At 39.5% G+C, this 213706-nt stretch overlaps 2 protein-coding genes and 1 pseudogene across 3 annotated transcripts; 2 read left to right on the top strand and 1 right to left on the bottom strand.

Moving 5' to 3' along the window:
- Positions 1–29058: 29058 nt before the first annotated feature.
- Positions 29059–57710, bottom strand: CDC37L1 (cell division cycle 37 like 1, HSP90 cochaperone). Of its 2 annotated transcripts, none has more exons than XM_053702548.1 (7): positions 57605–57710; positions 56024–56301; positions 55726–55819; positions 39730–39845; positions 38815–38937; positions 38359–38517; positions 29059–29463 (listed from the first exon to the last, which is right to left on the bottom strand). In XM_053702548.1, the coding sequence occupies exons 2-7, from the start codon at positions 56288–56290 to the stop codon at positions 29368–29370; spliced, it is 855 nt and encodes a 284-aa protein (XP_053558523.1). In that variant the 5' UTR covers positions 56291–56301; positions 57605–57710; the 3' UTR covers positions 29059–29367. The 2 variants fall into 2 exon arrangements, with proteins under 2 accessions (XP_053558523.1, XP_053558522.1); XM_053702547.1 differs by lacking the exon at positions 57605–57710 and adding an exon at positions 57482–57578.
- SPATA6L (spermatogenesis associated 6 like) lies at positions 57511–170997 on the top strand. The gene is made up of 14 exons (XM_053702549.1): positions 57511–57940; positions 59007–59139; positions 59390–59527; positions 61981–62029; positions 74012–74053; positions 101658–101782; positions 108151–108225; positions 109751–110017; positions 129700–129811; positions 130632–130675; positions 139785–139933; positions 155788–155878; positions 163393–163488; positions 170766–170997. Exons 2-13 carry the CDS (start codon positions 59101–59103, stop codon positions 163483–163485), a joined length of 1224 nt encoding a protein of 407 aa, XP_053558524.1. The 5' UTR covers positions 57511–57940; positions 59007–59100; the 3' UTR covers positions 163486–163488; positions 170766–170997.
- On the top strand, positions 123286–123404 carry LOC128651014 (uncharacterized; annotated as a pseudogene).
- Positions 170998–213706: the final 42709 nt, after the last annotated feature.

Genomic DNA, 213706 nt, shown 5'->3' with positions numbered 1-213706 from the left:
GCCCCTAGTACATCTAGCGCGCCAATACTCCTTACTATGCAACAATTAACGGCTGTAATGGATAATTCTGTCAAAAACATTTTAGCCAAAATGAACACTTATCAGCGTATGCGCGACTGCTCTGTTTTAGATACTGAAGAGCATGACGACGCTGATATTAATATTTCTGAAGGGCCCCTAACTCAGTCTGATGGGGCCAGGGAGGTTTTGTCTGAGGGAGAAATTACTGATTCAGGGAACATTTCTCAACAAGCTGAACCTGATGTGATTGCATTTAAATTTAAGTTGGAACATCTCCGCATTCTGCTTAAGGAGGTATTATCCACTCTGGATGATTGTGACAAGTTGGTCATCCCAGAGAAACTATGTAAAATGGACAAGTTCCTAGAGGTGCCGGGGCTCCCAGAAGCTTTTCCTATACCCAAGCGGGTGGCGGACATTGTTAATAAAGAATGGGAAAGGCCCGGTATTCCTTTCGTCCCTCCCCCCATATTTAAAAAATTGTTTCCTATGGTCGACCCCAGAAAGGACTTATGGCAGACAGTCCCCAAGGTCGAGGGAGCGGTTTCCACTTTAAACAAACGCACCACTATACCCATAGAGGATAGTTGTGCTTTCAAAGATCCTATGGATAAAAAATTAGAAGGTTTGCTTAAAAAGATGTTTGTTCAGCAGGGTTACCTTCTACAACCAATTTCATGCATTGTCCCTGTCGCTACAGCCGCATGTTTCTGGTTCGATGAGCTGATAAAGGCGGTCGACAGTGATTCTCCTCCTTATGAGGAGATTATGGACAGAATCAATGCTCTCAAATTGGCTAATTCTTTCACCCTAGACGCCACCTTGCAATTGGCTAGGTTAGCGGCTAAGAATTCTGGGTTTGCTATTGTGGCGCGCAGAGCGCTTTGGTTGAAATCTTGGTCGGCTGATGCGTCTTCCAAGAACAAGCTACTTAACATTCCTTTCAAGGGGAAAACGCTGTTTGGCCCTGACTTGAAAGAGATTATCTCGGATATCACTGGGGGTAAGGGCCACGCCCTTCCTCAGGATCGGCCTTTCAAGGCAAAAAAATAAACCTAATTTTCGTCCCTTTCGTAGAAACGGACCAGCCCAAAGTGCTACGTCCTCTAAGCAAGAGGGTAATACTTCTCAAGCCAAGCCAGCTTGGAGACCAATGCAAGGCTGGAACAAGGGAAAGCAGGCCAAGAAACCTGCCACTGCTACCAAGACAGCATGAAATGTTAGCCCCCGATCCGGGACCGGATCTGGTGGGGGGCAGACTCTCTCTCTTCGCTCAGGCTTGGGCAAGAGATGTTCTGGATCCTTGGGCGCTAGAAATAGTCTCCCAAGGTTATCTTCTGGAATTCAAGGGACTTCCCCCAAGGGGGAGGTTCCACAGGTCTCAGTTGTCTTCAGACCACATAAAAAGACAGGCATTCTTACATTGTGTAGAAGACCTGTTAAAAATGGGAGTGATTCATCCCGTTCCATTAAGAGAACAAGGGATGGGGTTCTACTCCAATCTGTTTATAGTTCCCAAAAAAGAGGGAACGTTCAGACCAATCTTAGATCTCAAGATCTTAAACAAGTTTCTCAAGGTTCCATCGTTCAAGATGGAAACCATTCGAACTATTCTTCCTTCCATCCAGGAAGGTCAATTCATGACCACGGTGGATTTAAAGGATGCGTATCTACATATTCCTATCCACAAGGAACATCATCGGTTCCTGAGGTTCGCATTCCTGGACAAACATTACCAGTTCGTGGCGCTTCCTTTCGGATTAGCCACTGCTCCAAGGATTTTCACAAAGGTACTAGGGTCCCTTCTAGCTGTGCTAAGACCAAGGGGCATTGCTGTAGTACCTTACTTGGACGACATTCTGATTCAAGCGTCGTCCCTTCCTCAAGCAAAGGCTCACACGGACATTGTCCTGGCCTTTCTCAGATCTCACGGATGGAAAGTGAACGTGGAAAAGAGTTCTCTATCTCCGTCAACAAGGGTTCCCTTCTTGGGAACAATAATAGACTCCTTAGAAATGAGGATTTTTCTGACAGAGGCCAGAAAAACAAAACTTCTAGACTCTTGTCGGATACTCCATTCCGTTCCTCTTCCTTCCATAGCTCAGTGCATGGAAGTGATCGGGTTGATGGTAGCGGCAATGGACATAGTTCCTTTTGCACGCATTCATCTAAGACCATTACAACTGTGCATGCTCAGTCAGTGGAATAGGGACTATACAGACTTGTCTCCGAAGATACAAGTAAATCAGAGGACCAGAGACTCACTCCGTTGGTGGCTGTCCCTGGACAACCTGTCACGAGGGATGACATTCCGCAGACCAGAGTGGGTCATTGTCACGACCGACGCCAGTCTGATGGGCTGGGGCGCGGTCTGGGGATCCCTGAAAGCTCAGGGTCTTTGGTCTCGGGAAGAATCTCTTCTACCGATAAATATTCTGGAACTGAGAGCGATATTCAATGCTCTCAAGGCTTGGCCTCAGCTAGCGAGGGCCAAGTTCATACGGTTTCAATCAGACAACATGACAACTGTTGCGTACATCAACCATCAGGGGGGAACAAGGAGTTCCCTGGCGATGGAAGAAGTGACCAAAATCATTCTATGGGCGGAGTCTCACTCCTGCCACCTGTCTGCTATCCACATCCCAGGAGTGGAAAATTGGGAAGCAGATTTTCTGAGTCGTCAGACATTGCATCCGGGGGAGTGGGAACTCCATCCGGAAATCTTTGCCCAAGTCACTCAGCTGTGGGGCATTCCAGACATGGATCTGATGGCCTCTCGTCAGAACTTCAAAGTTCCTTGCTACGGGTCCAGATCCAGGGATCCCAAGGCGGCTCTAGTGGATGCACTAGTAGCACCTTGGACCTTCAAACTAGCTTATGTGTTCCCGCCGTTTCCTCTCATCCCCAGGCTGGTAGCCAGGATCAATCAGGAGAGGGCGTCGGTGATCTTGATAGCTCCTGCGTGGCCACGCAGGACTTGGTACGCAGATCTGGTGAATATGTCATCGGCTCCTCCTTGGAAGCTACCTTTGAGACGAGACCTTCTTGTTCAGGGTCCGTTCGAACATCCGAATCTGGTTTCACTCCAGCTGACTGCTTGGAGATTGAACGCTTGATCTTATCGAAGCGAGGATTCTCAGATTCTGTTATCGATACTCTTGTTCAGGCCAGAAAGCCTGTAACTAGAAAGATTTACCACAAAATTTGGAAAAAATATATCTGTTGGTGTGAATCTAAAGGATTCCCTTGGGACAAGGTTAGGATTCCTAGGATTCTATCCTTCCTTCAAGAAGGATTGGAAAAAGGATTATCTGCAAGTTCCCTGAAGCCTTTGTTCAGGCTCTGGTTAGAATTAAGCCTATTTACAAACCTTTGACTCCTCCTTGGAGTCTCAATTTAGTTCTTTCAGTTCTTCAGGGGGTTCCGTTTGAACCCTTGCATTCCGTTGATATTAAGTTATTATCTTGGAAAGTTTTGTTTTTAGTTGCAATTTCTTCTGCTAGAAGAGTTTCAGAATTATCTGCTCTGCAGTGTTCTCCTCCTTATCTGGTGTTCCATGCAGATAAGGTGGTTTTACGTACTAAACCTGGTTTTCTTCCAAAAGTTGTTTCTAACAAAAACATTAACCAGGAGATTATCGTACCTTCTCTGTGTCCGAAACCAGTTTCAAAGAAGGAACGTTTGTTGCACAATTTGGATGTTGTTCGCGCTCTAAAATTCTATTTAGATGCTACAAAGGATTTTAGACAAACATCTTCCTTGTTTGTTGTTTATTCAGGTAAAAGGAGAGGTCAAAAAGCAACTTCTACCTCTCTCTCTTTTTGGATTAAAAGCATCATCAGATTGGCTTACGAGACTGCCGGACGGCAGCCTCCCGAAAGAATCACAGCTCATTCCACTAGGGCTGTGGCTTCCACATGGGCCTTCAAGAACGAGGCTTCTGTTGATCAGATATGTAGGGCAGCGACTTGGTCTTCACTGCACACTTTTACCAAATTTTACAAGTTTGATACTTTTGCTTCTTCTGAGGCTATTTTTGGGAGAAAGGTTTTGCAAGCCGTGGTGCCTTCCATTTAGGTGACCTGATTTGCTCCCTCCCTTCATCCGTGTCCTAAAGCTTTGGTATTGGTTCCCACAAGTAAGGATGACGCCGTGGACCGGACACACCTATGTTGGAGAAAACAGAATTTATGTTTACCTGATAAATTACTTTCTCCAACGGTGTGTCCGGTCCACGGCCCGCCCTGGTTTTTTTAATCAGGTCTGATAATTTATTTTCTTTAACTACAGTCACCACGGTACCATATGGTTTCTCCTATGCAAATATTCCTCCTTAACGTCGGTCGAATGACTGGGGTAGGCGGAGCCTAGGAGGGATCATGTGACCAGCTTTGCTGGGCTCTTTGCCATTTCCTGTTGGGGAAGAGAATATCCCACAAGTAAGGATGACGCCGTGGACCGGACACACCGTTGGAGAAAGTAATTTATCAGGTAAACATAAATTCTGTTTTTGGCACGAAAGTTATACTGGCCATAGTACCTGATCAGTAATGAACCTGTATTCACTGTTTGCTCCCCCTATTTCATGTGAGCTCATGGTCTTCACTGCTTGGGTATAGATTCCTACATGTGATAACTTGTGGACTTTCACCATCTGATGAAAGAAATCAAAATTCATGCTCACCCAATAAATTCATTTGTTTCATGATAGTGAGAGTCTGTGAGATTTGCCTTTTCGTTTTGTTCAGGTGGCATATGTATGACTGAAGATCATGAGAAGTGGGAGGGATTTAAACCCTTAACCCAAAATAACGTACATCTACTTCATGCAGTATGAAGCCCATCATACCGGATAACGTAGATCTACGTTGCAGCTTCAGGAATCTCCAGCAGAGCTGTTTCTGAGCTGCAGGCATCTGTCTGCGTATGGTAAAAGATCACGATCAGTTCTCCGGTTCCATATAAAGACATATATGTATATATGTTAGGTACTGGCAGACAGCTGCCAGTACCAAAGATGGCCACCATAAGTGGGCGGGGGAGGGTTAGAGAACTGTTTTGGGAGAGATAAGGTAGGAGGGAAGGTTGAGGGTATCACTACATTGCAGGACAAAAAGTGAAGAGAGCTTTTTAGTGATCAGTGGGTGGGAGGATAATCTCTACACTACAGCTAAAATTAACCTTACAAGCTACCTGATTAACCCCTTCACTGCCGGGAATAGTAGGAGTGTGGTGCGCAGATGCAATTAACGGACTTCTAATTACCGAGGGCCAATGGCAAAGCCCTGTATGTCTGCTATTTCTGAACAAAGGGTATTCCAGAGAAGCTTTTACAATCATTTGTATCATGATTGCACAAGCGGTTTGTGAAAACGTTAATTAATTTTACATGATCGCATTTAGTGGTGAAATGGTGGCATGAAATATACCAAAATGGGCCTAGAACAATACCTTGCGTTATCTTAAAAAAAAAATATATAGATTTGATAGGAAAAAAACTAAACAAAAAACAAGGCTCTATTTCCGTTTCAATTGTTTTATAGAAAAAATGCTAAAAATTCTCTGGTATTTTGTGCAAGTTCTTCTTTGAAATTTCTGGTAGCACAGGGGTTAAAGTTCTGGTGTGTTGGGGTGTCTTTTGCTTCCTCCGAGTTGTCAGAAGAGGAAATTCCTACACATGTTGACGTGGACTCTAACCATTATGAAAGAAATGTATCCGGTAAGCATAAATTGTTTTCTTTCATGTAATTAGCAAGAGTCCATGAGCTAGTGACGTATGGGATATACATTCCTACCAGGAGGGGCAAAGTTTCCCAAACCTCAAAATGCCTATAAATACACCCCTCACCACACCCACAAATCAGTTTTTACAAACTTTGCCTCCTATGGAGGTGGTGAAGTAAGTTTGTGCTAGATTCTACGTTGATATGCGCTCCGCAGCAGGTTGGAGCCCGGTTTTCCTCTCAGCGTGCAGTGAATGTCAGAGGGATGTGAGGAGAGTATTGCCTATTTGAATTCAATGATCTCCTTCTACGGGGTCTATTTCATAGGTTCTCTGTTATCGGTCGTAGAGATTCATCTCTTACCTCCCTTTTCAGATCGACGATATACTCTTATATATACCATTACCTCTACTGATTCTCGTTTCAGTACTGGTTTGGCTTTCTACTACATGTAGATGAGTGTCCTGGGGTAAGTAAGTCTTATTTTCTGTGACACTCTAAGCTATGGTTGGGCACTTTTATATAAAGTTCTAAATATATGTATTCAAACATTTATTTGCCTTGACTCAGGATGTTCAAACATTCCTTATTTCAGACAGTCAGTTTCATATTTGGGATAATGCATATGAATAAATCAATTTTTTTCTTACCTTAAAATTTGACTTTTTTCCCTGTGGGCTGTTAGGCTCGCGGGGGCTGAAAATGCTTCATTTTATTGCATCATTCTTGGCGCTGACTTTTTTGGCGCAAAATTTGTTTCTGTTTCCGGCGTCATACGTGTCGCCGGAAGTTGCGTCATTATTGACGTTTTTTTTGCGCCAAAAGTGTCGGCGTTCCGGATGTGGCGTCATTTTTGGCGCCAAAAGCATTTAGGCGCCAAATAATGTGGGCGCCTTTTTTGGCGCTAAAAAATATGGGCGTCACTATTGTCTCCACATTATTTAAGTCTCATTATTTATTGCTTCTGGTTGCTAGAAGCTTGTTCACTGGCATTTTTTCCCATTCCTGAAACTGTCATTTAAGGAATTTGATCAATTTTGCTTTATATGTTGTTTTTTCTATTACATATTGCAAGATGTCCCAGATTGACACTGAGTCAGAAGATACTTCTGGAAAAACGCTGCCTGGTGCTGGATCTACCAAAGTTAAGTGTATCTGCTGTAAGCTTATGGTATCTGTTCCTCCAACTGTTGTTTGTAATGAATGTCATGACAAACTTGTTAATGCAGATAATATTTCCTTTAGTAATGTTACATTACCTGTTGCTGTTCCGTCAACATCTAATACTCAGAGTGTTCATGTTAACATAAGAGATTTTGTTTCTAAATCCATTAAGAAGGCTATGTCTGTTATTCCTCCTTCTACTAAACGTAAAAGGTCTTTTAAAACTTCTCATTTTTCAGATGAATTTTTAAATGAACATCATCATTCTGATAATGGTTCCTCTGGTTCAGAGGATTCTGTCTCCGAGGTTGATGCTGATAAATCTTCATATTTATTCAAAATGGAATTTATTCGTTCTTTACTTAAAGAAGTTTTAATTGCATTAGAAATAGAGGATTCTGGTCCTCTTGATACTAAATCTAAGCGTTTAAATAAGGTTTTTAAATCTCCTGTAGTTATTCCAGAAGTTTTTCCTGTCCCTGATGCTATTTCTGAAGTAATCTCCAGGGAATGGAATAATTTGGGTAATTCATTTACTCCTAAACGTTTTAAGCAATTATATCCAGTGCCATCTGACAGATTAGAGTTTTGGGACAAAATCCCTAAAGTTGATGGGGCTATCTCTACTCTTGCTAAACGTACTACTATTCCTACGGCAGATAGTACTTCCTTTAAGGATCCTTTAGATAGGAAGGTTGAATCCTTTATAAGAAAAGCTTACTTATGTTCAGGTAATCTTCTTAGACCTGCTATATCTTTAGCGGATGTTGCTGCAGCTTCAACTTTTTGGTTAGAAGCTTTAGCGCAACAAGTAAAAGATCATAATTCTCATAGCATTGTTAATCTTCTTCAACATGCTAATAACTTAATTTGTGATGCCATCTTTGATATCATTAGAGTTGATGTCGGGTATATGTCTCTAGCTATTTTAGCTAGAAGAGCTTTATGGCTTAAAACTTGGAATGCTGATATGTCTTCTAAGTCAACTTTGCTTTCCCTTTCTTTCCAGGGTAATAAATTATTTGGTTCTCAGTTGGATTCTATTATCTCAACTGTTAATGGAGGGAAAGGAACTTTTTTACCACAGGATAAAAAATCTAAAGGTAAATTTAGGTCTAATAATCGTTTTCGTTCCTTTCGTCACAATAAGGAACAAAAGCCTGATCCTTCACCCACAGGAGCGGTATCAGTTTGGAAACCATCTCCAGTCTGGAATAAATCCAAGCCTTTTAGAAAACCAAAGCCAGCTCCCAAGTCCACATGAAGGTGCGGCCCTCATTCCAGCCCAGCTGGATTCAGAACATTGTTTCAGAAGGGTACAGAATTGGCTTCAAGATAAGGCCTCCTGCGAAGAGATTTTTTCTTTCCCGTGTCCCAGTAAATCCAGCGAAAGCTCAAGCATTTCTGAAATGTGTTTCAGATCTAGAGTTGGCTGGAGTAATTATGCCAGTTCCAGTTCTGGAACAGGGGCTGGGGTTTTATTCAAATCTCTTCATTGTACCAAAGAAGGAGAATTCCTTCAGACCAGTTCTGGATCTAAAAATCTTGAATCGTTATGTAAGGATACCAACATTCAAAATGGTAACTATAAGGACTATCCTGCCTTTTGTTCAGCAAGGGCATTATATGTCCACAATAGATTTACAGGATGCATATCTGCATATTCCGATTCATCCAGATCACTATCCGTTTCTGAGATTCTCTTTCCTAGACAAGCATTACCAGTTTGTGGCTCTGCCGTTTGGCCTAGCAACAGCTCCAAGAATTTTTACAAAGGTTCTCGGTGCCCTTCTGTCTGTAATCAGAGAACAGGGTATTGTGGTATTTCCTTATTTGGACGATATCTTGGTACTTGCTCAGTCTTCACATTTAGCAGAATCTCATACGAATCGACTTGTGTTGTTTCTTCAAAATCATGGTTGGAGGATCAATTTACCGAAAAGTTCATTGATTCCTCAGACAAGGGTAACCTTTTTAGGTTTCCAGATAGATTCAGTGTCCATGACTCTGTCTCTGACAGACAAGAGACGTCTAAAATTGATCTCAGCTTGTCGAAACCTTCAATCATAATCATTCCCTTCGGTAGCCTTATGCATGGAAATTCTAGGTCTTATGACTGCTGCATCGGACGCGATCCCCTTTGCTCGTTTTCACATGCAACCTCTTCAGCTCTGTATGCTGAACCAGTGGTGCAGGGATTACACAAAGATATCTCAATTAATATCTTTAAAACCGATTGTACAACACTCTCTGACGTGGTGGACAGATCACCATCGTTTAGTTCAGGGGGCTTCTTTTGTTCTTCCGACCTGGACTGTAATTTCAACAGATGCAAGTCTTACAGGTTGGGGAGCTGTTTGGGGGTCTCTGACAGCACAAGGGGTTTGGGAATCTCAGGAGGTGAGATTACCAATCAATATTTTGGAACTCCGTGCAATTTTCAGAGCTCTTCAGTCATGGCCTCTTCTAAAGAGAGAATAGTTCATTTGTTTTCAGACAGACAATGTCACAACTGTGGCATACATCAATCATCAAGGAGGGACTCACAGTCCTCTGGCTATGAAAGAAGTATCTCGAATACTGGTATGGGCAGAATCCAGCTCCTGTCTAGTTTCTGCGGTTCATATCCCAGGTATAGACAATTGGGAAGCGGATTATCTCAGTCGCCAAATGTTACATCCGGGCGAATGGTCTCTTCACCCAGAGGTATTTCTTCAGATTGTTCAAATGTGGGGACTTCCAGAAATAGATCTGATGGCTTCTCATCTAAACAAGAAACTTCCCAGGTATCTGTCCAGATCCAGGGATCCTCAGGCGGAAGCAGTGGATGCATTGTCACTTCCTTGGAAGTATCATCCTGCCTATCTCTTTCCGCCTCTAGTTCTTCTTCCAAGAGTAATCTCCAAGATTCTGCAGGAATGCTCGTTTGTTCTGCTGGTGGCTCCAGCATGGCCTCACAGGTTTTGGTATGCGGATCTTGTCCGGATGGCCTCTTGCCAACCGTGGACTCTTCCGTTAAGACCAGACCTTCTGTCGCAAGGTCCTTTTTTCCATCAGGATCTCAAATCCTTAAATTTAAAGGTATGGAGATTGAACGCTTGATTCTTAGTCAAAGAGGTTTCTCCGACTCTGTGATTAATACTATGTTACAGGCTCGTAAATTTGTATCTAGAAAGATATATTATAGAGTCTGGAAGACTTACATTTCTTGGTGTCTTTCTCATCATTTTTCCTGGCATTCTTTTAGAATTCCGAGAATTTTACAGTTTCTTCAGGATGGTTTGGATAAAGGTTTGTCTGCAAGTTCCTTGAAAGGACAAATCTCTGCTCTTTCTGTTCTTTTTCACAGAAGGATTGCTAATCTTCCTGATATTCATTGTTTTGTACAAGCTTTGGTTCGTATAAAACCTGTCATTAAGTCAATTTCTCCTCCTTGGAGTTTGAATTTGGTTCTGGGGGCTCTTCAAGCTCCTCCGTTTGAACCTATGCATTCTTTGGACATTAAATTACTTTCTTGGAAAGTTTTGTTTCTTTTGGCCATCTCTTCTGCTAGAAGAGTTTCTGAATTATCTGCTCTTTCTTGTGAGTCTCCTTTTCTGATTTTTCATCAGGATAAGGCGGTGTTGCGAACTTCTTTTAAATTTTTACCTAAGGTTGTGAATTCTAACAACATTAGTAGAGAAATTGTGGTTCCTTCATTGTGTCCTAATCCTAAGAATTCTAAGGAGAGATCATTGCATTCTTTGGATGTAGTTAGAGCTTTGAAATATTATGTTGAAGCTACTAAGAAATTCCGAAAGACTTCTAGTCTATTTGTTATCTTTTCCGGTTCTAGGAAAGGTCAGAAGGCCTCTGCCATTTCTTTGGCATCTTGGTTAAAATCTTTAATTCATCATGCTTATGTCGAGTCGGGTAAAACTTCGCCTCAAAGGATTACAGCTCATTCTACTAGGTCAGTTTCTACTTCCGTTTAGGAATGAAGCTTCGGTTGATCAGATTTGCAAAGCAGCAACTTGGTCTTCTTTGCATACTTTTACTAAATTCTACCATTTTGATGTGCTTTCTTCTTCTGAAGCAGTTTTTGGTAGAATAGTACTTCAGGCAGCTGTTTCAGTTTGATTCTTCTGCTTATAATTTCAGTTTTTTTCATTATAAGATTTAAACTTTATTTTGGGTGTGGATTATTTTCAGCGGAATTGGCTGTCTTTATTTTATCCCTCCCTCTCTAGTGACTCTTGCGTGGAAGATCCACATCTTGAGTAGTCATTATCCCATACGTCACAAGCTCATGGACTCTTGCTAATTACATGAAAGAAAACATAATTTATGTAAGAACTTACCTGATAAATTCATTTCTTTCATATTAGGAAGAGTCCATGAGGCCCACCCTTTTTGTGGTGGTTTTGATTTTTTTTTGTATAAAGCACAATTATTCCAATTCCTTATTTTTTATGCTTTTGCACTTTTTTCTTATCACCCCACTTCTTGGCTATGCGTTAAACTGATTTGTGGGTGTGGTGAGGGGTGTTTCTTCTGTTAAGTGTGATCAGTCCACGGGTCATCATTACTTCTGGGATATTACTCCTCCCCAACAGGAAGTGCAAGAGGATTCACCCAGCAGAGCTGCATATAGCTCCTCCCCTCTACGTCACTCCCAGTCATTCTCTTGCACCCAACGACTAGATAGGATGTGTGAGAGGACTATGGTGATTATACTTAGTTTTATATCTTCAATCAAAAGTTTGTTATTTTAAAATAGCACCGGAGTGTGTTATTACCTCTCTGGCAGAGTTTGAAGAAGAATCTACCAGAGTTTTGCTATGATTTTAGCCGGAGTAGTTAAGATCATATTGCTGTTCTCGGCCATCTGAGGAGTGAGGTAAACTTCAGATCAGGGGACAGCGGGCAGATGAATCTGCATAGAGGTATGTAGCAGTTTTTATTTTCTGACAATGGAATTGATGAGAAAATCCTGCCATACCGATATAATGTCATGTATGTATACTTTACACTTCAGTATTCTGGGGAATGGTACTTCACTAGAATTACACTGTAAGAAATACATAAAGCTGTTTAATAACTAGAGATTATGTTTAACGTTTTTGCTGGAATGTAAAATCGTTTTCATTTGCTGAGGTACTGTGTGAATAAATGTTTGGGCACTATTTTTCCACTTGGCAGTTGCTTAATCTGTTTTTCTGACAGTTTCTGTTCTCCCTCACTGCTGTGTGTGAGGGGGAGGGGCCGTTTTTTGGCGCTTTTACTATGCATCAAATATTTCAGTCAGCAACTCATTGTATTCCCTGCATGATAAGGATTGAGGCTATAACTGTTTCAATTTATTAATTTTCAACTGTCATAGATCTTCTGTGCTTCTTAAAGGCACAGTACGTTTTAATATTATTCTAATTGAATTGTATTTCCAAGTTGCAAGTTTATTTGCTAGTGTGTTAAACATGTTTGATTCAGAGGATGATACCTGTGTCATTTGTTGCAATGCCAAAGTGGAGCCCAATAGAAATTTATGTACTAACTGTATTGATGCTACTTTAAATAAAAGTCAATCTGTACAAATTGAACAAATTTCACCAAACAACGAGGGGAGAGTTATGCCGACTAACTCGCCTCACGTGTCAGTACCTACATCTCCCGCTCAGAGGGAGGTGCGTGATATTGTAGCGCCGAGTACATCTGGGCGGCCATTACAAATCACATTACAGGATATGGCTACTGTTATGACTGAGGTTTTGGCTAAATTACCAGAACTAAGAGGTAAGCGTGATCACTCTGGGGTGAGAACAGAGTGCGCTGATAATATTAGGGCCATGTCAGACACTGCGTCACAGGTGGCAGAACATGAGGACGGAGAACTTCATTCTGTGGGTGACGGTTCTGATCCAAACAGACTGGATTCAGATATTTAAAATTTTAAATTTAAACTGGAAAACCTCCGTGTATTACTAGGGGAGGTGTTAGCGGCTCTGAATGATTGTAACACAGTTGCAATACCAGAGAAAATGTGTAGGTTGGATAAATATTTTGCGGTACCGACGAGTACTGAGGTTTTTCCTATACCTAAGAGACTTACTGAAATTGTTACTAAGGAGTGGGATAGACCCGGTGTGCCGTTCTCACCCCCTCCGATATTTAGAAAAATGTTTCCAATAGACGCCACCACAAGGGACTTATGGCAAACGGTCCCTAAGGTGGAGGGAGCAGTTTCTACCTTAGCTAAGCGTACCACTATCCCGGTGGAGGATAGCTGTGCTTTTTCAGATCCAATGGATAAAAAGTTAGAGGGTTACCTTAAGAAAATGTTTGTTCAACAAGGTTTTATATTGCAACCCCTTGCATGCATTGCGCCGATCACGGCTGCAGCGGCATTCTGGATTGAGTCTCTGGAAGAGAACATTGGTTCAGCTACTCTGGACGACATTACGGACAGGCTTAGAGTCCTTAAACTAGCTAATTCATTCATTTCGGAGGCCGTAGTACATCTTACTAAACTTACGGCGAAGAATTCAGGATTCGCCATTCAGGCACGCAGGGCGCTGTGGCTAAAATCCTGGTCAGCTGATGTTACTTCTAAGTCTAAATTGCTTAATATACCTTTCAAAGGGCAGACCTTATTCGGGCCCGGGTTGAAAGAGATTATCGCTGACATTACAGGAGGTAAAGGCCATGCCCTGCCTCAGGACAAAGCCAAAGCCAAGACTAGACAGTCTAATTTTCGTTCCTTTCGTAATTTCAAAGCAGGAGCAGCATCAACTTCCTCTGCACCAAAACAGGAGCTGTTGCTCGCTACAGACAAGGCTGGAAACCTAACCAGTCCTGGAACAAGGGCAAGCAGACTAGGAAACCTGCTGCTGCCCCTAAAACGGCATGAATTGAGGGCCCCCGATCCGGGATCGGATCTAGTGGGGGGCAGACTTTCTCTCTTCGCCCAGGCTTGGGCAAGAGATGTTCAGGATCCCTGGGCGCTAGAGATAATATCTCAGGGATACCTTCTGGACTTCAAATACTCTCCTCCAAGAGAGAGATTTCATCTGTCAAGATTGTCAACAATCCAGACAAAGAAAGAGGCGTTTCTACGCTGCGTACAAGAGCTCTTGTTAATGGGAGTAATCCATCCAGTTCCACGATCGGAACAGGGACAGGGATTTTACTCAAATCTGTTTGTGGTTCCCAAAAAAGAGGGAACTTTCAGACCAATCCTGGACTTAAAGATCCTAAACAAATTCCTAAGAGTTCCATCGTTCAAGATGGAGACTATTCGGACAATTTTACCTATGATCCAAGAGGGTCAATACATGACCACTGTAGATTTAAAAGATGCTTACCTTCACATACCGATTCACAAAGATCATTATCGGTACCTAAGGTTTGCCTTCCTAGACAGGCATTACCAGTTTGTGGCTCTTCCATTCGGATTGGCTACAGCTCCAAGAATCTTCACAAAGGTTCTGGGTGCTCTTCTGGCGGTACTAAGACCGCGGGGAATCTCGGTAGCTCCATACCTAGACCACATTCTGATACAAGCTTCAAGCTTTCAAACTGCCAAGTCTCATACAGAGTTAGTGCTGGCATTTCTAAGGTCACATGGATGGAAGGTGAACGAAAAGAAAAGTTCACTCGTTCCACTCACAAGAGTTCCCTTCCTGGGGACTCTTATAGATTCTGTAGAAATGAAGATTTACCTGACAGAGGACAGGCTAACAAGACTTCAAAGTGCTTGCCGCACCCTTCATTCCATTCAACACCCGTCAGTGGCTCAATGCATGGAGGTAATCGGCTTAATGGTAGCGGCAATGGACATAGTACCCTTTGCACGCTTACACCTCAGACCACTGCAACTGTGCATGCTAAGTCAGTGGAATGGGGATTACTCAGACTTATCCCCTTCTCTGAATCTGGATCAAGAGACCAGAAATTCTCTTCTATGGTGGCTTTCTCGGCCACATCTGGGATGCCATTCAGCAGACCAGACTGGACAATTGTAACAACAGACGCCAGCCTTCTAGGTTGGGGTGCCGTCTGGAATTCTCTGAAGGCTCAGGGACAATGGAGTCAGGAGGAGAGTCTCCTGCCAATAAACATTCTGGAATTGAGAGCAGTTCTCAATGCCCTCCTGGCTTGGCCCCAGTTGACAACTCGGGGGTTCATCAGGTTTCAGTCGGACAACATCACGACTGTAGCTTACATCAACCATCAGGGAGGGACAAGAAGCTCCCTAGCTATGATGGAAGTATCAAAGATAATTTGCTGGGCAGAGTCTCACTCTTGCCACCTGTCAGCAATCCACATCCCGGGAGTGGAGAACTGGGAGGCGGATTTCTTAAGTCGTCAGACTTTTCATCCGGGAGAGTGGGAACTTCATCCGGAGGTCTTTGCCCAAATACTTCGACGTTGGGGCAAACCAGAGATAGATCTCATGGCGTCTCGACAGAACGCCAAGCTTCCTCGTTACGGGTCCAGATCCAGGGATCCAGGAGCAGTCCTGATAGATGCTCTGACAACACCTTGGGACTTCAGGATGGCTTACGTGTTTCCACCCTTCCCGTTGCTTCCTCGATTGATTGCCAGAATCAAACAAGAGAGAGCATCAGTGATTCTAATAGCACCTGCGTGGCCACGCAGGACTTGGTATGCAGACCTAGTGGACATGTCATCCTGTCCACCTTGGTCTCTACCTCTGAAACAGGACCTTCTGATACAGGGTCCCTTCAAACATCAAAATCTAACTTCTCTGAAGCTGACTGCTTGGAAATTGAACGCTTGATTTTATCAAGACGTGGATTTTCTGAGTCAGTTATTGATACCTTAATACAGGCTAGGAAACCTGTTACCAGAAAGATTTACCATAAGATATGGCGTAAATACCTATATTGGTGTGAATCCAAAGGTTACTCTTGGAGTAAGGTTAGGATTCCTAGGATATTGTCTTTTCTACAAGAAGGTTTAGAAAAGGGTTTATCTGCTAGTTCATTAAAGGGACAGATCTCAGCTCTGTCCATTCTGTTACACAAACGTCTGTCAGAAGTTCCTGACGTCCAGGCTTTTTGTCAGGCTTTGGCCAGAATTAAGCCTGTGTTTAAAACTGTTGCTCCACCATGGAGTTTAAACCTTGTTCTTAATGTTTTACAGGGCGTTCCGTTTGAACCCCTTCATTCCATTGATATAAAGTTGTTATCTTGGAAAGTTCTATTTTTAATGGCTATTTCCTCGGCTCGAAGAGTCTCTGAATTATCAGCCTTACATTGTGATTCTCCTTATTTGATTTTTCATTCGGATAAGGTAGTCCTGCGTACTAAACCTGGGTTCTTACCTAAGGTAGTTACTAACAGGAATATCAATCAAGAGATTGTTGTTCCTTCTTTATGCCCTAATCCTTCTTCAAAGAAGGAACGTCTACTGCACAACCTGGATGTAGTCCGTGCTCTAAAATTTTACTTACAGGCAACTAAGGAATTTCGACAAACGTCTTCTCTGTTTGTCATTTACTCTGGGCAGAGGAGAGGTCAAAAAGCTTCCGCTACCTCTCTTTCTTTTTGGCTTCGTAGCATAATTCGTTTAGCTTATGAGACTGCTGGACAGCAGCCTCCTGAAAGAATTACAGCTCATTCTACTAGAGCTGTGGCTTCCACTTGGGCCTTCAAGAATGAGGCCTCTGTTGAACAGATTTGCAAGGCTGCAACTTGGTCTTCGCTTCATACTTTTTCCAAATTTTACAAATTTGACACTTTTGCTTCATCGGAGGCTATTTTTGGGAGAAAGGTTCTTCAGGCAGTGGTTCCTTCTGTATAAAGAGCCTGCCTATCCCTCCCGTCATCCGTGTACTTTTGCTTTGGTATTGGTATCCCAGAAGTAATGATGACCCGTGGACTGATCACACTTAACAGAAGAAAACATAATTTATGCTTACCTGATAAATTCCTTTCTTCTGTAGTGTGATCAGTCCACGGCCCGCCCTGTTTTTAAGGCAGGTAAATATTTTTTAATTTATACTCCAGTCACCACTTCACCCTTGGCTTTTCCTTTCTCGTTGGTCCTTGGTCGAATGACTGGGAGTGACGTAGAGGGGAGGAGCTATATGCAGCTCTGCTGGGTGAATCCTCTTGCACTTCCTGTTGGGGAGGAGTAATATCCCAGAAGTAATGATGACCCGTGGACTGATCACACTACAGAAGAAAGGAATTTATCAGGTAAGCATAAATTATGTTATTTATTGGCATTTTGAGGTTTGGGAAACTTTGCCCCTCCTGGTAGGAATGTATATCCCATACGTCACTAGCTCATGGATTCTTGCTAATATGAAAGAAATGAATTTATCAAGTAAGTTCTTACATAAATTATGTTTTTTTTTTGGCCATATCCTTATGGCTTTCTGTTGGGAGTTACGTTTTTTTTTTTTTGTTTAATTATTTGATGCCTGCACAACATTCACTTTGCTACATTTTCTAGAAATTTCTCTACAGCTCACACAAAATGTCCTTTAAATAATACAAGGTTAACATGAGACAGTTTGGCATTTGCACACACAAAACATAAAACAATATACTTTTACTGCAGTAATGTAAACTCAGATTTGCAATTAAGATTAGTATTTTTTGATCTACTCTTGTGTGCAGCACTCTAGCACAGGACTGATAGATAAAAAAAAAAAAGATGCAAGATTTTTTTCAAACTCTAGTGGGGTAGAAGAAACATCCATAAGGTTTTAACAAGTACACTATAGTTGGTGTCGGTGTTGTAAAAAAATGACATGCTTTAATAAACACTTGTATCTACTTAAAATTTTAAATTGAGTCTGTGTGTATCAGCAATGGAAAACGCTGAATCATCCCATATTGGGTAGACAGATTGGCTCCTTTTCCTCTGATCAGCAGTACAACACAAAAAGGGCTCTAGCCGTAGCATATTAAATAAGAAGACCCCACAACCAAAAATAGTATCTGAACTTGAAAACCTGCATAGATCAGATAAAATACTGAAATAAACATCTAAAAACAGTTCAATTGCTGGAAAACAATTAAAACAGTATAAGGCTTGATGATCGTAATGACTGCAGTACTATACGTGTTTTATTACACTTTATTTCAGCATTTTATCTTCTCTATGTTGGTTGCAACATTTATGTTTAAATATATTTCTCTTGTTAAGTGTATCCAGTCCACGGATCATCCATTACTTGTGGGATATTCTCCTTCCCAACAGGAAGTTGCAAGAGGATCACCCACAGCAGAGCTGCTATATAGCTCCTCCCCTCACTGCCATATCCAGTCATTCTCTTGCAACTCTCAACAAAGATGGAGGTCGTAAGAGGACTGTGGTGTTTTATACTTAGTTTATTTCTTCAATCAAAGGCCAAACAGTCTAATTTTCGTGCCTTTCAAAATTTCAAGGCAGGAGCAGCATCAACTTCCTCCGCTTCAAAACAAGAGGGAACTGTTGCTCATTCCAGACAGGCCTGGAAACCTAACCAGTCCTGGAACAAGGGCAAGCAGGCCAGAAAGCCTGCTGCTGCCCCCAAGACAGCATGAAGGGACGGCCCCCTATCCGGAAACGGATCTAGTGGGGGGCAGACTTTCTCTCTTCGCCCAGGCGTGGGCAAGAGATGTTCAGGATCCCTGGGCGTTGGAGATCATATCTCAGGGATATCTTCTGGACTTCAAAGCTTCTCCTCCACAAGGGAGATTTCATCTTTCAAGGTTATCAGCAAACCAGATAAAGAAAGAGGCATTCCTAAGCTGTGTGCAAGACCTCCTAGTAATGGGAGTGATCCATCCAGTTCCGCGGACGGAACAAGGACAGGAGTTTTATTCAAATCTGTTTGTGGTTCCCAAGAAAGAGGGAACCTTCAGACCAATCTTAGATCTAAAGATCTTAAACAAATTCCTCAGAGTTCCATCATTCAAAATGGAAACTATTCGGACCATCCTACCCATGATCCAAGAGGGTCAGTACATGACCACAGTGAACTTAAAGGATGCCTACCTTCACATACCGATTCACAAAGATCATCATCGGTTCCTAAGGTTTGCCTTTCTAGACAGGCATTACCAATTTGTAGCTCTTCCCTTCGGGTTGGCTACTGCCCTGAGAATTTTTACAAAGGTTCTGGGCTCACTTCTGGCGGTTCTAAGACCGCGAGGCATAGCGGTGGCTCCGTATCTAGACGACATCCTGATACAGGCGTCAAGCTTTCAAATTGCCAAGTCTCATACAGAGATAGTTCTGGCATTTCTGAGGTCGCATGGGTGGAAAGTGAACGTGGAAAAGAGTTCTCTATCCCCACTCACAAGAGTCTCCTTCCTAGGGACTCTTATAGATTCTGTAGAGATGAAAATTTACCTGACGGAGTCCAGGTTATCAAAACTTCTAAATGCTTGCCGTGTCCTTCATTCCATTCCACGCCCGTCAGTGGCTCAGTGCATGGAAGTAATCGGCCTAATGGTAGCGGCAATGGACATAGTGCCATTTGCGCGCCTGCATCTCAGACCGCTGCAATTATGCATGCTAAGTCAGTGGAATGGGGATTACTCAGATTTGTCCCCTCTACTAAATCTGGATCAAGAGACCAGATATTCTCTTCTCTGGTGGCTATCTCGGGTCCATCTGTCCAAGGGTATGACCTTTCGCAGCCCAGACTGGATGATTGTAACAACAGATGCCAGCCTTCTAGGTTGGGGCGCAGTCTGGAACTCCCTGAAGGTTCAGGGATCATGGACTCAGGAGGAGAAACTCCTCCCAATAAATATTCTGGAGTTAAGAGCAATATTCAATGCTCTTCTAGCTTGGCCTCAGTTAGCAACCCTGAGGTTCATCAGATTTCAGTCGGACAACATCACGACTGTGGCTTACATCAACCATCAAGGGGGAACCAGGAGTTCCCTAGCGATGTTAGAAGTCTCAAAGATAATTCGCTGGGCAGAGTCTCACTCTTGCCACCTGTCAGCGATCCACATCCCAGGCGTAGAGAACTGGGAGGCGGATTTTCTAAGTCGTCAGACTTTTCATCCGGGGGAGTGGGAACTCCATCCGGAGGTGTTTGCTCAACTGGTCCATCGTTGGGGCAAACCAGAACTGGATCTCATGGCGTCTCGCCAGAACGCCAAGCTTCCTTGTTACGGATCCAGGTCCAGGGACCCGGGAGCAACGCTGATAGATGCTCTAGCAGCTCCTTGGTTCTTCAACCTGGCTTATGTGTTTCCACCGTTTCCTCTGCTCCCTCGACTGATTGCCAAAATCAAACAGGAGAGAGCATCAGTGATTCTGATAGCGCCTGCGTGGCCACGCAGGACCTGGTATGCAGACCTAGTGGACATGTCATCTCTTCCATCATGGACTCTGCCTCTGAGGCAGGACCTTCTAATACAAGGTCCTTTCAATCATCCAAATCTAATTTCTCTGAGACTGACTGCATGGAGATTGAACGCTTGATTCTATCAAGGCGTGGCTTCTCCAAGTCAGTCATTGATACCTTAATACAGGCACGGAAGCCTGTCACCAGGAAAATCTACCATAAGATATGGCGTAAATATCTTTATTGGTGTGAATCCAAGAGTTACTCATAGAGTAAGGTTAGTATTCCTAGGATATTGTCCTTTCTCCAAGAGGGTTTGGACAAAGGTTTATCAGCTAGTTCTTTAAAGGGACAGATAATAATCTAGACGTAGTCCGTGCCTTGAAGTTTTACTTACAGGCTACTAAAGATTTTCGTCAAACATCTGCCCTGTTTGTCGTTTACTCTGGACAGAGGAGAGGTCAAAAAGCTTCGGCAACCTCTCTCGCCTTTTGGCTTCGGAGCATAATACGCTTAGCCTATGAGACTGCTGGACAGCAGCCCCCTGAAAGGATTACAGCTCATTCTACTAGAGCTGTGGCTTCCACCTGGGCCTTTAAAAATGAGGCCTCTGTTGAACAGATTTGCAAGGCTGCGACTTGGTCTTCGCTTCACACCTTTTCAAAATTTTACAAATTTGATACTTTTGCTTCTTCGGAGGCTGTTTTTGGGAGAAAGGTTCTACAGGCAGTGGTTCCTTCCGTTTAAGTTCCTGCCTTGTCCCTCCCATCATCCGTGTACTTTAGCTTTGGTATTGGTATCCCACAAGTAATGGATGATCCGTGGACTGGATACACTTAACAAGAGAAAACATAATTTATGCTTACCTGATAAATTTATTTCTCTTGTAGTGTATCCAGTCCACGGCCTGCCCTGTCCTTTTAAGGCAGGTCTAAATTTTAATTAAACTACAGTCACCACTGCACCCTATGGTTTCTCCTTTCTCGTCTTGTTTCGGTCGAATGACAGGATATGGCAGTGAGGGGAGGAGCTATATAGCAGCTCTGCTGTGGGTGATCCTCTTGCAACTTCCTGTTAGGAAGGAGAATATCCCACAAGTAATGGATGATCTGTGGACTGGATACACTACAAGAGAAATAAATTTATCAGGTAAGCATAAATTATGTTTTTTAGCATTCACAGAAATTTTGTTGAAGGTAATTGTACAGTAGCAATAAATTTGTGTATAAAAGTACGTCTTTATGGTGAAAACAACTCCACACTGGAGTCCCACTAATGCGGATATCACCAATTAACTTGTAGTACGTGAACACTCAATTTATAGATGCACAAAAAGGCTTACCGCACTTGCCAGTATCCAACCTCAGAAATTATGTCTCTTACACGCTCTTAATGTTCTCAATGTTAGCGTGTTACTTGCCGTGCAACGCAGGTGTAAGACTGCTCCCAACTCCGGTGCTGCTAGGGCTCTCCAGAACCCCTCCAATCAGACAAATAGTAAGTGAAGCATAAATCACAGTTCCGGTGTAAGGATAGGCAGGGAGAGATTCATAAGTTTAAAAGTTAATTTATTATACTTGCATTAAAACAGTAATTCAGCACAGCAAACTGACAGAATCTTCGGCTGACGCGTTTCCTGCCTCACGGGCAGTTCATCAGAGCACAAGACAGAGCGTCAGCCGAAGATTCTGTCAGTTTGCTGTGCGGAATTACTGTTTTAATGCAAGTATAATAAATTAACTTTTAAACTTATGAATCTCTCCCTGCCTATCCTTACACCGGAACTGTGATTTATGCTTCACTAAATATATTTTCTCCAACATAGGTGTGTCCGGTCCACGGCATCATCCTTACTTGTGGGATATTCTCCTCCCCAACAGGAAATGGCAAAGAGCCCAGCAAAGCTGGCCATATAGTCCCTCCCAGGCTCCGCCTACCCTAGTCATTCTCTTTGCCGTTGCACAGGCAACATCTCCACGGAGATGGCTAAGAGTTTTTTTGGTGTTTAAATGTAGTTTTATTCTTCAATCAAGAGTTTGTTATTTTAAAATAGTGCTGGTATGTACTATTTACTCTGAAACAGAAAAGAGATGAAGATTTCTGTTTGTAAGAGGAAAATGATTTTAGCAACCGTTACTAAAATCGATGGCTGTTTCCACACAGGACTGTTGAGATGAATTAACTTCAGTTGGGGGAAACAGTGAGCAGACTTTTGCTGCTTGAGGTATGACACATTTCTAACAAGACTTGGTAATGCTGGAAGCTGTGATTTTCCCTATGGGAACCGGTAAGCCATTTTCTTAGTTTAGTATAAGAATAAAGGGCTTCATTAGGGCTTAAAAAACTGGTAGACATTTTTCTGGGCTAAAACGATTACTTTACTAAGCATATTTGGCAGATTATAACTATTAATAGTTATTATAATCTTGGGGATTGTTTTAAAAAAACGGCAGGCACTGTATTGGACACCTTTTTCACTGGGGGCCTTTTCTAGTCATAGGCAGAGCCTCATTTTCGCGCCACTAATGCGCAGTTGTTTTTGGAAAGCAAGGCATGCAGATGCATGTGTGAGGAGCTAAGAACCACTGAAAAAGCTTATAGAAGGCATCATTTGGTATCGTATTCCCCTCTGGGCTTGGTTGGGTCTCAGCAAAGCAGATACCTGGGACTGTATAGGGGTTAAATGTAAAAACGGCTCCGGTTCCGTTATTTTAAGGGTTAAAGCTTTCAAATTTGGTGTGCAATACTTTTAAGGCTTTAAGATACTGTGGTGAATTTTGAACAATTCCTTCATACTTTTTCACATATTCAGTAATAAAGTGTGTTCAGTTTAAAATTTAAAGTGACAGTAACGGTTTTATTGTAAAACGTTTTTTGTGCTTTGTTGACAAGTTTAAGCCTGTTTAACATGTCTGAACCATCAGATAACGATGTTCTATATGTATGAAAGCCAAGGTTTCTCCCCATTTAAATATATGTGATAATTGTGTCATAGTGTCCAAACAAAGTAGGGACAATAATGCCATAGATAATGATATTGCCCATGATGATTCCTCAAATGAGGGGAGTAAGCATGGTACTGCATCATCCCCTTCTGTGTCTACACCAGTTTTGCCCACACAAGAGGCCCCTAGTACATCTAGTGCGCCAATACTTATTACCATGCAACAATTAACGGCTGTAATGGATAATTCTATTGCAAACATTTTATCCAAAATGCCTACTTATCAGAGAAAGCGCGATTGCTCTGTTTTAAACACTGAAGAGCAAGAGGACGCTGATGATAATTGTTCTGACATGCCCTCACACCAATCTGAAGGGGCCAGGAGGGAGGTTTTGTCTGAGGGAGAAATTTCAGATTCAGGGAAAATTTCTCAACAAGCTGAACCTGATGTTGTAACATTTAAATTTAAATTAGAACATCTCCACGCACTACTTAAGGAGGTATTATCTACTCTGGATGATTGTGACAATTTGGTCATTCCAAAGAAATTATGTACTAGAGGTTCCGGTGTCCCCTGATGCTTTTCCTATACCCAAGCGGGTGGCGGACATAGTAAATAAGGAGTGGGAAAGGCCCGGCATACCTTTTGTTCCTCCCCCTATATTTAAGAAATTATTTCCTATAGTCGACCCCAGAAAGGACTTATGGCAGACAGTCCCCAAGGTCGAGGGGGCGGTTTCTACTCTAAACAAACGCACTACTATTCCTATAGAAGATAGTTGTGCTTTCAAGATCCTATGGATAAAAAGTTAGAGGGTTTGCTTAAAAAGATGTTTGTTCAGCAAGGTTACCTTCTACAACCAATTTCATGCATTGTTCCTGTAACTACAGCTGCGTGTTTCTGGTTCGAAGAACTAGAAAAGTCGCTCAATAAAGAATCTTTGTATGAGGAGGTTATGGACAGAGTTCAAGCACTTAAATTGGCTAACTCTTTTATTTTAGATGCCGCTTTGCAATTAGCTAGATTAGCGGCGAATAATTCAGGGTTTGCTATCGTGGCGCGCAGAGCGCTTTGGCTAAAGTCTTGGTCAGCGGATGTGTCCTCCAAGACCAAATTGCTTAACATCCCTTTCAAGGGTAAAACACTGTTTGGCCCTGACTTGAAAGAGATTATTTCAGACATCACTGGGGGAAAGGGCCACGCCCTTCCTCAGGATAGGTCTTTTAAGGCTAAAAATAAGCCAAATTTTCTTCCCTTTCGCAGAAACGGACCAGCCTCAAATTCTACACCCTCTAAGTAAGAGGGTAATACTTCTCAAACCAAGCCAGCCTGGAGACCGATGCAAGGCTGGAACAAGGGTAAGCAGGCCAAGAAACCTGCCACTGCTACCAAAACAGCATGAAGTGTTGGCCCTCGATCCGGGACCGGATCTGGTGGGGGGCAGACTTTCTCTCTTTGCTCAGGCTTGGGCAAGAGATATTCAGGATCCTTGGGCGCTAGAAATAGTTTCTCAAGGTTATCTCCTGGAATTCAGGGAACTACCCCCAAGGGGAAGGTTCCACAGGTCTCAATTATTTTCGAACCAAATAAAAAGACAGGCATTCTTAGATTGTGTAGAAGACCTGTCAAGAATGGGAGTGATTCATCCTGTTCCATTAGGAGAACAAGGGATGGGGTTTTACTCCAACCTGTTCATAGTTCCCAAAAAAGAGGGTACATTGAGACCAATTTTAGATCTCAAGATTTTAAACAAGTTTCTAAGGGTTTCATCGTTCAAAATGGAAACCATTCGAACGATCCTTCCTACCATCCAGGAAGGTCAATTCATGACCACGGTGGATTTAAAGGATGCGTACCTACCTATTCCTATCCACAAGGAACATCTTCGGTTCCTAAGGTTCGCCTTTCTGGACAAGCATTACCAGTTTGTGGCACTTCCATTCGGATTAGCCACTGCTCCAAGGATTTTCACAAAGGTACTAGGGTCCCTTCTAGCGGTGCTAAGACCAGGGGGCATTGCAGTAGTACCTTACTTGGACGACATCCTGATTCAAGTGTCGTCTCTGTCAAAAGCAAGGGCTCATACGGACATTGTCCTAGCCTTTCTCAGATCTCACAGGTGGAAAGTGAACATAGAAAAAAGTTCTCTGTCCCCGTCAACAAGAGTTCCCTTCTTGGGAACAATAATAGTTTCCTTAGAAATGAAGATTTTTCTGACAGAGGCCAGAAAATCAAACTTCTAAGCTCTTGTCAGGTACTTCATTCTGTTCTTCTTCCTTCCATAGCGCAGTGCATGGAAGTAATAGGTTTGATGGTTGCGGCAATGGACATAGTTCCTTTTGCACGAATTCATCTAAGACCATTACAACTGTGCATGCTCAGACAGTGGAATGGGGATTATACAGACTTGTCTCCGACGATCCAAGTAGATCAAAGGACCAGAGATTCACTCCGTTGATGGCTGACCCTGGACAACCTGTCACAGGGAATGAGCTTCCGCAGACCAGAGTGGGTCATTGTCACGACCGACGCCAGTCTGGTGGGCTTGGGCGCGGTCTGCTCAGGGTCTATGGTCTCGGGAAGACTCTCTTCTCCCGATAAACATTCTGGAACTGAGAGCGATATTCAATGCTCTCAAGGCTTGGCCTCGACTAGCAAAGGCCAAATTCATAAGGTGTCAATCAGACAACATGACGACTGTTGCATATATCAACCATCAGGGGGGAACAAGGAGTTCCCTGGTGATGGAGGAGCATCCGGGGGAGTGGGAACTCCATCCGGAAATCTTTGCCCAAATAACTCAATTATGGGGCATTCCAGACATGGATCTGATGGCGTCTCGTCAGAACTTCAATGTTCCTTGTTACGGGTCCAGATCCAGGGATCCCAAGGCGACTCTAGTAGATGCACTAGTAGCACCTTGGACCTTCATCCTAGCTTATATTTTCCCACCGTTTCCTCTCATTCCCAGGCTGGTAGCCAGGATCAATCAGGAGAGGGCTTCGGTGATCTTGATAGTTCCTGCGTGGCCACGCAGGACTTGGTATGCAGACCTGGTGAATATGTCATCGGCTCCACCATGGAAGCTACCTTTGGGACAGGACCTTCGTGTTCAGGGTCCATTCGAACATCCGAATCTGGTTTCCCTCCAACTGACTGCTTGGAGATTGAACACTTGATTCTATCAAAGCGTGGGTTTTCAGATTCTATAATAGATACTCTTATTCAGGCTAGAAAGCCTGTAACTAGAAAAATTTACCATAAAATATGGAAAAAATATATCTGTTGGTGTGAATCTAAAGGATTCCCATGGAACAAGATAAAAATTGCTAAGATTCTTTCCTTTCTACAAGAAGGTTTGGAGAAAGGATTATCTGCAAGTTCTCTGAAGGGACAGATCTCTGCTTTATCTGTTTTACTTCACAAAAGGCTGGCAGCTGTGCCAGACGTTTAAGCGTTTGTTCAGGCTCTGGTTAGAATCAAGCCTGTTTACAGACCTTTGACTCCTCCCTGGAGTCTTAATCTAGTTCTTTCAGTTCTTCAAGGGGTTCCGTTTGAACCCTTACATTCCGTAGATATTAAGTTATTATCGTGGAAAGTTTTGTTTTTTGGTTGCAATTTCTTCTGCTAGAAGAGTTTCTGAGTTATCTGCTCTGCAGTGTTCTCCGCCCTATCTGGTCCATGCAGATAAGGTGGTTTTGCGTACTGAGCCTGGTTTTCTTCCGAAGGTTGTTTCCAACAAAAATATTAACCAGGAGATAGTTGTACCTTCTTTGTGTCCGAATCCAGTTTTAGAGAAGGAACGTTTGTTACACAATTTGGACGTAGTCCGTGCTCTAAAATTCTATTTAGAGGTTACTGAAGGTTTCAGACAAACATCTTCTTCGTTTGTTGTTTATTCTGGTAAAAGGAGAGGTAAAAAAGCAACTTCTACCTCTCTTTCCTTTTGGCTTAAAAGCATTATCAGATTGGCTTTTGAGACTGCCGGACGGCAGCCTCCTGAAAGTATCACAGCTCACTCCACTGGGGCTGTGGCTTCCACATGGGCCTTCAAGAACGAGGCTCCTGTTGACCAGATATGTAAGGCAGCGACTTGGTCTTCACTGCACTCTTTTGCCAAATTTTACAAATTTTATACTTTTGCTTCTTCGGAGGCTATTTTTGGGAGAAAAGTTTTGCAAGCCGTGGTGCCTTCCGTTTAGGTGACCTGATTTGCTCCCTCCCTTCATCCGTGTCCTAAAGCTTTGGTATTGGTTCCCACAAGTAAGGATGATGCCGTGGACCGGACACACCGTTGGAGAAAGTAATTTATCAGGTAAGCATAAATTCTGTTTTTATTAGCTTATAGAAGTACATCATGGAACATAAATAACAAAATCTGTTCCTCCTATTTCCCCCACAAGGGGGCACACCAGAGGTCACTTATATAATAACATATAGAAATGGCTATTCACAACCCTAAAGAAAATATGCATCAGACAGTTTCTCCTCGTTTGGGTGCAAGTATTCCATAATTCCTTATATAATACAACTTAGTCCAGCAACCCTCCGTTTCTTATGGTGTTGTTTCCATCTCTATCTCTCAGTGTTGAACTTAGAGGTTAACTAGACCGCCCCATTCGGGCGACAGTCCTGTATTCTTTATCAACTTGTTTCAACAGACTTATTTTAAACAGATATACATTCCTATCTGATATCAATGTACATTTATACAAAAAAGGTAAAGGGAGAAAAAATAGGAATAAGAAAAAAAAAAAAAAAAAAAGGTGAATATAGGGAGGGGTGAGGGGTGACGACACAATCTGAATTATCCGATTTGCGCAATAGCCAACCAGTCCATGCCCTCGGGATTCTTAATGATTACCTTATCTGCCTACCGATCCAATAATACCAAATCCTATGGACTACCTCTTTGTTATCTAACAATCCTGCAGCCAAATCATACATGGTGTATGTATGCTGTATTTTATTGTAAATCTCAGACCATGTGGGAATTCCAGTCTTCCAGTATCTGGCTATACACGTTCTAGTGACTGTGCACAGGATTCTGATAAAAGTGTTGATATATTTGTTTGGTTGCAGCATTTAAAGGGACATAATACCCAAATGCTGAAGCACTTGAAGTGATGCAGCATAGCTGTAAAAAGCTGACTATAAAATATCACCTAAACATCACTAAGGAAATTTTGAGATAAATATCTTTTTTTACAAAGTATACACACTTCACTGTAAAGAGACTTTAAGCAGCCAGTCAGAATGCTAGTCCCAGGACAAGCTAGGGAGTGTGCATCTGGCATGTGCAGGCACAGTCATGTTATTTCCCTATTCAGTTAAAAGAAGATTACTATAAAATCTCACTAGATTTCAGTGAACTCTCATAAGAACACATCAAAGAATAACCTCAGCACTGCCAATTGGCTATGGTTTTTTTTTGTTCAACTTGCAGCTGGACAGCAACTGAATAATAACTATTCACAGAGCACTTACTCTGGTGGACTGAATAAATTGTGAGGTAAAATATCTTCCCTTTTTACAATATAGATGTTCGTGTGATATTTTCATGTCAGCTTTTCAGTTATGCTGAATCATTTTCAAGTGATTTAGCATATGGGTATTATGTCCCTTTAAGTGACAATGTGTTGCAAGATAGATTGTTGCAAATATGACTGATGGTTTCACAATGATTTTGTTTGCATGTCTGATCTTGTGCAGTATGCCATAATATTGACTGCAGAGGGGACTTACTGAGTGGCTTTAAACACACTACAGTTTAAGTCTTTTTGGTAGCTTTTGTCTCAGATCTACAACTAATACCATAATTTAAAAAGCACAAAAATACCCACTATATATCTTTGGAGCTAGTTCTACAAACATAAGTGAAGGGATAGAAAAAGAGAACACATTTCATATTGTAAATAGAATTTTTATTCAAGTTTTTAAATGTTTTTTTTCCTGATAAAAACCAAAGTAGCAGGTTGAAGGCAAATGTATGCAAGTGGTAGTAGGATTGTATTCATTTCCATTCTCTTTAATATGAGAAAAATAGCAGCAAAATATTCACGCTGTAAAACACCACAAATTTATTCGGAGTATTTTTCTGCTCCAAAAAAAATAATAAAAAAATAAAAATTAAAGTGCAGCATTAAATGTCATTAACAGTCACACCGCGTGTAGCTGTATAGATAGATATTATTGTCTCTGGTGCTTGATGTTATTGAATATCCATCATCTTTGAATCATCATCTTCTGTTTCCTCTGTTGGATTCTTATGGCCCATATCTGTGTTGGGATGATAATGTAAAACACCCTGTGTTCAGGAGGTGAAGAAAGAATAAGTTAAATTAATGCTAATATTTCCAAATCTGTGATTCCTTTTTCACAAATTTGTTTTTCTTCCAGAAACAACATGGGGGCAGAATCTATTTTAACAATACTCACCAGAAATTAACTCAGAACCAGACTTATATTTAGCTGTATAAAGGTGACTCATCTTACATCTCTATTTTAAGTAACTGAATAGATAGATAGGACCAGAGTGGGAGCTTAGTGAGTACTGTTTAACAATGTGAGCCAAGATATACAAATTGCTGTATTTGAATTACTTTCCATTATCTTGGACAGCTGTGCCAAACAAAGCCTAGGTATATAATGACAAACACACAACAAGTAAGACAAAGAGCCACAGTTTATATGTTCTTACCAAAGATGGTTTATGCTGCCTAACACACTCCCAACTCGTAATCTGTGAGATATTAAAATTGCCACTTTATAAAGTTCAGATGGAGTAACATCCAACGCAGGTGTACAGTACATAGCGTATGCCCTAGTAGAGTGAGTCATATCTTTCTTTTAATAGAGCCATCTGGAGATTAGTAGAAACATTCCCCTTCTTATGCTTTTAAAGGATAAATAATTTGTTGAAAAAGACTGAAATGTTTTACTCTTTTCATAAAAGATATGAAAACATCTGTTTAGATCCACAATATACAAGGTTTTTGTCCTCCTCATTCCCGATCTTTGAAAGTTGGTAAAACAATATCCTTCGAGGAACAAAAGACTGAGACAACCTTAGGTAAAATCTCAGTCCAGCATAATGGGCCACTTTGTCTTTGTGGTATGTCAAATGGAAAACTGTAGAGGACAAGTTTGCACACTGGCCATGAAGAAAGACAGGAATCACTGGAATGGGGAAAAACATGTAAACAAGTGTTACTATTTCTGAACAAATGCATCTACTCCTAGGGATTGTGCTGAAATGAAATGACTGAAGATTTGTATTGGCATCAGAAAGCAACCGAGAAGTTTCATGCCTATCTCTGGCATTCCTCAATGCTGTGCTGATAATCTATTGGAAGTACGTAATGTCTTCGGAGATAAACCTTATGATTGCCGAGGTGTACCTAAACCCAAGAAAAAATTCCATTGGTTTCTCAAAACAACTGGGTACTTTGTGTTCCTAAGTACACAAAAGAGGCTGTGTCTAAGGAGCGCTCTATACATCAGATGCAGAAAAGTCAGTGAGGCGGAGATTCCGGTCTCCCACCACGGCTCAATGGAAAGTGGGTGTGAGTAGAGGATCAGCTGTGCTGCTATGCAGCCAAGGCAAGTCTGCTTGCTACGCCCAAATGTAAATACAAAAATCCAGGAGAGGCACACCGCAGCCAACAGTACCAGGACTCACGTAGTAAAAAGTCAAACTTTTATTGAGGCATATGTTTAAAAGCACAAAAGGGCTCAAAAGGCCAGACAAGCACACAGGATAAAAATCATCTGGAGTGTGTCAGGATACAATGCAGACGCATTTCGTGAGCATGCTCACTTGTTCACTGCATAAAGTGTAACCTGCACACACCTTCATATATATCAGGAGATTTAAAGAAACAGTATACAAACTTTAAACAACCAGATGACAACTGACAAAAACCCATACTGTAATATTTAAAATGTAGAGGCTAATATGTATATCTGAGTGTGAAGATTATAAACATAAGATATTTACATATTTTGAGGAAGAATAAAGCTCTAGCAAAATTTATCCTATTTAAAATTGTTAGGGCAGTTAATTATATTATTATTAGATTCCACCCCCAATCTCTCTACAACTGTTGACAACTCCATCATTACCCCTACCCTGCATGCCCGATGTCTTGGGGTAACATTTGACTTAGATCTTTCTTTCACTCCTCACATTCAGTCATTGGCTAAAGCCTGCTGCTCCCACCTTTAAAAACATCTCTAAAATTAGACACTTCCTTACACAAGACACAACTAAGATTTTTAATCCACTCTCTCATTCTTTCCCGCCTCAATTACTGCAACTCTGTCCTCTCTGGTCTCCCCACCTGCCGCCTAGCTCCTTTACAATACATAATGAATGCCTCTGCCAGCCTCATCTTCCTTACACGTCGCTCTTCATCTGCAGCACCACTCTGTCAATCCCTTCACTGGCTTCCACTTGCCTCTAGGATCAAACACAAAATTCTCATTCTGACATACAAAGCCCTTAACTGCACTGCTCCCCCCTATATCTCAAACCTTTTCTCCAGATACTCTCTCTCCCGTCCCCTTCGCTCTGCTCACGACCTCCTCCTCTCCTCCTCTCTTGTCACCTCATCACACTCCCGTTTACAGGACTTCTCCAGACTGGCTCCCATCTTGTGGAACTCTCTGCCTCGCTCCACAAAACTCTCTTCTAGTTTTAAAAGCTTCAAGTGCTCCCTAAAGACTCTACTGTTCAGGGATGCATACAACCTATGCTAACCTTTCTTTATACCAGTTCCTCTTTTCCATTGCTATCCCATGAACCCCCTTAGCATGTAAGCCTAAGAGTCCAGCTGTTTGTAGATCACCTTCTTAAGAGCTGACTACAACAGTGCAACTCTTGGCAGGGCTATCTACCCATTTGATCCCTATAATTGTTTTGTTGTACTCCGCATTTGTTTATAGCGCTGCAGAATCGGTAGGCGCTCTACAAATAACCAATAATAATAATCTCCCTCTGACCTTCCTAGTAAAATCAAGAAAAGCTGTATTAAAGGAAGAAAGGGTTTCTACAGATGTAGGAGAAAAGGTTGCAAAACCTGTGAACATGTCTCTGAGGGTGATACTTTTACATTCAACACTACCCTAAAGGCACATAACATCAACTTCTATATTAACTGTAATACAACACATGTAGTGTATTTGCTTACATGCCTTATCTGCAAAATACAGTATGTAGGTAAAACGAAGCGTCCTGTAAAAGATAGGTTCTTAAAACACCTACGTTCAATTGATGATCAAAAACTGACACTCCTGTCTCAAGACACTTTACAAATCTACACAATTCTGACATATCCAGCCTATCCTTACAAGGAATAGATCACGTTCCTATATGGAGACGTGGAGGTAACAGAGAGATACAATTGAACAAATGTGAGGTCTTCTGGATTTTCTCAAAGAAAACCAGTAGTCCCCAAGGGTTAAATATGAGAAGGGACTTAGATCTGTTTACCTAATTATGTGATACCTCTATAATCTAAGGTTCTTTCCATTTTTCTAAAATGAAGCCCTTTAATATATTTTCAGATGAGGGTTATATATGTATTAGTTTTCATCAATATCAGTAGGATTACTCCACTTTTATCCTTTATAATCTAATTTGAAATATATGTGGCTATTATTAACTGTGTACATTAAGAAGTTCTGTATAATGAGGGTTTAAATCTTATGTAGGAGAATAATATAATTAACTGCCCTAACAATTTTAAATAGGATACATTTTACTAGAGATTTATTCTTCCTCAAAATGATATGTGAATATCTTATATTTAAAATTTTTCACACTCAGATATACATATAAGCCTCTACATTTGAAATATTTGTAACATTACAGTATGGCTTTTTGTCAGTTGTCATCTGGTTGTTTAAAGTGTGTATACTGTTTCTTTAAATCTCCTGAAATATATGGCGGTGTGTGCAGGTTACACTTTATGCAGTGAACAAGTGAGCACGCTCACGAAATGCGTCTGCGTTGTATCCTGACACACTCCAGATGATTTTTATCCTGTGTGCTTGTCTGGCCTTTGAGCCCTTTTGTGCTTTTAAACTTACTCAAAAGTTTGACTTTTTACTACGTGAGTCCTGGTACTGTTGGCTGCGATGCACCTTTCCTGGATTTTTGTACTTTGTGTTCCTCCCTGATGTCTGAGGTAACAGCAATCGTGTTGTCTGAAAATATATTCATGGGTATTCTTTGACATATGTGCTTAAAGTATTTGAGTGCCAAAGCTACTAGTATTATTTGTAACACATCGAGTATGGAATCCCTTTTCTTGCCGATGAGCTTATACATCTTGGGAACATAGACCTCAACTGTAAGGGCTTCTATTTGTTGACAGATGTGTCCAATTGGGGTCTAATTGTGTAGACCTCTTACTTGATTCAGTGTCTACCCATTAATCTAGATACCATTATTAAAGTGCTGGAAATTTTATTTTCTAGCTGATACTCTGCTTCCACCTGCTAACAAAGTACTATTAATTTGTAACAGTTGCAAAAAAATAATAATATATAAACTAAAATACTTTGTACTATCTTCTGCTTCACGTGTTCCGCAGTTAGGCAGGATTTGCTAAACTGTGGAAATGGTAATTTGTTTAACACAATAGATAAACTTTTTTTTTTTAAACAACTTCAAACTCAATTGTTGGCTAAATTTCCCAGGTGTCCTTCAAGTGAGAGATGTTTCAAGGAGGAACACGCCCAAGCTTACACTTAAAAAAAGATTATACAATTTTACCTTTGAGTAGGAATCCCAATACCTCACAATCCTTTGACCAGAGAGACCTTCTTACCAGATTAGCATGTAATTCACCTTCAACAGATTCATAATCGCTTCACAGAAATAAAAAATAAAAATACTTGTTTCAACTACAAAATGTGCATGAGAAATATCAGCAGCTAATCTGTACTGCAGGGAATAAATGTCAAAACACAAATGGAAGTGAATTTTCTCACAATTTAATTCTATTAAATCATCAGCAGACATACGTTTTGACAGTCTAGTCATTGCTGCCTCAACTTTAAGAGGGGAGATACCATTTGAGCAAGTCTTATAAAGTGGATACATTTTGTTTTGCTGGAACCTTAAAGTGAAAGTAAATCCTAGCGTTTTACAAACGCTAGGATTTACTATTGAAACAAATAAAGGGCACTTTCATTCATGAAGTATAAGATACTTCATGTAGAAAGCTCCTTTATTCGATTCAATCGATGACCGTTTTTACCTTGTACAGCAGCCCACGGCAAACAAATTTTTTTGGCTAAGAGGTGACATACAAAACGACTCGAAAGGGAACTACAACCGGCTAAAATAACGATTACATCAGGTTATAGGGCACAGAAGCTACTACGAATGGAATCAAAGTGGATATATCTATTGGACACTGTGACACCCAGAGGCCTGAATACAATACTGGATTTCAGCCCCTTCTTCGGCAAACCTTGAGTCTTTTTTGATCCCCTGTGGACATTGTGAAATTTGCCCATACCTAACTTGTTGGACTATTGAATATATGTGCAATGTATATCTGTTTAATGCACCTAAAACATGAAGAAATCCTTGGATACCTCAGTTGGATCTCTAATCTACCTTATTCCACCAGATACTGGAGAGATCAAATTGATATAAGTGTATACCAATGTTATAGTCCTATTTTAGTAATTCTATTTAGTATCTATATTTTTCTTTTAATGTTTATAAGTTTACAGATTTTAATAGGTTGATGGGTAGTTGCGCGCCCGGAATCTGCTGGTGTTTGTGGTATTTCGCTAATGTATGGTTCCGTCTTACCCAGCCAGGCAGAGAGTAGGATGCAAGTATGACAGCTGTCAGATTCAGCTGATCATAAATCACATGGTACGGAGTCGAACGGCAACACATGATATCATCGGTGCGACACCAATCACTGATCCACAACACACATGGTGTTTAACATTCACATCACACAAGTGTGCAGCTTGTTAGTGAAATTAGCTGTGTATATAAGGGGTGTAAGAGGGAAGCTCTTTAGGTAAGATTTTTGTATTTGCATTGGAAAGAGGCCAGTTAGGCTTTGAAACGTGTGCCATTTTTAAATATGGCTATTAAATGCTAAGTTTTATTACACAAGACCAATGAGTGCTGACATATATATATATATATATAAGTAAATAAGTCATTGGTGGTACAGCACTCACGGTAACCTTTAGAAGGAAATTTCTTCTGCCCAGGGTGCACTTTAGTATATAGGCATACAATTCAAGAAGAGAGAAAGGCATTCACCGGGTCTTTAAGTTATAATTCCTTTTATTTATGTGACGTTTCGGGTTTTACCCCGTTTTCAAACCAACAATCAACCATATAATACTTACACACCAACCTTAAATACCAGTAATTGTGCCCACCCGTAAAGCCGACCGTTGCGAACCGGAAGTCATAGCAACCACGTGGGTAACCTCCACGTCATCCGTTGCCATGGAAACCAGACGCTAATGGACAGCAAGAAGTGCAAGTTAAAAACAATAATAGCGGCATTAGAAAACACACAACAGGAGATTAAAATAACAGCTCTTAATGGTATCTGGCAGACTGCAATCTGTATATAGAAAAGGAGTGGGCGGTTGAGAATTGTAAAAATTCCTCGCTATCAAAAGCTTCTCATTGGTCCTAACATCATCCAATCACATAAGGGAATTGAGCAAACCTCGCTAGTGTAAAACAAAAGTCAGCTGTTACCCGGAGCATGTAGATGTTGCTACAGCTGAATATCAGTGCAAAATTGCCGTAGTCATATTCAAGCCAAATGCAGCATGTACTCCCTAATGTGCATAAAAAGTGCTGTGTACATCGGAGCCCAGGGAAATATCAACACAACCACAGTTTTAGGCAGACAATATTATATATGTAGCCAAGGGCAGGACTGAATATAAAAAAGCCCTAGTCACTATACCAAAAAAAAAGGGATATATAGAAAGATAACAATAATTTAGCTTGAAATATAATATGCCAGTATCAAAAACAAGAAGCTGTCTATATGCAAAAAAGCAGATAAGAAAGGAGACAAAAAAGGAAGGACAATAGATCAGGGACTCTCACATATAAGGCCCATACTGGGTATAAATGGATGTAAAAAGTAGATGTAAAAAATAGATGTAAAAAATGGGTGACAACGAATCGCAGACTCTCATAAATCACAATCATAAAAAGCAATGCCAGTCCAGATGAACGTTAAGGCCTTGCGGTGCCATAGTCCCCAATTCAAAAATCCACCTCGCTTCTCGTTGGAGCAGCATTTTAGCACGATCGCCGCCTGTAGCTGGTATAGGTACATGATCAATAATTATATATTTGAGATCCGATACTTTGTGGTTGGCGTGTGCAAAGTGCTGGTCCGACGTACCCATGTCAATGGCAACTCAGCAGAGCGGTGATTTGCCATCCGCGTCCGAAGGTCATCTATGGTCTTACCAAAAATAATCCACAGACACTCAGTGTAGGAGATATATTATATACTGTGTGGTACAAGTCACCCTGTGTTTTATCACATATTTCTTGTTACAATAAGGGTGTCTGAAAACTTTACCTGTGGATAGACCCCCGCAGGTAGTGCAGCCCAAGCACCGGTAGCACCCGGGTTTGGCATGAAGCCAAGTATCTTTTACGTAGCACTTTCTCGGATCAGTCTGGATCAGTTGATCTCTTAGAGATCTGGCTCTGCAATATCCAATTCTCGGTGGAGGTGTATTTTGTAGAGGAAGATCCTTGTCCGTAGTGATTAGTGACCAATTCTTCCTTATGCTTTCCACTACATGATGTTTGTCAATATCAAACGTGGTAGTAAATGTTAGTCTCTCATCAACCGTGTCCTGCTTCTTGGTTTGTAGTAGAGTCTGCTGGTTAGTACATAGCATTTCTTGTTTGGCCTCTTGGAGGTTAGTACATCGGTATCCCCTCTGAAGAAACTTCCTTTCCATCTCATCTAATTGCTTGACCATAGTCACTTGTTCTGAGTTGTTTCTCAACGCTCGTTTAAATTGTGAAAAGGGCAAAGCCTTTTTTAATGCAGGAGGATGACAACTCTGAGCATGGAGTAAGGAATTCCTGTCTGTTTCTTTGGTGAAAAGAGTACATAGACATCCATTGTTCTTATAGACACGTAGGTCTAAAAAAAATCTACTGTGGTTTTACTGTGTCATCTTAAATGTTAGTGAGGTATGGGCCACATTTAGGGCTTCAAACCAACAAAGTAGATCAGCTTCTGTTCCCTTCCACAATAGGAACAGATCGTCTATGAATCTCTTGAATAAAATAATGCGTTCATCAGTGAATAGAGTAGTGCCAATTGTTTCGAACTCGGCCATTAATAGATTGGCATAGGTGGGTGCCACATTCGAGCCCATGGCCGTTCCAGCTATCTGAAGGAAATATTCCTTTTCAAATGGAAATAGTTCATCTCAAGACACATCGTGAGTAATTCAATGACGGCATCTATATATATATATTTTTTAAACCTGTTGTGTTCTTTTGTGTGCGGTCTCAGAATCATAAAAATAATAAAACTTTTTTGGTACAGAAGCATTAGTTTAAAAGCAAAAGCCTGTTATACAGTTTACAAAACTCTTTTAAATGTAAAAGAAAATAAATTGTTTTGTTTAAATTTCATATTTTTTCCTGGGAACTGTTTTATGTGGCCACTGTTTAGCCAGCATCCACTGTGCATACTCAGTAAGTAATGCAGGCATAGCTATTTAATTACTGCATGTACCATCCTACTTTCAGCACAAGCTACACGGAAGGTTCATTTATGATATAAATATGAGTGCAAATGCCTGTTTTTAAACCCCTGACTTAGTAAGTGCAAATGTACAGGTGTGAGTGGTTAAAATAAAAAGTCCTTTATAAAAGCACTTCTTCAGCATAGGGGACCCCAATAACTTTTTCATGTAATCTATGTATTTATTTTTTGATAGTAAAATCCTAAACACACCATGTTACAATACATCTATTAATCCTTCTAGTTTATTTCTATTATCACAAGAGCAAGTGGAAACTGAATACTAACAAGGTTATTTATGTGAAAAATAAATATAATAATTGGAAGCAAAAAGTATGTTTGGGAAAATACATCAAGAAACCTCAGAAATTCTTCAACATAAACAACATTCTCGTAATGCAACCTACCTGTTTAAATTGCTGCATAGCCATATGTCCAATATTTGGAAGCAAATAAGGATTTTGTAACACTGCTTCAGATCTCTGGGTTTCGGCATGTATGCGCACTCTTGATTTGAATGATTCAAGTTCATTTTTAAAGGCTTCAAAATACCCTTCCTCCTCTGTCTGTGTGTTACATTGAGGTAAGAAAGCGGTATAATTTGTATAAGTTCAGCATAAACAAACAAAAAAATCCAATTCTATTGCCTTAAAATAAGCCCTTAACAGAAAACAATAAAAAAAGTGTATTGCTCTTACTGATTATAGTAAAATATTACTGGAATTTGTCACATATACTATGCATTATTTTTCAGTAACAGGTCCATATCCAGATTGATGTTTATTTGAATAGTTTTTTTTTTTTTTTTAAAAACGTTATAGAAACATTGTTTATGTCATGCCAAGTTAAAAATCTTTACTTACTTTGGCTTTTTGGAAAAACAGGCGAAAACAACCTCTTGGATCAACGCTGCAACTGTTTGCCATTTCTATAATAAATTTCATAACAACTGCTTGATGAGCAACTTGTTCCATTAGTGCTTTCTTCTGTAATTAGAAAGGGCATTAATCATAATCTAAAATATATACAGATTCTAGACAAAATAATTTCTTATGCATAATTCATGTCAGAAGTTATTCACTAAATTTCTTATGAAAGCTTAGAGATACCCAGAAGATGCATTAGAGGAAAGAATAAAAACAAAACTCTTAGGCCATCCAAAACAAAAATTTACATTTAAAACGATATATCTGGAAACTGTTTATTTGCACATTAGACACAAAAGATACAAATAAACATTATTATAAAGTTACAAGACTTGTTTGTCTTTGGCAAATAATTGATAACATCTTGTGAGATGGCTATCAGAACACAGGTTTGTTTCCAAAATACATTCCATCAGGAACCACAGCCATTCCACGTATTTTCATTAAAAGGTTCTGTTTATATTCTACAACCAGCACATAACCAGGCCTGATAGTACATGGAATGGCTGGAGTGCCTCAAGGTAATGTTTGTAAACTATTTATCCAACAGTGTTAGCTTAGCCAAGTCATGTAGCACAATTATACACGGTATGACCATGAGAAGTCTTATTACAAAAGGTCTTGTATGGCAAATTTTATGTAAGAAACAATTATTGAGCACTAACGGGTTAATAATTTTGACTTACAAGGTCACTAATATATCATAACAAGATAAATACAGTAATGCCTAGGTGCAGCCTTCTGTTATAGTGCTGACATGGTCTAGGGATGCAGTGTAGGTTCTGGACACAAGGTTATGGAATTATATATATATATATACACACACACAGCTAGATATGAATTGTATTATACCTGTTCACCTTCTAGATGGATACACCACCAGTGCAGATACCTAGCTGTTTCTTCACAAACAAGGTCTGGATATTCAGACAAAAAACATTGGCTGTCATTCCATCTACTGAGCATTCCTAAAAAATAATCAAATTAATTCAGTTAGTTTTTTTTCTTTGCAATTTTATGCAAGCATAGTAAAACTAAAAAAATACTATGCATACAATGACATACAGCCTTCAAAACAAATGTTATGCTGGTGCTAAACTAAAAATATAACACTGGAAGGACCTAATCTTATCCTGTAACTACATGATACTGCACAAAAATAAAGAATCCTTCTCAAAAAAGGTGGAGATAATTTCATGCAATTTCCACACTCCGTACAAACACAGAAAGTGTTATTATTATCATTTATTTGTATAGCGCTGCCAAATTCCGTAGCGCTGGGTACAGTGATAGAGATATACAATGACAAAGATTTGTGATAAAATACAAAACGAAACAAATCTAGTACAGGAGGAAGAGGGCCCTGCTCTGGAGAGCTCACAGTCTATAGGTTAAGGGTGCAGAGACATAAGGTTGGGGTAGCTTGTTACATCAGTTGTATTTGCAGCAGTGAGTCAGGCAGTTCATGTACATGTATTAGTTTGGTTCGGATGCGGGATGGAGGAGAAATGGTAAGCCTCTCTGAATAGGTGAGTTTTCAAGGATCGTCTGAAGCTATACAAGGTTGGAGACAGTCTAATGGAGCGGGGTAGAGAGTTCCAGAGGACAGGAGCAGCATGTGCGAAGTCTTGGAGGCGGGAGTGGGACGTAGAGATAACAGGAGTGTAGAGACGTAGGTCAGAGGTTGATCGAAGAGGACGGGATGGGGAATATTTCACGATGAGAGAGGAAATATAGTTGGGAGTTAGACTGTTGAGTGCTTTGTAGGTTAGGGCTAATACTTTAAATTGTATTCTGGAGTGTATGGGGAGCCAGTGTAGAGACTGGCAGAGCGGAGCAGCTGATGTAGATCGTTGACTTAGGTGGATGAGTCTAGCAGAAGCATTCATAATAGATTGGAGGGAGGAGAGGCAGTGTTTTGGAAGGCCATTTAGGAGTAGATTGCAATAATCAATGAGTGACAAAATGAGGGAATGAATAAGTATTTTTGTAGTTTTTTTGAGTAAGGAAGGGACGAATTCTGGAAATGTTGCGTAGGTGTGAACGGCAGGATTTGGTAAGCGCTTGTATGTGTGGGTTGAATGGGAGTTCTGAGTCTAGTGTGACCCCAAGGCAGCGGACCTGGGGTGAGGTGTTGAAAATAGAGTCTCCAACCATCAGAGAAATGTCAGGTGTTGGATGTCTCGAAGAGGGGGGCATAAGAAGCAGCTCAGTTTTGGACAGATTGAGTTGGAGGTAGTGTGAAGACATCCAAGAGAAAATTGCAGAGAGGCAGTCAGAAATCTGGTTGAGTAAAGAGAGAGAGATATCAGGAGAGGAAAGATAGATTTGGGTATCATCAGCATATAGGTGGTACTGGAATCCAAATGAGGCTATAAGTTTTCCAAGGCAGGATGTATAAAGAGAGAAAAGCAAGGGGCCCAAGACAGAGCCTTGCGGTACCCCAACTGAGAGAGGCATAGGATCACAAGATAGGTTGTTAAAGGAAACTGAAAACGAGCGGTTTGAAAGATATGATGCAAACCAGGAGAGGGCTGTGTCTCGGGTGCCAAATGAATGTAGTATTTTTAGGAGGAGAGGATGGTCAACTGTGTCAAAAGCTGCGGACAGGTCAAGGAGAATTAGTAAGGAGTAATGGCCTTTTGCTTTAGCTGATAACAGGTCATTTATTACTTTAGCAAGAGCGGTTTCTGTTGAGTGTTTAGGGCGGAAACCAGATTGTAGTGGATCAAGTAAGGAGTTAGTTGTGAGAAATTGAGTTAGCCAATTATAGACTAGTGGTTCCAATAATTTTGAAGCAAAGGGAAGGAGACTAGTCGATAGTTAGAAGGCGTGGAGGGGTCAAGCGAGGGCTTTTTTAGGATTGGTATGATTGACGCATGCTTGAATGTGTCAGGAAATGTGCCAGCGGTGAGAGATTGGTTAAAGAGATGAGTTAGGGTAGGGGTTAGTGAAGCAGAGAGAGAGGAAATAAGTCATGAAGGAATAGGGTCAAGTGGGCAGGTTGTGAGATGAGCCAAGGATAGGAGTGCAGAGACTTCTTCCTCTGTTACAGGAGGGAAGTAGCATAGGTTTTTGTTATTAGAAGGGGTGGGTAGGATTGCTGGGTTTGAGGGGTGTGAGGTGCAGATCTCTTTTCTAATGGTGTCAATTTTATTTTGAAATGATCAGCAATAATTTGAGCAGTGAGGTTGGTAGTGGGCGGGGGGGGGGCAGGAAGACGTAGAAGGGAGTTAAAGGTTGAGAAAAGTTTTCTGGGGTTGGATGCATGAGATGACACAAGGGAGGAGAAATAGACTTATTTGGCCAGGCTGAGCGCAGAGTTGTAGGACTTAAGGGTGAATTTATAATGTTGGAAATCAGCACAGGTGCGTGATTTCCTCCACTGCCGTTCAGCAGCCCGTGAGCATCGCTGAAGATATCTGGTCTGTTTAGTGTGCCACGGTTGCCGTTGAGTGATTGATGTACGTCGAAGAGTAGAGGGTTCAGTTTTGTCAAGTGTTGATTTTAGTGCCGAATTATACTGTAGAGTCACGAGGTTTGGACAAGAGAGGGATGAAATGTCAGAGAGCAGAGGACTCAATTGAGTGGAAAAGTCTGTGAGATCCAAGTCATTTAAATTCCTGTAAGGTAGCAGTTTTTTGGGGGCTTGCAAAGATGTAGCAGGTAGAGTAAGAGAGAAAGTTAGTAGATGGTGGTCAGAGAGAGGAAAGGGGAAGTTAAGGGAGTTGGAAACAGCACAGAGATTTGTGAAGACCGGGTCTATGGAGTTGCCTTCACAGTGTGTTGGAGATGTTGTCCACTGGGACAGGCCTAAAGAGGTGGTAAGGGATAGAAGTTTAGAGGCAGCAGGCGTGTTAGGCTTATCAAGGGGTATGTTGAAGTCCCCTAAGATGAGAGAAGGGACATTACAAGAGAGAAAATGTGGAAGCCAGGCTTCAAAGTGTTAAACTATATCACAGATTTTTAGGATTTTGCTGAAACATTTTTTTTTTTCTCAAAGGCAGATACATCCAACGTTACATGATTTTATTTTTCATATTCAGAGGTTGGTTCTCGACAAAAGTGCAGCTGTATTAGTTAACAATCCTCATGAGAAATGAATGTGAGTGGTATTTAAAGTGATTGTCAACTTTCATGATAAAGTGCCCGTTTTTAAAAAAACTATTGAAAACAGGGGCACTTTCATTCATGAAAGTTTACATTGCACCAGATTTTAAAAATACTTACCTTCTCCTGAAACGCCAGATCGCCCCGCATGCTTCTTCCTGCTGTACTAACACAGCAATGACGAAACCGGCTTCCTCCAATCATGGTATGGCCTCACCAGATAAACGCTCCTGGGGGGGGGGGAAGCAGTGTTTGGAGAGAGACGGTTTTGTCATTGCTAATGAAGTACAGAGGATTTGCAGGCGTGGGATCGGCGATCTGGTGTTTCAGGAGAAGATGGTAAGTATTTGTAAAATCTGATGCAATGTAAACTTTCATGAATGAAAGTGCCCCTGTTTTTAATAACCGGGCACTTTATTATGAAACTTGACATTCACTTAAATATAAAGCTTTTGTTATGTTTGCAAATACATTAGGATACTAAAAGCATCATGGGCTTCTGTATAGAACACAAAAAAGAAGGCGCCAACATAGTGTGATTCTGTATTGAAAGTTGTTCACTCCCCACACATAAATTGTACTTACAAGAAGTCCGGCACTTGAGAAGTGCTACAACGGCTTTCTGGAGCATTAACAGCTGTCCAGGTAGCTGCTCTTTCGTAGTAAAGATGTAATCCTTGGTGCTGCGTACGATCTGCAGAAATTTTGCAGCTAGACCCCTAAAGCCGGCAACTTTCTCTCGTAATATTCGTGCTAGGAGAGAAGCCCAAACCAGGTGGGCTAGCAGCTATATTCAGAAGTCAAATATTGTGAAATTGTCACACATATAAAATATCACTCCAGCCGTGATAAAGATATAGTTAAAAACAAATGTTTATTTAGTAAACATATATCACAACGCGTTTCCCGGTCTACCTTGACCGCTTCCTCAGGTGAATAAACTATATCTAAATTACACAGCTTATATGTGCTTAATTCGGCGTTCAAGCTGAAACAGAGCGCATGCGTGAAGGAGTGCGCAGTACCCAGAGTCAAAGGGGGTGTGTATCAACGCCTAAGTGATTGGTTGTCGGCCGTGGAATCGGACCAACCAGAGGGAAATGTAGCAACACACCTCTATAGTGTGTGTGAGGTTCTACCCAATAATTTCATGATCTACAGGTGACTACCGATAGCCTAATTCAATAACCACCCAGCTCGATACATAGTGTTAAGTAAAAGTATCAAATCGCTGATGTATAATAACGTGTAATAGTTAACAAAAGATACATTTGGCGGCGATGCGATACAAAATTCTTATATGCGTACGTACAACCCCCAATCGGGATACTACTCCTTCATGCATTTACAAAAAAGCGAAAGCGATACTGTACCATATAGCAAATAAAAAATGGCAAATATCACAATAAACTAAAATATACAAGATATAGAATATATATAAAAAATATACTACCCCTCATACATAAAATAAAAATACAAAGTATCTCTTGTATTCAATAAATATAAAAAATACATATTAATAAAACGGTATATATATAAAATATATTCAACGAGTTAGGTGTTCACATCTAAATACGGTTCTAATGAGCCAAGATGTCTCAACAACTATTCCTCCTAATGTAGAGATATCCAGCTCAGATTCTTATATCGGAAACTCTAAGGGTAAATGTTGTTATAATACCTAGACCCAGTGGATTGTAGTAACAATACCTAAGCCAATTAGATGATGAATAATAATACAAAAAATTAAAAATAGCTGCTAACTAATAAATTATTGGACTACAACTTAATTAAATGCTGCCATGTCAAGATTCTCATTTAGACCATATGGATTCAAAGTTTTTAATTTCCAGATCCAATATGTCTCCCTTTGTCTTAAATCAATTAGTCTATTTCTGCCCCATTTAGAAGAGATTTGTTCAATAGGAAAAATACTATACAAATCCGTCTGCCCATCATGACAACAAACTCCATGTCTAGAGACACTATGTTTAATACAAGATATTTTCACGTTTCTCATGTGTTCCCCCCATCTTTTTTTCAGGGGTCTAGAAGTTCTCCCTATGTACTGTAGGCCACATTTGCACTCCAGTAAGTATATTACGAAAGAGGAATCACATGAAAAACGAGTCTTTATCTCAAATTCTTCCTTTGTGGAAAAAGACCTGAACTTCAACTTTTCTCCCTTAGTAAATTCACATAACCCACAGTTGGCTCTGTTACATTTATAGAACCCTTTCTTATTAGACAACCAATTTTTCGTCTTATGTTCTATATTTTTTCCAAATTTCCTCATCACTATTTTACTAGGGGCAAGTTTATTTTTAAGTGAAGGTGCTCTTTTAAAAGTACATATAGGGTTTTCATCTAAAATGTTTCTTAATACTGGATCATTCAATAGAATGTTCCAATGCTTGCGAACAATTCTCTTAATTTTATCATGGTTTGAAGTATATTTAGTTATAAATCTCAGATTTTTATTTTTATTGATTTTGTTCTTATTAGTGCCTATTTCATCTAACTTGTTGCACTCTAGATCCTCCTTCTCTTTTGGAGTTTTAAAAAATTCAGATCTATCTTTATTTCTAGCCTTCAAAAAACTCTCCTCAATTAGATCCCTAGGATAATTTCTTTCAAAGAATCTACTTTTTAGGATTCCTGCTTGTTCGTCATAAAGAGTTAAATTTGTACAGTTTCTACGGATTCTAGAGAACTGATTGTATGGAATATTTCTCTTCCATGCCCTATAATGGTTGCTTTTATAATTCAAGTAACTATTTGTATCCACTGTTTTAAAGTGGGTTTTGGTCAAAATATGACCTACTTGGTCCCAATATAGTACCAAGTCCAAAAATTCAATATGATCTGTATTAATATTGTGCGTGAACTTAAGTCCCATATTATTTTCATTAAGTGATTTAATAAAGTCTAAGGCATTGTCCTCTGTACCTTCCCAAATAAAAATAAGATCATCTATAAAACGACCATAGAACACCAGACTTGCCCCCAGGGGGGAGTTGTATATGTATCTTTCTTCAAATACCCCCATAAATAAATTGGCAAAACTGGGGGCAAATCTGGTGCCCATGGCCGTTCCCTTAATCTGTAAAAAAAATTGTTCCTGATAAACAAAATAATTATGTTTCAACACAAATGAAATTGCTTCCAACAAAAATAATCTCTGTTTGGTAGGTAAAAATTGATCTCTCTTCAAAAAAATATCTATAGCATATATGCCCAAATCGTGCTCTATGTTCGAATACAGAGCTGTCACATCACAAGTGAACCAAATAAGCTTGCGCTCAGCCTTTTCTATTTTCGATAACTTGGCTATTAGGTCCGGGGTATCTTTGATATATGATGGAAGCCCCTTCACTATTTTTTTTAAAAAATGATCAATATATTCGGATAAGTTGCAAGTCAGACTCCCTATGCCCGAAATAATGGGCCTACCAGGTGGATTATTGGTACATTTGTGTATTTTCGGGAGGTGATAATAATATGCTAGATTTGGTGATATAGGGACCAGATATTCTTTCTCCTTTTTGGTTAAGATCCCCTCTAGAAAACCTTTGTCTACCATTTTGATTAAATGGGTAGTATATGTTTTCGTAGGATTATATGTAAGTTTTTTATAATAATTTTGATCTAAAAGAATCCTATTTGCTTCCTGTAAATAATCTGACATATTTTGCAGGACAACCCCTCCTCCTTTATCAGCCTGCCTGATCACCAAGTTGTCATTCTTGGCTAATCTTGACAAAGCTTTAATCTCATATAGATTTAGATTGGGGTTCCCTACCTTCTTCTCTAGTGCACCAAACTCCTCTAGAACAAGATTTTGAAATAGAGAAATATATGGACTGGTGACTGGCGGGTTAAAATTAGATCTTAACATTAAATTGGAATGAATATAGTCGTCAAATAAAGCATTACATAACTCTTCTGGTTCATGATATATTATACTATCAGTTGGTCTTTCTGCCATATCATCAGTAATGATAGCTGATTGTGTTGTACTGTTGATTTTCTTATCACAAAAATACTTTTGCATAGACAGTTTTCTTACAAACCGATTAAGATCCACAAACAGTTCGAACAAATTATGTTCGTTTGAAGGACAAAAGGAGAGGCCCCTATTTAATACGCAGATTTCTTCATTTGTGAGATTGTGACTCGAGAGATTGAAGATACCTTCTTTCATTCTCTCAAGTCTCTTCTTTTTGGCAGATTTACCTCTGCCTCTCCTGCCACGCTTGCGTATGATCTTTTTTGTGGTGTAAAAGTCCTTACATTTTCTACCCTTGGGGGAGCTCTCTCTAACTGCTTTAGACGTATGGGCATATGTCTCTGATGTGTTTTATGAGGACCTTGCTCTCTGTTTGACTGAAAATCCTGTGCATTTTGTGATCTCCAATCTGATTTTTTATTTTCCCAATTATACTGATCAGGATAATGTTGTTTATTTCTATTATGTAATGACATCCTGTAATATTCATCATTCCTGTGACTATATTCTCCAAACTGATTATATCTATTGTTGAAAGAATTTCTTGGTGAATAATGGTTACTGTTGAATCTCCTATTGTTAGAATAACCACCCTGGTTGACATGGTTATTTTTATCTCTCCATGTATCAAAGTTATTCCTAGAGGGACCTGGTGATTGATGGTCCAGCCTCAAATTCTGATTACTCCCCACATTTTTCTTTTTATCTTTAGGTTTTTTGTAATCCACCTTGACCCATTTATTGTTAGTTTCTCCTTCTAGTTCTAAAGTCTCCTTCTGTTCACTATTATTTTCATTAGGGCTATCCTCCATTCCATTACTTATTACGGGTGTACTATAGATGCAACCTTCTAAGTAGTCTTTTTCATCTCTAGCTAATTTTTTAATTTTTAGCTTGATTAATTTCTTTTGGAATATATCTGATCTATCTAAAATCTCTTTGTTTTTGCTCATATAATCAGGGTTATTTGAAAATTTCCCTAATAACATTTGTAATTTCTCAATCTCTGAACCCACATTATTCAAAAGAGACTCTCTAAATTCAATAAGTAGATCTATTAACTTAAATGAACAAACAGTTAGTTCATTCTGCCATTTTTTTGTAAGATCTTCATCATGTGTAAAAGAACATATTTTACTAATCCTTAAACCTCTTGGTATGTGACCTTTATTTTTATATTTTTTTTAAAGTGTCTATGTCCCACCAATGTCTGTGTTCCCGTTTTATAGCATCTTCTAGTTTATGAAATAATTGCACCATTGTGAGTTCATCATCTCCTTTAGATGAAACCTCTAAAGGGGTATCTAAATTACTTAAAACTTGACGTGAATTAACTCTCTCCTCTTTACTTTGCATGGTGTCAAAATGTGCAGCCCCAGCTAATTAAATGGGATTTAACAAAAAAATCTTATAAAAATCTTATAATAACACTAATGGTTCACAGTGAAATAAACCAAGTGTATAAAAGTCGCTAACTGACCAGTGCCAAATACAAAAGATAATATTAACCAAAGGGTGATAAATCAGTTGCGCCTAAAATCAACAAATACAAATAATATATCTGATAAAAAAATATGTGCAAAAAAAATATGTGCAATACAACAATTATAAGTGCAAAACACAAAAATATGATGCCCACTCGCTAAATTGTGTGAGGTGAAACTCACAAACAATGATATCAATCAAACCAAAAACCTGGTGTGTGATCACAAAAGTCCAAAGTTCAAATAATGAAGGTGTGGCGGCAAAAACTTCTTCCAAAAGTTGAAGGCAATTCAAACTAAGCAAATCTGTATAGAACACAAAAAAGAAGGCGCCAACATAGTGTGATTCTGTATTTAAAGTTGTTCACTCCCCACACATAAATTGTACTTACAAGAAGTCCGGCACTTGAGAAGTGCTACAACGACTTTCTGGAGCATTAACAGCTGTCCAGGTAGCTGCTCTTTCGTAGTAAAGATGTAATCCTTGGTGCTGCGTACGATCTGCAGAAATTTTGCAGCTAGACCCCTAAAGCCGGCAACTTTCTCTCGTAATATTCGTGCTAGGAGAGAAGCCCAAACCAGGTGGGCTAGCAGCTATATTCAGAAGTCAAATATTGTGAAATTGTCACACATATAAAATATCACTCCAGCCGTGATAAAAGCATCATGGGCTTGGCTGCTTGTGACCCCCAAGGCAGAACATAGTGCGATCTGCGATAATATCGCAGAAAGTGGAGCCTGCCTGCAGAAAGAATGGCCAGTTCTGTTAAGCACATCATTTTCTTCAACAGTTTTTTTTTTTTAATTATTATTATTGCGCATAGCAACCGGCACATTTTTACTTTCACATTATTGGCTGCTGCTCATCAAATTGATACATTTTATTAGATGCTTTGCTTATAACTTAAATTTGTTACTTTAGCCGCCAGAACTGCTTCTGCGACTGAGGTAAGTGTGCAGCCAGGGATGCGCATTAATAATAGCAGGAAAAACCCTTGTAACCCTTCTCCTCCCCGGCTCAAAGTGTTAATAGCACCGCACAGGGAAAAAAAATGTTATCCCTGCTGCGGTCTGCTTGTGAAGACTGTTAGATTAAAAGTGATGTGTGTGGGCGGAGTTTTGGGAATTGCCGATTCCCACTTTTGATAATAAATCACAATTGCCAAATTAGACTAGACACACAACCAACCGGTATTAGCTTTCACAGTAGTGTTGTAAAAAAAAGAACATGAAGGCTGAAGCTAGCACTGCTTAAAACTGAGGCGGTCCCCCCCTCTCTACTGAAGCCCACACCCAGGCTGTAAACATTTTTTTGGGAATGTGAGCGCAGCCTTCATGTTCTTTTTTTTACAACACTACTGTGAAAGCTAATACCGGTTGGTTGTGTGTCTAGTCTAATTTGGCAATTGTGATTAATTATCAAAAGTGGGAATCGGCAATTCCCAAAACTCCGCCCACACACATCACTTTTAATCTAACAGTCTTCACAAGCAGACCGTAGCAGGGATAACACTTTTTTTCCCTGTGCGGTGCTATTAACACTTTGAGCCGGGGAGGGAAGGGTTACAATACAGCGGTTGTCCATAGCGCGACACTGGAGCGCTATGTTTTCTGTGTGGTATCATAAAAGCTATAAAGTCACAGGCAACAGATGTATTATATACCCCCTGGGGCTGTCTGTAACGGTTAAAACATACAAACAGCCCCAGGGGGTATATAATACATCTGTTGCCTGTGACTTTATATGGTTTATGATATCACACAGAAAACATAGCACTCCAGTGTCGCTCTATGGAGGGAGGGGCGAGTGTCAGTGTGCAGGTCTGCAGGAGCAGAACACCAGTACGTGAGAGACATTTAGAGATCCACCCCAGCTGCCTTTTCTGCAAACCCTTGTAACCCTTCTCCTCCCCGGCTCAAAGTGTTAATAGCACCGCACAGGGAAAAAAAGTGTTATCCCTGCTGCGGTCTACTTGTGAAGACTGTTAGATTAAAAGTGATGTGTGTGGGAGGAGTTTTGGGAATTGCCGATTCCCACTTTTGATAATTAATCACAATTGCCAAATTAGACTAGACACACAACCAACCGGTATTAGCTTTCACAGTAGTGTTGTAAAAAAAAGAACATGAAGGCTGCGCTCACATTCACAAAAAAATGTTTACAGCCTGGGTTTACCGCCTCAGTTTTAAGCAGTGCTAGCTTCAGCCTTCATGTTCTTTTTTTTACAACACTACTGTGAAAGCTAATACCGGTTGGTTGTGTGTCTAGTCTAATTTGGCAATTGTGATTAATTATCAAAAGTGGGAATCGGCAATTCCCAGAACTCCGCCCACACACATCACTTTTAATCTAACAGTCTTCACAAGCAGACCGCAGCAGGGATAACACTTTTTTTCCCTGTGCGGTGCTATTAACACTTTGAGCGGGGGAGGAGAAGGGTTACAAGGGTTTGCAGAAAAGGCAGCTGGGGGGGATCTCTAAATGTCTCTCACGTACTGGTGTTCTGCTCCTGCAGACCTGCACACTGACACTCGCCCCTCCCTCCATAGCGCGACACTGGAGTGCTATGTTTTCTGTGTGATATCATAAACCATATAAAGTCACAGGCAGCAGATGTATTATATACCCCCTGGGGCTGTTTGTAAAGGTTAAAACATACATGATACAACTATAATGAAATGATGCCAAAGTCAGAGCAAAGCATCAACGGAAACAGACTTTATATTTAAATTGCAGTTTAGTTATATAATATTATTGTTAAGTATAACACTGGTATATTAGTTTAGTGGGCATTGGGCAAGGAACCTGACCCCTTACTGGTATTTGGCAAGTCAATGAGGAAGTCTGAATAAAGAAACATGATGTGACCTGATATATAATGAAACAAAACATGAATTTCTCATCTGTATGTTCACTCTCTCATTCTCATTATCTGTCTCACATCTCTCATGCAACTAATTTCTCTTTCTGCCTTTCTCATCTTTCCCACTTATCTTTCTTTATCTGCCTCAGCTCTATCTCCCCCTCACTCATCTCTTCCCATTTTCACCCACTCTCTTTAAGTTAGCTCCATTCTTTGTTACACCTCTTTCCCCTTTTTCATCATTCTCTTATAACCTGCTAATTCTCCCTCTGCTCTTTTTGTATCACTTCCCCATATTTTTCCCCTCAATATTTTACTTTTACAAGGTGTGATGCCAGTATTTATACCGGCGGTTCATATATTTTCCTGCCCATGATCCTTATGTTAGAGATAGATAGATATATTAGCAAATCTCAATCTATAATCTATCTATATGTGTGTCTGTCTATATACTGTATTAGCACTATATATGACACAGTAGTGAGTGACACAGCACTGCACTGCCTGGTACAGATGGTATAGCCAGAGGAGGGCTCAGGCTCGGGCTGGTATACAATCAGTTGTATATCTGCATCACCAGTATAATAACACCAAGCACTACTATATGACACAGTAGTGTGCTAGTGACTGGCACATGGGTATAGGTAGCCAGAGGAGGGCTGGTTATAGGAGTGGTATCTGCATCACCGACCGACCGTATAATAACACTCAGCACTATATAATGACACACAGTAGTGACACTGGCACGTGGGTATAGCCAGAGGAGGGCTGGTTATAGGATCAGTGGTATCTACATCAGTATAATAACACCCAGCACTACATAATGACACAGTAGTGACACTGGCACATGGGTATAGCCAGAGGAGGGCTGGTTATAGGATCAGTGGTATTCCCATAGCCTAATAATGTGTACTATCCCTTTAAAAGGGATGGTAAATCCTAGCACTTCAAAAACACTAGGATTAGCCAGCACTAAAAATAAATGGGACCTTCATTGATGACTTTCTAAAAAGTTATGTTAAAAGTACCTTTTTCCCCGTGGCCTCCTTGCTAAACTAAGCAGCTCCGGCTGCCCACAGCAAAGCCCTCTTTTATAAAAGAGGTGATCTTTCAACCTCTTAGCCAATAGGCGTTTGCTAGCACGGCTTTTGGCTAAAAGGTGGAAATGTCACCTCATTCTATCAGAATCATGGAAGTTTAATTTTGACTTTCCTATACCTTTAATTGCATAATTTAACTATAATTTGAGCAACAAACATTAAAGGGACATAATACTCATATGCTAAATCACCTGAAACTGATGCAGTATAACTGTAAGCTGACAGGAAAATATCACCTGAGCATCTCTATGTAATAAATGAAGATATTTTACCTCACAATTTCCTCAGCTCAGCAGAGTAAGTTCTGTGTAAAAAGTTATACTCAGCTGCAGGTAAAAAAAATGAAGAAATGAACAGCAGCCAATCAGCAGTGCTGAGGTCATGAACTCTTTTACTGTAATCTCATGAGATTTGACTTAACTCATGAGATTACATTGTAAACTTCCTTGCACTGAATAGGGAAATAATATGAGAGTGCACGAGGCTAAACCCCTTAGCTGTCCCGGGACAGACATACTGATTTGCCGCTTAGAAGTCCTTTACAATGGGATGTGGCTACTGAGGAACTTTTGGGGTAAAATATCTTTTTTTTTTTATTCTTTTTATTGATATGAAAAAGAAAAAATTACAACACTAAATAATAAACATGTAAAGGAGATACACTGCAAGAGTCTTGTAATCTAAATAACAAAAGGTCTTTTAAGCTGTACTTTCTCTCTAAAACGTAACGGTCAAGATTAATTTGGAGGAGGAAGGAAGAAAAAAAAAAAAAAAAAAGAACTCCCTCTCTGCCCCCACCTCCTACATTTTTACATTACTAATTCATTGTATATAGTTTATAAAGCTTGTGTCTTGATAGACAATGAAGTCTTTCCACATTTTTAGAAATTTTTTATTTTTTTTATTTTCTAATCTATAGTCATGGGCTGCTAAGATTACCTAATTTTTACCAAATTTTTTGCTTCCTTAATAGAAGGTACTCTGGGGGTGGTCCAGTTAATGAACAGAAGTTTCCTAAGCAATAATATAGCCAATAGAATAGATTTTTCTTTAATTCCCCATTCCCTGTTACCTGAAAGAAGAATTATAGATTCAATCGAAAAAGTCACTCTAAGTCCTACCACCTGAGACAGGTAATGGGCTACTTTTAACCAAAACTGGTTCACCTTTGGACATTCCCATAATAAATGAGCCAGATTTGGGTCGATGTAAGATCATTTAGAGCACTGATTCTTCACTTTGGGATTCCATTTGGCCACACGTTGCGGTGTTAAGTAGTCTTTATCGAATAACCTAAACTGAGTTTCCCTTAGATAAGTTGATTGGGTTAATGACTGAACTTTTTTTAGGCTCCAAAAAAATAGGTCCAAAGGATCAGTAGTATTTAAAATCTCCTTCCAGTAAGAGACTAGCTTAGATGTATTGTCTTTTCTCTCCATTGTTTTCAGTATTTTATAAATACTAGATAATGAAGATTTTTCCGGTTTAATAAAATCTAGTAAGGGATGTTCCAAAAAGATCTGTGGGGCCAATTTTAGAGTTTTATAAACATAATTTTTTACTTTGAGAAAATAAAATGTATGTTTATTCTGAACTACTGGATTCATTTGTTGAAATTCGGAGAAGTTGTACACTTTTTTTGAGTTATAATAAAAAAAATCTTTAAGAATAAGATCTTTAAATGGGGACCATATTTTAAAGACATTGACTAAATTGCCTAACGGAAAAAAATGGTTCCCTTGAACAGGTAGCCACTTAGAAAAACTAGTTGGATGGCCAAAGGATCTCATCATCCTCCAGGATATTAAAATATCTTTGTATAGAGGATGATTAGAGATTTCCTTCCCTAAGAGTTTATTTGGAGCATGAACTAAAAATCCTAGGGCGTGGGGAAAGCAAGAATGTTCCTCGAGATCTCTATCAGACAATTTAAATAATTGGAGTAACCAATCAATTGGAAAGCAAAGAATAGTAGCAAGATTATAATATTCCAGACTTGGTAAGTCTAGACCTCCTTTCGAGTATTTCTGATATAACACATCTAGCTTTATTCTCGCCCGCTCCACAAGAAGTATCTCAGGGCTTGATTGAATCGCCAAAGGTCTGGCTTTTTAATTAAGAAGGGGAGCATTCTACATGGGTATAAAATTTTTGGGATTATAAACATTTTAAGTAAATGTATTTTACCCGAGAGCGCAACCGGAAGAGATGCCCAACCTCCTCATATTTTCCTTAGATTCCTGTAGAGCTAAGAGAATATTGTCTCAATACCAATATACAGGATCAATAGAAAGTTTCAGGCCCAGATACTCCAAAACCTCTGAGTCGAGAAACTGGTATTTGGTCTGATCGTTTTTCCTAGTTAACCAAATTACTTTTGATTTCAAAAAGTTGGTCTTGTATCCCGATATAGCACCATATGTATTTAAAAGATCCGTTACCCGATCAATAGAATCCCTTGGATTGCAAACGAAAAGAAGATCATCTGCAAATAAGGAGATTTTTAATGCCGATTTACCTATATTAATTCCTGGAAGCAAGTCTCTCAATCTAATGGCCAATGGTTCCAAGACTAAGTTAAAAAGTAACGGAGAAAGAGGACACCCTTGACGGGTGCCTCTTGAAAGTGTAAAGGATTGCGTGATATCGCTGTTAATCAAAAGTGATGCCTTGGAGTCAGAGTAAATCCTGCCAATAAAGTTATCTCTAAATCCATAACTCCTTAGAACCCTGAACAGAAAAGGCCATTCCACTCTGTCGAAGGCCTTCTCTGCATCCAAAGATAGCAGGAAGGCCTCCGGCAGAGAGGATTTATTGGCCATGAAATAAGAGATTACATGGAGAATTTTCCTTATATTTTTCTCAGAGGTTCTTCCAGTTACAAAACCGACTTGGTCAGGATGGATTAGTTTCGGTAATATTGACTTCATTCTCTCTGCCACTATCTTCATCAAGATCTTATAATCTTTCTTTTTTACATAGAGATGTTTAGGTGATATTTTCTAGTCAGCTTTTTACAGCTATACTGCATCACTTTCAAGTGTTTAAACATTTGGGTATTATGGCCCTTTAAAAAAATATTAGCTAATCTGGATTTAATGTTGGCTTAAATTTTAGATGGGTTATGTGCTCATTAAATAGGCCTTGTAGAAAACACTCATCATTATTATTATTATTAATACATTTAAGCAGTAGGTGGGTTGACTGATTACTACCACAAAAACTCACAATTAAAATTGGATGGAGACAACTACAGAAAGAAAAATATTATTTTTACATACCAAAATGTCGAATTTTCTCCTCATATTTCTGTATAAAAGATAATGATTGATCTTCATCCTCTACTTTTGTTTTCTTAACCTGATTTATAAAACTCTGTTGGGTAAAAAAACAGAACAATCATGAAACAAGAGTTAATAAATTCTCACATGTAAAACCATATGAAGTATACTAAAATATTAGGATCAATGATTATTAGTGGATTAGTGGTTGGGGAGGAGTGTACAGAGACAACTCTAGGGATTTCAATGATGTGGTATGCTGATCTTCTAGGGAAGGTGCTGTAGAATGTATAGTTACCTTGTTAAATACATCTTGACTAAGAGCCTCTGAGGTGGGCAGTCCCCAGCTCTCATTGGGAGGCAGCAAATCTTCTTTTCTTCTCCATTCTTCTTCACTACGTTTCAGTTCAGATGCCCCTGTCTGAGCTGTGGCCTGTTCTTGATCTAAAGACTCTGAATTATGAAGTGCCAAACTATTCAGTTTTTGCTGTGCTTCTGCCAAGTTCCAGTTACAAGCAACTGAGCTCCTTATACATTCATTCTGTTGTTGGCACGAAAAGTCCATTTTACTTCTTTCTGTGGGAAACAAACACCATATTACTATAAATGTTCTCAAGCCCAACCAATAAGTATGGAGGTCTCAAATATCACGAATAGCTAAAATACATTTGCCATTGGTTCATCAGAAAAGTAAAAAGTTACCATAATAACCTATAGACAGTATATTATACAAAATGAATACTTTAAAACAAGAAAAGTTAAAACAACACAAAACTATGGAGCAAAATAGTATTTGGTGCACTGATAACTATATACTGTAATGTTAAATGTCTGCATGCTGCAGAACACAGTAATAAGGTTAACAATTAAACATAAGGAGTTTGTCTAGTGAAATTATAAAAGTTTATAATATTCTAGCCATCTAACCCATCTTGATTTCTTATTCTACTATTGTGTCTACTTTTCTTGCTCTTCTATTTTGTCATTTAAAAATTAAAATTTTTAATATAATGAATCTCTAAAAGAATTATATAAAAAAATTCTTATTACTAGTTTTAACTGCACAGCAGTATACAGTACAGTATATATATATATATATATTGACCAACACAACTTTTGGTAATTTGAATACAGGGAATACACAATGAAGTATATAGGTGAAAGAGGGGCATTTTTATATTAGTTTAATTATTATTACTCAGAGAGAACCCTCAAAGGGTCTTATATAATTCAATTGCCAAACTATAGCAATTCAGTTAGGTTAAAGGGACATAAAACCCTATTTTTTTTCTTTCTTGATTAACAACTTGATTTAGAAACAACTTTCTAAATTACTTTTATTATCAAATTTTCTTTGTTTTCTTGTTATCCTTTGTGGAAAAGCAGAAATGTAAGCTAAAGAGTGTGCACGTCTGCAGCACTATATGGCAGCAGTTTTGCAACAATGTTATACATTGGGAGGTGCACTAGATGGCAGCATTGTTTCCTGTCATGTAGGGCTCCAGGCATGTGCACTGTAGGTATCTCTTCAACAAAGAATAACACGAGAATGAAAAACATTTGATAATTGAAGTACATTGGAAACTTTTTAAGAATTGTATTCTCTATCTGAATCATGAAAGAAAAAATGTGGGTTTAATGTCCCTTTGAGACTTTTTGAATTGCGTGTGATTTTTGAATGGCTTCAGAATTTGAATTTAATTTGCTAAGAGCGACATATAATATAAACAGACTTTCATGGAGAGTAGCAGCTGACCTCCATTTCCTGTAAGATAATCACTATAGGCTTCTGACATGTGTTGTGCTTATATGCTGACACAGCGTATTTAAATACTGTTACAGCAACTTTCTCCTCGTGCACTGCAGGACACACACCTACCTGCTAAACCACAACAACATCTAGACAACACCGGACACGTCCTCCTCTTCCGGAACACAAAGGCCAATCTCCGCAAACCTTCCGCGCACACGCAGTCGCACCTACACACTCCTTTCTTTCCACTACCAATATGGAGGACTACTCAACTATTCTGCTTTAGGAGGAGGTGCTACGGTGAATCACTAGGGTCAAAAGAAACGAGCCATAGCTAGAATTGGCGACGCAAGGGACGCTCCATGGAAGTTGTAACGTTTGTTTATCCATGGAAACAGGACGCTTTTCCAGGAGGCAACCACATTCATAGCAAGAACCGGATTGAAGAGACCTGAGCTAAGTGTAATACTAATATAGTAGTATATGTATTGCATATCTTACTAAATCATTAACTTTATAAAGTGAAATTAATTTGCATACATTTACTAATATCATTTTGTATACATACACATAATTATGCACGCAAAAATATATGCAAATACATCACATTCATGCACGGTATATTATAATTTGCAGTAGATAAAACCTAGGTTTAGCTTTTAAAAATGTACTCTCTGCAAGCATCCTCTCATACATACCTAATCCGATTCAGTGACTGAGCAAGTTATATGATAGCACTTGGAAATTATTTGAAAATAAGAATGTTTGCATATTATTTGATACATAATGGTGGGTTCTTCCCCATCTTTCTACTCACCATAATTTATTTTCGCAGTGCTTTTGATGGCATATTATGTGTTGCATTTTTCATTTGCATGTATTATATTACTTTTATTAGTATAAACCATCACATTCCCTTTCAATATTTAATAACATTATCTATAATAGATGTTAGATTACATGGATTCATTTAGTAAGTTTGGTATTTATATATTAGTATCATAATATATATTCTTTCCAAACAGAATCCAGTGGATCGTGGGACAAAATCTAGGTCATGATCTCCCTTGCTCCAATTCCCAACACTTTCCACACTTTCATCCCTACACTAATCCGACATCATTCAGAAACACACATAAATACATATATATATATATGTGTGTTTCTTATTTATAGGTACTATGCATGTGTATGTACAGTATAAGGAGACAAATTCTGCCTCCTAGTTCTTTGGGACAGTAGTGACTCCACTCCTTGCTCTTCTGGAAATGTGTATATAACTATATATGTATGTATAATCTTCCAGTTTTGCAGTTAAAAGCCACCTATAAAATGGAAAGTGATATTGATTTTTTTTTTTTTAAATAATGGTTTGATAACTTTTTATAATATATCATAACTAAAAAAATATATATAACAATATGTAGTTTTTTCTTTTCATGTCCCTGAAACCATTTTCTATTATTTAAAAAAAAAAAAAATCTTTGCTGGTCTAAATTTATCTTGTTTGTTCTTTCCATTTTTGCAGAGTTTTGAAAACGGCTCCTCCTTTACACCCATACAGAAGACAGTGCTGACTTGTAACCAGTGGTTTCTAATCAATCTCCTTACGGCCAGGAGTGATGCCTTTGAAAGTTGTTGTTGAGCTTCAGATACACGCTGTAAGCTGTATTAATAATTGTGATCTGCACTTTTCACTTGTTTAAAATATATTGTTACATTACTGAATCCAAATATAGCAGTTCAGGAATAAATCGGACATACAGTGAGGATGATACTTTCTGTCATTTCTAATAGAAAGAAACGTCTTCTGTATATTACTGATCAGGTGTTACAAATATTCTAACAAGGCATTTTTTTGCTTGTTTATCAGAATAAAAGGAAGTTAATCTAAACAATTTAATCTTTCAGGTTACATGCCCTGGTGTCTTTTTGCCAGAAAAAGATGACATTTTCCTCAATGTTTCTATTTTGGGCCAATCTAAGGAGACATCATGTCTACCTGCTGTATTTCCTTTGTTGTTCCATGACAAGATGAGATTTGAGAAGGTGAGCTTGATAACATTTCCTTGAATGTTGCTACTGACTAAGCGTCTGTTTAAACTTACCAGAACACTAAAAAATAAAGGGATACACTTCTCTGCATATGTAATATAGTTACCAATGCTGTATGCTCCAAAAAATAATAATATTAAATAAAGGAACATACAAGTGCCAAAAGAAAATGCTCTATTTGTTAATGTGTCAGAGCATTTTTTTTATTGCACTATTACTTGCATATAGTTATGTGCTTAACCACTGCAAATGTGTTAAGCACATATTTAAATTCAGCTCAAGGTTAGCAATTCACTACTGCTAGCTAACTGAACACATATGGTGAGCCAATGACAAGATGCATATGTGTATACTCACCAGTCACCAGCTAGCTCCCAATAGAGCATTGCTGCACCTGAGCCTACATAAGTAGGCTTTCAACAAAGGATAGCAAGATGAAAAAAAGTAAATTTGATAAAAAGAAGTACATAGAAAAGTATCTTAAAATAGTATGCTCTGTCTGAATCATGAAAGTTTAAAGGGACACTGAACCCAAATTGTTTCTTTTGTGATTGAGATAGAGCATGCCATTTTAAGCAACTTTCTAATTTACTCCTATTATCAAATTGTCTTCATTCTCTTTGTATCTTTATTTAAAAAGCAAGAATGTAAGTTTAGATGCCGGCCCATTTTTGGTGAACAACCTGGGTTGTTCTTGCTGATTGGTGGATAAGTTCGCCCACCAATAAACAAGTGCTGTCCAGGGTGCTCAACCAAAAATTGGCTTGCTCCTTAGCTTAGATGCCTTCTTTTTCAAATAAAGATAGCAAGAGAATGAAGAAAAATTGATAATAGGAGTAAATTAGAAAGTTGCTTAAAATTGTATGCTCTATCTGAATCACAAAAGAAAAAAATTGGGTTCAGTGTCCCTTTGTTTGTGGCAGCAAAAAAACTTTACTAACAGTAATCCACAGTGCCCCCTAAAGAGAAGCTACAGAGCATGCACATAGGCACAAAGACATATGCGGTAGCGTCTCTCAGACTGTGAATGCACTAATGCTTAAAGACTTGTAACATCCATTGCCTTAGGATTGGCAGAATCATTTGTTGCTTATTAAACTGATGTTTTCAATACTTTCTCAGGAAGTATTGTGGATTACAACTAGTAATTAGTAGTTAGTAAAGTAGTTATGTTGCTGCAATTTCTTTCATAATTCGGATAGAGCATGCAATTTTAAGTAACTTTATAATTTACTCTGATTATCAATTTTTCATTCTCTTGGTATCTTTATTTGAAAAAAGAAAGAATGTAAACTTAGGAGCCAACCCATTTTAGGTTCAGCACCTGGGTAATGCTTGCTGATTGGTGGCTAAATGGAGCCACCAATCAGCAAGCACTATGCGGGGTTCTGAACCAAAAACGGGTCGGCTCTTAAAGGGACACTGAACCCAAATTTTTTCTTTCGTGATTCAGATAGAGCATGATATTTTAAGCAACTTTCTAATTTACTCCTATTATCAAATTGTCTTCATTCTCTTGGTATCTTTATTTGAAATGCAAGAATGTCAGTTTAGATGCCGGCCCATTTTTGGTTAACAACCTGGGTTGTCCATGCTGATTGGTGGATAAATTCATCTACCAATAAAAAAGTGCTTTCCAGAGTACTGAACTAAAAAAAAAAAAAGCTTAGATGCCTTCTTTTTCAAATAAAGAAAGCAAGAGAACAAAGAAAAATTGATAATAGGAGTAAATTAGAAAGTTGCTTAAAATTTCATGCCCTATCTGAATCACAAAAGAAAAAAATGGGTTCAGTGTCCCTTTAAGCTTTCATTCCTGCTTTTTCAAATAAAGATACCAAGAAAACTAAAAATTGATAATAGGAGTTAATTAGAAAGTTGCTTAAAATTGCATGCTCTATTCAATCATAAAAGAAAAAAATTGGGTTTAGTGTCCCTTTTAATGTCCATTTAAATGTAAGGTTAAAAATATGACACAAGATCCCTAAAAACTATGTTCACTAAAGATTATGAACCTTCTCCTTTTTTTAGCAGTTCTACAGACTTATCTTTGGGCAAAAGTTTATTCACCATAAGCAATTGCCTCAGAAATTAAATTAAAAGACCATTATTTTGATTTCACTGTTCCTGTAAAAAAGTGGAACATCCCGTGGAATAAGGTTAGGATGGACACTGATGGCAAAAGAGTTTTCCATTTCAAATTTGAACATTTGTGGACGCGCACTAATTGCAACCACCACTTCAATTGAAGTTATGTATATGTTAGAGTTTTGTTAATTAATTACTTAGCTTGCTTTTATATTGGTCCTTTTTCAATATGTGAGATAACATTTTTCCTATGATTATCCTTTAGTTTAATGCATGTTTTTTTTTGGTTCGTTTATTTGAAAAACCATTCCATATTTTCCTTTTCCTTTTTTTCCTTAAAATGTTCGTGCCTTTTCTTACAGGTGTTTCGAAAAGTGGTGGATCCTGCCATAGTGGCACAGCATTTGGAAAGTAGGTGAAAATTATTTTCTTTAGGATTTGATAACTAATGAGAATGTACTAAAATATTGTTCATTCACATACACTTTTATACCCAAACACATAAAAGTTTCTCATATATCCTTGAATCTAGTCTGTAATATATTTATTTATTTTAGTTAGGGAATAGTGAATGTCCCGCATAATAAAAAGTTAAAATATTGATCGCATTATACTTTTCATTTATGAACCATGAGTCAAAACGTTTATTTATGATTGCACATGTTAATTATAAAATTGCTGAAAATTATATGAAATTATTAATTAACTGATACAGTTAAAGGGACAGTTTACACTCTACCATAAGTTTTACTTACTAATTCCATCACATAAGAAAAGCGTCCTGCAGCGGGTACATTGCACAACTTCTTGAACACAGTAGCAGAAAATTAAAAAAACGTTCTTTCCTAAGATATGGTGTGTCCACAACATCATCATTTACTGTTGGGAATATCACTCCTGGCCAGCAGGAGGAGGCAAAGCGGACCACAGTCAAACTGTTAAGTATCACTTCCCTTCCCACCAACCTCAGTCATTCTCTTTGCCTTGGTGCATGGAGGAGGTGAAGTTTTGGTGTCTGAAGAAAACTGTTTTTCTTTACATTAGAAAGCCGGAGTAAGTTTACTCTGATCTTTCTCTTTCAAGTCTGGGTCTAGCCATACTCCACGTTAATCTCTTCAGTAGGGTAGTGGTGGCTTTTAAGCAGTTAGGAACTTGTGAAGTGGGCTTCACTGCGTTTTCCTAACAGGTTGCTGTCCTTGTATAGAAAGCCAGAGTAGGTTTACTCTGTTCTTTCTTTTTTCACATCCTGTGTAAAGGGTGACTTTGGCAGTGAGCAGGCTCTCTGAGATGTGATGTGGAGACAGGGGTTAACCTCCTTTATGAAAAGAAACCAGTTAATCCATTTGTTTGGCTCAGAGTTTTTTATGCAAAGTATAAACTTCAGAAAATTCTGACATCAGTGTATTTGCTATCGATTTAATTATAGTTCACTTAGTTCTGACTATGGGAACAATGTGTTTTGTTTTTGGGGGCACTTATGACTAATCGTAAAATACGATCTCTAAGCTGATTTGTACTATTTGCAGGAAACGGCTTAATTTCCATCTGGAAGCATGCGCTGAGAATAGTTGCACAACTTTTCAGGCTGGTCACATGACCTATGTGTTCCGCTCTTTACAGGCAATACGGAGCGGTTCTGCCTGCTTCTCTGCAGAGTCCCTGGCATTTGATCACTGAAAGGAGGAAGGTAGGCACCTCAGTCAGAGACTGGGTTGTAGAGTGTGCACAGGGGTCTGCTTTTTGCTAACTTATAAAGTGTATATTAGAAGGCTGTTAAACATTTCATATTTAAGTCTTATCTTTAGATTTCGTTGAAAGCGTTGTTTTCTAGCAATTTTACCGCATTTCTTAAAGGGACAGTACTTTTAAAAAAAAAAATGTTTTATTTTTTTTCCAAGCATAATGGATCAGGATCCTGTTCCTATGGACAGGTGTGTCCTTTGTTTAGATAGTCAAGTTGTGCCGTCCTTGCAATTTTGTTCCTCATGCATAGAGAGGACGTTAAAAAATAAAGATGAACTTTTTTTTCTCTGAGCCAACTGTCATCTAATCATCATCTCAGGATGATGCTGTTCAGGTTTTGCCACAGCCTTCTCCTCCAGCGTCCCAAACCTTAGTAACACCACATGCAGTGCCCTGTGGTTCCTCTCAACTTCCTGGAGGAGTTTATTTGCCGGCAGAAATTGTTGCCCAGGTATCCTCTGCGGTATCTGAGGCATTAGCTGCCTTTCCCATGCTACAGGGTAAACGCAAGAGGAAATTTAGAGACTCAGTAAGGTTTCTGCTCCAGTTCGGCTACCCAAGTTGCCCTTTCTCACAAGTCTGATGAGGAAGATACGTTGGTAGCCTCTGAGGGTGAAATCTCAGATTCAGACAGTATAATTCCTTCATCTGATCCCAGAGCCAGAACTTTTCTTTACTTTCTGCGATGAGATTTGTTTAGTGAAAATGTTTCCGCAGGTCATTTTTAAATAAAATTCCATTTTAAATTAGACAGCTACACTAAGGCACCAGTTTAATTGCAATGTGTTGGTTAACTGAAGAATAAAGCATTTTTTTATGTTTTATAATATAGTGCAGTAGTTGAAAATTGCATTGCAAATTAGCTGCATACAAAAAAAAAAAGACATTTTAAAATATCTCTTTAATAAATCTGTTTCCTTTTCTCTTGGTCTAACATAGAAATGTAGTAATAAAAAGATGCAGTGCTCTTACATTCAGAATAAACAGCTTTGCAGATTGGTAAAGGCTAAGGGGCGGATTTTGAAAAAAATCTCTGAGAGCCAGTTAACAAGCAATGCGCTGCTGCTTTGCAGCGCTACTGCATATTTGACTGCTCACTTCAAACAGCACTTTGCCCTGGATGCACTGTGTTAAGGAAAATTTATACAGTGCAGCTAGAGCACAGCTCTGTTTGAAGAGAACAGTCTAATGTGGAGCAGCACTACAAAGTTCAAGCGCTAACAGTTCCTGCATGTGTCCTGTTCTTTCTGCGGACATGCTGCATTTTCGGCTATGACATCTCACATCACTGTATGTTCTGCCTTGGGGCATCTGATGCTGAAGTTGTATCCTTAAGATTTAAGCTGGAACACCTCTGTGTCCTTTTTAAAGGAGGTTTTAGCTACCTTGGACGACTCCGATAACTATCGTTGTCAACCCTAAGAAGTCTAGTAAACTTAATATATACTTTAATGTTCCTTCCTCTGTGGAGGTTTTTCCTGTGCCAGACCGTGCCACGGAGATTATAGCACAGGAATGGGAGAGGCGGGGGATACCTTTTCTCCCCGTCTCCTGTATTTAAAAAGATGTTTCCTGTTGCTGACTCCATTAAAGAGACAAGAGACAAACGGTTCAGAAGGTGGAAGGGGCCATTTCTACTCTGGCTAAGAGGACTACTATTCCTATTGAGGATAGCTGCTCCTTTAAGGATCTTATGGACAAAAAGCTGGAGGCTTATTTGAAGAAAATATATGTTCATCAAGGTCTCCAATGGCAACCTGCAGTGTGTATTGCCACTGTGACTAGCGCGGCAGCCTATTGGTTCAACACCTTGTCTGAATCTCTTCAGGTAGAGACTCCCTTAGAGAAGATCCAAGACAGGATTAAGGCTCTTAAACTAGCTAATTCCTTTATTACTGACGCTTCCTTGCAGCTTATTAAATTGGAAGCCAAAATATCTGGCTTCGCTGTGCTGGCGCGCAGAGCATTGTGGCTGAAGTCATGGTCAGCCGATGTTTAATCTAAATCCAAGCTTCTGGCGATTCCCTACAAGGGTAAGACCTTGTTTGGACCCGGTCTGAGAGAAATTATATCTGATATCACGGGTGGAAAAGGGTCTTTTCTTCCACAAGATAAGAAGAATAAACCAAAGGGTCGTCAGAATTATTTTCGTTCCTTCCGTACTTTAAGAGGAAAGTCTTCTCCTTCATCTTTCAAGCAGGATCAGTCCAAGTCGACTTGGAAACCCAGTCAGTCTTGGAACAAGGGGAAGCAATCAAGGAAACCCGCAGCTGAATCCAAATCAGCATGAAGGGTTTGCCCCCGATCCTGGATCGGATCAAGTGGGAGGTAGACTTTCTCAGTTTTTTCAAGCATGGATATGAGATGTCCCAGATCCCTGGGCTGTGGACATAGTATCTCAGGGTTACTTTTTGGAATTCAAGACCTTACCCCACAGGGGCAGGTTCCACTTCTCATGATTATCTGCAAACCAGATAAAAAGAGAGGCATTCTTGAAATATGTACAGGATCTTTCCTCCCTGGGAGTGATAGTTCCGGTCCCAGTACAGGAACAGGGTCTAGGTTTCTATTCCAAGCTGTCCGTGGTTCCCAAGAAAGAGGGAGCTTTCCGTTCTATTCTAGACCTGAAGTGTTGCAACAAGTTTCCCAGAGTACTGTCCTTCAAGATGGAAACTATACATTCCATTCTTCCGTTAGTGTAAGAGGGTCAGTTCATGATGACCATAGACCTGAAGCATGCGTACCTTCATGTTCCCATTCACAGGGATCATCACAAATTTCTGAGATTTGCCTTTTTGGACAAACACTTTTAGTCGGTGACTCTTCCGATTGGCCTTGCCACAGCTCCCAGAATTTTCTCAAAGGTTCTGGGGGCTCTCTTGGCAGTGATCCGGTCTCGGAATTGCAGTGGCGCCCTACTTGGATGACATATTGGTTCAGGCGCCATCTTTTCAACAAGCAAAATCTTACATAGAGATATTGTTGTCTTTTCTTCGTTCCCACGGATGGAAAGTGAATCTGGAAAAGAGCTCCCTTGTTCCAGCTACAAGGGTAGTCTTTTTAGGGACCATATTAGATTCCCTATCGATGAACATTTTTCTTCCAGAGGCCAGAAGAGCCAAAATTATTTCCTCTTGCCTCTCTCTACAGTTTACTGTTCAGCTATCACTGGCTCAATGTATGGAGGTAATCTGTCTGATGGTGGCTTCCATGGACATAATTCCCTTTGCTCAATTCCATTTGAGAGCTCTGCAGTTGTGCATGCTCAGACAATGAAACAGGGATCAAGCGATATGTCTCAGAGGATAGATCTAGATCAGTCGACAAGGGACTCTCTCTCCCGTGGTGGCTTTCTCAGGAAAATCTGGCTCAGGGCACATACTTCTGGAGACCATCTTGAGTGATTGTGACCACGGACGCCAGCCTGCGGGGCTGGGGAGCAGTCTGGAACTCGTTAAGGGCGCAGGGACTATGGACTCGGGAGGAGTCTGCTCTCCCCATAAACATCTTGGAGTTGAGAGCGATTTACAATGCTCTGAAGGCTTAGCCTCAGTTGTCCTTAGCCCGGTTCATCAGGTTCCAGTTGGACAATATCACCTCAGTGGCTTACATCAACCACCAGGGAGGAACTCGGAGTTCCTTAGCCATGAAGGAGGTGGCTCGGAACGTTAAGTGGGCGGAAGCTCACAATTGCTGTCTATCTGCCATCCACATTCCAGAAGTGGACAACTGGGAAGCGGATTTCCTGAGCAGACAGACTTTTCATCCCGGGGAGTGGGAACTCCATCCAGAGGTGTTCTCCAGCTTAACCCTCAAATGGGGGGTGCCGGAGTTGGATCTGATGGCATCTCGGTATGGTTCAAGGTCAAGAGATCCACAGGTCGCTCTGATAGATGCTCTGGCAGTTCCTTGGGATTTCAGACTGGCATACCTGTTTCCTCCATTTGCTCTCCTTCCACAAGTCATTGCTCGTATTAAGCAGGAGAGAGCATTGGTGATTCTAATATCTCCTGCGTGGCCTCATAGGATCTGGTATGCAGACCTAGTGAAGATGTCGTCTCTCCCACCTTGGAGATTGCCTCTGAGGAAGGACCTGTTAATTCGGGGTCCATTTCTTCATCCAAATCTCGTTTCTCTGAAACTGACTGCTTGGAGCTTGAACGCTTAATTCTGTCCAAGCATGGGTTTTTCTCAATCGGTCATTGAGACCATGACTCTGGCTCGCAAGCATGTTACTAGAAAGATTTACCGTAAGATATGGCGTAAATATCTTTATTGGTGTGAATCCAAGGGCAAGGGTTAAGATTCCTAGGATTTTGTCTTTTCTCCAGAAAGGTCTGGAGAAGGGTTTATCAGACAGCACTCTCTGAAAGGTCAGATTTCAGCATTATCTATTTTGTTACACAAGCTTCTGGCGGATGTGGCGGATGTGCAATCTTTTTGTCAGGCCTTGGTCAGAATCAGGCCTGTCTTTAAGTCTGTTGCTCCTCCTTGGAGCCTTAACCTTGTTCTTAAAGTTTTGCAGCAGGCTCTGTTTGAGCCTTTGTATGCCATTGATATAAAGTTGTTATCTTGGAAAGTTTTGTTTCTTATGGCTATCTCTTCTGCTCGGAGAGTTTTGGAACTCTCTCGGCTTTGCAGCATGATTCGCCTTATCTTATCTTTCATGCTGATAATGCGGTTCTTCGTACTAAGTTAGGTTTTCTTCCTAAAGTGGTTTTGGATAGAAATATTAATCAGGAAATTTGTTGTTTCTTCGCTATTTCCTTGTCCTTCTCATGAGGAATGTTTTCTGTGGAGCAAATTTGCAAGGCTGCAACTTGGTCTTCTCTGCATACTTTTTTCCAATTTTTTGAATTTGATACTTTTGCCTCGGCTGAGGCTTCTTTTGGGAGAAAGGTTCTTCAAGCGGTGGTGCCTTCTGTTTAGGTCTACCTGTCTTGTCCCTTCCTAGTCATCTGTGTCCTTTAGCTCGGGTATTGGTTCTCAACAGTAAATGATGACGTTGTGGACTCACCATATCTTTGGAAAGAAAACAAAATTTATGCTTACCTGAGCAATGTATTTCTTTCCGTATATGGTGAGTCCACGACCCCGTCCTTTATTTCAAGACAGTTTATTTTTGTTTAACCCTCAGGCACCTCTACACATTTTTTGTTACTCCTTTTTTTTTCTCCATTTTTCTTCGGTCGAATGACTGGGGTTAGTGGGAAGGGAAGTGATACTAAACAGTTTGACTGTGGTGCTCTTGCCTCCTCCTGCTGGCCAGGAGTGATATATACCCAACAGTAAATGATGACGTTGTGGACTCACAATATGCGGAAAGAAAGAAATTTAGCAGGTAAGCATACATTTTGTTTTTAGTTTGTAAATAGCCAAAAATGGCCGACAGACTCCACTCATCTGTTGCGGATATGTTAAGTATCATCCAATCAAGATCGACTCATGCATAAGTTTAGTCGCACTCATTTACTTGCGCATGTGCAGTTGCTACTTTGAAGTATAACTGCCAAATAATTCCCCAGTGTACTATTTTTTTTTTTTTGTTATTAGTTCTGTTAGAGGTGAGTTTAGAGTCTGTTTCGGGATAAAGTTATTGTAGCATAGCGTTAGGTTAAAAGTACATTAACAAGTGTGTATATATATATATATATATATATATATATATATATATATATATATATATATATATATATATATATATATATATATATATGAGAGAGGGTATTCAAATATTTATTAACTAGTCCTAAAGCCCGTTCACACGGGCCGTGTGGTTTATTTTTTATTTTTATATTCTCTCTCTCTCTCTGCCCTATCTCTCTCTCTCCCCTCTTTCTCCCCCCTGTCTCTCTCACTCGCTCCCCCCTGTCTCTCTCACTCTATCCCCCCTGTCTCTCTCACTCTATCCCCCCTGTCTCACTCTCACTCTCACTCCCCTGTCTCACTCTCACTCTCACTCCCCTGTCTCTCTCTCTCTCTCCCCTGCCTCTCTCTCCTCCCCCCTGTCTCTCCCTCTCTCTCTCTCCCCTGTCTGTCTCTCTCTCTCTCCCCTCTCTCTCTCTCCCCCCCTGTCTCTCTCTCTCCCCCCCTGTCTCTCTCTCTCTCTCCCCCCCTGTCTCTCTCACCCTCTCCCCTGTCTCCCTCTCCCCCTGTCTCTCTCACCCTCTCCCCTGTCTCCCTCTCCCCTGTCTCTCTCACCCTCTCCCCTGTCTCCCTCTCCCCTGTCTCTCTCTCCCTCTCCCCTGTCTCCCTCTCCCCTCTCCCCTGTCTCCCTCTCCCCTGTCTCCCTCTCCCCTCTCTCCCTCTCCCCCTCTCTCCCTCTCCCCTCTCTCCCTCTCCCCTCTCTCCCTCTCCCCTCTCTCCCTCTCCCCTGTCTCCCTCTCCCCTGTCTCCCTCTCCCCTCTCCCCTCTCTCCCTCTCCCCTCTCTCCCTCTCCCTCTCCCCTGTCTCCCTCTCCCCTGTCTCCCTCTCCCCTGTCTCCCTCCTCCCTCTCCCCTCTCCCCTCTCTCCCTCTCCCCTCTCTCCCTCTCCCCTCTCTCCCTCTCCCCTCTCTCCCTCTCCCCTCTCTCCCTCTCCCCTGTCTCCCTCTCCCCTGTCTCCCTCTCCCCTGTCTCCCTCTCCCCTGTCTCCCTCTCCCCTGTCTCCCTCTCCCCTGTCTCCCTCTCCCCTGTCTCCCTCTCCCCTGTCTCCCTCTCCCCTGTCTCCCTCTCCCCTGTCTCCCTCTCCCCTCTCTCCCTCTCTCCCTCTCCCCTCTCTCCCCTGTCTCCCCTGTCTCCCTGTCTCCCTCTCCCCTGTCTCCCTCTCCCCTGTCTCTCTCTCCCCTGTCTCTCTCTCCCCTGTCTCTCTCTCCCCTGTCTCTCTCTCCCCTGTCTCCCTCTCCCCTGTCTCCCTCTCCCCTGTCTCCCTCTCCCCTGTCTCTCTCACCCTCTCCCCTGTCTCCCTCTCCCCTGTCTCTCTCTCCCTCTCCCCTGTCTCTCTCTCCCTCTCCCCTGTCTCTCTCTCCCCTGTCTCCCTCTCCCCTGTCTCCCTCTCCCCTGTCTCCCTCTCCCCTGTCTCCCTCTCCCCTGTCTCCCTCTCCCCTCTCTCCCTCTCTCCCTCTCCCCTCTCTCCCCTGTCTCCCCTGTCTCCCTGTCTCCCTCTCCCCTGACTCCCTCTCCCCTGTCTCTCTCTCCCCTGTCTCTCTCTCCCCTGTCTCCCTCTCCCCTGTCTCCCTCTCCCCTGTCTCCCTCTCCCCTGTCTCCCTCTCCCCTGTCTCCCTCTCCCCTGTCTCTCTCTCCCTCTCCCCTGTCTCTCTCTCCCTCTCCCCTGTCTCTCTCTCCCCTGTCTCCCTCTCCCCTGTCTCCCTCTCCCCTGTCTCCCTCTCCCCTGTCTCCCTCTCCCCTGTCTCCCTCTCCCCTGTCTCCCTCTCCCCTGTCTCTCTCTCCCTCTCCCCTGTCTCTCTCTCCCTCTCCCCTGTCTCCCTCTCCCTCTCCCCCTCTCTCCCTCTCCCCTCTCTCCCTCTCCCCTCTCTCCCTCTCCCCTCTCTCCCTCTCCCCTCTCTCCCTCTCCCCTCTCTCCCCTGTCTCCCTGTCTCCCCTCTCCCCCTGTCTCCCTCTCCCCTGTCTCTCTCTCCCCTGTCTCCCTCTCCCCTGTCTCCCTCTCCCCTGTCTCCCTCTCCCCTGTCTCCCTCTCCCCTGTCTCCCTCTCCCCTGTCTCCCTCTCCCCTGTCTCCCTCTCCCCTGTCTCCCTCTCCCCTGTCTCTCTCACCCTCTCCCCTGTCTCCCTCTCCCCTGTCTCTCTCTCCCTCTCCCCTGTCTCTCTCTCCCTCTCCCCTGTCTCCCTCTCCCCTCTCTCCCTCTCCCCTCTCTCCCTCTCCCCTGTCTCCCTCTCCCCTGTCTCCCTCTCCCCTGTCTCCCTCTCCCCTGTCTCTCTCTCCCCTGTCTCTCTCACCCTCTCCCCTGTCTCCCTCTCCCCTGTCTCTCTCTCTCCCCTGTCTCCCTCTCCCCTGTCTCTCCCTCTCCCCTGTCTCTCTCTCTCCCCTGTCTCTCTCACCCTCTCCCCTGTCTCCCTCTCCCCTGTCTCTCTCTCTCCCCTGTCTCTCTCTCCCCTGTCTCTCTCTCCCCTGTCTCTCTCTCCCCTGTCTCTCTCTCCCCTGTCTCTCTCTCCCCTGTCTCTCTCTCCCCTGTCTCTCTCTCCCCTGTCTCCCTCTCCCCTGTCTCTCTCTCCCTCTCCCCTGTCTCCCTCTCCCCTGTCTCTCTCTCCCTCTCCCCTGTCTCCCTCTCCCCTGTCTCTCTCTCCCTCTCCCCTGTCTCCCTCTCCCTCTCCCCTGTCTCCCTCTCCCTCTCCCCTGTCTCCCTCTCCCCTGTCTCCCTCTCCCCTGTCTCCCTCTCCCCTGTCTCCCTCTCCCCTGTCTCTCTCTCCCTCTCCCCTGTCTCCCTCTCCCCTGTCTCTCTCTCCCTCTCCCCTGTCTCCCTCTCCCCTGTCTCTCTCTCCCTCTCCCCTGTCTCCCTCTCCCCTGTCTCTCTCTCCCTCTCCCCTGTCTCCCTCTCCCCTGTCTCCCTCTCCCTCTCCCCTGTCTCCCTCTCCCCTGTCTCCCTCTCCCCTGTCTCCCTCTCCCCTGTCTCCCTCTCCCCTGTCTCTCTCTCCCTCTCCCCTGTCTCCCTCTCCCCTCTCACCCTCTCCCCTCTCACCCTCTCCCCTGTCTCTCTCTCCCTCTCCCCTGTCTCTCTCTCCCTCTCCCCTGTCTCCCTCTCTCCCTCTCCCCTGTCTCCCTCTCCCCTGCCTCTGATCAGCTGCTTTCAACGGCTATTTGCGTGCGCAGGGTGCGAGGGTGCGTGCGCATTCTGCAAGGGGGATCTCATGTCAACGATTAGTTGCGTGCGCGTGGGTTCGCGTGCGCATGTGAGTGCGAGGGTGCGTGCGCATTCTGCAAGGGGGATCTCATGTGTCGCGGTGAAAGTGCTGAAATCAGTTTACGCTAAGTGGGTGCGAGGGTGGTGCGTGCGCATTCAGCAAGGGGGGTCGCTGACATCAGTTTTTTTTTTTCAGCTACAATCTTGCTAAGTGGGTGCGAGAGTGCGCGCGTGCGAAGTATCAACAGCTGGCCAAGGGTGCGCGTGCGATCAGCTGCAAGAGTTTGTCTGAACTGCGCATGACGGCTTCAGACAAACTCTTGTCTTTTATAATATAGGATAAGTAAAATCCTTTTTTTTTTTTTTTAAATTATATTTATAAATGTTATGCTATTACCTCGAATATAGTAATATTCTATTTAATTAATATAAATGTTCTTTAATAAATAAAAGCTATGGAACAGCTGTGAGAACTGGCACTAAATAAAGGGTCGCAAATACACCAACCGGAAGTAGATAAAACACAGTTAGGAACATTAATAGTAATACATGCATTACGGGTTTCAAAGAATGCGTCATTATATAGTACATGTACACGTAAACCAGCACCATAGAAAAGATTAAGATGGACTAGAAGGAATAGGTGGGCGGAGTCTGGAAGGCCATTTTCTGCTGCTTACAAATTAAAAGTTTTTTAATTTCTTGCTACTACTTAAAGACTGCTTGTTTTATGTGATGGAATCAGAAGTTAAAACTTATGGTATGTATTGGGTACTTGTAAAGCGCGGCTAATCACCCATAAAGGTCTCAAAATGCTGCTCATTTTATCTACCTCAGAAGGATGAAACGCTGAGTGGACCTCGCCGGGGATCGAACCTGCAACCCTTGGGTTGTTTCAGAGCTCAGCCACAGTGCCTCATGCTGAGCTATCTGTCCGGCTTTTCCTTTAAACACTAAATAAATGCTAGATATAATGATGTATTCAGATCAAAGATTAACTGAAAACATTATATATATATATATATATATATATATATATATATATATTTATTTATACAAACACATAGGTGCCATCTTTTGCTTTGACCACCTATTGTGGCCTCCATTTAACAACCCCCGGGTGGACATCTCAATAATAATATTCTTGGCCTTGCGGCTAGCAGGGAGCAAAATGCTTCCTGCATTTATGATTGCACAAGCCACTGCTTGTGCAATGCTGCCCCCTGCTCATGCATGGCCAATTGTGTGTGAGCAGATGCTGTCAATCACCCAGGATGGAGATGTCCAGGGTGAATTGAAAAACTCCATCTTAGAGTAGTAGGTTAAAAAGCAGTGGTCTGATGACTGTTGCTTCTTAACTATCGGTTGCAGAATCGCCCAATAGTTTTGGAGCTTTTTATCTTTAGCTTCTGTAAATGTATGTGAAACACTATTTATAAAACCCTATTTTAAAAAAAATTAAATGACATTTTATAGTTTTCTGTGTGTTTAACCAGCTTTTTGTCTGTTTTAATAAATTAAAATTTGACATTTCTAGTGGTGTGGAGTATCTTGGCAAATAAATCTACAAATTACCCAAGCAAGCATACAGTGTTACCACACAGCTCTTTTGATGGATTGCAATGAGGGACAATGAATCTGCTTTATAGGATAACAAAGGAAGTTTAAAGTTTTTTTCTTTTTTTTCTCTGGGGTGTTTTTTCAAATCCCTAGTCGATTAAGGCCACAATATATTATTTGTTTCTCCTTGTTTTAAATAATTGATTTCTGTCCAAGATTTTTTTTTACTTATTTTTTTTCTCTTTTAACATTTTAGGTCAGACAGTTATCTTTGAATTGACACAGCTAACAAATCGAGGTAAGGTTTTAAGTTGCATGATGTCTGTTTAATGCAGGTGTATTATCTGTTCAGAAGTCTGCAATATTTGTCAGTCATTGCTGTATGCCAGGGGTGTATTTTGGTGTAGGCCAACTAAGCCCATGCCTAGGGCAGCAGTTTAGAAGGGGGGGCAGCATTTTTGTGGAACGGTTATGTTAAAGACACTGCTGCTCTTGTCACCATTGCATGTGGTATGAAATTGTAGTTCCTATGCAGTCATGGAAAATAAAGTCATGCCACATGTTATATAAAGGGCAATGGTGGTGTCTGCAGAAGTGCCCCCTTAAAAATGGTATGCCGCCATACTTTATTGTTTAACAACAACCCATTTGTGCAAACAGTGCTGCTGATGGGTTTTCTGCTTGAGACCAGCAGTTCCCTGTGACTCCCGAACAGTACTTTAATTTTGTGGTTAACCCCTTTATGGGGGTTAAACACAGCATTACAGGGTCGCTAGTTTTAAAATGATATAAAATGATATGCTCTAATGAATTAAAGCATTTTTCAACTATAATTGCCCTTTTTTCCCTTTTTTCTAGATCTGATTCATTATGTTTTGGAGATCTTTATGGTTTAGTGAAACAACATAGTAATTTAAGGGATTTTTTTTATCACTGGAGAATTCCCTGATGTTATGGATCTAGGTCGCTGCCCTAGATTCACTAAAGATTCAGGGAATGCTCCTAAGAAACATCTCTCTAATTCCTTTATTTTCCTATATGTTTGATTCACCAAGCTTAGGTTGTTCTAGTACCTCAGCTCAGAATAAAAAAACAGAGACAGTGGTTTGTCAGTTGTATTTCACGTGCCTCAGGCAGCATAGTATGCCACTGCTATTTGCTTGTTTTAATACAAGTTTTGTACATGAACTTTGGAAACATATACCAAGGGTTCTGTGAGGTCACATATGACTTGCTTGCTTTTTTAACATTGTCACTTGCTAATTATTATCTGTATTGTGTTTTTTAGATTTACAAAATCAATTAGAAAAAAATAAATAAAAGATTTAAACCGTAGTGTCATAGTGTAGCAGTTGACGTTTCTGGAGGTTGCTGACAATTGGCAAACAAATCGACTCACAAGTAAAAGTTGTGTTTAATCCTGAAGTATACATAAGTATCACAAATATATCTCTGTGGTAACGGCACATCACACAGGCCTTAGACATGACAGAGTAGATGTGGGGGCAAGAGAGAAATGATTACTAGCAGGGAACAGTATGCAGGAAATTGGTAGCAGGACATTGAAGCAGGATACAGTATGCACAGAATGCAGGTTTATGCCAGCAGGTCTCAGTGAGGACGTAATGGCAGTCAGAAAAGAGATAAGGTACAGAGGATACCAGTAGAAGCTGTCAGAAAACAACCAAGAGTCTAAGAGATGTTTGCTCTGCCCTTAATTATCATGAGTGTTTTTATAGAGGAATGCCACAAAGCTGCACAGTGAGATAACTTGTGCTCTGTCAGACTAATACAAAATATGTGAAATCGCATAGGCAGTGGCAAGAGAGGAATACAAATTAAGTACAGTTAGATAAAAAAAAAAAAAAACACAAGGCACAAATTGCAGAAAATGGCCAGCAGGACTGATTATGCAGGATGGACAGCAACGCTCAGTATATGAGTAATGACTACTATTTAGCTTTTGGCCAGCAGAACAAAAATGTATTGTATGCAAGTAATGACCAACAGGAAACAGTATAAACAGTATACTAAAACAAGGGGAGAGAAAAGAGAGTACACTCCATTATACAGGGAGTGCAGAATTATTAGGCAAATGAGTATTTTGACCACATCATCCTCTTTATGCATGTTGTCTTACTCCAAGCTGTATAGGCTCGAAAGCCTACTACCAATTAAGCATATTAGGTGATGTGCATCTCTGTAATGAGAAGGGGTGTGGTCTAATGACATCAACACCCTATATCAGGTGTGCATAATTATTAGGCAACTTCCTTTCCTTTGGCAAAATGGGTCAAAAGAAGGACTTGACAGGCTCAGAAAAGTCAAAAATAGTGAGATATCTTGCAGAGGGATGCAGCACTCTTAAAATTGCAAAGCTTCTGAAGCGTGATCATCGAACAATCAAGCGTTTCATTCAAAATAGTCAATAGGGTCGCAAGAAGCGTGTGGAAAAACCAAGGCGCAAAATAACTGCCCATGAACTGAGAAAAGTCAAGCGTGCAGCTGCCAAGATGCCACTTGCCACCAGTTTGGCCATATTTCAGAGCTGCAACATCACTGGAGTGCCCAAAAGCACAAGGTGTGCAATACTCAGAGACATGGCCAAGGTAAGAAAGGCTGAAAGACGACCACCACTGAACAAGACACACAAGCTGAAACGTCAAGACTGGGCCAAGAAATATCTCAAGACTGATTTTTCTAAGGTTTTATGGACTGATGAAATGAGAGTGAGTCTTGATGGGCCAGATGGATGGGCCCGTGGCTGGATTGGTAAAGGGCAGAGAGCTCCAGTCCGACTCAGACGCCAGCAAGGTGGAGGTGGAGTACTGGTTTGGGCTGGTATCATCAAAGATGAGCTTGTGGGGCCTTTTCGGGTTGAGGATGGAGTCCAGCTCAACTCCCAGTCCTACTGCCAGTTTTTGGAAGACACCTTCTTCAAGCAGTGGTACAGGAAGAAGTCTGCATCCTTCAAGAAAAACATGATTTTCATGCAGGACAATGCTCCATCACACGCGTCCAAGTACTCCACAGCGTGGCTGGCAAGAAAGGGTATAAAAGAAGAAAATCTAATGACATGGCCTCCTTGTTCACCTGATCTGAACCCCATTGAGAACCTGTGGTCCATCATCAAATGTGAGATTTACAAGGAGGGAAAACAGTACACCTCTCTGAACAGTGTCTGGGAGGCTGTGGTTGCTGCTGCACGCAATGTTGATGGTGAACAGATCAAAACACTGACAGAATCCATGGATGGCAGGCTTTTGAGTGTCCTTGCAAAGAAAGGTGGCTATATTGGTCACTGATTTGTTTTTGTTTTGTTTTTGAATGTCAGAAATGTATATTTCTTTCATGTAATTAGCAAGAGTCCATGAGCTAGTGACGGATGGGATATACATTCCTACCAGGAGGGGCAAAGTTTCCCAAACCTCAAAATGCCTATAAATACACCCCTCACCACACCCACAATTCAGTTTTTACAAACTTTGCCTCCTATGGAGGTGGTGAAGTAAGTTTGTGCTAGATTCTACGTTGATATGCGCTCCGCAGCAAGTTGGAGCCCGGTTTTCCTCTCAGCGTGCAGTGAATGTCAGAGGGATGTGAGGAGAGTATTGCCTATTTGAATGCAGTGATCTCCTTCTACGGGGTCTATTTCATAGGTTCTCTGTTATCGGTCGTAGAGATTCATCTCTTACCTCCCTTTTCAGATCGACGATATACTCTTATTTATATACCATTACCTCTGCTGATTTTCGTTTCAGTACTGGTTTGGCTTTCTACAAACATGTAGATGAGTGTCCTGGGGTAAGTAAATCTTATTTTCTGTGACACTCTAAGCTATGGTTGGGCACTTTATTTATAAAGTTCTAAATATATGTATTCAAACATTTATTTGCCTTGACTCAGAATGTTCAACATTCCTTATTTTCAGTCAGTCAGTTTCATATTTGGGATAATGCATTTAAATCAATCATTTTTTCTTACCTTAAAAATGTGACTTTTTTTCCCTGTGGGCTGTTAGGCTCGCGGGGGCTGAAAATGCTTCATTTTATTGCGTCATTCTTGGCGCGGACTTTTTTGGCGCAAAAAATCTTTTCTGTTTCCAGCGTCATACGTGTCGCCGGAAGTTGCGTCATTTTTTGACGTCCTTTTGCGCCAAAAATGTCGGCGTTCCGGATGTGGCGTCATTTTTTGGCGCCAAAAAGCATTTAGGCGCCAAATAATGTATTTGGCGCCAAAAAATATGGGCGTCGCTTTTGTCTCCACATTATTTCAGTCTCATTTTTTCTTTGCTTCTGGTTACTAGAAGCTTGTTTATTGGCATTTTTTCCCATTCCTGAAACTGTCATTTAAGGAATTTGATCAATTTTGCTTTATATGTTGTTTTTTCTCTTACATATTGCAAGATGTCTCACGTTGCATCTGAGTCAGAAGATACTTCAGGAAAATCGCTGTCTAGTGCTGGAACTACCAAAGCTAAGTGTATCTGCTGTAAACTTTTGGTAGCTATTCCTCCGGCTGTTGTTTGTATTAATTGTCATGACAAACTTGTTAAAGCAGATAATATTTCCTTTAGTAATGTACCATTGCCTGTTGCAGTTCCTTCAACATCTAAGGTGCAGAATGTTCCTGATAACATAAGAGATTTTGTTTCTGAATCCATCAAGAAGGCTATGTCTGTTATTTCTCCTTCTAGTAAACATAAAAAATCTTTTAAAACTTCTCACTCTACAGATGAATTTTTAAATGAACATCATCATTCTGATTCTGATGACTCTTCTGGTTCAGAGGATTCTGTCTCAGAGATTGATGCTGATAAATCTTCATATTTATTTAAAATGGAATTTATTCGTTCTTTACTTAAAGAAGTACTAATTGCTTTAGAAATAGAGGATTCTGGTCCTCTTGATACTAATTCTAAACGTTTAGATAAGGTATTTAAATCTCCTGTGGTTATTCCAGAAGTTTTTCCTGTTCCTAATGCTATTTCTGAAGTAATTTCCAGAGAATGGGATAAATTGGGTAATTCATTTACTCCTTCTAAACGTTTTAAGCAATTATATCCTGTGCCGTCTGACAGATTAGAATTTTGGGACAAAATCCCTAAAGTCGATGGGGCTATTTCTACCCTTGCTAAACGTACTACTATTCCTACGTCAGATGGTACTTCGTTTAAAGATCCTTTAGATAGGAAAATTGAATCCTTTCTAAGAAAAGCTTATCTGTGTTCAGGTAATCTTCTTAGACCTGCTATATCTTTGGCTGATGTTGCTGCAGCTTCAACTTTTTGGTTGGAGACTTTAGTGCAACAAGTAACAGATCATGATTCTCATAATATTATTATTCTTCTTCAGCATGCTAATAATTTTATCTGTGATGCCATTTTTGATATTATCAGAGTTGATGTCAGGTTTATGTCTCTAGCTATTTTAGCTAGAAGAGCTTTATGGCTTAAAACTTGGAATGCTGATATGGCTTCTAAATCAACTCTACTTTCCATTTCTTTCCAGGGTAACAAATTATTTGGTTCTCAGTTGGATTCTATTATCTCAACTGTTACTGGTGGGAAAGGAACTTTTTTACCACAGGATAAAAAATCTAAGGGTAAAAACAGGGCTAATAATCGTTTTCGTTCCTTTCGTTTCAACAAAGAACAAAAGCCTGATCCTTCATCCTCAGGAGCAGTTTCAGTTTGGAAACCATCTCCAGTCTGGAATAAATCCAAGCCTTCTAGAAAGGCAAAGCCTGCTTCTAAGTCCACATGAAGGTGCGGCCCTCATTCCAGCTCAGCTGGTAGGGGGCAGGTTACGTTTTTTCAAGGAAATTTGGATCAATTCTGTTCACAATCTTTGGATTCAGAACATTGTTTCAGAAGGGTACAGAATTGGTTTCAAGATGAGACCTCCTGCAAAGAGATTTTTTCTTTCCCGTGTCCCAGTAAGTCCAGTGAAAGCTCAAGCATTTCTGAATTGTGTTTCAGATCTAGAGTTGGCTGGAGTAATTATGCCAGTTCCAGTTCTGGAACAGGGGATGGGGTTTTATTCAAATCTCTTCATTGTACCAAAGAAGGAGAATTCCTTCAGACCAGTTCTGGATCTAAAAATATTGAATCGTTATGTAAGGATACCAACGTTCAAAATGGTAACTGTAAGGACTATCTTGCCTTTTGTTCAGCAAGGGCATTTTATGTCCACAATAGATTTACAGGATGCATATCTGCATATTCCGATTCATCCAGATCAGTTCCTGAGATTCTCTTTTCTGGACAAGCATTACTAGTTTGTGGCTCTGCCGTTTGGCCTAGCTACAGCTCCAAGAATTTTTACAAAGGTTCTCGGTGCCCTTCTGTCTGTAATCAGAGAACAGGGTATTGTGGTATTTCCTTATTTGGACGATATCTTGGTACTTGCTCAGTCTTTACATTTAGCAGAATCTCATACGAATCGACTTGTGTTGTTTCTTCAAGATCATGGTTGGAGGATCAATTCACCAAAAAGTTCATTGATTCCTCAGACAAGGGTAACCTTTCTGGGTTTCCAGATAGATTCAGTGTCCATGACTCTGTCTTTAACAGACAAGAGACGTCTAAAATTGATTTCAGCTTGTCGAAACCTTCAGTCACAATCATTCCCTTCGGTAGCCTTATGCATGGAAATTCTAGGTCTTATGACTGCTGCATCGGACGCGATCCCCTTTGCTCGTTTTCACATGCGACCTCTTCAGCTCTGTATGCTGAATCAATGGTGCAAGGATTACACAAAGATATCTCAATTAATATCATTAAAACCGATTGTACGACACTCTCTAACGTGGTGGACAGATCACCATCGTTTAATTCAGGGGGCTTCTTTTGTGCTTCCGACCTGGACTGTAATTTCAACAGATGCAAGTCTCACAGGTTGGGGAGCTGTGTGGGGATCTCTGACGGCACAAGGAGTTTGGGAATCTCAGGAGGTGAGATTACCGATCAATATTTTGGAACTCCGTGCAATTTTCAGAGCTCTTCAGTCTTGGCCTCTTCTGAAGAGAGAATCGTTCATTTGTTTTCAGACAGACAATGTCACTACTGTGGCATACATCAATCATCAAGGAGGGACTCACAGTCCTCTGGCTATGAAAGAAGTATCTCGAATTCTGGTTTGGGCGGAATCCAGCTCCTGTCTAATCTCTGCGGTTCATATCCCAGGTATAGACAATTGGGAAGCGGATTATCTCAGTCGCCAAACGTTGCATCCGGGCGAATGGTCTCTTCTCCCAGAGGTATTTCTTCAGATTGTTCAAATGGGGGAGCTTCCAGAAATAGATCTGATGGCGTCTCATCTAAACAAGAAACTTCCCAGGTATCTGTCCAGATCCCGGGATCCTCAGGCGGAAGCAGTGGATGCATTATCACTTCCTTGGAAGTATCATCCTGCTTATATCTTTCCGCCTCTAGTTCTTCTTCCAAGAGTAATCTCCAAGATTCTGAAGGAATGCTCGTTTGTTCTGCTGGTAGCTCTGGCATGGCCTCACAGGTTTTGGTATGCGGATCTTGTCCGGATGGCCTCTTGCCATCCGTGGACTCTTCCGCTACGACCAGACCTTCTGTCGCAAGGTCCTTTTTTCCATCAGGATCTCAAATCCTTAAATTTAAAGGTATGGAGATTGAACGCTTGATTCTTGGTCAAAGAGGTTTCTCTGACTCTGTGATTAATACTATGTTACAGGCTCGTAAATCTGTATCCAGAGAGATATATTATAGAGTCTGGAAGACTTATATTTCTTGGTGTCTTTCTCATCATTTTTCTTGGCATTCTTTTAGAATTCCGAGAATTTTACAGTTTCTTCAGGATGGTTTAGATAAAGGTTTATCCGCAAGTTCTTTGAAAGGACAAATCTCTGCTCTTTCTGTTCTTTTTCACAGAAAGATTGCTAATCTTCCTGATATTCATTGTTTTGTACAAGCTTTGGTTCGTATAAAACCTGTCATTAAGTCAATTTCTCCTCCTTGGAGTTTGAATTTGGTTCTGGGGGCTCTTCAAGCTCCTCCGTTTGAACCTATGCATTCATTGGACATTAAATTACTTTCTTGGAAAGTTTTGTTCCTTTTAGCAATCTCTTCTGCCAGAAGAGTTTCTGAATTATCTGCTCTTTCTTGTGAGTCTCCTTTTCTGATTTTTTCATCAGGATAAGGCAGTGTTGCGAACTTCTTTTGAATTTTTACCTAAAGTTGTGAATTCTAACAACATTAGTAGAGAAATTGTGGTTCCTTCATTATGTCCTAATCCTAAGAATTCTAAGGAGAAATCATTGCATTCTTTGGATGTTGTTAGAGCTTTGAAATATTATGTTGAAGCTACTAAGTCTTTCCGAAAGACTTCTAGTTTATTTGTTATCTTTTCTGGTTCTAGAAAAGGCCAGAAAGCTTCTGCCATTTCTTTGGCATCTTGGTTGAAATCTTTAATTCATCTTGCCTATGTTGAGTCGGGTAAAACTCCGCCTCAAAGGATTACAGCTCATTCTACTAGGTCAGTTTCTACTTCCTGGGCGTTTAGGAATGAAGCTTCGATTGATCAGATTTGCAAAGCAGCAACTTGGTCCTCTTTGCATACTTTTACTAAATTCTACCATTTTGATGTATTTTCTTCTTCTGAAGCAGTTTTTGGTAGAAAAGTACTTCAGGCAGCGGTTTCAGTTTGAATCTTCTGCTTATGTTTTTCATTAAACTTTATTTTGGGTGTGGATTATTTTCAGCAGGAATTGGCTGTCTTTATTTTATCCCTCCCTCTCTAGTGACTCTTGCGTGGAAAGATCCACATCTTGGGTAATCATTATCCCATCCGTCACTAGCTCATGGACTCTTGCTAATTACATGAAAGAAAACATAATTTATGTAAGAACTTACCTGATAAATTCATTTCTTTCATATTAGCAAGAGTCCATGAGGCCCGCCCTTTTTTTGGGGTGGTTATGATTTTTGTATAAAGCACAATTATTCCAATTCCTTATTTTATATGCTTTCGCACTTTTTTATCACCCCACTTCTTGGCTATTCGTTAAACTGAATTGTGGGTGTGGTGAGGGGTGTATTTATAGGCATTTTGAGGTTTGGGAAACTTTGCCCCTCCTGGTAGGAATGTATATCCCATCCGTCACTAGCTCATGGACTCTTGCTAATATGAAAGAAATGAATTTATCAGGTAAGTTCTTACATAAATTATGTTTTGTGAATGTTGAGATGTTATATTGGTTTCACTGGTAAAAATAAATAATTGAAATGGGTATATATTTGTTTTTGTTAAGTTGCCTAATAATTATGCACAGTAATAGTCACCTGCACACACAGATATCCCCCTAAAATAGCTATAACTAAAAACAAACTAAAAACTACTTCCAAAACTATTCAGCTTTGATATTAATGAGTTTTTTGGGTTCATTGAGAACATGGTTGTTGTTCAATAATAAAATTAATCCTCAAAAATACAACTTGCCTAATAATTCTGCACTCCCTGTATAGCCTCTAAAATCTGCTATCTTAATAAAATGCTATAAAATTATACATACACATTATCAATAATAAAGGTTCTTACACTGTAAACACAAGAGAAAATAAGCATATGGTCACGTAAACAAACACAGCAGAGTTTGTCTGGCCAGGCTTTTTTTTTCTCCCTCATCAGCAGACCCCAAGGACCCGAATAATTACCGCCCAATCTCTCTGCTCCCCTTTCCTGCCAAAGTAATAGATAAGGCCATCAACGCTCAACTTATTGACCACATGGAGGCCAACCGTACCCTAGGCCCCTCCCAATCTGGTTTCAGGAGCAACCACAGCACCGAGACCGCACTCCTTGCCGTCACAGACGACATCCGCGCCCTGCTCGACCAAGGAGAGACCGCCCCCTCATCCTCCTAAACCTCTCATACTTTCGCCCACAGCACCCTCCTCACCCGCCTACACGACACCGGCATCTGCAAAAAGGCCCTGGAATGGGTCACCTCCTTCCTCACCGGCCATACCCAGAGAGTAAGACTCCCGCCCTTCTCCTCCAAACCCACCGGAGTCAGCTGCGGTGTACCCCAAGGCTCCTTGCTCAGCCCCACCCTCTTCAACATCTACTTGGCCCCTCTCGCCGCCATCGTCTGACGGCGCAACCTCAACTTTGTATCCTACGCTGACAACACCCAACTATTCATCCCACTCACCCGAGACCCCACCACCGCCAAGAGAAACATCCACGAAGGACTGACAGCAAGATGACCGATAACAGTCTCGAGATTAACACTGACAAGACTGAAGTCGTCCTCCTCGGACCCACTAAATCCCTCAGCCCCCGGACACCCTCCAACCGCAACCGACCACGCACGAAACCTAGACTTTATTATGGATTCATCGCTCTCCATGGACCGACAAATTAATGCCATCTCCTTGACATGCTTCCACATACTCCACCTGCTGCGAAAGATCTTCAAATGGATCCCTACCAAAACCAGGAAAACTTTCACCCACGCCCTTGTCTGCAGTCAACTAGACTACGGCAATGCACTTTACGCCAGCTCCACCATCAAACTCCAAAAGAGACTCCAGCGCATCCAGAACGCCTCAGCCAGGCTCATCCTCGACATCCCTCGCCAAATACATATCACCGGACACCTAAGGGACCTGCACTGGCTCCCCATCAACAAGAGAATCACCTTTAAGCTTCTAACCCAAACGTACAAGGCCCTCCACAACATTGGTCCAGAATACATCAACCACCGCGTCAATTTTTACACCCCCGCCACACAACTTCGGTCAGCCGACCAAGCCCTCGTAGTCATCCCCCGCATCAGGAAAACCGCAGCGGGCAGCAGATCCTTCCTTCTCCCACATGGCAGCAAAGACATGGAACACCCTCCCGCTGCACCTCAGACTATTCCCTACCCTAACAAAGTTCAGAAAGGAGCTCAAGACCTGGCTCTTCGACTGAACTTCATCCCTATCTCCCTGCCACTCTTTAGCAGCCCTTGGCGCCTTGAGACCCTCACGGGTGATTAGTTTGGGCTCTACAAGTACCCGATAGATAGATTTTAGGGTTTCGCCCCTTTCTCAGGTTAGAATTCATCGCAGAAAGTGGTAATCTGATAGCAGAGTAAGTTATATCTACCATTGAAAATCACACAACTCCTAACATGTAGTCTAGTGCTAAATCATTTAATTTAAATTTACCCACTAATCAGCAAGCGCTACCCAAGTGCTGAACCAAAAATGGGCCGACTCCTAAGCTTTACATTTCTGCTTTTCAAATAAAGATACCAAGAGAACAAAGAACAATTTATAATAGGAGTTAATTAGCATACATACAGCATACACTTAAAATATCTACTGCAGGATCGCAATATATTGTGGGTCTCTAAACTTCCACAATGAGCTGTATTTATGACTTTAGAGCAGCTGAATGGGCACTGGGGACCTATCACTAGGCTAAGAACCTCCCCCTCGATCTTCTGGGTTATCAGCCACTACTGGATTAAAGAATATATATATGTACCATTGTTTATATTTATTGTGTATTTTACAGCGCAGTTCTAATTTGATATAGAGCAGACAATCTCATTGCTGTCTTTAACATCATGTGGGGAAAAGATCTGATACATTGCATAGACGAAGTATACTTAAAGTTTGAGCTAAAAATTGCGTAAATACTTGAAAGAGGATTTGATGAGATTACATCACAGGAGCATATCTGAGAACCCGCTGCAATCACTTCTCATCGATAACTTAGATTCAGTCTTCTACCCTGATGACCACAAACCGACACCTGCGGATAAGCCTGACATTGCATACAATATTAACACCCGAGAACCAAGTACTATTGTAACAGGGGGCAACAGCATATTAAATCAGACACCACACCAAGTTACTTAAGATCCAACAAACACATGGCTACGGTATGTAAATAAACTGCCTAACCAGATAGATAACTTTTCTAAAATGCCTTCCCTCCAAGACTGTTAATTGCAGTTGGCTCATTATTACCTATTACAGTTAATGGTTTATTTCATATTTCTGTATAATAATGTAGACTAAATTTGTTTTCTGTTTGTTTAATCGTTATGGTTATATTTTCTAGCTAACTGCTACTTTTGTAGTACTGAATATTATCCTATACTAATTTGTCGTGATATTTAATATTCTCTTAAGAATTTAATAGTGCTCTCTGCTGGTTGCCAACTGAATGTCGACCTATAAAAACTAAAACCTCTCCACTATACAAACACATCTTCTCTTCATGGGATAGTATTATCAGACGGACCCCAGGAATCTCCTCTCCATTCTCTCCCATGTCCCCTATTTTCCAAAACACTGAACTGTTGTGGAGTATACATGTCAGTACCGGCACCTCTCATTACAAAGAATTAGGCTTTTCATCACCGGTATGTAACTTCCTCCACCATGGGAAATTAAAACAATACCTACAGTCCAATTGCCTTCTTAACTGACCAGTTTCCCATCTTCTCCCCCTCCCCCCCTTTCCTTTCTTACTATACCCAATCATCTCAGCTATTTTTCTCTTTCCCAACATTTATAATAATTTTTCACAAAAAGAAGAAAGAAAAACAAAATCAAATTTCTTTACTTGGCATCATAATTGTAACCTGCAAAAACTCTGCGCTATTTGTCGCACCATCCAAAATAGGTTCTATACATTTTATATAATTTTGATGAAACCAGCTCTTGCCAAGTTCCAAAGCTTAAAGGGACACTGAACCCAAATTTTTTCTTTCATGATTCAGATAGAGCATGCAATTTTAAGCAACTTTCTAATTTACTCCTATTGTCAATGTTTCTTCGTTCTCTTGCTATTTTTATTTGAAAAAGAAGGCTTCTAAGCTAAGCAATTTTTTGGTTCAGGACCATGGACATCACTTGTTTATTGGTGCTGTCCAATCAGCAAGGACAACCCAGTTTGTTCACCAAAAATGGGCCGGCATCTAAACTTACTTTCTTGCTTTTCAAATAACCATACCAAGAGGATGATGAACATTTAATAATAGGAGTAAATTAGAAAGTTGCTTAAAATTGCATGCTCTATCTGAATCACGAAAGAACATTTTTGGGTTCAGTGTCCCTTTAATGATAACTGCCGACACTTAATGTTTTCTATGTCTTTCCATGTTGTTTCCTTTTTTTTCTTTCTTGTATGTAAAAAAATCTTTAATAAACAAGATATAAAAAAAATTCAATAGTGATGTCTATTTAACAGACTTCAGGGATATAATAATCTAATAGCTCATAGGTTTTATTACCAAGTATGTTTCCACACTGCAGCTAGTGGCCAACCTGTAGGTGAGAATTGAATATTGCTATATACCTTAAATGCCACTATAAAACTCTTTGCATTGGCAATCACCTATTTTAACTGTCAAATAGTCTATCCCTGTACACCTGCAATTGCTTATGAGGCTAATATACCTAATTATATTACTGCATCTAACCTTTTTATATACTTAATTGAAAGTTTTCCCTAGTTTGTTTATTATTAAGTTTAGTTAATTTCCGGCCACTAGATGTTCACTTTAGCATATTAGAAGGAGCAATGATATTTAACTCACATCTATGTCAACTTTCTTCTTACACTTATTACAGATTATATAGCAATGTTGCTAAACTCTTAAGTCTGCCAATATATTTACATTATTTTTAGTTGTTAATTCTGCATTTTGTTTTAAATACTTATTGTATATCAAGTCCTGGTTCCTGCATCTCTATTTTCTAAATAACTTTACTAGTATAGCTTTATATTTAGCTTGGATGCAACTTAGAATGTTTTATTATTTTTATCTTTCCTTTTGCTTATGTCTATCCCTGGATCATAGAATATTATTGGATCATAGGTCCAAGAGTGACCTACATAGACAAGTAAAGGACATGAGGACTGTAATTTTGTATGTATAATTCAGATGATCTGATATGATGTGAATATTTGATGCAATGATTGAACTTATTGTTGAATGTACATTTATGTCTTTGTCCTCAATAAAAATGTAATTTAGAAAATTTAAAAAAGAGGAATATCCTATGCACTACTTGACTAATGAAAGCATTTCCATTCTCCCCATGATGCTTGAAACAGAAGGAAAAAAGTAACACTTAGGGCAGTATTTTTGTAATAAAAGCAGCAGTTTGGACTTTACACTCAGTAGTACACCAAATATTTCTCATTAAAAAAGCTGCAAGTAGAGACAAAATGCACTAATTACAATTGGAAGCCTTTTTTTTTTAATAGAAGAAAAGTATAGTGGTTTATGAAGGTATTGGTAGCTGCAGGCAATACAAAATTATGTTTTTCTTTATTTGAATTGATTCAATAGAACCATAGTTACTGTTCTGTTTTTATCTTTAAGGTTGCTAGTTAGACAGACAGGTGCCAGCACTGAACCCTGAGGTATAACACCAGTTACCTACCCTTCTTTCAAATAGTAGCAGCATATTAATTGGTTGTGTAAGACTGTTTTAGATATTTTACTAAAATCTAGAAAACATGTACTGTGCCATAGCATGCTATCTCTTTAGCAACGTATTAAAGAATACTAGATATTTTTTGAGTGTGGCTATTTTGTTTAGATCATTTGCACCTTGATGCTTTACACTGTGATTTACTTGATCATTTTTTTCCTTGATTTTTGTTTTAGTGCTTTCTTATAAGTGTTACTGAATTACTCAAGCAAATATAAAAAAAAACTGTTAAAATATTGTTTTGCAGATGTTATTTGCCATATTTTGTGTTTTACTCATTTATTCAACTAAATACTTGTAAATCAGAAAGCTTCATACTTCTCCTCCTAAAAGCCTATACCTTTTTAATTTTTACAAACAAAAATAAATCTCAGCGCTCCCTCAAATATTCTAATTGCTCCTTAAAAGATGGGCTATTCCTATTAAAAATATTTTAAAATTTACCACAATTAATGCTCATGAAACACTCAATAATAAAAACATCACTAGAAATACTATTTAAAACCCCATAAAAATTGTCATAAAAAATATTACCACATATATAAAGTTTGATTTCTAATGAATGAATGTTGCAAAAAACTGGTACTTGATAGTTCAGATTCCCAAGAAATCTTTCCTCTGTCCTATACTTTGATAGGTTCAGGCTGCTCAGTGTGTGGTCCGGATCTCCTAGTCCCGGTAATGAAGAGGCAACTAGAAAATATAAAAACACACAGCGCCCACCGATTCAAAGTAGCTTTTGTACAATTTATTTCAATCACATAAAATAAAAATTTCACACTTACAAGATTGCAGTGTAAAACAAGCCCTTCATATAAATGACAGCAGCAGTCCGTTAGTCCTTTTAATGCACCTTAGCCGACAAGTCTTGGATCCTTTCACTATATAATTCACTGCTTCAGCTGCTTTCTTTCTTTTAGCCGCACTTTCTGTTGCTTAACGCTGGCGGTTTTGTAAGCCCGGATCCCGACTCAATTGTCTCAGCTGACTTAGGCCACTTCGGCAAACTTACAGGCTGTCGCTTCTTTGTTACCCAACGCGTTTCCTTTGCAATCGTGCAAACTTCTTCAGGGGATCCGGGCTTACAAAACCGCCAGCGTTAAGCAACAGAAAGTGCGGCTAAAAGAAAGAAAGCAGCTGAAGCGGTGAATTATATAGTGAAAGGATCCAAGACTTGCCGGCTAAGGTGCATTAAAAGGACTAACGGACTGCTGCTGTCATTTATATGAAGGGCTTGTTTTACACTGCAATCTTGTAAGTGTGAAATTTTTATTTTATGTGATTGAAATAAATTGTACAAAAGCTACTTTGAATCGGTGGACGCTGTGTGTTTTTATATTCTCTATACCTTTTTTAATGCTAACTTGCCTAAATAAGCTAGGATAGTATATTTATAGTATATCTATTGCAGTGAGAGAAAATTAAAGTTAACCTTTATTTAGAATAGAAATACAGAACAGGAATAACATATGGAATTGGCATATATTTATGCCTAATATCTGATTTTTTATTTTTTTTTAAATTTTATTTTAAAATGAATTTTCTTGTCATCTAATCTTTAATTTTGCTACTATATATCAGAAGTGACAACTAACTGTTACAACAAATAAAAAATAATTATACATATCTATTCGGTATTCTATATAAAGAGATACTACTCCGTTTTGATCTGCATGGCTCTGGAGCAACAAAGATACACTTGTAGTTGTGAAGTTATTAACTTGATGTATTTTTCTGCAAGGTTTATAAACATTGTTTTAGTATAAATGCTACCTCATTGGCTCTTTAATTATGGATTGTACAGTATTTGCTTTAAAGGGGCAGTCTAGGCCAAAATAAACTTTCATGATTCAGATAGAGCATGTAATTTTAAACAATTTTCCAATTTACTTTTATCACCAATTTTGCTTTGTTCTCTTGGTATTCTTAGTTGAAAGCTTAACCTAGGAGGTTCATATGCTAATTTCTTAGACCTTGAAGGCCACCTCTTTTCAGAATGCATTTTAACAGGTTTTTCACCACTAGAGAGTGTTAGTTCACGTATTTCCTATAGATAACACTGTGCTTGTGCACGTGAAGTTATCTGGGAGCAGGCACTCATTGGCTAGACTGCAAGTCTGTCAAAAGAACTGAAATAAGGGGGCAGTTTGCAGAGGCTTAGATACAAGATAATCACAGAGGTTAAAAGTATATTATTATAACTGTGTTGGTTATGCAAAACTGGGGAATGGGTAATAAAGGGATTATCTATCTTTTAAAACAATAAAAATGCTGGTGTAGACCTTTATAAAGGGCCAGATTACAAGTGGAGCTCTATTTATTTATCACTTCTACTCAAGTGTTAAGTAAGCTTTTTGCAAGTTGAAAGTAAAAAGCTTCCGCTTGCACGCTAACAGACGCGCAAAAAGCTGAACTTTTAATATTGCAACCGTGTTAACGTATTCTAACATAGAATCTGTATATTTTAGCAAAAAAACAGCAGTGTTTTTTTGGATCTTATGAATTATTTTTCTTGTAGCTTATTTTGTTTACTTAAATAAATACAGTTTTTATATTACATTATCATGTAATGTGTTGAGTTTATTACGATACATTCTATCTTAATTCAGTAATTTAAGAATTAATAAGCATGAACTACCTATGATTCTACTTTGTCTTCTCACTGTGTGGCTTGTGTTTAGCTTGTATGCCTCTTATGAGAAGGAGACAAACCAGAACATATAACAGTTACATTGGTGTAGTAGGGCAAATCACATCCAGTGGCAGGCAGATTGGTGTGATGCTATTGGTCAGTAGAGACTACAAAGGAGTAGTCCAACAGACCTCATCAATACTGGTAGGCCAATAATAGCAGGAGCAATGTGACACAATACAAGTACTTGTACTTATTCATTTATAACTAGTTAGTTAAAACAAATGAGCAGGACCAAAACAATAAGAAACCTGTAACAAGTATTGTGAATATAGTGGTCAGAGTAGTAGGAAGGACCATACAACAGAATAGAATAGCTTGAATTCTTAGCACACTTGTAAGTATCCAGAATGCTGGCTGGAGAAACCTGTAAAAAGAAACGCCAGTAATTTGGGGAGTCAGTGGGGTCCCTGCAGTTACCAGTTGTACCATTAACAACTAGTTAGAACATACAGTCTTTTGACTGGTTGAGTTTACAGGTTGTTATTATTGTTTATTGTATATGTGTAGAGCTGGTTCCTTTTACACAAATGCTGGATGCTCACTATGACATTATGGATTATTGTTTTACAGCACTTGACAAGTGTATAATTCCATGCTCTCATACTACAGTTTAATCCATTACAGATAATGCATGAAAATAATGTTGATCTCTTTCATTTTCAGCATTTAGTGTATTTAACCCATAGGATCCTACTAAACTAAATTGTAATAGTACATAAACATAGTCAGAGGTTGGCCATCAGCTTTGGCAATGTGGAACCAAGTGTAATTTTCAATTTGTCAATCAGACTATGACGCTTTTAGTGTACTGTTTTTTCCTTTTCCTTATGTTTTATGCCTTTAATGTACTTAGTCACAAAGTGGCACACCTAGCATGCTATACTCAACCTGGTTATCTGTATACAGGATTTCTTGTTTTATATATATATATATATATATATATATATATATATATATATATATATATATATATATATATATATATATATATTGTCTTGTCTAGTTTATTAAATCATGATTATTTTTCTTCAGCTATATACTGTCTAAAGGCTCATCTTACTCATTATTTGAAAGAGGGGTAGCTTCACTTTACATTGAGATCTCATTTGTACTTATATTTAATTACTGCTGAGAAAGAGACACAAATTCAGGTCCCCTGTTCTATTACACCAACATGATGTATAATAGTTTTAGCAATAGCCATTTTGCTGCACTCAGTTGATATAAAGGGATAAGTGTCTCCTCTTTTGAATAAGGGGGTTCTTTTATATTATATGATGTGTATCATAGATGGATGTATTTATTTCTGTCTGAGAAAGGCGCAGCTTCATAGACCTTCCAAATGTATTACTCTAAACCTGGTGTCTAACAAGTTAGAAAACTGACATTTTCTCATCAACCACACAATAACTCTTTCCAACATGTTGTTTTATACCCCATTTTACATAAAGGCTGAAATTATCTACTGACTATGCCCACTAGGAATTTCACTGATGAAGGCTATAAAGTCTTATGCTCTTCACAAACACATTCAAAATATTTACATATTATTAGGTTGGGGCAGTGTCACCTGACATCATGGTCTGGCATTTAAAGTGACATACATGTGAAAAAAGAAAATGCTCTAATGTGTTACAGCATATTCACATTTCACTGTTGCATATAACTATGGGCCTGATGTTCAAAAACTCTCCTGCATGGAGAGAAAATTGTGCAGGTCTTTGTTTTCTTTTTGAGTATTGTATTGTAATGTATGTGCCTCTTCTTCACATCCAGAACCTGCATAATGAGATAAACAATCTTTAAGGGACTGGGCGTACTGACAAGACTTCTTAGAAAATCTTGCCAGAGTAGAGAGCTTTAGATCATCGGGCCCTATGTGTTTAACCCCAGCATAGTCATTAAATATGTAGTTTAAGTCAACCCTAGAGCAGCAATGCACCACTGGGTCCTAACTTAAAGGGATAGTATAGTCAAAATGAAACTTTCATGATTCAGATAGAGCATGCAATTTTAAGCAACTTTCTAATTTATTCCTATTATCATTTTTTCTTTGTTCACTTGGTATCTTTATTTTAAAAAGCTGGAATGTAATCTTAGAAGCCGGCCCATTTTTGGTTCAGTACCTGGGTAGCGCTTGCTGATTGCTGTCTAAATGTAGCCATCCAATCAGCAAGCGCTACCCATGTTCTGAACCTAAAATGGGCCGGCTCCTAAACTTACTTTCCATCTTTTTAAAATAAAGATACCAAGAGAACGAAGAAAAATTGATAATAGGTGTACATTAGAAAGTTGCTTAAAATTGCATGCTCTATCTGAATCATTAAAGTTTATTTTTGACTATACTATCCCTTTAACAAACCCAGTTAGCCAATGAGAAGAAACAAATGTGTGCAGCCACTAATAACCAGCTAGCTCCCAGTAGTTCATTGCTGAACATGGGCCTACTTATGTATGCTTTTCAATAAAGTATACCAGGAGAACAAAGAAAGTTTAATCACAAGAAAATTGAAAAGTCTCTTAAAACTGTATGCAAGTTTAATTTTGACCTTCACGTTCCTGAATGGTACTGCAAGAGTTATATTTGAAGGTAAGCCAGATGTATTGGTGCATGAGGGGAAGAGTGTATGCAAATCGGAGATTCCTTTGATATGTATATGGGTACAATATGAGCTTTGAAGATAGGGAGAGTTGACTGGTATTTTGCTGCGGTGCAGTGGGAGCAAAATTGTTCTTGATAGTTGAACTATATATAACCTTAGCTTTAACCAACAATTGCTGTACTATATTTCAGATCACAGAGAAAAATGTATATGATATTGTTCCCCTATTAAACCATATTCTGTAAATGTTTCATTATATACTGTTTATCAAATAAGGTTTTAATATATGGAAACTGATATTTTTGACAGGTCTTGAATTTAATAATTTATAATAAAACATGTGTGTTGCATATTTTAGAAAATTAGAATGATTGGGGCTTAAATAGTTTATTAATTCTATTTTTCTATTCGGCTGCTATCAGCAGCAGTTTTGCTGAAACTGGTCAGTTTATCATTTATTTATGAAAATGTTTTATTATTTGTTAGTGTTTGCAATAGCAATTTATAAATGTGTTATTTGTTCATTACAACAAATTGTTCCTTTATTTACTTCTTCTTTTTCTCTGTCACTTTTCCTTTGTCTGACAATCTTACATCTCATACAACAGCTTGTTCCTTCAACTGTCTCATCTTGTATCATTCTCTCTCCTGCTTGTTTCTGTTAATTTGTTTCTCTCTTTATTTTTCTCTCTTTTTCTCTTTCTTTCCAAATCTTACTCCTTATTTCTTGATGACAGTGGTAGCTCATAACAGATTTGTCAATGATTACTAAAAAATGTACCTACTGTATCCGATTATTTTAAAACCAGAACAAAAAAGACAGGCAAAAACCTGTTCTGAATTTATTATTTTTAAACACACATCTATTGAGGTGCTGTGAGAAATATTCTGAAGTGCTATAGATCCAGTAGGCTTGAGTTTAAATGCAACTACAGCTTTATCCCAGGGCTTTGTATAGTGTAGTACCCAACTTCACTATGCTAGGCTAGCAAATGTGGAAAAGGAAGAGATTGAGGCAAAGCGCTGTGCACAGTTAAATATGTAGAACAAGTTTTCTTCTGTTATGTGTGATCAGTCCACGGGTCATCATTACTTCTGGGATATAACTCCTCCCCAACAGGAAATGCAAGAGGATTCACCCAGCAGAGCTGCATATAGCTCCTCCCCTCTACGTCAGTCCCAGTCATTCTCTTGCACCCAACGACTAGATAGGATGTGTGAGAGGACTATGGTGATTATACTTAGTTTTTATGACTTCAATCAAAAGTTTGTTATTTTATAATAGCACCGGAGCGTGTTATTACTTCTCTGGCAGAATTTGAGGAAGAATCTACCAGAGTTTTTACTATGATTTTAACCGGAGTAGTTAAGATCATATTGCTGTTCTCGGCCATCTGAGGGAGGTAAAAGCTTCAGATCAGGGGACAGGGGCAGATGAATCTGCATTGAGGTATGTAGCAGTTTTTATTTTCTGAATGGAATTGATGAGAAAATCCTGCTATACCGTTATAATGACATGTATGTATACACTTCAGTATTCTGGGAATGGTGCTTCACCGGAACTACTCTGTTAAAGGTCACTAATCTTTTTAATAAGTATTATATCATGTTAAACGTTTTTGCTGGAATGTAGAATCGTTTACATTGCTGAGGTACTGAGTAAATAAATGTTTGGGCTTTATTTTCCACTTGGCAGTAGTTTGTTTTGAATTGTGACAGTTTCGTTTCTCTTCACTGCTGTGTGTGAGAGGGAGGGGCCGTTTTTGGCGCTCTTTGCTACGCATCAACAATTTCCAGTCAGCTATTATTATTTTTCCTGCATGATCCGGTTCATCTCTGACAGATCTCAGGGGTCTTCAAACTTCTTGAAGGGAGGTACATTCTCTCAGCAGAGCTGTGAGAATCTTTTATATTGACTGTGGATAAAGACGTTACTCAATAATTTTTATGTCAAATTTAGTTATGTTATCTTACTAATGGGAACAAAACCTTTGCTAAAAGTTGTGTTGTTTTAAAGTTGATGCTATAACTGTTTCTCAGTTCATTATCTCAACTGTCATTTAATCGTTTAAGTACCTCTTTGAGGCACAGTACGTTTTTGCTAAAAAAGATTATAACCAGGTTGCAAGTTATTGCTAGTGTGTTAAACATGTCTGACTCAGAGGAAGATATCTGTGTCATTTGTTCCAATGCCAAGGTGGAGCCCAATAGAAATTTATGTACTAACTGTATTGATACTACTTTAAATAAAAGTCAATCTGTACAATGTGAACAAATTTCACCAATCTGCGAGGGGAGAGTTATGCCGACTAACTCGCCTCACGCGGCAGTACCTGCATCTCCCGCCCGGGAGGTGCGTGATATTATGGCGCCTAGTACATCTGGGCGGCCATTACAGATAACATTACAAGATATGGCTACTGTTATGACTGAAGTTTTGTCTAAATTACCAGAACTAAGAGGCAAGCGTGATCACTCTGGGGTGAGAACAGAGTGCGCTGACAATACTAGGGCCATGTCTGATACTGCGTCACAGCTTGCAGAGCATGAGGACGGAGAGCTTCATTCTGTGGGTGACGGTTCTGATCCAAACAGATTGGATTCAGATATTTCAAATTTTAAATTTAAATTGGAGAACCTCCGTGTATTACTAGGGGAGGTCTTAGCAGCTCTCAATGATTGTAACACCGTTGCAATACCAGAGAAACTATGTAGGTTGGATAAATACTTTGCGGTACCGGCGAGTACTGACGTTTTTCCTATACCTAAGAGATTAACTGAAATTGTTACTAAGGAGTGGGATAGACCCGGTGTGCCGTTCTCACCCCCTCCAATATTTAGAAAGATGTTTCCAATAGACGCCACCACTCGGGACTTATGGCAAACGGTCCCTAAGGTGGAGGGAGCAGTTTCTACTCTAGCTAAGCGTACCACTATCCCGGTGGAGGATAGCTGTGCCTTTTCAGATCCAATGGATAAAAAATTAGAGGGTTACCTTAAGAAAATGTTTGTTCAACAAGGTTTTATTTTGCAACCCCTTGCATGTATCGCGCCGATTACGGCTGCGGCAGCATTTTGGATTGAGTCTCTGGAAGAGAACCTTAGTTCGTCTACGCTAGACGACATTATGGACAGGCTTAGAGTCCTTAAACTAGCTAATTCATTCATTTCGGAGGCCGTAGTACATTTAACCAAACTTACGGCTAAGAACTCAGGATTCGCCATACAGGCACGTAGGGCACTGTGGCTAAAATCCTGGTCAGCTGATGTTACTTCTAAGTCCAAATTACTTAATATACCTTTCAAGGGGCAGTCCTTATTTGGGCCCGGTTTGAAAGAAATTATCGCTGACATTACAGGAGGTAAGGGCCACGCCCTACCTCAAGACAAAGCCAAAGCTAAGGCTAGACAGTCTAATTTTCGTCCCTTTCGGAATTTCAAAACAGGAGCAGCATCAACCTCCACTGCACCAAAACAGGAAGGAGCTGTTGCTCGTTACAGGCAAGGCTGGAAGCCCAACCAGTCCTGGAACAAGGGCAAACAGGCCAGGAAACCTGCTGCTGCCCCAAAGACAGCATGAACCGAGAGCCCCCGATCCGGGACCGGATCTAGTGGGGGGCAGACTTTCTCTCTTCGCCCAGGCCTGGGCAAGAGATGTTCAGGATCCCTGGGCGCTAGAGATCATATCTCAGGGATACCTTCTAGACTTCAAATTATCTCCCCCAAGAGGGAGATTTCATCTGTCAAGATTGTCAACAAACCAGATAAAGAAAGAAGCGTTTCTACGCTGTGTACAAGATCTGTTATTAATGGGAGTGATCCATCCGGTTCCGCGGTCGGAACAAGGACAAGGGTTCTACTCAAACCTGTTTGTGGTTCCCAAAAAAGAGGGAACTTTCAGACCAATCTTAGATTTAAAGATTCTAAACAAATTCCTAAGAGTTCCATCGTTCAAAATGGAAACTATTCGGACAATCTTGCCCATGATCCAAAAGGGTCAGTACATGACCACAGTGGATTTAAAAGATGCTTACCTTCACATACCGATCCACAAAGATCATCACCGGTATCTACGGTTTGCCTTCCTAGACAGGCACTACCAGTTTGTAGCTCTTCCATTCGGATTAGCTACGGCCCCAAGAATCTTCACAAAGATTCTAGGTGCCCTCCTGGCGGTACTAAGACCGCGAGGGATTTCGGTAGCTCCGTACCTAGACGACATTCTAATACAAGCTTCAAGCTTTCAAACTGCCAAGTCTCATACAGAGTTAGTTCTGGCATTTCTAAGGTCGCATGGATGGAAAGTGAACGAAAAGAAGAGTTCTCTTTTTCCTCTCACAAGAGTTCCATTCTTGGGGACTCTTATAGATTCTGTAGAAATGAAGATTTACCTGACAGAGGACAGGTTAACAAAGCTTCAAGATGCATGCCGTGTCCTTCATTCCATTCAACACCCGTCAGTAGCTCAATGCATGGAGGTGATCGGCTTAATGGTAGCGGCAATGGACATAGTACCTTTTGCACGCCTACACCTCAGACCGCTGCAATTATGCATGCTAAGTCAGTGGAATGGGGATTACTCAGATTTGTCCCCTACTCTGAATCTGAATCAAGAGACCAGAAATTCTCTTCTATGGTGGCTTCATCGGCCACACCTGTCCAGGGGGATGCCATTCAGCAGGCCAGACTGGACAATTGTAACAACAGACGCCAGCCTACTAGGTTGGGGCGCTGTCTGGAATTCTCTGAAGGCTCAGGGATTATGGAATCAGGAGGAGAGTCTCCTTCCAATAAACATTCTGGAATTGAGAGCAGTTCTCAATGCCCTTCTGGCTTGGCCCCAATTAACAACTCGGGGGTTCATCAGGTTTCAGTCGGACAATATCACGACTGTAGCTTACATCAACCATCAGGGAGGGACAAAAAGCTCCCTAGCAATGATGGAAGTATCAAAGATAATTCGATGGGCAGAGTCTCACTCTTGCCACCTGTCAGCAATCCACATCCCGGGAGTGGAGAACTGGGAGGCGGATTTCTTGAGTCGCCAGACTTTTCATCCGGGGGAGTGGGAACTTCATCCGGAGGTCTTTGCCCAAATACTTCGACGTTGGGGCAAACCACAGATAGATCTCATGGCGTCTCGCCAGAACGCCAAGCTTCCTCACTACGGGTCCAGATCCAGGGATCCGGGAGCGGTTCTGATAGATGCTTTGACAGCACCTTGGAACTTCGGGATGGCTTATGTGTTTCCACCCCTCCCGCTGCTTCCTCGATTGATTGCCAAAATCAAACAGGAGAGAGCATCAGTGATTCTAATAGCACCTGCATGGCCACGCAGGACTTGGTATGCAGATCTAGTGGACATGTCATCCTGTCCGCCTTGGTCTCTACCTCTAAGACAGGACCTTCTGATACAGGGTCCGTTCAAACATCAAAATCTAACTTCTCTGAAGCTGACTGCTTGGAAATTGAACGCTTGATTTTATCAAAACGTGGTTTTTCTGAGTCGGTTATTGATACCCTGATACAGGCTAGGAAGCCTGTTACCAGAAAGATTTACCAAACGTTACTCCTGGAGTAAGGTTAGGATCTCTAGGATCTTGTCCTTTCTACAAGAAGGCTTAGAAAAGGGTTTATCGGCTAGTTCATTAAAGGGACAGATTTCAGCTCTGTCCATCTTGTTACACAGGCGTCTGTCAGAAAATCCAGACGTCCAGGCCTTTTGTCAGGCTTTAGCTAGGATCAAGCCTGTGTTTAAAGCTGTTGCTCCACCATGGAGTTTAAACTTAGTTCTTAACGTTTTACAGGGTGTTCCGTTTGAACCCCTTCATTCCATTGATATAAAATTGTTATCTTGGAAAGTTCTGTTTTTAATGGCTATTTCCTCGGCTCGAAGAGTCTCTGAGTTATCAGCATTACATTGTGATTCTCCTTATCTGATTTTTCACTCAGACAAGGTAGTTCTGCGTACTAAACCTGGGTTCTTACCTAAGGTAGTTACTAACAGGAATATCAATCAAGAGATTGTTGTTCCATCCTTGTGTCCAAATCCTTCTTCAAAGAAGGAACGTCTTCTACACAATCTGGATGTAGTTCGTGCCCTCAAGTTCTACTTGCAGGCAACTAAAGATTTTCGTCAAACTTCTTCCCTGTTTGTCGTTTATTCTGGACAGAGGAGAGGTCAAAAAGCTTCTGCTACCTCTCTCTCTTTTTGGCTTCGTAGCATAATACGGTTAGCCTATGAGACTGCTGGACAGCAGCCTCCTGAAAGAATTACAGCCCACTCCACTAGAGCTGTGGCTTCCACTTGGGCCTTTAAGAATGAGGCCTCTGTTGAACAGATTTGCAAGGCTGCAACTTGGTCTTCGCTTCATACTTTTTCCAAATTTTACAAATTTGATACTTTTGCTTCTTCGGAGGCTATTTTTGGGAGAAAGGTTCTTCAGGCAGTGGTTCCTTCTGTATAATGAGCCTGCCTATCCCTCCCGTCATCCGTGTACTTTTGCTTTGGTATTGATATCCCAGAAGTAATGATGACCCGTGGACTGATCACACATAACAGAAGAAAACATAATTTATGCTTACCTGATAAATTCCTTTCTTCTGTTGTGTGATCAGTCCACGGCCCGCCCTGTTTTTAAGGCAGGTAAATATTTTTTAAAATTATACTCCAGTCACCACTTCACCCTTGGTTACTCCTTTCTCGTTGATTCTTGGTCGAATGACTGGGACTGACGTAGAGGGGAGGAGCTATATGCAGCTCTGCTGGGTGAATCCTCTTGCATTTCCTGTTGGGGAGGAGTTATATCCCAGAAGTAATGATGACCCGTGGACTGATCACACAACAGAAGAAAGGAATTTATCAGGTAAGCATAAATTATGTTTTTTTAACCCAGAATATAAATATTAATATACAGTACTGAAAACTGTACAGGTCTTATATAGATATATGATGTTATAATAGGGGGATAGTAATAAAACGTAATGACAATATTAACAATAAATTTCAGCACAATATATACAAAAAGTCTCTAAAGTTAGTCTATGTAAATTTGTATATTTCCAATGCGAAGGTTCAACTGCGATATCCCCAAATGATAAGAGTGTCTACTTACTAGACCTTACCTCAATCGATCATATGAGGTAAGTAAGAGTGATTCAGGATAGCCTGAGTGTGGTTCAGCAAACGGTTTCTGCCGCCAGATCTGTAGAGAAGAGATAATGTGCTGGCTTCAATGCTTCCTTTAGTATGGTATGGATCAGGATCAGGAAACTTCCCTCCAAACAATGCCGTTGTATATGGAAAAAAACAGAAATACACAAATCGTGCAATACTGTATGTTTTATTAGGGAAGCAGCCTCGGCCTTCTACAAAATCCCTATACAATTATGCTCACATTTAGAATCCTTAGAAATATGAGGTATTTTTAAGCAATCCGAGTACAATTGTCAAACATACAGATGAATTCAGATGTTCTCTGTACTATAGAGAGGGTTCGTAGTGTATTTCCGGTTGAGACTTGTAATTTAAAAACAGTGTTCTACAACATAGCCATTATAAAACAATATCACAAATAAAAAGTTCATAATGCAGATAAAATGAAATAAAAAAAACGCTTTTGGCAAAGTGTTTAAGTCACCTAACGCGTTTCGAAGGTATATAAATACGTCCATCTTCTTCAGAGGTCAACTTTGATATCACAGTTGAACCTCTCGCACTGGAAATATACGAATTTACATGGACTCTCACTTTAGAGACTTTTTGTATATATTGTGCTGATATCTATTGTTAATATTGTCATTACGTTTTATTACTCTCCCCCTATTATAACATCATATGTCTATATAAGACCTGTACAGTTTTCTGTATATTAATATTTATATATTGGGTTAAAAAACTTGCTCTATATATTCAACTGTTCACAGCGCTTTCCCTCAATCTCTTTCTTTTCCACACATTGTTTAGCGCTGCCAAATTCCGTAGCGCTGGATATATATATATATATATATATATATATATATATATATATATATATATATATAATGTATGTGTGTGCTACAGAGATGTTTATGTACTCGTAAGTGCAGTCTAGTTATGATTATGGAAAAGCTCTGTTTGTTTCAGTTGGGGATATTCTGGCTTTTTATGAAGAGAATACTCGAGATTTCCTGTTCCCTGAGCCTAAGCTTACTCCACCATACCCAGGAGTTGACAGAGAGGTGCTGATGAAAGCAGTCCCTGATTTTCCTGTGAGTAGTTTATCTTGTAAATTTTTTTTGAAAACTGTTAACAATGAGTTTTAATATTTGTTCACTGCTAATGCTACTACTTAAAGGGACAGTCAACACCAGAATTGTTGTTGTTTTAAAAGATAGATAGTCCCTTAATTAACAATTCCCCAGTTTTGCATAACCAACACAGTTATAATTATACATGTTTTACCTCTGTAATTACCTTGTATCTAAGCCTCAGCAGACTGCCCCCTTATTTCAGTTCTTTTGACAGACTTTCATTTTAGCCAATAAGAGCTGTCTCCATGGTAAATTCACGTGCATGAGCTCAATGTTATCTATATGAAACACGTGAACTAATGCCCTCTAGTGGTGAAAACTATCAAAATGCATTTAGATTAGAGGCGGCCTTCAAGGTCTAAGAAATTAGCATATCAGCCTACCTAGGTTTAGCTTTCAACTAATAATACCAAGAGAAAAAAGCAAAATTGGTGATAAAAGTAAATTGGAAAGTTGTTTAAAATTACATGCCCTATTTGAAACATGAAAGTTTTTTTTTTTAACTTGACTGTCCCTTTAAAGAATAAGTATTGGGTCTAGACTGTCCCTTTATTACTTATTGTTGCATACCAGACACGCATCTTGCAATGGGTTTTACATTTATACGATTGTGAGAAGTACATGAAACTTATAAATAATCATTGTTCCGCCCACAGCTTTCTTTTTGTCCAGTTAGCTGTTTTCTTGTATGACAGTTTAGCAGTGCACGTTTAATATTTTTCAGTTAGCTATTTCAAATTGCTCATGCACAAATCAGCATATGCGAGAAGGAAAACGTATTTAAGAGTCTATCATGATTGGAGAAATTTAACATACCAAAATATACATACAATAGGAGGTGGGCGGAGCTTGGTGTCCATTTTTAGCCTAAGAAACAACAAAAATATATTTTTTATGTACTTCTTACAAGCTTATAGATGTGGGATAAGCAGCAGGATGCTTCTATGGTATGTAACAATAAGTAATCAAAAGTATGCATTGGGTCTGGGCTGTCCCTTTAACTTTCCTTTTGTGCCCAGTCAATCTTACCTCCTCAGATATCCCATTGTTACAAAATGATATTTTATACCTGTATAGGTTAAGTTAATACACTGACTAAGGGGGCTTATAGTAACATAGTAGATAAGGTTGAAAAAAGACTGAAGTCCATCGAGTTCAACCTATACAAATCTAAAATACTTACAAAAAGCTCCAGTTAATCTAAAATAACCCCACTAAATGCTGACTCATTTAATACTAGCAATCATATCCATGAATTTTGTTTATATACAGAAATGTATCCAGACTATTTTTAAATGTATCTAGGGTATTGGCATTCACTACCTCCTTTGGTAATGAGTTCCACAATTTTATTGCTCTTACAGTGAAAAAAGGTTTCCGTTGCAGGAGATTAAATCTCCTTTCCTCCAACCTTAAATTGTGACCTATTGTCAGAAACAATTTTCTAGGAATAAATAGAGCTTCTACCATCTCTGAATATGGGCCTTGAATATATTTATATAAAGTAATCATGTCACCTCTCAAGTGCCTTTTTTTCTAAAGAAAACAGACTCAGTTTGGCTAGCCTCTCCTCCTAGGTTAATTTCTCCAATCCCCTTATTAGCTTTGTTGCCCTTCTCTGAACTTTTTCTAGTTCTGCAATATCTTTTTTTGCGATCGGTCCCCAGAACTGCACTCCATACTCAAGGTGAGGTCTTACCAGGGCTTTATATAGTGACAGAATTATGCTTTACTCCCTTTAATCAATGCCTCTTTTAATACATGCTAGTATCTTATTAGCCTTTGCAGCTGCTGCCCTGCATTGTGCACCCACCTTTAGCTTGTTATCTATTACTACTCCCAAATCCCTTTCCTCCTCTGTTTGGCTAAATCTTGTCCCATTTAAAAAAATACGTTGCCTGCTTATTTTTACTTCCAAAATGTAGAACCTTGCATTTTTCCGTATTAAATCTAATTTTCCATTTACTTGCCCATACTTCTATTTTTTGCAGATCCCTTTGTAATGAAAGTTCATCTTGCTCTGACCTAATGACCTTACTTAACTTAGTATCATCTGCAAAAATAGAGATGTCGCTATTTAATCCTTGCTCCAAGTCATTTATAAAAATATTAAAAAGAACGAGGCCCAGTACTGATCCCTGGGGGACTCCACTGATTACCTTTGTCCAATCTGAGTATGATCCATTTACTACTACTCGTTGCTCCCTATCTTTTACCCAGTTATTTATTCATGAGCTAACATTTTCAGCTATTCCCAGTCCCTTAATTTTGTGCATTAGTCTCTCATGTGGCACTGTATCAAATGCCTTTGCAAAATCTAAGTATATCACATCAACTGATTCCTCTTTATCTATATTTTTACTTACTTCCTCGTAGAATCTAATTAGATTAGTTTGGCATGATCTATTTCTCCTAAAACCATGCTGATTAGAACTCATAATCTTGTTTACACGAATATGCTCATCAATATAATCCCTTATAATCCCTTCAAATATCTTCCCCACTATTGATGTCAGACTAACTGGTCTATAGCTTCCTGGATCATCCCTGCTTCCCTTTTTGAAGAGTGGCACCACATCAGCTTTACGCCAATCCTGGAGTACCTTGCCTGAGGATAATGAGTCTTAAAAAATTAAGAGTAGAGGTTTGTCTATAACAGTGCTAAATTCCCTTAACACCCTTGGGTGTATTCCATCTGGGCCTGGAGTTTTATTTACCTTAATATTATCCAGTTTTTTTCCTGATATCCTCTAAACATAACCCAGTTAATGGTATGGACATGGCTTTTTTGCATGCATTGTTACATTCCTTATAAATATTGTATGTTGAGTCTGTACTATTTATATTGTCCCAACTTATATTATTTAATGATTTCCTTAAATTGTTGAAATTTGCTTTTTTGAAGTTAAAAGTATTAGTTAAACCTTTAAGACACTGCATATGAAAAGAGATTTCAAATGTGACCATGTTATGATCACTGTTACCCAAATGTTCTTTGACTTCTATGTTTGATATTATATCTGTATTGTTTGCTAGAACTAAATCCAATATAGCTTTACTCCTAGTTGGCTCCTCTATTAATTGTGACAAGAAGTTATCCCTGAGAACATTTAAAAATCTATGCCCCTTAGCTGAATTACTAGTTTCATTGGCCCAGTTTATATCAGGGTAGTTAAAATCTCCCATAATTACAGCACTGTTATTAGCAGCCTTACCTATTTGTATTAGTAGTTGAGTTTCATCCAGGTCACTAATGTTAGGGGGCTTGTAACATGTTCCTAGTAATATTTTTTTAGAATTTTTCCCCCCACTCTTTATTTCCACCCACAGGGTCTCTACATTGTCACCTGTATCATAAATATCTTCCCTTATTGTAGGTTTAAGGTTAGGTTTAATATACATGCAGATTCCTCCACCCCTTTTATTATTCCTGTTCCTCCTAAATAAAGTATACCCCTCTAAGTTAACTGCCCAGTCATGTGAATCATCCCACCAAGTTTCAGTTATACTAAATAACATCATAGTCCTCTTCTGCAACTAAGAGCGTAAGCTCCCCCATTTTACCTGTCATGCTTCTTGCATTTGTTGTCATACATTTAATTTCCATGTGCTTTCTGCTGCTACTTGGTGTGCTTTCCCCTATTATGTGTTTTTGTTTTATTTGATTTCATTTACTTTGTTCTTCATAATTCTATTTTCAATGTAACCAAACGTTGTATGTGACGGAGACTGTTTATATAAATTCTTATCCACAAAGGTTTTTTGGACAATTTTTTTAACGTTTTTCTTTAGATGGTGCCTATTGTTACAAATGTATTTACGTAAAAATAAAAAAACAATAACAACAACAAAGAATTTTAAAATTAAAAGTGAACTTTTTGGTGTATTTTAATGTATTTTTTATTAAAGTCTTGCAGTAGCAGAATACTACTTCTTGCTCAGCATTTCTCCGTACACCCTAGTAATATGCAGTGTCCAGAAGCATTTTATTTAATTAGCAGAATCTATGTACCTAAAAACATAGGCACATCTTCTCCTCTTGGGATAGCATCATTAAACAGATAAGAGGTATCTCATCAACACATTCCCCCATGATCCCGATTTTCCAAAACACAGAATTGCTACTTGGTGTTCATCTTGCATCGGGTGGCACTCATTACAGTGACTTAGGCTTCTCATCGCCTTTGATTGACTTTCTCAAAACTCAAACCTAGACAGGACTTGACAGATATATTAGAGGGCACATTCTCTAACTGGCTGAAGTATTCACAACTGCAACACCTTTTACATGTATCCCCACATAAATTTCAGCTTTTACGCCGTCCTACCCAATTCGAGAGGCTCTGTAGGGTCGGTATCCCCTCGAGAGGAACTTTAGCCTTGTCAAGATGTATTCTAGATGACTGTTTACACGCAGCGTTACCGAAATATGCTCAGTCTTGGCGAGACGAGCTGAACATAGACATTCCACCAGAAAAGTGGTAAAAATTATTTGACTTTACTTATGGGTCCTCGACGTCTACTCAAATCCTTGAAATGAACTATATATCCCGAAGTATCACCTCAGTGCTGGAGGGGGTGTGGGGACGTTGGGACCTTGTTGCATGTGTGGTGGTCGTGCCCCCATCTGCAACCCTTCTGGAATTCTTTAGAAAGAGCCTTACATCCACTTTTTGGCCCTACACTTAAATTGACCCCTATGATTATATTGTTTAATAGCAAACCCAAGATCTCTTGCAAGATTAGACTCTCTCTGTTCCAGATTGCATAAATGGAGCTAAGTCCCTAATAGCCAGGAAATGGAAATCTAACACTACTCCTACCATTGCAGAATGGACAGTAAGAACACAGGAACTTATATTACTGGAGGAATACTCATACTTCAAACAAAATAGAAACAACGTATTCTTAAACCTAAAACTCTACTGGGAAACATTGCAAACCCCACCGTGATAGCACCAATAGCCTATATCTCTACATACTGACATACTATCGACACAAGGAGTTTTATTCTAAACCTCCTCTCCCTCCCCCCCCATCCACCCTTCAGTTCCCTAAACGTTTACAACTTTGTGGTACCTAATACCTGGAGCTACCAGATCGACTTCCTTGCCCCCCTACCCACTCCGGTCTTACTCTTCCCCGCTTCTTCTTTTCTTTCTACCTTAGAATAACTTTTCTCTTTTCTTGTTTTGTTACCTTTACTTACTAAAAGGTTATTTGATTGCCGAACAAGCAGGTGATAGTGTAAGCCATGTTGGCTGCTAACCTATATTACCACCCACCAGCTGTCCTAAAGATGCACAATTGATGCTGTATTTCTTTTATTTTTCTTTGTTATTGCATATTAAGCGGAACTGTGGAATGTGAACTTCGATTTGTATTTTCCTTTGATGTACACACCAAACCTTTTCAATAAAATTCTATTTAAAAAACAAACAAAAAAAAAACGATATACCTAGTCAAACATCATATAATGTTTCTTAAAATCATAAAAACAGTTAGGTGGAGCTTAATCTGACATACATGAGAGACAAAAAGTTATGTTTAATAGCTACAATTTGTATATGTGTTAGCAGAACATTTTAGACACTATAACAAGCTCTATCAAATACAAATGTTACTTTTTAAATTATTTTTAAAAATAACACCTTAGAAATCTTTAATGGCAGATATTAGACAAAATGCCTCAAGATTATAAGCTCTCAGGAGCAGAGCCCACTGTTCCTTTGCAATACTATGCTTAAATCTGTATAATAGTGTGAAAGAATTCTCCAGCTAGTAGTGCAAATCGACCTTTATTTGTGCATACAGATTACCAACAATAACAGCAACGTTTCAGGCAAACAATAAGCCCTTTGTCAAGCTTGACAAAGGGCATATTGTTTGCCTGAAACATTGCTGTTATTGTTGGCAATCTGTATGCACAAATAAAGGTCGATTTGCACTACTAGCTGGAGAATTCTTTCACACTGTGATTCGTCTGGGTTTGGTTAACCCTCTCCGTGCTCAGTATTATTTGGTGGGTGCTGTATTTCACTTACCTGTTGAAAGTTAAATCTGTATACTGAGATTTTCGTTTATAATAAAATATATTAATTATTCTATTATTATGTAGCCTAAGGTCCAGGCCACAATATGGCCGCCCACTGCATTTTATCTTGTCTTCCACAGCTCAATGTGCTGATGGAGATAAAGTAAACAGATAGAAAATTAGAGTTTAAACCTATATGTGTGTCTGTCTATATCTACAGTAACACAGATGCACCCTTCGTCATACCTGTTGTGGTTTTTAATTTGATGTCTCGTGTTTGTTTTTACTCCAGGGTATTGCTCCAAAGATTGAGTTCTCTACACAAACAGTCATCAAACAAGCTGACAATTGCCAGAAAACAAGCAGAGTGAGTTTTACCTTTTAAAGCAAATCTGGTGTTTCTAAAATGCAAAGCAGAATTAATAACCATATGGAACCTAGGTGCCTGGTTCACAATAGAAGGTCGGAATACAAAATGTAAAATAAAGGAGCCTTATTATTCTGAAGTCTATGGCCTTACCTGGTATTTCCTAGGCAGGAGCGGAAGAGTTCATATTACAGAGTTGTTGCTTCATTATGTCACCATACCAGCCAAGCCCAAAATTAAACTTTCATTATTCAGATAGAGCATGCAATTTTATACAGCGTGTCAATTCACTTCTGTTATCTAATTGTGCACTATATTTTATTTGCACACTTTCTGAGACACCAACTCCTACTGAGCATGTTCAAGAATTTGCAGAATTTACGTATAACCATTTTTTATTGACTGATAGCTGTCACATGATGCAGGGGGAAGGATCTGCAATCAACTAATCGTTGTTTCCGCCGCGCAGTGAAGTTTGTGCAAAGGGGCTGAACACAATGATTAGTTGATTGCAGAGGAGTCATCTGTCAATCAGTTAGTATAAATGGCGACCGGAGGGTCAGCTTTTATCCATATGGCTTTTCTAGTGAAATATCTCTGAAGAGAAGTATATACTAACGATTTCATGAATGAAAGTCTCATTCATTTTTTAACATCTATCATTTCACTTTAGCTAATAGCATTAACTTTACATTCACTTTAAGTTCCCAGTAGTGCATTGCTGCTCATGTGCCCACCTGGGCAATGGATAACGAGAGAACAAAGCAAATTAGGTAATAGAAGTACATTGGGAAGTTGTTTAAAATGTTATGAACTGAATCATGAAAGTTTAATATTGATTTTACTGTCTGTTCCCATAGCACAATATCTCTCTATGGAGAAGTCATTTTTACAGCTGAACATTTTTTTTAAAATATAATGCTATCTACTTCATTGCCCGGGATTGAAAAAGGCCGGATCCCCCACATTATTCCTAGGTTCTTGCCCTGATAGAATATCTTGCCACCATGGAGAGATACGTTTATAGGAAGCAGGGTAAGGTGGATTCCTATTGGGAGATCTGGTATGTGTGGTTCAGCAGGGGAGCATAAAACCCTAACTTTATGTTAATTTGGAAGAGGTTACTTTAAGACGGGGACTTTAGGATTATTTGCGCTGTTTTAATGACTTTGCCATTAGATTAAACTATTGATAATTAAGTCTTTTCTATGATTATGTTTAGTTACTTGGACTAAGCCTGAAAATGTGATTATTGTAACCAACTTGAATTTTTATATATACTGTATATATATATAAGTACAAGTTCTCTGATGACCGTGGTGCTCAGCAGCAAAGTTTAATAATCCAGTGAAAAACAAGCAGTCACCCACCCGATTTAAACATCAAATTCTTTTAATCCAAAATCGATTATGGATTAAAAGAATTTGATATATATATCACATTTTAAACATTGTGGGAACCACAACTTTGTAGGCATCTGTTTACTTGTATGGAATATGAGTGTTAAATTGTTATGCTTTGACAGGCAGACAAACATCAATTCCGGAGGTCTTTGCCTAACACACCAATAAGATCGAGTACGTCCCCAACAAAAAGTGGCTGCAGGATGATCCTAGAAAAGAACTACAAGAGTCCCACAAGATCAGCAAGGTCTCGATCTCCATCACCTTATACCCGAAGGCGAATGTGTGAACTCAATAAGGATAATGAACAGCGGCTTGCTCATTTAAACTTAGGCTCTTATGAGTTTAAATCTGACGCTGATGCCAAACCACCCTTTATAGTCAGACATGTGAGTTTTAACAACATCATTACACAATATTGTAATAGCTCAAGACCTTAGTTTATTTGTGCAAACTATTGGAAAATGGAACAAACGTAGTTATTTAATAACATTTTGCAGGCTTTTTCAATGAACGTAAATTCATCAAGTGGGACATGCCACAGTGGAATTAATAGCAAACGTTAATTCATAATAAATTAAGCCACATAATAGTTCTTTAAAACTATAAATTAATATTTAAACTTTGCTACTAAGTCTCTATTCAGTTGCTCAGACACGAGAGCCCCATACTACTGATGTTTGCTGTTTTGGTACCAATATATTTTAAGTTTTATTCTTACAAGCCATGTTTTTAAAGGGACATATTTCAGCTTTGTTGCACTAATGCTTTGTTCAGATTATGGGGCCGAATTATCAAGCTCCGAATGGAGCTCAATGCCCCTTGTTTGCTGCTCCATAACTTGTCCGCCTGCTCTGAGGCGGTGGACAGAATTCAACCCGATCGAATACGATTGGGTTGATTGACACCCCCTGCTTGCGGCCGATTAGCCGCAAATCTGCAGGGGGCAGTATTGCACAAGCAGTTCTGGTGAACTACTTGTGCAATGATAAATGCCAACAGCGTATGCTACATTGTGTCATGTCTGCTGCACTTTGATAAATATGCCCCTATGTGTTTATCCACCTCAAGGTTAGTCTGGTCAAAAGCCACAATGCGTTGCTGCTCATGAGTAGACATGGCTGGTGATTGGTGGCTGTGTAAAAATACTGCTTGTTGATTGGGTCACTGTATGTGATCTGCTCAGGAGTGTATCGCTGCTATTGAGTGGACATTTTGTGTTTAAACCCTTTGCGAGGAGTAAACGCATAATCAGAGCCAAATTAGTACAATAATAAAATATATTCTCTCTCTTTCTTTTCTTTCCTATAGCAAGGAGAGTCCACAACTTCATTCCAGTTACTAGTGGGAATTCAACTCCTAGCCATCAGGAAGAGGCAAAGAGCACCCCAGCAGAGCTGTTAAAGTGAATGTCAATTTTCATGTGAAAGTGTCCGGTTTTTAAACAAACTATTAAAAACAGGGGCACTTTCATTCATGATAATTGATATTGCACCGGATTTTAAAAATACTTACCTTTTTCTTCTGAAACGCTGTATCGCCGTTCTGAAACAATGCCCCCGTCTGCTTCTTTCTGGTTAACTTACCCAGCAATTAACGAAATCCGCTTCCTCCAATCATGGCATTGCCTCAGACAATGATTCCCCTGGGGGGGGAAGCCGTGATTGGAGGAATCGTCATTGCTGACGTATAAGGAGGCTTGCGACGGGCTGGTGAAGCGCTGGAGCGGTTTCAAGAAGAAAAGGTAAGTATTTTAAGAAAACGGGTGAAATGTAAATTTTCATGAATGAAAGTGCCCCTGTTTTGAATAGTATTTTTAAAAACCGGGCACTCATTTTTGAAAGTTTACACTCGCTTTAAGTGTCACTTCCCTTACCCATAACCCACAGTCATTCTCTTTGCCTCTATTACGGGAGGATGTGCGAAGATGGTGTCAAAAGATATTTAATCCTTTAATGGGTACTTGGGGACTATGCTGTGTTCATGTCAATCTCTTTAGTAAGAGTAATGGTGGCTATTAGCAGTTAGAAAGCGGCAAGGTGGTCCTTGTTTTATTTCTAACATTATTGGTACCCCTTCATAGAAAGCCAGGGTTGTTACTCTGTTCTTTCTTTTTACAACAGGTCCCTGACAGAAACTTTGTCACACTTGGAGTTGGTGAGAAGAAAGAAGACTTCTAACCGTAAGTCCCTGTATCCCTGCCCCCATGGCTATGGTCTATAAAATGAGACACTAAGGGTGAGAGACTTTTATTAATTTTGCAAGGTACCCTCTGGTGTGGGTGGGCAAAGGGAAAGGGAGATATTTTAACCTGACATACAACTTCAAGTGAAGTGTATTAAATTCTGTGTCTAGGTTCTCCTTCTCTGGAGCGGCGACTCTGTTTTTACTAAACTTAATCAAAGACAACCGCACGCTAATAATACAGTAGGCTGGCAGTTTCCTGATCCCTCTGGTAAGGGGGTTGTATGTGGCCCTTTTTTAAATGAGGAGTTAGGATATCTTTTAACTCCTGGGAAGGGGTTTTATGAGAATCTTACTGTATCCCTTGTGTGAGGTCAAACTATCTTTATTTTTTCCTCTGATCATGTATGAGCCTTTTCGGAGTGTGAATTATGTCTCTGAAGCTCTTTTAAATTCCTCGTTAGGCTGTTTGATTTTTACTAGAGCTGCCATTTTATCTCCTTCATATCATCGAGATTGGCGCACTCCAGTATATCCTAAGGAGAATTTTTTACATTTAGCGGAAAGGCTGAGTATATTTCATATGTGCGGCACGGACATACAATCTATGCTGCTTGATAAGATGCGCTTATTGTATTGGCGCAATTTTATCCGTCTTGACAGTCAGTTGTCATGGCGGCAGTGGGGCGATATTAGGAACGCTTTGTAGCGCCATTTGTGTGCCCTCCTTGCGGCATTTCACCTGTCTAGGTCTCTTTGTTATAGCCAAGACTTTATTTAGTGCTCTGTTCACCGACACTAGAGTACAGGAAAGTGTTTTGATTATAGGAAATCTATTTTTCTATTATCAGCAGTTTGTATGTTGCTAAATGTGTAAATTTACACTGTGTAGTGCAGTGTTACGGATTTCAACTTCTAGTTGAAAATCTTTGGTGAGCCTTTCGAACCACATTTAATGCCTCTACATCCTGGTTTCTCAACAGCCTGGCTGTGGCCCAGTACCGGGCCATGATAACCCTGCTGGTGGGCCCTGACCTTTCATGCCACCACTGCACACTCTTACCCTACTGCACACCAGGGGCAGACTGACCAATCAAGGCCTCAGGAAAACTGAAAAAACACTGACCCAAATGTATTCAAATGTATGCAAATTAACATGGTAGCCTCTCTGTCCTAATCCCAACAGGCCCATCAACCTCCAGAGCCAGGACCCCCAACATTAAGGGCCAAAGAAAGGGCCCCCAACCTCCAGGGCCAGACCTCACAGCGACAGACCCTCGGCAGGACCCCCCACACTCCAGGGCCCCCACTAAACCCACACTGAACTGCTTAGTTACTGATAGGGCAAATCCCTGCTGCTATATATTCACACCAGCAAAGAAGGCACTCTCCGTTGTTCACAAATTCACTGAGGTCTGAGGACAGGGGAGACGCCGAAAATGTTTACCTTAACAAATAAATGAATTTGTGAACAACGGAGAGTGCCTTTGCTGTTGTGAATATTATTCTGATTAAAAGTGCACCCCGGAGGCTCTCTTGGATATTGAGTGCTGGTTCCCTATCTTGCATTAGTGTGTATATATATATATATATATATATATATATATATATATAGATATATATATCTATATATATATCTATATTTCTATATATACGTTCCTTGTTTGCAAGAAGGCACTCACTGGTCTTTAGTGAAAAACAACTTTTAATTCATATCAAAAAGCAAGTACATCCATAACGTTTTGATGTCGTTATGATGACATCGAAACGTTATGGATGTACTTGCTTTTTGATATGAATTAAAAGTTGTTTTTCACTAAAGACCAGTGAGTGCCTTCTTGCAAACAAGGAACATACATATTTTATGTGAAGTGCACCCTGGCAGTTGTGGTAATGTAAGACTGTGCTTATCTCTTTTTGGAGGATATTTCTATATATACAGGGAGTGCAGAATTATTAGGCAAATTAGTATTTCTCCTGTTAAGTGTGGTCAGTCCACGGGTCATCATTACTTCTGGGATATTATCTCCTCCCCTACAGGAAGTGCAAGAGGATTCACCCAGCAGAGCTGCTATATAGCTCCTCCCCTCTACGTCACCTCCAGTCATTCTCTTGCACCCAACGAATAGATAGGATGTGTGAGAGGACTGTGGTGATTTTAATTAGTTTATTACCTTCAATCAAAAGTTTGTTATTTTATAATAGCACCGGAGTGTGTTATTCATTCTCTGGTAGAATTTGAAGAAGAATCTACCTGAGTTTTTTCTATGATTTTAGCCGGAGTAGTTAAGATCATATTGCTGTTTCTCGGCCATCTGAGGAGAGGTAAACTTCAGATCAGGGGACAGCGGGCAGATTAATCTGCAAAGAGGTATGTAGCAGTTTATTATTTTCTGACATGGAATTGATGAGAAAATCCTGCCATACCGTTATAATGTAAACTCAGCCTTAAATGCAGTAGATGTAGCTGGTATCAGGCTGTCATGTATGTATATTTTACACTTCAGTATTCTGGGGAATGGTACTTCACTGGATTTATACTGTATGCATAGACTTAACCTAATTTGCAGGGACTTGCAATAGGTTTTAAATAACAATTAATTTATTGAGGTTAAACGTTTTTTTGCTGGCATGTAAAATCGTTTATTTCTCTGAGGTACTGGGTGAAAAAATGTTTTGGGCACTATTTTTTCCACTTGGCAATAGTTTTGTTTAAATTAAAGCAGTTTACTGATCTCTCTCACTGTTATGTGTGAGGGGGAGGGGCCATTTTTGGCGCTTTTACTACGCATCAAAAAACTCAGTCAGAAGTTCATTTTCTTCCTGCATGATCCGGTTCATCTCTACAGAACTCAGGGATCTCCAAAGCTTGTTTTGAGGGAGGTAATCATTCACAGCAGAGCTGTGAAGATTGTAGTTGACTGTGATAAAAAACGTTTATTTGTGTATTTTTTCTGCTGTCAGGGTTAGTTATCCTTTGCTAATGGGAACAATCCTTTGCTAAAATTGTATATTGCTTACAAAGATTTGATGCTATAACTTATTTATTTTCAACTGTCATAATTTTTTCTGTGCTTCTTATAGGCACAGTTCGTTTTCATATTATTGTAAATTACTTGAAAAGCATTTCCAAGTTGCTAGTTTATTGCTAGTGTGTTAAACATGTCTGATTCAGAGGAAGATACATGTGCTATATGTGCTAATGCCAAAGTGGAGCCCAATAGAAATTTATGTACTAATTGTATTGATGTTACTTTAAATAAAAGTCAATCTGTACAAACTGAACATATTTCACCTAACAACGAGGGGAGAGTTATGCCGACTAACTCGCCTCACGTGTCAGTACCTGCATCTCCCGCTCGGGAGGTGCGTGATATTGTAGCGCCGAGTACATCTGGGCGGCCATTTCAAATCACATTACAGGATATGGCTACTGTTATGACTGAAGTTTCGGCTAAATTACCAGAACTTAGAGGCAAGCGTGATCACTCTGGGGTGAGAACAGAGTGCGCTGATAATATTAGGGCCATGTCAGACACTGCGTCACAGGTGGCAGAACATGAGGACGGAGAACTTCATTCTGTGGGTGACGGTTCTGATCCAAACAGACTGGATTCAGATATTTCAAATTTTAAATTTAAGCTGGAAAACCTCCGTGTATTACTAGGGGAGGTGTTAGCGGCTCTGAATGATTGTAACACAGTTGCAATACCAGAGAAAATGTGTAGGTTGGATAAATATTTTGCGGTACCGGCGAGTACTGATGTTTTTCCTATACCTAAGAGACTTACTGAAATTGTTACTAAGGAGTGGGATAGGCCCGGTGTGCCGTTCTCACCTCCTCCGATATTTAGAAAAATGTTTCCAATAGACGCCACCACACGGGACTTATGGCAAACGGTCCCTAAGGTGGAGGGAGCAGTTTCTACTTTAGCTAAGCGTACCACTATCCCGGTGGAGGATAGCTGTGCTTTTTTAGATCCAATGGATAAAAAATTAGAGGGTTACCTTAAGAAAATGTTTGTTCAACAAGGTTTTATATTGCAACCTCTTGCATGTATTGCACCTGTCACGGCTGCAGCAGCATTTTGGTTTGAGTCTCTGGAAGAGACACTTGAATCATCTACACTAGATGAGATTACACACAAACTTAAAGCCCTTAAGTTAGCTAACTCATTTATTTCAGATGCCGTAGTACATTTAACTAAACTTACGGCTAAGAATTCCGGATTTGCCATTCAGGCACGCAGAGCACTGTGGCTAAAATCCTGGTCAGCTGATGTTATTTCTAAATCTAAATTGCTTAATATACCTTTCAAAGGGCAGACCTTATTCGGGCCCGGGTTGAAAGAGATTATCGCTGACATTACAGGAGGTAAAGGCCATGCCCTGCCTCAGGACAAAGCCAAACCTAGGGCTAGACAGTCTAATTTTCGTTCCTTTCGTAATTTCAAAGCAGGAACAGCATCAACTTCCTCTGCACCAAAACAGGAAGGAGCTGTTGCTCGCTACAGACAAGGCTGGAAACCTAACCAGTCCTGGAACAAGGGCAAGCAGGCCAGGAAACCTGCTGCTGCCCCTAAGACAGCATGAATCGAGGGCCCCCGATCCGGGACCGGATCTAGTAGGGGGCAGACTTTCTCTCTTCGCCCAGGCTTGGGCAAGAGATGTTCAGGATCCCTGGACGTTAGAGATCATATCTCAGGGATACCTTCTGGACTTCAAATCCTCTCCCCCAAGAGGGAGATTTCATCTGTCAAGGTTGTCAACAAACCAAATAAAGAAAGAAGCGTTCCTACGCTGCGTACAAGATCTTTTATTAATGGGAGTGATCCATCCAGTTCCGCGGTCGGAACAAGGACAAGGGTTTTACTCAAATCTGTTTGTAGTTCCCAAAAAAGAGGGAACTTTCAGGCCAATCTTGGATTTAAAGATCCTAAACAAATTCCTAAGAGTTCCATCGTTCAAGATGGAAACTATTCGAACAATTTTGCCCATGATCCAAGAGGGTCAGTACATGACCACAGTGGATTTAAAGGATGCTTACCTTCATATACCGATTCACAGAAATCATTACCGGTATCTAAGGTTTGCCTTTCTAGACAGGCATTACCAGTTTGTAGCTCTTCCATTCGGATTGGCTACGGCTCCAAGAATCTTCACAAAGGTTCTGGGTACTCTTCTGGCGGTACTAAGACCGCGAGGAATTTCGGTAGCTCCGTACCTAGACGACATTCTGATACAAGCTTCAAGCTTTCAAACTGCCAAGTCTCATACAGAGTTAGTACTGGCATTTCTAAGGTCGCATGGATGGAAGGTGAACGAAAAGAAGAGTTCTCTCTTTCCACTCACAAGAGTTCCCTTCTTGGGGACTCTGATAGATTCTGTAGAAATGAAGATTTACCTGACAGAAGACAGGTTAACAAAGCTTCAAAATGCATGCTGTGTCCTTCATTCCATTCAACACCCGTCAGTAGCGCAATGCATGGAGGTGATCGGCTTAATGGTAGCGGCAATGGACATAGTACCTTTTGCACGCCTACATCTCAGACCGCTGCAATTGTGCATGCTAAGTCAGTGGAATGGGGATTACTCAGATTTGTCCCCCACTCTGAATCTGAATCAAGAGACCAGAAATTCTCTTCTATGGTGGCTTTATCGGCCACACCTGTCCAGGGGGATGCCATTCAGCAGGCCAGACTGGACAATTGTAACAACAGACGCCAGCCTACTAGGTTGGGGCGCTGTCTGGAATTCTCTGAAGGCTCAGGGACTATGGAATCAGGAGGAGAGTCTCCTTCCAATAAACATTCTGGAATTGAGAGCAGTTCTCAATGCCCTTCTGGCTTGGCCCCAGTTAACAACTCGGGGGTTCATCAGGTTTCAGTCGGACAACATCACGACTGTAGCTTACATCAACCATCAGGGAGGGACAAGAAGCTCCCTAGCAATGATGGAAGTATCAAAGATAATTCGCTGGGCAGAGTCTCACTCTTGCCACCTGTCTGCAATCCACATCCCGGGAGTGGAGAACTGGGAGGCGGATTTCTTAAGTCGTCAGACTTTTCATCCGGGGGAGTGGGAACTTCACCCGGAGGTCTTTGCCCAGATACTTCGACGTTGGGGCAAACCAGAGATAGATCTCATGGCGTCTCGTCAGAATGCTAAGCTTCCTCGCTACGGGTCCAGATCCAGGGATCCGGGAGCGGTTCTGATAGATGCTTTGACAGCACCTTGGACCTTCGGGATGGCTTATGTGTTTCCACCCTTCCCAATGCTTCCTCGATTGATTGCCAGAATCAAACAGGAGAGAGCATCAGTGATTCTAATAGCACCTGCATGGCCACGCAGGACTTGGTATGCAGATCTAGTGGACATGTCATCCTGTCCGCCTTGGTCTCTACCTCTGAAACAGGACCTTCTGATCCAGGGTCCATTCAAACATCAAAATCTAACTTCTCTGAAGCTGACTGCTTGGAAATTGAACGCTTGATTTTATCAAAACGTGGTTTTTCTGAGCCAGTTATTGATACCTTAATACAGGCTAGGAAGCCTGTTACCAGAAGGATTTACCATAAAATATGGCGTAAATACTTATATTGGTGCGAATCCAAGAGTTACTCATGGAGTAAGGTTAGGATTCCAAGGATATTGTCTTTTCTACAAGAAGGTTTAGAAAAGGGGTTATCCGCTAGTTCTTTAAAGGGACAGATTTCAGCTCTGTCCATTCTTTTACACAAACGTCTGTCAGAAGTTCCGGACGTTCAAGCTTTTTGTCAGGCTTTAGCTAGGATCAAGCCTGTGTTTAAAACTGTTGCTCCGCCATGGAGTTTGAACTTAGTTCTTAATGTTTTACAGGGTGTTCCGTTTGAACCCTTTCATTCCATTGATATCAAGTTGTTATCTTGGAAAGTTCTGTTTTTAATGGCTATTTCCTCGGCTCAAAGAGTTTCTGAGTTATCTGCCTTACATTGTGATTCTCCTTATCTGATTTTTCATTCAGACAAGGTAGTTCTGCGTACTAAACCTGGGTTCCTACCTAAGGTGGTCACTAACAGGAATATCAATCAAGAGATTGTTGTTCCATCTTTGTGTCCTAATCCTTCCTCGAAGAAGGAACGTCTGCTACACAATCTAGATGTAGTCCGTGCCCTGAAATTTTATCTACAGGCAACTAAGGATTTTCGTCAAACGTCTTCCCTGTTTGTCATTTATTCTGGTCAGAGGAGAGGTCAAAAAGCTTCGGCTACCTCTCTCTCTCTTTTTGGCTTCGTAGCATAATACGATTAGCCTATGAGACTGCTGGACAGCAGCCTCCTGAAAGAATTACAGCTCATTCTACTAGAGCTGTGGCTTCCACTTGGGCCTTTAAGAATGAGGCTTCTGTTGAACAGATTTGCAAGGCTGCAACTTGGTCTTCTCTTCATACTTTTTCCAAATTTTACAAATTTGACACTTTTGCTTCTTCGGAGGCTGTTTTTGGGAGAAAGGTTCTTCAGGCAGTGGTTCCCTCCGTATAAAGAGCCTGCCTGTCCCTCCCGTCATCCGTGTACTTTTGCTTTGGTATTGGTATCCCAGAAGTAATGATGACCCGTGGACTGACCACACTTAACAGGAGAAAACAAAATTTATGCTTACCTGATAAATTCATTTCTCCTGTAGTGTGGTCAGTCCACGGCCCGCCCTGTTTTTTATTGCAGGCTAAAAAATTTTATTTTTTTTTGGATTATACTCCAGTCACCACTACACCCTTGGGCTTCTCCTTTCTCGTTGGTCCTTTGGTCGAATGACTGGAGGTGACGTAGAGGGGAGGAGCTATATAGCAGCTCTGCTGGGTGAATCCTCTTGCACTTCCTGTAGGGGAGGAGATAATATCCCAGAAGTAATGATGACCCGTGGACTGACCACACTACAGGAGAAATTAATTTATCAGGTAAGCATAAATTTTGTTTTTGACCACATCATCCTCTTTATGCATGTTGTCTTACTCCAAGCTGTATAGGCTCGAAAGCCTACTACCAATTAAGCATATTAGGTGATATGCATCTCTGTAATGAGAAGGGGTGTGGTCTAATGACATCAACACACTATATCAGGTGTGCATAATTATTAGGCAACTTCCTTTCCTTTGGCAAAATGGGTCAAAAGAAGGACTTGACAGGCTTAGAAAAGTCAAAAATAGTGAGCTATCTTGCAGAGGGATGCAGCACTCTTAAAATTGCAAAGCTTCTGAAGCGTGATCATCGAACAATCAAGCGTTTCATTCAAAATAGTCAACAGGGTCGCAAGAAAAACCAAGGCGCAAAATAACTGCCCATGAACTGAGAAAAGTCATGCGTGCAGCTGCCAAGATGCCACTTGCCACCAGTTTGGCCATATTTCAGAGCTGCAACATCACTGGAGTGCCCAAAAGCACAAGGTGTGCAATACTCAGAGACATGGCCAAGGTAAGAAAGGCTGAAAGACGACCACCACTGAACAAGACACACAAGCTGAAACGTCAAGACTGGGCCAAGAAATATCTCAAGACTGATTTTTCTAAGGTTTTATGGACTGATGAAATGAGAGTGAGTCTTGATGGGCCAGATGGATGGGCCCGTGGCTGGATTGGTAAAGGGCAGAGAGCTCCAGTCCGACTCAGACGCCAGCAAGGTGGAGGTGGAGTACTGGTTTGCGCTGGTATCATCAAAGATGAGCTTGTGGGGCCTTTTCGAGTTGAGGATGGAGTCAAGCTCAACTCCCAGTCCTACTGCCAGTTTCTGGAAGACACCTTCTTCAAGCAGTGGTACAGGAAGAAGCCTGCATCCTTCAAGAAAAACATGATTTTCATGCAGGACAATGCTCCATCACACGCGTCCAAGTACTCCACAGCGTGGCTGGCAAGAAAGGGTATAAAAGAAGAAAATCTAATGACATGGCCTCCTTGTTCACCTGATCTGAACCCCATTGAGAACCTGTGGTCCATCAAATGTGAGATTTACAAGGAGGGAAAACAGTACACCTCTCTGAACAGTGTCTGGGAGGCTGTGGTTGCTGCTGCACGCAATGTTGATGGTGAACAGATCAAAACACTGACAGAATCCATGGATGGCAGGCTTTTGAGTGTCCTTGCAAAGAAAGGTGGCTATATTGGTCACTGATTTGTTTTTGTTTTGTTTTTGAATGTCAGAAATGTATATTTGTGAATGTTGAGATGTTATATTGGTTTCACTGGTAAAAATAAATAATTGAAATGGGTATATATTTGTTTTTTGTTAAGTTGCCTAATAATTATGCACAGTAATAGTCACCTGCACACACAGATATCCCCCTAAAATAGCTATAACTAAAAACAAACTAAAAACTACTTCCAAAACTATTCAGCTTTGATATTAATGAGTTTTTTGGGTTCATTGAGAACATGGTTGTTGTTCAATAATAAAATTAATCCTCAAAAATACAACTTGCCTAATAATTCTGCACTCCCTGTATATATATATCTCTACCGGGCCCTGGACATGTCCAGCTAAAATTTACCGGGCCTTGAGGTCACTTTGGTTGAGAACCACTGCTCTACATTAGTATGCAGAGGTAGCATTTCTCCCTGTGGGGCTGCACTGTATATGTTTTTATTATGATGACTGGTGTCCGTAACTTGCAGAGACATTATTTAAAGTCAATATGTGGAATACAGTCCCTTCCATGTCTTATTTTCCTATTCATCCTATAGTGGACTCTTTAGGATGTATGGTTCTCTTGAGTATGTATGTACACATAAAGTGTATTTCTAATACTTCAAAGAAGGATAAGGATTGCAATCTATTTTGTACTTCTAATTATTCAGGAGAATAAGGAATTCAAAATATTTGTTTTGCATTCAGAAATATGTAAATTACTTTTATTTTTTCAGGATGCTTTTTCCTGTACGTTCTTTGTTTTGGCTGCCCTCTGGTGGCAGTCCTAGGCAATTGCATGTTCTTTTTATTTTATACATATTTCTTGAGTCTCCTATTTTTTTTTTTCTATATTTCGGATATTTTTTGTAATATGTTTTTTCCTTATAGTACAGGGTACCTGTATTTTAATCTTTTTTTATACCTTCTTCCAGCTGATGAACAATACAGCTGTCCTGGGTAGTCTGAATTTCTATTCCTAGCTAAGTTTAAAGGGACATTAAACACTAATAAATGCTAGATAGAAGGATGCATTCAAAGAGTAGTAGTATAGAGAGTAAATAACTTGCATATATATCATATATCATATATATCTAATGAGAGATGCCACAACCGGGTTTATACCAGAGACCTATACCTTTTAATTACCGATAATGGGATAGTGGCTCTCCAATGTCTTAAGAGAGATGCCTGTTAGCCTGAATAGATATTCCTCTCTGGAAATACCAGAGACCTATACTAGTTAGTTACCGAAAAAATATAACATAGATATAAGGGAACAAGACTCATATTAGGGAGCCATGTCATAGAAAATTACCTTCCAGTTTATGATGGAAAATACCCTCAGGAGATAAATAAATTCATATACCTTGTAATACTGTTTATATGGAGATAGGCATAGCTATTTAAAAAGGGGGAAAGGGAGTAGGGACGCCACTGATGCGTTTTGCCGTGGTGCCTGTATCAAAGGACATTCTCAATTTGTTAGTGTTTTTAGGACAGTAAATATATTTATGTCCTTTTTATAGACATTTTATTTGATGTTCCTCATATTGAGATGACAATTGTAAGGATATTCTCATATAGAGATGATATTGTCTTTTCTCCCCTATGATTTATTTATTAGGTTGTTCTTCCATAGTTGTTGGTCCTTCTCATGGAGCTGGATGTCCTTTTCTTTCAGGTGACATCTAATTTATTTATAGGATAATGGGATAAGCATTGTGTTTGTGTATAGTGTCCTTTTCTAATGTAGTCTCCCTCTTCTCTTCCCTGTATACTGCATGGAAGTTAAGCAGGACCAGGCCTGGTCAGTACCTGGATAGGTGACCGCCTGAGATTTCTGGGTGTGATAGGCTGATCTTTTATTTGGTTTAGGGATCTTTCCCTACCTTTTTATAGTAGAAGAATATCTGGGGATAGTTATACACAGCTTTTCTACTTATCTTTTCTTCTTCTACTGTACTTTTGGAAAAAAAAAAAAAAATATGGACCTCTCTGTCTTCAGTAGAGGTATATTTTTAGGGATGGTTAACATTTCCATGTTTTATCCCTTTCCTGTTTTCAGAAGTATTATATTCTGGATATTGTCAAGCATTTTATGCTTACGCTGGTTGTTTCCTTCTATTTCTCTTTATGAGATTTTAGGAATGTGAACATTTTCTTGTTCTATCCCCTCTTTTATATTTAGAAGATGTATAAATCAGATTCATTCTTAGTGCTGGGCACTAAGACATGTTTTTGTTTGTTTCCCTATGGGGATTCCTTTTAGTTTACTCAGGATTTCCATCCTCTTCTGACATTCTATGTTTCTTAGTGAAGCCTTCGGCCATTCCTCTCTGAATGCGCCCGATCGCGTCTGATAACAGAAGTTAAGCAGGGTCAGGCCTGGTTAGTACTTGGATGGAAGACCGCCTGGGAATACCAGGTGCTGTAAGCTTGGGAGATAATTGGAGTGATTTCAGCAACCTGCCTTTTTTTGTCTTGTTGCTACAATTTTTTCTCTTGTGTGTTTTTTTCGCTCCTCTTTTATATCTAACATTTCTCTATCCTGATAGATCTTCCAGGACCATGTGTCTCAGGGCACATGTTTCCTGAGACCATTTTGTGGATACTGTGTCCTCAGATACTAGCCTGTTGGTCTAGGGATCAGTTAGGGGTTTGTTAGCACTCCTGACTAGGAGACAGAAGTTGAGAGATCTAATCCACCCACGGGTGCTCCATGGACCGCTGCTCCATAACCTGTGCCTGCTCTGAGGTGGTGGACAGAAATCGACAGAAATCAAACTGATTGAATACGATCGGATTGATTGAAACCCCCTGTTAGCGCAAATCTGCAGGGGGCGGCATTGCACCAGCAGTTCACAAGAGCTGCTGGTGCAATGATAAATGCCGAGAGTGTATGCTGTCATGATTTATTGATGTGCAGAGGACATGATCTGCTATATCGGATCATGTCTGCTTGCACAAACATAAATATGCCCCTTAATCTTGTTCTTAGTTTTGCATTAGGCTCCGTTTGAGCTGATGCATTCTGTTGATTTTAAATTATCTCGGCTCGCAGGGTTCCGAGTTTTTTTTTTCTGGCTCTCCAGTTTGATATCCCTTGCCTTATTTTTATGCAGATAAGGCGGTCCTTCATACTAAGCCGGGATTTCTTCCTAAGGTAGTGTTGGATAGCAATATTAATCAGGAACCTGTTGTTCTTCTTTTCTTGTCCCAATTCTTCTTCTCAGAAGTAACGTCTGTTGAATAACCTGGACTTTGTGCATGCTCTAATAAATTTATTTTTTAAGCAACTAAAAATTTTCAGCAATCTTCTCTTCTGTTTCGTGTTTTTCTCTAGTAGAGTATGGTCAGAAGGCCACTTCTACTCTCTTTCTTTCTGGTTAGAAGGTGTTGTTCGGCTAGCTTATGAGACAACTGGATAACAGCCTCCTGAGTAAATTATGGCTCTTCTAGAGCTGTCTTTTTTCCTGGGCTTTCAAAGATGAAACTTCTGTGGAGAGAGTCTGCAAGGCGGCCACATGGTCCTCATTGCTTTCCTTTCCAAATCTACAAATTTGATACTTTTGCTTTGGCTAAAGCTTTTTTGGGAGAAAAGTTCTTCAAGCGGTGGAGCCTTCTGTTTAGGTCCGCCTGTCTTGTTCTACCTCCCTTTCATTCTGTGTCCTCTAGCTTGGGTACTGGTTCCCACTAGTAATTGGAATGAAATCATGGACTCTCCATGTCATAGGAAAGAAAACAAAATGTGTGCTTACCTGATAAATTTCTTTCTTTCTTTCCTGGGCATGGAGAGTCCATGACCCGCCCTTATTTGAATTTAAGGCAGCAATTTTTTTTGTGTACAAACCTCAGGCACCTCAATACCCTTGTGCTTCTTCTTTTTCTGTTACCTTCAGCCGAATGACTGGGGGTTATGGGTAAGGGAAGTGACACTTAAAGGGACACTAAACCCATTTTTTTTCTTTCATGATTCAGATAGAGCATGAGATTCTAAGCACCTTTCTAGTTCACTCCTATTATCAATTTTTTCTTTGTTATCATGCTATCTTGATTTGAAAAAGCAGTACAGTAAGCTTTAGAGCCGGACTATTTTTTGTTCAGCACCTGGGTAGCACTTGCTGATTTGTGGCTAAATGTAGCAAACCAATCAGCAAGCGCTACCAAGGTGCTGAACTAAAAATGGGCCGGCTCCTAACCTTTCATTACTGCTTTTTCATATCAAGATGGCTAGAGAACAAAGAAAAATTGATAATATGAGTAAATTAGAAAGTTTCTTAAAATTGCATGCTCTATCTGAATCATGAAAGAAAAAAATTGGGGTTAGTATCCCTTTAACAGCTCTGCTGGGGTACTCTTTGCCTCCTCCTGCTGGCCAGGAGTTGAATTCCCACTAGTAATTTAAATGAAATTGTGGACTCTCCATGCTGGAAAGAAATTTATCAGGGAAGCATAATTTTTTTATTTTTTTTTACATCCACCTTAGCCATACACTCCTCTCTTTGAAATGATGGCGCTTCCTTTGAGGATTCTATGGATAAGTATAGCAGCTTCTAATGAGATCTTACTGTTGGCTATATTTTAGGCCAGGGAAGGCAAAACTAGCGGCCCATCAGTCACATGTGCCCCATCAGTTGTGGCCCTCTGCAACAGTTCTTGTAGCCCCTGGGAAGGAGCAGAACTTATGTGTGTCATAGTCTTTGTGGCCACAGTAAAAATCTAAACAAACGTGTGCTTTGGGGCTTCTGTGGGTGGTAAAATGGTATCCAGAACTCCAATAGAGCCCTCTGAAGGGGAGAACAGCAGACAGAGGGTACTCTGCCACCTAAATCTAGCCCTGTGTACTTTCTTTAGGAAAAGTATAATTATTTGTGTGTTTATAATAGCTATTCATTTATATACAGCTATTAAGGATTATAAAATATTGATCTGTAGCCCCCATGTGTTAGGAGGCTGTCAATCACTGTTTTAGGCCATATTTTTATTTTTAACAATATTTGTAAATGGATTTCTCTTTTCAGTTGGCTATTCTGTTGTAGGTGATGCTTCCATTTAAACTAATTGATGCTGAAACATATTTTTTTTCTGTTAATGGCTACATAGTTTTAACCTTATTTCTCTTTTTAAGTGTATCCAGTCCACGGATCATCCATTACTTGTGGGATATTCTCCTTCCCAACAGGAAGTTGCAAGAGGATCACCCACAGCAGAGCTGCTATATAGCTCCTCCCCTCACTGCCATATCCAGTCATTCTCTTGCAACTCTCAACAAAGATGGACGTAGTAAGAGGAGAGTGGTGTATTATAGTTAGTTTTTTAACTTCAATCAAAAGTTTATTTTTAAATGGTACCGGAGTGTACTGTTTCATCTCAGGCAGCATTAGAAGAAGAATCTGCCTGTGATTTCTATGATCTTAGCAGAAGTAACTAAGATCCACTGCCGTTCTCACATATTCTGAGGAGTGAGATAACTTCAGAGGGGGAATGGCGTGCAGGTTTTCCTGCAATAAGGTATGTGCAGTTAACATATTTCTAGGGATGGAATTTGCTAGAAAAATGCTGCTGATACCGGATTAATGTAAGTTAAGCCTTAAATGCAGTGATAGTGACTGGTATCAGGCTTATTAACAGAGATACATACTCTTATAAAAGTGTAATATAAAACGTTTGCTGGCATGTTAATCGTTTTTATATATGTTTGGTGACAAAACTTATTGGGGCCTAGTTTTTTTCCACATGGCTGGCTTGATTTTTGCCTAGAAACAGTTTCCTGAGGCTTTCCACTGTTGTAATATGAGTGGGAGGGGCCTATTTTAGCGCTTTTCTGCGCAGCTAGAATTACAGACTGAGACACTCAGCTTCCTTCTGCATGATACAGGACATCTCTGAAGGGCTCAAAAGGCTTCAAAAGTCGTGTTTGAGGAGGGTAACAACCACAGTAGACTGTGACAGTTGTTGTGACTGTGTTTAAACCTGTTGCTGCTCCATGGAGCTTAAACTTGGTTCTTAAAGTTCTTCAAGGGGTTCCGTTTGAACCCCTTCATTCTATTGATATCAAACTTCTATCATGGAAAGTTCTTTTTTTGATGGCTATTTCCTCTGCTCGAAGAGTCTCGGAGTTATCTGCCTTACATTGTGATTCTCCTTATCTGATTTTTCATTCAGATAAAGTTGTTCTGCATACAAAACCTGGGTTTTTACCTAAGGTAACAAGAATATCAATCAAGAGATTGTTGTTCCATCATTATGTCCTAATCCTTCTTCAAAGAAGGAACGTCTTTTGCATAATCTAGACGTAGTCCGTGCCTTGAAGTTTTACTTACAGGCTACTAAAGATTTTCGCCAAACATCTAACCTGTTTGTTGTTTACTCTGGACAGAGGAGAGGTCAAAAGGCTTCGGCAACCTCTTTCTTTTTGGCTTCAGAGTATAATCCGTTTAGCCTATGAGACTGCTGGACAGCAGCCTCCTGAAAGGATTACAGCTCATTCTACTAGAGCTGTGGCTTCCACCTGGGCCTTTAAAAATGAGGCCTCTGTAGAACAGATTTGCAAGGCTGCAACTTGGTCTTCGCTTCATACTTTTTCCAAATTTTATACTTTTGCTTCTTCGGAGGCTGTTTTTGGGAGAAAGGTTCTACAGGCAGTGGTTCCTTCCGTTTAAGTTCCTGCCTTGTCCCTCCCATCATCCGTGTACTTTAGCTTTGGTATTGGTATCCCACAAGTAATGGATGATCCGTGGACTGGATACACTTAACAAGAGAAAACATAATTTATGCTTACCTGATAAATTTATTTCTCTTGTAGTGTATCCAGTCCACGGCCCGCCCTGTCCTTTTGAGGCAGGTCTAAATTTAATTAAACTTCAGTCACCACTGCACCCTATGGTTTCTCCTTTCTCGGCTTGTTTCGGTCGAATGACTGGATATGGCAGTGAGGGGAGGAGCTATATAGCAGCTCTGCTGTGGGTGATCCTCTTGCAACTTCCTGTTGGGAAGGAGAATATCCCACAAGTAATGGATGATCCGTGGACTGGATACACTACAAGAGGAATAAATTTATCAGGTAAGCATAAATTATGTTTTGTTTAGGTCCTTCAGGGCTGTTGTTGGTGGATCAATATGGCTAAAAAATTATTGTGTTCTATTTGTAAAAGAAATCAGACACAAGTTTGTGTAAAAAACACATGTACTGTATGTTTACTTTTGACTTGTAATACGTGTGGAATTTAGCTCATTCTCAATATTGCTTATTGTGTCCCTTACTAACAGTGCACCACTTGTAATCTATCTCTAAGTCTTTGTCTGTAAGACTCTATGTTGTTTTCTCCTATAGTGTTCTTGTCACAATTTCTGCCCACTTGCTCTTCAACTGTGTATTCCGTACTTCTGCTTATGTTGCTCTAGGCAAATAATTCAAATACATCAGTTTGTCTCTCTTTATGTGGTACTATTTGCTAATAAATTCTATGCCTCCAGCTTTCTGCCACAACTTCAGTCAAAGGTTTACCTGAACACCTTCTACTGGAATGTCTGCATTTGAGGAGTTTAGGCTCACTGTACCTTGGATGCTTTAATTAGTCTCCTCTGTATCACCTTTGTTTTATTCGGAGTCCACTAAAAACTAGACTTGTATCACTAAGGACTGAGTGATGTAATCTAAGGAATAAAATAGCGTGAATCTCCACAGAAATGGATAATAACACAGAGTTTTTATATGACATCGTTTTGGTTAATGTGGCTTTTGAAAGTTTTCAGGATCTCAAATACCAAAGTACACATTTTTTCCTGTTGCCAGTAGAAAATCCCCCAGGTTCACTAATTGTTAAAGAATGACAGGAGTTTTCAAGGGAGTATAATCACCTTTTATCACTCATAAATCTGTAAAACATGTCAATTACTCAGGAATCTTTAATGCCCCAGAAAGGGGCATTATACACCAAAATTACTATACGCTATTTAAATAAAGCATTAGGTGTAGATAATATTTGCAATTGACATGCATTACCTATTTTGCAGCTAACTCTTCTAAAAATGGAAAAAACATGCAGAGTGTTTTACTGAATTTGTATACCTAAGTACTATACTCTAATCACTGAGCTATTGTTTTCCCCTCACTCCCTAACTAACTGCCTACAGCCAGGAAGTCAATAACTGACATGCCTAACTGCACTAAGTTCTATGAGGTCTGCTGAGAAACTGTTTTATTTGTAAAAGAAGAACTGTAAAAGAGATACACAGAACTGCCTAAAACTCTCCTGCTATGTCTGTCTCCCACCTCCTGTAACACTGTGCAGGAGTAAACTTCTCACAGATGCTTCTCTGAGAAACATCTCCTAGCCAGGATCATATTTCACTGAGAAGTGTGTGAGACGTTTAGCTCCCTGTGTGTAAAAGCTCATTTGTTTCATTGTAACCACCCAATGCAGCAGAGGAGGCAAAGCTGTCTGATTTTATGCAAATTAGCTTCAAATTAGAGGGAGTGAGGAGCTGGAGAGTTTTAGGCAGTTCTGTGTATCTCTTTTACTGTTCTTTTTATTTTACAAATAAAACAGTTTCTCAGCAGACCTCATATAACTCATATAGCTTCAGTGAGCCAGGCATGTCAGCTGTATGCTTTGTCTGAATCACAAAATAAAGTTTTTGGGTTTCATATCCTTTAAGGGGAAACTAATTTGAAATACTGTGTCTTGTCCTAATATGTAATACACTTTTCTAATGGTGTTTATATTTAGGTTGACAATACAAAGCCTGTTGGTGAGAAAGCTTCATCTCAGCTGAAATTTGCAAAGACAAGGCAGCACTCAAAGTCCACCAACCACTTGCATGAACCTCCATTAAGAAGAGGTAAACTTTACTACATTTCAGCAGATTGATTTGTTTGGACAAATATTTGATGTCATTTAGTATAAGAATAATAAATATACACTATTATATAGGTTATATCAATATAATATATAGGTTATATCTTTTATTTATTTAAAGGGACAGAGACAGCTAAACTAGCAGCAATGTAGTGGTGTAGTTAAAGGCCCAATATAGTGATTTTATAATTGTCCATAGTATCAGCTATTAATTAATGTATTGAAAAATATGTGCTTATGAAATAAAAGATTTAAAATAAATTAAAACAATAATGTTATCAACACTTTATTATTTATTTATTTTCACTCCTGGGGTATACCCCTTGAAAAGCCCTTTGAGTATTGTTGATCTTATCTCCTTTGCTATGACCAATTAGGAACAGTTTTAAGTGTGTACTGATCAAACAATCACTGTCTAGCATAAAGCTGTGCCACTCTGTGGGGATGTACTTCACTCATTCTGGGGGCAATGGGAAAAATGTTTATTATTGGTATTACTGCTGCCACTAATATTAATAATAATAATAAAGTCAACTTAAATCCACTTCCTCCCTGTCATTACAGCAGCACAGTTGTATCATCAGCTGTGTATGAGTGATGTGCAGAATAGCTGTTGAAATGTGCACTTGCTATCACAAAACCTGTGACATATTTTCAAAAAGAATTTAAACAAAACAATATATATATTATTATTTGAAATGTGCTGCTGTGCTTTTATGTCCCTTTAATCTCAAAAGAGGTTTAGCTGTTATTGTAAAATGTATTGCCAACTAATAAGTATTAATTTAGTGTATGTTTTTCAGCTATATCCTTTGACAGTTTTCAAGCTGAAACCTCCTCTAGAAAGGTATGATATTGTGTCCATTTTTTTTTAATAAATAGAATATGAAATAATTATAATATAAACTATACATGTACAGATCTCCATATCCAAAATCTGGAATTATTCTGAAAACCAGACTTTCATTAATATTTTTTCAAAATTATATTTATAATTAAGTTATTCCTTTCTGCCTGCATCTTTGGTTGTTTTTTTTGTGTTTTAAAATATAAATGACTATATTTATTTAAAACAACAACTATTACCTTTCTGATTACAGTACTGTACTATTTTTCTTATGGTAGTATTTTATACATAAGTATTATAAATGATATAAAACTATCTTTAGTAGAAAAGAGAGAGTGCTTTTGTATAAGCTCAGTATAGATACAGGGCCTGATACTCAAAACCTTGCTGGTGTTCTGTCGAAATTTGCTACCTCTTTGAGATTTGCTACCTTGATGTGCGCATGCACACAATTATATAATCGCTCTCCACATATGTTTCAAGAGAATGTGTGGAATGGGATTACCTAATTACAAGCATGCACACATTGCTAGGTAGCATATTTTGACTGAGAGGAAAACTACTCGCATTCCTTCTTAAAGTGATCATGGACACGCAAAGAAAAATAAATTGGTAGCACATTTCGACGGTGTAATCTCTCATTCAATTACACAAGGTTTTTCACTGCTCATGCGCGCACCCCACTTCTTAGTTACTGTTCCATATGTAATCAAAATTAAATAAAGCATCTCTCCACCTCTCTAACACTCTTGAATGTGCACATTTTTAAATAAAACTTACTCCTAAATTAATTAACTCTAAGCTACGTTGTCTCGTCTGCTTGATCATCTCCTGTAGCGTTAAATAATGTGCACATTCAAAAGTGTTGGAGACACTTTATTTAATTTTGATTATATATGGAGCTATATGGACCTTAGAGGTGGCGAAAGGTTAGGAAAGCAGCGGTCTGATGACCGCTGCTTGTTAAATACAGGCTGCAGGTTCTTTTTTATGAGAACCTGCAGTCTTAAGGGGTCGAAAGGCTTGCAAAGCCTTTGATAAATTGACCCCCATGTTTAGCTGCGCATGTGCATATGCCCATGACCTCTTTAAGAAGAAATGCGAGGAGTGATTTTCCTCTCCGTCAAAATTTGCTACCTAATGATGTGCGCATGCTTGTAATTACAAAATCGCATTCAACACATTCTTTTGAAAGCATGTGCACATCGAGGTAGCAAATCTCGGCCAGGTAGCACATTTTGACAGATCACCGGCATATAGAGAAATCACACTATGGGGCATATTTATGAAAGGTCTGTCGGACATGATCCGACATTGCGGATCATGTCCGGCAGACCTCGCTGAATGCGGAGAGCAATACGCTCTCCGCATTCAGCATTGCACCAGCAGCTCTTGTGAACTGCTGGTACAATGCTGCCCCCTGCAGATTCGCGGCCAATCGGCCGCTAGCAGGGGGGTGTCAATCAACCCGATCGTATATGATTGGGTTGAATTGCGGCGATGTCTGTCCGCCTCCTCAGAGCAGGCGGACAGGTTATGGAGCAGCGGTCTTTAGAGCTCGCCTGAAGGCTCGCCAGAAACACGGGGCTTCAAGCTCCATACGGAGCTTGATAGATATGCCCCTATATCTTTGAGATTTTTTTTAGACCTTGTATTGTAATGTAGGAGTCCCTGATTAACATAAAGAACACTACATTGCAACATAAACATTTCTCAAGATAAAATTTGTGTTTCTAATTTTTTTAAGGGCTTTGCTGTACTGACCAGACTTCTTAGAATATCTTGCCTGAGCAGCGAGGTCTTGAAAATCAGACCCTCTCAATGAGTTTAAAAAAAAAAAAACTGTGCAGAAGAAGGGGACCAGAATGTAGCCGCAGAAAAAGTATAGTTTATTTACAATTATACAAAACAAACCGTGCATAGTTTTTATAATGATGCAGCAGTCCACCACAAGAAGTGGGGACTGGATGTAATGTATTTAACTTCATACATAACTTCCATTTCCCCTTGACATAGTTCTGTGTGTGTGAAAAGACTGTGATTACTAGCAAATGTTTCATAAAAAATATTAAAGGGGCAGTAAATGTTGATTACATATATCTATTTAAAAATGTAGTTGCAAGATTATTATTAAAAATATGATGTCTCATCTGGCAAATGCTGTTGGGACTGTGGGGAGTGAGGCACTATAACCCATGTGTGGTGAAGTTGTCCTGAATTACGGCATTTCTGGGTCTCTGTGGAGAAGTTAATTAATATTCTTCTTTGTCTGGGCCTTGAGATTCAACTGGATCTTACATTAGCTATACTGAACCTATTGCCAAACTGTCTGTGTAAACTTCACCTTAGACTAATACAACTCTCCCTGAATTCAGCTAAATCTTTAATAGCTCATCATTGGAAATCACAGAACGTTTCCTCAATTTGTATGTGGATAACACTCATGCAGAAACATTTACCTTAGAAGAATATCGTTATTTTAGACTTAACAAACTAAATACTTATTTTGATATCAAATGTCATTGGGACTCTTAGACAAATATTGGAAACTTTGCTGGAAGTTTAATGAGGGAGCGTGGTGACAAGAAAGAGATTTTAACAAGTTGAGATAATGAGGACCTCTAGGACAAAACTTTGGACGGACTCATCTCCTCTTCACCATCCTCCCCTCATGTTCTTACACCTCTCTTTATTTTCTATTATTTCCTTTTCTTTCATGTAATTAGCAAGAGTCCATGAGCTAGTGACGTATGGGATATACATTCCTACCAGGAGGGGCAAAGTTTCCCAAACCTCAAAATGCCTATAAATACACCCCTCACCACACCCACAAATCAGTTTTACAAACTTTGCCTCCTATGGAGGTGGTGAAGTAAGTTTGTGCTAGATTCTACGTTGATATGCACTCCGCAGCAGGTTGGAGCCCGGTTTTCCTCTCAGCGTGCAGTGAATGTCAGAGGGATGTGAGGAGAGTATTGCCTATTTGAATTCAATGATCTCCTTCTACGGGGTCTATTTCATAGGTTCTCTGTTATCGGTCGTAGAGATTCATCTCTTACCTCCCTTTTCAGATCGACGATATACTCTTATTTATATACCATTACCTCTGCTGATTTTCGTTTCAGTACTGGTTTGGCTTTCTACTACTTGTAGATGAGTGTCCTGGGGTAAGTAAGTCTTATTTTCTGTGACACTCTAAGCTATGGTTGGGCACTTTTTTATAAAGTTCTAAATATATGTATTCAAACATTTATTTGCCTTGACTCAGGATGTTCAACATTCCTTATTTTTTGACAGTCAGTTTCATATTTGGGATAATGCATATGAATAAATCAATTTTTTTCTTACCTTAAAATTTGACTTTTTCCCTGTGGGCTGTTAGGCTCGCGAGGGCTGAAAATGCTTCATTTTATTGCGTCATTCTTGGCGCGGACTTTTTTGGCGCAAATTTTTTTTCTGTTTCCGGCGTCATACGTGTCGCCGGAAGTTGCGTCATTTTTGACGCTCTTTTGCGCCAAAAGTGTCGGCGTTCCGGATGTGGCGTCATTTTTGGCGCCAAAAGCATTTAGGCGCCAAATAATGTGGGCGTCATTTTTGGCGCTAAAAAAATATGGGCGTCACTATTGTCTCCACATTATTTAAGTCTCATTATTTATTGCTTCTGGTTGCTAGAAGCTTGTTCACTGGCATTTTTTTTCCCATTCCTGAAACTGTCATTTAAGGAATTTGATCAATTTTGCTTTATATGTTGTTTTTTTCTATTACATATTGCAAGATGTCCCACGTTGAAACTGAGTCAGAAGATACTTCTGGAAAATCGCTGCCTGGTGCTGGAGCTACCAAAGCTAAGTGTATCTGCTGTAAACTTATGGTATCTGTTCCTCCAGCTGTTTGTACTGTTTGTCATGACAAACTTGTTAATGCAGATAATATTTCCTTTAGTACTGTTACATTACCTGTTGCTGTTCCATCAACATCTAATACTCAGAGTGTTCCTGATAACATAAGAGATTTTGTTTCTAAATCCATTAAGGTTATGTCTGTTATTCCTCCTTCTAGTAAACGTAAAAAGTCTTTTAAAACTTTTTAAATGAACATCATCATTCTGATTCTGATAATGGTTCTTCTGGTTCAGAGGATTCTGTCTAAGAGGTTGATGCTGATAAATCTTCATATTTATTTAAAATGGAATTTATTCGTTCTTTACTTAAAGAAGTCCTAATTGCATTAGAAATTGAGGATTCTGGTCCTCTTGATACTAAATCTAAACGTTTAGATAAGGTTTTTAAATCTCCTGTAGTTATTCCAGAAGTTTTTCCTGTCCCTGGTGCTATTTCTGAAGTAATTTCCAGGGAATGGAATAATTTGGGTAATTCATTTACTCCTTCTAAACGTTTTAAGCAATTATATCCTGTGCCATCTGACAGATTAGAGTTTTGGGACAAAATCCCTAAGGTTGATGGGGCTGTCTCTACTCTTGCTAAGCGTACTACTATTCCTACGGCAGATGGTACTTCCTTTAAGGATCCTTTAGATAGGAAAATTGAATCCTTTCTAAGAAAAGCTTACTTGTGTTCAGGTAATCTTCTTAGACCTGCTATATCTTTAGCGGATGTTGCTGCAGCTTCAACTTTTTGGTTAGAAGCTTTAGCGCAACAAGTAACAGATCATAATTCTCATAGCATTATTATTATTCTTCAACATGCTAATAATTTTATTTGTGATGCCATCTTTGATATCATTAGAGTTGATGTCAGGTATATGTCTCTAGCTATTTTAGCTAGAAGAGCTTTATGGCTTAAAACTTGGAATGCTGATATGTCTTCTAAGTCTACTCTGCTTTCCCTTTCTTTCCAGGGTAATAAATTGTTTGGTTCTCAGTTGGATTCTATTATCTCAACTGTTACTGGAGGGAAAGGAACTTTTTTACCACAGGATAAAAAATCTAAAGGTAAATTTAGGTCTAATAATCGTTTTCGTTCCTTTCGTCACAACAAGGAACAAAAACCTGATCCTTCATCCTCAGGAGCGGTATCAGTTTGGAAACCATCTCCAGTCTGGAATAAATCCAAGCCTTTTAGAAAATCAAAGCCAGCTCCTAAGTCCACATGAAGGTGCGGCCCTCATTCCAGCTCAGCTGGTAGGGGGCAGATTACGTTTTTTCAAAGAAATTTGGATCAATTCCGTTCACAATCTTTGGATTCAGAACATTGTTTCAGAAGGGTACAGAATTGGCTTCAAGATAAGGCCTCCTGCAAAGAGATTTTTTCTTTCCCGTGTCCCAGTAAACCCAGCGAAGGCTGAAGCATTTCTGAAATGTGTTTCAGATCTAGAGTTGGCTGGAGTAATTATGCCAGTTCCAGTTCTGGAACAGGGACTGGGGTTTTATTCAAATCTCTTCATTGTACCAAAGAAGGAGAATTCCTTCAGACCAGTTCTGGATCTAAAAATATTGAATCGTTATGAAAGGATACCAACATTCAAAATGGTAACTGTAAGGACTATCCTGCCTTTTGTTCAGCAAGGGCATTATATGTCTACAATAGATTTACAGGATGCATATCTGCATATTCCGATTCATCCAGATCACTATCAGTTTCTGAGATTCTCTTTCCTAGACAAGCATTACCAGTTTGTGGCTCTGCCGTTTGGCCTAGCTACAGCTCCAAGAATTTTTACAAAGGTTCTCGGTGCCCTTCTGTCTGTAATCAGAGAACAGGGTATTGTGGTATTTCCTTATTTGGACGATATCTTGGTACTTGCTCAGTCTTCACATTTAGCAGAATCTCATACGAATCGACTTGTGTTGTTTCTTCAACATCATGGTTGGAGGATCAATTTACCAAAAAGTTCATTGATTCCTCAGACACAGGTAACCTTTTTAGGTTTCCAGATAGATTCAGTGTCCATGACTCTATCTTTGACAGACAAGAGATGTCTAAAATTGATATCAGCTTGTCGAAACCTTCAGTCACAATCATTCCCTTCGGTAGCCTTATGCATGGAAATTCTAGGTCTTATGACTGCTGCATCGGACGCAATCCCCTTTGCTCGTTTTCACATGCGGCCTCTTCAGCTCTGTATGCTGAACCAGTGGTGCAGGGATTACACAAAGATATCTCAATTAATATCTTTAAAACCGATTGTACAACACTCTCTGACGTGGTGGACGGATCACCATCGTTTAGTTCAGGGGGCTTCTTTTGTTCTTCCGACCTGGACTGTAATTTCAACAGATGTAAGTCTTACAGGTTGGGGAGCTGTGTGGGGGTCTCTGACAGCACAAGGGGTTTGGGAATCTCAGGAGGTGAGATTACCGATCAATATTTTGGAACTCCTTGCAATTTTCAGAGCTCTTCAGTCTTGGCCTCTTCTAAAGAGAGAATCGTTCATTTGTTTTCAGACAGACAATGTCACAACTGTGGCATACATCAATCATCAAGGAGGGACTCACAGTCCTCTGGCTATGAAAGAAGTATCTCGAATTCTGGTATGGGTGGAATCCAGCTCCTGTCTAGTTTCTGCGGTTCATATCCCAGGTATAGACAATTGGGAAGCGGATTATCTCAGTCGCCAAACGTTACATCCGGGCGAATGGTCTCTTCACCCAGAGGTATTTCTTCAGATTGTTCAAATGTGGGGACTTCCAGAAATAGATTTGATGGCCTCTCATCTAAACAAGAAACGTCCCAGGTATCTGTCCAGATCCAGGGATCCTCAAGCGGTAGCAGTGGATGCATTGTCACTTCCTTGGAAGTATCATCCTGCCTATATCTTTCCGCCTCTAGTTCTTCTTCCAAGAGTAATCTCCAAGATTCTGAAGGAATGCTCGTTTGTTCTGCTGGTATCTCCAGCATGGCCTCACAGGTTTTGGTATGCGGATCTTGTCCGGATGGCCTCTTGCCAACCGTGGACTCTTCCGTTAAGGCCAGACCTTCTGTCGCAAGGTCCTTTTTTCCATCAGGATCTCAAATCCTTAAATTTAAAGGTATGGAGATTGAACGCTTGATTCTTAGTCAAAGAGGTTTCTATGACTCTGTGATTATTACTATGTTACAGGCTCGTAAATCTGTATCTAGGGAGATATATTATAGAGTCTGGAAGACTTATATTTCTTGGTGTCTTTCTCATCATTTTTCCTGGCATTCTTTTAGAATTCCGAGAATTTTACAGTTTCTTCAGGATGGTTTGGATAAAGGTTTGTCTGCAAGTTCCTTGAAAGGACAAATCTCTGCTCTTTCTGTTCTTTTTCACAGAAAGATTGCTAATCTTCCTGATAGTCATTGTTTTGTACAAGCTTTGGTTCGTATAAAACCTGTCATTAAGTCAATTTCTCCTCCTTGGAGTTTGAATTTGGTTCTGAGGGCTCTTCAAGCTCCTCCGTTTGAACCTATGCATTCATTGGACATTAAATTACTTTCTTGGAAAGTTTTGTTCCTTTTGGCCATCTCTTCTGCCAGAAGAGTTTCTGAATTATCTGCTCTTTCTTGTGAGTCTCCTTTTCTGATTTTTCACCAGGATAAGGCGGTGTTGCGAACTTCTTTTAAGTTTTTACCTAAGGTTGTGAATTCCAACAACATTAGTAGAGAAATTGTGGTTCCTTCATTATGTCCTAATCCTAAGAATTCTAAGGAGAAATCATTGCATTCTTTGGATATAGTTAGAGCTTTGAAATATTATGTTGAAGCTACTAAGAATTTCCGAAAGACTTCTAGTCTATTTGTTATCTTTTCCGGTTCTAGGAAAGGTCAGAAGGCCTTTGCCATTTCTTTGGCATCTTGGTTGAAATCTTTAATTCATCATGCTTATGTCAAGTCGGGTAAAACTCCGCCTCAAAAGATTACAGCTCATTCTACTAGGTCAGTTTCTACTTCCTGGGCGTTTAGGAATGAAGCTTCGGTTGATCAGATTTGCAAAGCAGCAACTTGGTCTTCTTTGCATACTTTTACTAAATTCTACCATTTTGATGTGTTTTCTTCTTCTGAAGCTGTCTTTGGTAGAAAAGTACTTCAGGCAGCTGTTTCAGTTTGAATCTTCTGCTTATATTTTCAGTTTTTTTCTTTAGAAGATTTAAACTTTATTTTTGGGTGTGGATTTTTTTCAGCGGAATTGGCTGTCTTTATTTTATGCCTCCCTCTCTAGTGACTCTTGCGTGGAAGATCCACATCTTGGGTAGTCATTATCCCATACGTCACTAGCTCATGGACTCTTGCTAATTACATGAAAGAAAACATAATTTATGTAAGAACTTACCTGATAAATTCATTTCTTTCATATTAGCAAGAGTCCATGAGGCCCACCCTTTTTTTGTGGTGGTTATGATTTTTTTGTATAAAGCACAATTATTCCAATTCCTTATATTTATGCTTCGCACTTTTTTCTTATCACCCCACTTCTTGGCTATTCGTTAAACTGATTTGTGGGTGTGGTGAGGGGTGTATTTATAGGCATTTTGAGGTTTGGGAAACTTTGCCCCTCCTGGTAGGAATGTATATCCCATACGTCACTAGCTCATGGACTCTTGCTAATATGAAAGAAATGAATTTATCAGGTAAGTTCTTACATAAATTATGTTTTTTTATTCCTTCTATTGCATTTTCTTGTACTTACCTTGACCTGTGAGCAAAACTCCTTGTACCTAATTTAGCTGTCTCTTTTGTTGCTTGTAATTGTCTCACAAACATTTATTTGAGTAGCTGTTACTTCCAACTTATGTGATGGCAGAACCAAAAGAACAAAGTCTTCTTCCTTTAAAAATTGATGATTTTACATGTACTTTGACTTATTGTTTGAGTTTTGTTGTTTACAGAGTAGGTATGTGCATCTAGATCTTAGTGTGTTGCACTTTCACAAGAATAAATTTGCGGCCGCCATCTTCGGCATTCGTTTAGTGCCAAAAGGCACAAATGCAGATGCCTAATACAGAGTGCATTGTATGTCACATCACCATCTATTGTACTCTTTAAGTTTTCATACAAATAAGGTTTAAAAATCAGGGAAGGGGGGGAAATACCTTTGAAAGTCTTCTGTTTAAGGCTTTCACTACTGCCTTCTGTACTATTGTATGCACAATATATACTAAATTAAAATGCATCTGTGTGTTACCCAGGATCATCTGTATTCAGACAAATTTAGATCCTTAAGAAAAGGACCATCTTCTGTTGAGAGAGAGGATTCCGTATGTTTCCCTCTAAGGTCTAGTTTCCTTTCATCGCCTGGAGGTAGCCCAACTCTTGACCGCTCTCTTGTATGTGAAAGGTTGGTATCCAAACGCTGTTTATGCTTCAGATATTTGGACCATTTTAGAATTGTGAATATCATGGCTTTCTTAAAGAAATGATTATTTTACACCTCACGCATAAAAATAGTCTGATAAAAAATGTAATTAAAATATAATTGTGCAGTGAAAATATAAGCAAATGTTTTAGAAGATAGCAGAGGGTCTTTATAAATGTAGTGTGCAACTGAATTGTTCTTGCTTTGTACCCATTTGTGCATCAAACATTTGTCATATAAATCAGTCAAGTTGCCCTCCTGTGCTTTTTTATCTGGCCTTCCAAAGTACTTAATTTGTCTGTAAATGAGCCATATGTGTTTTTAGAACTGTATGTATATAAATCTCATCTGATATATACCACAAATACATTCACTGAGAACATTGTGTGGTAGTTTTGTATATTGCATTATGTATGTATGTATTTTTCTTGCATTTATTTATGCTTTATTTTTACAGAAGTATTGAACAGTATGAGATTATAATATAACATTTTTAATTTTGTGTAGTTGCATTATTTTTTCATTATTTATTTTGTTCCATTTTCCTGTACTTTAACTCTGAAAATTGTTGGTTTTCTAACTTCCACTGAGGTTCTATAAAGTATTGGGCAAATATAAAACAGGCAATAAAAGAGACTGTCCAAGCAAGACTGTGTGGGACATAATATGATCTAACAGAGTTTGTGCAAACAAGGCTGTGTGGAAACCCTATTTTATTGACTGTTTTATATCTGTCCCTAATTGTTCTATGCATAGACATAGATAAATAGAAAATAAGTTCAAACATGTTGGCGCCCATTACTATATAGAAACTAAACTTTATCATTTATATCATCAATATTTAAACAACTAATTTAATGATAAACATACATGTTATATCTAGAATGTATTTACTGTTTAACATCCCTTTAAGCCATTCCAGTCTATTTGGAGGGCCCACTTTGGCTATCTTTTTATTCGGGGTGTATGTTGCAATGAAGTTGCCACCACAAACACATTACAGAGTCATTAAATAAACACACATATATGAATTATGAATATGTATATTTTATAAGTGCAACAATTAATCAGCATAATCGATAATAATCGATTATGAAAATAGTTGTCAACGAATCTCATAATCAATTAGTTGGTTTGCAATTAGTTGGTCTGTGTTTTACTCCAATGAGCTCCTGCACATGGTTTTGTGTTTTATGGTTATGCCCTTAGCCTAAAGGACGTCTACAGACATTTTACTTTTCACTTTTTTAGGACACTATAAGTTTCTTTTTAAGTTTACAACTTCTCCTGTCTTATGTGCAACCCAGAAATAAAATAGGAGTCATACGTTGTATTGTTTATATTAAATCAGGTGATTTGGGGACTGTGCTTTAAGTATATATCTGTTATTTTAAGAGTGGACTAGATTTTTTACCCCCTAACCTTATAGCTGGTTATTTACCACTGCATATAGATATTCAAAATATTTTTATGTTAAAATGAAGTCCAGGCTTACTTTTTTGAGATGCCCCTTGCATTGGTGGAGAGCTAACAAAGATAAATAGCTTACCTTGGTGAAATTGGCAAAGCCCTACTTATGCATCTCAGGCACCTCAACACCATCTGAGCACCTCTTCTCTGTTGCAGGCAACATAGCTTGAAAAAAAGAGAGCCAGCCTCAGCTAGGAGCATGAGGACATGTTGACGTTTTTGCATTTCAATGCAAAGTTTCTGAAAGAGTGAATAACAGAATGTTAAAAACAGTTGTAGTCTACCTCTTACTAGTTCTACCTCTTTTCTGCTGCTTAAAAAACAGTTGTTTTAATGTACAGGGAGTGCAGAATTATTAGGCAAATGAGTATTTTGACCACATCATCCTCTTTATGCATGTTGTCTTACTCCAAGCTGTATAGGCTCGAAAGCCTTCTACCAATTAAGCATATTAGGTGATGTGCATCTCTGTAATGAGAAGGGGTGTGGTCTAATGACATCAACACCCTACACTGTGTGCAGAATTATTAGGCAAATGAGTATTTTGACCACATCATCCTCTTTATGCATGTTGTCTTACTCCAAGCTGTATAGGCTCGAAAGCCTACTACCAATTAAGCATATTAGGTGATGTGCATCACTGTAATGAGAAGGGGTGTGGTCTAATGACATCAACACCCTATATCAGGTGTGCATAATTATTAGGCAACTTCCTTTCCTTTGGCAAAATGGGTCAAAAGAAGGACTTGACAGGCTCAGAAAAGTCAAAAATAGTGAGATATCTTGCAGAGGGATGCAGCACTCTTAAAATTGCAAAGCTTCTGAAGCGTGATCATCGAACAATCAAGCGTTTCATTCAAAATAGTCAACAGGGTCGCAAGAAGTGTGTGGAAAAACCAAGGCGCAAAATAACTGCCCATGAACTGAGAAAAGTCAAGCGTGCAGCTGCCAAGATGCCACTTGCCACCAGTTTGGCCATATTTCAGAGCTGCAACATCACTGGAGTGCCCAAAAGCACAAGGTGTGCAATACTCAGAGACATGGCCAAGGTAAGAAAGGCTGAAAGACGACCACCACTGAACAAGACACACAAGCTGAAACGTCAAGACTGGGCCAAGAAATATCTCAAGACTGATTTTTCTAAGGTTTTATGGACTGATGAAATGAGAGTGAGTCTTGATGGGCCAGATGGATGGGCCCGTGGCTGGATTGGTAAAGGGCAGAGAGCTCCAGTCCGACTCAGACGCCAGCAAGGTGGAGGTGGAGTACTGGTTTGAGCTGGTATCATCAAAGATGAGCTTGTGGGGCCTTTTCGGGTTGAGGATGGAGTCCAGCTCAACTCCCAGTCCTACTGCCAGTTTCTGGAAGACACCTTCTTCAAGCAGTGGTACAGGAAGAAGTCTGCATCCTTCAAGAAAAACATGATTTTCATGCAGGACAATGCTCCATCACACGCGTCCAAGTACTCCACAGCGTGGCTGGCAAGAAAGGGTATAAAAGAAGAAAATCTAATGACATGGCCTCCTTGTTCACCTGATCTGAACCCCATTGAGAACCTGTGGTCCATCATCAAATGTGAGATTTACAAGGAGGGAAAACAGTACACCTCTCTGAACAGTGTCTGGGAGGCTGTGGTTGCTGCTGCACGCAATGTTGATGGTGAACAGATCAAAACACTGACAGAATCCATGGATGGCAGGCTTTTGAGTGTCCTTGCAAAGAAAGGTGGCTATATTGGTCACTGATTTGTTTTTGTTTTGTTTTTGAATGTCAGAAATGTATATTTGTGAATGTTGAGATGTTATATTGGTTTCACTGGTAAAAATAAATAATTGAAATGGGTATATATTTGTTTTTTGTTAAGTTGCCTAATAATTATGCACAGTAATAGTCACCTGCACACACAGATATCCCCCTAAAATAGCTATAACTAAAAACAAACTAAAAACTACTTCCAAAACTATTCAGCTTTGATATTAATGAGTTTTTGGGTTCATTGAGAACATGGTTGTTGTTCAATAATAAAATTAATCCTCAAAAATACAACTTGCCTAATAATTCTGCACTCCCTGTAAAGTTTTAGTCATAAGTTTATATTTATAACACTCAGTATGTGGATTTTATTTTAAATATAGGAAAACATTAATTAATTTATTTTTTATCCGATTAATTGAAAAAATAATCGGCCTATTAATCGATTATGAAAATAATCGTTAGTTGCAGCCCTAGCATATTTCTTTCATAAAGGGGGTAAGAGTCCACAAGCCATTACTCCTGGGAATTCCACTCCTGGCCACTTGGAGGAGGCAAAGATTCCCAAAACTACAAGAGCCCTTCCACCTCCCTGGTAAATTAGTTTGCCTCCACAGAACGAAGGTGAAGACTGGAGGTGCTCCAGATGTTCTTCGGCGAGAAGGGCCCATTTTCCCCTCAGAGGGAAGTTAATGGAGTATTGGGTAGTTGCACAATTACACCCAGTAGAAGTTGGTCACAGGCCTGCCTCAGATGTCACGAGAACCAGTCCCTAGCCTTCTCCTTTTAGATCATCATTATACTCCACATACAGATCCTCTTCTGTCATGTGTACAGCACTGGATTGGCTATCTACTGGAAGCAGTTTTTTTTTCTGCAGATGGGAGCTCAAGTAGTGTGGGTGCTGTAGTTAACATTTATGTAGGCACTCACTTAGCCTATAGGTTATTAGTAGGTGCTGTTAGTGTTGTGCATCATAGCCAGAGGACTATTGTGACAGGCATTATTTATAATATGTTATGTATGGTATTTTGTGCTGCAGGAACCGTATATGTTTAAATTAACCCTATGTTTTACTTTAACGCACGTCAATTATTTTGAGCGCACGTTATTTTTGTTTAGTGCACATCAGCTTGTTTGAGCGCCTTGTATATTTAGTTCATGTCGGCTTTGATTGCACATGCGTCCATATAGCGATTTCAGTTTTGTACGCTGTTCATACATGCACGTGTCTCTCATGTTTAACGCGTGTCTGCTTTTGTTTGTGAGCACGTACATGTATTGTTAACTGTTTAGTGCGCTGCTCTGACATACTAATGTCAGCTTTTTAGCATGTTTGTCAGTTTTGAGTTCTTAGTATATGCTCTTCGGTCTTTCTCCTCTCTGCTATCATGTTGTGTCGGGGTATTGCGCTTCGCTTTTTGGATGGATAAAGCTCCCTTTTTTTTGGAGGAGGAAGGGTAAAGATTTTCAATACTGTTTTATTGGAGTGTAAGGTTCTATGCTTATGCATTTACCTGCCTCAATTAGGATTTTTTTATTTATACAATATACTGTACTCCTATTCCATAACCTTTGCTGATATGTTTCAACATGAGTCTTTTTCAGCTTTGTTTGCTTTGTCAGTAATGCAGGGATCATTCTCAGCTTCCTCTGAAAATCCTTCTGGATTCCTCTGCAAGACAACTGTTTTTTTGGTGGATTATTCATCAGTGCATTGTTCTATGGGCATTTTCTCTTGTAAGGTGTATCCAGTCTACGGATCATCCATTACTTGTGGGACATTCTCATTCCCAACAGGAAGTTGGAAGACGATCACCCACAGCAGAGCTGTCTATATAGCTCCTCCCCTAACTGCCATATCCAGTCATTCTCTTGCAACTCTCAACAAGCATGGAGGTTGTAAGAGAGAAGTGGTGAAAAGTATTTTTTTTTTTTTTTTCTTCAATCAAAAGTTTGTTATTTTTAAATGGTACCGGAGTTGTACTATTTTTTGTCCCAGGCAGAAAATAGAAGAAGAATCTGCCTGTGATTTCTATGATCTTAGCAGGTTGTAACTAAGATCCATTGCTGTTCTCACACATAACTGAAGAGAGAGGTAACTTCAGCTGGGGAATGGCGTGCAGGATATCCTGCTATGAGGTATGTGCGGTTAAAAATTTTTTTCTAGAGATGTAAATGCTAGAAAATGCTGCTGATACCAGATTTATGTAAGGTAAGCCTGAATACAGTGATTTAATAGCGACTGGTATCATGCTTACTTTCAGAGGTAATACTCTTATAAATTTGCAATATAAAACGTTTGCTGGCATGTTTAAGCGTGTTTGTATATGCTTTGGTGATAAAACTTTATTGGGGCCTAGTTTTTCCATATGGCTGGCTTAAATTTGCCTAGAAACAGTTTCCTGAGGCTCTCCACTGTTTTAACATGAGTGGGAGGGGCCTATTTTGGCGCTTTATTGCGCAGTAACTTTTACAGACTGAGACATCCAGCTTCCTCCAGGAGTCACCTGAATGCTATAGGACATCTCTAAAGGGCTCATAGGCTTTCCAAAGTCGTTTATTTGGGAAGGTAGGGCCACAGCAGAGCTGTGGCAGTTTGTTGTGACTGTTAAAAAACGTCTATATCGTTTTTTGTATCCGTTTTTTGAACTAAGGGGTTAATCATCCATTTGCAAGTGGGTGCAATGCTCTGTTAGCTTATTATACACACTGTAAAAATTTTGTTTGATTTACTGCCTTTTTTCACTGTTTTTCAAATTCTGACAAAATTTGTTTCTCTTAAAGGCACAGTACCGTTTTTATTTTTTGCATGTTAACTTGATTTAAAGTGTTTTCCAAGCTTGCTGGTCTCATTGCTAGTCTGTTTAAACATGTCTGACATAGAGGAAACTCCTTGTTAATTATGTTTAAAAGCCATGGTGGAACTCCCTCTTAGAATGTGTACCAAATGTACTGATTTCACTTTAAGTAATAAAGATCATATTCTGTCTTTAAAAAATTTATCTCCAGAGGAATCTGACGAGGGGGAAGTTATGCCGACTAACTCTCCCCACGTGTCAGATACTTTGACTCCCGCTCAAGGGACTCTCGCTCAAATGGCGCCAAGTACATCTAGGGCGCCCATAGCGTTTACTTTACAAGACATGGCGGCAGTCATGGATAATACACTGTCAGCGGTATTAGCCAGACTACCTGAATTTAGAGGAAAGCGAGATAGCTCTGGAGTTAGAAGAAATACAGAGCATACTGACGCTTTAAGAGCTATGTCTGATACTCCCTCACAATATGCAGAAGCTGAGGAAGGAGAGCTTCTTTCTGTGGGTGATGTTTCTGACTCAGGGAAGATGATTCAACCTGATTCTGATATGTCTACATTTAAATTTAAGCTTGAACACCTCCGCGTATTACTCAGGGAGGTTTTAGCTGCTCTGAATGACTGTGATACAATTGCAGTGCCAGAGAAATTGTGTAGATTGGATAAATACTATGCAGTGCCGGTGTGCACTGATGTTTTTCCAATACCTAAAAGGTTTACAGAAATTATTACTAAGGAATGGGATAGACCAGGTGTGCCGTTCTCTCCCCCTCCTATTTTTAGGAAAATGTTTCCAATAGATGCCACCACACGGGACTTATGGCAGACAGTTCCTAAGGTGGAGGGAGCAGTTTCTACCCTAGCAAAGCGTACTACTATCCCTGTCGAGGACAGTTGTGCTTTCTCAGATCCAATGGATAAAAAAGTTAGAGGGTTACCTTAAGAAAATGTTTATTCAACAAGGTTTTATCCTACAGCCCCTTGCATGCATTGCCCCTGTCACTGCTGCTGCGGCTTTCTGGTTTGAGTCTCTGGAAGAGGCTTTACAGGTAGCGACTCCATTGGATGACATACTTGACAAGCTTAGAGCACTTAAGCTAGCCAATTCTTTTGTTTCTGATGCCATTGTTCATTTGACTAAACTAACGGCTAAGAATTCTGGTTTTGCTATCCAGGCGCGTAGGGCACTATGGCTTAAATCATGGTCAGCTGACGTCACTTCAAAGTCTAAGCTGCTTAACATTCCCTTCAAGGGGCAAACCCTATTCGGGCCTGGTTTGAAGGAGATCATTGCTGATATCACTGGAGGAAAAGGTCATGCCCTTCCTCAGGATAGGTCCAAATCAAGGGCCAAACAGTCTAATTTGCATGCCTTTCGAAACTTCAAGGCGAGTGCGGCATCAATTTCCTCTAATGCAAAACAAGAGGGAACTTTTGCTCAGTCCAAGTCGGTCTGGAGACCTAACCAGACCTGGAACAAAGGTAAGCAGGCCAAAAAGCCTGCTGCTGCCTCTAAGACAGCATGAAGGATTGGCCCCGTATCCGGTAACGGATCTAGTAGGGGGCAGACTTTCGCTCTTCGCCCAGGCTTGGGCAAGAGATGTCCAGGATCCCTGGGCGTTGGAAATTATATCCCGGGGATATCTTCTGGACTTCAAAGCTTCCCCTCCAAAAGGGAGATTTCACCTTTCACAATTATCTGCAAACCAGATAAAGAGAGAGGCATTCTTACACTGTGTTCAAGACCTCCTAGTTATGGGAGTGATCCATCCAGTTCCAAAGGAGGAACAGGGACAGGGATTTTACTCAAATCTGTTTGTGGTTCCCAAAAAAGAGGGAACCTTCAGACCAATTTTAGATCTCAAGATCTTAAACAAATTCCTCAGAGTTCCATCATTCTAGATGGAGACTATTCGTACCATCCTACCTATGATCCAGGAGGGTCAATATATGACTACAGTGGATTTGAAGGGTGCTTATACACAAAGATCATCATCGGTTTCTCAGCTTTGCCTTCCTAGACAGGCATTACCAGTTTGTAGCTCTTCCCTTTGGATTAGCTACAGCCCCAAGAATCTTTACGAAGGTTCGGGGGGTCGCTTCTGGCGGTCCTAAGACCAAGGGCCATAGCAGTGGCCCCTTATTTAGACGACATCCTGATACAGGCGTCAAATTTCCAAATTGCCAAGTTTCATACGGACATAGTTCTGGCATTTCTGAGGTTGCATGGGTGGAAAGTGAACAAGGAAAAGAGTTCTCTATCCCCTCTCACAAGAATTTCCTTCTTAGGGACTCTGATAGATTCTGTAGAAATGAAGATTTACCTGACGGAGGCCAGGTTATCAAAACTTCTAAATTCCTGCCTTGTTCTTTATTCCATTCCTCGCCCTTCGGTGGCTCAGTGCATGGAAGTAATCGGCTTAATGGTAGCAGCAATGGACATAGTGCCGTTTGCACGCCTACATCTCAGACCGCTGCAACTCTGCATGCTCAGTCAGTGGAATGGGGATTACACAGATTTGTCCCCTCTACTAAATCTGGATCAAGAGACCAGGTATTCTCTTCTCTGGTGGCTATCTTGGGTCAATCTGTCCAAAGGTATGACCTTTCGCAGGCCAGATTGGACAATTGTAATGACAGATGCCAGCCTTCTAGGCTGGGGGGCAGTCTGGAACTCCCTGAAGGCTCATTGATCGTGGACTCAGGAGGAGACACTCCGTCCAATAAACATTCTGGAACTGAGAGCGATATTTAATGCTCTTCAGGCTTGGCCTCAGCTAGCGACAATGAGGTTCATCAGATTTCAGTCGGACAGCATCACGACTGTGGCTTACATCAACCATCAAGGGGGAACAAGGAGTTCCCTAGCGATGTTAGAAGTCTCAAAGATAATTCGCTGGGCAGAGATTCACTCTTGCCACCTATCAGCTATCCATATCCCAGGTGTAGAGAACTGGGAGGTGGATTTTATAAGTCGTCAGACTTTTCATCCGGGGGAGTGGGAACTCCATCCGGAGGTGTTTGCACAATTGATTCATCGTTGGGGCAAACCAGAACTGGATCTCATGGCATCTCGCCAGAACGCCAAGCTTCCTTGTTACGGATCCAGGTCCAGGGATCCCAAGGCGACGCTGATAGATGCTCTAGCAGCACCTTGGTCTTTCAACCTGGCTTATGTGTTTCCACCGTTTCCTCTGCTCCCTTGTCTGATTGCCAAAATCAAGCAGAAGAGAGCATCGGTGATCTTGATAACGCCTGCGTGGCCACGCAGGACTTGGTATGCAGATCTGGTGGACATGTCGTCCTTTCCACCATGGACTCTGCCGCTGAGACAGGACCTTCTACTTCAAGGTCCTTTCAATCATCCAAATCTAGTTTCTCTGAGACTGACTGCCTGGAGATTGAACGCTTGATTTTATCAAAGCGTGGCTTCTCCGAGTCAGTCATTGATACCTTAATTCAGGCACGAAAGCCTGTCACCAGGAAAATCTATTATAATATATGGCGTAAATATCTTTTATTGGTGTGAATCCAAGGGTTAATCATGGAGTAAAGTCAGGATTCCCAGGATATTATCTTTTCTCCAAGAAGGATTGGAAAAAGGATTGTCAGCTAGTTCCTTAAAGGGACAGATTTCTGCTCTGTCTATTCTTTTGCACAAGCGTCTGGCGGATGTCCCAGACGTTCAGGCATTTTGTCAGGCTTTAGTTAGAATCAAGCCTGTGTTTAAACCTGTTGCTCCGCCATGGAGCTTAAATTTGGTTCTTAAAGTTCTTCAAGGGGTTCCGTTTGAACCTCTTAATTCCATAGATATTAAGCTTTTATCTTGGAAAGTTCTTTTTTTGGTAGCTATTTCCTCGGCTCGTAGAGTTTCTGAGTTTTCTGCCTTACAATGTGATTCTCCTTATCTGATCTTCCATGCAGATAAGGTAGTTCTGCGCACCAAACCTGGGTTTTTACCTAAGGTGGTATCTAATAAGAATATCAATCAGGAGATTGTTGTTCCATCATTGTGTCCTAATCCTTCTTCAAAGAAGGAACGTCTATTACACAATCTTGACGTGGTTCGTGTTTTAAAGTATTATTTACAAGCTACTAAAGATTTTCGTCAAACATCGGCTTTGTTTGTTGTTTACTCTGGACAGAGAAAAGGCTTCGGCAACTTCTCTTTCACTTTGGCTAAGAAGTATAATACGCTTAGCTTATGAGACTGCTGGCCAGCAGCCTCCTGAAAGGAATACGGCTCATTCTACTAGAGCTGTGGCTTCCACATGGGCCTTTAAAAATGAGGCTTCTGTTGAACAGATTTGCAAGGCGGCGACTTGGTCTTCGCTTCATACCTTTTTCAAAATTCTATAAATTTGATACTTTTGCTTCTTCGGAGGCTATTTTTGGGAGAAAGGTTTTACAGGCAGTGGTACCTGCCTTGTCCCTCCCTTCATCCGTGTACTTTAGCTTTTGTATTGGTATCCCACAATTAATGGATGATCCGTGGACTGGATACACCTTACAAGAGAAAACATAATTTATGCTTACCTGATAAAGTTATTTCTCTTGTGGTGTATCCAGTCCACGGCCCGCCCTGTCATTTTAAGGCAGGTATTTTTTAACTTTAAACTACAGTCACCACTGCACCCTATGGTTTCTCCTTTCTCTGCTTGTTTTCGGTCGAATGACTGGATATGGCAGTTAGGAGAGGAGCTATATAGACAGCTCTGCTGTGGGTGATCCTCTTGCAACTTCCTGTTGGGAATGAGAATATCCCACAAGTAATGGATGATCCGTGGACTGGATACACCACAAGAGAAATAAATTTATCAGGTAAGCATAAATTATGTTTTTTGTTTGTCCAACTTTGATTGTTATTTTAATAATAAACGCAAGTCTTTCAGGTTGGGGTGCAGTTTGAGGGGCTTGGAGAGCACAGGGAATTTGGTCTCCTCAGGAGGTGAGGGTACCTTTAAATGTTTTGGAACTCTGTGCAATCTTCATGGCTCTTAAGAGCTGGCCTCTGTTGAAGAAAGACTAATTAGTGTTTCAAATAATACATCACAGGGGTGGCTTATTTGGTTAATCAAGAGTGAATTTAAATTTCCCTGGCAATGAGAGAGGTTATCCTCAATTTTGTCTTGGGCAGTTCATTTGGGAAGCATACTTTCTCAGTCACTAGTCTTTTCATACGTGGGAATGGTCTCTTTGTCTGGAAGTTTATCTGTCTGATTGTGGTCTTCCAGAAATAGATCTGATGGCATCTTGGTTGAGAAACAGTCTCCCCAGATATTCTGAGGTGTTCAGAGGGCCTCAGGTGGAGGTTGTAGTTGCTTTACTAGCTCCTTGGAAATATGTAAGCCAGACAAAACACCCATCTCTTGTTCTATTAATAATAGTCAGGAACTAGCGGGAAGTATTATCAGTAATTCAGATTGCTCCAGCATGACCTTGCAGTACTCTGTCTGTTTACGGATCTGGTGCAGATGACCCGTTGCCATCCCTGCTACGACCTTCTTTCTCAAGGGCTATTTTTTTTAATCGGGTTCTAAAATCTCTCAATTGGATGGCTTGGAGAATGATTGCTTTTTTTGTCTTCTCTTTTTTCTGTGTGCCTCCTTATCTGGTTTTCCATCTGGATAAGGTAGTTGTAAGATATAGTTTGATTACTTTCCTTAAAGGGACAGTAAATGCAAAAAATAAAGTTGCATAATTCTGCATATAGTACAGAATTATGTAACATTATCTTAGCGACAGGTTTAAAAAATCTAAAGATTTTACCCCTGAAAGTTGAACTTACCTCTAGGATCTCTCTAGGATCTTCTAATTTTTGAAAAGCGATTCACGGGCACGCTGTCTAATCACAGTGCGCCCGATCGCGCTATTGAACTGAATGTAGCGCGCTCCCGCTCTGGTAGAGTAAGAGTAATAGTCAGTAACAAGCGGGAAGTATTATCAGTAATTCTGATTTCTCCAGCATGGCCTCGCATTACTCTGCGGATCTGGTGCAGATGACCAGTTCCCATTAAAATTATTTTGTCACTCCCTCATTACTGGTGGACTTCTCAGCTACACAAGTTTAAATTGTAATTGGCCAAATGCCAAAGTTTACATTTCCTTTATAATTTTCATTAACCCTTTAGTACAATGTTTACTTTTTACAACTAGAATCTCATATTTCAAATTAGGTTGCAAAAAGTTGTAATATTATATGTCAACTCTATCACTTCTCTTTAAGTTATTTTCGACGCACGCTCCATCTTTCCAGCCTTGGGCTCCATTACATATGCGGCGTTTGCCTGCAAAAGCCGGCAATGCCGGTTTTTACGCAATTTTGGTATTGCATATACGGAGTAACATACAAGTTATGCGCGTATATTTCACCCGTCGCCCGCAATTTTTACTCCCATAAGCTAACATGGGACTGCGTCGCAAATTGGTATCCAATATTCAGCGCAAGGACATACGTGGCGAAAATGGAGAAATCTTACTCCATTTTCACCTTGCCACACAAATATGGGAGCACCGTAACTCCCGAAACTGCCTGCAAAAATAAACTAACACATGCGCAATATCGATCTACCTGTCAACCGCAATCCCCCACTGCAATAATTTATAAAGTGTATTAACCCCTATATTCGCCATCAAACCCACATCAGAACTAATTAAAGTATTAACCCCTAAACCGACACCCCCCACAACACAATATTCCTAATTAAACTATTAACCCCTATAGCCGCCATTAAACCCACACCGCAAGTAATAACTAAATTATTAACCCCTAAATCCGCCAACCCCAACATTGCAAACTACCTATTAAAAATATTAACCCCTAAACCGCCAAAGCCCACATTGCAAGTAAATAATTAAATTACAAACCCCTAACCTAACACCCCCTAACCTAACACCCATTACATGAACCCAAATTACAAAATACAAAAGCTACTATTAAAATAAAAAAACATAACACTACTTTAAAAATAAAAAATAAATTAAGTATAAATTAAAGGGACAGTCTAGTCAAAATTGAAATTCTGATGTAGACTGTCCCTTTAAGCTACAATGACAGAAAAAATAAAAAAATCGAAGATTACAGAAAATAAAAAACAAAATTACCAAATTTAAAAAAATTATACCTAATCCTTATGAAAATAAAAAAGCCCCCCCAAAATGAAAGCACCCCCTATTCTAAGAATAAACTACCAGTAGCCCTTAAAAGGGCTTTTTGCAGGGCATTGCCCCAAGATAAACAGCTCTTTTACATCAAAATACACAAAGTCCCCCCAGGTTGATACTCACCATTCCTGAAGTCCTGCGGAGAAGGTCCTGTCCCATGATGTGAAGTCTTCTTCCAAGTGGCGACCTCTTCTTCCGGGAACAATCCGGAGCGGAGGGTGGAGCTGAAGACCGGCGACCGCGAAGCCATGGAGCATGGAGGATCCTCTTCGTACGATCACCGTCATACACTGGATAGTGAATTCAAGGGATGTGATTAAAAATGGCGTCCCTTGAATTCCTATGGGCTGATTTGATTCTTCAAATTCAAATCAGCCAGTAGGATGAGAGCTACTCAAATCCTATTGGCTGTTCAAATCAGCCAATAGGATGAGAGCTACTGAAATTCTATTGACTGATTTGAATAGCCAATAGAATTTAAGTAACTCTCATTCTATTGGTTGATTTGAAAAACCAATATGATTTGAGTAGCTCTCATCCTATTGGCTGATTTGATTTTGAAGAATCAAATCAGCCAATAGGAATTCAAGAGACGCCACGGCGATCGTACAAAGAGGATCCTCCACGCTCCATGGCTCTGCGGTCGCCGGTCTTTAGTTCCAGGGTCGCTGGTCTTCAGCTCCGCGGTCATCGGTCTTCAGCTCCACCCTCCGCTCCCCGCCGGATTGTTCCTGGAAGAAGAGGTCGCCGCTTGGAAGAAGACTTCACCGCATTGGACAGGACCTTCTCCGCCGGACTTCAGGAATGGTGAGTATCAACCTGGGGGTTAGACTTAGGTTTTTTTAATTTTTTTTTTTTATTTAGATTAGGGATGGGCAGTAAAAGAGCTAAATGCCCTTTTAAGGGCAATGCCCAAACAAATGCCCTTTTCAGGGCAATGGGTAGTTTAGTTTTTTTAGTGTTAGGTTCTTTTATTTTGGGGGTTTGGTGGGTTTACTGTTAGGGGGGACTTTGTGTATTTTTATGTAAAAGAGCTGTTTATATTGGGGCAATGCCCTGCAAAAAGCCCTTTTAAGGGCTACTGGTGTTTTTATTTTGGGGGGACTTTTTTATTTTCTGTAATTGTAGCTTAAAGGGACAGTCTACACCAGAATTTTAATTTTGACTAGACTGTCCCTTTAATTTATACTTAGTTTATTTTTTATTTTTAAAGTAGTGTTAGGTTTTTTTATTTTAATAGTAACTTTAGTATTTTGTAATTTAGGTAATTTGGGTTCATTTAATGGGTGTTAGGTTAGGGTGTGTTAGGTTAGGGGGCTTAGTAATTTAATTTTTATTTGCATTGTGGGCTTTGGCGGTTTAGGGGTTAATACTTTAGTTATTACTTGCGGTGTGGGTTTGATGGTGGATATAGGGGTTAATAGTTTCATTAGGCTTATTGCATTGTGGGGGGGGGGGGTTGATGGTTTAGGGGTTAATACTTTTATTAGTTCCGATGTGGGTTTGATGGCAGATATAGGGGTTACATGTCAGGCTTATTTTTGGGAGGCGTGTTAGACTGTTACGGGAGATTTGATATCTTTTTTTACTTTTCTTAGGCGCCGGCAGTTTCTAAAGTGCCGTAAGCTACTGGCGACTCCAGAAATTTGTATTTACACTCATTTCTGGACATCGCTAGTTTATCCGACTTACGCCACTTTATGAACTGCCAGCACCCTATATGTAAAAATTACGGGCGGCGCGGGTTGCAGCGCTTACGCTGAAGCCTGCGCCGTATATGTAATCTCGCCCCTTATGTTTAAGAGCTTTTCTGGGAAGCTCCCACCCTACCTGAGCAGAATGCTCTCCCCGACTGTTCCCACCTCCAATCCAGTACCAGCACATTATTTAGCTTGCCTCAATACAAAAAGAAAGCAGCTCGATCCTACTTTTCCTACAGAGCACCGAAAATGTGGAACAACCTCCCGCACATTTTCAAATCTTCCCCAATCCTAAACTCCTTTAAGAGATCCCTCTCTACATATCTCAAAACAGAATGCACCTGTCATGGTTGATTAAATATTTCCCACCTGTTCTATGTTAATTTTTGTTTATATTGTCTATTAATATTGTTTTTGTATTTTATTGTACCAATGCATTGTTTTGTGCACCCAGGACATACTTGAAAACGAGAGAAATATAAATGTATCCTTCCTGGTAAAATATTTTTATAAATAAAAAAATAAAAAGTTATTTTTCTAAAATATTTCATTGACTATGCTAGCTTATATGATTTGCTAAAGAGAGTTTTTTTTAGATTTCTGTCCCTCATAATTTTTGGTACCAACGAAAAGGTGCATTGTGCTTGAAAAAAATTGTATTGTGCACTGCTCATATGAGAGCAGTAGTAAATATTTTTTTCCATTTCTTTTTTATTTTTTTGTAATATATTTTATCAAGCAAAAATGTCTAGTAAAAACGTTCGTATGTTGCATGCACCTGTGTTCACTGCTGTTGCTTGGTGGGCCAGTGATGATCACTTTTACCATAATCATTTTCATTAAAATGATGCTTCCAATAAAAACTGAATGTACTGACATACTGTACAGCAGCTTAACAATCTCCAGATTATATGTCATTTTATTATTTTTAGCCTCCAGTCTGACCACAACACATGGGAATCCATAAACAACCGAGTACGCAACCTCCTCTGCACTCACAGTGCCAAGCAGCTCCTTTCAAATGTAAGTGTTGTCATATTTTATACTAAACTAATAATTAAATAAATATATTAAATGGTGTAATTTGGTAAGAAAAACATACTAGACTAAACAAAATCATTTGTCATTTCTGGCCAATGGAGGATATTATCGTATTCAAGTCTGTTAATACCTCTGCTATTCAGTTGCAGTCATATTGGAACTTTGGAGGTCTCTACTAAAGGATCCTATTGCAGAGTGACCAAATCTGATAAAAAAAGGGACACTTTATCGATGACAAGCAACAAAATGAAAAGGATTAATTATTAGACTAGGTTTTGGTTGTAGCATAAGTTATTTTAAAATTAAGTAATTAATTAAATTAAAGGGACATGAAACCCAAATTTCTTTTCATAATTGAGATAGAACATGCATTTTTAAACAACTTTCCAATTTAATTATATCATTAAATTAACTTTGTTCTCTTGGTATCCTTTGTTGAAGTAGCAGCAATGCACTACTGGGAGCTACCTCAGCACATCATGTTAGATAATGACAAGAGGCATATATGTACAGCCACCTTTCAGCAGCTAGCTCCCAGTAGTGCTTTGCAGTTTCTGCGCCTACCTAGGTATTCTTTTCAACAAAGGATAACAAGAGAACAAAGAAAATGTTATCATAGAAGTTGTTTAAAATTACAAGCTCTTTCTGAATCTTTAAATAAATATTTTTCATATCCCTTTAATAGCTGCCACTATTGCTGAAAACATACAATTAACAATATAAACCAGACAAAACTAACTGTAATTCCTGCCAGTCGTACCTATTGCTATTATGGCCCTCTTTATTTTATAATATTAATATATTTTTGAAAGGGGTTTCTTCTACATCTCTCACACACCATAACACATTTGGTAATATAGGGCGAGATTACATATGCGGTGCAGGCTTCAGCGTAACTGCTGAAACCCGCGTCGCCCGTAATTTTCCTTCGCACATCGGGGAATCACATAAACCCCTCTGGCAGTTTGTAAAGTGCTGTGTAAACTAGCGATGTCCAGAAATGTGCGTAAATACAAATTTCTGGAGTTGCCAGTGACTTACGGCACATTAGAAACTGCCAGCGCCTAAGAAAAAAAAAGTTAAATCTCCCATAAAAGTCTAGCACGCACTCTGGCCGACGTCATGTGTCCCCCAGATTAATCCCATTGCGAAACAATACCTGTTTCCCCCCTGGGATTGATACCTCACCGTTTACCATCTGGGAATCTAAGGGTTTATGTTCGGTGGGAGATGCTTTAGACATCCCTAGGAAATGTGTCAAGTCCTTTGGGGAACTACAAACTCAATTTGGACTACCGCGGGCCCACTTCTATGCCTATCTCCAGATGAGACATTATATTGGCCAGCTAATTAGGGAGGACCCACAATTCTGGGAGCTGCACGTATTTAGCGTGTCAGTGTCTGCTTTCAAACTTGGAAGCTTCTCTATCTCGGGGATTTACAAAACATTGTTGAGTCATGTTGAATCTAAACACTTAACCCTATTAGAAAATAAATGGGGAGGCCACTTAGAGACTGAAGATCTTTTGGAACTAATCCAGCGCAGTGTAGAAAATGTTAAAAGAGCAACGCTGTCTATGACGCTGAGAGAGTCCCAGATAAGAATGCTGAATAAGGATTACATTATTCCACGAAGACTAGCTAAATGGAAGCACGGGGTGGTGAACGAGTGCAGTAAATGCGGGATTGGTGACCCGGATTTTCTTCATTACTTCTACACCTGCCCACGAGTTAAGCAGTTCTGGGGTAGAATAGCCTTCTGGATCACAAAGGTCATCAAGATCAGGGTCAAGATAGAGGTGGAGCAAATTTGCTTCTTGAATTGGGAGGAACAAGACTCTAGACACGTCTCGATACTCACTACTATGATTTTGATCGCCAGAAAGGTTATACTGGGGGGTCTGGACCGAGAGTGCTGCTCCCACCTTTAATGCATTTAAACACAACCTGCACAAGCAATTACTTACTGAACAATTAGACACTAAGATGGACACTGACAGAAGACTTAGACACTTTATTACTAAATGGCGGAAATATATTGAAACCCTAACTATGGACTCACAAAAACAATTGTTGCTCCCATTTGCGCACACTGAATACATGCTGACAGCATCTCTGAGAGGAGAGTGGACATTCTTGCAACAGACACGGGGGGGGTGGGGGGGAGGGGAGAGAGAGTATCACTACCTAGGGAGATGAAGCCGCCCTCCGACCCCTGTTCTCGCCTGCTTCCCCCCATCCCCTGACCCTTTTGGATCCCCTTGTGTGTGTGGATGGGTTTTTATTTTTTTTCCTCTCTCTCTTCTTCCAGACCGCAACGTACAAACTAAGGCAGCTATCTTCTAGGATGATGGAATTGACATCACATGAGTGTTGGGTTTCAATGTTGATGGGTTAAGTTTGAGTTTAAGGGGGGGAGAGGGTGGGAAAGGGAAAGTTATTGTAGGTAAAACTTGATAGAGATTAACTGAAACTCCAGAAAAAGGACCTGAGAGATTGAGATGTGGCATTATTGTACTTTGTATCGATCTATATTTACTTGTACAAGTGTTCATTTACTCATGATAATGCTATCTTGGATGTAATGATGTAACCTTATTTGTACATTGTCTCTTGTCCTCAATAAAACAGAATTTAAAAAAAAAAAAGTCTAGCACGCCTCCCAAAAATGAACCGACACGTAAAAACCCCTATATCCGCAATCCCCCCACATCGCAACTAATAATAAAAGTATTAACCCCTAAACCGACAACCCCCCACAACGCAATATGCCTAATAAAACTATTAACACCCTAACCCACCATTCACCCACATCGCGATCTCCCTAATATATGTATTAACCCCTAAACCGCCATTCACCCACATCGCAATTAACCTAATTAAACTATTAACCCCTAATCCGCCATTCACCCACATTGCGATCTCCCTAATATATGTATTAACCTCTAACCCGCCATTCACCCACATCGCAATTAACCTAATTAAACTATTAACCCCTAATCCTCCATTAACCCACATTGCAATTAACCTAATTAATCTATTAACCACTAAACCGCAAAACTCCAACAACACAACCTATTTAAATTACTAAGCCACCTTACCTAACACCCCCTAAATTAACCCCAATTACCTAAATTAAAAAATACTAAGTTGCAATTAAAATAAGAAACCTACTTTAAAAATAAAAAAAACTTAAAATAATAAACCAAGGGCTATTGGTAGTTTAGTATTAGATTAGGGGGTGTTTTTATTTGGGGGGGGGGGGCTTTTTTACTTTCATAGGGATTAGGTTTATTTTATTTTTGATAATTTGGTTTATTATTTTCTGTAATGTTAGACTTTTTTATTTTTTGTAATTATAAATTATTTTAGTTTTTTTTTTTTTTTAAGTACTGTTAGGATTTTTTATTTTAATTGTAATTTTAGTATTTTATTATTTTATGTAATTTGGGTTTAATTTAGGGCATGTTAGGGGCTTAGTAATTAAATTAGGTTTATTGCGATGTGGGGGTTTGGCGGTTTAGGGGTTAATAGATTAATTAGGTTTATTGCAATGTGGGTGAATGGCGGATTAGGGATTAATAGTTTATTTAGGTTAATTGCGATGTGGGTGAATGGCGGATTAGGGTTTAATAGTTTTATTAGTTATTGCAGTGGGGGCTGGCGGTTGACCGGTAGATAGATATTGCGCATGCGTTAGGTGTTAGTTAATATTTTCACGAATTAAAGAATCCAAGAAAAGTAGCATAAATCAGCAAAATTTTTATTCCAGTACAAATGTATCAAAAAACATAGCAACATTTCGGTAGTGTTACCTTAATCATGCCATACAAACAAGTGATACAATTCACCTTATATACACTAGTGCCACTAGAGGACGCCATTACATTAGAAAATATAAACCCATGATGATATTTCATAAAATGTTCACATTTTAATACATAGTAGTATATACACAAGTATGCTTAGTTAACGGGGCAATTTTCGAAATCTAAACTTAGATCTAGTACTTTAAAAACAAAAATAAAATAATCATGCTCTAAAGAGAGGAAGGAAAACCAGATTATAACATATTTACAAGAAAACAACTGATAAATTCCAATCTTTGTTGAGACCAATAGGTTCTAAGGTATTGAGCTCATAAATCCAAAAACATTCATGTTGCTTAAGTAATAATTCTCTATTACCTCCTCTACGTGGCTTTATTACATTGTCTATGATCTGATAACGTAACTGACTAATATTATGAAAAGCATTGCAAAAATGGTTAGCTAATGGGGCAGATTCCTTTTTCACTCTGATGTTACTCTTGTGCTCGATTATCCTATTACGGATGCACCGTGTTGTTTCTCCAATATAGGCCCACCCCCCGGGCATTTAATCACATATATAACATTTGTAGTATGACGTGTAATATCCTTGTAATATCCTTTTAATTGAATATCTTTTTCCCGTGTTAATATTTTCAGGCAGTTACGGGAGTTACAGTGCTCACATTTTCAGCGCAAGGCTTACTGCGCCTGCCTATGTGTGGCGAGGTGAAAATGGAGTAAAATGTATCCATTTTCGCCACGTAAGTACTTGCGCTGAATATGTGATACCTATTTGCGACGCGGTTCTATGTTAGCTTATTAGTAAAAAATTGCGGGTGAAATATACGCACCGCATTTATATGCAGCGCCGTATATGTGATAGCAAAACCGCGTAAAAACATATGTAATCTTGCCCATAATATTCACAACAGATATCTCTTTACAGTAAAATACATTACTAGTTATTAAACATAAACTCACAAAGTAATCTCTCTGCTGTTCAACTGTCTATCTCTGCTGTTCAGCTATGTATTTGCTTTTCAATTATCTCTCAACTACTCTCTCTCTGCTGCTCAACTTTCTTTGCTCACAAGCCATCTGGCTCTGAATCCGACACCATCAAAAGGCACCCACACTTTTCCCGCCTTCTTTAACATATGTTCACCACCACAGCATGCGGGGAACTATAGTTCCCCGGCTGCAGAGCTGCTAACAGCTGCAGATATTGCCATAGCACTGCGATAGACATAAAAATAATACCATCATGTGTGTTGCTCATGTATAATAAAAAATAAATAACTAAACAGTCATGATAAAAAAAATCTGACATCACTTGAAAAAGTTCAGGGGACAAAGAGACAATGTGTTAAAAAATGATACAATCCAGTTAAAACAGTCACCCTATCCTAGTACTGTTCTATTTAGTGAAAGCCTTTTTGTTCAGTATTTAGTTTAACAAAATAAAAAAGCCTAATCTAGAATAAACTACCAAGGGCCCTTAAAAGGTCCTTTTGTGGGCCCTTAAAATGGCCTTTTGTAGGGCATTGCCCTAAAGTTAACAGCTCTTTTGCTTCAAAACAAAACAAACACCCCCTAAAAGTATACAACCCCCCCTCCCAAACCCACAAAATAAAATTAAAGTAAAACCTAATCCACCCATTGCCCTGAAAAGGCATTTAGCTCTTTTATGAAATTCAAATCAGCCAATAGGATGAGAGCTACTGAAATCCTATTGGCTGTTCAAATAAGCCAATAGGATGAGAGCTACTGAAATTCTATTGACTGATTTGAACAGCCAATAGGATTTCAGTAGCTCTTACCCTATTGGCTGTTCAAATCAGCCAATAGGATGAGAGCTACTGAAATCCTATTGGCTGTTCAAATCAACCAATAGGATGAGAGCCTCTGAAATTCTATTGTCTATTTCAGTAGCTCTCATCCTATTGGCTGTTTTGAATTTCAAAAATCAAATCAGCCAATAGGAATGCAAGGGACGCTATTTTGAATTGCGTACCTTGCATTGAAGATTCAGTGTACCGCGGCGACCATATGAAGTGGATGCTCCGCGCCGGATGTCTTCAGGATGGATCCGCTCCGCACCGCCGGGGATGAAGATAGAAGATGCCACCTGGATGAAGATGGAGCAGCCGGGATGAAGATCGTTCAAGCGGGACTTCAGCAACTGTAAGTGGATCTTCGGGGGTTAGTGTTAGGATTTTTTAAGGTTTTTTTGGGTGGTTTTGGGCTTTTCGTAAACGAGCTAAATGCTCTTTTCAGGGCAATGCAAAAGAGCTAAATGCCCTTTTAAGGGCAATGCAAAAGAGCTAAATACCCTTTTAAGGGCAATGCCAATACAAATGCCCTTTTCAGGGCATTAAGGGCAATGCAAAAGAGCTAAATACCCTTTTAAGGGCAATGCCAATACAAATGCCCTTTTCGGGGCATTTGTATGGGCATTGCCCATTGTTAGTGTTAGTTTTTTTTATTTTGGGTGGTTGGTTGGGTGGTGGGTTTTACTGTTGGGGGGGGTCTTTGTATTTTTTTTCCTAGGTAAAAGAGCTGTTTAACTTAGGGCAATGCCCTACAAAAGGCCCTTTTAAGGGCTATTGGTAGTTTATTGTAGGCTAGGATTTTTTTATTTTGGGTGGGCTTTTTTATTTTTATAGGGCTATTAGATTAGGTGTAATTGTTTTTTATTTTTGATAATTTCGTTTGTAATTTTTAGAGTAGTGTTAGGATTTTTTTAATGTGTAATATAGTTTATTTAATTGGTAGTTAGTTTAATTTTACTTTAATAGTTATATTAGTTTATTAGTTTAAACTTATTTTTTTTTAATTTTACAGGTAAGTTTTAATTTAATTTAAGATAGGGAAATTGTAATTTGTGGGCGGACTGCAGATTAGAGGTTAATAATATTTAAAAAGTGTTTGCGATGCGGGAGGGCGGCGGTTTAGGGGTTAATAACTTTTAGTATAATGGCGGCGATGTCGAGGAGCGGCGGAATAGATAACATTGTGCTGACGTCTGTGGAGTTATTTATGAGTCAGCACTGATTGGCTAAAATGCACTTGTGTCAAAAGCAATGAAATAAGTTAGCAGTGTGCAGAGGCTTAGATACAAGGTAATCAAAGAGGTAAAAAGTATATTAATATATCCGTATTGGTTATGCAAATCTGGGGAATGATTAACAAAGGGATTATCAATAAATATTCTGGATTAGGCTGTCCCTTTAATTTGCCCTGCTACCTATATTTTCTGCTTCACATTATAGAGATTTAGTAACAACTCAATATTCACAGAGCAGGTTAAAGTTATACATCATTATGGCAGCATCAGCAGACTATAACTTTTCTGCGGCACAGACTGTGACACTCAGCTCATGGAACGCAGTGTAAAGAAAGCAGGGGCAGGAAGGGTAATTGTGTTTATGTTTTTAAAAGTCTTTTTCACAGGTATATTGAAATAGAGCAGTATTTTTTCTTTATGTATCATTAACACCAAAGAAATAATTCAAGTACATAAATTCCCAGTAGATGCATATTCTTGTGCTGCAAGCTGAATAACACAAATACCAACTAATAATTCAACTTTATTTGTTTTTAGACTGAAAATGTATTATTTTTAAAGATGAATAGAATGTTCTTAGAAGCATCCATTTATCAGCACTGTCATTTTATTCTCAGTCCATTTCTAGTAGCGAAGCAGATGAAGTCCTTGAAAGGAGGTGCAGCTCTACAAGGAAGTCGCCAAACAGTTCACTGGCACAAAGATTTTGACAAGTATGTCACTGACATTCTACTTTTTATCATGCAACGCTAAAACATGTACAGGTATACCCCGCTCATACAGCGGGTTAGGGACCCGAGCCCCACTGTAAAGTAAAAACTGCCTTAAAGTGAAACAAGGCAGTTTTAGCTTTCTTTTCACTTGCCAGTGTGCTTAAAAACTTGAAAACATGTTTGAACTAACTTATATTAGCGGCGCAATAGTGCTACGTTTAGTTTAACACTAGCACAGCACAGTATTCAATAAATACTGTACCTGTAAAATAGTGACAATTACTGTAGTAAAATTTGCCAGACTATAACACTGAGACACAGATTGCACTGTAATGCTGTAAACAAAGTGAACTGTGCATAACAAAGTGGTGCCAGTCACTTTTCTTGCAATCTAACAATGACTACAGCACTGTTTCAAAATCCTTGAAGGTTGAACTTCAGCTCCACAAAGCGCTGTATTAGCGAAGCGCTGTAAAGTGAAGCGCTGTAAAGTGAGGTATACCTGTACATGGGAGGGACATTGTTAAACCTCATATTTTTGTGGGACGTAGAAGTCAGAATTAAACATTCATAATTAAAGGGACAGTCTACACAGAATTACCACGCACTTTAATCTAATTGTACTGTGTACAGCCCACGCCATCCAGTGCCACTTCATGCAGGGCAAAAGTGATTGCAGTATGCTAGGGAAACGTTCTTTATTTGCCCATTGTAATATGGCCGCCAAACTCCTCCTCCCTCCTTTTTCCTCCTCCTTGTGGGTTTGGTAGAAATCGCTCCCAGCAGTGTGTGTGACTGGATTGGATCACATGAGACACTTGGTCAGACACATTGCGCATCATCAATTTTACAAGTGAGAGCCGGATCATTGGATGCTGCTACACAATAAGACTTGCTCACGGATTCTCTAGGAGGAGTTATGCTGCCATCTTATAACAGCTGAATAAGAAAGTCTTTTTTAAAATACTTTTTTCCTTTTACCCTGTATGAAGTGGCACAGGATGGTATGGGGTGTTTGCAGTACTACAATCACAAAAAGGTACTTGTTAATCCCGTGTAGACTCTCCCTTTAAGAAGAGGAGCGTAAAATAAAAGTTTACTTCTGTTATCAAATGTACTCGTTTTTTTTACAATTGTAGTAACAAAAGATCTATTCATATACAGTGGGTAATTTATTTATGGGGGTTTTTAGTAACAATGCATCTGATCCAGAATTATTGTTACTGAATTACAACTGGCTTTTACTTTTACATAGGGAGCTATTTTTTTGAACTTATCTTGAACATTTTTTTTTATTGATAAATATGATCCAGTCCAGTTTGATTACAGACTCCAGCATTACGCAAAAACAACAATGCACCATACTGCATAAGGATTATTTAACTGCTGTACTCATTACTATAGACATTCTATTTGATGGGAGGTTATAGACACTGATATAGAGCAGTGAGATTTTGTATATTTTAATAATAAGTGATACATTTTACTCATTTAATAGTTTGTACAGTATTTGTGATGCTCACTAAGCTTGCGTTAAAGGGATATGAAACCCAATCTTTCATGATTCAGACAGAGAATACAATTTTCCAATTTACTTCTATTGCCAAATTTCCATAATTCTCTATGTATCTTTTTGTTGTGAATATTATCCTTATTATTATTATTTCAGTAGTGTACCCGCAAAGTGTATTATGTGTTTAGACACAATAAATATTATGAAACCTCTATATCATTCTGTTAATGTAACTCAATATATACAGTTGTATGCAAAAGTTTAGGCACCCCTGACAATTTCCATGATTTTCATTTATAAATAATTGGGTGTTTGGATCAGCAGTTTCATTTTGATCTATCAAATAACTGAAGGACACAGTAATACTGCAGTAGTGAAATTAGGTTTATTGGATTAACAGAAAATATGCAATATGCATCAAAATGAAATTAGACAGGTGCATAACTTTGGGCACCCCAACAGAAATATTGCATCAATATTTAGTAGAGCCTCCTTTAGCAGAAATAACAGCCTCTAGACTCTTCCTATAGCCTGTAATGAGTGTCTGGATTCTGGATGAAGGTATTTTGGACCATTCCTCCTTGCAAAACATCTCCAGTTCAGTTAGGTTTGATGGTTGCCGAGCATGGACAGCCCGCTTAAAAAATCACCCCACAGATTTTCAATGATATTCAGTTCTGGGGACTGGGTTGCCCATTCCAGAACATTGTACTTGTTCCTCTGCATAAATGCCAGATTAGATTTTGAGCAGTGTTATGGGTAGTTGTCTTGTTGAAATATCCAGCTCCGGCGTAACTTCAACTTTGTGACTGATTCCTCAACCTTATTCTCAAGTATCTGCTGATAGTGAGTGGAATCCATGCGACCCTCAACTTTAACAAGATTGCCAGTACCGACACTGGCCACACAGCCCCACAGCATGATGGAACATCCACCAAATGTTACTGTGGCTAGCAAGTGTTTGGCTTAGAACGCTGTGTTCTTTTGCCACCAGGCATAACGCCCCTTGTTATGACCAAATAACGCAATCTTTGTTTCATCAGTCCACAGCACCTTCTTCCAAAATAAAGCTGGATTGTCCAAATGTGCGTTTGCATGCCTCAAGTGACTCTGTGGCGTGTGTGCAGAAAAGGCTTCTTTCGCATCACTCTCCCATACGCTGAATTGTTGAACGATGCACAGTGACACTATCTGCAGAAAGATGATGTTGTAGGTCTTTGGAGGTGGTCTGTGGGCTGTTTTTGACCGTTCTCACCATCCTTTGCCTCTCCGATATTTTACTTCTGGCCTTAACAAGAACTGTGCCTGTGGTCTTCCATTTCCTCACTATGTTCCTCACAGTGGACACTGACAGCTTAAATCTCTGCGATAGCTTTTTGTAGCCCTCCCCTAAACCATAATGTTGAACAATCTTTGTTTTCAGGTATTTGAGAGTTGTTTTGAGGCCCCCATGTTGCCACTCTTCAGAGGAGAGTCAAAGAGAACAACTTCTTGCAATTGGCCACCTTAAATACCTTTACTTATGATTGGATGTACCTGTCTATGAAGTTCAAGGCTTAATGGGCTCACCAAACCAATTGTGTGTTCCAATTAATCAGTGCTAGGTAGTTACAGGTATTCAAATCAACAAAATGACAAGGGTGCCCAAATTTATGCACCTGTCTAATTTCGTTTGATGCATATTGCACATTTTCTGTTAATCCAATAAACCTCATTTTACTACTGAAATATTACTGTGTCCTTCAGTTATTTGATAGATCAAAATGAAATTGCTGATCCAAACACCCTATTATTTATAAATGAAAATCATGGAAATTGTCAGGGGTGCCTAAACTTTTGCATACGACTGTATATATGTATGTATGTATGTATGTGTGTGTGTATATATATATATATATATATATATATATATATATATATATATATATATAAAATAGTGGTTACCAACTTTGCAGGGGCAATGCGTGCAATTTAATAACACTCCGAATGATATCATTTGCAAAGGATAATACATATAAAACCTGAATCCTAGTTCATTTGTCTATTAATTAAACTGAGACCAGATCAATAAACAAACATAGTTTATTAAAAGAATTATTAGAAATAATAAGCAATATTTGAATAAAGCAAGTTTAATAAACATACTATATTACAAAGATTTAATGATTATCAGGTTAGAATTAGTGAAAATGATCACTAAATTATTTTATTTGCAGTAGCTTGCGTGTATAATAGAGAAACAGAAACGTTTGTTATTTAAATTCTCAGCATAGCTAGCAAGAATCAGGTAAGCTAAAAATCCCAGAAAACCATAAGAAAATTTTATATTACCAGATTCCTGATTGACCCAGTGTTATTGTTGACAGATAAGACCAGGTTAACAGGAATTGCCTAACAAAAACATTTGTGATTATAAAGGGCAGACAGAATTAACTCACCTGATTCAATAAGAAATCTTTAAATATAAATGTAAAGAGCATAAATAATTTTAACAAAACTGTTGTGGTTTTATTTCATACTTTTCCTGGGGTTCAGTGTAAAAATAACCTCTTAGGTTACCCCTGGACACTCTCTTGCCATTATCCTGACTTGTCTATCTGGTCAGCTTAGCCTCCCATCTCCTCTGGACAGGCTGTGGTCATCATGCATGCTCAGTGTGGCCCTTTGTGCCGTCTGCTTGTGTCACCTTCCGCCACCTCTTGTGGGTGAGTGTGTATTTTATGGAAAACTCTTAACTCCGCCCCCACTGATAAGATTACGTTTCAAATAAATGATTGGCTAACACTTACAGATTAATTCACATTTGTTCATGAGCTAAGATTTAGCAGTCAGAATATTTTTCCCTCTGAAGATGGCACTCGTCACTAATAGACAAATACGTATTATGTAAATATATTCTGAAAAACAAGTCAGTATCTCCATTTGACTGTTAACAAGGTTGAATCCCACTAATGTTTATAGATAAAAAGACTTACTGTACCAAGTATAAAAAACATGGGGATATTTGTATTAATAATATAATGATAGGAATCATGCAGCTGTGTTGGGGACCTTGAATATCATAGTAACTAAACATAGATTATTTTGATAAAGTACAAAAACGTCACAGAAAGCAGCACTAGGTAATAGCTACATATTAATACTGATAAATAATATATATGTGTTTGTGTACCTGAATCTATAAGTAAATACACATGATCAATGTTACCCCTATATTATATAGCACAGACATATGTGATTAATATGTAATATCACAATGGGGAATTTTCCCAGACAATTGTCCTGACATTTTGTTGAAAGAGCAGCAATGTACTACTGTGAGCTAGCTTAACTCATTGGGTGAGGCAGGTAAAAGACACATATATGTACATTGCTGCTCCTAAGCCTACCTAGGTATGCTTTTCAACAATTGATACCAAAAGAATGAAGAAAATTAGATCATAGATCATGTTCTATATGAATGATGAAAGTTTAATTTTGATTATACTGTCCCTTTTAAAGAGACAACGCTAATATACTACAATATGTGCTGCTCTTGCTGCTATAAAGAGCAATGCAAGGAGCTCAGCTCTGTAAAATTGCTTTTACTCACCTTGCCCATTTTTTAACTGTTGAAAATAAAAGTTATAGTTCAGTGCCTGATAGAGGTTTTGGTTGGTTAAGAGTGCTAGTAGACGTACCCATTTTCTCATCCGTGTCTGTAATAAATAATTGTAAACCACATTAAAAATGATACACAGCATCTTCCTCTAACACAACGACAATTATAATACTGCAGTAAAGATTAACATTACTATCTGATCAATTAAAGAATAGGATATATCCAACCAGTAGTCTCATTAGACATTTCCAATATCAAATATGATTATGTTGTTCTTTGTTAAAACTTAGCTTGGTTCCATGAAAGCATACCGGGTAGGTACAGGAGTGTCCCAGAACAATAATAATACAAAATAAATGTGATACAAAAAGAATACAGGTAACCAGCTTCTTCTTAATAATACAACAGATATTTAGTTTCCTATAAAATTCTTCCAATATGAAAGAAACAAATACAGTGCAATAAGTCCCAACATCTTCTATCATTCACAAAGTGAAGGATGTGCAATGATAAGCTCAGATTTATCATGCACACTTGTTTAACCTTGAAAGGCAACAGTTTAAAATAATTAAAAAAATAAAATAAATAAAAGTCAGTCCATTTACAAAAGGAGATATCACACTCAGAAGAGCTATGCATTGTGGTTTCCATGCGTTTTAATGGGTGTTTTTAATCCAAGATCATACAAATTGCTTTACATAGGGCTGAAAGAGTTCAATACCTACAGATCTTCTTTGTTCCATGTTATTTTTATTTTTTTTACCTGTCAAGTGAACTGAAGACAATGGGCCAGATTATAAGTGGAGTGCTAAATATCGCTTTCAAGAAAGCAATATTTGCCCTCCTCTGTGTAATACCAGCGCACGCTAATGTAGTCTGGTGTTACAAGTTAACAACAATGCAAACGCTTTGCTGGCAAGCATTGCACTTAGGAGAGCACGCTTTCATAGGCTCCAACCTCAGAACCTAAGCGCAACGAAGGGGGTAAGTAGCGCAGCGATTGCAGCATTTGTAAATATATATGTATATGCTGATATACATATATATATATTTATGTGTTAATATATGTATATACACATATTAACACATACATATATATATGTAACCTGGTTAATTTTCTAAGGCCCTAATTGCTACAGCTGGTTAATTATTGCGCGTGATAATTTAGCACTCCACTTGTAATCGAGCCCAATACCTTGAAAAATGTCTAACCATCTTCCATAAGCATTCATAACCTTGAATTCTGTATTTTGCAGTCTGTTGTATTTGCAGTCACTACCTCCTCAGGAAAAGAGTTTCACAGGTTGATTGCTCTTACAGTTTTAAAATAGAAATAAATGGAGAAAAAAATATTGCTGGGCATTGAATCTCTTCTAGCCTTTAGGGTGATCTTTTGTTACAAATAATTTTCTTGGAATGAAAAGTGCTTCTGTCAGAATAAGCCGTTTTTTTGCCAGTATGTATATCTTGGCTTTTCATGCAACTTTTCTTTTTTTAAATGTTTAAAGTGATGGTAAATCCAAGCATATTACAAACGCTAGGATTTACCATCACTAAAAATAAATATTAGTTTCTCTCATCGTTTTGTGAAATACAGCCTTACACTCACCCTAGCTGTTAAGAAAGCATATCGCAAACACAGCCCCTTCGGCTGCTCACGGCACACCGCTTTCTTCAATAAGGTTACGTTTCGACCTCTAGACCAATAGCCATGCGTGTCAGCTGACATCATCCTAGCACAGCTAGAGGTCTAAATATCACCTCATTGCAGAAGAGCGCTGTACTGTGGGTGGCCGGAGGCGCTGTGTTTGCGATATGATTTCTTAACAGCTAGGGTGAGTGTAAGGCTGTATTTTACAAAACGATATGAGAGACTCATATTTATTTTTAGTGATGGTAAATCCTAGTATTTGTAATATGCTTGGATTTACCATCACTTTAAGTTTTCATTTATAATCAGTTCAGATGAGTTTAACCACAATCATTTCCTGGTTTAATAAAAAGTAAAAAATACAGCCATAATCACATGTTTAATTTATGATGCTAGTACACAACTAAAATAGGATTATGAGAAGGTTGTTTTATGGTTGTAAATAAGGGTTTAAACTTGAATTTGTTTTCATTGTTTAATAAAGCAATTATTTTTCATCTTTTTTTCATCAGGTAGTAGACCAAGACCTTCAGGTACTATTTTTGAGAAGAAGAAACTTTAATATGTTTGAAGAAATGCAAGGATCTGTAAAACCTGATGATTTCATTTGTGGTACATAGAATTGCTTGTGATTGTAAAAGTTATTTATTCCATTTTATAACAAATATGCTTATTTTTCAAATTGCTTATATTTTATACATCACAAAATTCTTTTTAATGAAAATAAAATATTTTGAAAAATAATACATCCTGTTAGTGGTCCAACACAAGTGTTTGGGGAGTCAGAGAGACAATGTAATTTTTTCTCATGAATGAATCGATGGTTAGTCTATTCTTACAAAAGTTGGTTGATACTATTTCAGCAAATAATTTTTCTTGCAGTGTAGCTGAATACTAATCAAGTCCTGATCTGTTTACTAGAATGTAAGATTCAGCAACTAGCACACCTCAGTGTACCTTCTTCAAAGTGATTCAGAAAAAGCAAATTATTTCAGTGATGGAGGTGGAGCAAGATTGGTTCCTTACCAAATGGTAGCCGCATATCATTATCTTGAGAAAAGCTCCATGTTTCAGTATACCTAAAATATATATAAACTGGTGGTTAGAGAAGCAGAGGTCTGCCCGTTGTCAGATCCCAATTGGTTCCATCTAACTACAGAATAAAACCCTTACAGATGGGGGAGTCTTATGTCTAGAGAAATACACTAAAGGTCAAGGACAAGAGCTGTAATATGACATTGAAAGACCTTCAGCACATTTTGACAGCTGCATAGTACCTCAGACATCAAAGGGGTGTATTTTGCCCAGGTACATCTGAGTAATCTCACAGTGGTACATTTTCTTGGTCTTTGGGGCAGCCAAGCACATTATCTTAGCAGACATCAAGTACTTTCAGCAGAATGGCAGTAACGCAGAAACAGCTGTTGCCTGAACAGTGAGGAATGCTTCAAATAGATGTGATGTTATTGAGTAATATCAGGCAAATCCCATAATACTTCAACTGTTCTCCTACAGCTAAATCCCTGGAGGTTGATGCCTTTTTTAATAGTAGGATGCCAATGGTTGTTTGAATGTTTGCTCAAATGTAATTTATTCCTATACTACTTTGCAGAATACACAAAGAACATCTTAAGGTGATGGTAGTAATTGCATATGGATACTCTTACTTGGAAGCTTTGTGGATGATTTGTATCTTTCTACATTCAGGGACATTTCTTCAAAGCATAGTAGTTGCAACTAGTACTGGCTACTGAGCGGTCTTGCCTATGACAATTGAATATTCAGATGAAGTAATTCAAACATCATCTTCTTCAGTATACTAAACATTTTGGGATACATTTTTTTTCTTGGATGATAAAATGTTTCTACAAGTAATATCAAACTTGTCATCAACTGCAATTCTTACATGATGGTATGATTAAGCTCTAATACACGAAGGGCCAGATTACAATTTTTATGCTCCCACTCAAAGCTTATTTTAATGCTCCCACTCGACCATTAATTGCTCTAGAAGTAATCTTTTTGAGCTTGTCGGATTGCGCTCATATTACGAGTAAAAAGTAAATTGTTTTAGTTCAAGCGCTAACCCTACAACCGATAAAAGCCAGTTAGAATATTTCATCCACGTTAACGTATTCCCCCATAGAAGTCAATAGAGGGAAAAAAGCTAACACCCTACTCTTGCGTAAACCCTATCAGAAATTCTCATGTGCACTAACCTGACATAAAATATAAATATTTCACAGTCTATAAATTGCATTCAGCTCTTAGATGTAAGAATCCTTTAATTCTATAGATCTAAAAAGAATAGAAATGAACATACAATGTGTCTAGCAAAGGGAAATTGCTCTTTCAGATGCGTTAAATGCCATCAGACACTTGATCACACAAAGGTTTGTTATTCCTCGGGGCATTAGAAGGAACGTGTTCTTGTTAAAACCACTATTTAAGTTGGATTACCTAGTGTTAAGGCCTATCATCTGAAAAAGTGCATAATGCTGAGATGTTCACTCTACTAGGGCAGTTAACATATCCTGGGCATATGAGCTGAATGTTACTCCACTAAATTGCATAAAGCAGCAGTATGGAAGTATTTAAATCATTTTAATTTGGGAAAGAAACATTGTCTATTTTCATTTAATAAACTTTCTTTTGCATTTTTTGTTTCTCAATTTTTGCCTATAATTCCTGATACTACGGTAGTCATTTATTTTGAGGTGGGTATTGCTTCAGGGTGAGCAAAGATAATTTTCTTGTTCTAGATGTACTTATGGTTTCATCCTTTGAACCATTTTGTGAAGTTTAACGTTTCTGAGTTGCAAATGTTGGCTGTTCATTAGCTTTATTTAGTGATTCTGTCCCTGAGATTTTAATAAAAGTTGATTTAGATTTTCATTCCTTTCAGGTTATTGTTCTACCAGCTTTCAGTCAGGATTAGCCATTTGCAAAGGAAGAGCCTTTGGGGTAGATTTATCAAGCTGCGGATGCTGCAATCTACCCCCATAGTTTCAGATTACCCTGAAACTGAAGTTAAAGGGACACTACACCCAAAAAAATTATTTCATGATCCAAGTAGAGAATACAATTTTAAACATAATTCCAATTTACTTCTATTATCTAGTTTGCTTCATTATTAAGCTATCCTCTGTTGAAGAAATAGCAATGCACATGGGTGAGCCAATCATATGAGGCATATATGTACAGCAACCAATCAGCAGCTACTGATCATATCTAGATATGCTTTTCAGCACAGTATATCAAGAGAATAAAGCAAATTAGATAATAGAAGTAAATTAGAAAGATGTTTAAAATTGTATGCTCTTTCTAAATCATAAAAGAAAAAAATTGGGTTTCATGTCCCTTTAAGAAGCAGTGGTCTTAAGACCGCTGCTTCTTAACTCGTCCGCCACCTCTGAGGCGGCGGACAGCAATCATCCCAAATGGATACGATCGGGATGATTGAAACCCCCTGCTAGCGGCCGATTGGCCGCTAATGTGCAGGGGGCGGCATTGCACAAGCATTTCATGAGAAATGCTTGTGCAATGATAAATGTCAACAGTGTATGTTGTCGGCATTTATCGATGCCCACACAATGATAAATCGGCCCTTTTGTGCAGTCTGTATCTATTAAAATCTCTGGATGTCTATCTGAAGAGACCAAAATACTTTAGACTTTGCAACAGGGGCATAATAAGGGCATTCAGTGTATCATTTTATTATTATTATTATCAGGTATTTGTAGAGCGCCAACAGATTCCACAGCGCTGGCATTTAGGCCTATTACCTGAAGTGGGTTCTAGTTCATCAAGGAAGCTAGACATGCTAAATCAGCAGAAGACACTTAAAAAAAAAAAAAAGGCATTTTTGTTTTGCAACGTCTTTTTTTTTTTTTTTTTTCTCATATTTTGCCAACCCCATTTCACTCCTTTTGCAGTAATTTATTTATGATTAGTATTAAAAATATACAGCAACTTCATGACCTGCCAGCTTGTACATATGCAAAAATAAGAATGGGGGTTATTTTTATGCACATCAAAGAGGAAGGGGCTGTTTCTGTCCATTTCTTCTTTGGGAGTTAAGTTAATTTCTGTTGAGTATCGTCTAAGGATTTTGAGCCATGATATAGAAATTATTGAATATTGGATTTACATTCTGTTTTTAGAGCTGCCTGGTGCCTTTTCAATAATTCCAATATATGTCCTTGAAGACTTCTAATGCTTTTATTTCTTACAAAAATATTAATTTAGGCATTTGGAAAACGATCAAAGTAATCTTGTTAAACATTGCTGTTACTTTGATGGATTATCTACTATCTGTAGCCTGTAGCTGGTGATATATGAAAATGGAGGACTCAGTAAGAACTAAGGCTCATTGTTTTCACTTCATTGCCCTACACTGAGCATCCACTGGACTGTGGTTGTCAGGGAAGCTTAAAATAAAACTTTAATTAACCTTGGAGGTGAACAAGTCATACAAACGTGTTACTATTAAACATTCCACAGTATGAAAAAGCTCTAACAAGGACTCTGTTAACCAGTCACATGTGCTAATTATAAAAGACACCAGGTGAACACTATAGTATTAATTTAAACCTTCAAAATGGGATTTTATATATTGCTCATGGTAATTTTATTTTAAGTAAAAGTTCATTTAATTTTATTGTAAGCAAAAGGGAAAATAAAGTTTTGCATATTTTACAAACATGACAAATTTAATTTATATTTAAATTTACCCAGGAGGGTCTTATTGGGTAGTATTTGAAAAGGGAACAAGTACATAAAACAAACATAAGCTGTAAATAGCTATTAGTAATTCTCTTTCTCATCTAACCAGAGACAATATTTTTTTTACAATATATACCCTTGTCACCAAAGTGATTACATTGAGCACAAAGACGCCTGTTATGGATATGTAATTGTTAAATTAAATTTCCTTTGGCCTGTTATAAGTATTAAGTGACAAATGTGTAATTGAAGAATGACAAAATACACATAAGATATGTAATCATTTATTTATTTATTTAAAGGACTATTAAATACAGGAGAATTGCATAATAAAAAGACAATACAATAGCACTTACTCGGAATTTTAAATGAGCAATAGATGTTTTCTGGCAAATTTAAAAATGTATTTAAATTTGTCGACTCCCTGTATCATGTGACAGCCATCAGTCAATCACAGACTACTATTCGTATACTCTGTGAACTCTTGCCAATGACCAGTAGGAGCTGGTGCCTCATATAGTGTGCATATAAAAAGACTGTATAGTTTGATAATATAAGTAAATTGGAAAGTCTCGTAAAACTGCATGCTCTATCTGAATCATGAACGTTTTAATCGTGTCTACCTGCCTGTGGGGGGTAGTTATCATCGTGTCAACTTTCCTGCCTTCGCCAGCCCAATACGCCCGCCTAAGCTCACCTACCTTCGCCGCCGCGGACCTGAAAAAATACGCCTAAGTTATCAAATAAAGCTGTCAAAAAGCTGCGGGGCGATGAGCAGCGGACTGTGAGAGTTATCACTCATCCGATCTTGCTGCTCTTCGGCTTTTTTTACAGCTTTATTGCTAGCCTGTCACTAAGCACCCACACTAAACTACACTGTTCTACACCCTATACCGGCGCCCCCGGAGCCCCCCGCAACTAAATAAAGTTACTAACCCCTAAACCGCCGCTCCTAGACCCTGCCGCAACTCTGATAAATGTATTAACCCCTAAACCGCCGCTCCTAGACCCTGCCGCAACTCTGATAAATGTATTAACCCCTAAACTGCCGCTCCCTGACACCGCTGCCACCTACATTATACCTAGTAACCCCTATCCTGCCCTCCCTATACCGTCGCCCTCTGTAATAAAGTTATTAACCCCTATCCTGCCGATCCTGCACCTCGCCGCAAATAAAAAAATAGTTTAACCCCTAAACCGCCGCTCCCTATCTTAAATTTATTAACCCCTATCCTGTCCCCCCTACACCGTCGCCACCTATAATACATTTATTAACCCCTATCCTGCCCCCCACTACACCGCCGCCACTGTAATAAATTTATTAACCCCTAAACCTAAGTCTAACACTAACCCTAACACCCCCCTAACTTAAATATTAATTAAATAAATCGAAATAATATTTCTATTATGAACTAAATTAATCCTATTTAAAACTAAATACTTACCTATAAAATAAACCCTAATATACCTACAATATAAATAATAATTATATTGTAGCTATCTTAGGATTTATTTTTATTTTATAGGTAACTTTCAATTTATTTTAACTAGGTACAATAGCTATTAAATAGTTATTAACTATTTAATAGCTTACCTAGCTAAAATAAAGAGAAATTTACCTGTAAAATAAAAACTAACCCAAGTTACAATTACACCTAACACTACACTATACTTTAATAAATTATTCCTATTTAAAACTAAATACTTGCCTGTAAAATAAACCCTAAGATAGCTACAATGTAATTCATAATTACATTGTAGCTATTTTAGGATTTATATTTATTTTACAGGTAACTTTGTATTTATTTTAGCTAGTTAGAATAGTTATTAAATAGTTATTAACTATTTAATAACTACCTAGCTAAAAGAAATACAAAATTACCTGTAAAATAAATCCTAACCTAAGTTACAATTAAACCTAACACTACACTATCATTAAATTAACTAAATAAATTAAATACAAATAACTACAATTAAATACAATTACATAAACTAACTAAAGTACAAAAAATAAAAAAAGCTAAGTTACAAAAAATAAAAAACATAAGTTACAAACATTTAAAAAATATTACAACAATTTTAAGCTAATTACACCTAATCTAAGCCCCCTAATAAAATAACAAAGCCCCCCAAAATAAAAAATGCCCTACCCTATTCTACATTAAAAAAGTTCAAAGCTCTTTTACCTTACCAGCCCTTAAAAGGGCCTTTTGTGGGGCATGCCCCAAAGAAAACTGCTCTTTTGCCTGTAAAAGAAAAATACAACCCCCCCAACATTAAAACACACCACCCACATACCCCTAATCTAACCCAAACCCCCCTTAAAATAACCTAACACTAATCCCCTGAAAATCATCCTACCTTGAGTCGTCTTCACTCAGCCGAGCCATCGATGGAACTGAAGAGGAAATCCGGAGCGCCAGAAGTGATCCTCCAAGGGGCGCTGAAGAAATCTTCCATCCGATGAAGTGATCCTCCAAGCGGCGCTGAAGAAGTCTTCCATCCGGCCGATGTCATCTTCCAAGCGGCGCTGAAGATCATCTTCCATCCGGGCGATGTCATCTTCCAAGCGGGGTCTTCAATCTTCTTGCTTCAGGATTGATCTTCATCCCGCCGACGCGGAACATCCTTCTTCCCCGACGGACTAACGACGAATGAAGGCTCCTTTAAGGGACGTCATCCAAGATGGCGTCCCTTCAATTCCGATTGGCTGATAGGATTCTATCAGCCAATCGGAATTAAGGTAGGAAAAATCTGATTGGCTGATTGAATCAGCCAATCAGATTGAGATCGCATTCTATTGGCTGTTCCTATCAGCCAATAGAATGCGATCTCAATCTGATTGGCTGATTCAATCAGCCAATCAGATTTTTCCTACCTTAATTCCGATTGGGTGATAAAATCCTATCAGCCAATCAGAATTGAAGGGAAGCCATCTTGGATGACGTCCCTTAAAGGAGCCTTCATTCGTCGTTAGTCCGTCGGGCAAGAAGGATGTTCCGCGTCGGCGGGATGAAGATCGATCCTGAAGCAAGAAGATTGAAGACCCCGCTTGGAAGATGACATCGCCTGGATGGAAGATGATCTTCAGTGCCGATTGGAAGATGACATCGGCCGGATGGAAGACTTCTTCAACGCCGCTTGGAGGATCACTTCATCGGATGGAAGATTTCTTCAGCGCCCCTTGGAGGATCACTTCTGGCGCTCCGGATTTCCTCTTCAGTTCCATCGGTGGCTCGGCTGAGTGAAGACGACTCAAGGTAGGATGATCTTCAGGGGATTAGTGTTAGGTTATTTTAAGGGGGGTTTGGGTTAGATTAGGGGTATGTGGGTGGTGGGTTTTAATGTTGGGGGGGGTTGTATTTTTCTTTTACAGGCAAAAGAGCAGTTTTCTTTGGGGCATGCCCCACAAAAGGCCCTTTTAAGGGCTGGTTAGGTAAAAGAGCTTTGAACTTTTTTAATGTAGAATAGGGTAGGGCATTTTTTTATTTTGGGGGGCTTTGTTATTTTATTAGGGGGCTTAGATTAGGTGTAATTAGCTTAAAATTGTTGTAATATTTTTTAAATGTTTGTAACTTATGTTTTTTATTTTTTGTAACTTAGCTTTTTTTATTTTTTGTACTTTAGTTAGTTTATGTAATTGTATTTAATTGTAGTTATTTGTATTTAATTTATTTAATTAATTTAATGATAGTGTAGTGTTAGGTTTAATTGTAACTTAGGTTAGGATTTATTTTACAGGTAATTTTGTATTTCTTTTAGCTAGGTAGTTATTAAATAGTTAATAACTATTTAATAACTATTCTAACTAGCTAAAATAAATACAAAGTTACCTGTAAAATAAATATAAATCCTAAAATAGCTACAATGTAATTATGAATTACATTGTAGCTATCTTAGGGTTTATTTTACAGGTAAGTATTTCGTTTTAAATAGGAATAATTTATTAAAGTATAGTGTAGTGTTAGGTGTAAATGTAACTTAGGTTAGTTTTTATTTTACAGGTAAATTTCTCTTTATTTTAGCTAGGTAAGCTATTAAATAGTTAATAACTATTTAATAGCTATTGTACCTAGTTAAAATAAATTGAAATTTGCCTGTAAAATAAAAATAAATCCTAAGATAGCTACAATATAATTATTATTTATATTGTAGCTATATTAGGGTTTATTTTAAAGGTAAGTATTTAGTTTTAAATAGGATTAATTTAGTTAATAATAGAAATATTATTTAGATTTATTTAATTAATATTTAAGTTAGGGGGTGTTAGGGTTAGTGTTAGACTTAGGTTTAGGGGTTAATACATTTATTACAGTGGCGGCGTTGTTGTGGGGGGCAGGATAGGGGTTAATAAATTTATTACAGTGGTGGCGGTGTAGTGGGGGGCAGGATAGGGGTTAATAAATTTATTACAGTGGCGGCGGTGTAGTGGGGGCAGGATAGGGGTTAATAAATTTATTATAGGTGGCGACGGTGTAGGGGGGGCAGGATAGGGGTTACTAGGTATAATGTAGGTGGCGGTGGGCTCCGGGAGCGGCGGTTTAGGGGTTAATACATATATTATAGTTGCGGTGGGCTCAGGGAGCGGCGGTTTAGGGGTTAATATGTATAGAGTAGCTTGCGGTGGGCTCCGGGAGCGGCGGTTTAGGGGTTAATATGTATAGAGTATCTTGCGGAGGGCTCCGGGAGCGGCGGTTTAGGGGGTAATACATTTATTTAGTTGCGGCGGTGTAGGGGGGGACAGATTAGTGGTGTTTAGACTCGGGGTACGTGTTAGGGTGTTAGGTGCAGACAATTCCCATAGGAATCAATGGGATGTCTGGCAGCAGCGAACTTGTACTTTCGCTATGGACAGACTCCCATTGATTCCTATGGGATCCGCCGCCTCCAGGGCAGCGGATTGAAAACCAGGTACGCTGGGCCGTAAAAGTGCTGAGCGTACCTGCTAGTTTTTTGATAACTAGCAAAAGTAGTCAGATTGTGCCGCACTTGTGTGCGGAACATCTGGAGTGACGTAAGAATCGATCTGTGTCGGACTGAGTCCGGCAGATCGAAGTTTACGTCACAAAATTCTACTTTTGCCGGTCTGTAGCCTTTGATAACTAAGGCGAATCAGCCTCGCCACAAATACGCTGCGGAATTCCAGCGTATTTGAGGTTGACGGCTTGATAACTACCCCCCCTGTGTCTCTGCATGGCTATCTCTCTCTCTGCCTGCCTACTTGTTTCTCTCACTCTCTCTTTGTCTGCCTCTCTAAGACTCTGTAAGTTTAGGGTTAGCTGACCCCTAAAGGTTTTGCGCGTTTTTATGCATACTTTCATCTATTCCCTTAAGACTATTTTGTGTATGCATTAAAGCTGTGTTTGTTGTATTGGTGTACCTGTCCCTTTAGGCTATGTGCATGTTGGATCTGCTTTCCAGTTAAGGCTGTGTTAGTGTGTGCATTTTGTGTGTGCTGTCATCTTTGTGCAATGTGTCTGTCCTGTGGTGTGAGCTGTCCTCGTCCCTATGTTTGGATGTGCGTGTGGAATGATTTGTCTCTTTAAATGTTATTTGTATTATCTGTGTGCCTGTACCTTTAAGACAGTGTGTGCATGTTTTTAGCTGTCTGTGTATATTGTGTGACTTTCTGTCCCTTTAGGACTGTAATCTGTTCCTTGATTATTTTTAAAACTGCAACAACTAATCAAGTTGTTGACGAATCTCATTATTGACTAGTTGGTCTGTGATTAGTTGGTCAGCGCACGGCACCAGCTGCTTCTCTGAGATGAACTTCTGGACATGGTATTGTGCTTAGGGCTGCAAGTAAAGATTATTTTCATAACCGATTAATTGGCTGATTAGTTTTTGATTAATCAGGTAAATAAAAATATTCAGTATAATTTTTGCACAATACTATGTGCAGGAGTTCATCAGAGTGCATCAACTGGTGCCGTGCCCAGACCAACTAAACGATAATGATATTCGTTGACAACTATTTTTATTATCAAATGTATTTCTTGCAGCTCTAGATTTTTTGTGTGTTCCTTGTATTAGCTTGCCTATCCCTTGAATCTGTGTACATGTTGGGTGTGCTTTCCCTTTAAGGCTGTGTGGGCTGTGCTTTAAGGCTCTGTGGTTTGTGTTAGTGTCACTGTCATAAGTTTATGTGACATGAAACACTAATTACATTTTAAAAGCTTAGTATTGATGTTACTTCCCCGCCTCCCTCTAGTTATGGGTGCCACCATGTTGAAATCTATTATTTCCCTATATTCCAATGCTGACCTGTTTGCCCATCTGCAGAAACTCTCCTATAACCTCCTAGGTTATAAAATGGCAGCGACCATAATTAGAGAGAGGTGCATGAAATATATTTAGGGCTAGATTACAAGTGGAGCACTAAATTATCGTTCATCCGCGAACGTGCAAATTTGCCCATTTGCGGGTTTCACGATAACCGGCCATTACAAGCCATTACCACAAGCTCGTAGTAGAAATTTGTGCTCAGAAAATTAACCAGAGATCCGAGCTCTGGTTAATTTTCTAAAAGTGCCCCAAATGCCCTCAAAATAGAGGACATTGTAGTTTTTTATTTTTAAAAAATTTAGCATTTTTTTAAAAATAAAAAACAACTGCACTAGGCAGTTTTTGGGGGTCTAAAGTTGGTCGGAGTGGCATGTTAGAAAAAAAAAACTGCCTTTTATTGGTTACTATCAAGTGCGATAAGATAAACATATTCATCATGGTATTCAATTAGATTATTACTGATTGAGTTTTGGAAGTTTTTAATGCTTTTAAAATATTTATTGTTATATGTAAATATTCTGCATTTCAGCTCCTATTTGCTGATATTATGCATATCTATAATAATAAAAGGTCAAGTATGTTTGTCCGATACAGTCATGTACAGTAGAGACTGCACAAGACAAACATACCTGGCCTTAACCCCTTAACGACCAGCGCCAATGCGCAGTAGAGACTGCTGGTCCATTGCTGGAGGGGGACGGGAACAGGTGGGACCGCTACACTACAGAAAAAATGTATGCTAAGAGCAGCTGGGGGGGGGGGGGGGAGGGAAAAGGAGGTACAGGGGGATCCTAGAGTGGAGGGGGGATTAAAGGCTATGGAAAGGATCTTGGAGGGGAAATTTTGGCCTGTGTATACGGGCTTTAACACTAGTACTATAATAATTGACTTAAAGGGTTAGAAATCTTTTATTTTCTAAAGCTTTAAGAATTACATTATTAGTTAGTTTAAGTAATAGAGAATAATTTTTTTTTTTAAACGAAGCTTGCATATATGAAGTAATTATATTTTCATTTTGGCTGAAAACGTCACCAACGACCCCCCCAAAATAAACGATGGACCCACTCATTATTCACGCAGTCGCATCCGCCAATAGCACGGCAGCAAAAATTTGCATAATTTTCATAGTAAGGATTCACCCATATTCACGATGTCATCCATCCTCGCATGCGCATTAGTAACTGTGGGCAATCGCATGCGCAATAGACAGTAATGGCACAGTCTCCATCTTCAAATGTCTGCTCCACGCCTCTTGGTCTGCATCTGACGCACGGTTCATGACGTGCCTGCATACTCCTAACCTGGACAATCAGTTTTTCGCATGCGTGGGTTCAGGACAAGGCATACTGCGCATGCGGGTCGCCATTATTGTTCTACCTAGGTAAAATACTCCAATTTGATCTGCCTAATGATGATCCTGGGGGGTTTGGCAGAATACATAATTTCTAAGTAAAATTACAGGTAAACAAAAAAAAAATTGCTTAACGATGTTATTTGTGAACTATAAGTATAGTTTGAGATGTTATTGAATCTGAAAACTTTTTTGGGGGGTTTCCTATCCCTTTAAGATCCCTTTAATATTTCCTCCTCTCCATATTTCTTATCCTTTCCCTATCCTTTCCTCCATCCACCCTTAAAGGGACATATAGTTGCTAGATAGAATGATGCAGTCAAAGAAAAGATTACTCTAAGAATAACGTGTAGATGTTGTATTTAAAGTTTTATAAGCTGTTTAAATATTGACAAAATAATTGTAAACATTTAATGTCTATAAGACAATAGGAGCTGCCATGTTGTAACTTAGGTTGCCTTCTCTGCTGTGGCCAATTAGGGACAGTTATAAATAGGTCACTAGAGTGTGCAGGCAATGGCTGTTTTGACTATAACAGGAACTGAAAAGTTCACAATTTCAGAATGTAATTACAGGACAAGGGGGCAAAATAAATAATGAAAGTATATTGCAGGTTTTTTTAATATATGCAATTTATCATTGTATATTACCATCTCAAAGTGTTAAATGTCCCTTTAAAAAAGAAGGAAGTTATGAGTTATCATTGCACATTACACCAAGAGCCAGATTACGAGTGGAGCACTATTTAGCGCTTACGAATTGTGCTAGAGGTAAACATTTTGCACATGTGGGGTTGCGCTCGTATTATTAGTGGAAAGTAAAAAGTTTGCACTCTCGCACTAACCTGACACACGCAAACAGCTTACTTCTAGCGCAATTAAAAAATTGTGCCCACAATAACCTATTCCCCCATAGAAGTCAATGGAGAAAAAAAAGTGGAAGAAAAACCCACCCTACTAGCGCACTAAACTGAACTCTTATTTTTAAGTGCGCTAACCCGAACACGTTCTCAAGTATATATATATTTCTTTCATGCAATTGGCAAGAGTCCACGAGCTAGTGACGTATGGGATATACAATCCTACCGGAGGGGCAAAGTTTCCCAAACCTCAAAATGCCTATAAATACACCCCTCACCACACCCACAATTCAGTTTTACAAACTTTGCCTCCTATGGAGGTGGTGAAGTAAGTTTGTGCTAAGATTTCTACGTTGACATGTGCTTCTCAGCATTTTGAAGCCCGATTCCTCTCAGAGTACAGTGAATGTCAGAGGGACGTGGAGAGTATCACCTATTGAATGCAATGATTTTCCTAACGGAGGTCTTTTTCATAGGTTCTCTGTTATCAGTCGTAGAGATTCATCTCCTACCACCCTTTTCAGAGCGACAATATACTCTCATATACCATTACCTCTACTGATAACTGTTTCAGTGCTGGTTTGGCTATCTGCTATATGTGGATGGGTGTCTTTTGGTAAGTATGTTTTTATTACTTAAGACACCTCAGCTATGGTTTGGCACTTTATGCATTTATATAAAGTTCTAAATATATGTATTGTACTTATATTTCTTTCATGTAATTAGCAAGAGTCCATGAGCTAGTGACTTATGGGATATACATTCCTACCAGGAGGGGCAAAGTTTCCCAAACCTCAAAATGCCTACAAATACACCCCTCACCACACCCACAATTCAGTTTTTACAAACTTTGCCTCCCATGGAGGTGGTGAAGTAAGTTTGTGCTAGATTCTACGTTGATATGCGCTTCGCAGCAGGCTGAAGCCCGGTTTTCCTCTCAGAGTGCAGTGAATGTCAGAGGGATGTGAAGAGAGTATTGCCTATTTGAATACAATGGTCTTCCTCTAGGTGATCTATTTCATAGGTTCTCTGTTATCGGTCGTAGAGATTTCTTCTCCTACCTCCCTTTTCAGATCGACGATATACTCTTATATACCATTACCTCTACTGATTCTCATTTCAGTACTGGTTTGGCTATCTACTATATGTAGATGAGTGTCCTGGGGTAAGTAAGTCTTATTTTTTGTGACACTCTAAGCTATGGTTGGGCACTTTATATGTAAAGTTCTAAATATATGTGTTTAAACTTATATTTGCCTGGATAATCAGTATTCCTTCATTCAGACTGTCAGTTTCATTATTTGGGATAATGCATATGAATAAATTTTTTTTTCTTACCTTGAAAATTTTCAATTGACTATTTTTCCCTGCGGGCTGTTAGGCTCGCGGGGGCAGAAATACTTCATTTTATTGCGTCATTCTTGGCGCAAACTTTTTTGGCGCAAAATTTTGTCATTTCCGGCGCCGGAGTTGACGCCGGAAGTTGTTTTTAGTTACGTCATTTTTTTTTATTTTTTTTTTAAAGAATACTTTTTATTGAGGTAAAGTCATAGATAAAACAGTACATTTACATAAGGGAATCATGGCAACATGTCCATATGACACACATCAAGAAAGCAAACATAAGTGAACAATAAAACAGACATGTCATTAGAATTATGTAAAGTTCTTGAGAGCTATCCAGAGAGGACGTTCCTTAGCCATGAGTGATACCTCTTTTTACATAACTTCATATTCACAGACAGCGAATAGTACATGCATCTGAGTTATCTACTGTAAGCCTATAATCTCACGGAGGTGGTTAGTACCTGAAGGCTTATCCCTGTCAATGCTCAGTTCAGAGATCATAGTTTTAGCTAGGATAACATAGACCAAGAAAAACAGTAACTTAAGGTTCATACATGCCTTGCCTGGGGCATGGCCCCTCCTCTAGATTTAACTAATATAAGATAAAGTGTATATGGAATACCAAGTTAACTAGACCCAGGCAGGCTATACCTTGTTCAACAGTAAAAGGTTGAGAATGTAACCGGGCGGCAGGGCGGCCGGGTGTGTAGAGAGGAGTAAGAGAGTAAGGAAGGGGGAGAGAGGGGAAAGAGGAAGCGAAGGGAAAAAAAAAAAAAAAAAAGGAAAAAGGGGGGGAGGGGGACCCAAGTCCCAGCAGCGGGTGGCTATCTTCTACACTGTTCCTTTGATCTCCACTCCCGAGGCCATTGTATTTTAAATGTCTTTCTATTTGTTGTCTCCTACTTCCCAGAGTGCCCAAACTTGCCCGTGTAAGCCAGCTCTGCCCATGGATCTCAAAGAGAATTCCTCCATAGAACGGATATATTCGATGATATCCCGTATCATGTAAAGTGTGACCTGTGTTTTTCCCAACCAGCATCTTGCGATTGCTAGTTTCGTGGCTAAGAGTATAGTGATACAAAGCATTTTCTCAGGTTGGGCCAGTTTCCCTAGTCCCAAATGGAACAGGGCAGTATCAGGTGTCAGTCTGTGTAGTATCCCCAATTGATCTAACATTACCTCTATTTGGTCCCAGATTACCTTGACTCCCGCACAGCTCCACCAGATATGGTAGTGAGAACCCCTTTGGCCACACCCCCTCCAGCATCTGTCCGAAGTCTGTGGGAACATCTTATTGAGGCTGACTGGTACTCTATGCCAGCGTAGGACTAGTTTTATGTAAAGCTCATATAATGAGACACAGTGGATTGCTGCTCTAGTATATTGAACTGCCTGTTGCCACTCCAACTCCTCGTGCTCCTTCCTCATATCCCTCTCCCATTCCACGATGCGGAAGGTTTTGGTAAATCTTTCGGAATCTAATAGGAGTTGATAGTGTATTGTCAACGCCTTGCGTAGGGGCTTGCCCACTAGCCATCTTTTTTCCCATTGTGTCAATTCTCTGGGTTTCTCCTTTTGGAACTTCCAGGATATCAACAATGATATAAGCCTGAAATACTCAAAGTGGAACTTTTTGGGAATATCTATGTCCGACAAGTCCGAAGCTTGGATCGCCAACCCTCGGGGTGTATAGAGATCTCTGACATGCCTGATACCCCAGCCAGACCACAGCTGCGCATGGGATTCCGGCAGGCAGGATAGCAGAGCCCTGATTGAATGAATTGGGGATGGGTGTGGAGCCACTCCGGTCAAGCCACGAAGTTCTCTCCATATTTTAATGCCTGCTTTAATGACAGGATTCTCAACCCCCAAGAGTGTATCTGCATGTTGAGGGACCCATATAAGGTCTTCTAGCATCAGACCTGAGGGGAGCACAGCTTGCTCAAGCTGTCCCCACCTGGTGTCTTCAGCTGGGGCCCCCCACGCAGTCACGTGGGAGAGCATAGCCGCCTTATAATACTTGCCTATGCTGGGTGCTGCCAACCCTCCATGTAGAACAGGCCGTTGTAATTGTTGCATGGCTATCCTCGAGGGTTTACCCTGCCAGATAAACCTGTTTATGATCATCTGGAAACGACTAAGAATATATTGCGGGACAGCCAATGGTATACACCTAAAGAGGTATGTGACCTTGGGGAGAAGGGACATCTTTACCGACTGTATTCTCCCAATCCATGATATCTCATATTTAACCCATTTCGCAGTAAGAGAATCAAATTCTTTTAGTAGAGGGTCGTAATTTGCCCGAATTACTATCTTCGGGTCCGGGGAAAGGATAACCCCCAAATGTTTCAATTCAGTTGTAGACCAAGCAAATGGGTAAGTCTCCTTGAGCCCCTTAAGTTGCTCCGTAGGCAGGTTTATTACCAACGCCTCTGTCTTAGTAAAGTTGAGCTTATAGTATGATATCGTACCAAATGTCCGTAAACATTCGAAGACTACCGGCAATGAGGTCTCAGGTTCCGTGATGAACAGGGTGAGGTCATCTGCAAAAAGTGCGAGTTTCTGCATAGTATCATGAATCAACATTCCCTGTATTCCAGCAGTTTTTCTAATCATGGCCGCCAGAGGCTCAATAGACAGCACAAAGAGCAGTGGGGACAACGGGCACCCCTGTCTAGTCCCATTTCTGATCTCAAAGGGATCGGAACAGAACCCCTTTCCTCGGATTCTGGCTGAAGGGCCCGAGTACAGTGCCATGACCGCACTAATTAGACGGACCGGAAGCCCAAAGGCCCTCAACACTTCCTCCATATACTCCCACCGCACCCTGTCGAAGGCCTTTTCTGCGTCCAACGACAGGGCAACAAGTGGGAGCCCCAGAGACTTGGATTCAGCAAAAATGTCCAGAAGGCGGCGCGTATTGTCTGAACCCTGACGGCCCCAGACAAACCCCACCTGGTCCAGATGGATCAGGGAGGGGAGTATTTTGGCTAGTCTATTGGCCAGGATTTTCGAGTAAAGTTTTATATCCACATTTATTAAGGATATAGGTCTATAACTTGCACATCTGCTCGGATCTTTATCCGGTTTTGGGATGGTCACAATTTCTGCTTCCAAGTATTCTCTGGGAAAACACCCAGTCTGGAAGGCTGCATTAAAGACAGACATCAGGATGGGACTAACCTCCCCCGAGAGTTTCTTATAGAAGATAGATGAAAATCCATCTGGACCCGGGGCCTTGTGCAGTTTCAGCCCCTTTATAGCCTGGGTCACCTCAGAAACAGTAATAAGAGCTGACAACGATTCCTCAGCTTCCTTCGGGACCTTGGGCAGGTTGAGGGTATGCAGAAAGTTCACTATATCCTCTCTAGGGAGGCTTGGCCTTCCCTCCGAAGAGGATATCTGGTAGAGCTTGCTATAATACTCCACAAATGCTTCGCCTATGGCTCTTTACGTCATTTTTTTGATGCATGTGTATGACATGTTTTTTTGCTCCAAAAAATGTGGGCGTCGGTTTTGGCGCCAATAATGTGGGCGTCATACTTGGCGCCAAAAATGTGGGCATCTTTTTTGTTCCACTTTTTTCTCACATTATTTAAGTCTCACTTTTTTGTTGCTTCTGGTTGCTAGAGGCTTGTTATTTTGCATTTTTTCCCATTCCTGAAACTGTCATTTAAGGAATTTGATAATTTTGCTTTATATGTTGTTTTTTCTATTACATATTGCAAGATGTCACAACCTGACCCTGGATCAAAATCTACTACTGGAAAGATGCTGCATGATGCTGGTTCTACCAAAGTTAAGTGCATTTGTTGTAAACTTTTGGTAACTGTTCCTCCGGCTGTAGTTTGCATTGGAAAGTTTATCATGGCAACTAACACAGATAGTGTCTCCATTAGTAATATTCCTTTACCTGTTGTTGTTCCTTCAACATCTAATGTTCAGGATGTTCCTGTTAATGTAAAAGAATTTGTTTCTAATTCTATTAGGAAGGCTCTGTCTGTTATTCCTCCTTCCAGTAAATGTAAAAGGTCTTTTAAAACTTCTCATATTTCGGATGAATTTTTAAGTGACCGCCATCATTCTGACTTATCTGTTTCTGATGAGGATCTATCTGGTTCAGAAGATTCTGCCTCAGATATCGATACTGATAAATCTTCATATTTGTTTAAGATGGAGTTTATTCATTCTTTACTTAAAGAAGTGTTGATTGCATTAGATATATAGGAGGAGTCTAGTCCTCTTGATACTAAATCTGCTAAGCGTTTAAATTCAGTCTTTAAACCTCATGTAGTTATTCCAGAAGTTTTTCCAGTCCCTGATGCTATTTCAGAAGTGATTTCTAGGGAATGGAATAGTCTGGGTACTTCATTTACTCCTTCTCCAAGGTTTAAGAAATTGTACCCTGTGCTATCTGATATTTTAGAGTTTTGGGACAAAATCCCCAAAGTTGATGGGGCTATCTCTACTCTTGCTAAACATACTACTATTCCTACGGCAGATAGTACTTCCTTTAAGGATCCTTTAGATAGGAAGCTTGAATCCTTTCTAAGGAGAGCTTATTTATGTTCAGGTAATCTTCTTAGACCTGCTATTTCTTTGGCTGATGTTGCTGCAGCTTCCACTTTCTGGTTGGGGGCTTTAGCGCAACAAGTATCAGACCATAATGCTTATAGCATTGTTAAACTTCTTCAACATGCTAATAACTTTGTTTGTAATGCCATTTTTTATATCATTAGAATTGATGTCAGGTATATGTCTTTAGCTATTTTAGCTAGAAGAGCTCTATGGCTTAAAACTTGGAATGCAGATATGACTTCTAAGTCAACATTGCTTTCTCTCTCTTTCCAAGGTAATAAATTTTCTTTCATGTAATTAGCAAGAGTCCATGAGCTAGTGACGTATGGGATATACATTCCTACCAGGAGGGGCAAAGTTTCCCAAACCTTAAAATGCCTATAAATACACCCCTCACCACACCCACAATTCAGTTTTACAAACTTTGCCTCCGATGGAGGTGGTGAAGTAAGTTTGTGCTAGATTCTACGTTGATATGCGCTCCGCAGCAAGTTGGAGCCCGGTTTTCCTCTCAGCGTGCAGTGAATGTCAGAGGGATGTGAGGAGAGTATTGCCTATTTGAATGCAGTGATCTCCTTCTACGGGGTCTCTTTCATAGGTTCTCTGTTATCGGTCGTAGAGATTCATCTCTTACCTCCCTTTTCAGATCGACGATATACTCTTATATATACCATTACCTCTGCTGATTCTCGTTTCAGTACTGGTTTGGCTTTCTACAAACATGTAGATGAGTGTCCTGGGGTAAGTAAATCTTATTTTCTGTGACACTCTAAGCTATGGTTGGGCACTTTGTTTATAAAGTTCTAAATATATGTATTCAAACATTTATTTGCCTTGACTCAGAATGTTCAACATTCCTTATTTTTCAGACAGTCAGTTTCATATTTGGGATAAATGCATATTGTTTCAATCATTTTTTCTTACCTTAAAAAATTTGACTTTTTCCCTGTGGGCTGTTAGGCTCGCGGGGGCAGAAAATGCTTCATTTTATTGCGTCATTCTTGGCGCGGACTTTTTTGGCGCAAATTTTTTTTTCTGTTTCCGGCGTCATACGTGTCGCCGGAAGTTGCGTCATTTTTTGACGTTTTTTTGCGTCAAAAATGTCGGCGTTCCGGATGTGGCGTCATTTTTGGCGCCAAAAGCATTTAGGCGCCAAATAATGTGGGCGTCTTTTTTGGCGCTAAAAAATATGGGCGTCACTTTTGTCTCCACATTATTTAAGTCACATTATTTATTGCTTCTGGTTGCTAGAAGCTTGTTCACTGGCATTTTTTTCCCATTCCTGAAACTGTCATTTAAGGAATTTGATCAATTTTGCTTTATATGTTGTTTTTTTCTTTTACATATTGCAAGATGTTCCACTTTGCAACTGAGTCAGAAGATACTTCAGGAAAATCACTGCCCAGTGCTGGAGCTACCAAGCTAAGTGTATCTGCTATAAACTTTTGGTATCTGTTTCTCCAGCTGTTGTTTGTATTGCATGTCATGTCAAACTTATTAATGCAGATAAAATTTCCTTTAGTACTGTTACATTACCTGTTGCTGTTCCGTCAACATCTAATTTTCAGAGTGTTCCTGATAACATAAGAGATTTTATTTTTTAAATCCATTAAGAAGGCTATGTCTGTTATTTCTCCTTCTAGTATACATAAAAGTCTTTTAAAACTTCTCTTTTTTCAGATGAATTTTTAAATGAACATCATCATTCTGATACTGATAATGGTTCTTCTGGTTCAGAGGTTTCTGTCTCATAGGTTGATGCTGATAAATCTTTGTATTTGTTCAAGATGGAATTTATTCGTTCTTTACTTAAAGAAGTATTATTTGCATTAGAAATAGAGGATTCTGGTCCTCTTGATACTAAATGTAAACGTTTAAATAAGGTTTTTAAATCTCCTGTAGTTATTCCAGAAGTGTTTTATCTCCCTGATGCTATTTCTGAAGTAATTTCCAGGGAATGGAATAATTTGGGTAATTTATTTACTCCTTCTAGACGTTTAAGCAATTATATCCTGTGCCATCTGACAGATTAGAGTTTTTTGGGACAAAAATCCCTAAGGTTATGGGGCTGTCTCTACTCCTGCTAATGTACTACTATTCCTACGGCAGATAGTACTTCATTTAAGGATCCTTTAGATAGGAAAATTGAATCCTTTCTAAGAAAAGCTTACTTATGTTCAGGTAATCTTCTTAGACCTGCTATATTTTTAGCGGATGTTGCTGCAGCTTCAACTTTTTGGTTAGAAGCTTTAGCGCAACAAGTAACAGATCATAATTTTATAGCATTATTATTATTCTATAACATGCTAATAATTTTATTGGTGATACCATCTTTTGATATCATTAGAGTTGATGTCAGGTATATGTCTCTAGCTATTTTAGCTAGAAAAGCTTTATGGATTAAACTTGGAATGCTGATATGTCTTCTAAGTCAACTTTGCTTTCCCTTTCTTTCCAGGATAAATAATCATTTTCGTTCCTTTCCTCACAACAAGGAACAAAAGCCTGATCCTTCATCCTCAGGAGCGGTATCAGTTTGGAAACTATTTCCAGTTTGGAATATATCCAAGCCTTATAGAAACCTATAGCCAGCTCCTAAGTACCTATGAAGGTGCGGCCCTTATTCCAGCTCAGCTGGTATGGGGCAGATTACGTTTTCTTCAAAGAAATTTGGATCAATTCCGTTCTCAATCTCTGGTTTCAGAACATTGTTTCAGAAAGGTACAGAATTGGCTTCAAGTTAAGGCCTCCTGCTAAGAGATTTTTTTCTTTCCCGTGTCCCAGTTAACACAGCAAAGGCTCAGCATTTCTGAAATGTGTTTCAGATCTAGAGTTGGCTGGAGTATTTATGCCAGTTCCAGTTCTGGAACAGGGGCTGGGGTTTTATTTTATCTCTTCATTGTACCAAAGAAGGTCAATTACTTCAGACCAGTTCCGGATCTATCATTATTGAATCGTTATGTTAGGATACCAACATTCAAGATGGTTACTGTAGGACTATCCTGCCTTTTGTTTAGCAAGGGCATTATATGTCTACAATAGATTTACAGGATGTGTATCTGCATATTCCGATTCATCCAGATCACTTTTAGTGTCTGAGATTCTCTTTTTAGACAAGCATTACCAGTTTTTTGGCTCTACCGTTTGGCCTAGCCTCAGTTCCAAGAATTTTTTTCAAAGGTTCTCTTTGCCCTTCTTTCTGTAATCAGAGAACAGGGTTTTGGTATTTCCTTATTTGGACGATATCTTGGTACTTGCTCAGTCTTCTCATTTTCGAAGAATCTCATACGAATCGACTTGTGTTGTTTCTTCAAGTTCATGGTTGGAGGATCAATTTACCAATCAATTCATTGATTCCTCAGACAAGGGTAACCTTTTTAGGTTTCTAGATAGATTCAGTGTCTATGACTCTGTCCTTGTCAGACAAGAGAAGTTTAACATTGATATCAGCTTGTCAAAACCTTCAGTCACAATCATTCCCTTTGGTAGCCTTATGCATGGAAATGTTGGGTCTTAGGACTGCCGCATCAGATGCGATCTCCTTTGCTCGTTTTCACATGCGACCTCTTCAGCTCTGTATGCTGAACCAATGGTGCAGGGATTACTCAAAGATATCTCAATTAATATCTTTAAACCGATTTTACGACACTCTCTGACATGGTGGACAGATCACCATCGTTTAGTTCAGGGGGCTTCTTGTTCTTCCGACCTGGACTATAATCTCAACAGATGCAAGTCTTACAGGTTGGGGAGCTGTGTGGGGGTATCTGACGGCACAAGGGGTTTGGGAATCTCAGGAGGTGAGATTTCCGATCAATATTTTGGAACTCCATGCAATTTTCAGAGCTCTTCAGTCTTGGCCTCTTCTGAAGAGAGAGTTGTTCATTTGTTTTCAGATAGACAATGTCACAACTGTGGCATACATCAATCATCAAGGAGGGACTCACAGTCCTCTGGCTATGAAAGAAGTATCTCGAATTTTGGTTTGGGCAGAATCCAGCTCCTGTCTAATCTCTGCGGTTCATATCCCAGGTATGGACAATTGGAAAGCGGATTATCTCAGTCGCCAAACGTTGCATCCGGGCGAATGGTCTCTTCACCCAGAGGTATTTCTTCAGATTATTCAAATGTGGGAACTTCCAGAAATAGATCTGATGGCTTCTCATCTAAACAAGAAACTTCCCAGGTATCTTTCCAGATCCCGGGATCCTCAGGCGGAGGCAGTGGATGCATTATCACTTCCTTGGAAGTATCATCCTGCCTATATCTTTCCGCCTCTAGTTCTTCTTCCAAGAGTAATCTCCAAGATTCTGAAGGAATGCTCGTTTGTTCTGCTGGTAGCTCCGGCATGGCCTCACAGGTTTTGGTATGCAGATCTTGTCCGGATGGCCTCTTGCCAACCGTGGACTCTTCCGTTAAGACCAGACCTTCTGTCTCAAGGTCCTTTTTTCCATCAGGATCTGAAATCCTTAAATTTAAAGGTATGGAGATTGAACGCTTGATTCTTGGTCAAAGAGGTTTCTCTGACTCTGTGATTAATGCTATGTTTCAGGCTCGTAAATCTGTATCCAGAGAGATATATTATAGAGTCTGGAAGACTTATATTTCTTGGTGTCTTTCTCATCATTTTTCTTGGCATTCTTTTAGAATACCGAGAATATTACAGTTTCTTCAGGATGGTTTAGATAAGGGTTTGTCCGCAAGTTCCTTGAAAGGACAAATCTCTGCTCTTTCTGTTCTTTTCACAGAAAGATTGCTATTCTTCCTGATATTCATTGTTTTGTACAAGCTTTGGTTCGTATAAAGCCTGTCATTAAGTCAATTTCTCCTCCTTGGAGTTTGAATTTGGTTCTGGGGGCTCTTCAAGCTCCTCCATTTGAACCTATGCATTCATTGGACATTAAATTACTTTCTTGGAAAGTTTTGTTCCTTTTGGCCATCTCTTCTGCCAGAAGAGTTTCTGAATTATCTGCTCTTTCTTGTGAGTCTCCTTTTCTGATTTTTCATCAGGATAAGGCGGTGTTGCGAACTTCTTTTGAATTTTTACCTAAGTTGTGAATTCCAACAACATTAGTAGAGACATTGTGGTTCCTTCATTATGTCCTAATCCTAAGAATTCTAAGGAGAAATCGTTGCATTCTTTGGATATTGTTAGAGCTTTGAAATATTATGTTGAAGCTTTCCGAAAGACTTCTAGTTTATTTGTTATCTTTTCCGGTTCTAGAAAGGCCAGAAAACTTCTGCCATTTCTTTGGCATCTTGGTTGAAATCTTTAATTCATCTTGCCTATGTTGAGTCGGGTAAAACTCCGCCTCAGAGGATTACAGCTCATTCTACTAGGTCAGTTTCTACTTCCTGGGCGTTTAGGAATGAAGCTTCGGTTGATCAGATTTGCAAAGCGGCAACTTGGTCCTCTTTGCATACTTTTACCAAATTCTACCATTTTGATGTATTTTCTTCTTCTGAAGCAGTTTTTGGTAGAAAAGTACTTCAGGCAGCGGTTTCAGTTTGAATCTTCTGCTTATGTTTTTCATTAAACTTTATTTTTGGGTGTGGATTATTTTCAGCAGGAATTGGCTGTCTTTATTTTATCCCTCCCTCTCTAGTGACTCTTGTGTGGAAAGATCCACATCTTGGGTAGTCATTATCCCATACGTCACTAGCTCATGGACTCTTGCTAATTACATGAAAGAAAACATAATTTATGTAAGAACTTACCTGATAAATTCATTTCTTTCATATTAGCAAGAGTCCATGAGGCCCGCCCTTTTTTGTGGTGGTTATGATTTTTTTGTATAAAGCACAATTATTCCAATTCCTTATTTTATATGCTTTCGCACTTTTTTCTTATCACCCCACTTCTTGGCTATTCGTTAAACTGAATTGTGGGTGTGGTGAGGGGTGTATTTATAGGCATTTTAAGGTTTGGGAAACTTTGCCCCTCCTGGTAGGAATGTATATCCCATACGTCACTAGCTCATGGACTCTTGCTAATATGAAAGAAATGAATTTATCAGGTAAGTTCTTACATAAATTATGTTATTTGGTTCTCAGTTGGATTCAATAATTTCAACTGTTACTGGGGGGAAGAGAGCCTTTTTGCCTCAGGACAAAAAATCTAAAGGTAAATATAGGGCTGCTAATCGTTTTCATTCCTTTCGTCAGAATAAGGAGCAGAAGCCTGACCCTTCCTCTAAAGGAACGGTTTCCGTTTGGAAACCTTCTCCAGTCTGGAATAAATCCAAGCCTTTTAGAAAGTCAAAACCAGCTCCCAAATCCGCATGAAGGTGCGGCCCTCATTCCAGCACAGCTGGTAGGGGGCAGGTTACAATTTTTCAAAGATGTTTGGATCAATTCGATTCACAATCTTTGGATTCAGAACATTGTTTCACAAGGGTACAGAATAGGTTTCAAGGTAAGGCCGCCTGTGAGAAGATTTTTTCTCTCACGCATTCCAGTAAATCCAGTGAAGGCTCAAGCGTTTCTGAAATGTGTTTCAGACCTAGAGTCGGCTGGGGTAATTATGCCAGTTCCAGTTCTGGAACGGGGTCTGGGGTTTTACTCAAATCTATTCATTGTACCAAAGAAGGAGAATTCCTTCAGACCAGTTCTGGATCTAAAAATATTGAATCGTTATGTAAGGATACCAACATTCAAAATGGTGACTATAAGGACTATTCTGCCTTTTGTTCAGCAAGGGCATTATATGTCTACAATAGATGGATGCATTTCTTCATATTCCGATTCATCCAGATCCCTATCAGTTTCTGAGATTCTCTTTTCTAGACAAGCATTACCAGTTTGTTGCTCTTCCATTTGGTCTAGCAACAGCTCCAAGGATCTTTTCGAAGGTTCTCGGTGCCCTTCTCTCTGTAATCAGAGAACAGAGTATTGCGGTATTTCCTTATTTGGACGATATCTTGGTACTTACTCAGTCTTTACATTCTGCAGAATCTCATACGAATCAACTTGTGTTGTTTCTTCAAAGACATGGTTGGAGGATCAATTTACCAAAGAGTTCCTTGATTCCTCAGACAAAGGTAACCTTTTTGGGTTTCCAAATAGATTCAGTGTCCATGACTTTGTCTCTAATGGAAAAGAGACGTCTGAAATTTGTTTCAGCTTGTCAAAACCTTCAGTCTCAATTATTCCCTTCGGTAGCATTGTGCATGGAAATTCTAGGTCTCATGACTGCTGCATCGGACGCAATCCCTTTTGCTCATTTTCACATGAGACCTCTCCAGCTTTGTATGCTGAACCAGTGGTGCAGGGATTATACAAAGATATCACAATTAATATCCTTAAATCCCAATGTTCGATCTTCTCTAACTTGGTGGATGAATCACCATCGTTTAATTCAAGGGGCCTCTTTTGTTCGTCCAACCTGGACTGTGATCTCAACAGATGCGAGTCTTTCAGGTTGGGGAGCTGTATGGGGATCTCTGACAGCGCAGGGTGTTTGGGAATCTCAGGAGGTGAGTTTACCAATCAACATTTTGGAACTCCGTGTGATTTTCAGAGCTCTTCAGTTCTGGCCTCTTCTGAAGAGGGAATCGTTTATTTGTTTTCAGACAGACAATGGCGTATGTCAATCATCAAGGTGGGACTCACAGTCCTCAAGCTATGAAAGAAGTATCTCGGATACTTGTATGGGCGGAATCCAGCTCCTGTCTAATTTCTGTGGTTCACATCCCAGGTGTAGACAATTGGGAAGCGCAGTATCTCAGTCGCCAGACGTTACATCCGGGCGAATGGTCTCTTCACCCAGAGGTATTTCTTCAGATTGTTCAAATCTGGGGACTTCCAGAAATAGATCTGATGGCCTCTCATCTAAACAAGAAACTTCCCAGGTATCTGTCCATATCCAGGGATCCTCAGGCAGAAGCAGTGGACGCGTTGTCGCTTCCTTGGAATTATCATCCTGCCGATATCTTTCCGCCTCTAGTTCTTCTTCCAAAAGTGATTTCCAAAATTCTAATGGAGCGTTCGTTTGTGCTGCTGGTGGCTCCAGCATGGCCTCACAGGTTTTGGTATGCGGATCTCATTTGGATGGCCAGTTGCCAACCTTGGACACTTCCGTTAAGACCAGATCTTCTATCTCAAGGCCCATTTTTCCATCACGATCTCAAATCATTAAATTTGAAGGTATGGAAATTGAACGCTTGATTCTTAGTCATAGAGGTTTCTCTGACTCAGTGATTAATACTATGTTACAGGCACGTAAATATGTGTCTAGGAAGATTTATTATCGAGTCTGGAAGACTTACATTTCTTGGTGTTCTTCTCATAAATTCTCTTGGCATTCTTTTAGAATTCCTAGAATTTTACAGTTTCTTCAGGATCGTTTGGATAAGGGTTTGTCTGCAAGCTCTTTGAAAGGACAAATCTCTGCTCTTTCTGTTCTTTTTCACAGAAAGATCGCTAATCTTCCTGATATTCATTGTTTTGTACAGGCTTTGGTTCGTATCAAACCATTAAGTCAATTTCTCCTCCTTGGAGTCTCAATTTGGTTCTGAGGGCTTTACAGGCTCCTCCGTTTGAACCTATGCATTCTCTGGATATTAAATTACTTTCTTCGAAAGTTTTGTTCCTTTTGGCCATCTCTTCTGCTAGAAGAGTTTCTGAGTTATCTGCTCTTTCTTGTGAATCTCCTTTTCTGATTTTTCATCAGGATAAGGTGGTGTTGCAGACTTCATTTCAATTTTTACCTAAGGTTGTGAATTCTAACAACATTAGTAGAGAAATTGTTGTCCCTTCATTGTGTCCTAATCCTAAGAATTCTCTGGAGAGATCTTTACATTCTTTGGATGTAGTAAGAGCTTTGAAATATTATGATGAAGCTACTAAAGATTTTAGAAAGACTTCTAGTCTATTTGTTATCTTTTCTGGTTCCAGGAAAGGTCAGAAGGCTTCTGCCATTTCTTTGGCGTCTTGGTTAAAGTCTTTGATTCATCATGCTTATGTGGAGTCGGGTAAGTCCCCTCCTCAAAGGATTACGGCTCATTCTACTAGGTCAGTTTCTACTTCCTGGTCTTTTAGGAATGAAGCTTCTGTTGATCAGATTTGCAAAGCAGCAACTTGGTCTTCTTTGCATACTTTTACTAAATTCTACCATTTTGATGTTTTCTCTTCTTCTGAAGCAGTTTTTGGTAGAAAAGTACTTCAGGCAGCTGTTTCAGGTTGATTCTTCTGCTTATAATTTCAGTTTTTTTTCATTATAAAGATTAAAACTTTTGATTTGGGTTGTGGATTATTTTTTCAGCGGAATTGGCTGTCTTTATTTTATCCCTCCCTCTCTAGTGACTCTTGCGTGGAAGTTCCACATCTTGGGTATCTGCTATCCCATACGTCACTAGCTCATGGACTCTTGCTAATTACATGAAAGAAAACATAATTTATGTAAGAACTTACCTGATAAATTCATTTCTTTCATATTAGCAAGAGTCCATGAGGCCCACCCATTTTATGGTGGTTATGATTTTTTTGTATAAAGCACAATTATTCCAATTCCTTATTTTTGATGCTTTCGCTCCTTTCTTATCACCCCACTTCTTTGCTATTCGTTAAACTGAATTGTGGGTGTGGTGAGGGGTGTATTTGTAGGCATTTTGAGGTTTGGGAAACTTTGCCCCTCCTGGTAGGAATATATATCCCATACGTCACTAGCTCATGGACTCTTGCTAATATGAAAGAAATGAATTTATCAGGTAAGTTCTTACATAAATTATGTTTTGCCATGAGTCAGGTTCATGTATTTCCTTTTGCAGATTGTCAGTTTCATATTTGCGAAAGTTAATATTAAGAAATATTTTTCTTACCTGGGGTTTAGTCTTTTTTTCAATTAATTACTTTGTTTCAAATTGCGGGCTGACTTAGGCTCGCGGGTGCGCCAAATGTCACACTTTATTGCGTCATTCTTGGCGCGATCATTTTTTGGCACGAAAGTCACGTCCGTTGACGCAAGTTCGTCATTTCCGGCGTTGTAATTGATGCAGAGCTTTCACACAGGGTTGCGTTGTTAGTGACGCGAGTGTGTCATTTCCGGACATGGTATGTTGTGCGTCATACTTGGTGCCAAACTTTTTTTCATTATTTATTGCCCCATTGCTTTTTGCCTCTTGCCTTTTTCTATGTCAGAAGGCTGTGATATTTGCATTTTTTTCTCATTCCTGAAACTGTCATATAAGGAAATTGATAATTTTGCTTTATAGGTTGTTTTTTCTTTTACATTTTGCAAGATGTCTCAAATTGATCCTGCCTCAGAAGTATCTGTTGGAACTTTGCTGCCTGACCGGTTCTACCAAAGCTAAGTGCATTTGTTGTAAGATTGTGGAAATTATATTTCCGAATGTCATTTGTAATAGTTGTCATGATAAACTTTTACATGCAGATAGTGTGTCCATCAGTAATAGTACATTGCCGGTTGCAGTTCCTTCAACTTCTAATGTACATGATATACCTATGAATTTTAAAGAATTTGTTACTGATTCTATTCAGAAGGCTTTGTCTGAATTTCCACCTTCTAATAAGCGTAAGAGGTCTTTTAAAACTTCTCAAAAAGTTGATGAAATTTCAAATGACCAACAACATAATGAATTATCCACCTCTGATGAGGATCTATCTGATTCAGAAGCTCCTTCCTCAAATATTGACACTGACAAATCTACTTATTTATTTAAAATGGAGTATATGCGTTCTTTGTTAAAAGAAGTGTTAGTTACTTTGGATATTGAGGAAGCTAGTCCTCTTGATATTAAAACCAGTAAACGTTTAAATTCTGTTTTTAAACCTCCTGTGGTTACTCCAGAGGTTTTTCCTATTCCTGATGCCATGTTTGATATGATTTCTAAGGAATGGGAAGCGCATTATCTTATTAAGGAATGGAAAAGATCCCCAAAGTTGATGTGGCTATTTCTACTCTTGCTAAGCGAACCACTATTCCTATGGAAGATAGTACTTCCTTTAAAGATCCTTTAGATAGGAATCTTGAATCTCTAAGGAAAGCCTATTTATATTCAGGTCATCTTCTTAGGCCTGCAATTTCTTTGGCTGATGTTGCAGCTGCTTCAACATTTTGGTTAGAGAATTTAGCGCAACAAGAATTGGATTCTGACTTATATAGCATTGTTCGTTTACTGCAACATGCTAATCATTTTATTTGTGATGCTATTTTTGATATTATCAAAATTGATGTTAGATCCATGTCTTTAGCTATTTTAGCTAGAAGAGCTTTGTGGCTTAAATCTTGGAATGCTGATCTGACATCTAAGTCTAGATTACTATCTCTTTCTTTCCAAGATAATAATTTATTTGGTTCTCAGTTGGATTCTATTATTTCAACTATTACTGGGGGAAGGGAGTTTTTTTGCCTCAGGATAAAAAACCTAAGGGTAAATCTAAGGCTTCTAATCATTTTCGTTCCTTTCGTCAAAATAAGGAACAAAAACCTAATCCTTCCCCCAAGGAATCTGTTTCCAATTGGAAGCCTTCCTCAAATTGGAATAAATCCAAGGCTTTTAAGAAACCAAAGTCAGCCCCTAAGTCCGCATGAAGGTGCGGCACTCATTCCAGCTCAGCTGGTAGGGGGAAGATCAAGGTTTTTCAAGGATGTCTGGGCAAATTCTGTCCAAAATCAATGGATTCAGAGCATTGTCTCTCAGGGGTACCGAATAGGATTCAGAGTAAGACCTCCTGTGAGAAGATTTTTTCCCTCACGCATCCCAGTAAATCCAGTAAAAGCCCAGGCTTTCCTGAAGTGTGTTTCAGATCTGGAGGTTTCAGGGGTAATCATGCCGGTTCCTTTTCATGAACAAGGTCAGGGGTTTTATTCAAATCTATTCATTGTCCCAAAGAAAGAAAATTCATTCAGACCAGTTCTGGATCTGAAAATTTTGAATCGCTATGTAAGAGTACCAAATTTCAAGATGGTGACTATAAGGACTATTATGCCTTTTGTTCAGCAAGGACATTAACTCCTAGATTACGAGTTTTGTCGGTAAAAACTTGCGGAGCTAACGCTCCTTTTTTTTCCAGCTCTCCCTTAAGCAAAAGCTGGTATTACGAGTTTTCTGAATGGCTGCGTTAGCCTCAGAAAAGTGAGTGTTGAGCCAAATTTAGTATTCTATTGGCTGATCCAATCAGCCAATCGGATTGAACTTCAATCCGATTGGCTGATTACATCAGCCAATCAGATTTTTCCTACCTTAATTCCGATTGGCTGATAGAATCCTATCAGCCAATCGGAATTCGAGGGACGCCATCTTGGATGACATCATTTAAAGGAACCTTCATTTGTCGTTAGTTGTCGGGAAGAAGAGGATGCTTCGCGTCGGATGTCTTGAAGATGGACCCGATGGATGAAGATAGAAGATGCCGCTTGGATGAAAACTTCTGCTGGATGGAGGACCTCTTCTGCCCCGATCGGATGAAGACTTCTGCCGCTCCGTATGTCCTCTTCTGGCCCATTGTTGCCCGGCTGGGTGAACACGGCTCAAGGTGGGGTGATCTTCAATGGGGTAATGTTAGGTTTTTTTTAAGGGGGGATCGGGTGGGTTTTAGAGTAGGGGTGTGTGGGTGGTGGGTTGTAATGTTGGGGGGGGGTCTTGTATTTTATTTTACAGGTAAAAGAGCTGATTACTTTGGGGCAATGCCCCGCAAAAAGCCCTTTTAAGGGATGGTAAAAGATCTGATTACTTTTGTGATTTAGTATAGGGTAGGGAATTTTATTATTTTGGGGGGCTTTTTTATTTTATTAGGGAGCTTAGATTAGGTGTAATTAGATTAAAATTCTTAGTTTATTTAATTGTATTTTAGTTTAGATCATTGTAGGTAATTTATTTAATTAATTTATTGATAGTGTAGTGTTAGGTGTATTTGTAACATAGGTTAAGATTTATTTTACAGGTAATTTTGTAATTATTTTAACTAGGTAGCTATTAAATAGTTATTAAATATTTAATAGCTATTGTACCTAGTTAAAATAAATACAAAGTTGCCTGTAAAATAAATATAAATCCTAAAATAGCTACAATTACTAGCTACTATTAGTTATATTGTAGCTATCTTATGGTTTATTTTATAGGTAAGTATTTAGTTTTAAATAGGAATAATTTATTTAATTATAGTAAATTTATTTAGATTTATTTAAATAATATTTAATTTAGGGGGGTGTTAGGGTTAGGGTTAGACTAAGGTTTAGGGGTTAATAACTTTATTATAGTAGCGGCGACGTTTGCGGCAGCAGATTAGGGGTTAATAATTGTAGGTAGGTTGCGGCGACGTTGGGGGGGCAGATTAGGGGTAAATACAATTTATTATAGTGTTTGTGAGGTGGGATTGCGGCGGTTTAGGGGTTAATATATTTATTATAGTGGCTGCGATGTCCGGTCGGCAGATTAGGGGTTAATAAGTGTAGGTAGGTGGCGGCGACGTTGGGGGGGGCAAATTAGGGGTTAATAAATATAATATAGGTGTCGGCGATGTTAGGGACAGCAGATTAGGGGTTCATAGCTATAATGTAGGTGGCGGCGGTGTCCGGTCGGCAGATTAGGGGTTAAATAATTTTATTATAGTGTTTGCGATGTGGGGGGGCCTCGGTTTAAGGGTTCATAGGTAGTTTATGGGTGTTAGTGTATTTTGCAGCACGGTAGTTAAGAGCTTTATGTTCCGGCGTTAGCCCATAAAACTCTTAACTACTGACTTTTAAATGCGGTAGGAGACTTGGAGGTAGAGGCTGTACCACTCACTTCTTCCAAGACTTGTAATACCGGCGTTAGGCAAATCCCATTAAAAAGATAGGATACGCAATTGACGTAAGGGGATTTGCGGTAGCCAAAAGTCGCGGAAGAAAAGTGAGCAGTACACCTGTACCTGCCAAACTCGTAATACCAGCGGGTGTTAAAAAGCAGCGTTAGGACCCCTTAACGCTGCTTTTTAAGGCTAATGCAGAACTTGTAATCTAGGCGTAAATGTCTACAATAGACTTGCAGGATGCTTACCTTCATATTCCGATTCATCCAGAACATTATCAGTTCCTGAGATTCTCTTTTCTAGACAAGCATTACAAATTTGTTGCTCTTCCATTTGGCTTAGCAACAGCTCCAAGAGTCTTTTCAAAGGTTCTGGGTGCCCTACTCTCTGTAATCAGAGAACAGGGTATTGCAGCGTTTCCTTATTTGGACGATATCTTGGTACTAGCTCAGTCTTTACATTCTGCAGAATCTCACACGAATCAACTAGTGTTGTTTCTTCGGAAACATGGTTGGAGGATCAATTTACCAAAAAGTTTCTTAATTCCTCAGACAAGGGTCACCTTTTTAGGTTTCCAGATAGATTCAGTGTCCATGACTTTGTCTCTAACAGACAAGAGACGTTTGAAATTGGTTGCACCATGTCGGCACCTTCAGTCTCAGTCATTCCCTTTAGTGGCTATGTGCATGGAAGTTTTAGGTCTCATGACTGCAGCATCGGACGCGATTCCTTTTGCTCGTTTTCACATGAGACCTCTCCAGCTTTGTATGCTGAATCAATGGTGCCGGGATTATACAAAGATATCACAATTAATATCCTTAAATCCCAATGTTCGACACTATCTGACGTGGTGGTTAAATCACCAGCGTTTAGTTCAAGGGGCCTCTTTTGTTCGGCCAACCTGGACTGTGATCACAACAGATGCGAGTCTTTCATGTTGGGGAGCTGTCTGGGGATCTCTGACAGCACAAGGGGTTTGGAAATCTCAAGAGGCGAGATTACCAATCAATATTTTAGAACTCCGTGCAATTCTCAGAGCTCTTCAGTTTTGGCCTCTGTTGAAGAGAGAACCATTCATTTGTTTTCAGACAGACAATATCACAACGGTGGCATATGTCAATCATCAGGGTGGGACTCACAGTCCCCAAGCTATGAAAGAAGTATTTTGGATACTTGTTTGGGCGGAATCCAGCTCCTGTCTAATTTCTGCGGTTCATATCCCAGGTGTAGACAATTGGGAGACGGATTATCTCAGCCGTCAGACTTTACATCCAGGGGAGTGGTCTCTCCATCCGGATGTGTTTTCTCAGATTGTTCAGATGTGGGGTCTTCCAGAAATAGATCTGATGGCTTCTCATCTAAACAAGAAACTTCCCAGATACCTGTCCAGGTCCAGGGATTCTCAGGCGGAAGCAGTGGATGCGCTGACACTTCCTTGGTGTTATCAACCTGCTTATATCTTCCCGCCTCTAGTTCTTCTTCCAAGAGTGATCTCCAAAATCATCATGGAACAATCATTTGTGTTGCTAGTGGCTCCAGCATGGCCCCACAGGTTTTGGTATGCGGATCTTGTTCGGCTGTCCAGTTGCCAACCTTGGCCACTTCCGTTAAGGCCAGACCTACTGTCTCAAGGTCCGTTTTTCCATCAGGATCTCAAATCATTAAATTTGAAGGTATGGAAATTGAACGCTTAGTACTAAGTCATAGAGGTTTATCTGACTCAGTGATTAATACTATGTTACAAGCTCGTAAATCTGTCTCTAGGAAGATTTATTATCGAGTTTGGAAGACTTACATTTCATGGTGTTCTTCTCATAAATTCTCTTGGCATTCTTTTAGAATTCCTAGAATTTTACAGTTTCTCCAGGATGGTTTGGATAGGGGTTTGTCTGCAAGTTCCTTGAAGGGACAAATCTCTGCTCTTTCTGTTTTATTTCACAGAAAGATTGCTAATCTTCCTGATATTCACTGTTTTGTACAGGCTTTAGTTCATATTAAGCCTGTCATTAAATCAATTTCTCCTCCTTGGAGTCTTAATTTGGTTTTGAGGGCATTACAGGCTCCTCTATTTGAGCCTATGCACTCTTTGGACATTAAACTGCTTTCTTGGAAAGTGTTTTTCCTTTTGGCCATCTCTTCTGCTAGAAGAGTTTCTGAGCTTTCTGCTCTTTCTTGTGAATCTCCTTTTCTGATTTTTCATCAGGATAAGGCGGTATTTGCGGACTTCATTTAAGTTTTTACCTAAGGTTGTGAATTCTAACAACATTAGTAGAGAAATTGTTGTCCCTTCCTTGTGTCCTAATCCTAAGAATTCTTTGGAAAGATCCTTACATTCTTTGGATGTGGTAAGGGCTTTGAAATATTATGTTGAAGCTACTAAAGATTTCAGGAAGACTTCTAGTCTATTTGTTATCTTTTCTGGTCCTAGGAAAGGTCAGAAGGCCTCTGCTATTTCCTTGGCTTCTTGGTTAAAGCTTTTAATTCTTCAAGCTTATTTGGAGTCGGGACAGGCCCCGCCTCAGATAATTACAGCTCATTCTACTAGATCAGTCTCCACTTCGTGGGCTTTTAAGAATGAAGCTTCAGTTGATCAGATTTGCAAAGCAGCGACTTGGTCCTCTTTGCATACATTTACTAAATTCTACCATTTTGATGTATTTGCTTCTTCAGAAGCAGTTTTTGGTAGAAAAGTTCTTCAGGCAGCTGTTTCAGTTTGATTCTTCTGCTGATGTTTTAAGTTTTTCTTTTCTTCATGAGAATAACTTATATTTTGGGTTGTGGATTAATTTTTCAGCATATGGCTGTTGTTTATTTTTATCCCTCCCTCTCTAGTGACTCTTGATATCCCATACGTCACTAGCTCATGGACTCTTGCCAATTACATGAAAGAAAACATAAGTTATGTAAGAACTTACCTGATAAATTCATTTCTTTCATATTGGTAAGAGTCCATGAGACCCACCCTTTTTATGGTGGTTATGATTTTTTTGTATAAAGCACAATTATTTCCAAATTCCTTTGTTGATGCTTTTTACTCCTTTCTTTATCACCCCACTGCTTGGCTATTCGTTAAACTGAATTGTGGGTGTGGTGAGGGGTGTATTTATAGGCATTTTGAGGTTTGGGAAACTTTGCCCCTCCTGGTAGGATTGTATATCCCATACGTCACTAGCTCATGGACTCTTCCAATATGAAAGAAATGAATTTATCAGGTAAGTTCTTACATAAATTATGTTTTATAAATATTTAGAAAATATTCTAATATGTGCAAAACATTGGAATGTGAAATATTTACAGTAAATACACAGTATAACATTTTATGAAATATAAATATTGCATAAATATGAAATTTCATGTTTTCATCTACTTAACTGCAAAGTGCTCCAATGCACTTATATACACTCACCGGCCACTTTATTAGGTACACCGGTTCAATTGCTTGGTAACACAAATTGCTAATCAGCCAATCACATGCATTTATGCATCAAGACTTGGTGAAGACGACTTGCTGAAGTTCAAACCGAGCATCAGAATGGGGAAGAGAGGGGATTAAAGTGACTTTGAACGTGGCATGGTTGTTGGTTCCAGACGGGCTGGTCTGAGTATTTCAAAAACTGCTGATCTACTTGGATTTTCATGCACAACCATCTCTAGGGTTTACAGAGAATGGTCCTAAAAAGAGAAAATATCCAGTGAGCAGCAGTTATGTGGACGACAATGCGTTGTTGATGTCAGAGGAGAATGGGCAGACTGGTTCGAGATGATAGAAAGGCAACAACCAAGGTATGCAGAATACCGTCTCTGAACGCACAACATGTCAAACCTTGAAGCAGATGGGCTAAAGCAGCAGAAGACCACACCGGGTGCCACTCCTGTCAGCTAAGAACAGGAAACTGAGGCTACAATTCGCTCAGCCTCACCAAAATTGGACAATAGAAGATTGGAAAAATGTCGCTGGTCTGATGAGTCTCTATTTCAGCTGCAACATTCAGATGGTAGGGTCAGAATTTGGTGTAAACAATATGAAAGCATGGATCCATCTTGCCTTGTATCAACAGTTCCGGCTGCTGGTGTAATGGTGTGGGGGATATTTTCTTGGCACACTTTGGGCCCCTAAGTACCAATTGAGCATCGTTTAAACGCCACAGCCTACCTGAGTATTGTTGCTCACCATGTCCATCCCTTTATGACTACAGTGTACCTATCTTCTGATGGCTACTTCCAGCAGGATAATTCACTATGTCACAAAGCTGAAATCATATCAAACTGGTTTCTGGAACATGACAATGTAACAAAGGAGAGCACTCTCTCCAGGGTGCTAGTACAATTAAATACAGCTGAACACAAAACTTGCACTCTCTGGTCTTTTCTTGAAAAATCCTTTACTGTAAAAGTAGTGACGTTTCAGGGAAGAGGAAGGAGATACTTTGTCCCCAAAACATCACTACTTTCACAGTAAAGGATTTTTCAAGAAAAGACCAGAGAGTGCATGTTTTGTGTTCATATATATAAGCGAAGACCACACACACAATAAGTATCAATACAATTTATTTCTATGTGCAAATAAAAAGATACATTTTATCAATCAACAATGTGTAAACTAAATAAATAGAAAAAGCTGGCCAGCTCACTAAAAAGTTAACTCGATACAAGCAAGGTCCTTATAAAGCTAAGGCGGTTAATGAGCAACACCCCTACCAACGGGTAGCCCTGTATGCCCACAGGAATCTGCTACCATGGATAACGATGGGGATCCATGCAAAGTAACTCACCACACAGAAATAGATTTAAATAACAACACCTCTCTCAGAGGATAACCCAATCAAAATTGGAAATCTGTTATCTTGAGAAATTTTTCCTGAGGATCTATGCCAATTACTATATAACACTGTATTGTGTAGCAATATAGAGGAATATAGAAGATAAATACATGCTTGACAATTTACACACTAAGTTCAATAAACAACTCCCCAACCAGAGGGTAGCACCAATATGTCAAAAAGGTAACCGCTACCATAGTAGTTTATAGGGATCTATGTTTATATGACACTAAGTGCGTAATAACAGCCATATTAGGAACCACATAATCATAGCAAACTAAATAAATTTTGTGCAATATGTTGCTATGTAATTGAGAGACATTTCAGTTCCCCTCCGGCATTATAAAAACTGCAGTGTGTAATGTTCATTACAACTCGTTATCCCCAGAAGGTACATTCCTTTTTCAAGTGTCTTAGACTCGTAAGTCCATTAATACGTTACAATAACTTGTTAGTATTGGGAATCCTCCTCCTTTTAGTGCCTTTTAAAGTTGTTTAGTCCGGAGACAGAACCTGCTTTCTTCTGTGGCTGTTAGGTTTTGTTTGCAGCGTGCATCAAGTAAACTCAGGACCCGGTTCTCAGCTGTGAAAATTGCGTCACACGCCAACGGCCGTTTCCCCCCCCACGTGACCAAGCGTCACAAAGCTGAAATCATATCAAACTGGTTTCTTGAACATGACAATGTAACAAAGGAGAGCACTCTCTCCAGGGTGCTAGTACAATTAAATACAGCTGAACACAAAACTTGCACTTTTCTTGAAACATCCTTTACTGTAAAAGTAGTGACGTTTCAGGGAAGAGGAAGGGGATACTTTGTCCCCGAAACATCACTACTTTCACAGTAAAGGATGTTTCAAGAAAAGACCAGAGAGTGCAAGTTTTGTGTTCATATATATATATATATATATATATATAAATATATATATATATATGTTAGTGACGTTTTGGGTAATACACCCCTTCATCAGACCAACCCAATGAAGGGGTGTATTCCCTGAAACGTCACTGGATATTAAAAGGATTTATTCACCATTGTCAAGACCAGTGAGTGCTGTTACAACTACTATATTGAACATTCTTCTAGCACCCTGGTAGTATATACTGAGTTTGTAAGAGTGCACCTATTTGGAACAGTATATATATATATATATATATATATATATGTATATATATATATATATATATATATATATATATACAGGCATACCCCGCTTTACGGACCTTCACTTTACAGACACTCGCAAGTACGTACATAGCTTTTACGGACCCTCTCTTTACGGACACTCGCAAGAATGAACAAAAAGCGGCGCCTGGGCACATGAACAGTTCGTCTCTATGGTTCAGGAAGAGGTTGCCACGCACCAGGAAGATGTTGCTGCACACCAGGAAGAGGTGGGGTTTCCGCTCACTGTCTAGAAGCCGCGCACTAACGACTTTGCAAGTTAAAAAGTGAATTGTGAGTACAGTACACTGTACAGTATAGAAGATTCCTGCATCCAAATTGGTATTTTATTCCTGCCATAATACTGCACTGCACCAGTACATAGAACTTTGGGGAACATATACTGTATACAGTACACGTACAGTACTGATTGTAACATGCTTGGCACACAGTACAAATGTACCTTTTACCTAGAGCTGACTGATTGTTGGAGCTTGCAATAATGGCAGATAAAAATAAATATCCGTAAATCTATTACCTTGGATATGAAGCTTAAAATTATTAGATTGTATGATGAAGGTGTAATTCAAGCTGAAATAGGCCGAAAGCTAGGCTTCACTAGGACCACAGTAAACACAGTCATGAAGAACAGAGAAAAAATTGTTGCAGAAGTTAAAAGTGCTACATCTGTTAACACCACAACAATTCGAAAAAGGGATAGCATAAATGCTCATAGCTGATCCTAAGCTTAGAAAATATTGTGTTTATTTTGCAATACAGTAAATATGTTCTGTTGCCATAAGCTGATCCAAAGCTTAGAAAATGTTGTGTTTATTTTGCAATACAATAAATACTGTATGTTCTGTTGCCCTAAGCTGATCCTAAGCTTAGAAAATGTTGTGTTTATTTTCCAATACAGTAAATATGTTCTCTTGCCCTAAGCTGATCCTAAGCTTAGAAAATGTTGTCTTTATTTTGCAATACAGTAAATATGTTCTGTTGCCCTAAGCTGATCCTAAGCTTAGAAAAAAATGTGTTTATTTTGCAATAAATATTTTCTTTTGCCCTAACCTTATAGTATTGTGTTTATTTTAGTTATAAATGTATTATTTATATCAGTTATGCCTATAAATGACTATTATAATGCAGTACATGCATTGAGAAGTGAAAAAAAGTATTGCTTCACTTTAAGTACATTTTCGTTTTACATACATGCTCTGGTCCCAGTGTGTACGTAAATGTGGGGTATGCCTGTGTATATACAGGGAGTGCAGAATTATTAGGCAAATGAGTATTTTGACCACATCATCCTCTTTATGCATGTTGTCTTACTCCAAGCTGTATAGGCTCGAAAGCCTACTACCAATTAAGCATATTAGGTGATGTGCATCTCTGTAATGAGAAGAGGTGTGGTCTAATGACATCAACACCCTATATCAGGTGTGCATAATTATTAGGCAACTTCCTTTCCTTTGGCAAAATGGGTCAAAAGAAGGACTTGACAGGCTCAGAAAAGTAAAAAATAGTGAGATATCTTGCAGAGGGATGCAGCACTCTTAAAATTGCAAAGCTTCTGAAGCGTGATCATCGAACAATCAAGCGTTTCATTCAAAATAGTCAACAGGGTCGCAAGAAGCGTGTGGAAAAACCAAGGCGCAAAATAACTGCCCATGAACTGAGAAAAGTCAAGCGTGCAGCTGCCAAGATGCCACTTGCCACCAGTTTGGCCAATTTCAGAGCTGCAACATCACTGGAGTGCCCAAAAGCACAAGGTGTGCAATACTCAGAGACATGGCCAAGGTAAGAAAGGCTGAAAGACGACCACCACTGAACAAGACACACAAGCTGAAACGTCAAGACTGGGCCAAGAAATATCTCAAGACTGATTTTTCTAAGGTTTTATGGACTGATGAAATGAGAGTGAGTCTTGATGGGCCAGATGGATGGGCCCGTGGCTGGATTGGTAAAGGGCAGAGAGCTCCAGTCCGACTCAGACGCCAGCAAGGTGGAGGTGGAGTACTGGTTTGGGCTGGTATCATCAAAGATGAGCTTGTGGGGCCTTTTCGGGTTGAGGATGGAGTCAAGCTCAACTCCCAGTCCTACTGCCAGTTTCTGGAAGACACCTTCTTCAAGCAGTGGTACAGGAAGAAGTCTGCATCCTTCAAGAAAAACATGATTTTCATGCAGGACAATGCTCCATCACACGCGTCCAAGTACTCCACAGCGTGGCTGGCAAGAAAGGGTATAAAAGAAGAAAATCTAATGACATGGCCTCCTTGTTCACCTGATCTGAACCCCATTGAGAACCTGTGGTCCATCATCAAATGTGAGATTTACAAGGAGGGAAAACAGTACACCTCTCTGAACAGTGTCTGGGAGGCTGTGGTTGCTGCTGCACGCAATGTTGATGGTGAACAGATCAAAACACTGACAGAATCCATGGATGGCAGGCTTTTGAGTGTCCTTGCAAAGAAAGGTGGCTATATTGGTCACTGATTTGTTTTTGTTTTGTTTTTGAATGTCAGAAATGTATATTTGTGAATGTTGAGATGTTATATTGGTTTCACTGGTAAAAATAAATAATTGAAATGGGTATATATTTGTTTTTTGTTAAGTTGCCTAATAATTATGCACAGTAATAGTCACCTGCACACACAGATATCCCCCTAAAATAGCTATAACTAAAAACAAACTAAAAACTACTTCCAAAACTATTCAGCTTTGATATTAATGAGTTTTTTGGGTTCATTGAGAACATGGTTGTTGTTCAATAATAAAATTAATCCTCAAAAATACAACTTGCATAATAATTCTGCACTCCCTGTATATATATATATATATATATATATATATATATATATATATATATACATACATACATACATCTTTAGAGATGTATATGTATCTCTATGTTAAAGTCCTTTGCCTGCCTTTTTTTCTAACTCCTTAGACCTCATATCTTAGACCTCATATCTTAGACCTCATATCTTAGACCTCATATCTTTGAGGTCTAAGGAGTTAGAAACTTAGAACTTTTGTGTGCAATATTTTTATTTAATATTTTTTATTAGATGGTGTTATTATGAGTGTAAGTGAACTTTGTAATGTATTTTTGATGTGTTTGAGCAACTTTTTATTTTTGTGAAATATTTAACCAGAGCTCTCAAGTCACATTAATCATTCTATCGTCAATCGTGATAGCGCACAAGCGATCGCATTTACTTTCAACTCATAATACGAGCGCAATTTAACCTGCACGCAAATGCTCGCAAAAACCTGATATCGCTTGCGCACTAACGTTTGCGCTCCACTCATAACTTGCCCCTAAATACATTGGGTGGAGATTTTCTCTTATCTTTTAAAACTGCTATGATCTATTTTATATTACCTTGTAATATCTTTATTATACAACTTTCATGACCATGTTTATATTGCTGTAGTTTACTGCAAAGCTTTTTATCATGCATTTTCTAACGCACTTCTCTAATATATAGTATAAGAATTGTCTGATAAGGTTACTAGTGTTCACAAAATACTTTGTTTATGATAGAACAGCGTGCTTAGGGTTGTTGACTGATAAGCCATGCAATCACTCAATTGTGTTAATGACTGCTTTATAATCATACATAGAAGCTTGCTTTAGAGTCTGCCAAATCTTGATCAGATGGAAAAACAAGTTTACAAAGGCACATGTATTGAGAAATAATTAATCCATCAACTTGCGAAATGTTTTACAATGATGCACTTGAGATTTTAGTTTTTTAGAAGTTTAGTTATGCTTATTAAAACCATTTGTTTTGCCCTTGGCTTGGCTTTTCTAATTCATAGAACTGAAAATACACCAGTACGAGGTGGCCAAGTGACCCAGCATTACCTGGGGAAATCCGCAATTGCCGGTCACCGTGTTTGGCGGGGTGGCTTCACCAAGCCCCAGAAAATACCCAGGACTTAAGAGACCTGGATGGAGGGCAATTATTTAAAACCCTCAATCTCAGCATCCATTATTATTATTATTCATTAGGGCCATTATGAAGCCAATTATGTGCTAGTGGTAAAGAAAATGAAACATTTAACCCCCAAAAGAAGTTTACTTACCCTACCTTCTTTGTTATCCTCTTTTGCACTGCTGTTTTTTTTTTCTTTTCAAAACTTCGTTCCATGCTGGTTAAAGCTTTTAAATCCTTTACCCAGCTTGGGGAGTGGGCTACATTTTGTTCAGCGGCGCGATTGTGCACGCTGTGATTAGACACGATTTTGAAACTTTTGAGAGGGTTTAATCTTTAATTTTTTTTTTTTTTTTTTTACTGCTCGTCTAATGTTATATAATTCTGCACATACTGCAGAATTATGTAACCTAAATTCCTACTTTTACTGTCCCTTTAAGTCCTAGAAACCCCAAAGTATAAGTGCAATTTAAATAATTAAAATGCACTTTTAAGCACATTTTAGAAACTTCTTCACTTCTGTCATCTAATTGACTTTATTCCTTTGGTTCATGTTCCTCTATTTTAACTGATAACCAGTGCCAAAGGTGCACTTTTTTATTCATAACTATGATGACTGCGGCTAT

This window comes from Bombina bombina, chromosome 2 (genome assembly GCF_027579735.1).
Source record: "Bombina bombina isolate aBomBom1 chromosome 2, aBomBom1.pri, whole genome shotgun sequence".
Lineage (NCBI taxonomy): Eukaryota > Metazoa > Chordata > Amphibia > Anura > Bombinatoridae > Bombina > Bombina bombina.
The sequence above is the reverse complement of the archived record's forward strand: the minus strand, read 5'-3'. Positions and strand labels throughout refer to the sequence as shown.

Coding starts and splice junctions, on each gene's coding strand:
- CDC37L1 (XM_053702547.1), bottom strand. CDS start 57,521: ATGTCAGAAGCCTATAGTGATTATCTTACAGGAAATGGAG. Junction 56,302..57,481: donor TTATCTTACAGGAAATGGAG/GTCAGCTGCTAC, acceptor TGTTTCCCACAG/AAAGAAGTAAAATGGACTTT. Junction 39,846..55,725: donor GGAGAAAATTCGACATTTTG/GTATGTAAAAAT, acceptor ATTATTTTTTAG/GAATGCTCAGTAGATGGAAT.
- SPATA6L (XM_053702549.1), top strand. CDS start 59,101: ATGCCTTTGAAAGTTGTTGTTGAGCTTCAGATACACGCT. Junction 108,226..109,750: donor ATTGCCAGAAAACAAGCAGA/GTGAGTTTTACC, acceptor ATGCTTTGACAG/GCAGACAAACATCAATTCCG. Junction 110,018..129,699: donor CACCCTTTATAGTCAGACAT/GTGAGTTTTAAC, acceptor GTTTATATTTAG/GTTGACAATACAAAGCCTGT.